Here is a 243,793-nt window from a genome sequence, read left to right on the forward strand (position 1 = left end):
TTGAGTTATACCTAAATGCTTTAAGTAAAGAAACAAAAAAGCCCTCTCTTAATAACGTGTTGACAATGCGGAGAAATGGTTTTATGTTTGCCTTCTAAAGTAATCCTACTTCCCTCCGTGGTTTCTCTTCAGTATAAATGGTATACTCAGTCAAGAGCAAGGAGAGTATTAGGCTTCAGTATTTTTTTATGATGGTGTATTATAACTACATCAGTGTTAGTTTTATTTAACAAAAAAAGTTATAACAATTGTAAAAGCCTCTGAGCAGTTTACAAAAATATAAAACATTAATATTATTGATAAATTTAAAAACAGGTATCTGAAACATTCAAAGATGTACATTTGGCAATAGCTAAAAAGACATAAAGCATCTAACTTCTAATTTTATTAAATAAATTTTATTTTATGAAATAAATACACATCTGGAAATAAATACATTTTCATAAAATGAATATTTTATGAAATAAATACACATTGCCTAAGTAAAAAAGTTTTAAGCAGGCACCAAAAATAGCACACAATGGATGTCTCGAGGCAGGGAGTGTTGGTTATTTTAATTTTAATTATATTTTAGTTCTTTTTGGTCCTTGAATAAGCTGTTCAAAGCTTCACTTTGCATATGAACAATAACTTGTGTGGTCTGAAACAATATTATTGATAGCAGAACCTCCAAGTGTCCCTGTTTTCCAGGGACAGTCCCATATTTATAGAGGCCGTCCCAGTTTCTGATTTGATTCCGGAATGTCCCTCTCTTCCTTGGGATGTCCCTATTTTCATCAGAGAAATATTGAAGGGTATGGTAAGATGTCCCTATTTTCACTGGAGAAATGTTGGAAGGTATGGAGCTATCAAACCACCGAGCAATCTCAAGGCAGCCTTGTATAGGGAAGATATTTTAATCTTTAATGTTTTATATATATGTTCTTATATATGTTGGACGCTGCCCAGAGTGGCTGGGGTAATTTGCTATAAATAGTAAAATTATTATTATAATTATTATTATTATGGAAAAGGATGTCCCTGTTTTCATCAGAGAAATGTTGGAGGGTATGTGATAGCAGCAGCATGAAGAAATCATCACTATAAAATGGACTTATCATTGACACACTGGATAAACCAGTTTTGTTTAGGAAAGTGCAAGCAATATGAAACTGCAATCCTATACACCTACATGAGAGTAATTTCCAGAGAACTGAAAAGCAGTACACATGCATAGGTTCATGCTGTGAGCCTGTGATCCATACAGCCCTTTACATGGATCCATGTTAGATAAGTTGGCTAATAAGTTAAATAAACAAGTTTGTAAGATTAATTAGTAAATATAGTATTGCACGGCATGGTCCATTTATTTTTTTTAATTTATTTAGTCTTTGACCATTGTAAGCACTTGTCCAAGTTAATGTCCTTTTGATCTTCTGGAGCAACATATTTCATTAACTCATTCAAATGCATTTGAAGATTTATAGCAATGTCTCACACTTTTTTCAACCATTCTTCACAGGTACAGTGGTACCTCGGGTTAAGAACTTAATTCATTCTGGAGGTCCGTTCTTAACCTGAAACTGTTCTTAACCTGAGACACCACTTTAGCTAATGGGGCCTCCCACTGCGATTTCTGTTCTCATCCTGAAGCAAAGTTCTTACCCCGAGGTACTATTTTTGGGTTAGCAGAGTCTGTAACCTGAAGCGTCTGAAACCTGAAGTGTCTGTAACCCGAGGTACCACTGTATTTCTTTACATGTCCAAAGAGGACCATAAACTAGAGTAGCCACTACAAGTGCATTCAAAATTATCTAATTTATTACAACTCAATGCATTCCAACATGTCTCATAAGTTTTCCAAAATGGGATTCAACTAATAGTGCCATAGGAAATAATTATTTGTTGCACCAGTTTCATATCATGAAACTGCTACATTTGGATTTATGATACCACTTTCTTTTTTGCATGACTACATACTGTATAAAGAGGACTGTAGGAAGAGCTAGTTCAGATACTACTGTACCTTGGGCAAATGCATTCACAAGTAGAGCTATTGATCCAAGTTCTACAGCTGTGTGCTCAGAGTCCCAACATAAACTCTGAAACAGTCCTAAGAAATCCGTTTGCTTGAGTGATACCTTTTCTTTTTCTTGAGCTGCATTTAAAACCTTGAACAGTTTTTTTAAAAAAATATCTGACTGATTTGATCATACATGCAATAAAGTAATAATGAACATATAAATAATAAAAGGAATATTCTGGAAGGAAATATTAATAAGTGACTTGCGAAAGAAAATAGTTCCTCCATTTTCTAGGTTTTAAGACTAACTTTTTGAGTCAAATTCTCTTGAAGGCCTCACACATAAAGAATTCCATTAGTCAAATGGAAAGACATTGTGAACAAGTCCTGAATATCAAAAGAACACTCCTTTGTGTGTGGATGATATTTTTAATGATTAGAGATCTGGTATCAGATTGAGAGGAAGTGTGGTGGAGTGATTACAAAGTTGAGGCTTAAGTGTGGAAAACTCAGGTTAATTGCTCAGCTATGAAGGATGGCTTTGGATGCCACCATCTGTCAGCTCAACCTCTCTCACAGTGTTGTGAGGAACATCCCGACGTCCATGAAGAAAGGGGGCACGATACAATCCTCGTTGTTTCTTCACTCCTGTAGCTTTAACTCCAAAGGAAAAGGACTCTGCCCTGTAAATACTAATGATATCCTTTTTATTATACAGTTACAGATAGGTAGCCGTGTTGGTCTGCCATAGTCAAAACAAAAAAATTGTGTATCTGAAGAAGTGTGCATGCACACGAAAGCTCATACCAAGAACTGACTTAGTTGGTCTTTAAGGTGCTACTGGAAGGAATTTCCTTTTTATTATGTTATTATCATTTATTAGATTGATATACCGCCCTGCACCCGAAGATCACATACTGACCAGCAGTAGTACTGCATTGCTAAAATGCCAGAAAATAACAACGAGCCATACAAAAATTCCGGGGGCAATTTCCCAACTGCAACCCTTCTCTGCCGGTACTCTATTTCTACAACTACCGGGTGAAACCGGAGCGTCTTAGAAGGTGCACTAAACTGAATTGCCTGGGCCTAAAGGGGGGGGGAGAGAAACTACGACCTCTGATTGACAGGAGATTTGCCCAATGGCAAGCGAGAGTACGTTCCCGTTATCCAGTTATTTGAAAGGGGGCAAGGACAAGACGGCAGAGCGCCGGGAGCCTTGGTAACGCGCGGGTGCCGCATGTTAACTGCGTGTGCGGCCGGTAAGAAGAAGGAGGAGGAGAAGGCGGCGGGCTGAGTTTCCCGGGGCCTCCTTTGCTTCTGGTCGCCAGCGGCGGGATGAAGATCGAGGAAGTGAAGAGCACGTCGAAGACGCAGCGCATCGCCGCGCACAGCCATGTCAAGGGCCTGGGACTGGACGACAGCGGCGCAGCCAAGCCGGCGGCGGCCGGGCTGGTCGGGCAGGAGAACGCGCGGGAGGTGAGGGCGGCGCTGGCGGAGCGCCACGGCCACGGCGGTGTCCCGTCCGGCCGCGTCGTGGCCTGTCCCATCCTCGGGCTCTTCGACTTGGAGGCCCCTGGGCCCGTCGTCTCCCTAAGGAGGCGCTGGTGCAGCTGTGAAACCCCTGAGGGGGGAAGACGGCAGCCGAAAGAGAGCCATAAGGAGTGGGGATGCAGCTTCGCTTCTTGTTCCGTTTCAAGCCATGAAATAAGTTGGGGTTTGAGAAGAGCGTGGTCAAGCAGTTTGAAAGTTAGGAGTGGCCCCCACCCCCCAAAAAATCGCTTTAGGAGAGTTTATCTAAGCCACGGAGAGACCCCTGAATGTTCATGGGCTACTGTGCACATCATGCTGTGGCTGGTGCTAATAACAATAATATATTATTTATACTCTGCCCATCTGGCTGGGTTTCCCTAGCTACTCTGGGCGGCTTCCAACAGAACACTAAAATACAATAACCTATTAAACATTAAAAGCTTCCCTAAACAGGGCTGCCTTCAGATGTCTTCTAAAAGTTTGGTAGTTATTTTTTCTCTTTGACATCTGGTGGGAGGGTGTTCCACAGGGTGGGTGCCACTGCCAAGAAGGCCCTCTGCCTGATCCGAATTGGAGGCCAACAACGTATGCAGGGTCACGTTTCACACACACACACACACATACACCCCGCAAAAAAAATATCAGATTAGGTTCAACCAAATGCTAAGCATCCTATATCCCTGCCTTGTGTAACTTTTTCATAAACTATAAAATAACTGGCTATTCTAGGAAGGGGATCTTCATACCGAGCTTGGAATCTCTGCTGTATGCTTAACCTAAATCTGCTTCAATTCAAGGATATTAATTTTGGGTCTTTATTAAGTGAGAAGATCAAACTGAGCAGTTGCTTGTCAGATAGACATAGCATCTGAAGTTCATGGTGTATCATTCGAGATGTAGCTTATTTGTGTTTGTTTATTCTTACACTTCTATTCCACCTTCAAGGAACTCAAGGTGGTATACATGCTTCTCCATGTTGTCATTATTAGGGGCAAATCTGACTGGCTGGACTTTATGGAACATCAGAGCCATAGCTGCATCTGCAGCCTTGCTGCACACCTTTCATCAGCTTCCTAAAATTTGGTGCTTAGCTTAGAACTGTATTAAAGACAAGGCCTTTTCAGAGTTCATATTTCTTTGGTTTGTACTGAATTCAGAGACATATATATAAAGATATAATCTGAAACAGTGAACCCCACTGAACACAGTGGCCCTTCTGAGTGGACATGCCTACATTTTAAAATTTGTGTTAGTACATTTAACGTTCCACCAGTCTGCAAACTAGCCATTTCAACATCAGGTGAGCTGTTAATAAGAAACTTTATAAAAAGAAAAGCACTCCAAAGTTCTCATTTTTCTTATGCCAATACAAGCTTGGTGGGAGATCTTGGCCAAATCCCTCCCTTTCATCATTTTAAACTGGTGATTGTGCAAGATATTGAGTAGATTTACTCAAACAAGCCAGAAGATTATATGTAGCTGTTGTATTTGTGAAATGGTGTCCTATGCTATTGCAAATGCCTTCTATTCCTAATCTCAACAAGGACTTTAAAAAGCAAAAGACAAACAAACCCCAAACCCTCCAGTATCTATAACACTAGTATTTTTATGTTTTAGGCTTGTGGTGTTATTGTAGAATTGATCAGAAGCAAGAAGATGGCTGGCAGAGCTGTGCTATTGGCAGGACCTCCTGGAACTGGAAAGGTATGTCTTGTGTCAAATGCTTGTGTCAAATGCTGGCTCCCTTGGCCTGAAGCAAGATGAGCACCGCACCCCATAGTTGCCTTAACCGTCCAGGGGTTCTTTCCCTTACCTTTTACTTCCCAGTAGCTTGTACATTTGTTCTTATGCATACGTCATTTTACGGAATTTATGTGCTGATTGTAAAAAAATAAATTTAAAAATCTTCAATTGGTTTACAGAAATACAATAATAAACAATATTATTTATAATATTATTAATAATAAATAATATAATATTAACAACATCACAGAAGTTAAGATATTCAAAAGATCATTAAAATAAACAGCAGCTAAAAAGAAATAAAGCACATGTAACTTTTATATGCCTTTAAGGGCTTGCCTAATAAATGTTTTCAGCAGGTGTCAACAAGAGTACAGCAAAGAGTACAGTACACGCATATGCATCAGACCTTCTAAACTCATTTGGTCAGTGGAATGGGAGGAGAAATGAACTACTGCAGAACATTTGATTCTTGTATTGTAGGAGTATTATTGTTATTAAATTTGTATGTCGCCCTTCAACTGAAGAACACAGGGCAATTCATACCATAAAAATGAAAACACAGAATACATTAAAAAACAAAAGCAAAACAAACCGATAAACAACCCCTCCACACACACATTTAAAAGGCCATAGAATGTTAATCCGCCAAATGCCTGGTTCAAGAGAAACATTTTTTCCTGGTGTCTAAAGATGGCACCTAATGGAGATATTTAAATAAACTAGTACAGTGGTGCCTCGCAAGACGAAATTAATTCGTTCCGCAAGTCTTTTCGTCTTGCGAGTTTTTTGTCTTGCGAAGCACGGTTTCCCATAGGAATGCATTGAAAATCAATCAATGCGTTCCTATGGAAACCGCCTTCAGACCAGGTCCGGGGACAGTCTGTCCCCCGACCTCTTCTGAAGGGCGGCGGGGGGGCGAAAGTCTTTGCTTCCCCCCGCCTGCCTTCCCGGGGGCTTTTAAATCGCCCCGGGACAGCGGAGAATTCATCCGCTGTCCTGGGGCCATTTTAAAATGCTCGCGGACGGCTTTTGAAGGCAGGCGGGGGGGAGCAAAGACTTTTGCCCCCTGCCCGCCTTCAGAAGAGTTCCAGAGGGCTCTCCAAGCTGCGGATAGCAGCCTGCTGCCCCGCGCGAGGGGCGCTCTTAGGCGGGAACTCTTCTGAAGGCTGGCGGGGGAGAAGGGCTTTTCTTCCCACCGCCAGCCTTCAGAACAGCCTTCTGAATGTTGGCGGTGGGGAGGAAAACCTTCCACCCACTGCAAGTCTTCAAGACAGGTCCGGGAACAGAGGAGAAGCGCTGCACACCTTCCCCTCTGTTCCCGGACCTGTCCTGAAGGCTTGCGGTGGGAGGAGGGCTTTCCTCCTCACCGCCAACATTCAGAATGCTGTTCTGAATGTTGGCGGTGGGGAGGAAAAACCCTCCTCCCACCGCAAGCCCCGGGAACAGAGGAGAAGCGCTGCGCACCTTCCCCTCTGTTCCCGGACCTATCCTGAAGGCTTGCGGTGGGAGGAGGGCTTTCCTCCCCACCGCCAACATTCAGAATGCTGTTCTGAATGTTGGCGGTGGGGAGGAAAAACCCTCCTCCCACCGCAAGCCCCGGGAACAGAGGAGAAGCCCTTCGCGCCTTGTCCTCTGTTCCCAGACCTCCCACCGCAAGCCTTAGGACAGGTCCGGGAACAGAGGAGAAGGCGCGCTGCGCTTCCCTGCTGTCCCCGGAGATTTCCCTATGGGCTTTCGTCTTGCGAAGCAAGCCCATAGGGAAATTCGTCTTGCGAAGCCGCTAAAAAATCAGAAAACCCTTTCGTTTTGCAGGTTTTTCGTTTAGCGAGGCATTCGTCTTGCGGGGCACCACTGTATGCTTGTCCTAGGTGAAAGATTATGTAAATATGCAACCTTTTAACAGTAGTTAGTTATTTGATACTTACTGATACTTATTTAGGCAGCAATTCTGGACACATTTCTAAGACGCCTTTAGGAGCCATGCTAGAACTAACAAATTACTAAAAAGCTTTAAACCAGTAGTTCTTAAACTTGTTCCACCCCCATGGAACATTTGAAAATTGCTGCAGATCTCAGCAGATTAATTCCATCCCCCTTTCCATCATCATTAAAACCAGCACCATATTATAGAAATCTAGCCCCAGAAAACTAGCCCCAAAACCAGCACCATATTATAGAAATCTAACCCCCAGACTAGAGAAGGATTTATTTAACTGGTAAATCTCTCTGGAAAAAATAGTAGCCTGTTCTAGCACTACATTGTGAAAATCATGATCTTTAGGCAAGAGCCTCCTTAGCCTATTTTGATAAATATGGTCCTGTTAAAATTGCCTCCCTGCATCCTCGAATACTCCACTATTCTGGAACATTCCCTCAGCCCCCTGGAGTTGCTTTGCATGGGGCAGAAAATGAGGAAATGTCAAAAATGGTCTCCCCTCTGCTTCCTCCAGTGGGAAGATCCTTTAAGCAATATTCCACTTACAAGGACATTAGGTTGTATCCAAAGTTAATCCTACTTAGTGTAGGCCTACTGAAATTTAAGTTTAAAACCTGATAGGCTGATTTAAATTCTCTGAAATTTTGAGATTTCTGTATAATATATAATTGCTCAGTCTTTTGACTTTTTATTTTCATAGACTGCTTTGGCTTTGGCTATTGCTCAGGAGTTGGGTAGTAAGGTTCCCTTTTGCCCTATGGTTGGAAGTGAAGTGTACTCTACTGAAATAAAGAAGACAGAGGTCTTGATGGAAAATTTCAGAAGAGCAATTGGTACGTAACTTGAAACAAGAAAATAAGTTATCAGTGCAAGGTTATATTTTTTTGTTCAGTTGAATGTATAACATATATGTTATCATTTGTTTTGATTAATAAATCATATCTTGCTTCAGTTTTTAATATTACTGCAGAATTACTGAATCTCTTGCTAGCATATTTGCATAAGCTCTATAAATACTTTCTTCATTATGGCATTTTAGTTGACTCTTGCTTCAGTCACAAACAGTGCAAGAATGATACTCTGCCTTTCTGCATTCTCATTGCATAATGCTGGACAAAATAGAAGAAGGTATTTGTAGCTAACAAGATGAGTAGCTTTTCAATTAGGCTAATTTTCTCTTTAGTACTTGTGGATTTATCAATTGAATTGTTTCAGTTTGTCAAGAGGAAGAGTTGGATTTGCAAGCAAAACATTAAGCATCTAAAATCTTCCTATTTTACTTACTGTTGACAGCTGATAGAACTATCCCTTTACAGACCTTTGGATTGCTTAAAGATACCCTAATTGTTTTTATTACTGCGTCCAACATCCATTAATTCCCCGGGGCTCTGTATCATGATTTACCACAGACTTCATCTTAGTATTGAATGGCATTAAGGTGAAGAAACATTTCCATCAGTTCTTGCAACTGAAAAAAGTGGCCCATTGATTTCTGTAAGAAAGAGACTCTCAATCATCTGTGCTCTTTAAGTTACTGTTAAATTGGCAGGGTCGAGGGGGAGAGAGCCGAGAGATGGAGAGAGCGCAGTCTGCAATATTTCCTTGATGTGATGAAGTTCCCTGTCAGATTTGGAAACTTGAACCAGCAGTTGAAACCTGTGTCATCCATGTTGTCATTCTTAGAGATAGCAATAATTTAACAGCCAGCCACATTGTTGGTGCTCCACATTCCCTGGATGTCAGCATGAAGATGCTTCTAAATAAGTATTTGGTGTTAGTGAAAGATAGAAATTCTTCTCCTCCCATCTGTTGAATTTTATCTAACCCAAGTTATTAAAACATTCCTCTGAGAAATGGTTTTCTCTCCATTAATACCTATAACAATCCAGACATATTTCAGAACTGGTAACTGCCTACTCTGCTTAATGGAAACATGCTCTAATTCTTGTCCAATCATCCAGATTTTCTTTCTCAAATTAAGAATTCTCAAAAGCATATTTCTAGGGTTGCAATAGCAGAGATTTGTAGTGTGTGTTAATTTGACATTCCAGTAGACTCTGAAATGAGTACCAAAGGGTTATGAGTATAGCCTTATTTGGTCATTTGTTACTCCTCTGAATGAGCAACACCAAAGCAAGGGAGTGGGGTTGTGACAAATAGCCCAGTCTTCAAAGCTGTGTACTCCTCCACCAACATCCATGCATATAGAATGAACGTCTGGAGGGGGTCTTGACAGTTGTAGATGGGGAAAGCTTCCCCAGAATCTGAAAGCCTGAGGGAAGTCTTCACATGTGCAACATAGTCATGTGAGTTTACAGAAAATGTTGCTATATGAATTTGGGTAATTTCCAAAAATTTATTTGCATCAGAAAATTTATTCTCTGTAGATTGATCTAATTTAGCAAGGTTATCCTATGTATTTTAGTAAACAAAGCTGGGGACTTTGAAACTACAAACTTAATTTTATTTGCAGTTGGCATTCATTCATTGTTACTAGTGAGCTTACAAAACAGAGAATTTTCCACTAGTAAATAATAATGTTTAATGTTTACGCCTTTTCAGAGTCAGATTTTAGGTGGCAATTATAAGAACTACTTAGCAATTCTTTTCAACCAAACTGTCAGTCTTTTTAATGTCCTATTTGATAAATATGTATTACTGGTTATAACTCTAGAATCTGTAATGGGTTTTTTCTCTTCCATAACATAGTTTTCGTTTAAGTGGTAAAGTAACAAATGGCCCTTCATCTTTTGTTTCAGTACTACTAAATTTATTGGGTTTTACATAAATATTTCCTGATGGTATTGGAGATGGCAAAGATGACTTCAGGTGGCAAATATCAAGAGCAGTCCATTATAAAAAGCAATTATTTTTATAGCTTATATAATCAATATTTTACAGGCTTGAGGATTAAAGAAACCAAGGAAGTTTATGAAGGTGAAGTCACAGAATTAACTCCATGTGAGACTGAGAACCCCATGGGAGGATATGGCAAAACCATTAGTCATGTGATTATCGGACTCAAAACTGCAAAAGGAACTAAACAGCTCAAGGTAGGTGGGGTCTTATCTCTCACACATTTCTCAGCATCTTAGCACTTCCTCATGTCAGTAAAAGGGGCAGGAGAACAGTTGACTAAAGGTACTTTTTAAGCGATAGAATTTATTTTGCTATTTCTGTTTCACCACATGATCTGATAGGTCCTCTAGGTCATTTGCCACTTGACCACAAAAATTGATAGATATTGCCCACTCCTGCTTCCAAGAATGATTTGGAGATAGGTGATGCAGTTCTGCTGAAGCTAAGCGTTATTTGCCTTCTAAGCTGTCTGGGTCAAGAACCATTTGTAAAGCACTTAGGGTACAATACTATACACCAGGAGTGACAAGCCTGCGGCCCTCCAGATGTTGTTGAACTACAACTTCAGTCTTTCCTAATCACTGGCCAGACTGACTGGGGCTGTTGAGAGTTTGGAATCTAGTAACATCGGGCAGAATGCAGGATCCTCAACACTTCTGTGCACACTTCCCTGGAAGTAAGTCCTACAAAGCTCAATGGGTCTTACTTCTGAATAGGATTGCACTGTTAGAACTAATTCAGTTGATTGATATGTTACCAGTACAGATAGGAATGTATGCTGAGTTTCAGTGAAACGGAATTACTGTAAAACATAACTATTTTAATAAATGCGACAGTAAAGGTAAAGGGACCCCTGACCATTAGGTCCAGTCGTGACTGACTCTGGGGTTGCGGCGCTCATCTCGCTTTATTGGCTGAGGGAGCCGGCGTACAGCTTCCGGTTCACGTGACCAGCATGACTAAGCTGCTTCTGGCAAACCAGAGCAGCGCACGGAAACGCCGTTTACCTTCCCACCAGAGCGGTACCTATTTATCTATTTGCGCTTTGACATGGTTTCAAACTGCTGGGTTGGCAGGAGCAGGGACCGAGGAACTGGAGCTCACCCTGTCATGGGGATTCGAACCACCGACCTTCTGATCAGCAAGTCCTAGGCTCTGTGGTTTAACCCACAGCACCATCCGCGTCCCTAATGCGACAGTACCAAATTGCAAATTGTTATCATTGAAAAGCAATAACTGGAAATCTGTCTCACACATTGCTTGAGTCCAGAATTAAGTATGTTTACCAGGGCTGGTTCAAGCTGGCTTTCATACCTGTCCTCTTCACAGCAGCCCCCTGTACTGTCAGGAACTCTGCTGAATGGGGTGGGCTGCAGACTAAGACAAGTTCTGCTAGCCGGAACTCTGCTCATGAAAGCTGCCCAGAAAAATAAATATGAAGAAATAAAAGCTAACACACTTCTATTGGAACCTCTTTCTTTGTAGTTGCGTCTTAATATAGTTGGTCTCTATTTATTGTCTCTGTAGTTGGACCCCAGCATCTTTGAAAGTCTGCAGAAGGAAAGAGTAGAAGCTGGTGATGTGATTTACATTGAAGCAAACAGTGGCGCTGTCAAGGTAAAGCAAAGACAACAGTTGAACCTCTGACATAGTATTGGTTCAGGATTTTCCAACTTTTTCCTCAAAAGTCTGTGTCCCAAAAACATTATCAATCCCTTCTAGGATAGCTGTGATTTTCCTCAGGAAAGGAGAGAGGTGTTTTTTGTTTTGAAGGGGATCATTCATGAAATAAATGCCACCTCTAAAGGGGAATCATTTGGTTCACAAGTAAGGTCATCTGGTTTGAGAGCTCTGGTTACAGTTGCCCAGAGTGGCTGGCACAACCCAGTCAGATGGGTGGGGTATTAGTAATAAATTATTACTATGATTATTAAATGTTTTCTCATTCATTTTAATATTTAACTTCATACTTGTGTGTGTTCGTGTTCATATATGATATATAAGTGAAGAGAGAAGACCTGAAATAACTAGTCGTACTAAAAAGAAATGCATAGAGCCTTTAATCTTTTATCTTCCTGGTGTTCTTGCCATAAGATATATGCATCTAGAAGGGAATACTGCATTAGTTAGCATGTTCTTCGTATCTGATTTAAAATGTAGTTTAGGGAGATACTTGGTGTTTAATGGATGAGCATAATATTTTGTATCATACAATAAATCATCTATGTCCCAAGAAGTCTAGGACAGTTTTCTCCAATCTCCAGTTAATCTGCTGGATTTGTCCTTTAGCAAGAGTTTCGCTCTTTCAGAAGAATGGAGAAAATACCAGGTGCTTTCAGTATGATTTCATAGGTTGATCAGTCGTTCGTTTTCCAAGGACAAGCATGGCATTTTCAAAACTGTCAGACGAAGCCTGTTGGTGTTGTCACTGTAAAACAAGACCTTTGTTTATCAGCTGTATGTCATTCTCAATATTGGCAATAACATTAATTATAAATATAGTGTATGTGATTTCCAAATTCCTCTTCGCAGAGGCAAGGCAGGTGTGACACCTATGCGACAGAGTTTGACCTTGAGGCTGAAGAGTATGTTCCTTTGCCGAAAGGTGATGTGCACAAGAAGAAAGAGATTATCCAGGATGTAACTCTTCATGACTTGGATGTGGCCAATGCTAGACCTCAGGTATTCAACTATACTGACAGAAGCATTCAGACTTTCAGATTTGTGAAGAGAAGGAAGTAGTGCTTTTGCAGGATAGGCAGCATTCCTGCAAAGGCTCCCACTAAGGAAAGAAGGGAAGAAACAGCGGATTCCCCTCTGCAACCCTCCGTACCATCCCCCACGCTGTTACAGAGGCTCTCCCACAATCCTCCGGAGCAGATTTTCAGGGGGCGTATAGGATTGCAGGGGAAAGGAATTCTATCAGCAAGAATTGAGTGGAATTTTCCTTGGAAGAAATCTGGACCAGTCCACTAAAAATATAACAGTAGATCTTTGCCTCCCTTTTGAGTGTGCCGGCACCTGGGGTCAAGGAGTACTGTCACAGTTCTATCCATTATTTTTCCTTGTTGCTGCAGTATGGAGTAAGCCAGGCTTTCCTGAAACACACAAACTCATTTAAAACAGGGATCAGGATCTACCAGTAGAACTGTGGATGATTTGCAGCCATCTCCAAGAGTTTTTGACTACCAATATTTGCAAGTTTTAAAAATCACCAACCTTGTTTTGGGGGAATTAGTGAGGGTGGTTATTGCATGTAGATCAATGAAGAAAATGGAAAACATTTTTGGTGCTAATAATATTCACTGCCTTTTACCAGTAATTTCTACTGCAACCTAAACTGTATGCATATTTTAGTACAGTGAGGCTTTTTGAACCTACAGGCAAAGATATGATAGTTTGACTAAAATGTAAACATATTCCATGAGATAGGGGGTCAATGAGAGGTCTTGATTTTTCTGTTCTTTTACTGGTTCTAATAACAAGAAGCCAGAAAAGTTTTTTGTCTTCTTTTAAACTCAAATTACATGGTTTTGAAAAGTGAATACTTGAAAAGTCGTTAAGGCACACATATAGCAGGAAAGTCAATATTGCAACTCTGCCAGGGATCAATGACTCAAGCTGATACCTGTCATGCAGAGATGTGGAATATAGAGAACTCCTAAAACCTTTGGCAAAAGCATTTTCTGTGTGTGGTATTTGACACATTGTTAAAACTAATCTGCTTTACACTCAGGGTGTCTAGATACATTTTGGAAATATCTAATGGATCTATCCAGTTTTTGTTAAATGCCCATGGACAGATTAAGTTGCTTTTATGAGAATTTTTACTGTCAGCTCCCCTCAGTATACAGTGGTACCTCGGGTTAAGAACTTAATTCTAACCTGAAACTGTTCTTAACCTGAGGTACCACTTTAGCTAATGGGGCCTCCTGCCGCAGCGCGATTTCTGTTCTCATCCTGAAGCAAAGTTCTTAACGCAAGGTACTATTACTGGGTTAGCAGAGTCTGTAACCCGAGGTACCACTGTATGGCCCTTTCAGTTTGTCTCTTAGCTTAGAGAAGTTCTGTATGAACGCTCCAGTATGTTAGATAAGTTCTTAAAGTCCCCACTGTGTTACAGTGAAGGCTTTTGTGTTTGCAGCTGCAAACAGATTAATCTCTCTCTCCAATTGCAGCAAGTCAGTTCTGAGGGTTAAACAAGGCTATGTTCATGCAAGCTTGATTATTGCAGTCTTCAGTTGGAGAATGTCATCCATGCTCACAATAACATATTGTCAGCATATCCACACAAACATATTCATCTTTATTTTTAAATAAGTGCCCTCATCAAAATAAAATTAGGCTCCTGGGTGTTGTGGAGAAATGCCAATTGTATGAACTGATATCTCCACATTGAGTATATAATATATACATGGTCCTGAGGAAGGGCTGCTATGCTAGCCAAATAATGGTGACTACATGCTGTAGTGTTAATTCATATAGCTGGTACATAGCATGAAATTAATCCAAAGGATTTGTTTTCCCGGGTGTGATTATTTCTGGCTGGCTGAAATACCTCATAACTCTTAATGTTAACAGTACTTATTTCTAAGACTTTTAAAAACATTTTTAAAATAATTTTAAAGACCATCAACTTCCCAAGCTGAAATATTACAGAATATACTGTATAAAACAATGTTGTTTTAAAAAAACTGAAATAATAGTTATGGGCCATATTCAACTTAATAGTGTAAAATTAGCACTAGAGCAACAGGATTTGCTGCTCCATCCTTACATAGGTGCCCTGTGCCATCTGCAGATCTTCCCATAACAGATTTAGGGGGCACACAGGTTATGTCAGGGGAGGAGATCTGCTTAATGCTACCTTGAATTCAACCCTTTATTTTTAGTTTGACCAAATTAAATTTTCATAGCTTTTTCTGTACAGTAACAAAAAAAGATACAACCTTAATTTTCAAATTTGTTTTCTCTAGGGTGGGCAGGATATCCTCTCCATGATGGGACAGTTGATGAAGCCTAAGAAAACTGAAATCACAGGTACAATAATTGTCTCACTTTCAGCATGACCCCTATGCTTATACGGATGTAAGTCCCACTGAACATAGTGAGACTTGGGTGTATAGTATTGCATCCTTAAGCTTTCAACAAGGCAGAAGGAAGGATAGTCTGAATGTATAGGAAGCGCGATGTGCATTACACAGTGCTGCTAAAGTTGAATGGGTTTCGGAATATTGTGTTCCAGCAGTTCAGTGACTACTCATGTGTAACACTTGAGAAGTGCTACATAGGGCATCTGGTTGGTACTTGTGAGCATTGATGAGAATCTGGTGGTGTTGCCTCCTTTCCCCAAATGGGGCACCAGCAGAACAGGCATCAATGCATCAGCTGTTACTTCACTCTTACACTCTTTAAACAGGCTTTATTCATAGTATGTTTTACATTTACTGACCTACAATTTTGTATACATAGTTGAGCACTATAGCATGTGCCCTACATTCAGCATCCAGCATTTTGAAAACATTATAAAATCCTGAAAATATGAGTCATTAGTCATTTATTCAGAAGTTATGCAGCCTTTTTTGAAGTTATCCACAAACTGCAAAGATGAGAATTCACCTTACTGAATGTGAATAGTATGCATAGAAGGATAGCACAAAAAAGTAGAATCCTGGAGTTTTGGCAGATAACAAATAATGGGCGTGCAAAAGATCTGAGATTGAATCCCCAGCATCTCCAGCTGGGACTGGAAAGACCCCTATCTGAAGCGATGGAGAGTCATTGCAAGACAGTGTATTGTTTACATTGTAGACAGTTACTGAGCTAGATGAACAAAGTTGTCTGATGCGCTAAATTTAGAATAAGGACTTGTATTCACCAATCTTCATTTATTTGTTTGTTTGTTTTTTAAAAAAAACCTGGTGTAATCTTGGGACAAAACAGCAATATTTACAAAGTAAGTAAGTATTGGTTTCCATCCAAAAATAAGCAGCTGAGTAATGATTGACTTGAATCCATAATGATGCAAAACCATTGTCTCAGCCTCATCCATTTTAAAGAAGTTTAATTTAATTTAAATTTCCTTATGCATAAGATTTTTGTGCATCTGTTCAGAAAAGGATACTAATAAATTGGTGCAAAAGGGGCCGCTCTTTTATTGTAAGTTGTCTTGGAGCTTTCATTATAAATAAATCAGGTTATTAACTTTTATCTTTCCCTTAGACAAGCTTCGAGGAGAGATCAACAAGGTGGTGAATAAATACATTGATCAAGGCATTGCTGAATTAGTCCCCGGAGTTCTTTTTGTGGACGAGGTTCACATGCTGGATATTGAGTGCTTCACATATTTGCACCGAGCGCTGGAATCTTCTATTGCTCCGATTGTCATCTTTGCTTCCAACCGGGGGAACTGTGTAATCAGGTACAGTGCTTAAAGCTTAGTCCTGCATGGTTCTCGTCTTCCCATAAGCCTCTGTGTTAGCTGCTTCAGCACAAAGAGCTATGATCTTTGGGAGCTTTTTATCCGTGGTGCTGATACACCTGTGATAATCATCTTGATGGGTCACAACCATATCTGTTGCTGCAGGGCTGCTTAAGGGCTTCACTGCAGGAAAAACCTTCACACTGCGATGACCAAGAATTAGTAAGTTTCTTTAGAGTCAGGTTTTTCAGGATCTTAATTTTTTTTCCTCCCCCTGTGCGCATCCCTAGATCTGTTCCTATACAGTTGCTTTGCTTGTCTTCTCCATAATGTTTCAAATGCCACTTGTTCATATCTTTTTTTTTCTTAGTATCCGGCTATACTGCTTCATCTGTTGGCAGTCTTTGCACATGCTCATCTTTCATCCCATACAGTCAGGTTTCTTTTTATAATGGCACCATCACCCTCAGAGGTGATCTGTCTTCTTTTGATAATTTGGAGTAGGTTTTGTATCTCCAAACGGCTTTGAGCTGCACTGCTTTGCTGTGAACAAGTTTACATATTGCACTTGGATAAAAAGAATCCTGCAACATCATTTCCAAAAAAGAAATAAATGTCTTGTTTAAATATTCCCTTTCTGTTTGTTTTTGCAGCATGTGCATTAGATATCGGGTGGGCAATGGCTTTTGTTTATTGATTTTTGCTCCAGCATTTAAAAAAGCATTTGGTGCTTTAGAAATAATAATAGCAACGCCACTACCTGCTTTCCCTTTTCATAGTTTAGCTGGATCCCATCTTGTATACTGTTAACAGCTAAATGCTAGACTGGCGGCTTTCAGGTATTACTGCTATTTCTGCCTTTACTTAAATAGACTACTTGTACTCATCAAAGATTCATCCCTATTCATTACTGTTGTCTACTTCTTGTGTCACTTCGTAGTCTGCTTACAGCATTTTTTTCTGAAACTTGGTTTATTTCACTTATTAAAAACATATCTCACCGTTTCTTAGGCAGCTAACAAAATCCACATTGTGTAAAACAGTGACAATGGAATAAATTGTGCTTGTCTTGATATAAATTGAAAAAATTATTAAAATGACGATTTCTCTGGCATTGAGGGTTGCTACCTTCTCTTTCCTCTACTGCTAGCAATTTGCCACAGAAAATATGTCAAATGGTGGGACTTGCCCCTTCTGGCACTCGATTGGGATGGGAAATGCATCTCTCCCACTTGCATATATATATATATATATATATATGCAGGTTTTGGTGTCCTCGGGTGTCTTCCCGTGTAAAAGTTGGGGTGTCTAGGCGACGTTTCGACGAGGTCTCACTCGTCATCTTCAGGCTGGTGCTTTCGGCTTCTTGTTACTGGAACAAGAAGCCGAAAGCACCAGCCTGAAGATGACGAGTGAGACCTCGTCGAAACGTCGCCTAGACACCCCAACTTTTACACGGGAAGACACCCGAGGACACCAAAACCTGCATTCCTGTACCCGTGAAAATCTACGAAAGCATATATATATATATATATATATATATATATATATATATATATATGAATGAAAATAACTCTGAGAGACCAATGTTTAGAAAAGCTATTTCAAAGCAGCATTAGTCCACATGTCTGTAAAGCCTTCCACTATTGCATGATTCACACACACCTATATTTGCTGAAGAGGGAGGCCCTGCCAGTGTATAAGGGACCACTAAGAATTAAGTATGGGCTTTTTCTTGAACGTCCACATTCTTTGCTGCCCACCAACATTTTATTCAAGCTTGGGCACCTGCTCTGCAACCTGTGTGCAGAAGACATTGGCTTAGATGCAAAAGTGTCTTGTGCAAGTGGAAAGATTCTTCCACAAGGCAAATTCTACCAATTTACTTGTCCCACTGTAATGCCCCCCCCCCCCCAGTTTCCCATCCCTTTCCCTTAATTGAGCAACTATTGGGGTGAGGGGAGGGTGCAGGAAAGCAAGTGAATTTATGAATATGTACTATTTATTTTCTGTTTTAAACCACTTAGCCACCCACTTTTAAGGCGCTTGGGGAAGGGATTGAATATCCACAAATCAGAATATGTACATTTGGACAAAAGGGTTGAGGATGGTAGAGAAATGAACATGCCCAGATCCATTCTCTTATCTTAGTGGAGAAGAGACCCAGTCCACTTTTTTCTCTTGCCTTACTTGCACTTTATGCTCTGCATGCTATAGATTTTTAATAAACTTAGATTACTGTGAAGTAGTGTTGTCTCCAGATACTTGGAATTAAGGCCTACGACACCATAAACACCTCCAGTCATCTTGTCAATATGTTTCTCCTTAGGCCAGGTAGAAGTGAACCTCTCAAAGTTAAAGAACAGTCTGCTTCTGGTAATTGTTGGGTGATTTCTCCTCATCTCACAGTGTAATCGGTAGACTCTTAGCCTGTCTTCCTCCTTACAATCCGTATCACACCCAATCTTTCCTCGGCTTTTGCAAAAGATATTTTGGCCCCATGCAGTGAAAGCACCTTCTTTTGTAGACAGAAGTTTCCTATGAACCAGGACTAAAATTGTATCAATAGTCTTTCATGTTGTGTTGAAAGAATTTTGAGTTCATGATTCTTTTATTAGAAGTAGAAGCCGCTATCATTTAGAGGAGGGGGAATAGATTAACATTCTACTCCTATGCTCTGCTCCTCCCTCCCCTCTGCTCCTCAGATTCCACAACTGAGTAGGATCATGATTTTCTAGTAATCGCCTGAATAAGAAATATTTTTAGATGAAACTGGAGTGCCCTCTAATGGAGAACAGAAGATATTGTTGTTGTTATTATTTGTTATTTATTGAATTTATATACCACCCTATACCTGGAGGTCTCAGGGAGGTTCACAGAACAAAATCAAAATATAAAACCACAAAATATATAATCAAAATAAAAACAGCAACCCAATAACCCCCCCAAAAAAACACATTTTAAAAGGGCAAAGTCATTTTCTTGTTTTACGTAGATACAATACATTGGTGGGAGTGGAAGGCAGGAGTGTTCATCAGTCAAATACTTCACAGTATTTGCACTAAGATTGCAAATTAAGGTACCTTGTGATGACAAAGAGTTTCACCAAGCTTCTTCTTGAATCCAGATTTTCTGTTGCCTAGCTCATTTATGTAGAATACAAGCCACTCTTCAGGAGAGGTATGTCAAAGTCTGCCTCTTAGGACAGTGCGACGTAAGGCATCACCAACCAATATAATTTCTTAGTGTGTTGCTTTGAATGTTAGAAGAAAAGCTTCCCACCAGCAAGCCTATTAAGGTGATAAATAAATCTAAACCTGCACTTTTCTTTATATCCTTGCAGAGGTACAGAAGATATAATCTCTCCTCATGGGATACCTCTGGATCTTCTGGATAGGGTGATGATAATTAGAACCATGTTATACACGCCACAAGAAATGAAGCAGGTACCTCTCTTACTTATGTAAAATTTTGTCGGGCAGGCAGCAAAGGTCCCTCTCTAGAACCTCAGCCAGTGGGGCGGGGTGTGAAACAGCACTGGCTTCTTACCTATAACATGACTGGTTTGCAGGATTTGTTTTTTAGAAAGTTTTGGGGTCCTATAATTTTTTTAAACAATATTTATATGCTGGCTGATAACAAAGTTCTCAGAGTGGCTTACAATAATGTGAAAAATATTTAATACAGTAATATACGTGGCCCTTTCCAGAAGGAAAGTTTCATCCAAGTAGGAATTCATCCTGCAGGTTTCTTGCTTTGAAACTATGAAGGCTATGGTTTCCTCTTTAAGATATTATTATTATTATGTTTTATTTAATTTTATTTTTAAATGTCTGCTGCGTTCTTTGCTATTCAGACATCACCAGAAATGGTTCGCAACAAAAGTAAAAACCTGCAACTTCTGATAAAATCAGAACAGCTCTCCAATAATGGGTAAATAAACAGCCCACAAAAAAATCTGTTTAAAAACAACCCATAAGTCAACAGGAAAAGTGCTTTAAAAATGCCAATAAGTATGAAGACTGTTCCACTCTCCATATTTATCTCCATGTGAACTGATTTTTTAATTCATCATAATGGTAATGTGATGGGAACAGATCTTCATTACACTTCGCTTGAAAGGGCGGTCCTGCTTACATTTTGTGTGTTTCTTAATTCCAGATCTTAATTTTTTTCAATATTTGCTCAGTTTGAAATGAAACCACTCCATGTTAGTATTTGAAGTATGTGCATTTGTAAACTCCTGGGGTTCGTATTCCGTCAGTGATTTGCTTACTGTATTCTTGGATCCATTTTATAGTTGATCTAGACGAGATTTTTTCAATGATTGGCTAGAGCAACAGTCCAGTAAGCAGCAGGACTCCTCTTGGTGCAAGGAGCATTGATTGTAATCCTTGGGTGCCATTATGAGGCATCTTGTCAAAGATCCCCCCTCATTAGTGTCTCAGTGCTGTGGGCTGACACCATACAGGAGCCATTACGGTTTATCATGTCAATTCTTTGTATTATTTAGGAGATAGTGTCAATGGCGGAAAGCATTGTCACCAGATAATAGTCTCTGCTGCTGGATAAGTGCCAAGGTGAAGCAGAGGCATTTATTGAATATAAACGTAGCAGCAAAGGCTCATTTCCTTTGGTATGAGGAAGCTTTTGTGTGGTGCCTTCTTTCAAAATATGCCGTGGTATTGATACTTGGGATGTTTTTGTGTACCTGACAGGATAGCTGTAGCACCTTGATATAGATTACAGCAGAGGTGGCTAGAGGATACAGCTGTACAATGAGGTTTTCATTTCAATATTAGCATAATACTATGTATTATAATATTAACGTTGGGCAAAGTAATTGAGAGTGGCCAACTGCAGCTGTGCCTGGGTGAAAGGGATTATCTAGACCAATTTCTGCCTGGCTTCAGACCTGGGTATGGCACTGAAACAGCCTTGGTCCATCCTAGTTATTAACTTTTATCATAGAGTGCTACCCTGTTGATTCTGCTCAATCAACCCCTTGGTAGTGTTTGATACTGAACATTAGGAATAACTTAATGAAAGTAAGAGCTGTTCAACAGTGGAACAGACTCCCACAAGAGATGGTGAACTCTCCTTCGTTGGAGGTTTTTAAGCAGAGGTTGGTTGGCTGTCTTTCGGGGTTTTTTTAGTTGTGATTCCTGTATTGCAGGGGGTTGGACTAGATGACCCTTGGTTCCTTACCTGCTTTTGATTAATTATATGCTGCAGTTTGCCCTCTTTTGCATCTCATCTGGACAAGGTTTAGATTTGCTTAGTGATGTGTTCAAAGTGCTGGTTTTGACCTATAATGCCTTAAATGGCTCAGGACCGCAATACCTCAAGGACCGCCTCTTTCCATATGAACCTACCCAGACCCCGAGATCATCTTCTGAGGCCCTTCTTCATGTGCCTCCTCCTTGAGAGGTCTGGAGGATGGCAACATGAGAATGTGCCTTCTCTGCAGTGGCTTCCTATCTGTGGAATGCTCTCCCCAGGGAAGTTCACCTGGCGCTTTCTTTATACACCTTTAGGCAGCAGGCAAAAACATTCCTTTTTAACCAGGCATTTGGTTGATTTGATTGACATCCTATGACCTTCTCAAATGTGGGTTTTATGGGGGGGGGGAGTTATTGGGTTGTTGTTTTTATTTTGATTATCTATTTTGTGGTTTTTTATATTTTGATTTTATTCTGTGAACCGCCCTGAGACCTCTGGGTATAGGGCTGTATATAAATTCAATAAATAAAATAAACATTGTCCGCAGCAGATTAGGAAAGGCAGGGCACAGAATAGGATTCTTTCTTTCTTGAGCCTCCCCTCTTCCTCAGGTGCTTCCTCACCTGACCCTGCTAAAGAGTTCTGTTCCCCCACAGTTTTAATTGACCCTATGGAGAGGGGGAAATGGGGCTTGGGGTTTTCCAAGAGCAGTTACACCCCTTCTCCCCGCACACAGCCTGCAAGTGGGGCTTTCCACCCTTATAGTTCACAGCAGCAGTGGGTAACCTGTGTGCCTTCAGATGTTATTATACTCTCAACTCCCATCAGCCCTGACCTTTGGCTGGGGATGATGGGAGCTGGAGTCCAACCCCTGGTTTCAAGGATCCTTTGGCATGCCTCTCTGTGACCAGCTCTTTGCAGCTGAGTTGGGGAATGTTCAGTTCCAAGTACCATTTATATGCATTCCTTTAAATGCTTACCAGTTGAAAAATGCCTCCTTGTCCCTGTCCCCACCAAAGTAAGATTTGTATGCATACCACCAGAAGACTGTGTGCCTACTGTAGGGACCACCTGCATTCCAGAACTTTCTCCTATTTTGACATAGATGTACCTGCACAAAGAACACTACCTTGCAAGTAGGGAATGTGATATGGTGTGACTCAATAATCCAAATAGGTATTTGATTCTTGCATGTAGCCTTAGAGTGTTTTACATATTCTGGGTTGACTGTGCCCCCCCCCCATAAACTGGCTACAGAGATTATTTACTGGATTGTGTATTCTTTATCTGTTTTTCCAAAGAAGAAAGTATTACACAGGCCTTTAAAAATTATATTCAGGTTTAGTCTTTATCTCAGTTGCAGTGGTTTAAGGGTTGGGAGCCAGAGAGAGATTTTAGTTCAGGTTCATTCAAGAGCCTGTGCCCATTCAGAGGACTTCTGATTTATCCTGACTCAGTACCTAATCATCAGCCATTTTTACGACTTGACATGATATATTGTGGGTTGCTGATCAAGAACACAACTCCAAAGCCAATTTAGGCATACAGTTCTTCGGATCACAGTCAAGTTGAATATCAGCTAGAAACTCCATATTGGTGGGGGGATTTGTCTGATGTACTTATATTCAAATTTGATGACTGAGACTATTTATAGGAGCACTGTTTTTTCTTTTCTTTATTGATATATTGATATCTCAAAACATATACAAAATGTTTACATAGTATAACATATACATTATACTTGTAAATTCACATTTTTCTGTAGGAGCGCTGCTAATTGTCTCCTTGTGTTTCAGAAGCCTGACTAGCTTCAGCTGGAAGTCAGGCATTTAGTGTTGCCCGTCCCCAGCTGTGGAATACATTTCTAGCAGGTGGAAGACTTTTATATATGTCACCAGGCCTGTTCAGTATGATTTAAACTATTTAAGATGAACGAGTCATTTTATGATTATTCCATATTGTTTTTATGGGTGGGTTTTTTTTGCAAATTTTGTTGAACAACATCTGGTAGTTTTGTATGAGGTGCAGTCTAAATATTTTAATAAACAAAATGAAGTATTAGCCTTAATATTTTGGTCAAATTTGAACACTCCCAAGAGCAACTTCAAATTCTAATGCTCCTTCAACTAGCTGCCTAGTACGTGAAGCCCCAATTCTGTGCTCATCCCCCTTCCCCCTCTTCCGCACTCTGATTCCCTTGGTGCATTTTTATGGCTTTAATTTAAACGAGTGCTTCTTGATATCTTGTTTACAAAGCTGCCAAAGTGAAAAATACCTGTATTATATGAGACTCGCAGTTCCAGAGTTATCTCAACACTACAACACAACATCATTATCCAGTCTGCCCCTTATCACTCAGCTGGTAATACGGACTGCAGGGAGCCTGGTGCCACTTTTGTTACAGCTCTATGTGCTCAGGCTTATTGGTGATATCTTCTTCTTCAACTTTACAAAGATCTTCAAACTGGTACAAGCTGGAGACTGTTCTTGATAGATTAGATTTATCTGAGAGGTTTTGTGGGAGTAGTTGAACCTTGCAGAGAAACTTACTTATTTATTTATTTTACCGTCTTATTTGTCAAGAGGCTAAAATGTCTGGCATGCATTTAAGCAACTAAAGGACAGTTGAGACTTTCCAAGCAAATTGTTCTGAAGATTTATTCCAGGTGGGGTACCGATGATCTGTGATTCTGTAGGTATATTCCATATCATTCTCATAGTTTAGGAGTTACAAAGGTTCTTGAGGAATGCCCCAAAATATTATTCCATTTGCAACCCGAAAGGATCCCTGACTGTGTCACAGTTCTAAATTGGATACAGTGAAAGTGGATGTTAAAATAAACCAGCCCGTGTTTAAACTATGTTTTATATATGATTTGCATGTGATGCTAAGGTGTGTTCACAGTTTTAAGAAATGCATTTTTTAAAGTCCAGACTGTGTTAAATATATTTTTCTGCTTTAGATCATAAAGCTTCGTGCCCAGACAGAGAGTATTAATATTAGTGAGGAGGCACTGAATCATCTTGGAGAAATAGGCACCAAAACAACATTAAGGTAAGCTTGTTGACTATAAATGTCAAATAATGACTGGTTTTGGAAATGGTATGAAGATGGGCAGAAACAGGTAGCTAGGGAGTAACCAGCAGACCATTGTGGATTTCTGGTGAAATACTAATTTGCTTGAATGACGAAGCTCAGAGTTCCACCAGTGTTGCATAATCCTTTTATTCATGACATTCAATTTCTGCATTTAAGGTAGTTCCTCTTTATTATTAACATATGAAATACTTGCATATACATAACTTACAGACAAGCTAAATTATAGTAGTGAAAATCCTTTGCAGAAATTAATAGTTGTATGATAATGATTGGTCATTTTAATGGACTGCATATTACTTATTAAACTGTTTGACTGCTCCTTGCCATTTTTGCAGGTTGATACATTCAGTAATTTTGGACATGGGAGCCCAATGTCTTTTGCAGCCACCCATTGATGGCTGGCAAAATTGATTCTACCCACCTTCAAGGCTAGTGACATTTTTGCAAGAGTTAGTAAATTCCAGATCACATGAAAATAGCCATTGCAATAGAGTTCTGTAACAATCCTAGCAGGATATAGAATAGAATAGATTCATGTGCAAAGTGTGGCCGGCAGATTCTTTTTACAACTTCCTTGCAAGGCAGTGAGGAGTCCTGAAAGTAGATTCTAGTGAAAGTAGATTCTAGGGACCAGGGTCTAAAGAACTGCACTCATTTCCGTTGTGTTTCTCAAACCACAGCCTCATTTCCACATCACAAATAGCTTTTGAAATTCTTCATGTTTTTTCATCTGGTATGGGAGGTGGCATCACTGCTCAAAGTGGGAAGAGTCAAGTTGGTGGGTGTGCTTTAAGTGGCTCTTTGGCTCTTGGCTTAAATGTTTAATTTCCCCAGCTATAAGGTGCATTGGACATTTCTGGAAGCTAGGTTCATTTATTCACCCTGTGGAATATTTCTGTAAGTGTCTCTTTTGAGGAGTTTTCTCTGTTCTACTTTGTAGCTGGCATGTTAATTTGACACATGCTCTTATTATTTGGCCATAGGTATGCTGTGCAGTTACTCACACCAGCCAATCTGCTAGCCAAGATAAACGGGAAAGACAGCATAGAAAAGGAACAAGTTGAAGAAATAAATGAACTCTTCTATGATGCCAAATCCTCGGCAAAAATACTGGCGGATCAACAGGAGAAATACATGAAGTGAAGAAGTTTGTTAGCCTTTCTAGTCCTCAGAGCCTCTTTTAACATTCTCCAAATTTTAACTTTCACTGGAACTGAAAAGTTCTTAAATATCACAATACTGTTTTGTAGCAAGAAGAAGCATTTCCTTTGTTCTTAGTTCACCGAGTTGGAATGAAATCATTTCGATGTCTGTGGTATCTTCTTGTTTCATATATTGAGTGCCTATATGAAATGGATGCAGGCTGGCATACCCTTATATTCCTCTTCTAGATTTGATTGCTAAGTTGCTTAGAAAAGACAATTTATTTTCATTGTTGGTTTTGTTTAAAAATAAATGTGAACTTGTTTTTAAAATGTTTTAAGTTTGACAGACTAATGGTGTTTTGGAGTGTCCATCAAACCTTGTCAACAAAGGATGGATAACCCAGTAAAAGTGATGCTGTTGCCTACATTTTCATTCTTTGGAATGAAAACTTGAAGGTGCATTCACTTGGATTCTAGGCTTTTGCTTGGTTTTGGAGAGGTGGGCCAAATTCTCCAAGTTAAATTGCTGAATAACCAAACTTGGATGTAGCTAGCACAGTTTGCTTGGATGTAGCTAGCACACTCTCCCAAGTGGCAAACTAGCCAATAACTTCAAAAACTTTGGCACTGATGGAAACGGAAGAATTCTTACACACTCTACACTTTCTTCTCCATAGTTGTTGCTTTGTGTGTCTTTCACTAAGCTAACCTTCACAACAATAATGATATGGTATGATGTATGCAATCCCAAATTAAAACTGAACTTCCAGTTTACCATTTTGAATGCAACAAAATTGTGAAGTTTATGACACACATAGTTCATTCTAAACAGAAGAATGCAAGCCTCTGCGAAGTGTGTGCTGCTGCTGAATGTACCAAACTGAGGTCTGTGTAGACTTCTCTGATGCAACTAGCAGTGCTTCTAATCAGGCTTTGCCAGCTAAGCCCTTTGAGAACCTAATGCATTCTTTATAGCAAAAATATAACAACCAGTATCCAATGGTGAGTGTTCCCAGATGGAACAAAGTGGGAGGCTATTTTTGGCAATCTCTCCTTCCCTTTGCAGCACTCCATGCCCCCTATAAAACTTCAGCAAAAGGTTGAGGGACTCTCCAGAGCAGATATAAGGGGGAGTATAGGATTTTGATGGCAATAGCTAAAAATTGCCTCATTCTGCTGATGGATTTCCTACAGGCAGAGGACAATCACCATTGGCCATCCCCCTTTCATTTGTCATACAGCTCTAATGGTTTCTTATGATCAAGTCATCTACCCCTGATCCTTCCTCATGCAGTTAAAGCTAAATGGCAGCAGATCAAATTTGTAATGAATGATAGTGAAAATAAACTGCGGTAAAAAAAATCCTCGCCAGAAAAACTGCAGTGTATTGAAGTCTGTTTGCTCTGAACAACTCTTATGTAAATCATCTGCTTCTGGGTATGGTGAGGTTTCCTGTAAATTTGTCACTTATGATACTATTGTGATCTATTTTACTGCTTTTTATAAAGAATGCCCATGCCTGAGAAGTTGAGCTGATTCACCATAATTATTCATGGTACATGGAGATTTCCAGAGCAAAGTACTTTTCTCAAAACTTTTCATGTGTCCTAAAACAAAAAGTACATGCACAAGTCACTTGTATAAGTACAGTACGAAGAGAGGGACTTTAACATCACCTGCTCCTTCGCCATAAAATGATAAGGAATAATTTTTCTTAAGAAAAAAAGGTCATATAAGTTTTCCTTTCTGCATCAGTCAGAAGTGTGAGTCATTTATAAATCAGATTTCAGTTGCTTGTTGGACCACACACACAAGTAACGTATTTGAAATTCATAATCGGATCTTAGGGAGCAGGTAGAGTGGTCTTTGTTTCTTTGTGTATTTAATTTATACACCACCCCTCATCAGAAAACAAGGCGGTTTACAAAATACAACACAAATGTTATCCATCTACACAATGTAAAAATCAAAACAATTATATAAATGCAATTATAGGAGAGATTATTTTAGAAGGTCTGGGCCTGAGCCATTTAGGGCTTTAAAGGTAAGTACCTTGAACTGGCCTGGAAACAAGCATGTGTGTTCTTGTATAGCAAAGTTGTCAAATACAGAACCTGCAAACATGTACAATGAGCACTCCCCAGATCTCCCTCTGACCCTCGTGAGGAGAGAGGGAAGTTCCATTGTGCAAGCAGAGATTATTGTGTCAGAGAAGGGCTGTGCAGCAGCAGCAGCAGCAGCAGCAGCAGGTAATTAAATTTGTATACCATGCAGCCCTCAAAGCCTTTCTCGTCAGCCCTCAGAAACATTTGACAACACCCTGCAGCCCTTGTGCTGCTTTCCCAAAGACGGGTAAAGAGGCACTGGGTTTGGGAAGGAGGTGTGAGGGATCTAGGACCCTGCCAGAGTCTCACACCTAGGGGTGCCATATTTCAAACTGAAAATTCGGACAAAAAAGTTGTTGAGCAAAAGTAGCAGTTTTTGATCTATTTTTATGGGAAATCGGCAAAAACGGCACTGCCGACATGGGCTGCCATATGTCTGGATTTTCCCAGACGTTTTTCCTATTTCCTACACTGCTGCCAACCGCAGTATTCCAGATATGCCTGAGAAATCCTGGACATGTGGCACTTCACTTAGCCAGCTTTGGGCAGGCAGCACAAGGGCTAGATGGTGGCATCAGATTTCGCCTCTGTTTGATTCCATTCCATATATTTTATTTTATTGTGGAACAGTTTGCAAAGAGACAGGCACCATGCTTCATAAAGAGCAGGTATTTTTAAAAAATCCAGGAAAACCAACCAAGCTGTAATATAAAGGATTAAAACAACAGCAACCATTGAACGCTAAATTGTACCTGAATGTTTATCTGGTCTATTAAGTGATTCCCATCAGAATTACTGGTGTCAAAGCTCTGCCCATGAAAATGGCCGTCATATAACTGATAAACAGTTCAATTGAAAGAATAACAGCACCACGCACTATAACTGTAATTCTCCTTTAAAATCAATTGAAATAAGAGTGTTCTTATATATGGAGGACACGATGATCTAGCAGAGGGAGAAATCCCATCTCAGTTGCTTAAGGTTTCTTATTAAATCTGGAAAAAAATAACTGCATTATTTTAATTCAGCTCTGCCCATTTTCCAGAAGTGCTGCACTTATTGCATTAATCTTCAGAGCGAAGTTTTTACGACCGATTGCCTGCAGACTATGAGAAGTTTCTCCATCCATTAACCACAGAGAAACGGGCCCTGCAGGGTAGGAAAATATTTGTTACATCTTATCAGGGTGACACATAATCTAACAACAATTACAGCAGGCCCATATTTTGTACTATTTCAGTTTCGGTGTGAAAAATAGTTCTAATATTAAACCCGGGGTGGGTGGGAGCTGCAGGAACCAGTTGAATATTATAAGCTCAGCAGTGGTGATTTCCCTTCAGGTTGTGGGTCTCGTCATTACTGGGATACGGCCCTAAGGAAGTGACTACACATAAATCCAGTGTACGTGCCCCCTATGCAAATGGCACAGTGTGCACTGGCAAGCAGCTTGAAGGATGATTGCATCCATATCAATATGAAGTGTTGAAATTGCATTCTCCCCATGCTTGATGTTTTTGTTAATGTAAAAGCTTTTCGAGGCACTTCAGGTCACTCTCATTCTTCCAAAGGTTAAAAATGCAGAAGTGGTGTTTCAGCCTTACCAAGAGAGAGAGAGAGGGAGAGAGAAGCTACAATAAAAATGCAAGTTACCATAAAAGGTTTGCAAACTTATGTGTGCCCTGCCTTTTTTGGTGCAGTAAGGTAAGGTAAAAAGGTAAAGGACCCCTGGATACTTAAGTCCAGTCAAAGGTGGCTGGAGTGCGGCACTCATCTCACTTCAGGCCGAGGGAGCCACTGTTTGTCCACAGACAGCTTTCCAGGTCATGTGGCCAGCATGACTAAACTACTACTGGTACATGGAGGACTGTGACAAGTGCCAGAGCACACTGAAACACCGTTTACCTTCCCGCCAGAGCGGTACCTACTTATCCGCTTGCACTGGTGTGCTTTCAAACTGCTAGGTTGGCAGAAGCTGGGGCAGAGCAACAGGAGCTCATCCCCTCACGTGGATTTGAACGACCGACCTACTGATCAACAAGCCCAAGAGACTCTGGTTTAGACTACAGCACCACAGGTGTGTCTATGTGCAAACCAGACTGACCCACCTTATGCATCATCCCTAAGACATGTTGTACAATAAAGAGAACAGGGACAAGTAAGGAACCAGAGATGTCTGCAAGACAAGGAACAATTAGAGTTAGGAAATAATACCATATGCCAGGGGTGGCTAACACATTTGGGGAGGGGTGTTGTCTCCCCTTACACACATACACATGTTTGGTTATTTTTTAAAATCCTATTTTTTAAATACTGCACCAAACTGTCCCATGCAGCCTCCTTTATTGTGATGCCACAATGCTAAAAGGTTTTTTTGTTCTTTTTTTAAAGTAATAAATTTGATTTTAAAAGAAAGACTATACTGGTTTCTCCTTGGGGAGGGCACTTGGAAGAGGAAAGGGGTCAGAAAGCTGAAGCGTTTTGTATCGATCCCTAATATAAGCTGGGATCCACACAGTGCAACAAGTGGAGAAAGAATGCTGCATTAAACGGGAGCTGTGTGTTTTCCTGTGTTTGCTTCTATTATTCCTACTCCTGCTGAAGAGACTAGTAGCTGTTTAAATGGATCAGCTTGTTTCTTCAGCAGTAGGATTTGTGGAAAACTTTGTCCTGTCTGTCCTTTCATTATTCACATGTGTCACTTCCTTGGATTGGGGCAAAGGACTATGGCATCCAGCCCCCTCTACTGGACTAATTGGATTGGGGTGGCCGTTAAATCCCTCCCTAATAAGGAAAGCTTGTCTTGTGGTGATGGTTCAAGGCAGAAAGAGGCTTATTGGGACAGGATTGGCAGTTTGTATGTAAACATTAGGAATTTAACTCAGGTGCATACAAGGATGTGACAGGTAACCAGCAAGAGTTTTACTGCTTTGGAGATCAGCGCCCTCTTTTATCACCTTTAGTCATGCCACAGTAACAGCACTGGGCAGCCAAATGTAGACCATATCAGCCCTACTTAATTTTCAGCCTTTAAAAATGCAAACCTGTGTTACATACTGAAATAACACTAGATTCTGATGTTGCCAGGGCCCTCTCAGTGTCAGCTTATGAGGGTGATTGATGATTTGTCATTACCCACAGCATAAACTCAAAGTCTGTTAGGAAAACTGGGGACATGAACACCAGAAGCCAGGGACTGAGAACATCATTGTTTAATTAGATTCTCGACCTGAGGCTGAAGCAATAACATTTCCTTATCTTGTTCATCATTAGACACACACACACACACACACACTTGTTTCCATTTTACAGATGTAAAGTTGCTGGTACTTGGAAGATACTTATGGAAAGCTATCCAAGAAACAGCAACAACTAGAGGATTCTGACACCGTATTTCCCTGCTTTTCTTTTGAGAAAGTATTATAGGGCAGTGACCGGAAGATGAAAAGGTCCTGCAAACATGTCCATTTAGGTATCTTGGCTGTGTATTTATTTATCTGCAATTACATTGCAAAAGTGTTTGGGTGGGGAATGGAGGGAGGGCAAAGCACATTGTCAGTCTTCTGTTCAATTTTTAAGCAGTGGTTTTCAAAAATTTCAACCTTCAGCAACTACTTTTATACCTTCTCATCAGCCCCAAAATTCCTGCACATTGCAAAGGATTGTGGGGATGTATTGTGTGCCCTGCTCAGAGCACTGTCAAGTCCAGTTGAGCTCAACCATTGCCTCCAGTAAATGGGCAGTGGTCCAATTGTCTTCTAAAGCTGTCCACTAAGAGGAAAATCAGTAGTGGTGAGCTAAGTTTATTTCAGTATAACTTGTCTACCAGTACAGATCTCACCAGTGAAGAATCCCCTGATAAGTTTCCAATGAGGCCCATGGTTCACTTGTGTTTAAGAACACAAGTTTGGGAAAAGCTGGTTTTGAGGCCTCCTGGAGGTTGGAGGGGGCAGGTGAGGAAGACGTTCCATTGTGCACACAGACAATGGAGTAGCGTGGGGGGCTTTGGTGCATTTTTTGAGGGGGTGAGACTCTCACCCTCCTCTATTCTTAATGAGTTATTATAAAACAAGAGACAGATATTCTATATGTGGACCACACCCTCCAACATTTCTCCAATGAAAACAGGGACGTCCCATTCCATAATGATAATTTTACTATTTATGCCCCACATATCTTACTGGGTTGCCCCAGCCACTCTGGGCAGCTTCCAACATATATAAAAACATAATAAAACAGTAAACATTTAAAATACTTCCCTATGCAGGATTGCCTTCTGACGGCTCGGGGGTTGGATAACTTCATACCCTGCAACATTTTTCCAATGAAAATAGGGACATCCTAAGGCATGGGTAGGCAAACTAAGGCCAAGGGGCCGGATGCAGTCCAATCGCCTTCTAAATCCGGCCCACGGACGGTCCAGGAATCGGCATGTTTTTACATGAGTAGAATGTGTGCTTTTATCTAAAATGCATCTCTGGGTTATTTGTGGGGCTTAGGAATTCATTTTCCCCCTTCAAAATATAGTCCGGCCCACCACAAGGTCTGAGGGACAGTGGACCGGCCCCTTCTGAAAAATTTTGCTGACCCCTGACCTAAGGAAAAGTGGGCCATTCTGGGATGGAATCAGAAACTGGGACAGCTTCTCTAAATCAGGGATGTCCCTGGAAAATAGCAACCCTTGGAGGGTCTGCTGCAACGACTGACAACAACTTTCCAGGGTTTCAAAACTGGAGACATGCTTTACTACTGAGCTACAGCTGATCAGAAAATGCTCTGACATGGTAGAACCAAGCTATAGACCAAGCTTGCTCACTCTCTTAAGCATTAATATATGAAAGCAGCTTTACTAGTTCCTGCTTAACATTATGTGAGTCAGTCTTGAGCTCTTTCTAGATAATAATTTGAATAGCAAACATTACATCCACAAAGCATACGAGTCATGTGGACATATGTCATTCTCTCCATAGTAATCTGAGGCTGCAGGAATGTGATCTTCCTATTGCTGATATTGCATGTAAATATCTCCACAAGATCTCAGTACTTCAAGAGTGGAATGAAGGCAGCAGAAAATTCTAAATACATTAAGGTAATCCTGGATACACCAGCCAACAAAAAAACAGGCTGATGTGTCAGATGACACAATACAACCTCTTAGTTCAGCACTAATCTATAAAAGAATATATATGGCAACATGGAAAATGACAATGTCACTCTTGGTCTGTTCCAGAAAAGGAACAGTATCAGTCTGTTGTGGCAAAAATCCTAATTCTGTGGCACTTTAAAAATTAACCATTTTATTGTAGTTTAAGATTTAGAGACTATATCACTAGATCCATAACAGAGACAGCAGCACTGTAGAAGAAATGTCAAGTACATGAACCAAGCAAAGTTAAACTGCAGTCTTATGCACATTTATATGGGAGTAAGTCCCATATTCTGCTATAAACACAAACATATATAAACATGCAAAGATTGTGCTCTAAGCTCCATGTATTTCTATGGGAGCCAGCTAAGAATGTGCTTAACTCTGCCATTTAATTCAATAGGATCCTAACGTGCATAATGCTGGCTGGATTCTGGTTCAATTTAACAGAGCGAGGAAAATATAATGGCAATATTTGAGGCAGACCCCAACAGTAAGAATAACACTGCACAACCTGCATTTCTCATAATGTCACTGCAAGGATGAAGTACTCTTGCCTATGGATCTGTGCACCCATCCTTGCACTCATTCCCATGGGAATGAAGTGACAAAGGGTTACCTTACAAGTTGGCCCATAACTTCTGAACCAATATTTATGGAAGGGATGAAGCAAGAAGTAAGACAGAACTTTCCAAATTGTGTGTCACGACATGTTAGTGTGTCAGCTGCAGTGTGTCGGTGTGTTGCACAAACACTCCCCGCACTCCTCTTGGGGCTGGAAAGGGGTTAGTTTAACCTTCAGTTTGCAGTAAAACTGAATTACTGTGTCGCAAAATGGTGCATGTCTAAAAAGTGTGTCACCAACGTGAAAAGTTTGGAAAGCTCTGGATTAAGAAAATGGAGACTCTGGGGATAGAAGGCACCTTTCCAGGAGGACACTCCTCGCCCCCATAAAACAGGAAAATGGAGAAAAGGATAGCTGTAAGGATTAGATTATGCTCATAGTCCAATGGTACACATTGAGTTTCTGTGATTTTACAATGAGATGAAAGCGTAAGCTTTAGCTCACCAAGTATGGCTCTGATTACAGCCTCTTGGCAAAGAAGAAAAATAAAAGTTTCCAAAGTTGATGTTTCTGTGGGATGGATGGATGGATGGAAGGAAGGAAGGAGAAAGTCACTCCTCCCCCGCTGTGAGAGCATCCTCACTTTGAGGTGGCTCAAACGTAACAGGAAGTTTCAACCCAAAGGTCCGCACACCATCCACAAACCCCATATTGATGGCACTGTCGCTCCCGGCAGCCGCCATCACCCCCGGCTTCACTTTTTGATTAATGCTCTTCCAAACTTTCCCTGGCTCCCTGCGCTCCCACTTTCTGTCACACTTCTCATTATGAATGTATCTTTGCATCGAGGAAAGCGGGAGGAAAAATTGTTCTTTCAGGGTGACAGCTGAGCGAGGGCTATATTATTAAAGGTACCAATCATAGGTGCCCAGCTATCATCTCACGATGAATGCACTTGTCAGGAGAGCGAGGCGGCCGGTGTAGGGGGGTGGGAGAGGAAGGAGGGAGCTGGTGGGACAGCACCGCTCGCTTTCTCTCTCTCCTCTCCCCCCACAACACCCACCACCACCAACACCCCCGCTTCTCTTTCTCCTTTAATGTTGGCCACCTCTGCTTGCCTGAACTTGGACCTTCAGCGGCGACAATTTCTCTGGCCTCGACAGCACGATTAATTTCTCCTGCCCTCCGCAGGGCCTGTGAGTGCTGTGGAAGTCCAGCTGGCCTGCTGCTGATAAGATGTACCTTTTGATTTGTTTTGTCTTTGATTGCCTTTTCTGTCACCTACAATGGCTGGCCGCCTAGAGACCTTCACATCGCCTGACTGACGGATCTATTTATCTATAGGCCTCTCCCTGCTTCTCCCGGCTGGTCTCCCCCACCACACATCCCCCTTTCCAAACCTCCACGTCCCTTCTTCCCTTCTCTCTCTCTCTTTCTGTCTCTCCCCCCCTCCCCAACCTTTCTTTCAAACCACCACCTTGTACCACTGAAGTCCCAGCCTAATAGAAGCTGTGAAGGCTCATCCACCATAAAATACATCTGCCATCCTCCTTCTCTCCAAGATAAAAGCCTGTCAGTGTTACTTTCCAATTCCAGGCAGCTTGATTAATGGTGAAAAGCCACGGCAAGATCGACTTCTGGTTTTTACAAGCGCTGTCAGCCGGCCCAGGGTTATGCGAAACACACACTCATACAAAACAAAACAAAATGAGAAAAGGTTGGGTGGGGAGGATGGGAGGTGGGGGGCGGAGGGAGAAGCGGGAGGGGGGAAGAAATGTAACCAAATCATATGAGGTTCAACACTAAATAAAACAGGAGCCTGGAGAGCCATCAACTGGCTGTCACCCGGGTGCAGAAATATGTTCGCTGGCTCATTGTACCAAGGCAAATTATGCCAATAATAAATCATTGTTGAAGGAAGATTGTTGATAATTATTTTTTTTGGGGGGGGGGAGGTGGCATTCAGTGAAAGTATTGGGACACCTGCTACTGGGCCCAGAAAGAGCGGGGGTGAGATTATTAGTCTTGTCATTCACGATTACACCACTATACTAAAGAGATAGATGCAAGAGGCCCGAAATTCAGTACAGAACGAGAGATTGGGGGGTACTATTTAAAATGGTAATCTAAAATAGTAAAATAATGATTACATTCCACACAGGAATGGGCATGGAGGTTTGCGTGTGTCTCCAAAGTGCGGCTTAGAACACTAGTCTTCAAGGTTTTGAAAACTAGGATCTAGTTTTAACCCAAATATGCATTTGGGGACCCATATCTTATTTTTTTGAACCACATCTTTGTATGTCTGACTGCTGCTATCACAACCCATCCCGAATCAGAGTCCCTCTCCACCAGTTGAAGATCAATGGTTCCCTTCATTTTTTTTTATTTTTTTAATAATTTTTTTTATTCAAAGTTTTCACAATTTCACACACGACACAAATAAAAAAAGCACAATAACAAAACAATATAGAAAAAGAAAATGCAAACATAGAACACGTATAAATTCTAGTTTTTCTTTCTTATAACTTACTTTCCCGACTTCCTCATACCTCCCCATTCTGTATTCTAATTTCAATATAAATTTTCAGCAAATTCTTCCCATACTTTTAGCTTAATTTTAATATTTTTTAATTTCTTTAAATTTACCCTTGCCGCAATTAACCCCTTATTTTATAATCCAGCGTCTTTCTAACATTCATTAATTTTACAATGTTTCTTCAAATATTCTTTAAATTTTCCCCAATCCTCTTCTGCCGTATCTCTTCTCTGGTCCCGGATTCTGCTCGTCATTTCCGCCAGTCCCATATAGTCAATCACCTTCATCTGCCATTCTTCCACGGTGGGTAACTCTTGCGTCTTCCAGTACTTTGCGATGAGTACTCTTGCAGCTGTTGTAGCATACATAAAGAAAGTTCTATCCTTCTTTGACACCAGTTGGCCAACTATGCCAAGAAGAAAGGCCTCTGGTTTATTGGGAAAAGTATACTTAAATACCTTTTTCAGTTCATTATAGATCATTTCCCAGAAAACCTTAATCCTTGGGCACGTCCACCAAAGGTGAAAGAATGTTCCTTCCATTTCTTTACATTTCCAGCATTTATTATCGGGCAAGTGATAAATTTTTGCAAGCTTGACTGGGGTCATGTACCACCTATAGATCATTTTCATAATATTTTCTCTTAAAGCATTACATGCCGTAAATTTCATACCGGTGGTCCACAACCTTTCCCAGTCAGCGAACAAAATGTTATGACCAATGTCCTGTGCCCACTTAATCATTGCCGATTTAACCAATTCATCTTGTGTATTCCATTCCAACAGCAAATTATACATTCTAGCCAAATTCTTAGTACTGGGTTCTAATAATTCAGTCTCTAATTTTGATTTTTCCACCTGGAAGCCAATTTTCCTGTCCATTTTAAAAACTTCCATTATTTGATAGTAATGAAGCCAATCTCTCACTTTCCCCTTTAGTTTCTCAAAACTTTGCAATTTCAATTTGTCTCCCTCTTGTTCCAAAATTTCTCCATATCTCGGCCAATTGGCCTCCATATTAAGTTTTTTAGGAGCCTTTGCCTCCATTGGCGACAACCACCTTGGAGTTTTGCTTTCCAGCAAATCTTTATATCTGATCCAGACGTTGTATAGTGCTTTCCTGACAATATGGTTTTTAAAACCTTTATGCGCTTTGACCTTGTCGTACCATAGATATGCATGCCATCCAAAAACATTGTTAAACCCTTCTAGGTCCAAAATGTCAGTGTTCTCAAGAAGTAGCCAATCTTTCAACCAGCAGAAAGCTGCTGATTCATAGTAAAGTTTAAGATCTGGCAGGGCAAAACCGCCCCTTTCTTTTATATCAGTTAATATCTTAAATTTTATTCTCGGCTTCTTGCCCTGCCAGACAAATTTAGATATATCTTTCTGCCACTTCTTGAAACAGTCCACTTTATCAAGTATTTGCAATGTCTGGAACAAAAATAACATTCTAGGCAATACATTCATCTTTATCACTGCAATTCGACCCAACAAGGAAAGCTTCAATTTTGACCAAATTTCTAAATCTTTCTTGACTTCAATCCACAATTTCTCATAATTATCTTTAAATAAGTTCAAATTTTTTGATGTCATGTTTATCCCCAAATATTTCACTTTCTTAACCACAGTTAACCCTGTCACATTCTGAAACCTTTCCTTTTCCAATAATGTTAAATTTTTCTCCAATACTTTCGTTTTAGATTTATTCAATTTAAAACCTGCTAGGTGACCAAATTCATCAATTAGTTCTAAAACTCTTTTTGTACTAGATTCAGGCTCCTGCAATGTAAGAACTAGGTCATCTGCAAATGCTCTCAGTTTGTACTGTTTTGCTCCGACCTGCACTCCTTTAACCAACTGGTCCTTCCTGATCGTGTTTAGCAAAACCTCCAGGACCGAAATAAAAAGTAGTGGAGAGATTGGGCACCCCTGACGTGTCCCTTTTTCTATCTTAAATTCTTCTGTAACAACGTTATTTACAATAAGTTTTGCTTTTTGTTCAGAATAAATCGCACCTATACCATTTTCAAATCCTTGACCTACCCCCATCCCCCGGAGATTCTTCATCATAAAGCTCCAAGAAATATTGTCAAAGGCTTTCTCGGCATCCACAAATATTAATACCGCTTTGGTATTGATGTTAACTTCCAACATTTCCAAAATATCTACTATATTCCTTACATTGTCTGATAAATGTCTTCTCGGGAGAAAGCCTGCCTGATCTCTATGAATCTCCTCCATCAGCACTGTTTTCAACCTTTTTGCTAAAATGTCTGCAAAAATTTTGTAATCCACATTTAATAAGGAAATAGGGCGGTAGTTTTTAAGTTGAGTCTTTTCCTTCTCTGTCTTCGGTATAAGAGTGATGTGTGCCTCTTTCCACGTGTCGGGTGCCTTTTTCCCTCCATAATTTCATTACAAACTTCCTTCAAAGGTTGTATTAGCCACTCCTTCAACGCCTTATAGTATCTGGAAGTAAGCCCATCCGGTCCTGGAGATTTGCCCAATGTCATATTTTGAATAGCACCTTCTATCTCTTGATCTGATATTGTCTGATTCAGAATTCTTTTACTTTCCTGTGAAATCCTTCTCAGTCCATTTTTTTCCAGAAACAACTCTATATCTGTATTTTTCTGAGGATCTTGTGTGTATAGTTGTCTAAAATATCTCTGGAAGCAATCTCTAATTTCTGTTGGTTTATAAATATTCTTTCCTTCAATTTCTAGATGGGTTATCGTATTCAATTTTTGTCTCTTCTTTATTTGCCAAGCCAGCAACTTCCCACATTTATCTGCCGATTCGAAAGTCCTTTGTCTCATTTGCTTAATTTTCCATTCTATTTCTTGATTCATCAGCTCCATGTATTGTGTCTGATATAATTTAATTTCTCTCAAAATATCCTGTGATTTTGGTTTAACTCTTAGTTTCCTTTCTCCATCTTCTATTTTCTTCAAAAATTTTTCTTTCTTTTCGTTCTGGCTTCTCGTTTTAATTGCATTTTGTTGAATCAGGAATCCCCTCATGACTGCTTTACTTGCATCCCAAATTATTCTTTTCTCCACACTGGTCCTCAAGTTAATTTCAAAATAGTCTTTTAGAGTTTTCTGGGCCTTTTTACAGAATTCTTCATCCCTAAATAAGGTATCATTCATCCTCCATCTGAAGGTACCAGTTGTTGTTAAGTTCATCACCATCCTTACCGCGTTATGGTCGGAACAAGTTTTTGGGCAGATTTCCACTTTTTTTATCCTCGGTGCCATTCCTCTAGTTATCCAGATTTGGTCAATTCTAGTCCAAGTCATTTTGGCTTCAGAAAAGAAGGTTCCCTCTCTTTCAAGTGGGTGTTTTATCCTCCAAATATCCACCACGTCCATAGTGTCAGTCATTTCAAAAAAGGTTTTTGGTAGTCTTCCTTCTTTTGTTAGTATCTGTCTTTGTGATTTGTCCATATTCGTTGAAACTACACCATTCATGTCTGCCATCAGGATTAAATTATTGTCCATATAGTCCATCAGAGTCTCGTGTAACTTCTTGAAGAATTCTGCTTTCCCCTCATTTGGTGCATAGATTCCCACGATCAAAAATCTCTCTCCTTGGACTTGAATTTCAATTGCCAAATATCTTCCTTGGTCATCTTTAAAAACTAATTTCGGTTGCCATTTTTCCTTTGCGTAGATCACCACTCCTCTTTTTTTCACTTTGTCTGATGAGATAAATTCTTGTCCTAATCTTTTATTAATCAATAGTTTCCTGTGTAGTCCCGTCACATGAGTCTCTTGCAAACAAATCAAGTCCAATTGCTCTTTTTGAAGTAAGTGAAAAACATTTTTTCTCTTTCGGGGAATGTTCAAACCGTTACAATTCCAACTCAGTAGTTTCAAAGCCATGATGGGATTTATTTGTCTTCTCCTCCTACTGCTCCAGGTGGGTCCTCTTCCTCCTCAGGTGTTGTCTTTTTGAATTGTGGCTTGTCTTTATCCAAAATTCCTCCTCCTGGATAGTCTTGTCCAGATTCCGCCCCTTTATAGAGATCTTCTTCGTGTTGCTCTAGGAACTTATCTTTCTCCTCCTCTGTCTTTATTTTCCTTTTTTCCCCTTTGTACTTGAAGGATAGGCCTTGAGGGTATTCCCACCTGAAGGGAACACTGTTCTTCTTCAATAATACCACTAAATCCTTGTACTGATTTCTTGCATCCAAAATGTGTTTCGGGATATCTCTGTAAATTTCCACAAAGGAATCCTCAATTCGCAGAGTTCTCTGATAGTGCAAATTTAGAATTTTATCTCTCTCTTCTCTTGACCTTAATGTTACCAGACAGTCTCTTGCCTTGTTCTTCCTTTGTTTCGCGCCCAATCTGAAGGCACTCTCTATTTTAAATTCTTCCTGTTCCAGCTCCTGTTTCCAAAAGTCCGAAAACTCTTTTGTTAGATATTCCACCAGGTTGTCACCTTCACTCTCTGGTATTGCCCGGATCCTAAGGTTCCTCTCCTTCCTCTGCATTTCAATCATGGACAATGCCAAATCATGTTCTCCTAATTTCCTGATGACCGGTGGAAATTTTTCATCCGTGGCAATTGCAATCTCTTTCGCCTCCTCGGCTATCCTTCTAGTACTGGCTGTTTCTTCTAATAATTTCCCAATAGATTCTGTATTGGTGTTCACTTTGTTTCCTAGGTCAATTAAACTCTTAGTGTTTAAATCAATTTTCCCTGAGATCTCTGCAATTGTCTTATTTGTTTCAGCAACTTGTTTATTTGTTTCTGCCCTTTGCCTCTTTAGCTGGTCCAAAGATTCATTAATTTTACCCAAGAATTTCGAAAGTGCTTCCTCAGACATGGCTTTTGTAGCACCTGTTCCAGAAGGGCCAGGAGGACCTGTTCCAGAAGGGCCAGATGTAGACGTTCTTCTTTTCATAAAAGAGTCAGTTTTATATTGTTTACCAGATCTTAAATTTTTTTCCTGTGGCTCTCCTTTGTCTTGATCATTTGCCATGCCACTATCTTGCAGTCAAGGTCATTCCCACATTCCTGCAACCCTTTTTCCCAGCAGTAACTAAACTTCAATTGTTGCTGAAATTACACAGTTCTCCTCTAGGGGGCGAAAAATCTGTTGTTATTAAGATCCTTTTAAAATGGAGGTATTCTTATATAAAAGAAAAAAGTCCCACACAGTTCCCAATTTTGCCTAGGCTCACAGTATTAGTCTCCAAGGGTTTGAAACAAGGTCATATAGTCCCAGGGAAAGTGTATCTTTCCAATTTCAACAGCGAAAGTCTATCATTACTTTGTTACTTTGTTACTTCAACACTTGACCGCCTACAGCTGGCTTCCCTTCCCCGGCAGTCCGTCCCAGAGTCAAGGTACAGCGGTATAATTATAGTCCTTTTTAAAGGCAGGCAATTTAGTCTCAATTTCTTCCTTTCCCCCCCACTCCTGCCCGCGGGGGGGGGGGGAGTCTCTATTTCTTGAACGGTGGGTCGCTTATTCCAAAAGAAACTTCAAATTTAAGGCTTACCGGTTCTTTGCTTTTGATGTTACTACAGAGCGGAAAGGCAGACTTCCTTTTTGGTCCTTTCCCGTTTCAGTTCCCAATTCAACAATTTAGTCCCAAATTGGTTCTCAGGTCTTCCTCCTACTCACGGGTAGTAGTTTTCTTTACTCCCAAATTGAAGGAATAAATCAGCGCTCTCCGTCAATGGCGACGCGGCTTCACTTCGCAGGCTGGGTACAAGCGACTCTCAGCACCGCGCCGCTCACCCGCTGCCGTTCCGAAGCCTTTAAAAAGGCTCCTTCACGGCTTCGGGGGGGCGCAAAGGTGCCCGCCGAGTCTCCGGTTTACAGGCTTCGTGCCTGTAATTTTTGGGGTCCCCGCTTCGCCGTAGCTGGGAAACCCCCCCCCCCCTTATTTCCCTATATTTCTGAAACTCTGCTTGGCTTCTGTTTCCTGGTCTTCACTTGCTACTTTCTCAAAGAGATTTGAAAGGGGTAAGGGGTTAATAGAATCATAGAGTTGGAAGAAAGCATGCTAATACATACATTAAGGTTTGCTCTCCTGTAGCAGACATGGCTAAACTCCAAATCCAGCCTTCTCCAGAGATCCCAACTCCCATTAGCCCCAGCCAACAGAGTCAATGGTCAGGAATGGTGAGAGTAGGGAGTCCAACTATACCTGGAGGGTCAAAGCTTAACCGCTCCATCTGTATGTTAGAAAACATAATTATTAAACATTAAACTTGAATAACACTTTCTACAGTTCACCTGGAACAGGAAAAAGGTGATTTCCTTGCTCATTCCTGAATCCCTTTCTTGTCAATTAAACCTTCAGACATTATTCCTCATAACAGTGTTTCAGATGTTAAGTACTGAACAGCTCTGGTTGGTTCACCAGCTACAGCAATTCCTTGAATGAGAGCTTGTTTTCAGTGATCCATGATCTAATAATCTCCTGGATAGATGACTGCAGCGCCTTTTACACGGGGCTATTCTTGAAGACAGTCCAAAAGTTACCAGTGATATAGAATACCACTGCTAGATTATGGTGTAACAGGGAGCGGGTGGCTCTGTGGTCTAAACCACTGAGCCCCTTGGGCTTGCTGATCAGAAGGTTGGTGGTTTGTATCAGCACAACGGTGAGTTCCCATTGCTTCTGCCAACCTAGCAGTTCGAAAGCACACCAGTGGCAGTAGATAAATAGCACTGTGGAGGGAAAGTAAATGGTGTTTCCATGTGTTCTGGTTTCTATCATGGTGTCCCATAGCACCAGAAGCAGTTTCATCATGCCGGCCAAATGACCAGGAAAGCTGTCTGTGGACAAATGCTGGCTTCCTCGGCCTGAAAGTGAGATGAGTGCCACACTCCATAGTCGCCTTTGACTGGACTTAACTGTCCAGGGGTCCTTTACCTTTACCTTTTATGGTGTAACAAGAGAATATCCTATTATCTCCTTTCCTTAAGCCACACCACTGGCTATTTGTGAGTTACTGGGACCAATTCAAAACATCAGTACAGTGATACCACAGGTTAAGAACTTAATTTGTTCCGGAGGTCCGTTCTTAACCTGAAACTGTTCATAACCTGAAGCATCACTTTAGCTAATGGGGCTTCCCGCTGCTGCCGCTGTGTGATTTCTGTTCTCATCCTGAAGCAAAGTTATTAACCTGAAGTACTATTTCTGGGTTAGCGAAGTCTGTAACCTGAAGTGTCTGTAACCTGAAGCGTCTGTAACCTGAGGTACCAGCAGCAGAGGTTTCACATGACTTGGGAAACAAGTACGGCATTTTCATCAATACATTGAGACCTCTTGAAATTTGTAAGCTGTGGAAGAGATTTTACTCATAGGACCTAAAACAGGGCACTCTCAGTGGCAGCATCCTGGCCGTGGAACGTGGAATTCCCTCCCAAGGGATCCCCCTCTTTAGCTGCATTCAGCAAGCATGTAGACTTATTGTTAATCCAGGCCAAAGAGTTTTATGAAGTTCTTATAAAGCTGATGTTAACTGATGACTGAAATATGTTACAGTATTGTTTTTAAACACTTTAATGTAAATTTACTATTGTGAGCCACCCCAAGCCTCCTTTGGGAAGGAAGGATGAGTTATAAAATTGAACTAATAAATATGTAACTACATAATTAAATATTCCATAGTGAATAAAGATGCAAACAATTAAACTTTTCTGCAATTTCCCATGCCTCCTTTGCTAAACCTTTAACATCTTTGGCATTTAATCAATTCCCTGGCTAATTTCCTGCTTCTGTATTTAAATAAATTTGATGTTCTCAGCAATACACTCCTCAAATTATCTTTTATTGGGGGTTGGGGAATTTATTTTGCCAGCATTTGAAGATTGCATGGTGAATTGTTCATCTAACACAATATATGCCCAGGTTACAGGAGAACAGGTGAGCAGTCAGCTAGCTGGATTAATGTTGGCCCACAGTTTGAATTCATGCCATAGGCATTTTGAGCAATTCACTGTATCTGGCAACATATCAATGCCCAACAGGGCTAACCACAAAAGACACATGGAAACTGACAAATAGTGCTGTGGATCCACACTGAATTTCAGCTACTGGTACAATGAACAGGTGTCAAATATGAAGATTCAGTGTTCTTTCCAGGTCCCTCATATGGCCCATGATGCTGCTTCTACAGTCCACACAAAATCCTACATCATCTCCAGGAATCTGGTGCTCTTAGAGCAAAGTTGAAGGTTTTAAATTAAAGTTGAATTGACTTTTTTGTGATAAATTTAGGTTTCATCCCCCTCTCACACTGCACCATCTACTAGTTGAGGAACTTTACTACCCTAGTAGTCCACCCCCATTGTTCTGCCCGGACGCTGAGGTCCAGCGCCGAGGGCCTTCTGGCGGTTCCCTCATTGCGAGAAGCAAAGCTACAGGGAACCAGGCAGAGGGCCTTCTTGGTAGTGGCGCCCGCCCTGTGGAACGCCCTCCCATCAGATGTCAAAGCGATAAACAACTACCTGACATTCAGAAGACATCTTAAGACAGCCCTGTTCAGGGAAGTTTTTAATGTGTGATATTTTAGTGTATTTTTGGTTTCTATGGAAGCCGCCCAGAGTGGCTGGGGAAACCCAGCCAGATGGGCGGGGTACAAATAAATTATTATTATTACTATTATTATTATTATTATTATTTGAAAAAATAATAATGAATGAATCCCCGTGCCCCACAAATAACCCAGAGATGCATTTTAAATAAAAGCAGACATTCTACTCATGTAAAAACACACTGATTTCCAGATTGTCTGTGGGCCGGATTGAGAAGGCGATTGGTCCTAAGGTTGCCTACCCCTGCCCTGCATCACCCATTAGGAACAAGGAAAATTATTAGAAAGACAGGTGTTACCTAGATTTTAGGCCACAGTAGAAAAAGCTATCCTTTAATTAAGTAGCACATGAAATGCTTAAATCTATGGACTTAAAAACTGAATTTCATCAGCACCCTTTGATCAGAATTGCACAAGCATTGCTCCAGAATTCTGTGATGCATACAAGCGTTGCAATTCAAATCCCTGAAAATCTTGGGCTCTGCAATGGTATAGTGGGAAACTGCCTTATAACATGTCAGACTATTTGTCCATTTAACTCAGTAATGACCATTCTGACTGGCAGCAGCAATCCTATACATAAGTACCTGGAAATAATTTCACTTTAAGCCAGTGGAGCTTACATCTGAGAAGAAATGCATAGGATTTCACTGTTAATAATAAATACACCAAAAAGCAGCCTTTGAACCCAGCCCCTTCCACCAATCATTTGCCTCTCCTATAGGAGCCCCCAACCGACACACCCTTGCTCCACCCCCCCTCCCGATGCATGTTTGCTTCCAGCTATGCAACAGTTTTCACTATATATGCATTCATGCTCAAAAGGGATAATTAGTTATCAGGTTTAAAACAGTTCACTACATCTTTGCTTTTGAATCCATTAATAAAAGTCGTTAGCTACTCAACAGCCTAAAATTAATGATGTGGGCAAGCCTATTTGCATCAGAAAGCATTATTCTCAATGTTGCATTTGAGATGGGATGGGAATGGACAGATGTTTTCTTTCCTTTGTTACTTACAACCTCTTTGACACTGCTAGGACATCAGCCTCATTTATCACAGGGGATCTGCTTCCAAGTAAGGGTACTGGGGATCAGGAGAAAAGTTGTGGGAAATGGCTGGTCTTTAAGCTGTATTCCACACTGAGATGTGCAAAGTTAGTTCTATTTACTTATGGCAAATCAATTAATAAAAAAGTGTGTGGGGGGGTCATCCCTTAAAATGAGAGAGAATAATGACCAACCTACTTCCCTAACTCCCCTTGATAGGATGGGATGATTAATAATAATAATAATAATAATAATAATAATAATAATAATTTATTATTTGTACTCCGCCCATCTGGCTGGGTTTGCCCAGCCACTCTGGGCGGCTTCCAACAAAGATGAAAAATACCCTAAAATGTCACATATTAAAAACTTCTCTGAACAGGGCTGCCTTCAGATGTCTTCTGAATGTCAGGTAGTTGTTTATCGCTTTGACATCTGATGGGAGGGCGTTCCACAGGGCGGGCGCCACTACCAAGAAGGCCCTCTGCCTGGTTCCCTGTAACTTGGCCTCTCGCAGTGAGGAAACCGCCAGAAGGCCCTCAAGCTTGGACTAGTCGCTCCATGCATCAACAGAGAATTTTCACATTAAAGGCAGCAGCCCCGACACACTGAATTTAACAGGGAAAGCTTCTCTCTCCCCTGCCCCCACCACCCAGTGCTAAAATCCATGGTGTGAAAACCCTCACTTGCAACCTCTGTGCACCCAGCTGCTGCTAAAAAGCACGTGAGCAGACTTTATTCTGTCCTTGTTTTAGGGAAGAGTTTACTGCTCTCCTAACAATAAGTTGCACTGCTAATGTTTGCTACTAGCAGGGTTCCCATGCCTAACAGATGTAGGGCATTCAGAAAATTGGCAAGTGAAGCCTTCCCCATTATTAAAGGTGTGTGATGGAAAGGTGGAGAATGAGAGCTACCAGTATTGTCCATCTAGCAGCAGATTGAATGCAGTTAACTAAATTATCATTCCTCCCCCTTACAACCCATCCCCGGGCACCTCCAAAATCTTCTTTGGAGAGCTGGTGTAAAGATGTGGGGTGCACATGGGAGCTGCAGGGTGGTGGAAGAGGAGCAGCCGTCTGCTCATACATTGTTCGATGTCACCCATAAGAAGCTAGGAGAGAATGCAAAGTAGTATCAAAAGTAGCTCAAAAGAAGAAACAGAGTTTTCGGAAGGAGATTGAAGTATCTGCAGCAGGTGGTGTATGTAAAATGCAAAGTTGTGGAGCTACAACTAGTATACTTGCACTTCAACTTTTGTTTGTGTGGTGTTGACTCTGAATAGATTATCTGAAATTTATGCTGAAGCTGGAAATAGAAATGTCATTGGATCTCGGTTTTGCATGGAGCTGCATCATTCAAGAACAAATAAGCCATCTAGGTAGGTTTGTGGGGGTTTTGGTTCCTCTCCTAGTTTCACCCGTCCTTCATTATTTTTACATCTCAGTTATAAAAAGTAAAATTGCTGATTTCTTCTGCTTAGCTGCATTTATTTCCCCCAGTGGATTGTTTTAGGACTGCATTTGTTCGAATGAAGATGGCTGGGGCAGGTGGTGGAAGTGGAAAGAGACTGCAATTGCACCTAGTTGTTTCATTTTTCTCAGCTTGGTGATTATGGTAGAGTTTGGACAATGACATAAGTTTCTAACTCTGAAAGAGGGCATTCCATCACTAGCAGACAGCAGCTAAGGATGGGATCCTCAGCATCAGATTTAGTGGATTTCCATTCAAGCTCTGTTTTGCAGTATGCAAAGCAGAACTGGGAAAGAAAAGTTGCTTCTGTTCAAGTGGATGCAGTTTTTAACACACTATGTATCTTCATAACATTATGCCTGCGCTCTCACCGACATATTGCAAGTGTGAAACTGTGGATAAGAGCAGGCAGATCTACAATACAGTAAGGACACAGCAGCACAGGTGCTTTTCAGAGATGCAATGGTCAGCACCATCACTGGATAAATATTTCAATGCAGATAGTTTCAAGCAACAGCAGCATTTCCTAAGGCAGATAATGAAAGTCATTAGTATGCCTAAAACATACTAAGCACTTTGGAGAGGATGGGGGAGCAGATATCGCCCCCTAATGACTTGATACTTAAGAAGTGAATGAGAATAGCAAAGAAACAGGGAAAACACATAGGACGGAGAGGGGAACCTTGTACCCCAGATGCCAACTCACATTAATGTATCTGATGTCAAAGGAGAGCAATGTAGCATCCTATCTTTGGAAGCTAGCTACTAGTTTTACTTGAATGCATCTAACTTTAGAGAGCGAGAGGGATGTAAAGAGATGCTGTCATTGAGCCACAGATAAGGCCTACATTAGCAATATAGATCTTCCTTCTCACACGCTTTCAAATTCATTCAGAAAATGTGCACTCAAGAGCCTATTCCTCAAACTTAGTGTTACCATTACTCACTTGGCATCTGCCACATGGTCCTGTGCACTAGACGTTGGTCTTAATGTTTCTCTTCGTCTGTGGCCCTAAAATCCGTCAGACTGCTGGCTGTTCCATTGGGGTACAGTGCTCTCTTTGCACTGGAAGATGGGGAAGGGGTGGATCGGTTTTGATCTTGTACCCACTTCACTCCTTAGAACTTCCTGCACATATTCAGAGAGACTCTGCATAATAGTCCCCATTGTCAGAAAACTCCTTGATCTTTCCAATTCAAACACCAAGGATGAGAGCGTTTTGGCAATAGTTGGTCACAGTGGGATTTCTGTACCCTAACCCTGCTGATATGAAGAAGCATACATGAAGTGTGACAGAAGGGAGGGCGCGCAAAATAGGATTTCTAGCAAAATAGGATTGAGGGTAGAGATGATGTTAGCACCAAATTAGCTAAAGACCCCAAATGTAATGGAGTGTACCAGCTAGGGTTACAGAGTTACTTTTGCTGCTCTTGAACATGTTTTACGCACATTTTGCATTTACACAAGGGTCAAAAAAGTCAGGGAGGTTAAAAAACAACAGCTATAGGTTTCTTTTCAAGAGATGCATACTAATGGATCCAACACGGAGGTTAGAAACTGCAGACACAGAACTATTAAGACAGGATACAGTGCTTTCAGTTTAAACATGGTGTTTAGGAAGCTGGCAGGATAGCAATCCAAGAGACTTAATACTGTATGATCACCAAGGCAGCGTGAGGCAATTTTCAAATTATTCTCCATTTCTTACTTCCCTACTGACAGCAAATATATGTACCGGTAGCAGCATAGATCTGTTTGGCTTACTTGTTATTAGCATCAAGGAACTTAAAACTGCAATAAAACAGCATCCTCTAGTGGATACTCATGTGTTGCAATTTGAATGTTCCTTTTCAAGGATGTCTTTGTTAGCTAGACTCTCTTGTTTTCCAAGCTCTTGGCAAAAAGGTCCCTACTTGAAAGCTGCTTGCCTTCCCTCTCTCTACCGCCATTATGAGGTGGCTTGCAATATGAGGCTGGCCAGCAAACTTCAGCCTTCTTTAGGCAGGAAACACGTTAAAAGCTGGGGATTCCTATTCTATTTTGCAGCAAGAGGAAGAAAAACTGGAGACCATAGACAGATCGATCAGAACTCCCCATCAGCTGCCCAACATGCCTGTAATACAAGAGAAACGAATTTCTAGGAATTTCATGTATTGTTGCGCACTGTCTGCCAGGGAGGTGTTTATGGAACATTCAGTCTCAGGTGCCAAAATAACCTGGCCAGCCTTGGGTGCTACGCATTATGTCTTGTGGGAGATAATTCTGCAGTTTGAAACTTTGCAACTTTCAGCTTCCTTGGATGGTTGCAAATTTCAGTATTATGAGAAACAGGTGAAGGTAAAGGTACCCCTGTTAGGTCCAGTCACGGACAATTCTGGGGTTGCGGTGCTCATCTTGCTCTATAGGCCAAGGAGCTGGCGTTTGTCCGCAGACAGCTTCCGGGTCATGTGGCCAGCATGACTAAGCTGCTTCTTACAGTTTACCTTCCCACTGAAGCAGTACCTATTTACAGTGGTACCTTGGGTTAAGAACTTAATTTGTTCTGGAGGTCCGTTCTTAACTCGAAACTGTTCTTAACCTGAGGTACCACTTTAGCCAACAGGGCCTCCCGCTGCTGCCGCGCGATTTCTGTTCTCACCCTGAAGCAAAGTTCTTAACCTGAGGTACTATTTCTGGATTAGCAGAGTCTGTAACCTGAAGCGTCTGTAACCTGAGGTACCACTGTATCTACTTGCACTTTGATGTGCTTTCAAACTGCCAGGTTAGCAGGAGCAGGGGCCGAGCAACGGGAGCTTGTCACGGGGATTCAAACCGCCGACCTTCTGATCGGCAAGCCCTAGGCTCTGTGGTGTAGACCAGTTTTTTCTTTTTCATACCGTGCATGGTTTTATACACCTCTATCACGTTCCTGTTTATTTGCCTTTTCTCTAAACTAAAATGTTGTGACCTTTCTTTATAGGAAAGTTGCTCCATTCCCTTGATCAGTTTGGTTGTCCTTTGCGAGGAAAGGTAACCAGAACTGTTCACAGTACTTCAAGTGTCATTGGCTAACCTGGGTCCCTCCAGATGCTCTTAATGACAACTTCTATCAGCCTGAGCTAGCATGGTCAATGATGATGGGTGTCTGTAGTCCAACATTTGGAGGACTGAGAGTTAGGCATCCCTGCTCTAAAGCTTTTCTTTATTTAACTCCAGTGCACAATGTTAGGAGGCATGGGGTCCATCCCAGGCATTATCTTCCAATTTTATTCTTCTCCAAGCACAGAAGAGAGCTTAGGTTTTCAGGTCCATTTTCAAAATGATTACAGGTCCATTTACACCCATTTTCAAAATGAGAAGGAAAACAGTGCAAAACTATCACTTATATGGAGTTGGAGAAGGGCCTGGAGCTCAGCGGTAGAGTACAAGTTAAGCAAACCCTGGCACTGCAGAGTAAAACAGCAGGAGGTGGCAGACAGGGCAAAGGGTGGAGAAAGAACTGAGAGTGGAGGAGGGCTCTTTCCCCATCCTCTGGACTTGCTGGAAAACTCAACAAACCTGCTGTACCTGGAACTGGGTGCAGCTGAATGGGACATAGTTGTGGGCAGCCTGAGGAAGCAGCATCCACTTTGGGCCTGCAAGTCAAGTCAGACTAGGGTGATGTCTGCTGTTTCAAATATCTCTTCCCATTGTGAGAATTTGTTGAACCCTGAGTGAGAACCCAGAAGCAGAGAGGGTGTGTCAGAAGGAAATGAACTGATATTTATATATCAGTAACTGTGTGCTAATGTAACATTTCTATATGTAACGTTTTTGTAATACAGTAGTGTGTTTAAGTTCTGTTGTTGCTTCACTTTTTTCCACACCACTTAAAAAATATTATTTAATATATTAAGTGGTATAGAAATTAAATAAGCAATCAATGATTGCATGCCCTAGGGAAAGATCCTTGTCTGAAGCCTTGGAGCAATTTTAGAATGAAAAATTAATGAATGCATTGGATATTTTGTGTTTTAAGGATAAAGCCCAGCTTGACCCCTTGAACCATTTGGGAAATGATGGAAGGCAGAACAGGTACAGGCCTTGATGGCAACCCTATGCCCAATTACAGTCGTACCTTGAAAGTTGAACAGAATCCTTTCCGGAAGTCCATTCGACTTCCAAAACGTTAGGAAACCAAAGCGTGGCTTCTGATCGGCTGCAGGAAGCTCCTGCAGCCAATCAGAAGCCACGGCAGATGTTTGGCTTCTGAAAATCATTCAAAAACTGGAACACTCACTTCCAGGTTTGGATCGTTCAGGAGCAGATTTGTTCATGAGCCAAGGCGTTCCGAACTCCAAGGTACGACCGTATTTGGAAGCAAGACCTACTGAGCTCATGAGACTTCTTGACTCAAGCTGACTCAAATGTCACCTTCACAATGTATTTCATGAGGCTAGCAAGCCACTTGCTCTTAGCTTGATCCACTCAATCTGAAATATGAGGGCAATATCTCACAGCTGATGGTTAAGGCTTATGTCAGCGGAACAGGGAGAGAAACAGTTTTCAGCAATTCTTCATCTGTCTGTAACCACACTTGTTCTGCGGCATCTTCCAACCCTGTGCAGTAGATCTATGGAGAGGGAACTGCTGAAAATAGCTTCCCTCCCCATTCCATTGACAGAAGCCACACCATCAGTTGAGTAACACTGTTGGATACAACAGAGTGTTGTAAAAATTACACGGAATGCCAAGTCTCATTTTTCAAGGGGGGTAGGAAAGATGAAACACGTAACACAATGCACCAGCAGGCAAAACTGGAGAGATTACTATAAAATATGGTTTGCACCTTTATGCATGTTACGGTCTGTTTAAAGTTCAACCTTTTCAAAATGGGGAGGGGATAGAAAGGGAAAATGCAGTATTTGCCTTGGAGATATTGGAATGAAAACTGGTGTGGCCATTTTCACAAAGAAACCCAAGCATCACCTCATTTTCAAGAGCACCTTCAACAAGAGCTTCCTCTCAAACTCTAGTTCAAGTCCCTCATTCAGGCTGTACCTATCAAAACAACCATGACGACTCCGGTCACAGAAAGCAAGATGCACAGAAGTGTGTTATTAACTTATTTTTAAGGATCAATTGTCCAAAGTATATCCAGGCTGAAATAGGAGGATTCCAGTTCAACTGCAGTCATTGAAAAATCTGAACCCACACCTGCCCTTGCAATGGCCACCGGCTGCTTTGAACTGCCCGCAGCATATTTACAGTACATTTGAGTACTCTCCTCCACACTGTTAGCAAGGCTGTTCTGTCAAATGAACACTGGTTGAATGGTATGGCTCAGAGGCCAAGAACTCTGGTGCCTGCTTCTTTTTGTCTGGGGAAGCTGGCCTTTGTCAAGGTAGAAACAGTCATATTTCAAATGCCAGTTAAGAAATCTAGGCAGACAGATACGGACTGGCAGTAGAAGAGAATCTTTCAGCCCTATCCCTTTTCAAGTGGGAGCAAGGCAAGTATCACCTTGACAAAGGGAAAATTTATTTGCAGGCTTCCTTTTATACAAAGTCTTTTTATTTGGTCCTATACAATACACACAAAACACCTTACAACCACCAATATATCCTAACAGAAGTTGAGTTTTTAAGGAATTTTAAAGATGGGGCAAAATTCCTTAAAGACTTTATGGCTACTTCTCCTATTTGGTAGGAGTTGTCCTGGAAATAAGCAAAAGCAATTAGGCCTCCAGAGAAATGCCATCACTGCTCTCCAGCTAGGTTCGCGAGAGACAGGGAAGGTATTTCTAAGGCTGGCATCAACGTGCATGATTTGTAGTCAAGTGTTCCAGAAAAAAAGTTGGTAAAAAAAACTGTTCTGGAGCGATATGCAAGTTTTATAAGCAGCAGCTTTTGTGTATTCTTCAGCAAGCAGGATGACTGTAGCACTCATAGCTGCTAGAACAGAACTTATTTAACGTGATGGCAGATAAGAACTTTTAAGAGTTTGGTAACCTCCAGGAAGAATACTGTAGCACACTGTTCTTCTCAGGATATAAGAATACAGACAACATCCATCTTGGAAATGTCAGGCTTTCTGTGTGGAATTAATTGTAAAAGGTCTGTGTTTGTTCAATGTACAATTCTGAGGCTTGGTTATTTCTTCCCATGAAGCAGGCCTGATGTGAGTTTTCTCCTGACAGAAAAAACATATCACCTGCAAAAGTGAGGCAACAGTCAGAAGCCAACAGTCTGTACTGAAGCACAAGACCCAGAGTACCTGACGAGATATCTGGCAGTCCCAAAATTTGTAGTACCCTGGAGGAAGAGTGAAGAAATGTACTCGTGACAAGTAATAGATAGATGCTGCGATGATGAGTGGGAAAGATCTCTCTCGCTACCAAAGAGATAGGGATAAATCCAACATCACACAGGCAGACATGACTTCCCCTTCTCCCACCAGTCCTCCTGGACCCAATTTTGGAAGTGCATGGGGAGTAGGGAAAGGGATGTTCCACATGGAAAGGCTGAAGTCCACTGCACAAGTGAGCCAACACCATTGGATGTCACTTAATTGTGCCACTTTAAACTGCAGTTGGAAAAGCTGGAGAAATCCTGGGATAGGACCAGGGGAGAGGGAGAGGCAGAGAAGAGTAAATAACCAAAACTAAACCAGATTTTAGAAGTTGCTTCCAGCAATAATTAACAAAAAAACCCCTTCTTTTCTAAAAAGTTTTTTTTTTTGCACATTTTCCAGCGATTTATAAAACATTAACTGAATATTAACAAAGTCTGAACCAAAGGAATGTGCTTTGGAAAACATTAAAATAAGTGTTCCTATTAATGCAGTGTGCCCATGTTACTATGCCGCTGTTAATCTTTTTCACCTGATTTTTTTAAAATCCTAGAACACTCTTCATACTCCCCTAGGGTCCATGGGACAATACATTTAGAAGAGAAGCGCTCCCATGCTGCCAACTTCGCTCTGCTCCTTTACAAAGATTTCAAAGTACTGGTAAATGATAGTAACAGCCAACAAGATTCCTGTGCCTGATCCAATTGCCCCAAGGAAGTCTGCCAGCACAGAGAGAGCACCAATGCAGAGGCCACCAAATGCAGCTGCTGTAGGAATGTATCTGACAAGAGACACAATGGGAAGGAAATAAATTAGATATTAAGAGACATTACTAGCATCTTCAGGCACAGCTAACACCGAGTCAGTGGAAAAAATGTTTTGTAGGTCTAGATAGTTAAGACACAGGGGAAGAATCCAGAGAAAGATAACTATGCATCAAACTGCAACAAATATTAAGACTGCTTGGGTCACCCCCCCCATACATCTTTTAGGTATGTGACTTAAGGAGGCACTTCAAATATGACCCATTGCTTATATTTTGCACTTGTGTGTCACAGTAATGCTGTGTGAAGCAGTAAGAAAACTATGAAGGTAAACCCTGACTTTCTGTAGCCTCAGGATCACTACAAAAGGATAGTGCTCATTAAAGTCAGCAAACAATGAGGCTAGAAACAAAAATGAAATTGGGTATTCTCAGGAATTAACAGAGGCTCTTATATAGCTAGGATCTTGATGGCATTCAAAAAAACCTTTAAAAAAAAATTACAACACTGCAAGAGCATTAGAAGCATAATGGCCTCAGTCCAGTAAACCTGAAGGAGCGTCTCCACCCCCATAATTCAGCCGACACTGAGCTCCAGCACCGAGGGCCTTCTGGTGGTTCCCTCATAGTGAGAAGTTAGGTTACAGGGAACAAGGCGGAGGGCCTTCTCAGTAGTGGCACCTGCCCTGTGGAATGCCCTCCCATCAGATGTCAAGGAAATAAACAACTATCCGACTTTTAGAAGACATCTGAAGGCAGCCCTATTCAGGGAAGTTTTTTATGTCTGATGTTTTATCACTTTTTTATTATTACCATTAATTCTGCTGGGAGCCGCCCAGAGTGGCTGAGGAAACCCAGCCAGATAGGCGGGGTATAAATAATTATTATAATTGACTGAATATAGCATTATAATCATAATGAATCTCTGCATGTTTGTAACTCACCTGTTGAGTTCATGAACCATAGAGGTTTCTCTATGACCCCTCATAACCATCTGCTGCTCTTTCAGTTGTTTAGCAACCTAAACAGAGAAAAGATGCTTAGATCTTTTTACAGAGATTTCAATGCTCCTCATTTAAGAACTATTAAAAATGGCAAGGCTGGACTTCTGATGTAGCAATATTATAAATATTTCTGGAAATCAAACTAAAAAGATATACAAGTTGATGAGAGGCATGTCTCAATATCTGCCCAGGGAAAGCAGACCATCTTTTCAGGTAACCTCAAGAGAATGGTTTGCAATAAGAAATGAACTACAGTGGTACCTCGTAAGACGAAATTAATTCATTCTGCGAGTTTCTTCGTCTTGCGGATTTTTCGTCTTGCGAAGCACGGATGCACCCTGGTATTAACGGTTTTAAGAAAAAGGAAACAAACTCGCAAGATGTTTCGTCTTGCGAAGCAAGCCCATAGGGAAATTCGTCTTGCGAAGCAACTCAAAAAACGAAAAACTCTTTCGTCTTGCGAGTTTTTCGTCTTACAAGGCATTCGTCTTGCAAGGTACCACTGTATGAACGTTCACAAGCTGAAACATGAAAGAATCATCTCCATGTTAAGGACTTAATATATTGCAGCATGAGCTTTTGTGGGTCTAAACCCATTTTGTTCAAGGCAAGCTCATGGCTGTCCCCTCTTTTGTTAAACAGACAACCTTGAAAGATACCAGACTTAGCTTAGGAAGATGAACAGCTTAGGCAGGGAGTGACACTTTGAGTAAGAGGGAGGTATCATGGAGTCATGTTTTAAAACTAAAAATGCTTGCTAGTATCCTATTCTCCTTAGTCAAATCTGATCCTTCCAAAAATATATTTAGTGACAATAGAATGCTAGACACAGAACTAACTGCACCTTCTGCTAAATGACAAAGCAAGGGAAGCATCATGGTTTTTCAAGAGGGATGAGAGAAGCATCCAGAGCTGTGGGGTCAATGTTATTTACTTACATCTTTGGCAGAAGAGCCAGACACTTCAATCCAAGTTTTAGAAAAGAAAGCACAGGAACCCAACATGAACACAATGTAAACAACTGCATGGACAGGATCTTCCAGAACGGAAGTAAATGACTCCGGAGGCGACAGGTAATAACAGAGACCACCGACAGGGTATGAACGAGCGGGACCACCAGACGAAGTATCCTGCAACGAAAGTGGACAGTTTGGATTGTGCCTTAAGTGGACAGGTATTATGCAGCCACCAGAGGTCACTTTTATGCCCACAGAATTCAAATATAGCAACCGTAAACCTGCATAGGTTTCTTCATGTGTGTGTTGAGAAGCTCTATTATAGCTACTGCAAGACAAGTGCTAAATATAGGACCTGGCAAGGACACAAAAAGCCAGCAAGGCATGGTATGAAAGCCACTTGGCTCCTAAAACAAACCTTACACGTTCATCACTCACAACACAATCCTATGCTTGCCTATTGTTCCATGGGGTTCAGTGTGATTTATAGTTTTATACTCATTTATAGTTTTAATTCTATACAGGTTTAATTGTTTTTAATTATGCTTTTTTCCTATGTTTTTAGTGATTCTTGTTTTTACCTCAAGCTCCTTGAGGTGGGGTATAAAGAAAGATATATAGAATAATTTACTTTCAGATGTGTATAAAATTGCAGTCTGAGTCTTCCTGCGAGCACCTTTGTGCTAAAAAAACTAGGGCTGTGCATGGACCCCCAATCTGATTTCACCCAGCCCAATCCAGCCCAGCCCACCCCAGCTCTAGAAAATACCAATTCATGGAAATCCCATTGACTTGCATTAAGAAATAAAGCCAGCCAAAATTAGATTGTGCTTTCACATTGCAGCATGAAAATTGGCAACAAGTTAGCCTCTACAAAGGTGATTTATCCTGCCGAAGAGGTATTTCCTAGCATGACCTCCCTGCTGTTAGCCCTTGACTGGGAGCATATAATATAATATATGAATATAATAAAGCTCAGTTCTGTTCCTACACCTATCCCCTGAGCCTATCTCAGCATCTTCTTTATATGGTGTTTTAGTGGATTCAGTTTTAATTTTGGAAACATGGCGACACTGAGTTTGGCTTTTGTGAGTAGTTTGTTCTTCTGGGTTGCCCTTTTTTTTAATGGGTCATCTTGGGAAAGGGGAAATTGCTCCAGGACTAGCCCAACCTGCCCCATAGTCACTGCAAAAACCCCTGAATCACCCCAATTCAGCTCATTATTTATACTTTGTATGGAGTTGGTGTACAAGCCCGAATAAAAAGCAGGTTTTATGTTTAAAGCTGCAAGATCCAGGACAGATCTTATCAAGCAGATACTTACCGACCAAGTGCCCAGCAGGCTGACCAGTAAGTTGCCACTAAAACGAGCAGAGAGCATCTGGGAGATCACATATAAATTGGACACCAGCGCAGATTGAAGGATGATCGGAATATTGGAGGTGTAGAAGAGTTTGATTGGGTAAGTGTTATACTGGCCACGGTAGCGGGCAGATTTTATAGGGAGATCCACTCTGAAACCCTGCAGGTTGCAAAAGTGAGTGTTAAATACAGAAACAAACATTTCTTAGTAACAGTGTACTTGAAGAGAACCTAAAAACCTTCAGTAATCTTGGAGCTCTTCCGGATTACCGGTTTCAATATTCCACCCTGACTTGCTTGCACAAAATTTACACAGTGGTTAAAGATTGATTGCTGCTTACTGAGCAATTGTTCTGATTTGTTTGCATGGAAGTTATGTGATACCATCCAGCATCATTCACACTTCCCAGTGTCATTAGGGTTGTTTTTAAAAGAGAATGTTATGCAGGAGCATCAAATCTCCATTAATAGTGCAACCCTTTCCCTTCCCCCCCAGTATATGATTGATTTATAACTGGGGGGGGAGGGAGATAACTTGGGAGCAGAATGCTTTTTAGAAGCAAAGAGAAACACTTTGCATAAGAAGGTCTATTAAGGCATTAAGGCCAATATGAATACACTTGCTGTGGCCATAGCATGCTTTGGTGTTATTTATAGAGTGCTATTAGCCTAAGTAGGTAGGGCTTTCCAAATTTAGGTACGCAACAGGCTGCTCCCCTAAGGAACTAGCAATCTAAAACAGTACAGAAAAAAAAGGGAGAGAATGGGTAAATCCCATTACAATATTTATAGCTTGGATAAAGTTGCAAATGATTAAGAGGATGTCAAAGGCCATAAAGAAGGGTCTTACGAGGATTAGTTTGGATGAACTTATGAGAAACAAGGGCCAAAAGATAACGTGGATGAAAGCCACTGATGGCTTAAAAAAATTAGGCCTTGGAAACTGGTAGAAACAGAGTTTAAAAACTCAGGAACATTTTGAACAATACTTAGGATCCACTCACAAATGTTGTAACAAGCACTCTGTTAGCAAGCAGCTATTGTTGTCATCTTGCTTATATTTAAGTAACATTCCATAATTCTACTTGCCTGGAAGTAGATGACAACTGCAAAGACGAATATGGTGGCAATCAGGTTCATGAGGTTGGGGAGGTTCTGACGGTAAAAGGCTTCCCTGAGAGCTCTGACTTTATCTGTGCGAGTAGCCAGCAGATGGAACAGGGCAATGATGGCTCCTTCAAATTCCATGCCTTAAAGTGAGAGAGTGATAGAGAGATGCTTAGTTGCAGATAATTTGACATTTATTAGTTTGACTTTTGAACCAATTGTATAAAATTTGTAATAATTTATTTTAAAAGGTTATAAACTGCTTTTCACCAGTGTGGTCCTAGAGTAGTTTACAATGCAATTAAGCCAACAAACACACAAAATGCAGTTAAAAACCAGAATATACCACAGGAAAGCAATCATAACCTCCAGAGCAGGTTAGCAGATCATTGAAAGGTCTGAGGGGAAAAAGACTGTCTTCCATAGCCTAGTCAAGTTGCATCAATGATATAATGGGGAGAATGCCAGAGACTGGGTACAATCACTGAGAAAGCTCCCTCCAAATTGATCTAACAGCCCAGGCAGTGATAACATAGGAGGGACTAAACGTTCTTACTTGCAGCTACTAACAATCATTGCTTACAGAGCTACATTACCCCCTCTAACCATGCATTAACATCACACACAAAAATGAAACTCACTGAAGCAGTCATCTTAAAACTTGAGTTTACAAAGGAAAGAATGAACTCTTCTTTATATTCAATTTATTGCATAGCAAAAAAAAAAGCCTAAGTAAAGGTCCCTGGATTTAATGCAGGAAGGGTACCAAAAAACCGCAAGTGAGAAATAGTAAAGTAGCTTCCCCTGTCAGTCAATTCTTCGGAGAAGTGAGACCTCCAATAAAATGAACATCCTCACCTCCAAAAAGAAGCAATCCTGCTCAGGGTTCCAGCCAGCCAGTCAAGATACTGTTAATTGTTAATGGTTCAGGCAAACCAGTTCACTCCCCACTCTCAAGTCTTCCATCTCTCTTCCAATTGACACTCAACATTTTGTGGCTTCGGAGGAATACTGATGCCCTTATTGTACTGGTGTGCATTTGTATGTGTTTAGGTTTTTTAACATTTTCCCAAAGAATACCCAACTTTTGATCCAATCCACAGGGGCACCGAGTCACTTAACTGAGGAACTGATATGCTTCCAGTGAAACAAAGAACACGCATGTGTGAGGTTACCTCGGCCAGTGTTTACTGTGGTTGGGCTGAATGCCTTCCAGACAATAGTCTCACAGATGTTAGTGGCAATGAAGAGGGAAATGCCAGAACCAAGACCATACCCCTTTTGCAGAAGTTCATCCAAGAGAAGAACGATCAATCCAGCCACAAAAAGCTGCAAAACAAACATGAATTATTTTCCAGAGTCACCTCAACCATACCTGATCACTTTAATAGAGGGGCTGCGAAATAAAAAGTGTCGGTGCTTTCTGTAAATATCTGCTTATGCAGCACACATGACAATTACCTGTTTTAATCTTTGATTTATATTTTTTGACATGGTTATTACTGAAAGCATAAGTACACAAGTCAGAGATACATGAACTGAAGTTCCTTTGTACGTGAGGTAAATAAAAAGCATCATGTAAACCCAACTTTCTAAGCTGTTCCTAACTTAGCTGCAGCTAAGGATTTTGGGGGGGAGGCAGGGAAAATTGATTGTACAATACAACTTTACACCTTTTAAGTAAGTTTGGCCATCAATGTTTTTGGGACTACAACTTCCACTGTATTGGACCACTGGCTGGCTGGGGTAGATAGGAGGAGTTCAATAGCACCTCAAGGGGTTTCCCTTCCCTGCAATAAAGCAACAGTTGTGCAGATACTGAATCCCTGTTTTCCTATTATTATTCCTAGACCACATACACCACCACCACTTGAGCTACACTAGCTCAGCTCACACAATATGACTTTGATGGCCCAGGTGCACAAAAGCAGCAACACAGGTCTAAGTGATTTATAGTGAACCCAATGCTTAAAAGCCCTTTGGCCATAAACAGAAGAGATGTACTAATGTTCCAAAGTAAATACTGTAACAACCCATAGTCTACAAACCAGCATACAGAAGGTGAATTGAACTGTTACTCTGAAGATCAATATGGCATGAAAATTCTTACATTGTGTTAAGCCAAATGTTAGTACAGTTTAGATATCCTATTTTTGGCAAGACTGGTCAACATACGTAGCAAGGAATCACTCTGAAGTAGGATGCCGTTAAGTCATCCTCCATTTGTTCCTAGATTCTAGCAACCAGATCTGGGAGATTTCCATTCCTAGACATCATGGCTAACAGCTGATCTTCTATAATAGTAATAATAATTTATTATTTATACCCCGCCCATCTGGCTGGGTTTCCCCAGCCATGCTGGGCGGCTACCAACAGAATATTAATAATAAAAAACTGATAAAACATCAAACATTAAAAACTTCCCTATAAATTTATCCATAAGATTTATGAGGAACCTAGAAGCTAACTACGCACTCAATATATCTAGAGATGCAAGGCTTCTATAAAGAATACCATGCCTAATAAAAGTGACACAAATGGCACTGTGGTCAAACCACTGAGCCTCTTGGGCTTGCTGATTGAAAGGTCGGTGGTTCAAATCCGCACAATGGGGTGAGCTCCCGTTGCTCTGTCCCTGTTTCTACCAACTTAGCAGTTTGAAAGCACAGCAGTGTAAGTAGATAAATAGGTACCACTGTGGCAGGAAGATAAACAGTGTTTTGTTGTGCCAGAAGTGGTTTAGTCATGTTGGCCACATGACCCGGAAAGCTGTCTGTGAACAAAGGCCTGCTCCCTCGTCCTGAAGCGAGATGAACACTGCACCCCATAGTCGCCTTTGACTGAATTTAACCGTTCAAGGGTCCTTTACTTTTTTTTTTTAGCCATGCCTAATAATGAAGCGTCAGGATGATTGGCAAATGCATTCTAGATTCAATTAATATATACTGCGAGGACAAGTAGGAGATAAAGCAGTATGCTTAACTTTAAAAGGATGGTGTCTGTAGAAGCTCAACTGAACCACAGATCTCCTACGTCCAATCAATGAGTAGTCCAATACAAAAAATAAATAAATTACCTGAATGGTAATCAGCAGACAGATTCCAGCTCCCATCTCTGATGGGTCTCCATACATCCCCGTCATTACATAAACGATAGATTGGCCAATGGTGATAATCATGCCGAACACTGAGGAATGAATCCACAAGAAAAGACTGAATTAACCTGGTCTCCAATTACCCGAGAGGATACAATTCATCAGTATCTACATAAGGCATTAAGCCAATCCAGATGGCAAGCTCTGTAATGTCTCCTGATACTTACATTTCTGTGCCCCATTGAACAGAGCTCTGTCTTTTGGCGTATCCCCAACTTCAATTATTTTGGCACCAGCCAGCAACTGCATGATGAGACCAGAGGTGACAATGGGAGAAATGCCCAGCTCCATCAGTGTGCCTATTGGATGTGGAAATCAGAATGACAGATAAACGGTAAGGAAAAAAAACAATTTTCCTGCCAACCCTCCCAGCTAGTCACTGCACATGTAGAGAGGGCCAAAGATGTGCACTGTGGAGGGGAAAGCATTTGGATCATAACTGAAGCTCCACTCCTTTCCAAATGATTCATCATTCTTCTGCATCTTTGTCTCACAGTCAGCAACCCAGACCCCAATCAGCAACACAATGACAATACAATAATTCTGGAACATAGGTGAGGAAGGACTACTGAAAAACATGTATGAATTATGTCAAAGCCACTTGGAATGTTCTGAGCACTATCACATTTACATATTCCCATTTTTATACTATAGCATCATCATGGTCACGGAGATGAGCTAAAATTCCATTTTCCAATTTCAATATCCAGGCCATGGTTTAGTCAGTTATGCACATTGATGTTTCACAGTTTTCAATGGGCAAATTAGGTAGTTGCTCAGTTCTCTAACAATGAAGTCAGTGGCACCTCAAAATGCTTAAGTCAGTGGTAAGATCCACTCGGTTTTGCTACTTAGTATTTAAGTATAAAATTTCACAGCAGATAGCAGTATCATTTGCTAAGTGAGACATTCTTACCTCTGTTTGAAGCCAAAATTACTCTCATCCAATAGAATGGATCTGCCGAGTCTGATGACATAATACCAAACAGGGGAATCTGAATTTCCAAGAGAGGACAATTACATTAACACAGGCTTAGCTCCCTGGATTTGGTTTAAACTTTAAATTTAAAGGAAAGTTTGAAATAATGTAATATGCATACCTGGCAACAAACCAAAAATATGAAGAGGGTGATAGCTGTCCATAGTACTTTTTCTTTAAACTGGATCTACAGAAGGAAATGTAATTATAAAAGAAATCACTACCACCATGTGTTTGGGGCTAGAAGATTTTGTTAAAATACAAGCCTTAGGTTCACTGAAAACAAGGTGGAGAAACGGTACCATGGCAAAAGAAAACATAACCAGGACTTCAGATGAATATAAATTTATTTTCCAGTTGCTTGGTAACATTTGAGCATAGAATTGCTAATGCTGTACTCTTGTACATATGTTGTAAAGTCCCTTAGCTGGGAATCCAACACATGTGCTTAAGTTACAGACATGCCTGCCCAAATGTACAAGGTAACATATGGCAACATTTAGCAATCTAACTGTATTCAACATATACAGCTTTCTTAACACTGGACAGCAGACCAAGGGGCCAACTGAAGGTTCAACCCCCTGCTTTCCATAAATAGCATCACAGCAAGGGGGAATATCAGCTCGGCCCCATCCATCAGTCAGGGGAAGAGCAGAAGCAGAGGTTGCCCACCTTCCCTCTTCCCTAAGAGCTCAGCTCCAAATGCCTTGGAATCGGAGAGCCTCTGTCATTGGTCAGTAGAACAAGGGCTGGTGAGTTAGTTGCAGGACCTCAACCCAAGCAAGACCAACAGTAAGGGGAGATCAGAATGCTATAAATGCCAGCTTACAACTCACTAACTTGCTTTTACACTGCCAAACTGATCTCCTTTCCGTATCTTTCCCCTTCATTCAAGTGCATTTTCTGTTATAAAGCCTGAAAGCAGTGTCTTTCTGTCATTTTAACTATGCAAGCTGTTTTGAGAGACAATATTTGTCTGAAAAGTAGAATAAAATATAATGTAAGCAAACTCTCCTCTTAGCAGTAACTCCTGCAAATATTGCTTTAAGGATACTTACCTTTCTTTCTGGCTTTTGGATTTCAGGTAAGATAACACAGAAGGGCTTGATTACCTCAAGAAATTTAACTGTGAAAAAAGGTATGAAAAGAGAACAGATATATAGATTTCACAAGGTCCTTATCAGTCAGTTTAAGAGCTAGGCTTGAACCTAGAAGGCCCAAATTTAAACCTTGCCCAGCCACTAACCTATATGATAACCCTGAGTAAATCACAATGAACTTTCATTCCCTGTCTGAGCAAAGGCTCAGGACTGGCACAAGCCTATTTCCCACTGCACTCCAATGGAGATCCTATGCATTGAGGTGGCTGTACGTTCAGAATCTTATTTCCAAACTGAAAGGCTACTTTCACTAGAATCACTGCTGGTGTTAGCATTACTTTGAAACTTCACATGTATTCAAACTAGTACTTATCATGCAAGCAACCCAACAATGCAATTTTTAAAAATGCATTTTTACTAGGCATGTTATCAAATTTTGGTTTTGTCTTTTCCTAGAAGCAGAACTAAGAAGAGAAGTATAAATGAAGCTGCCAGATAATAAGGAAAGGCTATTCAATAGTAGCACAGATGAAAATCTAAGAAATTAAAATTGCCTTGTACTTCCATGAAAAGACTGCCCAAACTCACATATTTCAATAGTGTGCTAAGAGAATGAAAGGTGTTAATGCCATCAGTGTAAAACCAAATTTAAAGTTCAAATAAAAGGAATGCCCCCCAAATACACAACCCGCCTTAGTGGTCACCCCAGCACACTATCAAGTGGAAAGCACAGTACAATGGAAAACACATTTCCCATAGCAGTGATGTGGCAAGAAATTGGCCATCATCACATTACCGCCACAGTTATTTTAAAGGAATGCAAATAGATAGCGGGAGCAGCCCACTGTGGCTTTCACTGTGGGTCATCGTGCCCTCTTTACACTTAAATGGCACACAGCATGAAAAACATGTTTGCCTTGGGAAGCATGAGGCAAAAAGAGAAGGAAAAAGTTATCTTCACACAAGGGTCACAATTAGATACGTGTGTAAAAGGAGAATGATTTCTGCATATTATAAACAATATCTGAAAGAGTTTCCCTCCCAATAAAGAGCATTATATTGTACTTGAAGCATTATGGTTATGCAACCCCTGAGCTGCTTTATTTTTTAACGCAACATTACTATTCTAAGCCATTCGGAAAAAATTGTGTTTACAGGGTGGCACTGCAATGAAAAGGACAAAGTGCTTCCATAATCCAGACTGCATTGTGTCAATTTATTAGCTGATTCTAGCTTCCCATATAAAATACTTACTAGCTTCTCATATCTATCTATATATGTATAGAAGAGTCCCCCCCCCCCCGGGTGTCAAACAAACAGCCACCCATTTAAGGCGCACTCTGCGACCTTAGGGCTGGCTGGCGCTTTCCTCATCTGGAGGGCGGGGGGTGAGGATCCCTCATCGGGATGGGGGGGCAACGCCGAATTTGCTATTCCAGGCCGGCGCTGCAAAGATCACGAAGAGAGCGAACGTGGATCGTTTTAAGGGGCGGCCACGTAAGCCTCCGCGTCTAAACAGTGCCGGGTGAGGGCCGCCCCCCCAGCGCTGTCCTGGCAGGGCAGAGGCACGTAACGGGCAACTGATCCCCCGTAACGAAGCTGACAGTTCCCGCACCTGCCGTTGAATCCTCCCCGTTTCGAGGGGAGTCGTCCTCCACCGCCACCACCAGCCTCCCTCCCCAGCCGCCATTTCGTCTCCCTGCCCCTGACGGAAGCGCTCCGACCTCCCTGCAGCCGCCTCGCCCCTCGCGCCCCCGCTCTAGGCGGGCGCCCTCCGCTTCTCGCCCGCCACAGCGGCGGCGTCTGCGGCAGGACCGGCTCTCCGCCTTCCCTCCCTTAAGCAGCGACGCCGATACTCACTCCCCATCTTGGGCGCTCTCGACGCGGAAAAGGGAAGGACCAAGCAGGAGCGCAGACTCCAGGCTCCTTTCTCGGAGAGACACGTCAGTTACTTGAGCCTTCCCGGCCTCCTTCCGCTTCCTGCCACGCACCGCCCCCCCTCCCGCACCTCGCCCGCGCGCTAACAGGCAAACATATCCACGCAGGCGCAGTAGATACTTCCCCCCTTTCCTCCATCCTCCAACGGCTCTAGTGACCTTCCCCACTCATAGGACTACAGTTCCCAGCGTCCTCCGAGGCCTTTCCTTAACGTACGCGGTTTACGTCACGGCGGCGCGTCACTGAGCGAGTCCTCTGTAACCGAGACTAGCACGGTATCGTTGGGAGGGAGGGAAGAAAATCGTTTCCTTTCTGGTTCTCAGTGCGGGTGTGGTAGTTGGAGGCGGCCTAACGGGGCTGGGAAGCGTCGCGTCCCGAAGCGTCAACGGTAGCCCTTGGCATGCTGGGAATTGTGGTTCTGCCGTAGCCGCCATGAAAACAAATCAAAGAGAAGCGAGTCAAGGGCAATTTCCCAGGCAAGGGTCGGCTTCCAGGCATGAGAGGCAGGGGGTGGTAGGGTGACGCACCTTTAAGGATTGCAGCCAAAGTAATGTAGTTGCAAGTCGTTCTATCCAAAAAAGGGGACACTGAAAAGCTGCGAGGAGTTTGTAAATAGCGGAAGCAAGTGAGATCTTCCACAAAAGGGTTGCAATGTATATTCTCGCTTGCTAGGAAGAATTCTTTTCGGCAGCCTTGCTTGTCCTCCCAACTGGCCATTCTGCTCCGTTCTGATTTTTCAACGTAGGGCAGAGACTACAGTTCCCTGGATTCTTTGAAGGAGGCGTGTGGTGTGGAACTGTTGCCCATCCCCTGCCAATATCGGGTCCCTTGATATAGTATTTAACCCCCTGAAAATCTTTGGATTTGAGCATATGGATGTCTCACTCGCTTCCCGATGGCCCCATTTTGGTTCTTCTATCATTTAAGCTACTTAAGTTCACTTCTAGAATAAATGATCCCTGAAATTGCAAGGTGTCATTCAATCATCCACAGTTCCACACCAAATCAAGTACAATACGGTCCACAGTATGCAAGGGATGTCCTTTGGAATGTGCAAGCAGTGTACCTTGAGAGATCTGATATAAACAAAACGTGCACTTGTGACATTGTTTTATTGAAGGTGTACGGTATATAGTCACCAATCTTTTAAGATCTGGTGCCAATATCTGAGGCAATCATTCCTAGTTCTAAGTGCCTTGGGGCTGTTTGTTTCAAGAGTGGGTAAAGAAATCTCTCTCAAACAGCAAGTTCACATTTAAAAACAAAAAAACAGAAATTGTCGTGTATGGTTTTGACACCTATAAAGGAATCCAGTGGATTTTCAACTTAACTTTTTATTATGTGATCATCAAAACTGGTTATAAGTATTTTGTGTGGCTTTGGATCCCTTTGGTCAGATACAACTCTGGTGACCACTATTTATGCATTTGTCATTTTAAAGGTTAACTTCTGAAATACACTCTGTGTGGTATTGGCTTTTACTATCTGTGCTCATTTTGTGGAGGCTCATTTTATGATAATGGGACTATGTCAGCATCTTCGTTTTTGTCTGTAAGGGACTAAATGGCTTCCCATGCCCATCCCTAAGTTTGGCTAACAGTTCTTTCTTAACAGTAGTATCTGTAGAACAACATGAGGACTGTCACCCAATTAAATAAATCTTAATCATGTTTTATTTAGTTGATCCAGAAACCCTGTATTCCAGCTATACTAGGGGAGTGGTACTGAAGAATATGCCACCACTATACTGATAGAACAGCTGTCATATCCTATATTAACTCAACGTTCTCCTAATATACACATTGTTATCTGTATATTTTTCCCAATACACACATTTTTGCAAAACAACTTTCCATTATGTAATGTATGTTTGTAGATTATTCTACAAATATGTCATTTTTATGCACACTTTACCCTAGAATATGTATGTATATATACATACATTACCTGGCAGCATACATTTAAAGCTCTCTTATACCACTTCAACAGTCTCGGCTTGCCCCAAAGAATTGTGGGAATGGCAGTTTCTAAGGGAGTGGGATAACAATCGCTGGCTGCAACATCATACAACCTCTCCACAAATAAATAAGAGTGAAGGCTCAGAAAAACTCTCACAGTAAAGCAACCTACAACAAACTTGGTACAAGCAAATTGGGATGAATGCTCAATAAGCAGGTCATCTGGAAAGAACATCTGTCTCCAAAAGTGGCCAGCCCGGTTCCTCAGAGAAATCTAAAAGCAGGTACTGAAAGTGATAGAAATCACTTTTTCTCCATCACTTGGTAAGTCAAAATTTACCAAGTTCATTTTCAACTATCATGGTATGAAGCCATATACATATTTTTCCTCCATTATTTTAGAGGGATGTTCTTGGAGACTGTCTCATTGGAAGGTTGCCAGATTGCTTTTAATACAAGACCTATTTGCGTGAGATATGGGAGAAAGGAATTGAAACAAAAGAGGACTGGAGGATGGAATGTATGGGCAGTGACTGTAAACAAATAAATATATCAGTCAGTTCAATTCCTAATGGAAAAATAGTACTTTCTTAAACTACAAAGAATCAGTGGGATTTTTGCTCCATCTTGAGATGTTAAAACCTGACGTGGCCATGGCATATTGAAAAATGGCAGAATACTACAGCTTGCCATGCTGCTGCTGCTGCTCCTTAAATAGAAATCCACACTCTTGTCCAGGTTGTCCATAGCTAGACAGTGAAAGATGACTGTGTTTCTCCTTGGGGAGCTCAGCTTGTCTTTTTCTGAACTGTTCTATCTACTCTTTCTTCAAGCTATACAGTCCAATAGATTGTTTATGCTAGTATCCCTTTATCTGGGAGATAAGAATAGCTAATAAAAGCTGTTTGCACTATTCATGGCCTTGAGCAGCTGTCAGATTTTGAAAGGTGGTGTTGGCTTTGGGAAATAACTCTAAACAACTAAGGGTTTTTGCTCTGTGTGCTCCTACTGTCCTCATAAGAAATGGACAGCTAAGCCCTCTAATATGTGCACTGTCTGGGTGGCAACACGCAGCCTGACACAGTGATCAGCATTACATAGATATGGATACTTTACACGTTTATAATTCAGAAATGTTGAGTGAAACAATGGACCTACACATACACACACCCAGTGCTTTTTTCTGGGGGTACGCAGGGGTACGCATACCCTTAAATATTTTGTGAATCTTTGTACTGTATTTGTTTCCCCCAATTTGAACTATAAAATGGTGACTTTCTTGAGTCAAAATGAGAGTACCCCTAAACATTTTTTTAGAAAAAAAGCACTGCATACACAACTTCCTCTTATTCAGACATATGTGTTTGTACTCAATGATCTGAACTTTCACTAACTTTATACTTATTTTTTGATATGGCATGAATAAGTCATCCATTATTGGATTACTGCAATGTGTTATACGTGGCACTGCCCTTGAAGATGATCCAGGAACTTCAGTTAGGACAGAATTTGGCAGCGAGGTTGCTGAAGGGGATTAAACTATCAGAACATGGTTTGCCAGTCCTCATTTGCTTATATTGGTCGCCACTACATTTCTAAGCCCAGTTCAAGGCGCTAGTGTTAACTAATAAAGCCATACGTATATGGTTTGGGACCCCAGTATCCGAAGGTACCCCACTTACCGTACGGGACTATCCAGATCTTAAGATCATCTACATTACAAGATGCACTCTTCAGGATGCCACTTCCTGCTGAAATTTGAATGGTGACAACGAGAGAGAGAGAGAGAGATATCTTCCTTATTTGGAACGTTTTCCCCTAGGAAGCTCACATCATTGCATCTTTTCAACACCAGGCAAACGCTATTTCTGTTAATATACCATATTTTAAGAAGCATGGTATTGAACTAGTTTCCTCCATCCTCAGAAGATGAAAACATGATAGTGGTTTTCAAATTTTCTATTATATAGATATAGATGTATATGTGTATATTTTATTTTATTGGACTTAAGGAATTGTTACCTTCTCATCTTTTAAATCCTTTCCTGCTGTCATGGGCTTTGCAAGGCACGTGAAGTCCTAGGAATTGAGGTACACTGGTCTTGGAGTCCACACCACTCCTAAATTAATTTAAGCCCCATTGATTTTAGTGGCATATGCATGTGTGTGTAACTGGGGGCTATATTACAACCTGGGCAGAACAACCCTACCCTTCAAGGGAGAGAAAACTGGAGTCAGACAATCCACCAACTTCACAATCCTGATTGGCTTGCATGGCAGAAAGTGGGGGCACATGCACATTCTCCCCCCCCCCCCCGGTTGCCAACTTCCTAAAAAAATGTTCAATAACTTTGGCTATGCCCATGTCGCCTGGGATGCATTTGCAAGGGCCATGGGGTTGTGCCCTGAGCCACAATCTGCTGGGAAAATATTGGGAGCTTGGTCTTCTGAACACCTTGTAATATTAGTATTACTATTTCTGCTCTTACAATTTACTGTATTTATTAGCCACCTTTTCTGGGCAGCATGTAACAAAACCAAAACAAAACCATAAAATACAAAAATGGAATTCTAAAAGCTGAATTAAAATAATCCATATAAGACAGAAAGCTGAAAACCACGCTAAACAGCGAAATCCACTATCTTCCAGAAAAGTAAAACTGGGTAAAATAATGAAAATTTAAAAGCCCTTGAAAATAAAAAGGTATCTGCTTGGCACCAAAAAGACATGAAAGATGGTTCCAAGTGAACATTCCATAAACTAGGAATTGCTGCTGAGAAGGCCTTTCCTCCTGTGACCACCCACCGTATTTCAGCTTGCAAGGGCATTCAGAGAGGGGTATCTGAATATGAGCTCAGGGCATGGGTAGGAACACATGGAAGAGGCAGGTCAGCTGCTTCATTTAAGGCAACGGTTGTTAGATAACCATTCTGTATAATGAATCTGTTTAGAATAATTCTATGCCTTGAAATATACTTGAAGGAGTTTCTTTCAACAATTAGTACCAGAAGTCAGATTAAGCAGATGATGATGATGATGATGATTACCCTGCCTTTTTCCTGATCGGACACTGACACAACGGAGGCAGAGAAAAAAGACTTTTTGACTGCCTGCACTGCCACAGAATAGACTCTAGCCTGTGTTCAGTCACACTCATTCTGAGTTTTTTTTTTGCCAAACCGTGACCAGTCATAAGTAAATGTTGAGATGTGAGGGTTGTGGTTGTGTGTGTGTGTTTTGGAGTTGGTATTAAAGGAGTTTTCTTACAGTAATACTGTGGGTAACCTTATAGGCAGGGGCAATTTGTAGAAGACAACCAATTTAATAGGGTAATATTTTTCCAGGTTTTCTTGGCATCACTTTATTCTGGAATACTGTATTGAGGAGGTACCATACTGAGCCCATGTAGAATAATATTGTCGGTCCTCATTCTGTCCCTCATCACCTCCTTTCCCTTGGAACTCTGCATTCATTCTTTTTGTGGCCATGCTTAGAATTCTCACATGGATTGGCCAACGTAAAGAAGCTCAGCTGATTCCTTCAACTTTCTCTTGCCCCTTGGGAGGTATAGGTGATATCATGTGGAAGAAGGAGCTGGCCTCTGTCCTCCTAAACTTATCACAAGTTCTTGCTTGGCTTGAGCTCAGGTGGGATGGCACTGCACCCAGCCTTTTGGCAGATCAATGCTCAGCAAGTGTACATTGTTGGCATCTGTCTCGAGAGGCAATGGAAGAATGCACTATGAGGGGTAAAGTCAAACCTGCTGTGGCTGTAGAGACCAATATGGGAGAGACATGTTTTATTGCAGTTTGAGCAGATGAAGGCATCTGATTTTGCTGTTACAGATGCACCATGGCATTTCCTCTCTTTGCACTCCTCCCAGCAGTCATTTCTCCTCTGGTCACTGCTGTGGATACCCGAGCTGACTGTCTCCAGCTTGCCTGTGACCTATGCATGGACTTGATGTGGTCCAGCTGTTCAGCAGTGGGGAGAATTGGGAGTTAGCTTGCCCCTCTCCACTATTTTTTGGTCATGGCATCGTTGCTATAGATTTCCCCCCACCCTTCAACTGCATCCTTGAACGTTTGCACACAGAGACCAAATATGATATTGTGAGATTTTCAATTACATTTTGAGAGCTGGAAATCCTTGAAACAAGGAAAAATTGCTACATCTTTATATAAGCAGTAAGCCATAACTCAATGGCAGAGCACGTGCATTGCATGCAGAAGACCCCAAATTCAATCCCCGGCGCCTCTATGTAGGCTGGAAACCCTGTCCGCAGGGTTTCTGTCTGCAACCCTAGAGAGTCAGTGTAAATAATACCGAGCTAGTTAGACCAATAAGGCAGCTTTTAATGATTTTCTGCTCCACCAGATTAGGGTAATAGTCTCCATTGGGTAAGAATGTTTTTTTTTTCCACCTTGTGGACAGATTTTTTTTATTACATGTGAGGGATATTGATTGCAGTGGACACAGGTCTCAGCCTATAGAGATAATTTGTCAGCAACTGCCCTTCGTGCTCTAGCTCCTCTGGCTCTTAAATAGGTGATGAAAAGTATTTGCGGAGCATCTGACAGACTAATCACAATGTTAGGTGGAGCAGCTTTAATAATTACTGTATGAAACATGTTTCACACGCAGCTTCCGGAGTGTTAAGATGGCACCTGCTGGATCAGGCCAATGGCCTATTTAAACCAGCATCTGTTCTCAAAGTGACCGACCAGATGCCTGTGGGAAACCTGCAAGCAGGATTCGAGCACGAGAGCACTCTCCCCTACCGGAGCTTCCAGCAAGTGGTATTCAGAAGTATTGCTGTCTCCAGCTGTGAAGGCAGAGCATAGCCATCACGGCTTGTAGCCATGGATAGCCCTCTCCTCCATGAGTTTGTCTAATCCTCTTTTAAAGCCATCTAGGTTGGTGGACATCACTACCTCCTGCAGGAGTGAGTTCCATAGTGTGTTGCAAGGCAAAGTGCGTCCTTTTAACTGTCTGGAATCTTCAAACATTCAGCTTCCCTGGTTATCCACAAGTTCTAGTGTTATGGGGCTGAGGAAGAACTTTTCTTTATCCACCTTCTCCATGCCGTGCACATTTGGGATGAATATGCATTTACATCCTCTGATTATTTAACCCAAATGCTATCTTGGCAGTAATATTCAGCTTAGCCACAAGGTGGGAGAACTGTTTAACTTATAAATCTGCCTTTGCTTAAACTTTGTATGAAATCTACACATATGCCTGACATTATTCAATGGCTATTCTAATTGCAAAGCTACATGATGACGGCATTTAGAGAGACCCATGTATGCATGAGCCTCAGATCTCCCACCATAGAGGAGATGGCCTTTGCACTCAGTAACCTCTGCTGGGTTGTATTGAGATCTCCACTCCCAGGAGAGGAGCCTGAGAGAGGATTCAGATGCAACACAAGTGGAAGGGCAGCAAGAAACACCAGTGTCTTGAACAATATGCAAAACAGCACACAGCCTTCCTTCAACATTAATACTTTTCAGAATTTTGCAATGCAGTTCTCTACCCCAATGTGTAGAAAATGCATATATTAACAAAGATAGCAGAAAAAAATGCATAACCTTAAGGAACATTGCTTTGCAAAAACTTGTATCTTAAGTAAAATCGCATACAAACACGTAGATAGGAGAAAATTGCACTAAGATGTTGATTCATTTCCATGATTAATTTTAAATGGGGGGGGAGATTAACTAATGTGGAAATGTGTAGAATTGAATTTAAGACTGGAAAAATGAGATGGAGACAAACTGAAATGGTCAGGTTTGCCCATCCGTACACCCCATGTAAAGAATGATAAGATTATACTGTCAAGACATTAGCAGCAGAAACTCACCAAGCAAATTCCCTGTTTGGTTTTAGAGCTAAAGCTGAAATCAGACCCCATGACATAAGATGTGCAGTGAATGAACCGTGATTCGTTGTTATCGTGTTGTACTTGTCTGCTCCTGCCTTTGCAAAATAGCTCCCTGGGACATTTGTAAAAGGCTTTATAAATAAAAGCTATATTGTATTGTACCCCCAATCTCCCTCTGGTACTTAAAATACATTTTATCTATTAGGAAATCTTATAACCATAATGTGCCAAACAGATAGACTGTACGTGATGAAAGACCTGCTATAACCAAGCTAGGTGCCACCCTGGGCTTTCTTAACCTTGTTGTCCATGCACAAACCCGCTCCAGCAGAGCCAGCAGTTGTGTTCATAGCAAAAGTTCCTACATGTTGGTTGAGGGAATTGATATTCAGCAGCTGGCTTTGGGGTTTTGTTTTGTTTTTTAACCAAGTTTAGTACTACTTCTAACCCTCTGTGTGGATCCTCATAGGGTGCTTTCAAACAGGGGCTTAATATGCAGACAGATCGCTGAGATACCATTGTTGAGATACATTTACATGTAACTCAACTTGGCTTAATTCCTCCATTCCCAAACTGCTGCCATTTTAGCTAAAGTAGACTGTGTTTGTAGTAGACCAGGATGCTTGATGTCATAGGACCTATATGCTTACAAAGGTTGTGTGCCACCTCTACAGAGTGGTAGCAAGATTCCAGAGGGTTACAGGGTTGTGTTTCCATTGGGAATTCAGGCATGTCAGAGAGTGTAGCCCTTTAAAATACATAGTTTATTTTGCACCTAGATACTGCACGCCTGGGTGGAGGAAGAGAGTTCACAGCATTACATCTCAAGCGGGGCTTGCTCCCCACAGCAGTGCAGCTTTGCAGTCCAAGGCATCCTGCACACCATTCTCGTTCTTCTGTCCCAGCCTGCCAAGATGGTTCTGGTAAACAGTTATGGTGGGTTCATTGTAATGGTCTTATGCTGTGTGGGAATGTTTGGAGAGGCAAAGGGGAATGCAGAGGACCTTCCTCTCCACAAATGGAGTCTATCAGACCTTATTCCTCTGATTAACTGTTGTGTTGACATTGGCGGAGTAATTCTTGTGCAGAATGTGTGAAACCATAATCACCTCCTGATGCATGTGAAGATGCTATCTGAAAAATGTGTGTGACAATGGGAGCAAACCCCAGGCTATGGCTTCCAGATTATTATTAACAGTAAAAGATGAACCCTGTTCTTAAAAGGTAAACTGGTTCTTATGCCAGTCTGTAGAAAAGACATTTTCTGAGAACCAGTGCAACATTGAAAATACTAAATGGGGTGGGACAGTTTCTTTGGACTATATTGCAGAGAGGAAGGGTATTTGTAGTGTGTTGTGAATTTTTGCTTGCTTAGGCGTTGAACTTGCAGTTTATGATGAGAGGATACCTCATTAATCAGGAATAGGCATGGGAGAATCAGAATATTGTTTATTTGTTTAGATCATGGATCATTCATGACACACCCTGTGTGTTTCTCCCATGGATAAATAAGAAAGGAGGGGGGGAGAGAGAAAGGAAGGAAATGATTTTGCATGGTTAAGCAGCCACTCCCCTTCGGTTCTGCTAAAAGTGGCAGCCTCCTGCAGCTGTTTTCATTTTTTAAAAAATTGGGAGACTGTTACACCCATCCCAAGTGTAATATCTAGTTTGGCCTGAGTCATGCAAAATTGCTACCCTCTCAGAGCACAGATCTCATACTCTGTACAAAGCCAGCATAATTGTTACCAACTTAGCTATCATAAACAGACATTTGATTTGCCGATCTATATTGCCGTCTCAATACCAAAAAGGAAGATTTAAAAATGCTACTTCCTGCTTTCCTGACATGAGGCTCTTTAGGTCCAGTGCTGTGGATGTGACAGAATTGGGGGGGGCACTCTACAGGTTCCCTAATCTATGACAGCAGGTGGAGACACTTCCTGTTCATTTAGCATTTTATCCCAACTCCTCAAAACAATCTTTTCCATGGAATCCTGATTTCCAGCTGAATTTAACCATTGTCTCAATTACATGGAGAATCTGAAATCCTCTTAAACTTACAAGTGGAATTGATTCCCAACCAGCATCATATATATCATTTCAAGTTTCCACCTTTAATTTCTTTAACCTAGCCCATCAATTAAATCCAAAAGATAATGATACTTTGTTTTTGTGAATATTTCACTTCTATTCTCAGACAACCTGGTCCATCCTATGCAGTGGAGGCTGCCCGACCAGCACCAATCTATCACTAGGGATGGAGGAGAAACATGATTCAGTTTGCACTTGAAGGTGAGCTTACCTAATTTGCACTTTCCAAAACAATACATGAACCAAAGCACAGCCATTTTATGAAATTTGCACTTCTCTGAAATTTGTAATGCAGTTTTCCAGCCAAGTGACGTATACAAAAAATGCATGTGCTAGGGCAAAGTGTGCATAAACACACACATATTAGTGAAATATATCTATAAAAATGCATTATGTTAGCGGAAATTGCTTTGCAAAACTGCATACAAAATGTGTGTGGTTAGAGAAATAAAATAGTAAGGAATTTTCATGAGGAATTTTTAAAATTGCAGACTGTTGAGAAATGTGGAGCACTGAACGTCAGATTGGCAAATGAGAAACTGAAAGAAATTGAAACCACCAAATTCACCTACCTCACGTCTGTTCTCAGACAGCTCCTACCTGCCTGATTTCTTCCAGCCAGTACAGTGGGGTAGAATGGGCTGTCACCTTCCTCCTCCTTAGTCTCTGTTTTCCCCTTCTTTAACCCAGCAGGGATGAGAATGAGGAGGACAAAACTAGAATTACTTGGCCCTACCACTGGTCACTGACAGTTGAGCTCCCTGCCTTCCACCCCACCAGCCCCCAGGACACCAGCCACCACTGATTCTAGGGCAGACACCTAGGGTCTCTTTGTCTCTTCCTTGTAAAATTCCACTGCACAGCTGGTGGATCTAGCAAAGTGCCATTTTCTTCCCTTCCCTTTGCTCCAACAAATCCTCACTAAGTTTCTCAACCTTTATGGGAGGGCAGAGGGGCAGAGGTAGACACATTTATCTTCACCATTAAAGATACATATCTTTGTTGGCACGATCAGGTGGGGAATTTCTCAGGTAAGGAAGGAACTAAATTAATTCAAGGCCATTTTAGACATGGCACGGGAGATCTGTAATCAGCTCTTGACTTCAACCCACCACACTCCCCCTTGCTTTTAACTGCAGAAAGGGCAAAGGTGGGTTCAGTATGAGTATGTGTTGTTTTCCCGTTTCATGGCTAATAGCTCTGGGAATAGGGGAAATTAGAAGGGAGGAAAATAGCACCAGAGGGAAGGGTTGGTATCCCCTCTCCTTAGCACTGTGGCCGCAGTCCAAATCTTACGTCACTTGCATATGCCTTTATAACAACAACAACAACTGGAAGAAGACTTCAATAAATATCACTCAAGAAATCACTCAAGGTATCTCTCAAGTAATTAAGGAACAAAAGAAGAAAAGGCACACTAGCCTGGGAACTTCCTCTCTGCCCAGAACATTGGAGGCTAGACACCACACCCCCTCTACAGTATTTATAGGAACTCAAACATTGAGATCCCGCTCTGTTCCAGTAACAAGAAGCCGAAAGCACCAGCCTGAAGATGACGAGTGAGACCTCGTCGAAACGTCGCCTAGACACCCCAACTTTTACACGGGAAGACACCCGAGGACACCAAAACCTGCATTCCTGTACCCGTGAAAATCTACGAAAGCAAATATCTTACCTCTACGGGGAGGAAACCTTCCAGCTAGTAACAAGAAGCCGAAAGCACCAGCCTGAAGATGACGAGTGAGACCTCGTCGAAACGTCGCCTAGACACCCCAACTTTTACACGGGAAGACACCCGAGGACACCAAAACCTGCATAATATATATATATATATATATACACACACACACACACACACACACACACACACACACACATATTACAGCAGAACTTCACTTCATTGGGGCTTATGTTTTGTAGAATTCATGCTCTCCTGAAGTAAGAGGATATTATTAAATCATTCCATCAAGTGCACATAAGGCATTGAAGCCAAAGGAAAATAAGGGAGGAGCATCAAAGGACGTGCTGTGTGTGTTTCACAGGCAGTTTTATAAACATCCTTTCCTTTCAATCTCCAGATCTGGAGTAAAATGCTAGCACATCAGCTAGCACATCAGCTGCAGCTGAGCATGACTGGTAAGTGAATTGCATCTCTTTGAAGAAATGCTCAGATCTCTCCGATCCATTTTGAAATCTGAAGTTCTAGAGAGATGTGAGGAAATATTTTTTGATTTCTAGCCTGTTGGGTTACTTACAGTATGTATGTTTGGAGAAACGATGGCCCTCAAGAGATGTTGCTGGACTCCAGCTCCTGTTAGCCCCAGCTGGCATGAGCAGATGAGCAGAGATGATGGGTGTTGCTCAACAACATCTAGAGAGCCACAGGTTCCCTATCCTTGGCTTACAGCATTATTTTGGTCTGATGTGAGACATTCATTGTATACTGCAGTGCTGGAAATGTGGGCACTCATCCTGATTTGCTGGAGGGAATGGTAGATTATATTGTGTCAAGCCAAGGGCTATCCCACAATTTCCACTCCATTTTCCTGTTACTGTATACCTAAAGTACAGTGTTTGGGGGAAATTGGTTTTTTACGCAAAACCTCCCAAACAACTATAACTGTGTGACCAGTGTTTGTTGATACATGATTGTTACTATTTTCAAGTGAGATTCGATCTGGAAGCTCCCTATTGCTAAAAACAACAGTTAGGGAGGACCAAGTCACAATGTTTTGCTTCCCCCAATTCCTGGTCCTTAGTCCCCCTGTTCTGTGACTACAACACACACTTTCTAGCACCAGAACATGCCATTTCCCTAACAGCAAAGAGGTGCGATTGCATTACATTGATTACATTAGCTTGCAGTGAATGGATTTTCTTGTTGCAGGCGGAAACAGGTTTTATTTAGTTCAGTTCTGCAAGTAACAGGAAGTTAATCCAAGGCTGCTATCAAGCAGGGATGGGGAATCTGAGATTCCCCAGAGGTTGTTGGACTTCAGCTCCCACCGTTCCCAGCCTACGAGGCCAACAATGATGTAAGCAGGGATGATGGAATTCATAGTCCAGCAACATCTGGGGAGCCATGGGGTAGCACTCAGTAGATTTCCCATTGAAATTAAGGCACTTAATTTAGGCTTGAACCCTAAATACACTTATTATTTGTTAAATTTATAATATATATACTGCCCTTCATCTGGAGATCTCAGGGCAATTTACAATATAAAATTACAGGAAAAAACCATTGACATGCATAGGTTACACTGTTAGCCATCCTCATGAATTTCAGTGAGTCTACTCTTAGTAAAACACGGCCATTTTTATTCCTCAATAGCAGTCCCTCCAGAGCCCCCCAACTTAGCATGGTTTTCTCTGTCCTGGTTCATTCTGGACACAGAGAACACCATTTTTAAATTGGGAGCTTCAAGGATGCTTGCTTCTGATCTTCTGGCCCGCAGGCTGGGAAGGGCAATTTCATGGTTTCTTGCCCCCTTGCAGGAGGGTGTAAATGAACCATATAAATGTCTGAGGTGATCTGCTGCCTTAATCACTCATTAGAGCCCATAGTTAAATTTGGAAAGAAGACAGCTATTAGCATGGTAGGTACCATGGAAACAAAACTCTCCACTAATGAGAGTTGCCACTTCCCTGTTTGGGGGGAGTGCAGCGCATGGGGGGAAATGAGAAGAGGAACGCAGAGAGGGAAGCATAGGGTGCAGTGGTGGGAGGGCATGGAGGAGCAGGCTGCAAAGGAGGAGGTGCTCAGGTGAGCAGAGCAAGATGTGAGCAACCACCCCGGTGAGATTTTATTTGCAAGTTTGTACTCACAGAGCTCCTGTTCCACATTTCCAAGTGGGCTGAAGGTTATGTAAATAGTCTTTATTTAGAACTGACAACCACAGTGTTAGCGATGGGCACAAAGCTGTATTTGTTTTTACTTTTTGAAAGTGTAAAAATAATTATCTCCTTTTGTTCCTCCCCTCTCCCCTTTTGCTAAAGCTTAGCTCTGTTGCTCCTTTGTCTTTGAAATGGAATATATATATATGTGTGTTCCATTTCAAAGATATAGAGGCATGCAAAGATTAGTTCTTCCAGACAACCTGATTGTTGAGCACTAGCAAGATGTACCTGGCGCTGCTCAGCAATTTGAAGGTGGGGGAGGAATAGTGTTATGAGTTTGAGGAGGAAATAGGCTGTACTTGCCTGGGTCCAGCAAGTGGTAAAATCTAATTAAGGATTCAAATTCCTGGAATAGCCAAGCTAGCTTCCTGGTGAGGTGATAGCCTAGGACCAGTTAATGGGCACTTAAGGGAACAAAGAAAGTGGATCTGTGCCTCAGCTCGCCAGTAGTTGGAAAGACAAAGGCCTGAGTGGAGAGTGGCATTATGTGAGCTAGAAGGTTGAAGCAGAAAAGGCAGCAGGCTAGGGAGTCAGCCAGCCAGTGATGGTCGATTTCTGTTTGAATCCAAGGCTGCAGCTACGGGAGAAGCAAGACCTTCTTGGGGTGTAAATGCTGTGAACCCCTACATCATAGGCTCAGGTTGTAAATAAACCATATACTGTATAATAAAGACACCACAGTCTCCGCTGTGCCTCATTTCCAGAAGGAAAAATGAACCCTGGGTAAGCGCCTGGAACCCCTGGAATCTTGCACCGCTCAGAGATTGGGTTGGTGTGTAGCAATAGAGTTTTTTAATTTGTTTGTTCGGGTGCTGTGCTTGCATGCGCACACACTCACACATAGCTCATACAGGGTGTTTATATGTCTTCTTATTAATAATTTGTTCATCTTATACTTTTCAGTGTATTCCCAATTCTCCACAAGGTCATTTTTTAAAGGAGGGGAAATGTGGATTTGTTATGCTAGAGCAACAAAGTGCTTTAATCCAATTTAACTGCACAAACTTAAACTCTGGGACGTGCTTGAATCCCTCCCACAACATGCTGACATGTTCTGGAGGTAATCTAGGTAAAAATATAGCAGCTTTATTGGACAAACTGGACAAATATAGCATCAAAACGTAGGGCATATGTGGAGAAAGTTCTTCAGTACTGTTTATCATCTCTAAACTCCAACAAAGCGATGTATACTTTGTTTGTGTGCACTTGCAAGCATCCCAATGGCCTTTTCCCCACATCAGAATCAAGATTCAATGTAATCTATGGAAGCAGCACCCACATTTCCCCAGACTATAGGCTAAAACCTTTTCTTCTAGTGTTGACAGTATAGCCGTGAAACATTCAAATGTAAATGTTTTAACTGTCAAATACATCCTACCTACAAAGCACACAGGAAGGAAAAGGTTGAGTCATGAGGCTCACAGCTCCACTTCTTTTCTAGATTAATTCTTTCTATTAAACACATACACATGCTGATTCAACCCTAGCACAGTGTTCTGCATTGAGCAAGTTCTTCTGAAGTTCATGCTACCTTTGTGTGTTTTATGAAACGTTTACTGATGTTTCAAGGTAAAGTTGATGAGTCATAAACAGAGTAGGAAATATATCTCACTCTCCTCATTTTTCCACTGTTCAAGTTCCTGCAGCAGGAATTTTAAATATGGGCTGGCTACACATTACACTTGAAAAGTGAACGACTGCTTCCCAAAAGCCCTAGACCACTCATTCTGGACCCTCACACCTATGATTCGCTTCCCTTTTCAGCTCTTTCTCCCTTTCTCACTCCTAGGATCTCCAGGGCTACTACTGATGTGACATCTGCATTCTCAGATCACCCCTTCTCTACCTCAGTACAAACCACCCCAGGTCAGCAGTAGGTGATGATAATTCCACTAGTGGCAGCAGCAGAGATTGCCTGTCCTTAATGCTCTAGTGTCAAACTCAGGACAGAAGAGATGCGTAAAGGACCAATAAGACCAACCTGGGTGGAAAGTTCTGAATGTCCCGGCCTGCCTTATGGTAGCAGAAGACCAACAGAGAAGGGCTCTAACTCAGTAGATGAACACATGCAAAAGGTCCCAGGTTCAATCCCTGGCATTTTTGTGTTGGGATAGTGAAAGATTCCTGCCTCAAACAGTGAAGAGCTACTGTTAGACATAACAGACTAGGGGTAATGTCTGTTAGACATAACAGACTAGGGGTAATGTTGTTGGACTACATATCCCATCATCCAATGGGCATGTTGGCTGGGACTGCTAGGAGTTGTAGTACAACAACATCACCAGTTTGGCTAGCTCTGTAATAGACAGTGCTGAGCTAGAGAGACCAATGCTTTGACTTTGTGTCCTACAGCTTTGTATGGACCTCCTCTTCACTCCATATGGAAACTATAAGAAGCAAGCCCCGAGGTATTAAGGCAAGCAAAATCCTTCATTGTATAAGGCACCAAACCAGAACTTTAGGAAACCATTGCTGATAATTTATTCCAAACTTCAAGAGAACTAATGTTCTATCTGTTCTAGCTGAGATTCAACATCTGGACAGTTATGGTTGTACAGTATGCAGGACTGTATGAAAGAAGGCTGCTTATCTGCAAACTCCGCCATCAATACAGGCCCAATGCAATCTGACTTTTGAGCCAATTCCACCTGATTATGAGACTAATAGCACAAGCCTATGTGTGTTTACTCATAAGTAAGTCCCAATGAGTTCAGTTGAACTTACTTCCAGGTAAACAGGTACCGGATTGCACCCTAAGGCCATCTTTCGCATTCCATTTGGCCCTCTGCTGACAATTTAATGGTTTCACAGTATTTATGTTGGTATAGAATTCTGATTTCTGAATGTGCAAATGTTTTCTTGATTCTTTAAGCGACTGCAAAGGCTCGCATTCGCTCCAGATGCTTTAACTAACAGTTGTCCTGGCATTTTTAGGTGTCCAGGAGACATTGCTGGCCATTTATATGAAAGTCTCTGTTCTAAGCTCCACATATCAACTGCAAGGGAAACCTGCATGCCTATTACTCCACTAAATCAGGAGGAGGAGGAATGAGATCCCGTGGGTTCAGCTGAGCAACAAGACAGACATCATAGCTATCATGCATGAGGACGTTGACAGCCACAACATTCCACTGATTTTCCCAGGTGTCCAGCTCTAAGATCTCTTTGGTGATAACTTCATGGCGAGCTGCAACCAAAAAAGAAAAAGAAAAATGAAATGCAACATCAACAAAGGAGTCAAGAAACCATCTTTGATGTAAGTAACAAAGCAAAAAATTCTTTTATGTTATGCTTAGATTAAAAGGAGATATGGCAGTGACTGAAGCATGATTTGCAAACCCAATATTTGTACTCCAAGCTGTACAATGTGTCTGGAAACTCCAGGTTGTGCTGATTTGACTTAAGGATGCCAAGTCCTTTTTTGTTTGGCTTATAACAAAAAACATCATTCGTTGAGTATTGGTTCTTTACTTTGAGCACTGTATCTAAAAAGGAAATGAACTTGTTCTTGGATGTGCCCAAACTAATTGCATGCTGAATGCATTCTAAACTAATATAGTGCTACATGGTCCAGAATTGTCCTTTTTCTATAAAGTTTGTTTACAAGTAAATCTTTTCCAGCAAAGTTCCCTTGCAATGTTAATGGAAAACTCCCTCCTTACAGGTTTTACCTGGTTTATTGCTGCCTTGCAAAGATCTTTAACTATTGGTTTTCTTGGACTTACTTTCTTTCCTTTTTTGCAAAATGAAATAAAGATCAAAAATAAATGAAAGCCCAGAATTAAGTTTAAGATATTAACTGATGCTAAAGAAAGAGGGGGCTTTGCCCTGCCAGACTTAAAGTTGTACTACGAATCAGCAGCTTTTTGCTGGTTGAAAGATTGGCTGCTTCTTGAAAACACTGATGTTTTGGATTTGGAAGGTTTTAACAATGCTTATGGATGGCATGCATATTTGTGGTATGACAAGGTTAAAAGTCACAAGGTTTTCAAGAACCATATTGTCAGGAAAGCAGTGTTTAATGTCTGGATAAAATATAAAGACTTGCTAGAAAACAAGACCCCAAGGTGGTTATCACCAATGGAAGCTAAGGCCCGGAAAAGACTCAATATGGAGGCCAAATGGCCGAAATATTGGGAAATATTAGAAAAAGAGGGAGATAATTGGAGGCTGCAGAGTTTGGAGAAATTAAAAGACAAAGTGCGAGATTGGCTACATTATGCTCAGATCAAAGAGGTTTTTAAGTTGGATAAAAAGATAGGATTCCAGGTGGAAAAATCAAAGTTGGAAACTGAATTGTTAGAACCTAAGACTAAGGTACTTTTGAGAATGTATAATTTGCTGTTAAAATGGAATACACAAGATGAAACGGTTAAATCGCCTATGATAAAATGGGCACAGGACATTGGGTACAATATCATGTTTGCTGACTGGGAAAGGTTATGGACCACCGGTCTGAAATTCACGGCATATAATGCCTTGAAAGAAAATATTATGAAAATGATATATAGGTGGTACATGACCCCAGTCAAGCTTGCAAAAATATACCATTTGTCTGATAATAAATGTTGGAAATGTAAAGAAACAGAAGAAACATTCTTTCACCTCTGGTGGACCTGCCCTAGAGTTAAGGCTTTCTGGGAAATGATATATAATGAGTTGAAAAAGGTATTTAAGTATACCTTCCCTAAGAAACCAGAGGCATTTCTTTTAGGCATCGTCGGCCAGAGGGTGTTAAAGAAGGACCGAACATTTTTTATGTATGCAACAACAGCAGCAAGGATACTAGTCGCCAAGTACTGGAAAACCCAAGATTTACCCACACTGGAAGAATGGCAGATGCAACTGATAGACTATATGGAGTTAGCAGAAATGACCGGCAGAATCCGAGACCTGGGAGAAGAAGCCGTGGAGGAGGACTGGAAGAAATTCAAGGACTATTTACAAAAATATTGTAAACTGTATGAGTGTTGAGAAAGATGCAAGATTATAAATAATATGGCACCATTAAATTAGTTGAAAGGAATATGAAGATAAGTGAAAACATATGAAAAGCTAATCTTTGGTTAAATAATATGTTAAAATTAAGTTTTTAAGATTGGGGTAAAATTATTTAACATTTGGGACATAATATCTGAAAGTTATAAAATAAGAATTGAAACAAGGTAATAAATTGCTGGACAAAGTTTGATAAACTTGGAACGCAGGAACGAGAGACGTGAGGAAGTCCAATGAAGTGAAGAAAGTATGATTATTGTAAAGTTATATGTCGTTTTGTTTGCTTTTTACATTGTATTAAGAAAATTTTGAATAAATATCTTATATAAAAAAAAAAAAATGAAAGGAAGTCAACCACCAGTAGGGAAGCCTGTTGATGCTAATCCAACTCTAGGCTCTCTTCCTGATGTCACTGAGGGTCGTGCCATGGCCCCCCGCCACACGGGCATTGGACAGGATCCACAACCGCCGGATTCCTTCAGCGGAATACCCAAAATTGTCGGGGAAGGCGATGGCCACACCTTGCCACCCGAAACACCAACAACACATTCCAATGCCAATGCCTAACCGCCAAATCGCCAAATACCACGAAAGTTGTGATGGTTGCTACGAGGTAGGCGAAAAAAACCAAGAGGCCGGGCCAATTTAGCCAATTGGAAAAAAATCCTACCAGGCCCCCTGGTTAAACAGGGCGACCAACCAGAGGTCCATAGCAAAGTCTCAGGAACAGCTAATCTAAAGGGAGTGGAGGGTGGGTGACTCAAAGAAAATGTGTGTGCAATGGTGGGGATCGCTGGCGCGGCTGCGTTTGAGCAGCAAGCCACACCCCCGTGGAGCTTCCCTATTGGGTGCCCAACTGGGGAGGGGCGTGGCGCCAGCCCCGGAGTTGAAGCAGGGGGCGGAGCGCCCCTTGCATGACGCAGGAATCATCTCCCGATCACAACCCCTCCCCTCCTGGGAGGAGGAAAGGCTTTACCTGTAAAAAGTGAGTGTCGGAGAAAGGATAGCAGTTATCGAAAAAAGGGCTAGTGTGCAAACAATCCAATTTGTTTTGGCCGCTTGGACAGAAGAATTCATGCAAGTGAGTTAACCGTTATTTGGGCCCTGTCCCCAACCCCCCAATTCAAGGGATGGTGGGGACCTCACCCACGAATAAAAAGCTTGCATGCCAAATAATCTAATATTACTCGCACATAACTTAAACCTAGTGCTATATTTATTTCGCTGCAAGTAAATGACTTGTTTTACTTTTCCCAATGGCTGCAATGGAGTACGCTAAGAGATGTTAGGATAGGAGCCCTCAGTAAGAAAGGACTCTAAACACCAGCTGCTGAGGAGCTCACAAGAAGAGTGACTTTTGCTCTTATGTTCTGCTGATGAGCTTCTCCTTGGCACCTGCTGGGCCACTGTGAGAACAGGAGGCTGGGCTAGATGGGCCTTTGGTCTGGTCTAGCAGGGATCTTTATGCTGTTATGACTCCTGGCTCTGGGCCTTGTTGTCACACTTGCCCTGCGTTCACATCTCGAGCACTAATTTGCCATGGCTGGAATCTTTTGGAGTGTGAAACGGCATAACCCTGCAGAAAACACAGTGCAAGGAATGTGGGATGGTTTCCCAATGTTTGGCGTGAGTAACTTCTGCAGGCAGCTGCAAATCACACAGAAGTGAACGAACTAATTAGAGTGGATGTTGGCTCACAAGTAGATTCAGCAAAGGTTAGATCTGCATTAAAAGGCACGTATGCTATCCTAAGTATGCCATTCTGATCCTGGTTATCTTACATTGTTTTGTTGTTGTGGATAAAACTGAGGGTACTTTTACTTACAAGGATGAGACCTGCCTCTTTAAACTTAACTCGGAATGCAGTTACTAAACCTTTATTGGCTGCAGTGAACATTCAACATCCTTTCCAAATTCTTCCCCAAATTAGTAGCCTTCACATGCGACACACAAAGACATGTCAGACATTCTCAAATGCATTGTGTAAGAAAATGCCCTCCAGGCTTCTGGAAACTGAGTTTTGTGGTTTCCATGGGCATGAGTGTTAAGCAGCCATCTCCTTCGCAGGGTGGAGACAACTTTCAGTGCCTCTCTTGTACTTTGCCTGTTTGGAAAAACTGATGGATTTGGCAAGAGCAGTTAGATTCAAGCAACTCTGTTAAAGCCAGTTTTTATAAAGAGCAGCTTTTAACCATGGCTGAGCAATCGTACCATAACAAAAGAGCCACCAAGCAAGAGAGAATTTTGCTTCAGAGTTCTTTCCCCCCCCCCTTCTTTTATAGGTGAACGGAAGAGCCATTTATTTTCTAGCACAAAAGCTGGGCTTTTTGACACCTATTATAAAAAGCCAACTGCTTTGGTATTAATGAGAAGTTCTTTTTAAAGCTACCTCCTCCCAATACCAGTTAGAAATTTTCAGCTGAACTTTTGCTGTAGCTAAAATGTGTGGATAGGATTTGCTCATCTTTTTCATTCTCTGCTCTGAGGAATTTCTAGGTCTAGCCTGGCTTGGTATAGCCATTGGGGTAGTGGATTATAACTCTTTGAGCAATTTCACACATTGTACAGCAACAAACTTGGGTTTGCCACTGTTCACCCTCAGCAGGGAGTCATAGCCAATTCCAATGCACATCCTCCCAAATGTCTGTTTGTTGCATTCCCACTGAATTTCCAGCGAATTTCTTCACTGTTAACACAGGAAATTATTTACTGGACTCTGACTGGGGCTTTCTCTTCATTTGTAATATCTCCATTATAATCTTGCCCTTTCTTGAGGACTATAAAAGTGGAACACGAGGAGAGACTATTTTGCTGCTTTTCAGGGGTGCTCATTATCACTTAATTTATGGATGATGAAATTATGCCATTGGAATAATGTGCACAGTGATTTATTTGGCATGGGGTAATTGTTTGTATCATGATGTTTATATTCTGTGTTTTAATAAATATTTTACTTATGGATTTTATTTTTGCATGTCCTGAGGACAGTTGCATGTCCTGAGACTTTTGAGAGTAAAAAAGTAGTCCTTTATCACTTTGCATACGTAACTGCAGCCCTAAGAAGTGAAACCAATAAAGTCACATACGGTACATTTCATTTCTCTAGCTTTTCATTGCTCACAAAATTGACATAGGTCTGCAGGAACGGGAGATGCAAGCTTATGTGCTGAAGAGGGGAGTGAACAGCTGTGAAAACATTGATTTTTTTTAAAAAAAGGAATAGATCGTTGAAATTGTGGAAGCAGTGCTAGGAGAAAAGGAAGCAGCATTGCTGGGTGTCGATGTTTACATAGATCAGATGAGGATTCTTGCCGATGAGGACTCCTTATGGCCTAAAGATTAAAACATTTATTTTTTTTAAAAAAATGCATATAATGGCAAATAGGAAGGAGAGAAAGGAAGGTGTCATTAGCCAGTCAGAATTCCACAGGCATTATCTGTGCTTGTCATGGAAGCAACTACCAAAAGTAAATGTACTTGTCTTGTTTTGACAAACTAGGTAAAATCTCAATGGATCATTGGAGATTTGGCAAAATGTCACTTATTGTACAATTAGGTCAAGCCTTAAATTCATCTGGACTTCCGGGTCGGCGCCATCGCCGAATGGCGGACTCCCTCCAAGCTCCGGAGGGAGCCTGCTTGGCAGGGGCTGGGTCCTACCGCACCGGCGATGCGGGGACCCTTAAAAACCACGGCCAGAGGAGGCCGTGGACATGGAGACTCGGCTGGCACCGTTAGCGCCCTCCTGACTCGTGAAGGAGCCTTTTTAAAGGCTACGGATCGGGTGCCGGGGAGAAGCGTGGTGCTTTGAGTTCTCTGCTATCCCTGCCGAGCGCAGCCGCATGCCATCCGGCGGAGAGCGCTGACTTCTTCTATTGAAAATTTGGATTTAAAGAAGAACCCGTGAGTAATTGGAATATGGACTAAAAAAAAGGGATAAATTTTTAAAATTTGGAGCGAACGGGGGAGGCGGAAAAAAGGAAGTCAGCCCACCCCTAAATTGTAGAAGAGCCAAAACAAAGGACTGGACAACTAAGATCGAGTGTAACCTTATTTCGCCGAATTAGCAACTTCGCGAGGGAAAATTATAAGATTGAGCTGGAGGAGAAAAGTGGAATTGTTTTAAAAAAGCAACCCCCCCCCCCCGGAATCCCTGGAGCGATTCGTGAAACTGCCTGGAGAAGAGCAATGGAGGTTTTGACAGCTGTCAAAGAGCTGTCAAAAAGGAAGATTAAAATAGAGACTTTGTTATGAGGACTTTGCCGGTTACATTTGTTATAAATTGAACATAAACTGTTTCAAATATGGACTAACAAGCTACTTGGACTGGTGGATGTGATTCTGGAAGGGAATTTTGCTACTGTAATCCATCTAGAGGAGCTGAGGGATATTGCATGTGTTTTTGACAGGAAACTTGAACAGTTGAATGGAACTTTTAATCTCCTGGGAAACTGCAGGAATGGAACATTATTTTGTCTACAGAGGTCTATACACTACAGGAAACAATGGAACTATTTGTTGGAAAATGAAAGGAACATGATGCAATGCTTTGCTCCTGAATAACAAGCCTCTGCAGAGACACTAGAAACTTTTGGAAAAAGAACATTTCTGTGGGAGAACAGAGAAACAAAAAGGAGGAGAATGATTGACAAGAACAAGGAAACAACAAGAACTGGACAGAACTGGGAGAGGGAACATTTGGGATATCCAGGTTTGGCAAGCTTATGGAAACAAAATTGGAGTTTTTACTCCTGGATATAAAAACCTGGATAGAGGAAATGGGCCCCTTTTTTGATAGACTCCTTCTATGATTGGACACTCGTAATTAAAGACTGGCAAAGAACCTGAGGGACATAGTGTAATGTGGGAACTCCAGGAAGATATTAGAAGTAGAGGGATAGGTGAAACGCAAAGGGGAAAGAGGGGAGGGAAAGTTGGAATCCAAAGGTTGTAAAATCACTACTCATTTTTATTTTATTTCCATCTGTACTATGTTTGAAAGGGGGGAACTCGTGGAAGGGAATAGATCGATCTTAGGGGATGGGAATTTGGATAAATTGGGTTACTGATGATGAGTGTACTTTGGGGATAAGAACTTGTTGAATTTAATTGCATATTTGGAAGATTTGGAACACAAGAGGGGGTAGGGAGGGGAAGTCCTGGTTATTGGCAAAAAGTTTATAAATTGGATTTAATTTGTTTTAATTTGTTTTAATTTGGAAAACCTTAATAAAAATTATTATAAAAAAAAGCCTTAAATTCATCTGATGCTGGCATTTAACACAATTATAAGCCAGTTGTGTCCATAGTACAGTATGGCAAGTAATTTATGTTGGAGGCATAAGGCAGCTAATCTGGAATGTTGCATTTTGAGCTTACTTTAAGGCTGTGAAATTTTGGACTGACATGGTAAAGGAGATTGAAGTGATAACAAGATATGTACAGTACTACTAATTGATCCTTTATTTTATTTGCGCTGATAAAGGATCAAACACCATTGGAATATAGGGAATTAGTTCAACAATTATTGACAGTTCTTAAACTGATAATCTTTTATAACTGGGAAAAATGAACTTAGCAACAGTGGAGGAATAGATAATTCAAGTATGAGATATTGTACATATCATTAAACTAAAATGAGACAGAGAGGGAAGATAATCTGATGATCTCTTTGTGAACAAATTGAGTGTGTTTATTAGTGCAATAAAGTACAGGACTCTGCAAACCCACACAGACTATTGGGTTTGTTGTGAGCATGGCAAGCTGGTTTCAGTTTATATTTTTATGTATAGCTTTGTTCTTACTTTTTTTTTACATTATGGATAGTATCCTTGATGTATCTTTCAAGTCACAAATTTAGCAGTGAATTATTTTTTTTAAGGACCAGGTAAGGCTTTAAAACTCCAGTTTTCACGTTTGCACCTCTGTCCAGGATAAGTGTCACTAGCTTACTTTTATTTGTTTTTTATTAGGAAACATACTTGCTTCATATTCCCAGCCATACTATGCTCTGCAACATTCTTGCAGATGCTCTACAAGGGAAGAAGCACTACTTGGAGGCTCATAAACTTCCATTTCCAAGTATGAATGCATTTTGCCACTCAGACATAACCAGGCTGGGTTTTGCTGTTACAGCTGTATGACAGGCTGACTCGGCCTGCTCCACTCAAGGCTGGCCACTGCATGGGGAAGCTTACAGATTGCTTTAGGGTATGCTGGATAAATATTTAATCTGCTTCTCTGTTCTTTGAAAATTGCATTCCATATGTGGTTAGAGTTTATACTTACCCCTGTGGTACGACATATTGATTGCTGCTGCTATTTTCTCTCTCTTTTTATGGGAAAGTTGCATTTTTCAGGAAAGCCAATTTCGAAGATGAAACTCCAACTTCATTCATATCTATCTATCTATCTCCAGCAAAGTGTGTGCAATTCAGTATTTCAGTTGTCATGTACTTTTTAATGTTCTTCCATGCAAGAACAGCAAAAAATAGGAAGTTGGAGTCTAAAGCACATGACTTTTTTTTAAAAAAAATGGAAGGGTTGAATCTTATTTTATTTTATGCCGGATGGTTGCCTCCTGTCCCTTGAACTATGGAAAGGAATCAAATCAAAAGAGTTTGGTTGTCAAAAGTACGTATATGCACATGTCTACACCATCCCAGGGATCGTAATTTGCAAATTGTAGCATGGTGAGGTCAGAACCCTTAACAAACTAAAGTTCTCAGGATTCTTCCAGCGCCTTAAATGTATGGTGTGGATGTAACCCAAGTCTGATAGTGCTAGGTAAGTTACTTTCATGAATGCTATAACCCACAGAAACAGATGTTGGCAAAAGGAGAAAAGAGGATAAATGATCTGAACAGTATCAAACAGGAAGGCTGTTGCATAGTTTGGGAATAAGATCTAGTTCCTGAGTCACTGAAATTTCTAAGTCTTTATGTGGTCAAGAACTGCAATAGCAAGACCCCAGTCTCCCACACTGTTATCATTGTTCATTATCCATGTGATCTAGTGGAGATTCCTGCATTGCAGGGGGTTGGACTAAAAGACCCCCAGGGTTACTTTCAACTCTACAATTCTATGATTCGGTCTCCCTGCTGTTCTGCTACCCTTCTCATCCCAACTGTGCTGTCCCAGCCGCACCCTCTCTTTTCCTTAATGGGCCCTCAAGATCCTATCACTTTCCCCCAGCACTACCACTCCTTCTAGCCCTTGCACAACCCAAATATTTCCCTCTCCCTTCTCAGAAGCAGAGGTGGGTCTATCAGAGGGGATGAAACCATTGTGAACTGCTGCTCTTGGTAATTTGACCCGCCAGATATAAGAGAGAGTGCCGCTGCTTTTGCAGCTGTGTAGAAGCAGAGATGGGGACGCAGGTGGCGCTGTGGGTTAAAGCCTCAGCGCCTAGGACTTGCCGATCGAAAGGTCAGCGGTTCGAATCCCTGCGGCGGGGTACGCTCCCGCTGCTCGGTCCCAGCGCCTGCCAACCTAGCAGTTCGAAAGCACCTCCGGGTGCAAGTAGATAAATAGGGACCGCTTACCAGCGGGAAGGTAAACGGCGTTTCCGTGTGCGGCTCTGGCTCGCCAGATGCAGCTTTGTCACGCTGGCCACATGACCCGGAAGTGTCTCCGGACAGCGCTGGCCCCTGGCCTCTTGAGTGAGATGGGCGCACAACCCCAGAGTCTGTCAAGACTGGCCCGTACGGGCAGGGGTACCTTTACCTTTACCTTTTAGAAGCAGAGACATCACCTTGCCAACAAAGGTCCGTATAGTTAAAGCTATGGTTTTCCCAGTAGTGATGTATGAAAGTGAGAGCTGGACCATAAAGAAGGCTGATCGCTGAAGAATTGATGCTTTTGAATTATGGTGCTGGAGGAGACTCTTGAGAGTCCCATGGACTGCAAGAAGATCAAACCTATCCATTCTTAAGAAAATCAGCCCTGAGTGCTCACTGGAAGGACAGATCCTGAAGCTTTGGCCACCTCAAGAGAAGAGAAGACTCTCTGGAAAAGATCCTGATGTTGGGAAAGATTGAGGGCACAAGGAGAAGGGGACGACAGAGGACGAGATGGTTGGACAGTGTTCTCGAAGGCAGTGGAAGACAGGAGTGCCTGGCGTGCTCTGGTCTATGGGGTCACGAAGAGTCGGACATGACTAAACAACAACAACAGAAGAGAGAGGGCAAAATCTCTGCTGCTTCCTGAACCTAGCATCCTTATCCTTGACATTTTCTTGGTACTCGACACTGCATGGCTACCTCCTCAGCAGTACCCTGCTATCCAGACAACAGTTTTCTTTATTTTTATCAGATCAATAGATGCTTGAAATCCAGACCAGTTAATTTTACCATTCCATGCATCAGTCTATGGCCACAGTCAGAAATAATTCCTACCCTTAACAGGTTATTCTCCTTATGATCCATCCTCTAAGTTCTCTTTGTACAGTTGCCAAGCTACTGGTTCTAAATCAGGGCCAGTTCTATAGGAGGAATTCCTTCCTGTTGCTCTTGATGTGGGATTGCCTGAACACTGCTACAGAAGTGGCAAAAGAAGCACTATATGTCCGAGTGTTGCTTTCTTTCTCTCGCTAAAGCAGTTAGGGCCCCAGGTGAGGGCTGTTTAAATGGTCAGGGAGTGGACCTGAAGGAAGCCTTCCTACTCCATCGGCTCTGCTCCCTGGCACAGCCCATGTCCAAGCCTACATCCCCATTCGCCAAACCAGGATGCAAGCCAGGATCCGGCTCCTGATAGGCAGCAGGGGCTTATGCCCCCGCCTCCTATCAGGAAGGGGCACTGAGGCTGTGATTCCCAGTGGAGCCTCTACCGTCCTGCAATGCCGCAGTACCAAAAGGGTGAGCGGACTTCTACAATCACATGGTACTCTTTGAGCTGCAGAAGTCATCAAATTTCCTCTTGCATCCTGAGAGCATCAGTTTGAGGTGCTGTTGAAACTGATGTTATTAATTCCAAAAAGATACTTTGCTAGGACTTTCTAGTGCTTTCTCTTCCGTCCTACCGCTATCTCCCATATGCTTGTCTTATTGTACAACACAGAAATAATAATGAGTAATGTTTATATGATTGCAGTAGATTAAAAGCATCATATGGTTATGCATTGTCTTGATAGTTACTATTCAAAAACAGAAAGAACATAGCCCATTTCCCCATAAATCTATCTGGCTGATTTATATGTGTTCTGTTAAAGCAAGTTAATTTCATCATTGTTACAGTAGATCATCTTTTCTCAGTCCAATCTAATAAGGATGGTACATTGCTGTTTTGCCAGTTCTTTGCTTGCATTATTTCTTAAAGCTGTTAATAAATGGACTGTCACCTCCACAAAACCTTAAAAGCACTATTTTAGGCTCACCCGTTTCTATGACGGTATTATAACTATATTCCAAAAAACTGGATGATAAGGCACTATCAAAATATATCCATAAAATCTGCTCTTCTTACCCCACATCTCCAACAATTATTTGATATATTAAATTCAGCTTGTATGGTGTAACATACTATTGATACAGGATTTTGAAATTATTTCCCCTTAAATCTGCTTAAATCTGATGATACCAGCCTACATAGAATATGACTCTATAACCATTTCCATTCATCTATTCTTATTTTAGATCTAACATCCCTTTCTTGCTTTCTCATAAAATTACTGTTTGTTCTGTATCTCAAATCATAGAGTAGAATTTACCTATGGCCCCTTTCATGTTTACTTTATTTTATTAGTGTTCCATATTTTGTAAGTATAAAAGCTATTGCTCCCCTAATCTGAAAGAACTGAAACGTTGGGTGTCTTGTTCCTCCCATTATTTTTGTAATTTTCTCATAGGCAATAACATCTAACCCTGTGATTTACCAATCTTTAAAAACTCCTATTAGACCAAAATCCGGGTTTATGAATTCATTATAGAAAAATGAAGTTAATGGGGAAAGTCCTGGGCATACCGTTGCTTTAACTTAGACAATTATGCCTTCCCAATTGTCATTGTCATACCACAGCATATTTCTAAAATCTCTTTTTTCCAAGTAATGACTCTGCTTCTATGATTTTATCTGGAGAAAACCAGTCCTTTATTAAAGCTAATTTTATCGCTTGACAGTACTAAACTATATTTGGAATTCCCAGACCTTTTCTGTCTACTTTTTATATAACATCTCCAATAATTTTGTTTTAAAGAGTTCTGTGTTACAGCCTCTTGTGCCTGGTAAAAATATTGGGCAAATGTGCCTGTCCGACAGACTGAAAAACTGAATAGCTTAGAAGTGGCAATGGGGATTCATGAGATAATGGGGATTCTATCATGCATCATAGAACCAAAATGTTGGCAGGCGTTGCAAGACCTTGTGTGGCAGGAGTGTGTGGTTTAGGGACTTCTCCAAACAAACTGTTTATTGAGTGTTCACCCCAATTTACTTGCACAAAGCCTGAGCGAAGGTTATACAATATCTGCTCTTTGCTGAGCATTTGTTCTGATTTGTTTGCAGGGAGGTTATACATCTTCCCATCAGCTCATCATGATTCCAGACTTTTTAGTGCATTTCCCCATCACTTTTCTAACTGCAAAATGTGTGTGTTTTTAAGTTGATTTGTTGCATCAGAGCCTTTAATCCACTTTTGTTGTGTAAACCTACATTTCTAGTATGCAGTTGAATCTCTCTCACAAAACAGTGACAGTCTCTGGAGGCAACCTAGACCCGTGTGTCCCACATGCAAAGAAGGCATTCTGCAGCCCCAATAGCACAATATTACTCTGGCTCGGGAGTCATGTACACTGCAGCACATTCTTGGTTTGGAGCTAGCCATGCGGATTATGTAACTCCAATCCTGTGACAACTGGTTTTGGGGAGTGTCCTCCCTTTTCCAACTCTATGAGTAAAACTCAAATGGAAAGACTTTGCTTTGGGTACTACTGCCATCAGAGTTGGAGCTGTTTCCCACCAGAGATAGGACCTTTTCAGTGGTGGCACTCAAACCATTCACTGTCCAGTTGAAGCCTGCAAAGCCCACCCAATTTAGGCCTATAGCAAAAACTCACTTTCCCATGTAGTATTTAAGTTGAGTCATCTGTGTAAACAATGTGTTGTTGCAGCCCCAATATTGCTGATGTTTTCCTTTCTCGTACTGTTTCTCTATAATTGTTTTTATAACACTGATATTGCTGACTTGTTATTTTAAACCACATCAAGGGCCATATTGATGGAATAGCATAGAATAAAATTGATGGCTTAATGCACAATCATTTCAAAATAGCAAAATAGCTGCTAATAAGCTGGGTAAGTGGTACCCATGGGTCTCCTCTTAGTGGAAGTCAGACCACACAACACCAAGGGCAAGAGGCAGGTTTTAACCCTATTATTTATGGCCATCTCTTTATATTTCCATTTGGGAGCAAATGGTAGGCATTCTGTTACAAAAGAACATAAAAGGGGTACTTAAGTCTTAGGAGCATCACTGATTCCAGTTTCTTGGGAGAACAAGCGGCGTAGGGAGGAGGGGCCGGCCACCCCAGGTTTCATCATGGGGGGTATGTGACAAATTATCAAGGAACAATTACTGCCCTACTAGGGCGGTTCATAAAAACTTTTTTTAAAAAATGCCTGCTCCAAAGGTCTTATCTTACTACACTAGGGATTATATAGCTATATATGAAATTTCATGCATATCAGTTAATATCTTGACCCTCCTTCACAAACCCTTGTTCTTGCTTACTCCCACCCCAAAGCAACTCCCCACAAGGGACAACACCCTTTCTGCTGGCTAAAGGTGCAAAAAGGCTGGCTTCCTCATGGGGCAGGGGAAATCCAGCAGCTGTGGAGGAGGGCCAGGTGAACTGCTCACTTTCTCCACTGATGGCCTCTGGCGGCAGCTGCTACCTCTGCAAGTGAAGCACCAGTTCACCACCACCACCTCAAGTTATCTGAAGCTGGTGCTTGCCCTTTCCTTTAGTGAAGAATACTAAATGTGACAATTGTGTCAGGCAAACACAGGCCACAGCTGTCAGCCCCTGGAGGCCCGGAGGTTTAGCTTGAGAATGAAAGAGCCGTAATAGAAGCATTGTGCTACCAGTCTGCAACAACTCTCTTGAAATCAGTAATATACGGGCAATGTTTTAGCAGTCAACCCACTTGGAAAACACAAGGCAGCTCTTGTCCACTGCATATTCCTGAGTGTTCATTTAAAGACAATAGCCTCTTGGGGCAAGCAAAGCTATAAACTGTAATTGACATAGAGATTCTAACGCAAAACAGCCTTGCTGAACCTCCCACTGCTGGATTTAATATTGCTCCCAACTGGAGGACATCACTATTTGCGACACTAGGATATAATTGGAGAGGTAGAGGTGGAAAGGAGCTGAGCAGGCAGAATCACCAGAACAAAAAGACTGATTCCTCCCTGCCTTAATGTTATCATTAGATGCACATTAGCAGAATCAGCACAGTTAATAAGCAAATAACTGTTTTACTGCTTTAATGGAAGAAAGAGTGTAGATTCCTGGCTGATGTCAGAGCAGGTTGGAAAAGGGATTTCAAGAAGAGTTTTCAAGCTACTTATAATGAGCTCTCTTAATGCTTCAGCCATATAGAATAATGGGAAGACAGCAATTACTAATAGCAAGGATGAGCCAATATTAAGCAGCAAATCAAGTACGAAAAATCATAGCTGCCTGCAGTCTCGACAGTTCTCTGAACAGACTCCGCCTCAGGGTCAAATGGACGCCATAGCTGCCTCTTCAGCCCAGCTCACTGTTTATGCAAACTTTGAAAACAATGAGACTTGAGAGCATGTAGCTGTGTGCTGATCTGCAGCCAGTATTGACGTCCACTGGCCTGAGCACCACTTGGGATTCTCAAATTGTAATATTTATATTGTAATATAAATAATTATTTTACAGGCATTTCAGATAAATGCACAGTCTTGAAAGCAGCTGTCAGGGACTGTGGTCACATTTTGTTCACTTTGCAGTACAAACACATACTGAGTTTTGTGAGTTCATGCATTTGGGAACCTCCAGCACTAGTTCAGGATCTTGTTTACATGCTGTTCCCCCAACCTCCAACTTTGGGCTACATTTTGCCATCCCTTTAAGGGCATAGGGGTGGAGGAAAGCTATCCCACATCTAAATAACAGGGGGAAAGGGACTATTCCAAGAACTCTCCAAAGCAAGTAACTTGAGCAGTTCAGTCTGCAAAGTCCGTTTTTCGTGATGATGAGATTTGAGGTTTGTCATTAGCCTTTCTTTCATCGTGGCAAACTTTTCTGTGGAAAACATCTCCCTTTTTCCTTCCAGTGCCAGTCCTGCCTTTTTCTAGATCAGGAATGGAGCTCCAATTCCCATCATGATGGCATTTTTGATGGTGTTTATCATGGCAGTTCTGACGTACAAAAGGCCTTATTCAGAAACTGTATGATGATAAGTCAGTTAGTCATGCTGAATCTAATTGCTTCATTTACTTGATGCATGCTATCAGTACTCAGAATTTGTTCACCTACTAAGTTTCAGCTTTTTGTTTTTCAGATCCGAATGAAAATAAAAGATGAATAGAAGCCCACAAAGAATAGGCAGGTTAGGGCAAATCAGTATGTGAAATCCACCTGCAGACACACACAACTGTACACACAATTGCTGGGTTCAGAGTCCTTTCATTCTTAGCATGTGTATATCTTTTGCACCCAGCTCCAGGTGGCAGAACTTGAGATTTCATTTAAAAGTAATGAGCTAGAACCCACAAATCTGCTAATCCCTGTCCTATGTCACAGGAGCTCTTCATAATCCTTAACTTGCTCCTTTGTGAGATTTTGAGCCCATCCAAATTTTTCCGTGTGACATTTAATTACCTCCTGGCTAAGGTCACAGAAGCTGGATTGCAAACTGTTATGTGCTACACACCAGCTCAGCCAGTCAATGCTATAGGCTGCACTGTCACAAGTGCAAAACACCCAGGGCCCCTTCACTCTGGTGTTTTATTGATGAAATAATTATACTGAACTGTCCATACAACATTAGTTGTTCTGCAATGCTCCCTCAATGTCACCGCATGGTTGCCCTCTGTCAAGGTACTCTTGCACTATAGCACAATGAAAGTGGGAGAAAAGAAACACACACACTTTGAATACTTGTTTTCCACAAAGTGACACAATTTAGGAGGAAACTATGGGACATGCTCTGACTGGAAACAAAACAGTAGGTATACCCCAAAACTGTTGTGAGGGAAACCAGCATCGTGCGTAACTACCTTGATATTGTCGGAACCTGCGTTCAACCGAGCTGATAAAGCTCATCTTCCAGAATCCCCCTCTGACGTGATTAACGACCTGAGCCTTTGATGAGGCCTCCAGGCAATTTCCCATTACGCAGAGAATCAAAGCAGCAGGCGGAAGTGATGAGATTTATGGCTACATCGCTATGCTTTATTTTCTAGCTAGACAGAAAAGAAATCATCCTCTCTCTGTGAGAGCAGAGAGCAACTGAAAAACAAAGGAACAGGAAACCAGTAACATCACATCCGTCTCCCGTGAGACTTCCAACAGCGTGGAATGTGTCTGGAATGTAAACAGAGTCTTGTGATTCTAAAGCACTGCACAGTGGCAAACAGAAACTAACATCCTCCCCCTTTCTGTGAACACCACTGGGCAGTGTGTCAGTACAATCTCAGTACAAACCCAGTTTCTGTACATAGGTACAGTGTTGATCCTTCGAAACAACCTTGGACAATAAATCAGCAGGAATTTCATTACCTGGCGTGTAGGACACCATTATGAGTCCTTTCTGAAAACATTCTCCAGCATGTTGCAGCTTCAATTGCAAGTGCTTCGTGCTTTACTTACAACCTTCAGAAGTCAGCAAAGCCAAACATGCTTTGTTATCCTGATAAACCTGGATTGGACACTTTACAGGAATTCTCATGTCTTTACATAATTGTAACAACCATTCACGAGTGAATAAGACAGTGCATTCAGTTCAGCTTCACAAGAACATAAGCTTACTGTTGTTTCCTTCTTGCACGACCAATCAAATAGACCCTGGTTGTACATGTAGCAAACTCCAGACATGCTTTTCCTGTCTATAGTGTCACTTCCAAAACTCGCATCAGCAAATATCTCAAGACCGCCAGACTTCTGATTGTTAAATCTCAGTCTTTAGTGTGCTATGCATTTCAGAGCTTTCCAATCCTTAACAGTAGGATTGTTGACACGCGTTGAGCTTTCGCTGCGCTGCTCTGTTGCCTTGGCATTGGGATGTCTATATTCCCTCTTCACGTGGCCTAGACGTCCATACGAGTAGCATTTCACTGCCTTTAAAGCTTTGGTGCCATCTGACAGATACCACCATGAGCACAAATCATCCTGAATGCACAATAAAAAGAATGCCTGGAGGGGCCCACAAGATTTACCACAGAAATACAGCGATGTATTATTACCATCATCACCAGTGTTCTGAGCTGTACAGTTCCAGGTCTCTTGAGAACGCATGAATATGTCTGTCATTTTTATTTTATTTTAAAAAAATAATTAAAGAATGGCAGTGGGAAGAAGGGTTAGTTTTGAATAGAATCCAGAACACAGAGCTTTAAAATGAAGTGAGATAACAACTCAAACCTAGCCCAGCTGGAACTACTGTCACATAAAAGATGGATGTATGTTTTGTGGTGTTCCTAAGCAGAGAATCTGGGAAGTAATTAACCTGACTTGACATTCATTAGTGCTAGATAATGTATCTGTCTGCCGGCGTTTTCCTTGTGAAAGGAACTGTGGCAACAGCAGCTGTGTCAGGTGGGAATACATGTTTGATGTACTTAAGACCTAGGTGTATTTGGCAGCCGGGGGGTGGGCAGAGAAAGAAAACCGAACAGCCACAGTATGAGAAGACTGCATGCTTGAAGCCGCCTGACAAAATATTTTTAACCAACCGTATCCAAGTATGCTGATGAGTTAGGAAGCGAAGGATGCCGATTGGTTCAACAGCTGCTACTATGACAATGAAAAATCCATGCTTAGCGTGCTGGTGTGTGTGAGTGAGGCTGGCCTTGTGAGACAGGGACCAGATTTTACACAAGTGGGACAGTATTATTCTCACTATTTGGGAACATGAAATCTCTCTCGGGACTTTAATAGTAATGATAAGATAATCCTGTTCTGTGCTTCCTTAGTGCTTATTCTCCTGTAAGCTCCATGAATATATGAAAACAAAGAAAGCAGTCATGCGCGGTATCAAGGATAGGGAACAGTACACATTGCACACTAGAGGGGAAGTCTGGCCAAGGGCATTGCTGTTTTTAGTTTCGACAGCTGTGAAGATCCACATATAGAAGCTGAAGGGCAGGCAAGCATTCAGATTTTTTCAACATTCTGGTGTAAACACACCAATGCTCACTACACAGGCCTGTGATGAGACCAGCAAATGGCACCCACTACTCCAGTAAAGCTGTATAGAACACACATCTCCCTGTGCATCCCCCCCCCCCCAAAAAAAAATTCAATTCTGGGTTTTTGTTGCATTCAGCAGGTAAACAAGTAGAGGAAGTTCTTGCTTAATCGGATACAGCCCATATTAAATTAAATATCTATCAATCGGCTGCCCTTTCATGAAACCCAAAATCAGCTGTATAAGGCTTACCCTGCCTAATACTAGGGCCAGCCCTACATACATGATGGATGGCTGCGGAGCCATCTTCTCAAGGCCACATCAGGTGAAATAATATAAACTACAGGGTGGGGTCTCATTTAAGAGGCACTAGGAGAAAGCTGAACGACAGATATTGCTGGGAACTCTGTTATACCAACATTCTCATTTTTTCTGCCTAGATTTGTGTGTGTGTGTGTGTGTGTGTGTGTGTGTGTGTGTGTTTGAATATATGAATTGTAGAGTTGGAAGGGACCCCATGGATCATCTAGTTCAACCTCCTGCAATGCAGGAATCTTTTGCCCAAATGGGGGGTCGAAACTATGAACCTGAGATTAAAATTCTCCTGCTGTACCAACTTTATAAAAGTAGTCAGCAGCATGAAAAACAAACACCAGCCAGGACATGGGCAATATACAGAGGGTTGAAAAGCTTGGGAAGATAAAAACACCCTTCAGGTTTGGTTCCAAGGGAACAGGAGACATGGTGCTCAGTTTATTCATGTATCAGAAGAATGAAGGGATTATAAAACCTGGTCAGGATCCAACTTGTATCTCTTAGGATGATGGAATTTGTATTCAGATGCCTTGGTGGCCCCTAATGCATATTACAAAAACAGCCACATTCTCTTTGGATTTAACCAGTACCTGCTCCACGAAATCCCCCACAGACATAGAGCTTCCGTTCCACGGCACCAGCAGAGGTAGAGTTAGTTCTCAAGGAGAGAAGAGGATAGGGCATGGGAGGACCATCTCTCCAAAAATTCCTTTCAGGGTTATAGATCTCTACTGCATCAAGACATTGCCGTGACTGTCCTCTGTCTCGACCAAGACAGCCAATCCCACCTGTAGACAGAGAAAGACAAACAGACAGAGACATACATTAATGATAGCAGAAAACATGGAGGAATGCATTGCCACTAATGGCTCTTCATAGCAGCTGTGTACACAAGGCTGGTTCAAGTTGATTTGATTGATGTGATATGTGCATATCTTACACGTCAGCCACACAACATTATCCTCATCCAAGTGTTACCGTACACTCCCCATACATGTAATTCATATTTTCCTGATCTATGGATAATGAGGTGCTGGGGAGGGGGCGGGAATCCAATATAAAATTGCATGTTACCCAACTGGATGTACTGCATTGTATGGTGTGTGTGTTTTTAACATTTGTATGGTGACATTTTGCTGAGTGTCTTCTATGAACACACCCCATACTTGCTTGGTGAGGTGCTCCTTTGTGGCTGCTGATATGGCTAAGAGTAACACACACAGACATACACTCTCTCTTTTTTAATCTGTTGTTTTTGTGCAAGTCGGGTATATTGGAAAACTTGTATGTCAAAAATATTATTTTTAAAATTGTCCATCAACACCTGGAGGACTCCAGGTTCCTTATTCTGTCCTATGTGCATATAAATAGGAGAAGAGAGGACTAAATGGTTTTGGTGTGCTGGAGAAACTTAAACTGTTGCTCACCCCTTAAAAAAAACCAGGCTGGATGTGCATTCCATTGAAAGAGAGGCAAAGCACTGCACACACCTTCTAAAGAATTAAGGATGGACAAGTGAATATATGAATGAATAAAGAAATGGTCACAAGGTGGTGTGGTATACCTTGCTGCTCTTTGCCCCTTCCTTTTTCAGAATTATGGCTGGACACACCATACACACACACACAGAATAATAAATTTGTCTATTGCACTGGCAGAACCACATTCCTCATTTCCGCAACCAAAGCAAGGAATGTAGTATCTGGGGAGAAGCGTCTCGTTTTCCAAGGTACAAAATATTTTAGTTTGAGTGCTGGGAAAATATGATATCCCCACAGCAGAAGTGAACTGACCCCTGAAGTAAGAATGTGGTCTGTGTGCCACAGATAAGAAACAAATGCAGACTTTCTGTGCGAGCACACACACAAATGGATCAGGTGGAAATGCCCCTATTCAGATACCTCTTAATTAAACAAAACATGAATTCACTGCCTCTTTGACAGAGAATTCCCACAACTCTTTATCAAAGCCAGATGTGGCAAGAAGTACATTTTGAACAGGCCAATATATTTTACTAGGATGTGGCTGCAGTGGTTGTGCTCAAGTTATAAACAGCCAGCTCAAATGGTGCATCGTTCATAATGGGCAAGATGCTCAAAAGTTAAGCATTTTTAGTCCGATTGAAGCCAACACAACTTAGGCTGTGTTCCCTCTCCTGTTTACTGTGCAATGGAGAAGGAGGAGAGGACAGAGGGTGGAGAAAGAGATGTAAATGGAGTGGAACCCTTTTCCCTATCCTCTGGACCCCCTGGGAAATTCAACAAATTTGCTGTACCCGGAACTGGGTGTGGGGAGTCCAGCTGAGTAGGATACAACCTGAGGAAGTCCTGTCCACCTTGGGCCTGAGCATGAAAAGCAAGTCTAGAGTGAGAGACTAGGGTGATGTCCCCTGTTTCCAGGAACTTCTATTGTGGGACTTTGGTGGGTGAGCTAAAGGTTTGCTTGGTCCCTGGGTGAGAACTCAGAGGCTGAGGGGGAGGGTACGTCAGAAGGAAAATGAATTGATATTGATATATATATATATATAGATATATATATGTATGTGTGTGTGTGTAACTTTGTATAAATATATTTTAATATGTAATTGTGTAATATTTGCTTCAAGTTGTCTGTTGTTGCTTCGATTTTAGAAATATTTTAATATATTAAGCAGTATAGAAATTAAATAATCAAAATAATTCATCCCTCAGTGTGTTCCCAGGGCTGGGTTTTTATTCTGTGTTCACAAAACATTATCCAAAATGTTTTATATATCCTCTGTTATGTTGTAAAATACTACTGTTCGATGCATTATTTTTTTAAACAAGCTTCACACTGATTCAAGTCCTTAAGCCATTTCCAATTCATCTCTAGCTGAGGTCCAAAAACCTTTACATAGGGTAAAGACGTAACTGTCCTCTCGGTGCCCCTGGTGTGTACATAAACAGAAATGAATCTGACACTAATGAAGTTGTGCTGATGTGAACAGCTAGGAGCAAAGACCTGGAAATGCACAGGGTGAGATGAGGGATTCACTGCACAGTCATGTGAACACACCGTTAGTTGCATGCTGCATTGCTTCCTCCGTATTTAGATCACAGGTGCTTTTCTACCACTCCTTCCCTGCTTTAAAACCATAATGGGAAGTTCTCCTTCATCTGTGAAGTTCTGTGACTTGTGTAGGTCAAGGTTCTAGGAATGGCTCAGAGGTTTCTGAATGTCCTCAGAAGCAGAGCCATGTACCTCTCCGCGGGATCTTGCATTAAATAGATGGGGGTGACCTGCCATAACTATGACCACAAGCACACATTCCGGGGCCAGTATTTCTTTGTAGGACCAGAGCTCTGATGCACACATGGAACTCCTCACATTCAAACCAATGGATGAGAGAGCTCAATGGGCTTAAAGGAAATCATGCCTAGAACTGCTGGTTCTGTTGAAGAGAATGGGTCAGCTTGCTGAAGCACGCACAGGCTTCTGAATGTGGTACATAAGCAATCAAAGCTCGCATGTATTTGCTGTTGGGGCTAAAAACTCACTTCATGTACCAAGAGGCATGCAGTGTTTACCTAACACAGAATGAAATGTTAACATATCGGAAAGGGGATGTTTGCACAAAAGCACATTAATTTTAAATGGGGGGTATCTGGCTGAGTGACGAGTCTGGTATTAAAGCACTATTTGGCCTTGGATGATTGGGCGGAGGAAATCTGTATCTGAATGTGTAACTATTTTCAGCCTTTGGATGGAGGCCATGTTTAAAAGATGCTAGCATATTACCCAATAAGGAATGCACAATAAATTATATTGCTAGCTGAGCACTGCAAATGTGCACGTACTTACGGTGGAATAAATATTTCCCCCACAAAAGTCAACAGCAAAACTTTTAACTAATCATATGAGTTGGGATCAATCCTCTGCACAATTGCCTGGGAGTAAGTTCCACTGAATATATTGGGGCTTACTTCCGATAAATAGCCACAGGATTGCTCTGCACATATACTGATATGGAGGCATAAATAACCTTGAAGTTTGGTAGTCTCTTCCTTCACATGGTTTGCTACTTGAATCCACACAGCCTAAAGTGCTCAGGGAGCGTAGCAATGCACTCATTCCAGCCAGATTGCAAATGGGAGCATTCCTTCCAATGCAGCTAATAATTATGCTCCCCCTGTCCATGAATCAGACTGCAGTGGGGAACAAACAGTTAACCCCCCATGCCTATTGTGCTCACGTCTTGCTTGTGGGCTGCTGATAGGCCAGAACACTCAACTAGATACGCCTTTGGTCTGATCCACCAAGCCCTTTCTTAGGTTGTTATATCTCATCTAGTTTGGCTTTCAGGCAGTGGTCTTTCCTAGCTCTAATACCTGGCATTATTTTAACTGGAGATGCCAGGAAATAATCCTATTGCCCTCTGTGTGCAAGCTCTGCCACTGTGGCCTCTTGTATGTATCGCTCTGCTGTTGAGCTATGGGCCCCTCCCCTGACAAAAGTGATATGATGGAGGCACAGAACAAATGATTCTCCATGCTCAGATATCATAAGAATGAATTGCCTGCCAGAGTGAAAGATATATGCTTTGAAAACACCACACAAACGCCTACATAACAATATAATTTTATGTCACCGCTACAACAATTTGCCAAGCCCTAATATGCATGCTTATTATAATTCTCCTGTTGAACAAAAGAAACTCTACCAATTGCCAGTAAATTGAGAGGTCTGAGCTCAGCGTTGATTGGCTAGGACAGATTTGCAGCATCCCAGAGGCATCCTCCATCTGTATGCTGCTAACAGTACACTCTGGAGCATCAGTGTTGCTGTGGTTCAGAGCAAAGTGTCCCACAGTGCATTCAGATTCTCCTAGGTGCTTGGCACATCTCACAAGCACAGAAACAGATCCATTCAAACCTTTAGAGGTCCACTCTTTCTGAATGCCCATGGCTGATTCCAAAGATGTCCTCCTCAATTTTGACCCAGCAGGAGGTAAGGCATCATATACAGAACATGTATTTTCTTATCCTTCAACAGTTAGATTGCTCACACGCGATACACTTATTTCAACTCTGTTTCAGCACTTGTTTGCGGGTGGGAGGAGAGAGATGGCAGCAGGACATTCAGCATAGCCCTCTTCTCAAAATCTCGGCAATGCTAGCACACAATAAGAATGACCTTCATGGAATACACAATTGAATTTATTCTGGAGCAGTCCTGTTGGCTTCAGTAGGGCTGCTTACAATCTCTCCCACCGAGCAGTTCTAGGTGGGCAATCTGTAATTGTTAAATTGCAGAGATGAATGTGCTAGCATGACCCATAAACTTCTGCATCCACACTGCTGAATGGAGCACCATATAATGTGCATTGATTCTATTTCCACGCCAAAGGATTATTATTTAGGAAAGGTGGAGTGACCAGTTTTAAACATAAAACGACAGCTGTGTTCTCAGATTGCCACAGGAGGGCCAGATTTTCAACAGGCTCTCAAATCTGTTCCTGCATTAGCAGAACCCACATTTTGGGTGAGAAGAAAACAGATGCTTTCTGTATCAACCCTAAATAGTGAAAGAATTTGTTGTGTTGAAGATTTGGTGAGCAAATTATCTAAACTCTACTGAGTTACTGCTTCTTCACTTACTGGAGAAAATGAGGATTTACTTCAGGAGGCAATAAAATGAAGGATTTCCCTATGACATACACAGTCTTTTTTCTGCTCGCAGTATGATCATTTGGAGATTTCCCATTTAAACAGGTTCATTATATAATTAAGTGGTTCAGCACCATATGGTGGTCTTAGGACTTGATTCAAAGCCAGTTAGAGCAGATACAATACTTTCCATTTATAGCTCCAGGCTGCAATATCTCTTGTCACAGTTTCCAGTGCTATCTGCTTATGAGGTAAAGTACCCATTTGTTTATGCATATTTGCTTGCTGAAGCATATTGAAATTGTACCCAACAACAATTGGGAACTTCTCTGCCCACTGGGCTTCTTAACATTCTCTGCTTTTGTAACTGCATCTAAGAACTTTATTAATGTGCACTGAATTTTGAGGCTCCTTGGATGCTTTCTGAATAAGATGGGCAATTTAAAAAAACACAACCTTACACATTCATGAAATCTAAATATGTGGGGCTTGAAGTAGCAAAATGTACAATTTTGAAGATACGGTTTCCAAACATCTTTAGTAGAAGTGACTTGCTCATTTGCTTTGCTTGGTCTTGGAAAACCTTAAGCAACAGGAGATTTGGCTGGTGAGCTGCCACAGACTGCTTCAACCTCAGAGTCCTCTTTTGAGCATCAAAAGAAACAGAGGTGTACAAGGCCAGGAGCTGTTATAAATACTAGGAGCCAGGCCTTCTGCCTTTTCTTGGTCACCAGAGCAATGCATCCTGCTTGCTCCATTCCAGTTGTGAGGATAAAATCAGAAAGGCAGGTAAAAGAACCATTCCATGCTCCCTGAAGGAAGAAAGGGGTGGTGGTGGATATAATAAATAAATAAATACAAATGGCTTTGAGGAACAAGCATTTTTAATGCCTTGCCTTTTGTTCGTAGTCTCAGAGTGGCAAGTACATGCCACCTCTCTGATTTAAATAGTGCCCTTGTCTGGTCAGCTGGTAAATTAGGCAGATAAAGAAGAAAAGCTCCTTAACAGCATCTTTCTTACTGCTGGCTTTGGCCATTTCCATGTACGCTTCAGACTAAGCCCCTCACATCCTCTTTAGCTGGGCACAACCTTGCTAATTAATTTCACATTTTAAAAGCATCTCTCAGTCCCTCACTAGGATGAAGCTGTTTGGGGGAGGAGGAACAGGCTGCTGGGCATTCTGTTCCTCCTGACTCAATTTGTATTATTGTCCTTACGATGGCACGGATTAATAGGTGCCGCATCATTTGCAGTTCTGAACTCATGTATTTACAGTAATCCTGTTGTCACAGTAATTGGCAATACTTTGTCAGCTTTGTTCCCCTTTTACAGACAGGTTAACTGAGGGCTCATCCACACTTTCACTTTCCTGCAGATCCCCACCCCCGGAGGAAACCTGCCCTATGGCGCTGAATTGGAGCAAACGTCAGTCAGGTTTCCCGCGGATTAACGTTTGCTCCGATTCAGTGGTAAAGAGTGTGTTTTCCCCAGGAAAGTGGTGGGGAAGACAGAAAACCACTCAGACCTGTGCCTGGAAAGCACAGGACAAGTGGAAAGCCTCCCCCACCCCCAGCTTCTTGGATTATTTTTTGTGGCATATAAACCCAAATTTACAAGGGTCCGCCACTGTAATATTTTGGCCAGTTGCACAGAGTGTCAGCAGCACAGTCAGCGGCAGACCTTGATGCGGCAACACGGCTGTGATGAGGCTGCAACTCTGAGGGAGATTGGCATGGGGCAGACCATGGGCATTTCCTGCAACAACATCAATGGTGTGGCTCAAGGGAGCCTGCACATATCAGTCATGCCCTGTGGAAGGTGAACAAAGCAGTGTGGAGCGCCTGGGTGGTAGAGTCATAGGGCCCCCAGGCATTGCATTTGTCAAGAAGGACTTGTATCATCTGGATGGCGTGCACTTATCACCTGCCGACAATGCAAGTTGGTTGCTAGATATGTACTGGGGCCTGTGGAGTTGGTTGAGTTGTAGGTGGGTTTGGTGGCAAGCCAGCAAAGTGGGGGCCGGCTCATGTGGTGGATAAGACATTGCCTTGAATCCTTGGTCTATTCCCAGAATGGGTGTGTGAGATGGTGCATTATCCCCTTGCAATATCTCTGTGTACCCCAGTGAAGGGGTCTGGGTGGGAGATTCTGTCCTGAAGCCCAAATAGGGAGTGGACGGGCCATAGAACGTCCAATGGTAGCTGGGGGTGGGGCCAGCTTAGTTGATCTGCATCTTGAGGCAACCAATGCACAACCCATATCAACAACTTCAGGCAGGAGGCTGAGTCAGGCTACATACCCAATGCATAAGCCAATGCCTACCTACATCTGTAATCAATAACGTGGTGGCCATTTTCAATTCCAGAATGTTGTTGTGTCCATTTTTTCCACCTGTTTGCTGCCTCCCCCACTTCCCATCCTCAGGGCACATTCCTTATGAGCTTACAAAGGGCCACAAACCCACAGTAAGCTCTGTTGTGGACAAGCCCAACATTGCATCAAGCAAGTATTATCCAACACTTTGCAGTCCATTCCCCACCACTTTCCTTGCAGGTCAAGGCATCGGTCTTCCCATACTCCAACCCATATAAATAAGAGACCAATCAGACTGGGGTTTTGGGTCAAAACAGGCCACAACTTTATTTAATACAGATGAAAGAGGTTTGGCTTGGGCATGGGGCAATCTAAATACTTCCGGCCTGCCTGCCAGAAGTGACGCGTCGTCAATCCAGGCAGGGGTTCCGAAGACTTACATCAAATAGGGTGACCCCCGCAGGGACCGCCATCTGGGGGAGTGCCTTTGGCCCTGCCCCCTTGGGCACGTGGACATGACCACTCCCCCGGATCCCTTTAATGGGTTTGGAGGGGCAGGCGGGGACTGCAACCTCCCCTCCATCCAAAACAAGGGATTGCCTCAATGCTCAACCAGTTGTGACAAATTGCTATGAGGTAGGCAAAACCACTAGGTCAGTGCCATTGCAAATTCCTAGTGGGCAAATTCCTACCCGGCCCTGTAAAGAACAGTGACCACTGCAGCCACAGCAAAGTCATTGCCTATCAGTGTAAACAGTGGGTGGGTGGGATGGGAGGAAAACCCAGCGCAGGAACAAACAGGCTGTGCCCCAGGTATGGGCTGCTTAAATGGGCAGGGGGTGGATCTGAGGGAAGCCCACCGTCGGCTCCATTGGCTCCGCCCCTGGCTCCACCCACGTCTCAGCCTGCATCCCCATTAGCCAATGCAGGTGCAGGCTAAGATCCAGCTCCTGATAGGCTGCAGGGCTATATGCCTTCTCCGCCTATCAGGAAGGGCACTGCCGTTTGAATTCCACCGTCAGGGCCCCAGTGAAGCTTCTTCTGTCCAGCAACACCGCCGCACCAAGAGAGGTGAGTAGACTTATTGCAAAAAGTCTGATCTTTTGGAGAAAGTAGTTTGTTTTGCAAGAGCTTTAACTCTGCTTGAATTGTGTGGCCTTAATTTGCTCGGATGTGAGTGAATCCCACCTGAAAATAGTGACAGCCTGGGAACATCATTACAAAATGTTCTGATGTGCAGTCAGGGCTGTGAGTGACAAGTCAAGGGAACTATCCTCAAGGTTCTTTCCTTCATTTACTCCAAACAGCATTTTCAAAAGGTCCCTTATTGCAGGTACTCCCTCTGTCACTGTTATTTCAAAATGAAAATTGCAATCAAAAGATAATAATTTTGCAGCGCTGGAGTTCTGAAACAAAGCAGGGGATTTATGTTGAACTGGAACAGAATGTGTACAGTTCTCTTAACAGTGAAAAGCCAGCTTTGACAGGGCATTCAAAATCATTATGTACTGCTGCGTGCGTAAGCCCAGGGAGGGAGATTGGACACCTCCTCATCAGAAAATGATGGTAACTACTTGGAAAGAAACCAGTTTCAATTATGTTGGGGGCTTGGAAAATAATTTTTTGGGGGGTGGGGTGGAAATGCAGTTCAAAATAAATAAATTTAAAGACACCCTGATGAATAGTTTGGCGCTCAACTTGCATTTGCCTTACGGGTATGCTCCTATGGGAAAGGCCTTCTGATTCCAGAATACCTGCTTGTTTCCTGTGTGACCCAGATATACCACAACAGAGGACTCAAATTGCAGTTTCATTCCAGGCACATTTCCTCTCCCCAGTTATATGCCTGACAGATATAAAATAATTGGGATGGGGCAGAGAAACCAGACCACATCTATGTTTTCAATGGTTTCACAAATGTACAGTAAGCGGTGAGTGCCCTTGTAAGGTTCTTTTGATTGAATCCAATTTCTAGTAGAAGACATCTAGCCCTCACTACAGTTTTCTGTGCATTCCTAAGTGATAGCTTGAAGCTTCTCAAAGACTTCTAGAACCAGCAGATAAAACAGGTGAATGCTCCAGGAAAAGACCAAGGCAAGCTTTTGTTCCCTTTAGGTTTCGTTCTGTTGCTATGGAAGCCAACAACTCCAGCCTAAATCCTAATAAGAGATATGATCATCACTGCAATATAAGAAAGAACCCTGAATGGAGCATTTTTCCCAGAGGGGCAGCCATGCTTGTCTGTTGCAGCAAAATCAACCAAGTGTCATGCGGTACCTTAAAGACTAACACATTTTTTTTATTGTAGCACAAGCTTTCACAGACTTGAAAATCTATGCTGGAATGAAATGTGCTAGTCTTTAAGGTGACACAAGGCTCCTTGTTGATTTTGGGGGGAACCTGCTTTCTGCCTGCAATGAAGGGCAGCTGTGCTGACTGTAGGGCTCTCTCCAGCCCAAAAGCCCTCCCTGCACTGCTGGTGCTTAAGGGCAATACCAAAAGATATATGATTGTGACTAGTTATGATCATCTGGAGAAGCGTGCTTAGGTGTCCTATGTGTTAGAGTGGCCCAACTGGCTTCAACTAGAAGTTGGGCCTTTAGTGTCACTGGTCCCATGCTGTGGGACATTCTTCCAGCTGAGATTCGACAGGAATCCTCACCTTTGACTTTCAGGCATCTCTTGAAGACCTTGTTATGCCAACAGACCTATTTAAATAGCTGCTTAAAACTCTTTCGATTAGCCAGTGATTTATTTTAACAGTGCTTTATTGTATACATTTGTTGTACACTGCCATCCCCTCCAACATTTCTCCGATGAAAACAGGGACATCCCATTCCATAATGATAATTTTACTATTTATGCCCCACATATCTTATTGAGTTGCCCCAGCCACTCTGGGCGGCTTCCAACATATGTAAAAACATAGTAAAACATGAAACATTTTTTTTAAAATAAAAAATCCCTACATAGGATTGCCTTCAGAAAGCTTGGGGGTCAGATAATTCCATACCCTTCAACATTTCTCTGATGAAAATAGGGGCGTCCTAAGGAAAAGCGGGATATTTCAGGATAAAATCAGAAACCGGGACAGCTTCTCTAAATCAGGGATGTCCCTGGAAAATAGGGACACTAGGAGAGTCTGCACTGCCCTGATTTTTTAATGAGATGGTGGTATCATTATAAATTAAAAAAGGGAAGAGTCCCACTTAGCAGCTGTGCATCAAGATTATTATTAATTTTTTTAAGTTCCTTTTCTCCTGTGTTGATGTTTCTCTTGGGTTGTGTTTATGCAAATAAGGATTTTTGAGTTTACACAAATAAAGGTTTCCCTAGGCAATCAGTTGATAACAATTTATTGTGGCAGATCCAAATGTATTTCCTCAAAGGAATGTTGCTGTTATCTGAATTAGTATTCCTACCAGCAGCAGCATGTAACATGTAATATTTCGAAGCTGGGAAAACACAATATTCTTTCCATCCGAAAATTTGGTTGTGATTCTTAGGGCTGTTCAGAGTGCTGTTGTGCAGAATCCAAGGCAGGGAACAGTGGAATGCAATTGTTCCAGTGCAATACTTTCACCAAATAAAGTTCAAGGGCAGTGGTGCGTGAGAGAGGATCTTTGCTGTGGTGGCCCCTTGTCTGAGGTGAATCTCACACCAACATGGTTGGTTTTTCATCTACGGGTGCAGGCACACCTCTTTCTCCAGGCCTTTTGTGGGGAGAGTGATGGCGTGCAGTCACCTTCTTCCATGGAATGCTCTTTCTATTATTTTAACTGACTGTTTTATGATGATTTACATTTTCGATTTTATGTTGGATTTATGCATGGCAAACTGCAGTTAAAAATGCTGCAGGTAAACAGGAAATAATGAAATAAGTGTCTCACATACCCTTTGAACTGAGCATTGTAGATAGGGATGAAGTAATGTTAGAATCTGAGCAATCATGCGCGTATCTTCAGCAAAAGTGCCGGAAGAAACAGAGGCACACAGTACACACCTGTGTGGATATGCTCTGCCCATGACATTTCCCGGTGCGTCTCCCAGGAGTGACAGTAAAAACAGGACAGTCCCCAAAATAAGAAAGTATGTCATCAAAGGGCTGCTGTTGTTTTTGAGCTAGTAGTGCAGTTCATTTCCCACATCTACCCATTTTGATAGTGCATTAGACCTATGGATCAACAGTGATCAGAAACGCCCCCATCTTTTACTGGAACTTCTGATTTGTTGCTGACTTTTGCATGATTTAAAGTAGTATCACAGCACTTTAAACAGTCATGGCTTTCCCCAAAGAAACCTGGGAACTGTAGCTTGTTAAGAGTGCTGAGCGTTGTCCACAAATTTCAATGGGGTTACTCTGAGTAAAACTTAATACCACCCAGTGTGTCTGGGCTTGTCTTTTTATCATGTAATAGGGGGCAGAATTTTCATCCAAACAGCATTCCCTAGTGCCATAAATACACTTTCCTCTCCTCCTTCAATGTGAAGAAAGAACATTATTTGTTTTATCTGGGAAATAGTTCATATGTCACAGCATAACTACAGCAAACCAGCAGAGACATCTTTGTGTTATCAAAGCCATTAATGCTTCCGAGCTTTCTATATCACGCTTGGATAGCTCTGCAATCAAAAAGCGTTTTCGCTCTGCAAGCAATGAGTTTAATGGATTTTAAATTTTAACAAATCTCTGTTTATAAAACACATATATAAATGGGAAGGAAGACACAGCCATTAAGAAGCTGGGATTATCAAGCAAGCTTTGGATGTAAAAACACAATGTGGTGTCAGCGAAAGGATATTATCCTCAGCATTTCAGTCCTGAACTGCAAGGCTGGCCAGCTTGCAGCAAAGGTGTTAGAAGTGGCACAGGTATTAGGAGTCTGTGTGGTGCACCTGGTGGAAACAGGAGAGGCTGCAAGGTTGGCTAGAGAGTCAGGTTTCTACTCCTACCAGCATCTTCAGAATTGTCTACTTGTTAAAAATAATAGACTAGAGGCAAAACCACCCCACAGAACAGTGCATGGCCCACAATGCGCGGCCCTGAACTCCTGGTAGGAGAAGTGGGATAGAAATGTATAAACAAACAAACAAACAACCTTCTCCAGCCCAATACCTTACCTCAATAACGTGACATGAGCAAAAACATTTCTTTTGAAATGTTTGAACTTTTCTTCATTCCCTACCTTTTTCAAAAAACGACACCTTGAATTCCATGTCACATGGAGACTATAGTAACTCTGACCTCATTAAGCTCATTAATTGCAATCAGTGAGTTGCTGGTGTTATTTTTTTTTAAATAGTGCTTTACAACTTGTGCTGCCTCTTTAATGGAAGAAGAAAAGGGGGGATACTCCTGCAACTGAGCGCAGTTTGTGAGCAAGGGAGAGAAACTAATCTTTTTCTCTCTCTCTCTTTCTCTCCAAATAATTCACTGTTAAATTGATCTTTGGAATACACAATGGGTTTAATAGCTGTAATCTCTCTTGTAACATTTCTCTTCACTAGTCCCAGCAGTCAAGCTGAGAGCCTGAGCCCATACATTGCTCTCTCATTCTCTGTAAACCAGCTCTGCATAACTGGTTCATGAAGAAATAAAGGAGCAATAAAGATAGACCTGGCAAGCTCTTCTAAGACTGAAATGGAAAAGCATTTCAATTTGTTACGGTTGCCCCTTGGGCCAGAAAGGCTGCCGTCTATGCTTATCTGGAAGTAAATCCCACCAACATCAATAGGACTTGCTCCAAAGTAAATGTGGTTGGGATCAGAGGATAAGTGTGTGCTAAGCCGCACAATTGGTTTAGCGAGCTTGGCAGCAAGACAGGAGGGAGAAACTGGGCTAGGTATAGCAAACAGAAGCCCGCCTAAATACTTCCCATAATTTGTTTTCAGAAACTGGACGGAGGCTGTATAAACACCACACATTTAAAGCACATCCCACCCAAATCCTAGGAATGGTAGTTTACCCTGCACAGAGCTACAATTCACAGCATCCTGAATAAACTACAGTTCCCAGGAGTGTGTGTGTGTGTGTGTGTGTTAAATGGAGGGTCGAAGTTGTTCACAGCTTTTACTGTTTCACAGTCAGCTCTTGGTAAATCACTCACTTCACTGTCAAACACACAGACCAGAACTGAGCTGATTCGTTATCACTCTAAGAAACTCCTAAAATAAATACAGTAATGTGTTTACTTTAGAAATAGTGTAATTTATTCAAACCAAACCTGCTTACTAGAGCAATGCAGCTTCCTGCCTATTCTAACTTTCCTTTCTGGAGAGATCCCTGGGTGCCGTTTCAAATAAGTATTTTATGATGGAGATATTCAGAATTTAATTGAACCTCACTTAACTGCTTAAAACTTTAAAAAGAAGCTCTCAGCAAGAGCCCCAGGGAAAACGGGATTTTAATGAGGTGGAATTCCAGACTGAGGAGGATAAACAAAGATTCTTTGATTTCCAAGCCTTTTCTAATAGGATTTCTCCTTTAATTCCTTCTGTATGTTCTTATTTATAAAAAAAATAAATCAGGGATTACATAACAGGCAAACAATGCAGCATGAACACCCCTAATGGTAAGGCTGTAGCCCTTGCTGATGACTTATATTTCACAGACTGTCATTCTTCTGGGAGTGTTTTTAAGTTTGTGCCCTTGGCAAGGCTTTTTTCTAATTTGCCCGTTTCTAGTAATGAGTTTTCACAGACTCAGCTGTGAGGGATTTTTTTTTTTTTTGCCTCTCTCTCTCTTTTTTTAATGTGAGAGATTAAAATGCATGACCTCAAACAGTGCCTTCCCCCATCTGGTTTTCTTCCAAAAAGTGGCTGAATTCAATTGGCTCTGTCATTAGGAACACAATACTACTCTTTCTTGGGCTTCTGAACAAATATAGTTATGTTCCTGGGAAAATATGGAGAGAAAGAGCTAAGATCAGTCAAATACCGTGAAAAGAATAAAGGGTTTGGAACCTCAGGAAATGCTCTTCATTTCCTTCAAAAGACTGTGTGGCATTTAAGTAGTAAGGGAGTCTTGAGGAATTTTAACCAATGCATCAAGACAGGAAATCTGATCAAAGACACAGCACAGGTTCCCAGTTAATAATGCTATCAGATGCCCAAGCAACCTGAGCTTCATTCTCATCGGAATGTAAGGGGACTGTCATCTTGGATCAGATTTGTGTCCATCTATTTCAGCATTTTATATGCCTGAGTAGCCGAAGTCAGAAACCTCAGACTAAGGTTGTAAGGAGCCGCATGTGTAGCGTTGGGAACACTGAATGAGTCCCACGTAGATCATTGAAGGCCTGCCAATCACATTAAAAACATGAAAGCTGGGCATGGTTTCTTCTGGCTATACATTTGCTTTGGGAGGAAATGTACCCCTGAGATAAACTGAAATTCACAGAGCGACATTCCTATGGTGCCAGCCACTTAGGCGCAGCTATCACTTTGACATGATTTTAATCCAGGGGTAGTTTTGTAAAATGCTCAATTTATTTATTATTCAGAAGATTTATAAACCGATCAAAAAGCACGCCAAGTGGTATACAAATAAAATAGGTAACGGAAGGCCTACTGCCAATAATATTTTCGCACAGGGTAACAGCAATGGGAAATAAGGTTAAAAATCAGTATAAAAGCCAGTACTAGATGCATAGCTGTCAACTTTCAGATTTGAAAATAAGGGATCAGCAGCCTCACCTGTCCCGGGGACAGTCTACGGGATATCTAACAATCCGGGATAGCAGAGGGAAGCAGTGGGAAACGGCTCTGGAATAAGGGAATTTCCCGCAAAAAAAGGGAAGGTTGACAGCTATGACTAGATGATGGCACTCATAATCTCGGAAGATCCCCTTGGCCCTGTCTCTAGGCCTTCCACCAGCTAAGGTCCCACCCGCACTATGATCTTTAAGCAATATCATGCCAATGGGAATCTTGGGAACTGTAGTTTGTTAAGGGTGCTGAAAGTTGTCAGGAGAGCTCTGTTCCTCTCACAGAGATATAATTCTCAGAGTTCTCTGGGAAGAGGGACTTCTTGTTACATGGTTCTGGAAACCGGAGCTACAATTTTCAGAGTGGTTAAACAATCCCTCTTGCCGGGAACTCTGGAAATTGTTTCCTAAAAACTCTCAGCACCCTCAACAAACTAAGCTCCCAGGATTCTTTTGGGGAAGCCATGAAGTCATACATCAGGGCCTTAAATGTATACGGCAGATGGGGCCAAATACATTTTTTACTCTGGAAGGAGATTGACCTGCTGGACTGAGAAGTTTTAGTGGTTTAACCCCTTGCTTTAGGATGCTTTTACTGCTGTATCCATTTCTGTGTAATTTTAAAGTTGCTGCAAACCAATCTGAGCTCCATTACCATAGTGGCAGGCAGGGTGGAATATCAATATATATCTTCTGAAAATAAATAAATTCTCATGTTTGATTAACAACAACAACATCATCATTTATTATTTGTACCCCGCCCATCTGGCTGGGCTTCCCCAGCCACTCTAGGCGGCTTCCAACAAAGATTAAAAATACATTAAAATGTCACACATTAGAAACTTCCCAGAACAGGACTGCCTTCAGATGTCTTCTGAATGTCAGGTAGTTGTTTATCTCTTTGACATCTGATGGGAGGGCGTTGAAACATGCCCTTGAAACATGGTCCCTCCTTTTTCTGCTCTGCAGGGCCAGCCCTATCCGTAGGCAAAGTGAGGTGTCTCCCTCAGGCAGCTGATTGTGTTATGAAAGGACAGTAAATTAATATGGAATGTATTAGTATTTTATGTTTGCCATCAACAAGAGGAAGATGCCCTTGTAAGATTTTTCTGTTTCTGGCGGCAAAATAAGTGAGACAGCACCCTGGGAACTATGCATCTTGTCTTGCAGGATGCAGAATGCCATTTGCTGCCTCACTCTCAGGCAGCAAAAGTGTCTTGCTGGCCCAGCCCTCTTGGCATGGCTAACCACACTTGCAGTTTAGCACTAAACTGCCAAAGCAGCAGTACAGAAAGCTCCTGCCTGTCACAATCCTAACAGTTCCTCTTTGGAGGGTGGTGGTGGGGGGAACCATTGTGAATCCTTTTCTGAACACAGCTGTTTGACACTTGTGAAGCAATTAATGTCTTGAGGAATCATGGCTCCCAGACTAGCAAGCTGTGTGAGTTTTCTGTTCTCACGGTAGCCACCATTCTTTGGCCTGTCACCTCCAGCTCTTGCAATTCTCATTCTGTCATTGCTGTCATAGGAATGATCAAGAGCTGAGCTAGCCAGAATGAGGCTGCGATGCTATGTAAACCTGTCTGGAAGGAAGCCCCACTAAATTCTATTGGACGACTTTCACCAAACATGCGTAAGATTGTGCCACAAGAAAACTTTCAACTTGCATGTTGCAATGTTATAATCTGCCTTTCTCTCTGTCCAGGTAGGACACCTTTGGTATTGCCTTTAAAGCAAAGATTCATAACTCACATCACCTTGCAATAAATCTAGGTGTTCCTCATCATTGAATGTGCCCCCACCAGACCCCAATTGCATGACATATTTGCATGATGTTATCTGGAATCACAATGCAAAATAACAATGACATTCTGCCTGTAACTAGATAAGGAGGAGACAACCTGTGGCCTTCCAGAAGTTGCTGGACTACAACTCCTGTCACCCCTGAGTATTTGCCATGCTGGCCGGGGCTAATGGGAGCTGGAGTTCAACAACATTTGGAGGGCAATGGGTTTTCCATCCCTATTGTAAAGATTGGTTTAGCCATAACACTCGTTGCTCACCCTTTTAAAATAGAAAAAGGTGGGTTGGACATACACCCCAAGCCTGAGGTAAATATGCAGTTAAAAGAAATTGAATCTTCTGTGACTACCTGACAGTTTTCAACCTAAACTGTTGAAAATCATTCCAAAATTGTTATACTACTAGGAAGTGTAAATCTGGAATAAAGCCACTGCAATTTCTTTTTGGCAGTTTGCAGTGGTGCTGAGGGGAAAAACCCACATCTGATTTTGTGTGAGAAAGCCAGGAAATTGAGCACAGACTGACAATTGACAGGATGTGTTGCAGACTGAATCTCCTTCTTGAGAGAATATCAGCAACAGATCGTGTGGAAAAGAGTTTGTGTTGATTCAGTCCAAAACTGAAGGTCGAGCACAAATGCTTCATGAACTTTGGTTTTGGGAGAGATCTTATATTTGAAATGAAAAACTTATGCATCCATCCTAGTATGAGTCATGAACCCTTTATCATTGACTAAATCTAATTCTGCCCCATGTGGTCCGAATTATGACACCTTTGCTGAAGGATGCATGCATATAGCAATGAGGATGTACATGCAGAGCCCTTTTAGGTCTAAACTATATGTTAAATGAAAATGTGCATAAGTTAGCCCTATGGCCCTTTGCTCCCAGGAAAAGCCACTTTGGGATGCAAGATTGGGAGAGCGGAAACAGCAAGGAGAATAGGCTCAGCCTTTCCCCCCCTTGCACACATTAATTCTCTGCTCCCAATCATTCACTCCCCAGGTGGTTTTTCCTGTGAAAGAGGCATGTTGGGCTTCTATTTGATTATAACAAGTAGTTAGGACCTTAGCAGAAATTATGTTGGTCAGGTATTCAGCAGGGAGGGGAAGCAAAAGGGACTAAATCCAGGCCCCCCCTCCTGGATTTAGAGTTATGGATTTAGAGTGATAATGAAAAGAAACATGCTCAGGCCCCAAAGGGGCATAAAATTCTTCATCTATTCCCATTCTCTTCCATTCCCTTCTTTGTGAATAAAACTGTGTCATCATGTGTCAACAAAAATCCCTTGTTTGTTCCCCAAGGTGCTTGAAGGGAGAATTACAACGTGCTTGCCTTAAAATGCCTATTAGTGATCGCTTCAAAAATATGCGAAAGGAGAGCACCCAAAATTAATAAGGGCAAATGCACATGGAGAGAGCTGTTCTTATTTTGCTAGTGCTCCTGTACATATTTGTTTGAATGGCAGAAAGAAAGGTGGGCCATTCTTAGCTCACTGATACCTGGGGCCCCTTTTAGAATGGCTTTATATTATCACCACTTTGGGCCTGGGTGTCAAACCTATGGCCCTCCTGATGTTACTGAACTCCAACTCAAATAATCCTCAGCCATGCTGATGGGGAAGGTGTGAGCTGGAGTCCTAAAGCACCTGGAGGCCTACAGGTTCCCTACCTATGACCTCAAGGGTACTTTCCTCTTGTCCCAGTGCCTTTTCTTTAACCTACAAATGGAGAGAGGGGGGGGGGGTGAAATCTTTCACTTGGCAGAGGCAAATTGCTGGGGAAAATAAAAAGTGGCCACCCTATCTGTTAAAAATCTGTTTGCTCTTACCCAGGACATAAATCTCATTGTTGACTACAGCTGTGCTGAAGCGGTATTTCGAGTACTTCATTGGCGGGCACTCTGTCCATTTGTCTTGGCCTGGGTCATAGCGCAACATTCTGTTGCTTAATCGATCAGGCTCATCATCAGGAAGATCCATCTGTATGAAATATGACAGCCATATAATAATACAACATTTGGAGCCGTCCGGGAACGCCTGCATGCTATTAATCATGGAAGGCAGCTGAGCAGATAAATAACATAAACACATCAATTACAGCAGCGAAGTGATTCATACTCACTAGGCTTTAACAGCACCCATGACTTGTGGCTGGGAAATACATTGTGGAAGGCGCATGAATAACGGCACATTTATATTCTGCAGTTAGGGAGCTGAGGATTTGGGTAATAACAAGCCATCTACGGACACAGCGCTGACAGAGCATAGCTCTTTTTATAAGGCTGCTGTGAAGTCTCCGGAAGAAAGTAAAAACCTCTTTATTCCCCCCCTCCCCCAGAGATGGAATTTTAAAACGTTCCTCTTCTCCCAGGCCTTTGGTTAATTAAACAATATGCTGTATATGGCTTTTTAAACTGGAGAGGGGTAATTGTTTTTGTTTGTTACTATGTTGTTATTTTTGTGTTTTTATATTGTAAACTGCCCTGTGATCCTCTGATGCAGGGTGGTATAGAAATTTAATAAATAAATAAATCTAAGTTGTTTTTTTGGGTTGCTCAAATGTTTCCAGAGTGCTTTGAAGATTTGTGAAAGAACACTTTGGGGGGATCATTTATTAATGACAAAGCCATAGATTCATAGAGATAGATAGATAGATGATAGATGATAGATAGATAGATAGATAGATAGATAGATGATAGATAGATAGATAGATAGATAGATAGATAGATAGATAGATAGATATAGATAGATAGATAGATAGATAGATAGATAGATAGATAGATAGATAGATAGATGATAGATAGATAGATGATAGATAGATAGATAGATAGATGGATGCACATTTCATTTGACACATAATCTGAATTTACTGAAGCACTTCCCTCTATCACTTGTATGTACTGTCTTTCTCTTTCACACACACCCTACTAAAAGGCCCAGCAAAGGTATGACCGGCTTCTGTACACCATATGAACAAGAATAAGTCACAGGTTATTGCCAATCTTGGGATCCTGGGGGGGGGGGGGAGAGAGAAGTGAACAAAGCCTAATAGTGCTTTCTTAAGCTGATGGTGTTGATCGCTGAGAACAAGGGGTGTTTCAACAACAGGTATGCTTTCTTCTATGGCTGATAAGCAAAATACCTAGATACAGTGGCGTAGCGTGGGTTGTCAGCCCCCCGGGCAAGGCAAGTAATTTGCGCTCCCTAACCCGTGGATTTGCGCCCCCTAACCCTAACCCCCAGATGTTGCGGCTGGTGCGGCCGGCCCCCCTGCACCCCCCACGCTACACCACTGCCTAGATAGACTGTAGTTCAGGTGTGGGGAAGCTTTGGCCCTCCAGATGTTACTACACTTCCCAACAGCCCCAGATAGCATGGCCAGGGATGGTCAGGGATGATGGGAGTTGCAGTTCAGCAACATCTGGAGGGCCAAAGATTCCCCAGACCTGCTGTAGTTATTTAAAAGGGTATGCTAATGTATAAGATGAATAGTTCTTGAGTTAATGTAGGGAAGATGTTAACAAAAATAACTGTTTTTAATAAGAAAGCAAACAAGTGAGGATGAGCTGGGAAAAATCAACTTCAAATGTCACTGCAGCTTATTCTTAGGCAAGCCACTTAGCTTTAGCCTACCATCTGCAATACAGACATAATAATACTGGCCTATGTTACCAGATTATTGCAAAGAGCAATGAGATGGCGGGTGTGTTGAAAGTGGTTGTTGTCAGTATTGTTTGTTTGTTTGTTTATTATTAATTCCATAATAATTAATGCTGGTCAGCTTAATAAAAGAGGGAGCTGTGTGACCCTCAGACCCAATCATCAAGTTTATGTTTTGCTCTGGAAAAGTTGCCTTAAAGTAATTATACTATGTCTACTTCATCTTGTGACAATTTTATTTAACTGCACTCCCACATAGCGAAAGCTGGCATTTACCACGCCAGCATAGACCAACGAAATTATAATATGATGAACTCACTGTATGAAATGCATATTCAGATTGAGTATTCACCACATGAAAGCTGAAATGGTGTTATCATGCCAGGAAAATAATCTGCAAGTCAGGCCTTAGTTAGAAACATTATAATTAAAAGATGAATTACCTCTAGATAATGTTGTTGGCCATTCTGTTGCATTGTGTGAAGTGAAAAGAAAGGTCTATGCTGAAGCCTAGCAAAACCACATAATCAATGAAGTGTCTGGACCCAAAAAGGCAGTTTGACTGCACTTAGTCTGAGAGTCCATCTTAGACAATTCAGTGGGTTTCACATTAGTTAGAGAAGAGTCTGTGCATGATAATTTTAAAAGAACCATTTGGGCTCTGGATTTTGAAGGGCTGGGCTGTTATTGTGAAACTGGTACTGTCTGTGTATTTGCTTCATTTTTCAGTCCTGTGTTATTTGTCCTGTTATGTACTGAAGTTCTCACCCTGGGCCAGCAGGGGGATACTGTAGGTAGTTTTCACTCAGGTCCACGTCAGTTATTTTAGGCGGGAAACCCTGGGTTGTTGTTGCTACAATGTTGACAGCTGGCTGCCTATAAAAGCAGGCCGGCTGAGCTGTTTGCTGTTCAGTTTCTATTCCAGCTTACAAAATAAAGAGCTGCTTTGGAGAAATCGCTGTGTCTGTATACATATAAGTCAGTGGATCACAGCCTTAAATCTGGAGGATTCTCCCTTCCAAGTGAAGCTTACCTGTTGCTTGTGAAAGAGGCACAAGGGAATAATAAAGAAACACACCTATGTGGGATGTCCTATGCAGACTATGAAAATGATGGATTCTTACTTTGAAAACATGACAAGGAGTCATTCAAAAAACCATTGGCATGTATTGTTGGGCTTTGGTATCTGAGTCCTAAAACCATACTTAAATTAAACAATCATTGTTCACTATGCAACTGACAGAAGTCATGAAAAGGCCATTGAGGCTTAATCTTGTGTAACTGTAAGATTAGGAGTTGGCATTTTTATGCAGCCTATAATTACATGAGGATTAAGCGTCTTCAAAAAATCATTGCTCAAAACCACATGTTCTTTTGTCCGCGTGTATGAAAAGCGCCCATGACACTGCATCATAGGGCTGCTGGGTTGTTTATGTATGTGTGCTGAAAGGTAGGGAGGCCTGCCTGCTTAGATCAAAAGACACTACTGAGCTTTCGTGACTTTTAGAACAGCTACTTGAATTTGATTGCTTTCATCTTCCCTCCCCATTCCTTTTTCTTATTGTGTCGTGCCTTTTAGACTGTAAGCCACAGAGCAACGGCTGTCTTGTTTCGTTTTTAATCTTGGTACAGGACTTGGTAAACATTTAGACACTTTATCAATTATGTTAATATCAGAGTATTGTGAGGTAAATAAAGCACCTAAACAACATTCCCATGATTTTCACAGCTAATAGCTAAAACAATAAAAGTTACATTGAGCAGAACAGGACGGGACATGAATATTTGAGCACATGAAATGTATGCCTGTGGTCTTACTGGGGTTACATCCACGCTGTATATTTAAAGCATATTAGACCACTTTAGCAGTCATGATTTCCCCCAAAGAATCCTGGCAACTTTAGTACCTATACCTATCATAGAGTTACAATTACCAGCACACTTAAATTCCAGTTCCCAGGATTCGGTGGTGGTGGGGAAGCCAAGCTTGTTCAGGTGGTATAAAGGTACTTTAAATGTATGGCATGGATGTGGACCTGCACCACTGGAACAAACAATATAGGCAAGTATGTTTTCATATGTTTTCCCACATTCTGTGCTTTCAGATTTCCAATATATCTGTCAATATATCCTCCATGGGAAACCAACTAATCTACTACTTTAAAAGGTTAGCTGAACAACGGGGAGTAATAAATGAATCATCAGCAATTTGCTGAGATAAAAGTTAGTCATGAATTGCAATTAGCCTCTTGCAGCATGCAAGGTCAGCATTAAGAAGGTCCTGGGCTCACATGTGAACACATGACAAGAATCCTGCTGCATATAGACCAATCTAGGTCTTCTTCCTGTTTCTCACAGTGTTGGTCAGCCAGACGTTTTTAAAAAGCCCAGAGGGTTCACCACATCCTCTCTCCACTCTCAAAAGCCTCTCGTAAGCAGCCAACTGACAAAAGCCACCTTTGCATTCTCCCAGCCAGAGCCCGTGCATGTGATAGCCTGTCTACCTTCCTTCTCTCTGCACCCTGCTCCTTGGCTCACGGCAGTTGCCTGAAACAGCCTTGCTCAGTTTCAGGCTCCAATTTCCCTCCCTCCATCATCCTGACTAGAGTGATATTCCAGCTCTCCTTGCTCCCTCCAGACACAGCTCACCCTCCACCCCTTGTGCATCCTGCTCCCCTTGTCTTACCCATCTGGTACTTGGGCCAGCCTTTCTAGTGGCCAGAGTGAGATAGCCCACCCACAAGTGGCAGACTTTGAGGTCCTGTTTCAGGAGCAGCAAGTTCTAAATGACATCATGCACATTGCATTTTTACTGCAAGGAGTGGGCACTGTTTGGATTGTGTGTCTCAAACAAGGAAATGCCTAATTCATTTCTACACTTGGGGGCTACAGTTGAAAGAGCAGTAAGAATCACTGTTCCGTAACCTCGTGGAGGAAATTAGGCTAATAAGTACACATAGGATTGCAAGCTGGGAAAGGTTATTCTGCCACAATGCATAAGCATTTTATGAAGTCAGTGAGCAGGAAGGACGATTGACAGCAGGAGAGTGTGATGGGATGGTAGGGGCAGAGTCAAAGCAGTAATAATAATAATAATAATATTTTTTTATTTATACCCCGCCCTCCCCAGCCAAGGCCGGGCTCAGAGCGGCTTACAAGCAATAATAAAAACAAGATGAATGGTTACAACTTAAAAACAAAAATCATTAAAATAATGGAACATTAAAATATTAAAATGTAGCCTCATCGCAGGAGGAGAAGGAAAAGAAAGGGGGGAAAAAGAGAGAGAGAGGGAGGGAATCAAATTGGCTCCAAGCCAAAGGCCAGGCGGAACAACTCTGTCTTACAGGCCCTGCGGAAAGAAATCAGATCCTGCAGGGCCCTGGTCTCATGAGGCAGAGCGTCCCACCAGGCCGGAGCCAGAGTTGAAAAGGCCCTGGCTCTGGTTGAAGCCAATCTAACTTCTTTAGGGCCTGGGACCACTAGGGTGTTGTTATTTATGGACCTTGAGGCTCTCCGTGGGGCATACCAGGAGAGGCGGTCCCGTAGGTACGAGGGTCCTAGGCCGTGAAGGGCTTTAAAGGTCAAAAGCAGCACCTTAATTCTGACCCTGTACTCCACCGGGAGCCAGTAGACAGGTGAAAAGTGTCTGTGGAGAATGACAACCGAAGACACGGTTGAAAGTATGGCTGTGTGTGCATTACTGGCTTAAAATGCAGTTAGGTCATTCTTTTTTTCAACTCAGATGCCGGTTTGGAGAAAAATGCATCAAAATGCAGTATTTCATAAGAAATGTCAGGACAGATGCAGAACACATATGAATTGTGGCTAATGATATATGCATAAAGGTAAAGGTAAAGGTACCCCTGCCCGTTCGGGCCAGTCGTGTCCGACTCTAGGGTTGTGCGCCCATCTCACTTAAGAGGCCGGGGGCCAGCGCTGTCCGGAGACACTTCCGGGTCACGTGGCCAGCGTGACAAAGCTGCATCTGGCGAGCCAGCGCAGCGCAAGGAAACGCCATTTACCTTCCCGCCAGTAAGTGGTCCCTATTTATCTACTTGCACTTTGAGATGCTTTCGAACTGCTAGGTTGGCAGGCGCTGGGACTGAGCAACGGGAGTGCACCCCGCCGTGGGGAATCGAACCACCGACCTTTCGATCGGCAAGTCCTAGGCGCTGAGGCTTTTACCCACAGCGCCACCCGCGTCCCAATGATATATGCATACCGCTTCTCAAACCAGCAGTGAGAGCACACTCGATGAGGTAAACAAGAGTGTGTACATGTTCTTAGAGGAGAGGAGGCACAGGGAATATGTACAGGCCTCCACAACAAGCACAGGCAGTATGGGTAGAAGAGTACACCATATATGCTAAAAAGCTCTGCGATATTCCTCACCTGCGGTGTCCAACCTCCCATGACGTACAGCCTGTTTTTCACGGTTACTGCAGCATGGCAGGCCAAGGGCACTGGGAGGGGAGCCAAGGCCCTCCAGTTTTCTTGCTCCATTGAGTACTTCCCCACACAGTTTGTGATATGGTATTGGTTTTTCAGTTTCATCTGACCTCCTGTGATATATAGGTCATTATGGATGGTGCCTAGAGCATAGAGCTCACGAAACTCTGCAGTACACAGACTTTGCCAAGAGTGATTCCCCCGACTGTTGTACCTGTAAAAAAGAAGAAGAAGCTAATATTAGAATTGTCAGGGCAACAGGTCAAATCGGAAACATTTATACCTAATCCCTCTCTTTATGTGTCATTTTTATTTTCCAACAATGACAAGCAATGCAATTCTAAACATGTACATTTGGGAAGAATGGCAAGATAGAAATTTAATCATGATAATATGATGATGATAATGGTGATGGTGATGATGTATGCTCAGAAGGAAGTACTATTGAGCTCAATGCGTCTTTCTCCCAAGTACGTAAGTGGGAATAGGATTGCAGCCAAAATGTGCCAAAACAACTTCATACCTTGGTAAACTTCTACCCTAAAATGACTGCAATATATATGGCACATGTTTGTGTTAGGTTTATACAGCGGGTGGGTGGGTGTGAATCTGTGGCTTTCAAGTTTGAGGTGCTGGTACTGGAACACAGAGCCCTTTTGCAGGTTGGAACCAGGATTTCTAAAAGTGTCTCATCCTTTATATACCAACCTGACCACTGCACATCCTCTCTGATCTGTATCTGATAAGACAGGTCACCCATCCTGCCCAATGTCAGAATAAGTTCTTAGCAAGGCAGCAGCTATCCTGCAGAATTTCCTCCCACAACATCTGGAGGGCATCAGAGTAGGGAAGGCCAGTGGAGAACATACTATTAGGAGGGTGTGGCAATATCAGCGGGAAGGATAATTTTCTGTCAGGAAAATTCTTCCGTCTTCTATCCTGTTTTCTTTAAGAGGTAGAAAACAGAATGAACAGTGTGTATACCTAGCCTTACAGCTCGGTCCTAACAGAGATTACTTCAAAATAATTCCTCTTGATTTTGTTGGGATTTATACCCAACCTCAGGTTCCCTTAAAACATTGTGAAGACTTTCAGTAGTAATGATACTATTGAGTAAACAAGAATAAGAGCACTAAACTTGCCTGTGATTCAACAGGGACTAAACCATTGCAAAAGGAGGAGGAAAAAACAATAACTAGTAGCCTATGGAATTATTTGTGGCACATAGAGGGCACTCTAGCCATTTTTATCAATGAATTGGGCTACGAAATAAAAGATTTAGTCCACAGCCTGTAGAAATCCCACTTGAGTGACTGTTGATTCGTATTTATATTGTACATAGTGTACTAAATATACTGCAGGAGTCAAGGGGAACTCGGTAGAAGCCTGTGTCTTGGCAACAACATAGCCACCCAAAGCAGATACTTTATGGTAGTATAATAAATAAACTGGTATTGGTGAATAAAATAAAATAAAAATAAAACTTATCAGACGCCACCAGTATAAGTCAGATGAAGAATTATAATTGTCCGAAATCTTTCATAAACAGTTACATATGGTATCTTTTTAATCAGCACTGTTATGAAATAATGGTTATGAGGTTAAAGCCCTAAAAAGAGGCTGTTAGTTTGCCAGCCTCTGAAGTTAGGCAGAATACCAGAAGATCAGAGGAAAAGGTTTAGGCCACACAGCATTAAACAGGCATTGGGGTGAGTGTTGTAGCCCTTAAACCTTAACTTCTATGCACACATGGTAATTTGAAGTTTATGATGGGGTGCTAGTTGTATTTAGTTTCTTCATGTCAGAGGATACAAACCTATAAATTTCAATTTTCTTGGTCTTTTGCCTAGACATTTTGGCAGCGCTTGCCTCCCCGGCCACAATGATATCATTATTCTCAGTAACCACACCGGTGCATACACATCCCAAGCCTTCCCCATATTTCGGAGAGGAAATGAAGTATGTCTTTTGTGTAACAGGAGCATAACAGAAACTGGCATCGCCGTAGTTGCCGTGTCTTGATCTGATGCCCTGCGAGTTATTGCCAATGCAAAGCAGAAGGGTAGTGGTCTCCATGCCATAGCGAAGGGTGAGAGAAGGTTGGTTGGTTTTCTTGATAGTTTCCAATGCTCTCTCAATCATCTCACTGCACAGTGTATTACTGAGAAGCACTGTGTTTCTTTTCCGAGCTTCGACTAGGAACGAAGGGCTCACAAGGACTAGCCTGACTTGCTTCAGGAGCTCAGAGAGGTGATCTGCTCGCAATTTCCTGCTGTGGTTAACCCATCGGAGGACTAAATCCAAGACGCTCTCTTCCCTGGACACATTCAGATCATCTGATCTTATGAGATTTAGCAACTGCTGCATTTCAACCTCCAGTATTTCTTCATGCAGGCTCACCTCTGCAAAGTGCAGGTACAAATACCTCCTGGCTTGATCTGAAAGCTCTTCGGCCCCAATGTGCTTGGCAAAGTAATGGATTCCCACGCAGTTGGAAGCATCCATGTGCTCCATCATGTATGCCTGACACATGCTGGAAACGTCATCCATCTGCATGAAAAAAGCAGTGGTGGCCACACCCTGTACATTGGAATTAGTGAGGTGCAGCTCAGCCGTGTACATGTACTGGAGAAGTATGGACACACTCTCTGCTGACATGTCATGCAACTCTACTTCTTTCTGTGTGCATTCAATCAGGCCGCAGGTAAACATTGCTTTGAAGTAGGGGCTGAAAGCAGACAGCATCAGTTTGTGGCAAGGGAACTTTTCACCTTCAGCCACCAAAACCACATCAATCATTTCCGATAAATCTCTCATACTTTTTATTTGATCCAGTAAATTCAAGCTATGCCGCTGCTTCCTTTTACCCTCGGACTTGTAATCCATGCTAAACATTTGGGTGTTGTTAAGATCTTCTCTTGTACTTGCTTGAGGTTTGAAAGATATGCTATTGGCATATCTAATAGCTTTGAAAGTGAAGTTCCTTCAATATGATGTTCCTGGAAGGGAGAAGGAGAAACATGTAATTTTCTTATGTGAACAAATCTTCAAATTGTCTGACAATCAAGTTTTACTGTCACAGCCTAAAGGAAGTAAATATTTTGAGAAGATGAATTTGCAATATATAATTATTATTATTTTTGCAAATTTAGGATTTTCAATTTCTGGTTGAACAACAACAAAAACCCAGTGTTTTTCCACTCCAGATTTTGAGGATTGAACAATTTGCACCAGGAGCTGGTTTCATTTATGTCCCTTGTCAGTGACAAGATCCTGAATAATGCATTACTATAGCAATATTTGAACAAATATGCAAAATATTCATAGTGTGAATGTTAAGAATTCATGAGAATATTGAGACCCAGTATATAAATCTGGATTCTAATGGATAAATTCTGCAGTCTCCATCCATCAAAACTCATGCATTTTTTTTCCTATTTAGTTTCCAACTGCATTGCAGATTCCGGCAAGGAAACATTGGTGCAGAAACCTTGACTGGGCATTAACTGATGCTGCAACTTTGCTCTGACATCCAGTGTCCAATATAAATTGTTGTGGGTGAAAACTCAGCTAATGGAAGTGTTTTCATTCTGCAGCCTATGGGAAGCAATGCACAAGCTCTTCGCTATAATCACAAGTAAAGGCTGAGTGCTTCTATACTCACAAGTCCAAATCCTTGTATTGGGCTGAGGTGGAGAATCTGTCCTGCAACTCCAATAATCACTGAGCATTAATTGTATCATGTTTTTAGGTTTCTTAATGTTTAAAAATGCCTTTAGATGTTTTTGTTTTTGTTAATTAAATGAGATTTTATTTTGAATATTTTTATCACTTTGGTGTTTGCTGTCCCGCACACCTTTGGGAGGAAGGTTAGGATATACATTTAATTGTTGTTACTGTATTAATGTAAGGTTACCAGATTTTTTTTCAAAGAATCCGGGGACACTTTTTTAACAAAAAAAAGAGGATTTTTTTTTAAGTTATTTTTTTAAAAATTAAGAAGTAATATCTTCTCTTTTGTGGTCTCCTCTGTCGTGCAGCCTTCCTCTGGGCCCCAACCTGCTCTCTTGGAGCACTAGCCACTGTGGAGTAGACTCAGGTTGGGCCTGGGCTCGGCCATGTGTCCTTGCCCTTCCGGTGCTCTCCTACTTCTCATCCTCAGTGGCACAGCAAGGTCAGGGCTCCCCTCTTTTTTCTCCTTCCTCTTTCTCTCTCTTCCTTCTCTTCCTCTCCTCCTTCTCCCTGCGTCGGCCCCGGAGTGTCGCTGGGCTCTCGCTCACAGCTCGATTTGGGTCCCGGGGGGAGGGGGAGCAGTGGTTTCCCCAGTTGAAGCGGCAGGCGTCCTCAGTTCCCCCTTGGTAGTGGTGGCAGCAGCAGCAGTCTCAGCAGCTCGGAGCCAGCCTGGTAGCGCAGTTGGCTCTGGCTGGCTTCAGGAGCTGCTCGCTGCTGTGGCATCCACCATTTTGCCTCGCCAGAAGTCCCCATATGATGTGTCGTGTGCTGTTGAACCAATCACACAACATTCATTCCCTACTAATAAATCTACAACACTTAAAATATGAAATCCAGGGACATTCTGGGGACGGATTTTGTCCGGGGACAGATTTGTAAATCCGGGGACTGTTCCCGGGAAACGGGGACGTCTGGTAACCATATATTAATGATACAGATGTTTGCTGGGGCTGATGGAAATTCAGCACATTCTGGAGGAACACAGCTTCCCAAAAGAAAGCGCCTGCTCTAGTTTAGCTCTCTTCTTCAATAATGAAAGAGGAGGGTAGCTAGATTTTGTTCAAAGAACAGTTCCTGGAGACAAATTGCCAAAGAGCTATTAATACATGAAAATAAGACTCCCACTGAAGTAACATTTTGATAATATTTTGCATTAGACATCCTGGATTGAGGGAGCTTCCTAGGTAGAGCTGAGAATTCAACAGCTCATAGGGGGGAATGAAGAGAAGGGAAGACAGGAAAGAACAATTTTTTCTTCATCTGATGGTTATGGACTAATATAACAGCACATCTAATAACGAGGAGAGAATTACGAGGCTGGATTGGGGACCTATAAACCATACTATTTTGGACATGAAGGTTGCCATGGGAGACAAAATGCTGGCAAAGATGTGAGATCACGGTCCTGAGCAAAACCTAATTCTCTCACATAATGAGAACAGCACAGTTGTCACTTTTTCATACATGCATCCCAAAATGCTCTTGGTTAACTTGCCAAGAGGAAATGGCCCACCCTGCTCAGTCGGACTAATTCCCAAGTGGGTGTGCATACGGTTGTTGAAGCCATAAGAGGATAGCATGCTTCTCCCAGGTGTGTGATTTCTATATTCTCATGTAATTAGATTTCTCTCTCTTTTTGATCTTGGTTATATAAGATAGGAAGCATTTTGGGAGGGAGAGGAAGAACCATGCTAGCCCCATATCGGTGAAAGGACATGCTGGAAAAAAGGAACTGAGAAAGAAAGCTAGGAATGGGACCTGTAGAAAACAGCTTGCCCTCTTCCTTCTGAATTCTCACCTTGCAATCAAACCCCTTTAAAGCACATGGTCTCCCTCAAAGAATCATGGGAACTGTAGTTTGTTAAGGGTGCTGTGAACTCTGAGGGGGTTAAAGTAACAGTTCCCAGGATTATTTCAGGGAAGCCAGGACTGTTAAATTGTTAAAGATGTGCTTTAAACGTATGGTGTGGGTGTGCCTCCTGAGAAAGAAGCTCAATTTTCTGAAAGTTTGGTTCAGACCCTGAGATCTGTTAACTCTAGCTATAAACCACAAATATTGAAGACTTATAAGAATGTATCTCATAAAATTAATTCATGAAACTAAAATTTTATGAGATAACAGGGATCAAGCATAATTTTGGGGAGTCCAGTTCAAAGTTGTGACTCGAGCCTGCTCCCACAAATACCTGCAGGCTTCTCTCTATCCATGGCCCTGAGTGGAGGAGAATTTATCCAAGGAAGTGTAGAATAGCAAGAAACAGTTATGATTTGTTGTTCTTCAAAACTATATTACAAACACGTGCCCAGACCTGGGGTTTATTAGGACCCTCAAATCTCAGTCCAATATATTTTGCTCCTCAAATACTGCTCCCCCACAACTAGGGCAGTAGTTGTGGGAGCTGGGAGCTTCAGTGGTGCCCCTCTGGAGGCTTCACCCAGGGCAGAAAACCTAGCTAGCCGTCTGAAGCTATGGCTCTGCCCTCACTACAAGGAGATCCCAACTGATCTGATTTCCTAGAATATATCTTGAGCATAGATTGGGGGTGGGGGTGGGGTTCTAAGCAGTGCATGCTAGGTGGACCCTAATATAGTGGTACCTCTGGTTAGGAATTTAATTTGTTCCGGAGGTCCGTTCTTAACCTGAAACTGTTCTTAACCTGAGGTACCACTTTAGCTAATGGGGCCTCCCGCTGCTGCTGCCGCCGCCACACAATTTCTGTTCTCACCCTGAAGTAAAGTTCTTAACCTGAGGTACTACTTCCAGGTTAGTGGAGTCTGTAACCTGAAGCGTTTGTAACCCGAGGTACCACTGTAGGTGCAGCAGAGTTGTGCTGCTTGTAACAACCCAGGAGGTATTTCCTGTGAGTTTACTACAGCTAAGGAGTGGAGGAAAATGCTTCACTATCTGCAAATATGTTGGTTCTCTGGGTTTGCACTAAATTTGCTCCAGTTTTTTTTTAATCAATACAGGGATAGTTTCTTTATGTACTGATGCAGTTTGGTACCTGAATGAAATATAGAAATCCTTCTCTGTGTCTAATGAATACAATAATGAACAGTAAAATATAATATGGTATGGCTTTCAGTTTTAACTCCCTGCTTCGTTGTAACACCATCATTTCCCTAACATGCTAATTGCTAGGGCTTGAAAGGCTTAAAAAACCTTGCTTTACTGTGTATAATACAAACACTTGAAATACCACATTTAAAGAAAAGAAAGAAAGAAGGCTACATTCTCCCTTTTTATTACTTTTATTGGTTACCCTTTGTGTCCTGACAATGTTAATTTCGTTTTCCTTCTAGTAAATCTGCTTTAATTTAGTAATTATTAGGGTAGTTAACACAGCATGCTTTCTCATTCTTTAACAAAACCTCTAGCAGTTGTGCTTTGGCAACACTCTGTACATCTGCTCTCCAGGACTACTGTTATGAAATACCCCAAAACATTTGTGCAGAAATAGAGCATTAAGGCGGCAATACAGGTGACTCTCAACTTATGTGGGGGTGACATTCTGGGGACAGTGTGTAAAGCCGAAATTGTGTATAGTCAAAACAAATTGGGGTCAATGGCAAGTGGGATTGCCAGACTATTTTCTTCCTCAGACACCTGCCCTGTTTCTGTCTCCTTTCTGCCCTCTTTAATTCCCCACCCACTTTCTTGCCAGTCACGTAAGCTGAATGCACATGTGTTAAATGCATATATAAGTTGCGAGTTACCTGTATTATATCTGTATTATTACTTGGTTGTGGATTCTATTGAATTCAATGGGGCTTACTCCATGCTTTTTTCTGGGGGTACTCAGGGGTACACAGTACCTACACCTCCCCCCCAAAGTTAAGGGCCATAGCTGTGGACTCAGTGTAAAGAGGAAGTCTGGCTCTGTGATCTCTGCTCCAGACAAGACTAGTTCCTAGTCTGTTGTCCACCTCACACTATGATGGCATAACCTCCAACTAGGGAAGGAGAAGTGGTCTGTCTCCTTTTAGAAGCATCACTAACTACTGTAGTAGTTTCTGTGGCGATGAGTCATCTGGACTCTAGTTCTGCAGAGTGGTACAGTGGTACCTTGGGTTAAGTATTTACTGTAATTCGTTCTGGAGATCCATTCTTAACCTGAAACTGTTCTTAACCTGAAGCACCACTTTAGCTAATGGGGCCTCCTGCTGCTGCCGCGCCGCCGGAGCATGATTTCTGTTCTCATCCTGAAACAAAGTTCTTAACCTGAAGCACTATTTCTGGGTTAGAGGAGTCTGTAACCTGAAGCATATGTAACCTGAAGCGTATGTAACCCGAGGTACCACTGTCCTTAATAGTCTTGGCTAGGGCCATTAACTTAATGAAGAGACTATTTTGACCACTTTAGCAGGCCCTCTCTCATCTTGCAGCTATAAAACCACAGGTTTGGAGGAGATTGAAAGATGACACCCAGACTACCCCATGCTACAACAAGACATTTTGGTCATCTCTAGTATAAATAACAAGTTGATTCACAGCATAAAGATATCTGACATTTCCAGTGTCCCTGTTAGCTAAGGGACTCACAAGTCATATGTGGCAAATGCGTGTTCCATCATACAACGTACAGTGAATTAACACTGACACTACACAACCTTTGTTACTGGCTCCTGTGAAGGAGCAGTTTTGCAGCCTCTTAATTTCCTCTAATGGTATGAAAACTCTTATTTACTTGGCTGTGTACACACAATAGATTTAAAGCACTTTATCCCCCCTCCCCCAAATAAGCCAGAGAACTGTGGTTCACAGAGCTGCAATACCCTTAATAAACTACAGAATTTTGAAGGTAACGTGTATTAAATGTGTACACATTATAGTAATGTGTATTATATGTGCATGGTGTGCATGCAGCCTTACTTTGCATTTCCTTCTTGCTGGCAGTGTTTGACCAATATGTGTAACCTTAAGCAATTCTGTCAGACTCAGGTACTCTACACCCAAATTAGAACTCCCATATCAGCAATAGAGCAATTATGCATCTAAGTTTGTATTGTGATCTCACAGGGCGCAATAATATACTCCATCTGAGTCTGTTAACTCCATGGCTGTAGCTGATAAATCATCTGCAAATATTTTCTATGAAAATATTTCTCTAGAAATTGGTGTTGATTTCAGTTTCTAGGCTTTCTGTTGTTGCCTTGTTTGATGTCTGTAGCCCTGGAACCTAATAGTTTAATGCTCTTTCCGTCTCGTTCAAGCACAGATATTCTAATCTTGACTTCAGTTTCAGGCAGTCTCATGCAATCACAATGGCAGTTCTGTATAATTTATCATGCATTCGATGTACATTATGGCTTCACATTGAAGTACTGCAAAGAAACCTTCTTGAATGGCTGCCATTGTCTACCATGCTAGTTTCAAAGTGTTCCCATATGCTGGCACCCTCATCTCTGTGGAACACAGTTAAATTTTTCTTTTTGTTTCTCAAGGCCTAGCTTAGGCCTGTATTCACATCACAAATATAACCACATCACTTCCCTGCCACCTAAAGCTCAGCCTTTCTACTGCATTTGTATCCATTTCCAAAAGAGGCATATTTACCTTTTTCTCTCGGCATTTCTATAATTTCTGTTACTTCTGGGTCTTTTCTGCTTTGGGGAACCAGGATGGGAGGAGTAGAGAAGTACAGACGGAGAGGCGAAAAAGCAAGCCTCCTTTTGCCTGGTGCATATACCAGAGTCACATGTGGATGGAATGAAAGCCAGAAGATATAAATAGGCTTGGCTCAATATTATTTGACTTGGCACTTTGAGAGAGCTGTATTAATGTCACATCGCGGGGGCACATTGGGACTTGGTGAGACAACTCACCACCTGGCATTTGTGCTTCCCCTGTATGAACTGCCATGTAGCTATAAAAATAAAATGGTGAACCAATTTTAAGAGAACTGCGACTTGGAGCTGGACTTTATTAACTGGGGCAAGTCAGCCTTGCTTTTGCTGTACTGGTAGAGAAGGACTATGGTGGCCATGTGCTCAACTTTACAGAGGACAATCCTCTATTTGTGCTCATGCCCCACTCTCTTCACATTGGCCTAGTTTGCATGTCAAGGCATGGCTTAGCGTGAACATGCAGGCTCCCAGAGAGGAGCTAAGCCAATGTCTGGTTTAGCGTTTTGTCCATATCCAGACCCATGGTTTAGCTCTCTAGGCTATCCATGAGCTGTCCTTAAGGCACAGCAACAAAAATAACTGGGGAGGAGCAAAGGAACCTGAACACATTCACACAAAGATATGGTTTGATTTAGCATGATATAGAAACCAGTCCACACGCAAGGTTGTGTAGACGCTGCACATTTAAAGCGTGCCACCCCCAAGAATGCTGGGAATTGCAGTTTGTTAAGGGAGATGGGAATTGTAGCTCTGTGAGGCATAAACTGCAATTCCCAGCAGTGTGTGTGTGCTTTAAATGTTTTTGAATGTATGGTGTGTAGGAGAAACTGCTATAACATTAAGAACTCTGCCAGGGAGTTGCATAAAGCTTTGTTTAATAAACCTGTTGTTACTAACTTCAGTGAGGAACCTTAGTAAAGGTTCCACAGACAATGGCAGCTTCCCTCTCAGCTGCTTTGCTTATGTAACTTTGTACTGACCACAGTACAAAGTGGTGTCTTGAGAGTAAGAAAATGTTGGCATGGGGATCAATTTATGACTGAAGATTAAAGAGCTATTCTTAACTGAAGATTAAGCTTTAAAGATCAGCTCTGAGTAAGAAGGAAAACTGAAAAGTTCTTTAGACTTGTGGAATTAGCTATGCAGACATTAAATTTAATTTTTCTCCCTTGGTTCTCAGAGGTTCAGATCAAGAAGACATCCAATGAGATTAAGGAACCAAATACATGAAGAGGTTTTAATTTACACCATCCAGATCACTTTTGTTATACCACTGAAAAGGACTTTCCATATCTAAATTTTGACCTATTTTTAACTAGCAATTTAAAAAATAATATAGAATGAGGTACTTACACTTTTTCTTTTAAAAGGATAAGCAATTCTCATAATATTGAAACATATACTTTTCTTCCTTTTAACATTGATTCACCGTAAATATTTCTCAGAACTGAAATCTGTTTCTTTATCAAGATTTACCATTCTAACTAGGCTTGTTATCTTAACGGACTCTCAATAACTCTTCAGATGTTTTAGCTCACTGTGTGTCTTGTGTTTTCCTTTTACACAAACACAAAATGAGGGAACGAAAAGGAAAAGGGAAAATATTTACAGACTTGTCTTTCCCCATGCCAAATTTATATGTCTTCTTTCATTTAAATAAATAAAAATTAAATGTAAGTACATTCCTTTGGGTGTGAGATGTGTTTGGAGATGCTCTTGGAAAGTCTGGGATCCTGCTCAGACATGCTGAGACTTGGTAGTTGGTTGGACCCTAAATTTTCAGATCCAACACTTGACTCATTTCAGATACAACATATGTTCCATTAAAAGTTCTCTTTGAAAAGATACAGGATCACCCTCAGGCATTTTGGGAGCTAATGGATGGACACTGAGTTTTCACATCCAATTTTGGCATTGCTTCAGAAGCAATTTGCAATATAACACTGTCTCAAAACAAACGTAACTGATCGGTAGAAAACACAATCTGAAGGAAGAGACAATGCACATACTTTTGTAAACAAAGAAAATCTTTAATAAAAATTATTTTAAAAAACTTCTGAAAAACAGCTAGACTCAGAAACTGGGAACTGTAGCTTGTTAAGGGGGCTGGGAATTGTAGGTCTGTGACAACTACAGTTGTCCAGATTCTTTGGGGGAAGTAAACTGCTTTACATATATGTAAACTGCTTTACATATACATAGCCACAAAAATGTATATTGTGCTGCTAATTACTATTGCTAAGCGAGAAGAAAGCTTCAAATTTCCACAGTATGTAATATTCTTAAAGGTCTGCAACCATTCTTAACTCAGTTTTCCCAGTGCTAGTCACTTCTTACCAAGACAGTGTTCCTAGGGTCTTCAAATATTTGAGATCCATAAGCACGTAGTAGCATAAAATTTGCAAATGATAACCAATGAAGTTGCAGGCCCACATTACTCCCTTTGGAAATCAGCTATGCCACCTCTCAACATTTATAAACTATGCAATATGGGCAGGTTTCAGCCACATTTTTACCATTGTTGAGGGTTTGTCATCTTTATATTATGCAGATGTTGCCTTAGCAGACGAAAAGTCCTGCTTCCTGGCTGGGAGAAACAGAAGGGACATAATTATGTTATGATGAGCTGGAAAAGAACGCATAGAAAAATTGGAATGCAAAGCATGATGGATGGTGCTTTTGTCAATTGGGAAGGCAGTGTGAGAGAGCCAGGCTGCAAAATAATAAAACTTCCTCCACAATTCTGTCCACTTTGGCTGCTGAAATGCGGCAACGTGCCATCCAGCAAAGAATTAGTTTCTTTCTCTCTCTCTCTTTTGTTATATTAGTTATGTGGGGCTTATAAAGTAGGTTATGTTGTCATCATCACCGGTAATAAAAAAGAAGACGAAGCATTAAAAAAGCACTTTTCTGAAAGGCAGGGCTGTAAATACTTGAGAGAATTTATATTTATCCATATGAATTTGATATTACAAAGATAATCTGCTTCCTTTGTGGACAAGTGAATAGTATGCTATCCCTGGAGTCTAGGGGGTTTAATTCAAGATCTTCCTTGGTGGCATGACAGCCCTTGCTCCCTTGACAAAGCTACTGCCATTTTCAAGTTCCCAGGCTCCATTTTGGGAGACCACAGATAATGCACAGTTAGTTAATCAGTCCTGCTTATGTATTTTGCTTGTTAACCTATCTTTAGAACATACAGAAATTATGGGTGCATTTTAATGCGTAATGCTAATTGATGTGACAAAGTTATATTAGAATATTATCAGAAATAAGAAATAAAACACTGAAATTATTGCGTAACTGCGGCATGCAACAAAATTATCATTTTTGGTTGGCCCCTGGAGCTTGTTGACTCTCATGCGCTGCACACCCTATATGGCTGCCACAGGGTCTTGCGTAATAATAATAATAATAATTTTTATTTATACCCCGCCCTCCCCAGCCAAGGCCGGGCTCAGAGCGGCTTACAAGCAACAATAAAAACAAGTTGAATGATTACAACTTAAAAACAAAATTAAAATACAACATTAAAATATTGAAACATTAAAATATTAAAATGTAGCCTCATCGCAGGAGGAGAAGGAAAGGAAAAAAGAAAGAGAGGAAGGGAATCAAATTGGCTCCAAGCCAAAGGCCAGGCGGAACAACTCTGTCTTACAGGACCTGCGGAAAGAAATCAGATCCTGCAGGGCCCTGGTCTTATGAGGCAGAGCGTTCCCCCAGGCCGGAGCCAGAGTTGAAAAGGCCCTGGCTCTGGTTGAAGCCAATCTAACTTCCTTAGGGCCCAGGACCACTAGGGTATTGCTATTTATGGACCTTGAGGCTCCCCGTGGGGCATACCGGGAGAGGCGGTCCCGTAGGTACGAGGGTCCTAGGCCGTGAAGGGCTTTAAAGGTCAAAAGCAGCACCTTAAATCTGACCCTGTACTCTACCGGGAGCCAGTGCAGTTTGAAAAGCACTGGGTGAATATGCTCCCATGGCAGAGACCCTGTGAGGAGCCTCGCTGCAGCATTCTGCACCCGCTGAAGTTTCTGGGTCAGCTTCAAGGGCAGCCCCGCGTAGAGCGAATTACAGTAGTCAAGCCTGGAGATGACCGTCGCATGGATCACTGTGGCCAGGTCGGGGCAGGAAAGGTAAGGGACCAACTGCTTGATGCGGCGAAGGTGCATAGGAGATACTTAGCCAGGGTATTGCTGCCGTAGCGTATGAAGGGCTCAGAAGCCATGCAGTCTGTGCCATACTGATATGCCTTGAAAGAATTACTAGAGAAGATGTATGTGTGGAGCCCTGGTGGGAAATTACACCCAAGCTAAGCAATGAATGCATGTATGGGGAAGTGGTCGAGTATCTGCTTTGCATGCTAAAGCTCCCAGATTCAATTCCCAGCATCTCAAGTTGTGGCTCAGAGAGACTTCCTGTCTCAAACTTTGGACAGACACTGCCAGTCAGTTTAGACAATACTGAGCTAGATAAACCAACAATTTGACTTAGTATATGGTTGCTTCCTATGTTGCTATATTTCCAGTGTCGCTATCGCAAATGATAATTGGTTTTGCTACTTTTTATACTACACTTTTTCTAACCCCCGCCCATAAAATGTTATTTATTTATATACCTGCTATCATCAGTTGCTACTTACCCGCCCTTCACCATAATGGCCCAGGGCAAGTTACAACAATGTAGGAACACAATATAGAAATTGGTTTGAACAATTTTCAATCAGAAGTCAAGCAGCTGGGTCTTTCAAAATAGGTGCCAATGGACAAGGTAAAGAGGTGCATTTTCAGCATACTCTTATGTAGTTGGTGCAGTATTGTGCCTAAATATTCTATTTGTTCATTGGCATTTTCACCTCACCCTTGTTCAAAAGGTGCTCTGCATAAAAGTATGCATTTTATTTTCGTGTCAACCTGTAAGGTAGGCTAGACTTCACAAAATCACTGAGTAGGCGCCATGGCCAAGGGGAGATATAACCCAACCTCCACATAAGCTTTGTGCAAGCAGATCAGGGTGACTGTTGAATAAACAGGTTGTCTGGAGGGGTCATTACTCTGGAGCAGCCCTCCAGCACTCTTTAGCTTATTCACTAAATTGCCCATAGGCTTCAGAATGTAGAATGAAAATCTGGTGACATATTGCAGCTTTTCCTGCAGGGGAAAAAGCCTTTAAAATCCCCAGAGTTTCCCTCCCACAACTATCTCAACAGCAGGGAAGGCTGGGGCAGCCTGAAACAGGGAGAGGGGGTCTGGACACTCCCCTTCTCAACTCAACAGAGCAGGAATAGCTCTTTGCTGGAGAGAAGTAGTTGTGCCATTGTCTCACTGCTCCCCCCACCTCCCAATCTTCCGGTGTTTATCTGGGGAGGATTAGCTGCCGGAAGATGGAAAGAAAGCCCTGCCAGAAGGAAGACAATGGCTTGGCTTTTTCTGTGAAACTAGCATGGATGTTCAGCAAAACTCTTGTGGGCCTGCCATGCTGCCAATGGCTGGGTCCTTTCAGCTAAAAACATACACAAAATTCAGTGTTGTTTTATCTGCTTATGGAATTAGACGGATCGATGTTCTTGCCAGTCCTGGAACTACGTAGTGCAGGCCAGGTTACAAATGTAAATGAACAGAAATATGTTTTGAAAAACCGCTGTGGCTAATGAAATGATTGACAGCCTCTCCAGTATTCACAGGGCTCCCACCATGGCAACTGGGGAAATGTCATCAAAGAACAGATCTGTTGAACATGTTGTCTGTATCCACAATGAGGAGATTAAGATCTCCCTCCAGGCACTTCATTTAAGTCCTCCTCTGCTCCAGGAAACGGGTGCTGCTCCCTCTCACAGCAGTTGTGACAGCGGGACAGAGAGGACTTTGACAGTGACATCAGAGGCGAGTCAAAACCCATTGATGGGGAAGGAAACAATTAAAGGCACATGACAGAGCAGGTTTCTAAGAAGCAAAGGTTGTTCAAAGGTGTCAGTGGATACCCTTGGCAAATGAAGTCATCATTACTCTGCCCTCTAGTGCTCAAAACTACAGTAAGTATTTGCCTTGTTTCCCTATGCTGTACTAAATGCTCTGTAGTGCATCTATATTCTTTTGAAAGTGGTACATACAGGATTCCCATGCAAATTCAGTTGGGGGCGGGAGGAAATGCAAAGCATATTACCGTAATTTTCTGTGTATAAGATGCCCCCATGTATAAGACGCCCCCTATTTTTTTTAACCCAAAATTAAGAAATTAAGTTGTTTAGCTTTTTTTGGGGGGGTGGGAGGTCGCTTCCACCAATCGCTCACCTGCCTGCCCACCACTGCCGATTGCTTGCCACAGCCACTGCCGATCACACACCTTGCCGAAGCCGCCAGTTGTCTGCCCACTTGCTGCCACAAACAACCTACCCGTCCACTTGCCACAGCCGCCATTCACCTGCCCAATTGCCGCAGCCACAGCCAGTCGCCAGCAGGCCTTGCCGCAGCCACCAATCACCTGCCCAATTGCTGCTGCCAATCTCCTGCCATTAATCGCACGTCCCCCCTCTGCATTCACTATCTGTGTATAAGATGACACCCAATATTTGCCTTTTTTTTTTAAGCAAAAAGCATTGTCTTATACACAGAAAAATACAGTGTATCTTGTTGCCCCAGTGTGGTTCCGGCTTCTAAAATATTTATAAATATAAATATTTAAATGAACATATTTATTTATATTAGAACATTTAGAATGTAATATCAAAGATTCTTCAGAAGTTTACTTTGAATACAACCGACCAAGAAGTCCTCCCATACAACCTTCATTGAAAGGAGTGGAAGCTACATAAGAGCACATGTTCAACATTGCATAGTTCCTATTATTATTATTATTATTATTATTATTAACCAACCTTCATCTGAAAATCACAGGGTGGTTCCCCTCGTAAAAATACAAAATGAGAACACAAAATACATAATAAAGCAAACACAAACCAAGAACCCTCCCCCTTCAACACATTTAAAGACCATATAATGTTAATCAGCCAAAGTTCTGGTTATAGAGAAATGCCTAAATATATGTGATGAAGGTGCCAGGTGAGCCTCCCAGGTGAGCTTATTTCACAAGCAGGGCCCATTCTTGTGTTTCCACCCCCTGGATCTCTTGTGTAGGAGGCACACAAAAAAGGGCCTTAGATGATGGGTCCAGAGCTGTTCATATGGAGACAGGTGGTCCTCGTGGTATTGTGGTCCTGAATTGGGATTATGCAATTAAATGGGGATTATGTAAGCAAATTTGGCAGTTAGAGCCACTCCCATTCATTTCGATGGCAAGGCCTTTCCAGCAGATGGTGTCCTTTAATACAACAAAATATAATATTGGATGGGGGAGATATGAGAGACCATTGGCAAAGCTTTAACAGGAAGGAAAAAAGGAAATCTATTTATTACAACATATCAATGCGAAAAATAAAAAGAAAGAAAGAATTGGGAAGCTGTGAGAATGCCTTGTGGGCATAGTTTGTTTTGAATGCTCACACGAAGGGTTCCATTGTGGCATACTGGCATGAGGCATGGAAAGGGCTTGACCGTATGTTTCATGCAGTGTATTTGGACAGTGATGCCAATATTTTGTCTCTTCTGTTCCTGGCAGTCAGAGTGCAAAAAGGAATTGGTTAGATATCAGTACTGGCCACCCAATCTGCACAACCAACTTTCTGACTTCACAGGGGATGGAAATTATATCTGCTTTGGAGGAGATGCTTTCCATGTGTTCCCCTTGCTTCTGGTTTAGTGCCATAATGATAGTGTGGAACACAGCCATGTAGACATGTCATTAGACCCCCAGTAAGAGCCTTACCATTAGTTTTATTGTCTTTAGGGTCAGCTACGCCCTGGTAGAGATTCCCTGCTACATGTGTTTCTTGCTTAAGGAGAAGGATTTGCTTATTCACTGTATGCTGTAGCCAAGGACCACCCAGCATCTGTTTAAGATAAATGTCACATTCACCTTTGTCAAGGACCACCCAACTATCGATAAATGCTGCCTATGCTCACGATTCTTAAAGTGTTAACTAGCTTAACTTATGAGGTGCAAGTAGACTTTTTCAAGGCCAGATGCTTTTCAAGGATGCTCTGTCTAGGCCAAGCACTAGAGTGCCTGTTTTGCTCTGTAGCCATTCATATGTGTTGATTTATAGTAATGATAGGATCTTTCCCTCATTAAATTTTTATTTCATGGAAGTAAAGAATATGTACACACACACACATATAAACATACAAAAGTAAAAGTATTACACAGACAAATAAAGATAAAGAAAGAGATAATAGTAAGAGAAATATATAAAAACTTAATTTTCACTTTGGTCACATTTCTTAATCTTCATTTTCAAAACTTCCTTTAGCTTTCCCGAAAATCATTCGAAGTAACACTTTAAATTACACATTTCTTGGTATATATTGTCATTGTACCTTTTTATATACGTTTCTTAGTGTATATTGACCTTACATATTATTTAGTCTCCTATTCTCTTTAAACAATAACTCACAATCTTTCACAGTGCGTCTCTAAATCCCTTTAGCGTTATTTTCCCTTGACTAATAAGTTCCAAGTAATCTACATATTTTCCCCAATCCTCAGTGAACTTTTGGTCTCTTATGTATCTTACTTTGCCTGTAAGTCTGTCCAATTCCATATAATCCAACAGCTTAAATCTCCATTCCTCCACCGTTGGTGTCTCCTGCTTTTTCCACATCTGGGCCAGCATTACTCTTGCTGCTGTAACTGCATAATATACTAATCTATGATCTTCTTTTCTTATCTCATAACCCAATATACCTAGTAGGAAAAATTCTGCTTTCTTTGGAAACGTATATTTTAAAATCTTCTTCAGTTCTATATAGATTTTTTCCCAGAACTGTTTAACTTTTCCACACTCCCACCACATGTGATAGAAGGAACCCTCACTAACCCTACATTTCCAGCACTTGTTATCCACCTTATACATTTTCGATAATTTCATAGGTGTTAAATACCATCTGTAAAACATCTTCATTATGTTTTCCTTTACCGTTACACACGCCGTGAAATTTAGTCCTTCCTTCCAGAGTTTTTCCCAATCTTCAAATAGTATATTATGTCCTACATCCTTTGCCCAGCGAATCATTACACACTTAACCTCCTCATCCCCTAAACTCCAATCCAACAGTATCCTATACATTTTCGAAACAATTTTTTCTTCTTTGTTTATAATCTCCGTCTGAAACTTAGATTCCTTCTCTGCATAGCCTCTTTCTTTAAGATCCTTCCTGAACATTTGGTTCACCTGGAGATGGTGTAACCAGTCATGGACATATTCTTTAACCTGGTCGTATGGTCGTACAATCCATTTCCCATCTTCTTTAATTATTAACTGGTTATATGTTGCCCATTTACTTCTCATATTAATAGTCCTCGCACACATGACTTCTAGAGGTGAAAGCCAATGTGGGGTTTTTGGTTCCAACAGATTTTTATATTTATCCCATATTTCAACTAAAGGTCCTCTGAAAATATGATTCCCAAATCCCTTGTGTATCTTCCATTTATCCCGCCATAAGTAGGCGTGCCAGCCGAAGTTGTTATCGTAACCCTCCAAGTCTAATAATTCCCTGTTCTCTAGCCTTACCCAATCTTTGACCCAACATAGGCAAACCGCCTCATAATATAATTTCACATCCGGCAAGGCGAAGCCCCCCCTTTCTTTTATGTCTGTTAATAGTTTAAACTGAATCCTAGGTTTCTTTCCCTGCCATATGTATCTCGACAACACTCGTTGCCACTCTTTAAAGATTCGGCTTCCTTTAATTATAGGGATAGTTTGAAATAAGAAAATCAACCTCGGCAGCACATTCATCTTAATTGTGTTAATCCTTCCCCAAAACGACAGTTTCAGCCCTCCCCAAATTTCCAAATCTTTTCTTATTTCCCTCCACGTCGATTCATAGTTATTCTTAAACAGATCTATATTCCTAGGTGTTATCCAAATGCCAAGATATTTCACTTTTTTAACCACTTCTATTTGCGTTTGCTGTTGAATTGTTTCTGTTAGTTTCTGATCCAAATTTTTACCTATTATTTTTGTTTTACTCTTATTTAATTTGAACCCTGCTACCTCTCCAAACTGATCTAATTCCTTTAATATCTCTCCTGTTGCAGTTGTTGGTTCTTCTGTCATTATAACTACATCATCCGCATAGGCTCTGATCTTATATGCATTCTGCCCAACTAACACTCCTTTTATTTTTTGGTTCTGCCTTATAGAGTTTAGTAGTACTTCTAAGGTCATTATAAACAGAAGCGGGGAGAGCGGACAGCCCTGTCTTGTTCCTCTTCGTATCTTTATTTCTTCTGTCACTATATTATTGATAATCAGCCTGGCTTTCTGATCTGTATATATGGCTTTTACTCCATTAAAGAAATCCTCCCCCACTTCTATATGTTCTAAATTTTTCAACATAAAGTTCCAAATAACATTATCGAATGCCTTCTCGGCATCGACAAACATCATTATGGCCTGTTTGTTAATCTTGACAGATAAATACTCTAGCATGTTAATTATATTTCTTGTATTGTCTCTCATCTGCCGTCCTGGCAGGAATCCCGCTTGATCCCTATGAATAGTCTCTGATAGTAGCCTCTTCAGTCTTTTTGCAAGGATCCCGGCGAATATTTTATAATCTACATTTAGCAGTGAGATCGGTCTATAATTTTTGACCTGAGTTAAATCTGCGTCTTGCTTGGGGATAAACGTAATGTATGCCTCTTTCCAGGTCTCTGGGAATTCTCCTTTCCTTAAAATGTTATCCATAGTTTCTTTCAGAGGTCCCACCAAAATGGATTTCATCTCTTTGTAATAACCTGCGGTGAATCCATCAGGACCTGGGGCTTTTCCCCTCTTTAACTCTTTAATTACGTCTTCTATTTCATCACTTCCTATTGGGGTATTCAGCTGTTGTCTTTCCTCCACTGAGATTTTTTTCGCCCCTTTATCCTTCAGAAATCTCTCTATTCTCCTTAAACTAATTTTCTCTTTGTTGGAATATAATCTTCTATAATAATTGAGAAACTCTCCCCTAATTTCTTTAGGATCTGATTTCTCTTCCTTTCCCACCTTTATTTTGTTTATTGTGCTCTTTTCCTTCCTCTTTTTAATTTGCCATGCTAACCACTTGCCTGACTTATTTGCAAACTCGAAGTTTTTTTGTCTTAATTTTTTTATATTCCATTCCACCTCTCTGTTTATTATTGTGGCAAATTGAGCTTGTAAAATTTTTATATTTTCTTTTGCTTTCTGGCAATTGGGTTTTTGGGATAATTTCTGTTCGTTTGCCATTATCTGCTTCAAAATCTCATCTTTCCCTTTCTCTCTCTTCTTGTTTTTGATTGCATTCTGCTGGATAAAATAACCTCTTATTACTGCCTTACTTGCTTCCCATACTACGTTATCTTTTGTTCCTTTACCGCGGTTTTCCATGAAATATTGCTTTAGTTTTTCCTGCGCTATCTCAACAATTTTTTGATCCTCCAGCAGATAATCCTTTAATCTCCATCTAAAAGTTCTCGGCTCCAGGCTTTTTAATTCCAACTCCATCGGATTGTGATCTGAGAATACACTCGGTCTTATTTCTATTAGTTTAATTCTTGGGCATAATTCGTTTGAGATCCATATCTGATCAATACGTGACAACGACTGGTTTGGTTCGGAGTGGAAGGTGAATTGTTTATCCAGTGGGTGTTTAAGACGCCAAATATCTATCAAATTACCGTTATCTACCATTGAGAAGAAGGATTTTGGTAGCTTCCCATTCTTACTTCCTCCTTCCCTACACCTATCAGCTTCTAGAGAGACCACCCCGTTCAAATCACCCATTAGAATAATTTTCTGATCGACAAATTCACATATTTTCTCTTCCAATTTTTTAAAAAATTCCGACTTATTATCATTTGGGGCATATACCCCAATTACCACCAAATTTTCTCCTTGCCAATTGATACGGACCCCTATTATTCTGCCCTCTTCGTCTTTAAATATTGGTTTAGCCTCAATCTTATTTTTGATATAGAAAACCACCCCTCTTTTCTTCTCTTTGTCCAAAGACTCAAATTCATTTCCTAACCTCCTATTAATCAGTATTTTCCTGTGCCTTCTTGCTACGTGCATTTCTTGGAGACAAATAATATCTAGATTTTTCTTTTTCAGATATTGTTCAATTTTATTCCTCTTTTTTTTGTCGTTCATCCTATTAATATTCCAACTCCAGATTTTTAACCCCATTGTTTCTATTGTTCCCTTAAATTTTCCTTATCTTTATAAATTTCCTGGATCTTCCTCTTCTAGCTCTCCTTCTAGCTCTTCTTCCGGTCCACTCCCTCCCCCTTCCTCCTCTTCTTTTGATTCAGATTCTCCTGAGGCTCCTCCTTCCGCTCCCCCCTTTCCGTTCATCTCCACCCTTAATTCTTTATATTTCCTCAAGAATTTCCCGGTTTCCTCCTGGTTTGATAGCTTATGCTTCTTGCCTCTATATATAAAGGATAACCCTTCCGGGAATTCCCATCTAAATTCAATTTTATTTTTCTTCAGTGCTTGCACCAACAATTTATAAGAATCTCTACGTTTAAGTAGTCTGATTGGGACGTCTTTAAAGATAATAATATAATTTCCCTCTATATTCAATCTCTTTTCCCTATTCCTTAAGAGTATCTTATTCCTCATTTCTTTATCCTTAAATGTTATCAGGCAATCGCCTGTATATTTCTTTACTCTTGTTGAACTGACTCGCATTCTAAATGCACTCTGCACTTTTTTGGCCATTTCCTCGACTGTCATCCCCATCCATTCCGCTAACTCCTTTATTAATTTCTCCTTAACATTTTCATTTTGTGTCTCTGGCACTGCCCTCAATCTTAAGTTCACCTCCCTCTGCCTCAATTCATTCATTGCGATAATATCCTTCATCTCCTCCTGTGCCTTATTTAAATCCATCACTTCCGCTTTCATCTTTTCCTTTTCTCTTTTAATATCCTTTAACTCCGATCTAGTCTTTTTTAATCCTTCTTAATTGAGCTGTGTTCTCCTAAATATCTCTTTTATTTGGCCTTTTAGTTCATTCACTGTCTCGTCCATCTTTTTATCCAATCTCCCAATCCTATTATCTACTTGTTCTAACTTATGTTCTACATTGGTTTGACTCTGTTTAATTTCAGCAAGCACCTTCAAAATATCGGTCTTAAAGTCTGCCTCTTGTTTCGACCCCCTTCTATCACTAGGAGTTCCCCCGTTTGTTCCCTTCTTTCCTGTGTGCGACATCCTGTTATTTTTGTGTTCCCACCCCTCCCTGGCGGTGCCTTCCGTATTTCTTTCTAACTCTTTTGTTATATCTATCAGTCTTCTCAGCCTTTATTATGTTGACTTTCTATCCTTGACCCTCCTAGGTTATCCAACCCTTATTTATATTTTCCTTATAATCACTGTAGACACTATAGAAATTTTGCCCTTAAGTCCTTCAAATTCCTCTTCCGCCCAGTCCAGTTTTTCCTCAATCAACTGGTCTTCTTTCCTCCAATCAGGCTGGGTGGTGGCTCGGAAACAACTAACAAAGGGATCGCAAAACCGAAAAGCAAGGGGAAGATAGAAAACAATTAGGGGGAGTAAAGGAGATGGAGAGAGAGAGAAGGGGGGAGAGAGAAGGGGAAGGGGAACCGGTCAAAGAATTAAACAATCTTCATTTCGCCACTAGATGTCGCCAGATCCTTAATTTAACATTAGCTTTTCGGCGTCTCCTCTCCCAAAGTTGCTCTCCCCTATATTTCCAAGATATCAATTCAGTCTTTCATAAACAAATAGCATTCCCAGTTTCTTTCTAAGATGTCCCTTTATCTTAGTTCTTCTGCTTTTAATCACTCACGTAAATCAATATTTGAAAATTCCGGTTTTCATGTTTCAGTCCAGTAAAGGAAAAGAAAAAGAAGTCAAGCGCCTCAGTAATATAAAGAGGAGAAAATCACCTACAGTGTAGTAGTTTCGCTGGTGTATATCACTGTCCTTTTTTCCTCTCCCCTTTCCGCCTATTGCCAGATTCACTCTCAAAGGTTTCTAATGGCGGCAGGGGCTTCTCTTCCGGTTTGGAATCCCTTGCGTTTATTGCACAGAACAAAGAACAAAGAAGCGTCTTTTCTCCTCCTTTCCCCCTCCGTTTCGCCGAGGACGCCTCCCTCCAGATATTTTTCCTTGGCCTCTCTCCTTCCCCCCTTCTGTAACAGTACACCACAATTTTTTTTTCCTTTTGTCCTGAGGGGACGGCTGAGAGGAGATATCTTATCTTATCCACCAAGGCAACTCACTTTCACTTTCCTCTCACACTGGCGTCGCGCTGCGTCTGGGTTGATTTTCGGTTTTCAGCTAAACTCCGTTCACTCCTCTTTGTTGCTCCGAGACTTCCTTGTTGTTGCTTGGTCTTTTGACCACCAAATTGGAATGTTTTCTTTTCGTTTCGGAGTTCTTAGTTTGAGAACGGACCGCTTTCTCCGCAGGCTCAGGGCTTCGCTAATTGGAGGTAGGTAATGGCGTCCCTCGACCTGCAAGATCTCTCCGCCGCTCTCTTCACCTCTTAGAGGTTACCTGGTGGCCGGGTCGATCTTTCTCCTGGTCGTGCCGGGAACCAGACCTTCTGAACACCCTCCAGAAGTATTTTTGGGGGTCTCCGCGCCCTGGAGTTGCCCCCACCCTCCAAAATAGCTCAGGTTCTCCCCTCCCGGTAAGAACCTTGCTTGCGCTGAGATCGCGGTGCGCCGGAAGTCCCCAATTTGTCTATAGTAATGATAGGATCTGAGAGTAGCTCCTATTTCCCTATATTGTTTTCTTCTCTAGGAATTTATAGTAAAGCTAAAGGGACCCGTGACCCACTCTGGGGTTGCGGTGCTCATCTCGCTTTTTTGGCCAAGGGAGCTGGCGTACAGCTTCCGGGTCATGTGGCCAGCATGACTAAGCCCCTTCTGGCAAACCAGAGCAGTGCATGGAAACACCGTTTATCTTCCCGCCGGAGCGGTACCTATTTATCTACTTGCACTTTGACATGCTTTCGAACTGCTAGGTTGGCAGGAGCAGGGACCGAGCAACGGGAGCTCACCCCGTCGCAGGGATTCAAACTACCGACCTTCTGGTTGGCAAGTCCTAGGCTCTGTGGTTTAACCCACAGTGCCACCCGTGTCCCTTCCTAGGAATAATATAATATAATATAATATAATATAATATAATATAATATAATATAATATAATATAATATAATATAATATAATATAATATAATAATATATAATATCCCACAGACCTTTCTTTGCTAGAATCCAGAGCATCTCATGGACATTCATGGATTCCACACTTTGTGTAGCCTTGGGTCTTGAACAAGAGTGAGAGGTGGCAAGAGTGAGAGGTAGCAATGACACAAAGAGCCCCTCCAAACACCCTTTCTATTGTGCTTTCCCGATGATTTGTGATTACGATGGTAGTGGGGCAGTTATATGTTTATGCCTGCAAAAGTTTTGCAGCAATTATACTACTTCATTTCCAATCAGTGCATTTAAGTTCCTGTTTACATCTTGCATGTTTTTATACCACAAATGATCCAGATTATTTTTTTTTTGACCAGCTTTTCTTGTGTTGTAGTGCAAGAGTGTCCTTCCAGATGGCAATAATGTGGTAACATTGGCGAATCATTGCAGAACTAATAAAGCCAAATGATGTGTCCATTATAAACCCACCACTAATGCACTGTCATTGCACTGTTGACATGTTGCAGAATATACAGTAACCACAAAAAACACCAGTCTGGTGTGGCCCAAAATCCAACACAGTGGTTTTCAGTGCTTTTCGACATTATCTTCTGGGGCCAAAGCATCTGACGCACACACAAAAATGTATTTGTGAATCTGCAGGGTTGATATTTTTCCGGCCTGTACCCATGCGTTGTGCTACAGCTCCTGGCATCCATCCTTGGGTATCAAGAATCATATCCCTTCCAGTAACCTGGTCCTCTCCTTAATGTCCAATCTCTCCCAGGAGACAGGTTAATGACTTCTCTGCCATTTATAAGCAGGTCACCTGGATCATGTGAGCATTTTGGATGTCCCTTTCTCAAGCCACTTTGCATGTTATTGGAGCGCTCTGTGTGTGGGATTTCCCACACACATGCAAATTCCTCCTGTTCATGCTTCATATCCCCTTGTTTCCTTTGTCTGCTGCCCTTCCTAGCAGTTTCCTGCTACCTTAACTTAGAGACATGGCTCGTTCTTAATGTTTCTTTGTCCTATCCATATTTCCCAAATTTGACATTAATACTGCTTCTTGCATAATTTTTTCCCTACACATTGCCATTGTCATCATCAGTGAAGCAGATCTTCATGCGCCTATTCAGCAGAATTGCAAAATGGCTTGGCACATGCATCTGATTAAATCTTCTTCACAAATCAAATTACCCTTCTGCAATTAAAGAGGTTGCTGCAGTGAAGTGGAGCAGAAGGATCTTATAAATTCTATTTACCTGTGGATGCCAAAATGAAGTAATCCTTTGCAAACCCTGCTGTGAATGTGTAGCGGCAGGCACAACACTGTCTTCTCACCCCCTCTTTATGGTCTTTCTATCTATCATCAGCCTGTACTTCCCCCACTCATTTCTACTTCTTTCCTCCATTGTTCTCACAACACCTACTATATACCCTGCTTTAATTATATGCAGTTGATTTCTTTCCTCTATTAAAAGGCAACCACCCCCACGCACCCCAAACACCCCTGGCATCATTTACCCTCTTAACAACATACCAGCTTGGGTTCATTGCATTCATGCAAATATAGTGGGAGTGAGATGTGCCGTTTGTACGCATGAGGGGTTTGATTCTACACGATGCAGCGCAGCCAGTACAGTTTCTTCCAGCAAAGCACTTAAGCACCTGCCTAACACACACAGAAGATGCAAGTGGTCCCATTTGCATTATACATGCCTTTTAAGTAAATGGCATTGTTGGGTACTTAGCTGGGTTAGGCAGGAGTTCTCTCATATTCAAGTAAGATCATGCTCACAGCAAACCAAGCTCCTTTGATACATACATTACTTTTTCTAGTTACTCTCTGAATTTGAGAAAGGCAGCCACCAAGCCTGATGTAGACAGAATCGTACTCTGCCTTCCCCTGTTTTTGCTTCTCGTTAATCCAAATAAATAGCATCTCCAAGTTCCAAGCTCACAATTGCTAAAAGCATTTATAATCAGACAGCAGTAATGTGCATTTTATGTGACTAATTGGTTTTTATTTTTAGCTCATCTTTCCTGCGAGGAACAACTTGGGATGGTGGGCATGGTCCCCTCCCCACGGGTTGTTATGGGGATTAAATGAGGAAGAGGAGAACCATATATTCCACCATAGGCTCCTTGGAGAAAAGAGTGGGAGATAAATGCAGTGAAACAAGCAAGCAAGCAAGCAAACAAACAAACAAATGTTACATTCACAACAATCCTGTGTGGCAGGTTAGGCTGAGAGAGAGTGACTGACCCAAAACTACCCAGGCAGCTTGCATTGAGAAAATAGAAATAGAAATAGAAAGAGTTGGGAGTACTGTATCCCGTTCTAAATGTCACATATTAAGGATTTTGACAAACTGGAGCAAGTCCGTGTTAGATATTCGTCATAAAATCATAGAGTTGGAAGGTACCATGAAGGTCATCTAGTTCAGGTCTTTGCAATGCAGGAATCTTTTGCCCAACGTGGGGCTCAAACCCAAGACCCTGAGATTAAGAGTCTCATACTTTACCAATTGACATATTCTTTACACAAACTTGAAAATAAATCTTTACTTGTCAGGTTGGCAGCAGTTGAACAACAAATATTCTCATATATTCTCATATATGAATACAATGCATTTCTCTTCCCTGAGTCCAAGAGAGGGTTTAGTCCTTTTGTTTTCAAAATTCCTTCATAGCAGTGCGTGAGTTATTTATCCACAACTTGACTATCCTCACAAACTCCTTCAGAAAGCGTCTGCTTGAAGTCACCACACTCCCACGTTCTCAAAGAATGAACTAATGGAATAACCAACCAACTGCCAACTGCCACCTCCTTTCCCCAGTAGCATTTATTCTTTGTGAAATACATTTACAATGCAAATACAATAACAATCTAGAGGAAGGTAGCCAGGATAATGATGAGTTTATACACAGGCTTTACTAAGTTGCCACTGAGAACACAAAAGAAGTCTCTTGAAACGCTGTGCCATTGTTACAGACATGCCCACCTCCAAGCATTCATCCCCCTCCTGGGATGTCCCTGGAACACAACCCCCTCCCCCCGCCGCTTCTTACCACTCCCCATTATCTCCCTGCCCCCTGTCGCCTGCCCTAGTGTGTGCCCGGAGGATGGCGACGGGAAACAGTTGAAAGAGGTGGGCTTGTTAGAAGGTTAAGGGGAGACTTGATAATAACATAAGAACAGGCCTGCCGGATCTAGTCCAGCGTCCTTTTCTCTCAGTGGCCAACCAGAAAAACAACTAAACAATTGCATCATAAGGTAAACAAGCAAAATTACAACATGAATTAAGCACAAGTCATCGTCTTTAGCTAGGATACATGTGACTAGTCTTTTGGGGGCCAAGGGTCACATTGACTCATGGAGGACTCTCTGGGAGTTGCACATCAACATGGGTTTTTGAAAGCGCACATTTTTGGGGGGTGGGAAGAAAAAGCTTTTGGAAGAGCAGACTCGCAGCAAGGGATCTGTGGGAGTAGACCGTTGTTATTTTAAAGGATAACTTTCGGGAGCCCTTCAGGAACCTCCCAAAATACTTTTAGTATCACAGTGGGGTTACTGTAAGGGCACTCAGGAAAGAAAGAAAAATGGACAAAGGGCTTGGCATCACGGGGGGTGGGGCATGGAAACAGTCATTTTTTTTCCTTAGCTTCATTAGAAAACAACAAATTTGAGGGTGGCTTGGGAACCATAAAAACTTTGGGGGAATACGTGGGCCATGGGTTAGCCACCCCTGTGCTAGGGCTTTAAAGATGGAGAGATGAATATACCTAATGTTGGTTGCCAATTCATCTTTTCAATATGAATATTAAGGGCTATCACACCTGAAGTAGTTTTGAGCAGGCATCCTGTGATGTACCATTAGAAAATATTTGCAATACCCAAATATAGCAGTATATCCCACAGGCAGAAATGGAAGGGATTCAAAGTGGGGGAAAGAAAGGGCTCCAACCCTTCATTACATGACAGGGAAATTAGAAGTTCTTGTAATTGTCTCATGAGTAAGCCTGTGTGTGGTATGTGTCCAGGAAATAGGCAAAAAGTATTTATTCCTTGTACATATCTCAGAGGCCAATGTGGCTACTTTTATTTCTTACTTCTTGTTTTGTGGAAGATGAGAAAGAGAAGGTACTTTTATTCGCGTAGCAAGTATAGCCACTCCCCCCCCCCCCCCCAGTTCCCCGGTGTAATGTAACATTGCCAAAAAGGGTAATGACATTTCCATTATGACTCAATGGAAACTGTCATGTGGTGAACTCCCTTTGGGGAACCAAACCTTTATGTATACCAACAAGCAAACATGACCCTGCTAGAACAATTATATGTAAACATGCCATTTGTTCAAGGCTGCAATTGAAAATGTTGCTGGCTTTAGCATGTGTGCTTCCGCAAAGTCCTTAGCGAGATGCAGCAACGGGGTCACCTGCCTCTGGCTGTTCCCATACAGGCAGAACTGCTTGGAATTCTCAGCAAGCAGCCACGGCTGACCGGGACATCTATATTTTGACATGACCTTGCACAGTTGGGATCCCTTTCTCCTTCACTATGGAATTTCCTCAGGTGGCCATTCTTATTTCAGGATCTAAACCAGGATGAACAGCAGGCCGCCAGCCAGCTGCTGCTCATTAATTTCTCCTATGGTTGTGTCAGAGTACAAGAGGTGTGTCTGCAATGGCATTAATCCAAACTATGCAGAGGGTGATTCTGCATTCCTTGCATACCCAGGGCTATCGAGGAAGAAATGGGAAATAGGTATCATAGGATTGTACAGTTGGAAGGGCCCCCGAGAATCATCTGGTGCAACCCCCTGAAATTCAGGAATATGCAAGTGGCCTGTAAACAGATCGAACCCGAGACCTTGGCATTTTATTAGAACATGGGCTAACCTAGGGTGCAGGAAGCTGCCATTGTTCCATTTAGTTCGGCCTTGTCTGCATTAACTGGCAGCGGATCGCCAGGGTTTCAGGCACAGATTTTTCCTAGCCTTGCCTGGGGACCCCGAGGAATGAACCTGGGACTGTCTGCATGGAAAGCATGGCTTCTACTACTGAGCTATGGCTCTTTATCCTACCCTGGGAGGGTTTTTGTACATATTGGCATGCATTACATTTTCATTTTAGCACCGCAGGTACTTTATCCATCCGAAACATACCGTAAGCAAGTAACAACTTCTGTTTAAATGTAAGTCTTGTTCAGGGCACTCTCCACTTCTATTGGTGTGCTGTATTTTCCCTGCATTTTTCAGCAATGGATCTGATCACATGGCAGTGGCATAGCGTGGGTTGTCAGCACCCGGGGCAAGGCAAGTAATTTGCGCCCCCTAACCTGCCGCCGCTGCCAGCTGCTTCTTGCTGCTGCCTGGTCTAGTCTGGTCTGGTGTGGTTCTCTCCCGCGCTCAGCGCTACGCTGGGCAGCCGCTGCACTGTCCCTCCCCCAGATAGTCCCTCGGTCTCTCTCCGCACCGCACGCCTGGCACCCACCCCCTCCACAGTGGGCAGCGACCCAGCGGCTCGGATCGGATTCGCACAGCCAGCACTGCAGTGAGAGAGAGAGAGTGAGCCAGGTAGGGGCAGAGCGCTGCGAGTGCGAGCGCCCCCCCAAGATGTTGCACCTGGTGCGGCCGGCCCCCCCTGCACCCCCACGCTATGCCACTGTCACATGGCAGCTTTGAATAGGGATGCTGGTGCATGTGGCACATTCTTTCCAGCCTGTATTGTATTGCACACAGCAGACCCACACCTCTTTATACCACTGCCGGTTGCAATCCCGTCTGAACAGGGTTATGCACACAGCAGGAGTCATGGTATAATTCTGGGGCGAAAAGGACACCTGCTTTTGCAAGGTATCTGCTGTGGTTGCTTCTCGTGATGCTGGTTTAGTGCCCCAGCTACTGAACTGAAGAGTCTGACATCTGCATTCATGTGCCATTGAACCACACCTTTACTGCCCATTTGCTCAGGATCCAGACTTTGCCTTCCATAGATGGATATAAAGGCTCCATCCCTGTTCTTCCCTGTTCTGGTGCTGTAGTCTCCAGCACCACCTCCCACACTTTTCAGGTAGGTTCCCTGATCCTCTGGAACTGTGTGAGAGGGCACTAGTTGGCCGGTGGAGGCTCCAACTAGAGGAGGGAATTGGCAAAAGCACTGGCAAGGTGATGCTCTCAGTGGCAGGAATGAAGTCTGAAACCAACCCCCAGCTTGGCGAGATCTTTTTAGAGCTCTCTGCAATCTCATTTTTGTTTTTACCACCCTGAATTTGCTTTCACAGGAACTATGGATTAACACACATTGTAACCCAAAAGTTCATTGCACGTTTTACATAAATCCGAAAGGTGATTTGACACTTCCTGAATCTTTTAAATAGCACATCACGCAATTACAGCTGGTTGACAAATAAGTCATTTTAATTTATTCATTTTATTAAAGACATTTTATACTTAAAAGTTTAAAAGGCTCTTTCCCCCATTGCCTGCTCTGTTTGGAGGCCTCCATTCTGCTTATTGAAGAAATTCATGGACTCCAAAGATGTTACAATATGTGGAAGTCTGTAATTCTGCTTTTTACTATTTGAAGTTTTAATAAAATCCTTTTATGTGATTTCATATAAGCTATAAAAGGAGGAAAATCTGCTTTGGATTTCTTTTTTATTATTAATGTAGTTTGAGAGTACTTTTTCAATTTGTTGTTGTTGTTGTTGGCATTTTCATTTCCTCTCCTTGGCTTTTGTTCCATATTTGAAATTTACCTGGGCACAATGCCTAGTTTTTCAGATACTGTTTACTGTAATTCTTAAGGTGCTAGAGGCTATTGGACATTGATAGGCATCTGAAAGAAAAAAATATATATAATTGGCTGCATTATGAGGATGAGACTGAAAAGGTTTGACTACCCATTTTCCCAGTAGGTTGCATAGAATGTGCTCTAAATAAAATATTCAGAGGAAAGTATGAAACATAAAAAATTGTACCTGATTTTATTTTATTTTATAGCTCATGACTGCACTACTTCAACAAGCATCAGGGGATCTTTGGAGGTGACAGTCCCACCTTATATTTAATCCAGAGACATGCCTGTGTGATTGCCCTCCCATGGTTACTTCAGCATCAGAGTAGCTTCAGTTAATCTTGACCTTGGCAGTTGTGTATTCCAGAAGTTCATAAATGGAACCAAACCAAAACATCCTTACATAATTTTGGGGATGTTCAGAAGGGGTTGGCCTTTACAATTACTTTGGAAGGCTCTCCAAAGAATGCCCCCACTGGAAGGTGATGGCATGTTACTCTGTTGATGTTTCATCTGTATGGAAAGTTATACTAAACAGAATGTAATTGAACTGTGTTTAGACAGCATGTCTTGGCAGAATCATATAAGAAAAAGCAAAGGCTGGCTGAATGCGTGCCAATAAACCACAGTTGAATCATGACAAGATGGAGGTGCTGTGGGTATGTCCTGGCTATGTCCAGGGAGATAGTGTTCAGCCTATTTTATATGAGGTTGCACTCCCCTGACACAGCAAGCTAGCAGTTTAGAAGTGCTCCTGAATCCTCATTTTAATAATGTACATAAGCCTGAAGAATTCTTTACAGCCCAACAGCTTGCTTCTATCATTTCCTTGCTTGTTTTGTGTGAATAATACTATCCATCTCCTTTGCTTTATATATATTTCTTCTGCAGAACCAATACATAATAAGGCTCTGATCAGCTTTGCTAGTATATCCCTTTGTTTTGAAAATGTGAGCAGCGACATTTTGTATTTGTGAAGCATCCTTGAAAACAGACAAGACATTCTGTGGCATCTCAAAGCATTGATTAACTTTCTGGATTACAGGAAATGGCATAATATGAAGGCAACATTTCAAAATCCCAATAGAGTCTGTTGGGATTAGGAAAATCTGGCACATGCTCTGAAAGATTCACTTGTTTGACTTGTTTGTTACCATGCCATTAGATCTTCAGTCACTTGAGAGAATGTAGATTTCATGAGCCAGAAGTGTTCAGATCCAGCTGGAGCCTTAGGATTTTAGCAGTTCAAAAATCACTGAAATAATGCAGCAGTTTTGAAGCAAAGAGAGAGCCTGCCTAGGCCTCATAAGAAGGCAATAGACTATTTTAAGGGCACAATCTAACAGAAACTGAGCCCTTTATATACCACTGTTTTTCATGGGAGAGTTTTAAACATGCACATGAAGTCCTCATTAAATCAACAAGTAACTTTGGCTCTTAAATCAAAGTTAATTGCCATAAATAACTTTTCACTCAATTTGTTCGTAACAAAGTTGGCCTACATTTTTATTATAGTTATCTGACCACAACTCATAAAAGATGCTCACTGTATTCTACAAGGACTTTACTTTCTAGGATGAAAAGCAATCCTTTAGAGAAAATGGAATCTCCCATTGCATCTGTTATTCTAAGCCAGACTTTGCCAACCTGGTGCCCTCCAGGTATTCTGGATTAAAACTCTCATAAACCCCAGCTAGCCAGATGGTTGGGGCTGGTGGGAGCTGTAGTCCCAAACATCTATATCTAGATAAATATATGAGATTATATGTTCTGATGTTGAAGTTTGTGATTTGAATGTATATTTATTTATTAATGACATTTGTGTGCCACCATATAACATAAAAATTTCTGAGTGACTATCTGTGCTTTTTAATTTTTTAGTGGACTCAAGAGACCATTAATAGTAGCAGCATATATAAGCAGACTTTGTACAGTGTAATCTACATAGATCAACTCAATAATTCTGAATGGTATATCAGAACAAGCATATGAAGCTACTTTCATGTAGCTGGATATTTGGTCCTTTAACTACCTATGACAACTGGCTGCTGTTTGTCCTTTTGTATGCCACGCATAACCCTATTATTATTATTATTATTATTATTATTATTATTATTATTATACACATTAGAGCTGTGGGACTGAGGTCACCTAATGAGTTTATTGCTGAGGCAGCATTTGAACAGGAGACTTGCCAAAGCTTACACTCATACTCCATACAATTCTGACTCTATCCTCCACACCTTCAAAAATCAGTGGCTGAGAGAGGGTGCCACAGAATGTATTGGGGGGGGGCTCTGTAAATCAGTGCTGGTGCTCCTTCCCCTTGTTTAGAATAGCTACAGTCAGGGATGCATCTAGGCCATGGGTAGGCAACCTGGGCCGGATCTGGCCCAATCACCTTCAAAATCCGGCCCACGGACGTTCCAGGAATCAGTGTTTTTACATGAGTAGAATGTGTCCTTTTATTTAAAATACATCTCTGGGTTATTTGTGGGGCATAGGAATCCGTTCATCCCCCCCCCCCCTTCAAAATATAGTCTGCCCCCCCACAAGGTCTGAGGGACAGTGGACCGGCCCCATGCTGAAAAAAATTGCTGACCCCTGATCTAGGCAATTTTAAACCTTGGTCTTATGACCACCACCCCATAACCCTTTTCAATAGCAGTATTATGTGGTGCCTCAATGCCATGAGCTAAGTGTGCTGTATTAAAGGCCCTCACCTGCTCATTCCCCTAAATGGGGCCAGATCTATTATGAAACTACAGTAATGAACTGATCTTCAGGGTCCCTAATCCTGGAGGCGAATAAAGAAGCAACTTTATTCACGCATGTATATAACATTTCCCTATTTTTCATCTTCCTCATAACTTTAAAACTATAAAGGCATGGGGGGAATTTCACACGTGACTTTTTCATGTGAGCCAACCCAGTGCAGCAATTTTAATCAGAATCTGAAATGTAGTAGTAAAGTTGTTTATTAAAAAACAAAACAAAACACACACGTGGTGCTCCGTCGTGGAGCAACCCCCGTGAAGATAACAATGGTTACCCAGGCCTTGTTGCTGGTTGCGAAGAGGACCCCTAACAGTTCAAGTTGCAATCCCCCCCCCAAAAGCTTCAGGGTCCGCCACTGAGCGGGGCCCAGGCCTTCTGCCCTCAGAACCCCCGCCAAGTGGCACCACCTGCCCACTGGCAGCTTTACCCCTCGGGCGGAGGCGTTTGGCAGGTATGCGGAGGTGGAGGCCTCCTTAGGTCCTCCTCGAGAGGCGCCACCAAGGAGGAATAACACCGCGCTGCCCTCCTTGATACCCAACAAGGCGATGCCCTCAGATTCTGGGTTCGGCGCGGGGGAGGAGGAAGAAGGGCTCCGCCCAGGCGCCCCAGGGGAGTCACCCGGCCCCAGGCGTGGCCAACAAGCCAGGTCTCCGCGCGTGGCCACCAGTGGGAAGATCTCTCGCAGCAAGGCGTGGAGGAGGTGGGGAAGAGCTCCTTCTGCCGCCGCCGCTCCTCCTCCTCCTGTGCGCCCGCCTGCCCTACCAGAAAGGGAAGGCGTTTATTTCCAAGGCCTTAGAATAAACCCCTCGGGCGCCTCGGCCGCTTTGTAAGGTCTACCTGCCTGCGAACGGAGCGAGCGGCTCCGCGCCTGGCACCATCCCCGGCAAGCAGCCCGGCGCGTCTCGGCACCTGGTAACGAAGCCCTCTCCTCTCGCCCGCCCGCCCGCCACAATCCCCGCCTCCACCGGGAAAGGCAACGCGCGCGCCTCGGCGGAGTTGCCGATCGCGTCCTCTCGCGGCGGGCGCCTGCTTGGATCCGAATCTGCTCCTTGCTCGCTGCTGCCGCTCCGCAACACGGGCTTATTCAGAAAGCGGGTCTCCACGTTGCCTTTCCTGAAGCACACAAGCAGAGGGCGTGCGGTCGGGGGGAAGGTTGCTTGCTTTTCAAATGCAGTAACCCGGTGGCTTTAATCCCCGGGTGTTTGGAAGCAGATCTTGCGGAAAGGAATAGGCAGCAGGGACCTCAGGTATTTTCCAACCGGGGTCGCAGCAGTAAAGACATCTCTCTCCTCCCCCTTCCATCTCTTCCCTTGACCTCGTATTGGCAGCAAAGTTTGAAAGCAACCTGCAGCCGGCCCCGCCTGGGAACTTTCAGTTTAACCGGTCCATGGCTGAATGTTCAAGGTGCCTTTGATGTTTGTGTACGAGCGCGTGTGCGAGAGAGCAGCTTCTGGGAAGCGGACTGTTGCTTGCTTGCTTCCTCCCCCCCACCCCGGCTACACTTTATCACCCACCTTCTTCCTCCCACCAGCCCACACGCGCGATTTGCTTAAGAAGAACGGCGCGGCGTGGGGGAGTGTTGAAATTAGCAAGAAGTGGTAAATTGATTAAGACCAGTTTCCTCCTGCGAGAGAGAGCGCGCGAGAGAGCGCTTGCAAAGAGGAGCGCGGGAGGGGGAAGAGCTAGAGCGAGAACCGATCGCAGGCAGCCCAGCCCCTGTAGAGCACAGGAGCTTGCAAAGGAGGGGTGGGAAGTGAGCATTGCTGCTGGTAGCGGCTCAGTTAGCTGCCGTTTGCAACGGTGAAGAATTGATCTAGCCACTAGCGGGGTGCTGGGTGTTAGGCGGGGTGTTCCTGCAGCTCCTCGGCGACGTGCAAAGCGCTCTCCTTGATTGCATTTGACTTGCAATGCCGGCAAACCGTGCACAGGATGAAATCAGGTTTGTTACGACGTTCTGTATGGGGTTTTCTTTTACCCTCCCTTCCCTCACATGTCAGAAAGGATCATAGCAACAAGGCAGTGTCAGTCACCTCATTACAGTGTCTCTTGTGCCGTTCTTTGGAGATATGTGTGTTGTTTTTTTAAAAAAAGAGAGATGATGAATCTTTTATGCAGCTAGCTTCTTGTATCCATACAGGAGCTTCACAATTTGCACTTGATTGCAGCTAAAATCTTTTTTGTGTGTGTAAGATCCGCTTCCCTAAACTGATGGAAAATAAACACAGATGGGAGATGAGGAGTGGGGGGGACTGCAAGCCATAATGAGGCAGTGTGGTTGGGTGCTCTTTCTCCTTTCTACCCTTTGAGCATTTTCTTCCTGCAAAAAGAAAATGTGAGCCTTCAATCTGCAGAGCAGTTGCATGGAGCAGAAGAAATCCAGCCTAGGTTTGTGCATCTTTGGAAAGTGGAAGAGGTTTACTTGGATAGTGCAAGTTGATCTGTGGATTACTCTCTTCCTTGTATGGTGTTCACGGATTCCTTTGCATGCAGACTCTTTCCAGCAATTATGCTTAAAAGTGTGTGTTTCCTCTTTCCACACCTTGTAGGTCACTCTTCTAGAATGCCAGAGGAAAGTTCCCCACGGAAGACTCCCCAGAATGTCCCATATCGGGACCTTCCTCATCTGGTCAACGCTGATGGGCAGTACCTTTTCTGCAGATACTGGAAGCCATCCACCCCACCAAGGTGAGCACTGCAAAGGGGAACATTTCTTGTGTGTAAATAAACAAGACACCTTTCATTCAGCTTCACTCCTGTTTGTTCTGCTGTACAGAGAGTAGCACAAAGAATGTGTTCTTTGCCAAACAGATCCTTGCCCCAAGCAACTTCACTTCAAAGGCTGTAACACCCTTGATCCTTCAGTATTTGTGATGGAGTAATGTTGCATGTTGAAATATTGCACTAATATAACTATTGGTAAGCCCATCTTGAGTAAGGCATTGCATGCTGTTGCGGTAAGAGAGGAGCTGTTTATTAATCATTCATCCTCCTACTCATTAGAATAGGCCTTAAAAGCAACTCACATGAGTAAGGCTTGGAAGATTGGGATAGTTCTGTTTCTTAACCCAGTGAAACCAAATGCCGTGAGAAAAATCAACATGTAAATAAATATGTTAATCAAACACTGTTGCGTTTCAGAGCTGTGTGAAGGTTCAGGTTGCACAGTCCTTACCATTATTTTAGGGCAAGTAAGTAAAAACTTCAGAGCCAAGTTAAAACGGTTATACATCTCAGTTCAATGGCAAGGGTGCCCACATGTTGCACGATTATTTACTTTTCCTAATGGTAGCTGTGTACTGAGATGACTCTTTAGCTTGGCCATAGGGTTCTACTGGAACTCAAGAGCCCTGAAGATAGGTTCAAATAACAGTCAAAATTACCAAATAATCAGTCATTTAGATAATCCCCTTTTCATAATCCCCTGCAGAATAATGACTACTTGGATATGCTTCTTCAGGAAGCATGAATATTGCACTGTAGAAGAACTTATGTGGATTTTCCTCATTTTTTGTTATTTCTGTCCTTTTTCTCTACTGAAGCTGGCTTGTTGAATATAAATGCCAGCTCTAGCAATAGAGGGGAGTTACATATAGAAGAGTGAGACTATTGTTCTGCTCTTTGTCTTTTCTGCAGGCAAACAGGATAAGCTCTGTTTATTTTTACATTGCAAGGCAAGAAATCATATTTGGAAAATGGTTACCCAAGGAACAGTAGGGAATTCAGCTTTCCTGTCTCAGTGGATTCTGTAGCTACCCAAATACAGTAGTTAAGCTTTGCATGATGCGACACCTGTCTGAAGACAGGAACATAAAACTTCCATTATTGTGTGAGAGCAATGATCCATTCTAGACTATGAACTTGTCTCCAGCAGCACTTCTAGAAAATGGGAAGAGCAGCAATGGGGCAAGCACAAAGTAATTGATCTAGGTGATCTTTCCCATTAGCTTTTGAAGCTAGGAAGATCATTGGCTAGTGTTTTCCTGTGAGCCTAAGAGAGAGGTTACAAGGCTCAGTGGACTATTGATCTGACTGTGGATGTTTTATGTTCCTCCTGCCTTCAGTTATTTAGCATATAAAACTTGTGAACTGCTGAAGTTTGGGGATACTAAAGCAGTTCTTTGAATAAAAAGGACTCTCCTGATTCTTCTTATAAGCTGCTGTCTTTAGCGCATTGTGTCCCATATCATTCATGAAAAGCATCCATTAGCGTAATTTTGTCATCATTCAAGGCCTACCTTAAGCGTTCAACCTTTCACCTAGAAACAAAACCTGTAGAATCCTTGTGCTTTGTTGTTTACAGCATACAGAAGCCATCCTCAGAAATGGTACTTCTGTATCATTTCAAATGAATTGCTTCAGCAGCTTGCACCTGGGTTTGTTTTGTTTTTGTTTTTGCAACTTGTAAGTCAAGGATGTGTTCATTTTAGAGGCTCTATCCTGAGTCCTCCCAGGGTCAGTGGACAAACCTTACAAGATTTGGAGTTGTCTGTAAAGCATCTACCTTGGCCAGACTTTAACTACATGATCCATGTGGCAGCTCTGCCAAACCTGAGGGTAACTTACTGGCACTGCTTGCCACAGGAGTTCTGGCATCATCCTTAAAGATTTCCTCTACTGAACAAATTCAGAATCAAAACAAGCTGCTTCTGTGAAACCAGCCTGTCACGTATTATAATGCTAATTAATCATTAACTGCCCACAGTGTTCTTCAGTGAGTTGCAGAATTGCGTTCCCCTTTCATGTTTAATTTCTTAGCAAATTAGTGGTGCTCACATGAGTCTTTGATCAAGAAATGAAAGGATGGCAAAGCAGTGAAAGTTAGAACTTGGCATTTCGTTCCTCCTGGTAGCTTGGTGTCTGCACACACCAAGTGGTTAATTGAGAGCAAGATTGCCCTAGTTTTGTGACAACAAAGTAAACAGGATCAGGGCTGCTCACTTACAAGTGGCTCTTAAGTGTGTGGAGCCGTTTATTTTTAGCCTCTGATGTATTGTGAGTTATGTGTGAGAGAGGGGGAAATTGTAGGTTGCTGAATAATAATTTATCAGCCGCATCCGACTTTCATGGGACAATCTTGAAATACTAGGATACTTGGAGAAAACACATTCCTGGACACTTTCCAAAGCATCATTTAATTCCCTGCTGCTTCTTTAGAAGCACTACGGCTTTTGTCTAATTATTAATGATAAACTATAATAATACTGAGGAGCCTTGGGTCAGTTTTACCATTCTGTTAATCTGATGGGGGTTAAACCCAGAAGGAAGACAGTTATATTTTGTGACTCTTTTTTGTTTTGTTTTGTTTTGTTTTACCTTGATCCTATTGAGTATAGCATTGGACTAAGTGTTCATAAGAAAAAACTCTAGAACTTGCTAGTTAGGTTTCAGGCATTTTTCTGTGACATAGCAACTTTTGAATCTTTAAAGCAGCAATTGCTTCACACATATATATCCCCTTGTGAATATAAAAAGAGAAAGCCACCACATGTAAACTTCCCCAACTTGACACACATGCATATAAACATTAAATCTCATGAAGTTTAGGATAGAATTCCATGTAGTGTTGCGGCAAGTGTTCCATTGGTGCAAGGATTTTGCACGCTCTCCCTCTTTCCCCTCTTGCCTTCCTCAGATCTGATTCTGGGGGTTCCCCAAACCTCTGGAGTAAAGGGAAGAAAGGAGAGGAAGGGAAGTGATACTCTGGTGCAAGTGAATAATGTCTGAATCTGTGTGGAATTGTGTTTCATCCAGTTGGTCCACATGCCTGTGGCCTGTCTTGAGTGAAATGCTGACTTACCTGTATCTCCCCATCTCCCACTATATTCAGTATACAAACCCAGGAGCCAACAATCACAGTGAAAAATTCAATTTTGCTTTGAAGGTGGTGATCACCAGGCTGGAGGCTCTAAGGTAGACTAGAAGTTTTTCCTTAGGATGTGGGGTGGTTTTTTGCTGCTTTCACTGCTCAGGTATCTCAACAGGGCGATGCAGATGTGTCTTTCCAATTGCAGAAGCTGTTCAACTTGTTGAACTTGATCTGTGGGAAAATATGTCAAAATCCATTTGAAATGTTATGTTGCAGTCTGTTTGATGTGTAATCTGGGTTGGGTTAACTTAGTCTTGTTGTTTCATTTCTAATAATGAGAGAACAATAATGAAACAAACACTGTTTGTTTTAATTAAAGCAGCACACAAATCGCTCGCAGGAAAGTAGGTACAATTACCCAATATAATTGAAGCTATAGCTACACAGTGAAAGAACAAGTTCGAGGTAGTTCAGCAATGTTTGGAAGTTCAGGTAATCATTAATGCAGGAAAATTGTAAACTCTTCCTAGGGGCGGCTGGGTTGAGGGGAGAAAAAGCACATTCTTCCCCTACTATAGGTTTTCAATATTAGTTAAGCCAAGTCTTTCCAATAAAGGCTAGAAAACCCCTGCTTGCCACATGTAGAGAATATACACCTCACATTACAATAAAATACCCTCTTCTCCCCTCCCTCGTTGATCTTGTTGCATTTGGTTTTCTGGTCTTCCAGAAAATCAGTCAAATCAGTTAAGCACTTCATAAATAGCTACATTTTTTGGTGACTGTTTATGACTGCATAAACCATCTGAGTCTCCTGAGTTAAAAATTATGCTTACTTTTTTTGAGAAAATGGGCCAGCCACTTTTCATGTTTAATGTCCTAAAGCGAATCATATACAGTACCATTTTTTGTTGGTTTTTTAAAAAATGTCTTTGGAAATGGTTTTCCCTTTGAACACAAGCACACACCATTTAAGGTAGAGGCCTGCTCTGGGCCTTTGGCTTTTAGCTTCAGGTGTAGTAGTAGAGCAACTGAGCAACTTTCAATTTCTTCTGTCAAACAGGGAAACCAACCAGCAGGCATTGGGGAGAATCATTGTGTAAAGGCTCATTTGGTCATTCTAAAGAAGCAAAGGCCAATATCTTTTTTTGTCTTAAGCTTTTGAAGGATTGTACTTGACAGCTATTGATATTTGAAAGCATTCCCTTTTTTTTTTTGGCCATTATTTCCATTGTTTACTTGTTCACCCTGAACCCTTAATTCTTCTAAGTGGGTTAGGCTTCTTTTACTATTTATTATTGCCTATTCAGGTTTCTAGCCCCTAAGTGTTAGTTATGTAGGTTTAGGGAGAGCACTGTTTAATCCTCCTGTGTTGTGACGTTGCTGTCTTACACTGTTTTGCTTGCTGAGTAATAAGAATAATAATTTCATTATTTATATGCCACACATCTGACTAGGTTGCCCCAGCCACTCTGGGTGGCTCCCAACAAAATATTAAAAACACAATAAAAGATCAAATTGATATACAGCATTTTATTGTACGTGTGTGTGTGTGTGTGTGTGTTTCATAGAATCATTTGTTTGCGTTTGCATGTGTGTTTAAACTCTTTGGGGGACACTTTGGTTTAAAAAGCAGTATATAAATGAATGGTAATAACAACATAATCATTCCGTACTTGGAGAAGGAGAAGTGTGCTATTGATACTTTGAAGGCCGTGCATTGCACTTAGGGCAATGCCTGAACTCACCTGGTGAATTGTCCATCAAGAGAGCCTACCCTTTTCTTATGTAATTTGCTTATGTTATTAGAGAAAGGGGTCTTTTTAAACATACAATCTTTGAATAAACTACTGTCTGCCTGACGTCTCTGTGGGTAAAGGAGCAATTTCTGGTTCACCTACAAATCTTTTGTAAAGATAACTATCTTTCCTTCCGACCTAAAGCCAGGGGTGGTGGCAGCATTTAGGAGGGTAGGATTGGCTCCTGGCCCAACAGTCCCAATGAGTTCAATGGGACTTGCTCCCTATTAAGTGTAGATAGGGTTGCTATCTGAGTGTCCCTTGTCTCCTACCATCTACTAATTGAAGATGAGATAATGATGCTTGTGTTGGATCAATGCCAGTGTTAGTGAAGCCTTGAAAGTAGGGGGATACAAAAGGTTTTTAGCATCTGGAAAGACCAGGGTGTTTACGAATGCTGTTATTTATTATTCAGTCCAGCTAGATTTCTTCCTAATGCGTTTAATTTGAAATAGTATACTATGTAAATTGTTGTGATAGGCATGCTGAAGATGTTGTGGAGAGGTAGTTAGGTGTTTTGGGAGTAGTACATAATTGCAGGCAGGGGGAGACTTAGCACTGGCAAATCAACACCCCATCCCATCTATATCTCAATGTCATGAGTAGCTTTCAGTCTTCTTTCCCAGGGAGTCATCTTATCTATTCAGTTCCTCTTAGTGTTACTGCATTCCTCTGCACCATGGTGACTGCCTTGTTAATTTTCAGTGGGACTCTCGCCTCAACGATGGAAAAAACCCAGCTTCAAAATAAGAAGATTTTTTTTAAAAAAAGATACAGAAGTCCTGCTTCTCATCTCGCTGTTGATGCTCAAACAGGCCTCATTAGTGTGATAATTTTTTTCCAGTTGCCACAAGAATGCTCCATAAAAACAAATCTGTCTTTGTTTTGCAGTGGGAAAACCCATGAAAGAAGGCAAACAAGCTGGTCCATGAATCATGGTTAATGACACCATGAAGATGTCTTGGAACACAGGTCTCTAGCATGACAGACACTGGGAGGTGGGGGAATCCTTGCAGGCAGTCTCCACTTACGGATGCTTCTGCAGGGGTTGTCTTCATGATCACAGAAATCACCCCATGACCAAACAGTCAGTCATATTATAATTGTTTTGTCTAGAACCATGATCAGATGGTAGCAGTTTCATTTTTTAAATTACCTTCCCCACCTCCCCCCCAAAATTCCCCTGCAGATGGTATTATGTAATGATATGGCATCATTCACATTGGGCCATTGTAAGGAAGAAAATAATGCTGATGAGTTGCTGACTGAAGCAGTGGCAATTTTGTTGTTGTTATAAGGAAAGAAACGAAAAGTGATACTAGACTAGAATCTTCTGCTTCCTCCTTCTTTTCTAATGCTAACCAACCACCACCCCAACATAATAATAGTAGTAGTAGTAGTAGTAGTAGTAGTAGTAATAGTCAAATTTCTATACCACCCTTTGTCTGAGGATCACAGAGCAGTTCACAATAATAAACAACAACAAAGCTGCTTATGCAAGCTGCTGCCATTCCATGTAGACAGTACTGGCTGGACCAATGGCTGACTCAGTACCAGGCAGCTTCCTAGGTTCCTAATGGAAAACTGGTTAGAAACAAAAAAAAGATACAGCCCTTTTTAGCTCTACCTTCCACTTTGCAAGAATGCCAAACAAGCATCTGGTGGAAATTTTGACCTGGTGCCAGCTTATTTGCTTTATTCATTTATTATTTGCTTGCAGTACTTAAAGGTTGCCCTGTAACAAAGCTGTCATAGTGGCTAGCAAGAAATAAAACATTTTAAAATTAATCAGCAATTAAACTGGTGTAAAGCTTGGTCCTCCCCACCCTATATGCTAGGTATTCGTTAAAATAAAATAGAACTAAAGGCTTGCTGAACATCATGCGTAGTGTGGCCCTTAGATTTGTGTCCCCATGGAGAACGCTGGCAAAGGGACCTCATACAAGTGGAGGGACAAAGGGCTGGGAATAGGTCTGACTTTCTCCTGCCTTTTCTGTACCCACCCACTGTGAGTATTTGTAGTTCTCAGCTTGTCTCTTTACTAATAAGGAAAGCAGCAATCCTTTGTGGGCACAGTGTTACAGGGGTTGAACAGGGAAGATGGAGGTGACTATATATAGTGTAGATTTTCAGATGCACATATCTTTTCCTTTTTTTAAAGCGCCAAATCCCAAATAAAAGATACAAGCTAGCCACTGATTTCCCAGCAAGAGAAAAACGAGCAGCCCACATACAAAAATTGCTGAACTTCAGTAAATTTTCTTCTAGGAAGGTTTTCTGCCAAGTGACTCCAAATGTTACTTACACTTTTCAGCTGGAAATTACTGCATGATGATACTGATCAAGTAATGGAAGGAAATGTACCACATTTTAAGTACAGGCCAAGAGCTCACTCTTGCTTTGGGTTTGTCCTAATACTTGTAGTAAATCCATTTGTAGAAAGATTTTGCACTCCGTTAATGCGTATAGATGGTGACGGCCAGATAAGGAGAAGGTACCAGATGAAAACAAATTGCATGGTTTAAAGATAAGAATGATTAGTAACCTCTTTTAAAGAAAGTCCTTGATCTAGCGAAATACAGAGGTGAGTACTATATATATCTTAAGTCTCTCTCTCCCCCCCCCCCCCCCCCGGTTTGGAGGCTCCAAGGGTGCAAAATATGGTCCTTTCTGAAAACGGAGAGCAAATGTAATTTTCTGGTCTGTCAGTGCTTTTAGCCAGTTTGTGGGCTGCAAGGGAATATTTTAATAATGTTTCCTCGGTTGTTATTCAGTGCAAGGTTTTAGACTTGTCTGTCAAACATGCGCAGAGACATAGTTTCTTTGTTGTGCCAGGCCAGAGGGAGAAAAAGGTATTGGGGAAGCGGTAAGTAATTAAACTTTAGAGAGATCAGTATCTCACTGACCTAGTGGTACATATGGAATAGTTAAACTTCAAATTAAGAATTCTGCTTCATGCTGTCCATTTATAAACAATAGATGACAGGTCAGCATCAAATTTAGTAGGGCCATGCACTCTGGCGAGACAGTCTGTGGGCACGTAGGGTCTCAGCCTGCGTAACAGGTGGAGCTGATAAACAGGTGCCCTGGACACAGAATTAACCTGTGCCTCCATGGACAGCTGGGAGTCCAGAATGACTCCCAGGCTGCGCACCTGGTCCTTCAGGGGCACAGTTACTCCATTCAGGACCAGGGAGTCCTCCACACCCACCCACCTCTTGTCCCCCCAAAACAGTACTTCTGTCTTGTCAGGATTCAACCTCAGTCTGTTAGCCGCCATCCATCCTCCAACCGCCTCCAGACACTCACACAGGACCTTCACTGGTTCTGATTTGAAAGAGAGGTAGAGCTGGGTATCATCCGCATACTGATGAACACCCAGCCCAAACCCCCTGATGATTTCTCCCAGCAACTGCCTTTAAATGTTGAAAAGCATGGGGGAGAGGACAGAACCCTGAGGCACCCCACAAGTGAGAGCCCAGGGGTCTGAACGCTCATCCCCCCCCCCACTTTCTGAACACGGCCCAGGAGGAAGGAGCGGAACCACTGTATAATAGTGCCCCCAGCTCCCAGCCCCTCTAGACGGTCCAGAAGGATGTTATGGCCGATGGTGTCAAAAGCCACTGAGAGATCTAGCAGAATTAGGAAACAGCTCTCACCTTTGTCCCTAGCCCGCCGAAGATCATCGACCAGTGCGACCAAGGCAGTTTCAGTCCCATGATGAGGCCTGAATCCCGACTGGAAGGGATCCAAATGGTCCGCTTCTTCCAGGCGTGCCTGGAGTTGTTCAGCAACCACTCGCTCAATCACCTTGCCCAAGAATGGAAGATTCAAGACTGGGCGATAGTTGGCCATATTGGCAGCATCTTAAGATGGTTTTTTAAGAAGCGGTTTGATAACCGCCTCTTTCAGTGGATCTGGGAAGGTTTCGTCACAGAGAGAAGCATTCACCACCCCACGAAGCCCATCGCCCAGCCCTTCCCGCCTAGCTTTTATAAGCCAGGATGGGCAAGGATCAAGGAGACAGGTGGTTGGTTTCACTTGTCCAAGCAGCCTGTCCACATCCTCGGAGGTAACAGATTGGAATTGATCCCACGCAACTTGACTAGAAAGGACTCTAGCACTCTCCCGCCCCGGTCCTGCTCCCATAGTGAAGTCTACCTCTTCCCGAATCTGAGCGGCTTTATCTGCAAAAAACTTTTCAAAATCATTGCAGGCGATCATGTGGCCCATACATCAGTCCTTAAAAACTGGCTGCCTTCAGATGTCTTCTAAAATTCGGATAGTTTTTCATTTCCTTGACATCTGAAGGGAAGGCGTTCCACAGGGAGAGTGTTTCTACCGAGAAGGCCCTCTGCCTGGTTCCCTGTAACCTCACTTCTCACATTGAGGGAACCACCAGAAGGCCCTCGGCGCTGGACCTCAGTGTCAGGGCTGGACGATGGGTGGAGACGCTCCTTTAAGTATACTGGACCGAGGCCATTTAGGGATTTAAATGTCAGCACTAACACTTTGAATTGTGCTCGGAAACGCACTGAGAGCCAATGAAGATCCTTTAGGACCGGTGTTATATGGTCCCGGTGTCCACTCCCAGTCACCAGGCTAGCTGCTGCATTCTGGATTAGTTGTAGTTTCTGGGTCACCTTCAATGGTAGCCCCACGTAAAGCACATTGCAGTAGTCCAAGTGGGAGATAACCAGAGCATACACCACTCTGGCGAGACAGTCTGCAGACAGGTAGGGTCTCAACCTGCGTGCCAGATGGAGCTGGTAGACAGCTGCCCTGGACACAGAACTGACCTGCGCCTCCATGGACAGCTGCGAGTCCAAAATGACTCGGAGGCTGCACACATGATCCTTCAGGGGCACAGTTACCCTGTTCAGAACCAGGGAGTCCCCCACATCTGCCCACCCCATCCCCCAAAACAGTACTTCTGTCTTGTCAGGATTCAATCTCAGTCTGTTTTATGACTTCATTATGAAAATGTTGCCCTCAAATGTGAAAAATACAGTTATACACAGTGGTGCCAATTCAATGCCTAAATGTCATTTTAAAGTGGAGCTGTGTGACCCAGTCCTTTTCATATCTACTCTGAAGCAGGCTCCACTATAGTTAGTAGAACTTACTCTCAAGTAAGTGTATATAACAGTGTGGTGTTCTGCCCTTCAGCAGTGTGATTAATATCCCAGCCCTGAAATCCCATTGATGTGGATGAAGCTCTGTCCATTGTGGGAGCTCCGATTTTCAGTCATATTCCTCCAATCACAAGATGCAGAATTCTACTTGAGAAAAAGAAAGAAGACAGCAACTGAGATTTTTAGAACATTTTTAGCCCTGACCTTCATAATATGCCATGGCGACAGCATATAGCCTGGGATATTAGAATGAAATCTTAGTCGATTAAAGGGGTTTTAGCTGATGAGTTGGACAGCTTCACCTGATTAATCAATCAGTTACCCAACTGTAAATAATTATCTGTACATCTGGGGGCAGAGAAGAACAGCACATAAGAGTCTTGATTTTTGCTGCTGTTATTAACCCAGATAGAATTCTCATACCTATTGGAGAGTAATAAAACAATATTAGAAACAAGAGAGACAAAAAAAAATAATTATCTAGTTCAACACCCTGAAACCAAGCAGAACCATCCCTTCTCAGATCAGCGTGTTCAATCCACAGTATGCCACAGGCTTCTTCCAGAGCATGTGGCTGCAGAATACTCAACTAGTGAGCCCAGTCAGGTACAAGTAAAATCCCCCTCCCAACATTTTGCTGTACCTTATTATTATTATTATTATTATTATTATTATTATTATTATTATTAATTATTATTCTCCCACTTCAGCTTCTGCCATTTCCTGCACACACTTCCTTCTCTGTTGTCCTTCCTTGTGTTTAAGGGAGACCCTAGAAAGCCTAAGAACAACAGTCTTAGATCAGACTGAGGACGCATCTAGTGCATCCTGGCTGTAAGCCAATCCCTGTGGCATCACATCGTTCTTTAGCCTTGGTGGGACGAGTAAAAAAGAACAGAAATTATACCATGATTGCAGATGGAGAGCTGTACATGCATGGACAAAGGCCATGCAGTAGGAAGGTTTTGGGAAGGGCAGTAGCTCAGTGGTGGAGTTCAGGCTTTGCGTGCAAAGTTTTCTGCGATCAGTCCCTTGCATCTCCAAGCTGGGCTGCTGAAGAGCAGCTCACAGAACTGAACTATTTAGACCAATGCTCTGACCAGGTATAAGGTAGTTTTCCACATCTACACTGTATGATGGGTGTGGGGACCCCTTGGCCCTCCACATGTTGCAGAACTACAACTCCCATCAGCCCCAGCAAGCATGGCCACTCACCAGGGATGATGGAGGCTGTAGTTCAGCAACATCTGGAGGGCCAAAGGTTCGCTGCTGTACGATAGACATGGCATAAGTATAACGGCTACAGTCCATATAGCAGGAGCAGGGGACCTGGTGCTCTACAGATGTCGTTGGACTACTGTCCCATCATCTCTGACCGCTCTGCCGACTGTGGCTTGTGAGAATTGGAGTCCAACAATATCTGGAGGTTCCCCATCCACAGTACCTGCCATAGAATCATAGAATTGTAGCGTTGGAAGGAACCACGTGGGTCATATAGTCCAAGCCCCTGTCATGTAGGGTTAGGCTGTGAGCATGTACTTTTAATTTATGTCAGTAAGATGTACACGAGGGATGCGGCTGGCGCTGTGGGTTAAACCACTGAGCCTAGGACTTGCCGATCAGCAGGTCGGCGGTTCGAATCCCCGCGACGGGGTGAGCTTCCGTTGCTCAGTCCCAGCTCCTGCCAACCTAGCAGTTCGAAAGCACGTCAAAGTGCAAGTAGATAAATAGGTACCGCTCCGGCGGGAAGGTAAACAGCATTTCCGTGTGCTGCTCTGGTTTGCCAGAAGTGGCTTAGTCATGCTAGCCACATGACCCAGAAGCTGTACGCCGGCTCCCTCAGGCAATAAAGCGAGATGAGCGCCGCAACCCCAGAGTTGGTCACGGCTGGACCTAATGGTCAGGGGTCCCTTTACCTTTACCTTAAGATGTACACGTGCAGAAAATTCACAACTAAGCGTGTTTCCCCCCTGAAATTTTAATGACGCTGTGTGCGCATCCTTGCACATATTTCCCATTTTAAATTACCGGTACTGAGATATATATGCATATAACTGCGGTAGTATAATCATTTCTATTACTTACATAATTACTATCATTTTCACCATTTGCATCCCCAGTGTAAAGAAGCTGTAGGATACAGCAGAGGCAGGGTTAAAATTAGAGGAGTTCATAGGATGTTGAGGCTTCTGCGCAGTGCCTTTTTAAATGTGCTATAATTTTTCTGCCTTCGATGAAAGAGAACCCCATAAAGCACAGCTCTCCTATAAATGAATAACAGCTTGAGGCTTATGCGAGAGTCGTTATTTTGGCATTGTTGTAGGTGTGCATGTATGTTTTGGTTCAGCAGTTGCCAGCTATGCTACAAATGAGGATTGATTTCCTTTTCTGTTTTCAGTTTGGGTGCAGAAATGAATTCCAATGTTCCCTGATTTTTGATCACATATTTGGGGACTTCTCCCATCTCACTGGCTGCTTGGTCTAGCTTAGTTCTATCCATCTACTGGATACTCTTAGTGCTCTTAGTTTCCCCCCCTAGAAAAATGAACATAGGGTAAAAGGTTACAGGATTGTTTGTGTAACCTCAGTGCAGTGCTCCATGTCAAGAACCAGTTTAAGATAATACAGTATTCATCTGTTTGTTTGTTCAATTTGCATTCCTCCCTTCATCAGTTCCATTGATCCAAGGGTGTGTTACATCTTAACACACTGTAAAATAACAAAACAATTATAAGATTGCAGCTCACCATCGCTAGTAGGCAGTGGAGTGTTTACTCAGTTCCCCCTGCTGTGTCCAAAAATGTGGGCAAAAAGGGGGGTTTTTTGGCAGTGCCGAAAATCAGCAACAATTATTTCTGCCTTATGTCAAGGTGGAGGGGATACCGTGACTGAAGTGTTGCCTCAGACATGGTCTTCTCTTGTGCCATTATGCCTTGGGCCTCCCCTCGCAGTAGGTCAGAAGACATCCAGCTCAGGAAATCCATTTTCTTTTGGACACTTAACTCTCTCTTTTTCTGCCTGATATGCATGCAGCCATTGTTAACTCTTAAAAAGAAATCTGTTCTGAAGATCTGAGATAATTTCAAGTAAATAATGATACATACAGTACATACACAATGATACCACTAGCAGTTTGAGCCTAAATACAGTTATGTAAAAATAAAGTCCTACTGAATTTGACAAAATTTATTTTTCTTACAAAAGATCTTAACAAATCTACTTTTGGGATGTATGTATGTGGTACCTTGTATGTATGTACAGTGGTACTTTGTTTTACGAACTTAATCCGTTCCGGAAGTCTGTTCTTAAACCAAAGCGTTCTTAAACCAAGGTGTGCTTTTCCATAGCAGCAGGGGGACTCAGTTTACAAATGGAACACACTCAACAGGAAGCGGAACATGTTCTGCTTCCAAGGCAAAGTTCACAAACCAAAACACCTACTTCCAGGTTGGCAGCGTTCTTAATCCAAGTTGTTCATCAGCTAAGCTGTTCTTAAACCCAAGGTACCACTATATATATTTATTTAACAGGATTTCCATATTGTTCAATCATCAAAGCCTCTAAGCAGTTTACAGAAATTTTAAAGCATTTTACATAATTTAGGTATCTTTAAAAATATTACTCCACTGTGGATAACCCAATTTATTTGTCAGCTTTTAAGGATTGTTGATCAAAGGAGTTAACTGTAAGTCAGCTGTGGACCAACATAGCATCTAGCGTAAGCAAGAATAACTGCCAAATCCGTTGCACCCTTTAAAACAACATGAAACCATGACTCAGCCCTTAAAGCACATGTTCTTCTAACAGTTGACTTAGCAGAATTATTGTATGTTGTATTTCAGGGTTCATTTTTTAATGTTACTTTTCACATGTCAGTATATGCACAATACAGGGTGAGTCTTTTAAAAGAGGCCCTGTGAAACATGTGTACTCTGTATCCATGGGGCCTCTTTTAAAGGGCTCGCCCTGTATATGTATGTCTGTGAAATATGAAAGGAACATGCTTTTAAGACCCCAGGCTTATGCTTTTCTCTGACACTAAAACAGCAGAGTATTTCCTCATGTCATACCAACTTTCTCAGCAGAGTCACAGAATGTAGCTGGGCAGTCAGTGCTGAAATACAGGTTTTTCATACACTGACGTGCTTATTTTCTATCTAGTTTTAAAATGCACAACTGCCTTTCTCTTTGGAAAGAAATCAATACTTGAAATTTGATTCATGTCACATAGGACTTCAAGATTGTGATTCAGCTGTATGTGATACCACTGTGGGAAACATTCAGTATTTATGGCCACATACATTGCTAGTTTATGTAGTGCTAAAACTGTTTTATGGCCCCAGATACCACTAGTTCAAATTTCCTAAGCTGTTCATACTGCTTTAAGTTAGCTCTGGAAAACTCAAGACTTGGAGAAATACGAATGTAGAGGTAGGGAAAAAATGATCTTGGGTAGTCCCATACTCAAGAGATATTTTGAACCTTGCACTCTGCTATGGACAATTGAACCTCTTAATTCAATAAGATTTAGCTTAAGCTGTAGCTGGGTACAGGATGGCTGCCTGAATATGTCATGTCTTAACTGGAAGCATTCCACTTTTTCCAGCCGGAAGTACTGTATTTTTTGCTCTATAAGACTCACTTTTTCCCTCCTAAAAAGTAAGGGGAAATGCAGGCTGTGCAGCTATCCCAGAAGCCAGAACAGCAAGAGGGATTGCTGCTTTCGCTGCGCAGCGATCCCTCTTGCTTTTTCTGGCTTCTGAGATTCAGAATTTTTTTTTCTTGTTTTCCTCCTCCAAAAACTAGGTACGTCTTATGGTTTGGTGTGTCTTATAGAGCAAAAAATATGGTCATTTTGAAGCCTGCCCCACACCCCTTTACCAGTTTTTCAGAATCTCAGATGTTTATGCCTCTGTCCTTCTGCACTCTCTCACTCCAGGTAGACAGATAGTGCTTTATTGACTGTATGGTGCCTTTCACAGTGAGCAGAGTTTGAAATGCATAGTCCAGCTATTTGGAGCTGAGCAGCTCTCTGATGTGGGCAATTGGGAATGCTGAATAGCATCATATCACCCATTTTCTTTAACAAATCATTACTGGGAAATTTAGATTTGTGGCTATTGTTTAGGATAGCTTGTAATTTGAGCCTGAGCTCCAATTCAGATGTTGACATAGTATTCTGGTTGGTACTGCAGAACTGTTCCCCTGTAGCTGGTTCCCACATAACACAAGAATGTGTAGATACTTCCCACAACAGTATCATGAAGATGACGAGTGAGACCTCGTCGAAACGTCGCCTAGACACCCCAACTTTTACACGGGAAGACACCCGAGGACACCAAAACCTGCATTCCCACAACAGTGTCACCCCTCCATCCTTGCTGATGTAGAAGGTGCTCACATGACTCAGTGGGACAGTGTGATCAAACTATGCATTTATTGGCTTGGGAGCCAATAGGAAGTGAGCATCTCTGTGCTCACAATCTTGCCTTAAAGATAAATGTATGAATTGGGTCCAGATTGGCTTCTGCAGAGAACCCACATTCTCGCAAGTTAAAATGTGAGTTTGCTTCAGAATCAATCCCCAGTTTTTATTAGCTGATTTCCACACACCCCCAACATCATTTTTCTGTAGGGATTTAAATTTCAAGTGTTCACTCTGCGTATGTCAGCAATGCTATTTTAGAACTGGTCTAGTTATTGCACTGAAACCTTTCAAGTAAAAGAGGTTCTGTACTTTTCCTCACACACCCTAACATATTCATAAGCTTAATGATAAGCGCTCTGGCCTAGCACACACCCCTCCCACCAACAGACTAGCTCATTAACTTCCCTGTTCTGTGCATGGATTGTGCACATATATTAAGGATTGTTATAAAGGGATCAAAAGGAAAGCAATAATTATTATTATGCATCAGTCTATGCTGTGGCTGGAGGATAGTTGCTATTAGCTATGAAATTTAAATGAAACCTCCAGAAACAGAGGCAGTATATCTTTGTATACCAGTTACTGGGGGCAAACATTTGGTGAGTGGCGAGGAAAGGGACTGTTGCCTTCATGTCCCACTTTTAAGCTTCTCAGAGGAATTTGACAAGCCACTGTTGGAAACCGGAGTTCTGGCTGCAACAATGGTTGACCACTGTATTTTGTAGTATTTTCCTGTGCCAGGAATGTACAGCATTGGTGTGGATATTCTTTGGGCAGTGAGACCAGTCCACGCTGTAAACAGCTTCTACATCTACACATTACAGCAGCTGTGTGTGGAGCTGTGTTTTCAGCAGCCTCTACGTAGTTGTTAACCAGCCCTCATTTTGAAATGAAAGGAGGCACTGAATTCCATCCTGCATTCATCACAATTAGTGCTGTTTCTGTTCTGCTACAGTTCGGCTCTCGCTAAAACCTATACTGTTCATCTCTCTGTCTGCTGTGGCCGAAACTAGCATAAGTAATTATGTAATTAATTTTATTGGTGTGGGAGGGGAAAATGAAGGGGGGAAAGATGAACTATTTCCGTAACGTTTATGGACTAAAAAAATGATAGCAAATCCTGCTTTGTATTTGCTTGTGTTGTTTCCATACCTGACTTCAGATGAAAGTGCAAATGGTGGCAATTTCGCTTCCAATTGGAATACTTCAGCATGCATACTCTTGTCTTAGGAAGAGTAATTAAGGTGAATTAAGCAGCGCAGGTGGCGCTGTGGGTTAAAGCCTCAGCGCCTAGGACTTGCCGATCGAAAGGTCGGCGGTTCAAATCCCTGCGGCGGGGTGCGCTCCCGCTGCTCGGTCCCAGCGCCTGCCAACCTAGCAGTTCGAAAGCACCTCCGGGTGCAAGTAGATAAATAGGGACCGCTTACCAGCGGGAAGGTAAACGGCGTTTCCGTGTGCGGCTCTGGCTCGCCAGAGCAGCGATGTCACGCTGGCCACGTGACCCGGAAGTGTCTCCGGACAGCGCTGGCCCCTGGCCTCTTGAGTGAGATGGGCGCACAACCCCAGAGTCTGTCAAGACTGGCCCGTACGGGCAGGGGTACCTTTACCTTTACCTTTTAAGCATCTTTATTATTTCTTCTGGAGAATATTTGAATTATCCCTGATAAATAGGGTGGTATATAAATTCTAATAATAATGATGATGATGATGATGATATAGTTTCTACACAATCCAGTTCTTCCTACAGAATCCTGTGGGCGACAGTGATGAAAAAGGTGAATGCCATGCTAGGGATCATTAGGAAATGGACTGCCAGTAATACTATCTGCCAATATCATAATGCAGTTATGCAAATCTCTGGTGTGACTGCATTTAGAATACTGTGCATAGTTCTGATTGCCTCTGCTCGGAAAGGATATTGTAGAATAAGAAAAGGCTCAGAAAAGCGCAATCAAATTGATCAAGAGAGAGGCAGCAACTCTCCTGTGAGGAAGTATTGCAGCATTTGGGCGTTTTTTAGTTTAGAGAAAAGGCAACTAAGAAGGGGACATGATAGAGGTGTATAAAATCATATGTGGTGTAGTAAAGGGGCATTGAGAAAAGCTTTTCTTCCACTCAGAATCCCTGAATGTTGGAATATTCAGGACAAACAAAATAAATTACTTCTTCACACAGTGGATAGTTAAATTATGGAATTTGCTTCCACAAGGGATAGTGATGGTCACCAAGGTTTTAAATGAGGATTCGACAAATTCATGGAGGATAGAGCTATCAATGACTGCAAGCCATAATTACTATGTTCTACCTCCGTGGTCAAAAGCAGCATGTCGCTGAATGCCAGTTGCTGGGGATGCAGGTGCATAGAGTTTTGTTGCACTCACATCCTTTTTTCAGACTCTCCATAGGAACCTGCTTGGCCACTGTGAGAACAGGATGTTGGACTAGGTGGGCCTTAGGCCTGATCCAGCCAGGCTGTTCTTATGTAACTCACTTAGGTTTGTGTAAGTTCACCACCTAACTAAGGATCCGTGTTCATATTTTGGATAACCTGATAGAATTTTTAAAACCTGCTCTCTTTCCGTTTAGGAACTGCCTGGTTCCCTGTGTGAAATGTTAATTCTCATAGGAAAGTGGCAAGTTACAAGCCAAGTATAAGTGCACTTGGCAAAGCTTTAAGACAGCCAAATTTTTTATTGCTCCCTTCTCCTTGGCCTGTAGCAGTGGGTTGAGCTGCCAACCATCTCTCTTAGTGCTGGGGGGGGGGGGGGAATACCTGTTGATTTTGCCAGATCTGTTGCAAGAGGGCCAAGAACAAGCCCAGCCAGCTCCCTACCCACCTCCAGTGATTTGGCAACCTGAAAATTGCACCACAAGGTGACTCTCCCTTCTTTCACCTCATTAGTATTACAGAAAATCCTCAAGGTAGAGTATTATTAGTGGTGGTGATGGGGAGAGATAGAAAACTCACAATTATACCATTGTGGGGATCCTTTCTCACATTGAGCCAAGCACCACTTAATTGCATTGCTTATTGGAAATTCTGACAACCGCTGCTAATCCTACAGCCATGGTGTGTTATATAAAACACCTGTGTGATGTTAGTCATGTTGCTAGGTTCAGCAGAACGCCGTCCTACTCACTTGCTCAAACTTAGGCATGTTGTTGGCATATCAGTCATAAATCCATTTACTCCATTGGATCCAATGGAATTTGTTTCCAAGCCAGCATGCTTAAAACTGCAGTCTTTAGCATTTGCTCACTCCTGGCCACGTTTGTTGTTTTAATCCAGTTTATAGAAATTGCAGGTCATTCATACAGAGCCAGTTTTCAGGCTGTGCAGAGAGCTATTTTGGCTCTGTTACTTATATGAGGGTTTAAAAAAAAAAAAAGATGTGCAAGAGAAGCCTTTCATGCTGCCTGTGCTGGTTTCTTCTTGGAACGTGTCAATTTCAGAGTTTATTGCTAACAGAATTGTAGCATCTGGAGATGAAAATAACTGCAAAAGAAGCACTGTGGTTAGTGGGGTCTTGCAGTGTCCAAAAGATGGATGTGTTTCTTTGGCCGTTCTATAGGCCTGAGCCATCATGGTGAACACAGCCCAGCAGTGGCTTGAGAGGTGCTTAGCAACGGTCTGTTGTTGCTTTTTAAAGTCTCGGGCATGCCTAACAAAAAACTCAGGAGCCACCAAATGTGGCTAGTGGTCTGCATTCAGTTTGGTGGGTAACAAACTGTGCAGGCCTGCTTTATAGTGTTTACATTTTTCCAGATGTTTCAAATGGATGGAGTGCTACTGTACTGTAAAGACCAATGAAAAGAGAAAATTCAGTTTGTGATCAGTCAGCTCTCATGAGTCATGAAGCAGTTGTGTGGCTACTCAGGGAGATTTTAACATAAGGTTACCAGATTTTTTTCAATGACTCCGGGGACACTTTTCAACTTCAATGGATTTTGTATGGGGACTGATATCCAGGGACTGTCCCTGGGAAACGGGGACTTCTTGTAACCTTATTTTAACAACCATTAGCAATACACTAATATCCCCTGTGGGGGCAAGATACCCAAGAGGGTGGTGCTTTTGAATACTTTGGGATGTAACAGATTTCTTAGATCCACTTCGATCTGGATTCAGGCCCGAGTGTGGCACTAAAGCTGCTTTGGTTGCACCAGTGGGTTAACTCCGTTGGGAGAAAGATGGGGGAACACAACCCTGTTGATTCGCCCTGCCCTCTCAGTGGCTTTTGATACTGTGAACCATGGTATTTTGCTTGTCCTCTTAGCAATTTTTTGATAACAGTGTCCATAGTATCATCCTGGACTGGTTCTGTGGCTAACATGGGCATGGTAACAGAGTGATTCCATTCCTACCTGTGAGGTTGGTTTCAGAAAGAAGCAGCATGGTTCTGTCTTACCTACCACCTACCACTTCATGCTTTTTAATAAAGCAGTTTTGGCAGACCATCAGAGGGTTTGGAGTGTACCGAACTCAGTGTACATTCAGCTCTGTTTCTCTGTCATTGGAGGCAGGTAAGGCTGGGCAAGTGCTGAACCAATGTTCAGTAGTTGGCTGGATGAGGGCCAATAAACCGGAGGGGCTGCACTTAAAAGGATATGGGCAGGATTCAGCTAATTAATCCTGTCAGCGGAAGCCCACGCAAATACTTCTTGTGCAATAGGACATCCCCTTCTTTCCCCAGGTGATCCTCAATAAACACCCAGAAATTGACTCAGAGTGGGTCAGGAGAACCCCTGGAACAGCATGTTGGGGGAGCTGAGGGGGATCTTTCCATCCAGCAAAAAGAAATGTAATAACGGAATGATCAGCTTAGTTCCATTCCATCCTGTTTCTCCAATTATCACATGCCATGTTATCAGTTGCATTTATATTATGTATAATTTTAATTTGTAAACTGTCTTGAGATGGATTGTAATAGGTACTGTTAATATTTTTATAAATGAATAAATAAATCAGGAGGCAGGAGGGGAGCCCCTGATTATGGTCTCAGTAAATGGATGGGCTGGTATAGAAGAAGGCAGTCTAGTAAATATCTGGGTCCCAGGGCTTTAAATGCTTCAAAACAGCATTTGCAAATAACAATACTGAAGCTTTTAAATCTTGCTCTTTTAAACACAGCTTGTTTGCTTTTATATTCCCTGGTTTCTAAATTGACACATTCTACTTTGATGCTCCATTTAGGGGCCTGGTGTTCGTTGCTCACGGTGCTGGAGAACACTGCTGTCGCTATGATGACTTGGCCCAGATGTTGACGGGAATCAACTTTTTTGTATTTGCCCATGACCATGGTGAGTGCCATTGAAAGAACAGTGCGTGCTTGAGATAGCAAAAGGGATGAAGTCAAATGCTCTTTGGTGTTTAGAAACAGAGACCGTGAATTAATTCTAAGCAATGGTAAGACAGCTGATGTTGCTCCACCCATCTGCATTATTTTGTCTGAGTGCCAAATGAATGTGTAATGCAGTTGCTTACATCCAAAATGTTGAGATAATCAAATATGAGGATTGATTGGAATGCTGTTTACATTGTAACCTTTACTTGAGATTGTGTCTGTGGGAGGGATGGTGAAATACAGAGAACGTGTTCTAGTTACATTGGTGCTCTAGGAATGTGGTTCCAGAGTATGAAGGCACATGAGGTGATTGAAACTAGGGAGCTCTGGGTCTGGTCAGTGCCTGACCAGGTAACCAGCTGGGAACCACATGAACAGTGCCTTGGGTTCCATGATAGAAGAAAGATGAGATATAAACACAATAACAAAGTTTTGGTGTATGACACACTTGGGTTCTTCAGCTTAGATATGAAGGTTTCAGTTTTTGTTGCATTTGCCCTTCGTTCTCGTTGCCCTTGCTATACCATAATTCTAACTATTCTGGGAATTATGGAAACATCTGTGGGAGGAAAATGTTTATGTTTTTGTCATAAGGACATGCAAAAAGCCATGCTGGATCATACCGAAGTTCCACCTAATCCAGCATCCTGTTTTTCATAGCCAGCAATCAGAGTCATCTTCTGGGAATCTCACAAGCAGGACATCTCCCTGGTTATTGCTCTCCAGTAACTACAGTTCAGGGACGCAGGTGGCGCTGTGGGTTAAAGCCTCAGCGCCTAGGACTTGCCGATCGAAAGGTTGGCGGTTCGAATCCCTGCGGCGGGGTGCGCTCCCGCTGCTCGGTCCCAGCGCCTGCCAACCTAGCAGTTCGAAAGCACCTCTGGGTGCAAGTAGATAAATAGGGACCGCTTACCAGCGGGAAGGTAAACGGCGTTTCCGTGTGCGGCTCTGGCTCGCCAGAGCAGCGATGTCATGCTGGCCACGTGACCTGGAAGTGTCTTCGGACAGCGCTGGCCCCTGGCCTCTTAAGTGAGATGGGCGCACAACCCCAGAGTCTGTCAAGACTGGCCCGTACGGGCAGGGGTACCTTTACCTTTACCTTAACTACAGTTCAGAGGCATATTGCTTCTGGACCTTGGAGATTCCATAGAATTGTCACGGCTAATAACCATTGATAGAACTATCCTTGCTTGGATCTATCCTCCATGAAATAGACCTATTCTTGTCCTAAAAATGCATTGTCGCCCTCAGTTGCATAAAAGCCTTTCTGAGTAGCTTAGCTGGGGTGGGAAGGGAACTTTGAAGAAACAGAAGGATCTGTCTCCAGAGAAGAAGTGGGCCTTCTTCAGGCCTACTTTGTTTTTACTAGAACCCCAAGATCTACCTATAAGAGTCAGGATAAAGCACAGCACAGGGTGTTTGTCTTCACACATTTTGAGCCTAAAATTTTCTTTTTAGTACAGAAATGAGCTCATAATCCTGTCACACACAAGTCCTCATCTGCTTGGCTTTCTTCATTTCAGCAGTGCAGTTTAGGCGGTGGTGGAGAACAACTTCATTGTTTCCATTGTTAAACAGTTTAGAGTCAGAGAGACCTTTGCCAATCTACACTCAGATCTGCCAGAAGATCCTGCTTTCCTGTCTGTCCCCACTTGCTATGAAGCCATTTTGTCTTCAAAAAAACAAAACAAAACTTTATATAACTTTTAGATGTTTCTCTCCTTCCTCCCACCCCGCCCCAAATGACAATATTATTAAGGATTTTCTTCTACACACCCAAATTTTGCTTCCTTCCAAAGGCAGAACAAACGTCTTCCATTTGTCTTGTTAATTAGAACAGGCAATTGAGGACAAGTGGGTTGGAGCCAACATCTGTAGTGTGCTCTCCCATTTTAAATTCACACAAGAAGAGTGACCCTGCTTCACTTTGCTCCATTTGCTCCATTCTCTCCACCCTCCCAGTGCTTGATTTTTTCCTGACAGATCCCACTGTTTTCTGGGAAAACTCTCATCTGTTTCTGCAGGTTTAAGGAAGGCACATGGATTGCCATGTCCCCATGTTTGTCTTCCCAAGAAACCCCAATTATTTCATTAGGCAGCCTTATGCTGAAGCCATGCAGCTTGAGCAATTAAGTTCATAATTCCCCCTAATGACCATCTGGGAGTGTGCACTTGAGCTGCATCCAGGGTTGAATATATCTCTTCTACCCCCCACCCAACCCATGTTAATGACACTTAATGGTGGCTATTATGCTTTGAAAGGTACACACATTCTGTTTCCTGATCCATCAGGAACCTACAGGGAGAAATGCCTTGCGAAGCATTTGTTTGGGCTCTGCTACTCTTTTGTCTCTCACTAGAAGAAGAGCAAGGTGTGAGGGCTGCATTGTAGGGTTTTGCTGCTGCATATATTGCCCATTCATCTCTTCAGTCACAAGGACTTGAAACTTGCTTGGTTTTGTTTTTATTCTCTGGTATTTGCAAGACTCTGACGATATTCAGTTAATCATACAAAGAGATTTTTTGAAGCCCCAGAGCTCTTCATGGAGACCAGAAATGGACAGTGACTGAGGGCCAAAATCAAAAAAACACACAGAGAGATTAATGTAGCCCAGCCACAACCCCCAAGAAAACTGCGAACCAGCTAGGAAATGAAATGTTTTTAAAAGGAACTTTCTCAGCTGTTGCACAACTGAATATATAACATTTTAAAGCCACAAAAAAAAAATAAAAACAAGTACCTTCTTGGGGAACCAAATGGAGGGGAGGGGCAATGGCACACACCTGGCCTCCTGTGCCTTTTCAGCAGGGGTGGTAGAGAGATTGGCATTGTGCGAATACACTGGCAGCTAATCTGGTGTGTCCACAGTGCTGACCTCCCCATTTACTCGCCCCTCTTCCTTCTGGTATGCTGCAGTGATGCTGCTGCTGGAAGGTGAAGTATGTACCTCCTGCCCCGCTGGCTGGCTGCCTGCCTTGATACATGAAGCATTGACAAATAGGCCTGCTAATGTATGATAAACACCAATGTATAGCAAATACTAGTTAATCTATAACAAATACCAAACATGTTTTGACCAAGCATATAAGCATTTCTCTCTTTGTCCATTGTTCATACATCAAGGTGTGTACATGTTTGCGTTATAAAGCTTAATATACCGGTATTTAGTCGCATAGTATTTGAGAAGTTCTTTTTTATACAGTTCGTTTCCCAACTTGAGGGCCAAACTCCACATTATGCTAAAAGTATTTTTTAAAACTAACATGGTTAGAAAAGACTCAGCCATGGGGGTGAATTGGGGCCATGGCATAGCTGGGATAGGGCTCGGCTCTTCTCCTTGCAGTTTTCCTGTCAAAAGTCACTCCCCCCCAAAAGGTGTAACACCTGTGGGAACAAATAGGAGCTTTGGGGTGTGATTTCCAGCCCAGGAAAAACAGCAACATGAAAACCCTCTGCAGCATGTTGTTCTTGTAAAGAAAGTAATGTGGCCAGTTTTATGATATACCGTATTGGCCTGAATATAAGCCACACTTTCCCCCCAAATTCCGACTATGAAAAGTTAAAGTGCGGCTTATATTCACAACCTTACAGTACGCAGCCAGGAGCGCAGGGCAAACAGCGCCAGGAGCGCGGTGAAGCAGCGCCTGCCCCATGCGTAATTCCCCATCCCCTCCCCCAAGGTTGGGAAGGGAGAGAGCAAGGAAGGGGAAAGGCCGCAGGCTGCTCTCCCCCCCCCCCAAAGTATGCAGCCAGGAGCAGTGAGGAAGGGAGTGGCTTATATTCGGGTATTTTTTTCTTTTCCCCCATCAATTTTAAAGCTGCGGCTTATATTTGGGTGCGGCTTATATTTGGGCCATTACGGTCCGAAGGACTGTAAATCAGCTTTTATGTTATTGTACTGGAAGTTCTGTATTGTTGTTTGTGTGTGTCCTTCCTTTTCATTGGCTGTATTTTTAAGATTCATTTCAAAATGGAATTACACAAAATGTATTTTTTGGCCCTGGCCTTGTTCATTCTATTAATGGAGACAAATCCTGTAAATAATAATAATAATAATAATAATAATATCATCTTGAATTGGATCTCAGTGAAACTGATGCTGAGGTATCTGGCCTAGTTTGTCAGGAGCTGGCAACAGCCACCTGTCAAAACTCCTTGTTTCACTATGCACTAACCCATTGTATGCCCATGCTAACAACATACATTGTTCAGCTGTTCAGATCATGCCCAATAGGTTATCAGAAGGTGAAGAAAGTTCGTACTAATGAGAGATCCAAAATCTATTCTTGGAATATAGTCCTTGGTAGGCCTTTTGTGATGTTAGATAAAAGGGCACTGTATGGATGGACTTCCAACTTTTTCGCGCGTGCACCATTGATAATATTTGTAGCTGGAAAGAAGAGCTGCTGAGTTGCTTGTCAGGCCAAGCATGCCTTTAAGGGAAGGGCTGTAAGTCAGTGGCAGAACATATACTTTGTACTCAAACACCCCATGTTCAATCTCAGCATCTCCAGGAATGACTGGGAGGAGATGCAACAACTGGAGGTGTGGGACCAGTTGTTCTGTGTCTTTGTGAAGGTGTTGAAATATGTCTGCATACCCGCATTCTGGGCTGGGACCATAACAGTTGTAAGTGTCTTACCATGTTGACTGGGCCTGTTGGGTGTATCACTACATGATTGGCTGCATCCACGTAGGTTACAAATGTTTTGGCTCCTGTGGAGTTCTGCTGTGTGCAACCAATTTCATGCCTTCTGAATGGGAACTGTAGACATGCTTGCACCCAGGCCATTTGCTTGAGTGCCAGGTCTTCAGAAGCCTTCATCCTTTGAGTTTGGGGCTGCAGTTAGGACTTGTGAGGCCTCTACATTTAATGCTTTTGGTTCTTCATCTTCTTCAGTTTGAGACACATGCATCCCCAGGTTGTATAGTATATGTTTAAACCCCAAAGAGATGAGTCCTTCAGAGGAAATACTTCAGAGGAAATGGCATATCTGGAAACTGGGGAGGGTGGAAAATAGAAGCAAAGAGGCTTCTGTGGCACCTGCATGCTGAGGGCTGTGCTCCTTCCATATCCCTTGAATGTCTTTTATGCTGGAGAATAATGAATAGCTTTTTTAGCCACAGATGCTTTAAAAACACACACTCAAAAATCCCTTTGAGTTCCCAAAATAATCCATTAACAGTTTGCACCTGGTAAAGCTATTCCATTCAGTTAGTTTATGTGAGTCAGAACACATTATCAAGGCATTAGAGTCTTGGAGATGTTTTTGGATGTGTCACCAAAGCCTTCTGTGTAGTAACATCCCCCCCCCCGGCGCGCAATTGAAAAGTCATGCAGAGGAAAGTGGATCAAGATTGCTTCATTTTGTCACGTATGTGCTTCACAGTATTTTTAGATTTATTTTAAAACACACGGATACAACTAGGAGGCACCACTGTTTTCTTCACTTATGCAGTATTTTATAATGTGCTTTCCCAATATCTGGGTTTCTTTCGAGGTTCACTGCAGTCGGCAAAGTTAACGTTGCTTGGATGACATTGTTCCTCACTTCCATATGTTCAAATATTTGGATTTATTTGAAGTTGAGCCTTAAGTCTGAGTTTATTCATTGTTTCTTTTCTACATTCTTGCAATCCTTACATCACTGATCTAAACAAAAAAAATTCCTTCCAGTAGCACCTTAAAGACCAACTAAGTCAGTTCTTGGTATGAGCTTTCGTGTGCATGCACACTTCTTCAGGTACACTCAGTGTACCTGACTTAGTTGGTCTTTAAGGTGCTACTGGAAGGAATTTTTTTTGTTTTAATTTTTTTTTTTTTTTTTTTTTACTATGGCAGACCAACACGGCTACCTATCTATCACTGATCTAGTCTCTTAATGTTTTTTCACAGTTTGAGGGCTGGTTTTATACAAAGGTGTGCAAGTGGTGCATTTCATGAGCGGCAGCAAGAGGAAGGGGGGAGTAGGGGCCATTTTGAGCTAGAGATCGGAGGGACAAGGGTTAAGCTGTTCATCTCAAGCTCAAGGCCTCCTGAGACTGCTTTTGGTCTATTATTAATCACTCTGTAAGATAAGGGTGATTTGGGAGGAACCTCAAATGCTTTGATTGAGGCTGTTTTCTGCTGTACACTCATGGGGGTGGTAGAGGGTTGATGAAGGACCCTGGGTGAGAGATAGGGAAATGCTGGTGTCCTCGGGTGAGAGGTTGGGAGGAGAAAGGAAAGATATCAGGAGAGAGCTGGGGGGAGCTACTCTCTTCTGTGGGAGGTAAGGGCTAAAAATTTCTTTGAAGAGAGGACTCCATATTCTGCTTATTTTATTTGTATTTTTTTAGCCACTATTTTATTGTATTATGAAAAACTTTAATAGAAATCTCATTACGAAACAACAAGAAGATGTATATGCCCAGGGAACGATACATATTAACTATGTGTCCTTTCTTGTTTGTCCACTGTGGGCAGTGCTTATCAATTTTGACTGGATAATTGATTTCAGTAACCTTGTAGCCTGCTTCACAACTTTGAAAACTTCCAAATTGGCAACAAGCATTTTAAAAATAAATAATGTGGTTTTCTCTCAGCTATCGGCAGCTGCTCCTTGATGGCAGCCACACGGAATTTAGCGTTGTGAAAGGCCCAGCATCTGTTTGGCTCTTAATAATAGCAAGTAATCAATAATGAAACATAACCAGATGCTTCTTAGCTCCTTCCCATGAAGGGGCCTGGCCATGGAGTGTTAAAATGCCAGAAGTTTCCATCAAGTGGCAAGATGCTGTCGTATGTCTCCATCCCTAACAGCTCCCTTTAGAGCAGGGGTGAGGGAACTCCTTAGACCAAGAGACCAAATGTGGCCTTCCAGGCCTCTTTTTTCCCTGGCCTTTGGGATTCTCCTCATGTTTCACCTCTTCCCCAGACCACAACCCTCACTGGCCCTTCTTTGCTCCCTCCTTGATAATTTTTGCCTAATGATTCCTGGCTGAAGGAGAGAAAGGGCTCTGTGAGAGTGTGTGTAGAAGCTAGCCTACTGTACAAAGTGCAAATTTTACATTTGTTGTTCTGCCCACTTTTGCCTCTGGCCTCATCTGCCACTGCCATGTGGCCCCTCAAAGGTTGCTCAAGGGAATGGGGTCCTTGGGCTGAAAAAGATTCCTCATCCTTGGTTTAGTAGTTGATCCTGAGGTGCTTCACCTATTCAAGGCTGAGCAAAAAATAGATGGGGCAGGCTGGGCTTTGCAGCATTGCATATTCCTTTACAATACTGAGGACCAAAAGATAAATGTTGTTTTCCATTCACTTGGAAGGTCAGATCAAAGGAAAAAGGAAAGGCTGTTTCTTTCCTATTATTCAGAAGTCTTTTAAGATGTTTGCGACTGAAGTGCACATATCTTTCCTCCAGAGAGTCCCCATTCTAACCATGGCGTTTTGCATTCCCCAGGAAAGAGCCCTGTCATTAACAAAGGCTTTACTGTTCCGTTCTGTTTCATGAAAAGCAGGAGCAGTAGGAATTGTACATTTTAAAATATTTGGGATTCTTCTGCAGGGGCAGGGTTTTGATCTCGAAGCCTTTCAAGGTCCATTGTTGCAGAAAGCAGAGAAACCTTTTAGTGGTGTGTGCTGGTGTGCACCATTTGAAAGGGATGATTTACAAGAAGAAGTTGAAATGGAGTCCATTTGTTCTTGTTGGGGGTGAGGGGAAGGAAAGAAGTATGGCTAGATATGCAGTTACTGAAGAGTTTTTGGAGAGATTTGTTTCTGGTATGGTGAGGTTGGTTTGTGGCAAAAAAAAAAGGAAAGGAAAGCGGGGGAAAGAAGATAATCATGTCCAAAAATATTATAGGAAAGACATTGTCTAGTACAGGCACCCCCAACCTGTGGCCCTCCAGATGTTTTGGCCTACAACTCCCATCATCCCTAGCTAACAGGAGCAGTAGTCAGGGATAATGGGAATTGTAGTCTAAAACACCTGGAGGGCCAAAGGTTGGGGATGCCTGGTCTAGTAGTTCCCCAGTAGAGTTGGTTCCCCGATGTCCAGAACTCATTCATCCAAGAAGGCATTCATTAAAGCACACTGGTTTTTTTTTTTTAATCCAGGAGTAATTCATCCCAAATAAACATTTTCCTCTGGTTCTCTTTGTACATGCTAAGTGTGAGGTGCTCTACCTGCCTCAAGTTCCTTGAGAATTGTAATGGTGGGCGAGGAATGAGCACATTAGGCAACTATGCCATTGAATGAAGGCATTAAAATCAAATAAACAGAGAGTACAACAGAATGAACATTGTGATCAATAGCTTTATGTCCCAATTGGCTCCTTGCATCTTTATGGATAAACCCTTTCAGCTAAATCCCCCATGCAAACAGAAGTGTAGTAAGGCATGCATCTTCTAGAGGTCTAGTTAGCATAGCTGTGTTGCTTGTACATAATAAAATATATAGAATACATTGAGATGATGTCTATTTCTTCCATTGTTGACCACGGAAATCCATGTGCTCATTCAGTCATTGCAGCCCTGCTTCTTAAGTTCACATAACTTCTTAACAGACTGAAGACCTGTCTAGTGCACCATTCTGTTCCCACAGTGGCCAACTTTTGGAAAGCCCACAAGCAAGATACAAGTACAATAGTCCTCTCTTGCTGTGGTATCTCTCTAGATTCTGGAGGTAACCATCATGACTAGTAACTACTGATAGGTTCATCTTCCATGAATGTATCTAATCCTCTTTCAAAGCTGCCCAATTTGGGGGCAGTCAGCACAAAGTGATTTTGTGAATTCCATAGTTTAACTATGTGTTGTGTAAAGAAGTACTTCCATTTGCCTCTCCTAAATCCCAAATTTTCAGTTTTATAGAGCAGTAGTTTTAATTCTTGGCTTAGCTCAGGAAAATCTGAGCATCTCCAGCTTCATAGACCTTGCTTGGTTTTGTATATACTACCGGCAGCAGCTGCTGTTCTTATATCCTGCAAACTCTGATTGAATTGCATTGCACAGAACCCATTAAGGAAACCAGACCTTTGGTCCTTTGGATTAGATCTTGCAAACACCATCATAAAAAGGTGAAGATACAAAATTACCATTCAAATTAGATGTGCTCTGACCTTCCTCTACATCTTTTTACGATCTTTGGGGCTAGATGGGGATGCTAAGACACGACTAAAGCCTTGTTTCATGCCCTGCATCACAGCAGGATGGATTAATGAAGTACTGTAATAATGTTATCCTCAGTTCCTACAGCTATTAGGAATTCAGAACAGGGAGCTCCTAAACCTAAGCTGTAGTAATTAGAATATTTTACCAGCAAAGAAAGCTTTTAGATAGGTAATTTCACAAGCATCTTGGTTGTTTTATGGGAGCTCTGGAAGCTGTGATGACCTATTGGGAATTCTCACCCGCATCTCATCTACCTTCATGAAGAAGCAGGGGGTAGGAGGAGAAGCAATTATAAGCATTCCCCTTCTTCTGAGGCAGATGATAGAGCAGGGGATCAGAAATAATTTCAACCACCAATCTACTATATCACCGGGGGGGGGGGGCATAATCCCCATCCCCACCCTAATCAATCTTCTTTTAACTTCTGAAATGGGATAGGGCCATTAAACTGCCAATGATTATGTTTTTACCTTCCCACCCCAACCCTTTTAAAGTCTTCATTTTCACCTTCCAGCCAAAGCATTTCAAAGGACACAGCTTTATGTTGCATTGCACTGTATAAAACATTTCCTGCCAAGAAGAGCTAGAGACAGAAGGTCCCTCTACAATAACCAGGAACAAAATCCCATGAAAGGCTAGCAGATGACTCTACAGATTGCGCATAACTTGGTTGTGGTTTTCCAAACAGTTTCACAAATTCAAGCACTCAAGTTATCACTCAGCAAAGCTCTGATACCTACTCGAGCTTGGGTGTTAAATCTAAAGAGAGAGCGGTATTCAGCTGCCACAGAAATTCCCACTTACGCAGCTGGACTTTACCCCCTCTCCTCCCACCACACCACTCCCAAATCTGCTCTAGGCAGTTGTGGGAACCCCTAGAACAGATTTAGCAGGTAAAGGGGACAGGGTCCATTGTGGAAGCAGAAATCCTTGCGACAGGCAAAATGCCTGGTTTCATGCCCAGCTTTTGCACCCCAGTTGGAGGTTACTCTTGTTACAGTAGTTCCACTCCTACATGCAGGGTTGCTTCCAGAAAGTAGTACAGTACTTCAAGATTGCTGCTTGGCTTCTTGGCTTTGTTGGGTTCGACAAAGCTCCATTCTGCCCCCAAGCTATTTAACATCTATATGAAACTATTGAGCACTGCCATCTGGGGATTTGGAGCATGGCATCATCAGTTCTACCCAGTGCTTATCCCCCTCTAAATAAATGTTTCAGGGTACTCTCATTTTGACTCAAGAAAATCAGCATTTTTCAGTTCAAACCAGGAAAAATAAATACACTAAATGGTACAAAGGTTCAGGGTATGTTTAGGGTATGCGTACCCCTGCATACCCTCGAAAAAAAGCACTGGTTCTACCTCTCCATTTCTGCAGAATCCAGAGAGGCTTTGAAGATGTTGGACACGTGTCTGGAGGCTGTGATGGATTGGATGAGGCACAATAAACTGAGGTCAAATCCCGATAAGATGGAAGTACTGTGGATGATTGGTTTCCGGATTTGGGAAATAGATGCACAACCTGTTCTGGGAGGGGGTGTACTTCCCCTGAAGGAACAGCTTCATAGTTTGGGAGTATTCCTGTATTCTAATTTGTCACTGGAGTATCAAATGGCTTCTTTGACTAGGAGTGCTTATGCCCACCTTAGGTGGATTCTCCAGCTATGGCCATTCCTGGGAGTAGACTAACCTGGCCTCAGTTGTCCATGTTCTGGTGACCTCCTGTTTGGATTCCTGCAATACGCTGTATGTGACGCTGCCCTTGAAGATGATCTGGAGGCTGCAGCTAGTGCAAGATATGGCTGCTAGGTTGGTAAATGGGGCAGCCCAATGGTCCATGTGTCACCAGCCCTGAAAGCACTGCACTGGCTGCTAGTGAGCCTTAATTCAAGGTGTTGGTACTAGCATACAAAGCCCTAAGTGGCTTGGGACTCAAGTACCTAAAATACCTAAAAAGGCGCCTTCCCCAGTATCAACCATCCCAGATCCTGTAATCAGCAGGTGAGGTGTACTTGGTGGTGCCACCACTGACGTGGACCTGTGACGGGGGCTTTTCAGTGGTGGTTCCTTGTTTGTGGAATGTCCTCCCTGGTGAGTTGAGCCTAACCTCCTCAGTATTAACTTTCAGGAAGAGCTTGAAAACACTGCTGTTTACCCAGGCATTTGATGTCTGAAGGACACTGTTCCTGGCAACCCTGAGATCACTGCATGAGACGATGTTTTGACTATAACTGTTTTACACTTTCCAACTGTAACTGTTTTTAAGAGTGCTTTTTAAAAGTTGCTTCATTGAGAGGGTGTGATATTAATTAATTAATTAATTAATTAATTAAGGCTACATTGAATACAACCCAGATTGTAAGGGAAGGGATAGCTAAATTGGCCTCACTTCTGTCCAGCCCAATGCAGAATAGATTTGTGGACCCAATAAAACTGCAGGTAATACAAAATAAGAACTTCTAACGATGTCCCTGCGTCCTTTTAAACATTAAGTGCCTTGATTTCAAAATTCAGCCTGCTGCTCAAAAGGCAGCCAGCAGGAAGAGCGTGGGGTGGCTGAGGGCCAAACTACACATGACTTTAGTTGTGCACGTCTCCTTTTAAGTGCATGACTCTTGGTTTATTTACATGAATTGCCAGCACAATGACCCTGATCTGTTTTGGGATCCTAGCATGGAAGTCCTTTGTCCTTGCTATGGACTTAGTCCAGGTTGGGCCCCCCACAGTTTTGATTTGCATAGAGAGAAAAGCTACTGAATCAAACTGAGTCTCCCCCCCCCCCTTAAGTGCAAATTGCAGGTGCAAAGGGCCTGTTCGGGATCAGTTCCACAAAGGAGCTAAAGAGTTAAAGCCCACCCACCCCATCCAGGTGTACCAGTCTGGATCAGGACCCCCACTCTGATAATTTTTGTGAAAGTAAAATAAACCCCCTGCACTTAAAAAGCAGCTACATAGCTTATGGTCCTGAATTTGCTACAGCAGCTGAAATGAAGAGGCCAATTGGTATGTAATGCAGTTGGAACGACTTTTCTCGGTCAACATGGATGGGAGCAGCCTTCGAATGTAAGGCTGGGGGAGAGCCAGCATGAGATGCATTTTGATCAAGACACAACATTTAAACGAAGAAGACTTTGTTGGCAGCTTGTCAAGAGCCCCAGGCTGTACCTCGCAAACTTCAAAAGGAGACCCTTTGGGCTTTTCCTTTGGAGAATGTTAAGCAGATGACAGCCACCCTTGTCTTTGGAGTACCTCTTTGTGATTCCACAGTGGTGTGCCTCCGTCCTGACTCCGGGTATTTTCCCATCCCCTTTTTTTTCAGTTACAGAGAAGTTGAATGTTATTGGTTTTTCACTTTGCCCAGTGAAAGAAGCTGCATTAGTCTTGGAGGCAAAATCACCTGCAGTTTCTTCCGCTCTGAAAGATGCATCCTACACAGACAAGTGTGCCTTTTTCTCACTGTGTGTAATGCTCCCAGGAGGCTCAGAGGAGCAACATTGTCAAGCCAAGAAACAGCTGGACCACACAGAACTAAAAATAAAAAGACAATGAAGCTGCACATACAGCCTGTGCAGCTGACTGTGGAATGAATTCTCCAAAGACATTGAAACTAGGAGTATTGACTTACTCGGCATGTCTTAGCTCCCCTCCATTATTTTTGGCACCAAGCTGAGTATTTAGTCCAAGTTCCCAGCTGTAACTACTGGATCAAGCAAGCCTTTTTATCCTCTCACCTAACTTAGAGAATGTATGGATTTCTGACATACCCCCACCTACCATTTGACATTTCAGAGATGAAAATAGGAATACTCCTAGAACATGTAAAAGATGGGTGCAGAAAATTGATGGCCTAGGAAGAAAGAGTCAGTATTTGGATGTCATTCATTCCACATTTTCAAATGGACTTACATAGTTCACAGTTACAAATGGTCTGGAAGAAAATTCATAATCAGATTGTGCACCTTGAATTTGTATGCTAGTTTTTTGATTTATTTAAAAGGGGGGGGGGATGCGGAGAAAAGCACGCAAAATGCGTATGTTAAGGAGGAAATGTGTGCAAAAAATCTAGAGTAAAGTGCATGCAGATCCTGCTAACCACATGCTTGCTAACCACATGCTTGCTAGCCAAAAATTCAGTCATCTGCAGGTAAAGAATTATGCCGGAACCTTGTTAAACACTCTGCAGATTCAGATATCCAAACCACCAACCTCCATAATTCCTTGTTTGTTTGTGCTTCGCTGGTCGGTGACATCCACTTTTAGGCAAAACCACAGAGAGAGGGAGTGGGGAGCAAGTCCCATATTAGAAATATTTCCATAGGAAATAATGGAAATCATGGGCTCATTATATGAACAATTTCCAGTGAACACCTTGTGTTTAGTAAGCGGGACCTGTGTGTGCTAACAAAAACTCCTACATTTAAAATTCACCTCCCATGGTTAAAAAAAACACCAAAGAAAATGGATGGAATGGATTTAGGATTGAAGGCATATGGAGCTGAAATAGGCTGATCCATCCATCCTCGGTTCTGAGCACATCTATCAGTGTGCCTTCATCTTTGGACTAATTCTTCTCCCTAAAAGGAGTGCTATTGAGCAATTCTGGTTTGGAAGTGATATATGGGCAATATTCCAAAATGAGAAAAGAGCTCCTGTAATACTTCTTGCTTTCAGAATAAATGTAATCAAATAGAATGGCACATCTATCATTCAAAGCAAATACATTTTGATCAGCACAAACACTTTATTATGCCAGCAGGGTAAAAAATAGGAGCAAGGACCTCAAGAAATTCAAGAACAACAAGATGGGAAACAATCTAATTTATTCTGTTGTTATAAAATAATTGAAACAATAACATTGGCTATCCCCAGGATGCTGACATGAGCAAATCATTGCTGACATGAGCAAATCATTGCTGACATGAGCAAATGGGGTCTGTTGGAATGGATGTGTCCACATTAAAGTTAGGTCCAAAGCTGCTTTTTACTGCTGCAACTGCTATATACTGGGAAGCATCTGGAAAGGTTGTTTCAAACTCAGGTCCTGCAGATTAGATTTTTGCTGAGGATTGCAGTCTGTTTCAGATTGGTGCCATCCCTCTCTTCTTGCATTTTGGAATACACAAAGAAGGAACTGTAGTTTGGGCATGGTAGGACATGGTGGGCTTCTTAACACAGAAGTGCCCGAGATTACTAAATCAGGGTTCATAAACAGGTGTGCTACTTTTCTGTTTGAATTTATTGTTTGGGTAGATGGAATCCCAGTGTGCCTTGAACTTGCACCCTTGCTTCTTATTTCAAGTCACCATGTGCTTGCTGTTAATTTTGCTTACTGCTGCATTGTTGGCACAATCAGGTATCTCAAAGTGAAAAAGAAATGTGTCCAGAGTGCCCTAATTAATCTGGGAATATTTTTTTTGCAATTGACTCACATCAGTCTATGGTTAAATTCCTGGAATGTGTTGAGAAAACAAGTTAGTACATTGGGTAATATCATGAGTTTTTCCCTAAAATCATAGTGTACGTAAGCCCACTGCGATTTGTCTTAATTTAGATTATATCATGGAAGTATCATTCAAATTATCTTCAGGTGCATGCCATGTTTGTCTGTGTATGGTGTGTGTGCAAGCAAGGCATTTAAGTCCTTGGGCTGTATTCCCCATAGGAGCAGGCTGGCCTTTTTGTTCTCCAAAGACTTGCAGAAAAAATTACCCCATTCCATATAAACTCTCATTTGTGTAAGTTGGGATATAATGGGGCTGCCATACATATCCGGGGTCATCAATCAGAAATAGTCTATGAGTGAGATTTCCAAAAATTGCAAAATTGTCTGAGATGTTATATGTTGGAAGTGTTTATTAATTTGCCAATTTCCTTTAAAAAATGGCAAAAAGCTCAATAACTTATGTGTCTGGATTTTCAATTTTTGAAATATGGTAACCCTAGATCTGATCAACCCATGTGTTTATTAGATTGGTAACATTTTTCATTGACTATACATTAATCCACACATGCTCATTGGTTACTTCTCCGGCCACATCTGTAATATCAGTACTCAAGTTTCCAGGTAAAGTTTCTTTAAAAAAGAGTTAACCCAAACTGGGAGGGAGAGGCACATAAAATGTACTGGTCTGTTCCTTCGCAATCTCTGATCATGTGACCAAGTTGAAGTTACAGTGCAGTGTTCAAGTTCTGATCCCACAGTAACACATGTGCAAGTCCTCACATGACCATCAAGTATGTGAAGTGTCCCTTCACTCACAATAGTATTCAGATTTTGCCACAAGAGTAATGGAGCAGTGATTGAAATAACTCTGTAAACACGCCCAAGCAAAAGGGAAAGTAGGTTTACTGGCCATCGTTCACTATTTTTTCCTGACCCTGCTCTTGTCCTTATTTTTAGAGGTGAAGGGATTAAAAAACAACAAGTAAGGAAGGAGAAGGATTACAGGGGCCCCTGCTGAAGCCTTTAAGATGCCAAAGAGAGACACTTTGTTTTTCTTTTTGACACTCAGTCCTGACAAGTCCCAGTCAATGCCTACTCTGGGAGAAAGGATCTCCCTAGGGACAGCTCACCTCCCACATTAAGACCTGCTGCTTCACCAAGAGCCCCAAGGGATACACTTGCCTCAAGGAATTTTTATTCTTTTCTCTTTTTTTGCTGTTCTTTTAATTCAGTTTCCAGTCACTTCTGTTTCACAGAACAGCCAAGAGTGGGTCTGCTGTGAAGCTGGCCTGCTTCAACCACAGCAGTGGAGGAAAGAAATGACAGGTTGTTAGTCCTGGCTAGGCTCCTAGTATATTTTATAATTATTCTGCAGGCATGCGTATAGAGGGAAGTGGATTATTCTATGAGGTAAACTCATCATCAGCTGTTCTGTTGGCTCTTGCATTACAGCACCCTGAAGGTGTTGTTTCAGACACCAGTAAATCTGGAATGGAAACAAAAATGAGGTGGGGTGGGGAGGTTTTGGAAGGCATAAAGCTTTTCTGCGGCTGTTCTGTGAGCACAGTTCCCTAGCTGCCAGTGTCAAAGTCAAGAGGGATACATAGGGATGTAAGAGACTGCTGATGGTAACAGAACTGAACCCTCCCCATTTTATCCTCACAGCAACTCTGTGAGGTAAGTTAGGCTGAGAGTGAGTGGCTGGCCCCAGGATACCAAGTGCGCTTTGTGACTGAATGGGTATTTGAACCCTGGTCTCCCAGGTCTTAGTGTAATACTCTAAACAATACAACACACTCACTCTCTTCCTTAACCGATAAGGAAGCCAAATTGCAGCTAGACTTAGAAATTCACACTTCTCCAAATCTCGTGAAGTGGTTTTCCGCACAAAAATGCACTTATTAGGGAAACAATGTACAAAACATAATATATATGGGGAAACTGCTTGCTGAAATGCATATATTAGGGGGAAAATGCATACAAAAAGACATGTATTAGGAGAAATCAGCACAAAAAATACATATGGCTTTGTGTGACTTTTTAAAAGGAAAAAAAAATCAATTTGATGCAGAAAGGGGGTTAACTGAACTTAAAGTTGGGAAACTGAAATAAACAGAAACCAACTGATTTATCCATCCCTTCTTTGGATATACACCTTTGACAGTGCAATCCTACCTTCTGTTTGTGTCAGTCCGGTGAAAGCAACATGAGACATAGCGACCATGTTCTGCTCCTGGGGGTGTGGCTTCTCCCACTTTGCAGACCGGTGGGTGTGGGATTTTTAAGAGTAAAAATAAGTTGATGTTTTAATGTTCGTGATGTGGATTGGTGTGACACCATGCTGTAGATTTGGAACATTTTTGTAAAAACCTAACCAAAACACACCTGCCATGTGTAAGTAGCATGCATATTTTCTTCAGTACTGGCTTGCTAACCAAATCCCTGATTATAGGGATGATCTGCCTATCTCCTGACTTTGTGTTTATTCTAGTCGGTTTCACCTTTGCTTGACTGTATCGAACAATGTTATTGTAATCAAGGCTGTCCCAGAGTTGTGCTTGCCGAATCCTAGTAAAACATTGCAACTTAGCATAGTTCTTTGGAAGATGATCAGCACTTTGTAAAATGCTTGCAAAGGAGGTCAGCTATCTTGCACAGTATGTGAATTGCAAATTACTATGGTTACGATCCAGAAAGTTAAGCAGTTTTACATTCTATTTCAGTGGGTTTATTTTACATCCTTAGGCTTGAAAAAGTGCTTAACTGTGGATGAATTGCACCCTAGGCAGCCACTGCCATCATTACTGCTGCTTACTGCCCTGGGAATCTGTTGAAGGGTAGAGTACAATATTGTAAACAAATATACTGATTTTAAACATTTCTATTCCACCTTTGGAGATTTATATATATCTATTATAGCCAAGGCAGCTCTCTCACACACAAAAAATACCTTACAAATGCTTTGCTTAGATCCAGTGAGAGTCATTCAAGGTCCTTAGTAAATGTTTTCTAGAATTTGAACAGCTAATATCAAGACTCCTTATCAGTTGAATCCTTTGCCTCTCTACTCAAAAGTAACTGCCATTGAGTTCAATGGGCTCACTCACAGGTAAGTGTGTATAGAATTGCAGCCTTTATTTATCTGTTTGTAGAACATTTATATACCTTTCTTATTGCATATCCTAGGGTGGTTCACAATAAAAAAATACACTGTATTTTATTTTAATTGTGAAACTACCACTGCATATGTACGAAGCAAAATACAAAAGACATGAAAAGCACTTAAAAATGACAAAGTGAGCTACACAGCAGCTTTTAAAAAATATTTAAAAGATTTAAAGCCCGGGGAAATAGAAAATCTTTTTGCCTGGCACCTAAAATATAATGGCAAAGGCACCAGCCATGCTTCTTTATAACGAGATTGCCACATTTTAAAATGCCCTCTCCTTGGTTAACACCATAACACTTCCACAATGAACAGGTATGGTTGTGAGATCTTCATTGCTATGAGGAGGGAAGCAGAAGAACCCTCCATTTCTTTCACTTGGGGGGCATTTGTTAATATAGTGCTGGGGGATCAAAGGAGCTCCCCAAATAAGTGCCCACAGATCCTTGTGGCCCCTGGCTTTAAGATCAGTGTCTCTTGAATGCTTGCTGCCATGCTCCTCAGAAATGAACCACGCATGAAAATGTAATGAAAATTATATATAGATGGTACATGACCCCAGTTAAACTTGCCAAAATATACCATGTGTCTGATAATAAATGTTGGAAATGTAAGGAAAATGAAGGAACATTCTTTCACCTCTGGTGGACTTGCCCTAAAGTGAAGGCCTTCTGGGAAATGATATATAACGAGTTGAAAAAGGTATTTAAGTATACCTTCACTAAGAAACCAGAGGCCTTCCTCCTGGGTATTGTCGGCCAGAAGGTGTTAAAGAAGGACCGAACATTCTTTATGTATGCAACAACGGCAGCAAGGATACTCATTGCCAAGAATTGGAAAACTCAAGATCTACCCACACTGGAAGAGTGGCAGATGCAGATGATAGATTATATGCAACTGGCCGAGATGACTGGCAGAATCCGAGACCTGGGAGAAGAAAGGATTGAAGAAGATTGGAAGAAATTTAAGATTTATTTACAAAAATATTGTAATTTGGTTGAATGTTAAGAAGGATGCTTGATCATAAATAATTGGCCACCACTAAATTAGATTGGAATTTGATGATAAGTGAGATCAAGGAAAATACAAACCTTTTGGAGAATTGTTAGACTATACTTAAATGAGTGGATATAAGATTGTAAGCAAGATGATAATTTGCTTGAAAAAACTTCTCTATAATGTAAGTGGGAGCAGGAGACGTGAGGAAGTCTAAACAAGTTATGAAATTTTGTAATGATATAAGCAATGTTGTTTATTATCTATGTATTTTTTCTACAAAAACCTTAATAAATATTTATTAAAAAAAAAGAAATGAACCACGCATGTTCACCAATCAATTGCCTTTCCTTCTTGTATGTGGCCTAGGTAAGCTGATACCTTTTGTTTGGCAACAGAAGTAGGTCAAGTTAAAGTTTCACTTTACTGGCTGCATAGCTCATTCTTCGACACCTAAGCAACGGTGCTTTCCTGCGCTTTCTGTAGGTGAAGCACGATCTTCTTGATTCTGTTTTAAAAGACACATTGCTTTGAAAGCATGTGTCTTCTTTCGCAGAAGCATGTTAGGTGCATTTGCTACAGCCAGAGGCCGAGTTTAAATTCAGCAGCCTTCATTTGATTGTTTGCAGAAAGCTCAGGTATTCCTCAGGAAGCTGTCTTATACTGAGTCAGGTCCACTGGTCTAACTAGCTCTGGACTGCCTACACTGACTGGCAGCCACTCTAGAGTTTCAGGCAGGAGCTCCTTCCCACTTAACATCATTGTGAATCACAAATTTCCCTGTTGCACATTAACTGATGCAAAATGGTTTTGACAGGCAGGGCAAAGCAGAAACAGAGCTCTTGGTGATACTTTTAATAGGCTGTCAATCATTCACACCAGAGAGCGCTTCCCACAGGAAAAAGAAAATTTGACTTTCATCCATGCTGGGGTCACCTGGAGCAACTCCACTGAAGCGCCAGTAGAAGCTGACTTGTTTATCAAATGTCAGTAGATCCACGTTGGTAAAGCACAGTTTACCCCCCACAGAACTACAATTCCCAGCACCCTTCACAAGTAACAGTTCCCATGATTCTTTTTTTTTGGGGGGGAGGGGTGTGTTTTATGTGGATGATGTGGATGTGACTTAATTTGCAAGGGTGGACAGGAGGACATTCATTAGATGGGATGACTCCTCCCACAATTTCCATTTTTTCCCTTGAGAACAGGGAAGTGACCACAACTAATTTTTGCGAGCCTTAAGTTGTAAAGGCCTGCTGCAGAAAGTGAGTCTGCAACCAAATGTTTTTGTGAAAATTAGAAGGCAGGTAAATGTGGGGCGGGGTTTAGCATCTCCAGCATGTTCCTACTGTACACTAGAGCAGTGTTTCCCAACCTTGTGCCTCCAGATGTTTTTGTCCTACAACTCCCATCATCCCTGACCACTGGTCTTGCTAGCTAGGGATGATGGGAGTTGTAGGCCAAAAACATCTGGAGGCACAAGGTTGGGAAACACTGCACTAGAGGTTATTAGCAATGTTGCTTTAATAATGGCCAGGTGAGGTCTGATTTGAAGGGAAATGGTTGTAGCTCAGTGGCAGAAGATGTATCTATATGCATATCCCACTATATCCAATCCCTAACATTTCTAAGTAGGGCTGGAACTGCTAGCTAAAGTCCTGCAGAATGACTTTTAGTCAGTATAGAAAAACTGAACTGGATGTACCAGTTGTCTGATTCAGTCAGGCAGCTTTTCATGTTCCTGTGGTATGTGAATAAGTAGATCTTCCTGGACTTCAGTTTAGCTAGGGATCCGTGGGTTAGAGTTTTGGGATTTTTGAAAAAGGGCATTTGAGAAACTGGGGCTTGTGTATTGGTGCTCAGTAATATAAATTTGCATAATCTCCCATCTGTTGGGTACATCTGGCTATACACAGTTAAATCTGAAAATGTTGGGAGGGAAATAAACGGATTATCTAAAATATTGTGCCAAGATTGTGGCCTACCCTTCTTCAGAAGATTTAATCCTTTAGGAGTACTACAGTAAATGCAGAAGTGTGAATCTGAATTTCCCCCTTGTTTTACTGTTTATGAGGACCGTGTTTTTCCATAGCAACAGCATTTCATTAGTGTGATCAGCTAACTGATTTCTATATTGTTTACTTGCCATGAATGCCTGATTAGAAAGGTTGCTTTTTATTTTTCTATTAGGCAGTTGTTAGAGGTTGCTCACACCTAACACATCTTGGTGCATTGTCATTTTGAGGAAACCAGGTGATGTGGAATCTAGTAAGCCTGTGATGAGTTAGGCTAAGCACAACCTGCAAAACTCTTGCTCTGCAGGAGGTAGGGAAAAAATGACCAGCTGTGGAATGGGACAATTTTGAAGAGAGGATAAGCCAAAATTGTTGAACATGTGTTGAACCTCTTTCTATCAGTGAAATTAATGGCAGGTCCTGCGGTTCAGAAGAGTATCTCAGGGACAGTAGGATGCATCAGATCTCCTACTTTGAGGGTGAAGAGAAAGCTCTGGCCCAGGCATAGGCAATCTCAACCCTCCAGAAGTTTTGAGACTACAACTCCCATGATCCCTAGCTAACAGAACCAATGGTCAGAGATTATGGGAATTGTAGTCCCCAAACATCTGGAAGGCCAAGTTTGCCTATGCCTGCTCTGGCCTCAGAGAGATTGACCCAGTGTCAAATTTCTGCTCCCTGACAATCCTTGCCTGTTGATGTCAGAATTCCACCATCAGTATAGCCAAAAAGAGAGTGTTCTGCTGGTGGTCTTGACACATGCCTCAGTGGGATTGGAGAAAGGCATGGCTCTAAAAGGATCCATTGCCTTCCTAGTTGTCCAACATACCAAGGAACAAGCTACTTCAGTCCTGGAGCTAGTATAGTTTCTTCCCTTTTATTTCCTCCTATTGGAAACAGGTTTTTGGAAAGAACAGAAGAGTACAAGAACAGTTTTCAGTTACTGGGAAGTTTTACTCCCCCCTCCCCGTTTCCTTGGAGTAACCTCCATTGAACTCAATGGGGCTTACTTCTGAGTAGACTTGCATTTTTTTTTTAAAAAGAGGGTGGTGTGGGCTAGCCAACATGGTGCTCTCCAGATACTGATGGACTGCAATTCCCAACACCAGCCAATATAACCAATGTTCACAGATGGTGAGAGATGTACTTCAGCAACATACGGAGGGCACTGTGTTGGCTACCCCTGGTAAAAAGTGTTCAGCTTTTGGTTGCATTGGGTCCCAGGTCTTTATCATCTGAAGTTCTTGGTGATGTAAGTACATTTGTTTGCAAACCTGTCGCCATAGTATTAAAGCAACTGCTTAGCATTTCCCTGCTTTCTACCCACATGTGAATTTGCAGCATTCTTTTAAAAAGCTTCTAGCCCTGCTTAAAAAGAAAGCTTTAGTATTTTAAAATTTGCTTTCTTCTTATGGTGACATATATCCCATCCCATTAAAAGGATTTTGCCTCCCACCTCAGATATTTCTATTATTAAATTACTTAAGACGATTCATCTCTGACTGTGCGAATTATATTTTTGATTTGTGTGTGTTTAAGAGAGAGAGAGAATTTGAAAACCAGTCGAGAGCTTTGTGCATGCTCCAGTGTACATAAGAAGCTCTTTCACAAGAGGCATCTTTCATAACAGCAGTGGACGGGATAGTTTGGTACATTTGTCCCTTTGTGCACACAGAGCTGTCTCCTGCACTGAAATAAATGCCATTATAATTTAGTATAAGTGTTGTAAGTACAGAGAACGAAGGCTAAGAGATATCTCATGCTTTGATCTTTTTCTTTTTTAATCAAAGGCCGGAATTTTAAGGTCAAAGATTCATCCATACCAGCAGATCACACACAGAGATGTAGGGAATGTGCTATTTTTGACAAGCACACAGAGCATAGCAAAGAGAAGCTGAAGTGGGAGCTTTGGTTAGGAGACAATGGAAGTTAGTTTAGCAGCTGAGCCAGTGTGACTAGGCAATGCTCAGAGGCAGACACAGGGCTCAATTCACAAAGAAAGTGTGCTGAATATAGCCAAAGGACAGCCTTTTCCCAGCATCTGGATCAGGCAAAATCTTCCACCCACATGTATCTTACACAACCATGATTTTCCATTGCTTCCGCTTCATATTAGCTGAAGCCTACTCTCCTGTACTCTCCCAATGCCTATAGAGGATGAATCTCCTCTGTGTCCCACTCAGGTTTGTCTATTTTAAGTCAGTTGGTCAGGGATTATACTCTTTTCCTGGTCCTGTAGCACCTAGCACAACGTTGGTATCAAATTAATGATTAAAAGTGGCAGGAATAATTTTTTAATAGTAAAAATATTTCCCCCCTGTTTAATTCATACCTTTATTGTTCTCCCCTTCCTTTGAGCACTCTTGGATGAGACTGATTTTCTAGATCCACAGGCCTGAACATGGAAATGAGACTCCCTTAGTTGACCTGAATTTTGTTGAGTGTGATCCTATTGGTTTTCATTGTCATCTCAGTGTCTTTCAACTCCATTGACCATTATCTCTGTCTGATCTGATGGGAAAAAAGGAAGTGCCAACTGAGCTGGAGTAGATTTGGACACAAAGGCTGTGCTTGGAAAATCCTATGTCAGCTTATTAAGCCAAGACATGGACAAATCTTTTGACCACACGTGGTCCTTTGCTGCCTCTTTCAACGTGATTCTCAATTAAGCCATGGTTGGAAGTGAATTAGCAAATTATGGTTTGTGGCATCCAATGGTTTGGTGAGAACCATTGGCAAGCCATGGTTATTTCAGTTTCTCTTCCTGAGGACAGCAGTAGACCTGTAAATCACATTGCTGAACAAACCAGAAATGAACGTAGACAAGGAGCTCTAAGCCGTGATCATCTTATTCATTTGGAACAGTGTTAGAAACTGATATATGCAAGTTAGGAGCTAAATTAGACCTTAAACCTAGGTTATGGGCTCAACAACAAAATGTCTTGGCACAATTTTTTGATAACAAGACAAAGCTGAAAATAGTATATTCATTTTATACATGGTCTGGTCCTTCCCCTGCCCATCCCCTAATATTCTTAAGAGGGTCTCTTCTCCAGTCTTCAGATAGTAGCTGGAAGTGGGCAGGCAGAAAAAGGTCCTTTTTTCCTTCCACTCTGCAGTTTTAATCTGAAATCTTAGGTGCAGTACTGTGCCCAGAGCTCAGAAACTGCTCGTGCTAATGAAATTCCCTGTCGCAAAATGCGCCTAGAATAATGGGAGTTTCGAACACTGATTTGGAAGCTCAAACTATAGTTGGGGTTTTAAACTACAGCTAGCACAAACTGTTGTGATTGACTTAAGCAAGAGTTTTAAGGCACACAAAACTCAGAAGATACTTTTGAAATACCATGCAATCTTTATAAGATAAAGCAATGTACTGGGAACTGTAGCTTCTCTCTATATATTTTTAAGCCAGCTGCATTTATTCAACATACTGGGTGAATGGCAGTTGTTTTGGCTAGTCATGACAGGGGAAGTGTTTTGAGAAGAATTTTTCATTTAAAAAGAATGCAGAAATCCACGGGTGACAAAGGAGTCATCAAAGGAAGTCTGTGTTCCAGCTCTCTCACAAGGCCTACTCTCCGGTCCTGCTAGAAAACAGAGGATTCTTTCAAGTCAAATAAGAATTCTGTGTTTTCTCTGGCACCAACATTATTTGAAACTCAAACTTTGATTCTGCAACATAAACAGAACATGAGAAGGTACTCCGATGTGCCTCTGCGGAAAACCTCCTCCTTTCTCCCTTGACCAACATGTCTTACTTAAGCTTAGTAAAAACAAAAAAAAATCCTTCCAGTAGCACCTTAAAGACCAACTAAGTTAGTTCTTGGTATGAGCTTTCGTGTGCATGCACACTTCTTCAGATACACACACACGTGCATGCATTTTCTCACTTGTCCCTGAACTGTGGTAGTGGGTCTTTCATGCCCAGATGGAGAGGGGAGATTGTCTAGAACCCTCTCACATTTGAGTAGTTGAAATTCAGCTTACTGGACAAAGGTCACAACTGTTGTTCTCCCCACCTTTTCCTCTGATCCTGCCCAGCGCTGGAATGTGGGCCCTGGAAAGTTGTGCACAAGGGAATGCCTCCCTCAGACCAAAAAATGTTCTCCACCCATTCTCTAAAATAACTATGCACTATAATTATTTCAGTCGGTGGTCTTTATCCACATTGTTGCAGTGACTAGCACGAGAAATTAGCAATATAAAACCCCCAAAGACTTTTTCTCATAGGAGGCTCTGGCAAATGATCTGGACCTCCTCAGAACCAGTTTTCCTAATTAAACTGTAACAGTGCACCTGTTCCAGCAAATGATGTTAAGAAACCTGGTTCTTTTAGAGAGCATTGCAACTAAGTTCACGAAGCTTACTAGCGCATTGAGAAAAAATGGCCAGACTACCTGTCCACATGTAGTCACATTGTTGACCTGAAAGAAATGGAGAACAAGTTATTGTGATGTGGGTTTTCTCTATGGGCTTCTGATACAATTGTGTACAATGAAATGTTATTCTAAAGCAAGAGACACTGCTGTCAGGTATTCACTGGTGTCTCTTTTCAGTCTTTTAATGAGCAGCTTGAGGCTACAGAGAGGGGAAAGAAAGGGGTAGTCCCATTATTGGCCATTCCCCAGACAACTTGTTGATTATTTCTGGCTATAGATGCTTGCAGGTCAAGCCCCCCCCTCTCTCTCTCGGCTGCAGTCAGATCTGGTCTTGCCAGCTGGCCAGGCAGCTTCCTTATCCACCTGTTTACAGCTTCCCAACCTGCTTGTTCCAGCCTCCTTTGATCAGATTCCTCATCTGCCTGAAACCAGTTCTTCCTTTCTATTGACCTTATGTATTGTTTCTCTGCTAACCCCTGCCTGAGGTGCTCTGGTGCAGTGCCTGCTCCTGCTCCTGCTTCCAATCATGCCAGGACATGTACCATCTATGCTCCACCATACATGGCTGCCCGTGGCCCAACGCTGACTAGTCTGCATGTAAGAAGTCTTTGATCTCTCTACAGGAAACTCATTATATTCAGTGAACCTGAATATATATATTTTGTTCACCTTATGCTGCCTATTAGCAAACGGAAGAGGCGATAATAGTTTGTTCATGAAGAATTGTGAAAAAGTCACATGGCTTTCCTGTGCATTCCGGCTGAGGACTCATTGTGCAAAAAAGGAGTGTGTATGCCTTCAGCCAGGTGAGGTTGCCTATATTGGTGTGATGCAAGGCAACAGACACCTTCATCTGCCCCAGCTGCAACAAAACATCTCTCTCTCGTATTGGTCTCTACAGCCACAGCAGGCGCTGTGACTCTCCAATGGTTTGACTCCACCCCTGAAGTTGTGCTCTTCCATTGTTTTCCGAGACAGAGGGATGCCAACCTATATAACTTGCAATGTTTTCCAACCGAAAGGCTTACTTTTGATATGATCCCGGTATATGTGCATGGAAATATATGTGCATGGATGGTAGAATAAGCCACCCAGGAAGCATTCTTGGAGAACGCTTAAACACTAATTGGATCAATCCAGGAATCTAGCCTCAGCTGAAAAGCCAGTGCATGAGCAAGCTCTGAGGACATTCTGAGAAGAAGAAATCATGAGTTGTGCATTTAGCAGAGCCATTCAAAATGCAAAATATTAACCTCAGGGATATGGTTTGCTGTTTTGCAGCCTTTCTATTGCCCCTGATTCTGTTCACTGAAATAATTTGGTGTGGTCCCCCCCCCACACTACCCCCCCCCCAGTTCTGTGGTACTGTTGCCGTTATCAGGTGAACCTCGCCAAGAATGTATCACTCAGTCTGTTTGCTTTAAAAAGGTTTTGTAGAGACTGCTGGTGAAAAAAGGTCATTTATGAAAATATTAGCAGGAGTTGCATATCTGATTCCCCATGTCTGAATTTGGCCCCCAGCACTGATAGAAGCAGAGGCATGTCATTTTTCTTACCGAGCTGTTCTATCCGATGGGAATTAATGTTCCTTCTGATATCGGGGATCATTTTGTTTAGCACTGGAGGGGAGAGGGGGGGGACCCCTTGCAGTGGATTTACCAGATGAGAGATTTTCTGCTGCACAGCAATAAGGCAGAAATAATTTTAGCCTAGAAAATTGCCTCTTTCCAATTATTCTTCCCACCCCTCCCTCCCAAGACAACAAAACAATAATGTAAGTGTTGTGCAGGCAATAGTCTAAAAATATCTCTGCTCTCCAAAAATGTGAGCCTGGTGGGAGGAGATCCTTCTCAATGTGTTGTACTGTGTGAGGCGGGAGAAGAAAAGTAATCTTGCAAACACTGAAAAGAAATGGATGTTGATCGTGCTGGAAACAAAGATTGTGTGTTCCAGCCAAGCGACATCAGTAATATAAAAAGTAGAACTGATACACGCTTTTGCAGAAAATAGAAGATGAGCTCAGCCAATGGTAACTGCAAGTGAAAGCCAGCTTTTGCTAGTTTCCAGCAGCATCAGCCATAGAGTGGTTGGTTTTCACCAGTGCTTGTGCAGTTCAGCTTCGGCACACTGACCCTAAATGTGGCTTAGAAGTAGCATGCTAAAAGTCACACATATTGGAGAATTCTTAGGATTGCTTTGCCACAAGGCTGACAACTGAACATTGGCATGGACTAGTTTTGGACAGGTTGAAATGGCTAGGGAAGCAGGCCTCTGGGTTTGCGATGAATGGGAGTGGTTTGGATGCATCCAGGCTGTAGATTAATCTGTTTCCTTTTCAGTACTGTAGTGCATTTTGGAGCCTGCAGGCAGGATACCATTTGTTAAAGTCCCAGAACACCTCCGTACTCAAAGCTAGAAGTCAGCCATGCGCTGCACTGCCCATTCGGACCTTGCAAAAGTTTGAGCCAACCAAATGGACTGACGGGGACAGAACAGGGGGAAACACCTTTCAGAGGCATGTTAGTCTGTTGCAGGGAAACAATGAAAGAGTCTTCTATCTACACGAAGCACTAATTAATGCATCAGACCCACTAAAATGATAGCTATGTGTACATTTATGTAGCTCTGCACATGGGAAGAATGAAACCACCCATTGCCTAAGCTGCTGCAGCACAACATGCAAAAGTTGAAGCTTCAACATGTTCCCAGTACTAAACCAGATCTGATCCACTTGTCTCTAAAAATAAGCTATAACCACTTAGTGAGGCTGTTCTCTGGCTGCTCCAAAGGTGCAGATTATTCACCTTCTATCCAAAGCTGACACAGCAGCACTGATGGTCCCTAGCTTAAGGGTAGGATTGCTTCCTGGTACGGAGCTAGGATAGATCCGTCCTTAGATTCTTGGAGCCAAATGCCAGATCTTCACCGCTGCCAGATTGGTGTTTCTTTTGTACAATAGTGTTTGTTAAAGAGGGAAAGCAATATAGAAATTGTGGTTTGCTTCTTTTTAAAAACTAAACAGCTGCACGTAGACTAAGGCTTTTTAAAGCTCTCTCTTCTGCTCAGTGTTAAAAGATGTTTCCCAGATTGATGTTGCATGTGTCCTTGTGTATGTGCTTGAGGTGCTTCCTGTGCTCTGTAAGAACAATGTTGACTTTGCATGTCCAAAAGGATGCGAGCCCTTGAATTTCCAGATGTTGAAGAGGTGCCCCGCCCTTGGGATTTCCTTCTTCTTGGGTACAATGGTTGAATTAGCTGTGTTGCTTGTTCCTTGAATAATTAAATGCCATGTACCGTATTTTTTGCTCTATAAGACTCACATTTTCCCTCCTAAAAAGTAAGGGGAAATGTGTGTGCGTCTTATGGAGCGAATGCAGGCTGCGCAGCTATCCCAGAAGCCAGAACAGCAAGAGGGATCGCTGCTTTCGCTGCGCAGCGATCTCTTTTGTTGTTCTGGCTTCTGAGATTCAGAATATTTTTTTTATTGTTTTCCTCCTCCAAAAACTAGGTGCGTCTTATGGTCTGGTGCGTCTTATAGAGCGAAAAATACGGTATTTTGTTAAATCCAGTGTTTCATGTACAAGCTCCACTCCCTTCCTAAAAACCCCTTCTTGATTTACGTGCTTTTATTCTGTGGGGAATTCTTCTGACATGGTCTAAAATAATGTGTACAGAACTGATCCAGCTGAAACCAGTGGCTAAGTTACCATACATCCTCCCCTTCCCATGAACTTCAGCTACCCCAATCTCTTCCTGCACCTACCACCAATGTGTATGTGTTCCATATAGTTCATTGTCATTATAACTCCAAGGAAGCTGCTTTCTTGTTTATCCAGACTTCTCATTATCCAAATATTTTGCATGGCTCCCATGCCATCCAGGAAAGAGAGGTCATGCTGCACATATTCATTTTCCCTCTTTATTTAAACTTGAAGTAAACATCTGTACAAACAGAGGACAGACGGGAATGGGAAAGCTTGTTCGCTGGGTAGAAGACTAAACTAAAATGGCCCTTTCCCCATCTTTGGTCTAGCCACTTCTTTTGCTGAACCCCGGCTTTCTCTGGATTGCAAAATATTTGTTTACCTTTCAGAGATTTCAGATGACCTGAAAATCACAATTAGCCACTATTATTTCCCATGAGGAAGTAATGGTGAAATACACTCTTCAATTATCTTGATTTTTTTAAAAAATAAAGGCTCTCTTGGAAACCAAAGGCAAATAATATGCTCCCTGGTTATGTAGCTTGGATATTCATTTAAAGGATCCAGAACCTAATAGGAGCATGAGAAGAAACCTGTCTGATGGGAGCAAAATCTTTGTTCCTAACAGTGGCCAGCTAGATGCTTTTAGAAAACCTACAGGCCACAAGCAGGGCACGAAGCCAAAAACAACAGCAACAACAACCCTTCCCCATTGTATGCCTTCGGCACCTGCAAGTAGGAATGTTGGAGAATTCTGATGAAAGTGGATACAGGAATGTAAATTGCAGGTATTCACCTCTTTGTTCAGTGTCCAGAATGAAATAAATCCAGTGAATACAAATAGTATTGCTTTCAGTTAGCAAGCAATTACATTTCATTACGTTTCCTTTGCATTGAAATGAGGTGCATTTCCTTTGCATTGAAATGAGGTGCATCGTATTGACAATGTGATTGTCATAATTTATGTAATTAGTTACGTAAGTTCCATAATTTTGCCACAGCGGACTGCAAGATGAATAAGGTCCTTTTGGGCGAAAGATGAACTGCAGCGGAATGGAAACATTGCTGCTTGCTACAGGGAGGAATAGAAAATGCTGCCTTCTTGCATCCCTATATTGAAGTCATTCACATATTGCCCCTGAACATGAAGATTCCCTTTAGGCACCACAGAATTCTGTCCACCAGGAATTTCTCAATTCCCCTTGCACCAGCTCTTGCAAAGCCACAATCCTTCTCCCTAGGCCACTTTGGTCACCAACCGTGCTTTGCACCCTCCTTAAGTGCTTTGGCCTGGGTGGAATGTGTCATTGAATTGTGATAATGTCTTGATTCCTAGGATGGAGGGGTGTGTGTGTGTGTGTGTGTGTGTGTGTAAACCTTTTACTTTTGTGTGGCTGGAATGTAGCCTGCTGTCCAAAGGTAAGAATCACAGCTGTACCTCAACCCTCATTTTGCCTCTGGCCCCACCCACAACATGGCAGTTGCCTCCACCCCAGAAGGTTGCTGATGGGGGAATGCAGTCCTTGGGTTGACAAAGGTTCCCCACCCCTGGTTTATTAGAATATAAACCGTAAGGTAAAAAAATGTAAAGGTAAAGGACTCTTGAATGGTTAAGTCCAGTCAAAGGTGACTATGGGGTGCAGCGCTCATCTCGCTTTTCAGGCTGAGGGAACCGGAGTGTGTCCACAATAACAACAGTAGCAGTCTGCGCAACTGGAGAAGTGTAAACACTAGAGAGCGGGGAGAGGACTGCTTACTTTAAAAGGAATTAGGAGAGATGAGGCTGAGGCTTCTGAATCCAGTAGGCAATGGAATAATCTGTCAAGTGGTGCAGTAGAAGGATCATCATCTGGTGTATGTAATTAAACTAAGGGAGAGAAGAAACAATGCTAGCAATTATCTCTCTTCTCAAAAAGAATCTCGGAGGAAACAGGAGAGCTGAGTTACGTGTCCAAGTAATCCTAGGAAACAGGATGAAAGTCCACAGCCTCTGCATACCAAGATACTGGAGTGTTATTGTAGCGGCTCCCTCTGAACTTGAAAGATGCTGGAATTAGATTGAATTCACTACTTACAAAGCAGTCAAGGAGGCCTGCTGTGAAGTGTGTCAGAATAAAGAACTGCATATGGCAGCTTCATCTTTCTGAGGGATGGTTCAGGTGTTAAATTTTGCTCTCCCTAGCCTTTTTGTTGTTCTTACTACTACTGTGGTCAGACCACGATCCCACCACAGACCACAGCACTATGTTTAATGGAAGCCTTCAGAAAATGGTCTCAGTTACCTAAAAAATGTTTTTAAAATCCTGAATGCTCACAGATTCTGGGGTAACAGACTTTGAGACTCAAATGGCATGTTCTGGAGCTCCAGTGATGGTGGAAGTTGCTGCAGGTGAGCTCCTCCTGACTTCTATTCAATCAAGGCAGCTCAGGTTGAGAAAGCAGCCCAAAGTGACAGGCAAACTGACCTTTGTTTATTACAGGGTTCTGGGGGTGAAGGAGGGCAATGAGAAAACGAGACTGGATCTTTTTCCTTTTCAGCTACAATCCATTTGGGTACAAGGGGCTAGTATGTTTTCTAAAACTGTTTGCAAGGCTACCTCATTCATGTGTAGAAGACTTGTGTGGTTGTTGGTTTCCAGCGAAACCAAGGGCAGATCCATGTAAAAAATATGTTTGCTTGCATGCTTGTTTCTCCACTCAGCTATGACCCAGAATCCACATGGCACAGCTGCCAACCTTCTGAATTTCTGTGATTTCCACCTCTATTCTGATCCTAAGTAAACAAAATAAGATACCAAGCTGTGTGTTAACTGGCCCACGAGACTTAAGAGTCAAGCAAAGTGCCCAGTACATTATCTGTTTTGAGGAGTTGGAATGGTACATTGCAGAACTTCTATTTTTAAACATATTAAAAATTCACCTGCTTCCCTTCCCCCAGCCAATCCACTTGCTTCCTACAAATCTGTTGATAATGTAAAGCTGTCTAATGAGCCTGAATTAGTGTTTTAATAGGAAAGCCTTTGCTGTGTCTGTTTTCGAATTCATTTTAAGAGTGAGATCTCACTAGACGGAGGTGTCAGAACTGAAGAAGCACTTGCAGAATTTGTATGAGCAGATCTAGATAAAAAACCTGTGGTGCAACAAGAGAAACACTTTATACCAAATGTTCCTCTGATGAGTGACAGAAGTCTCTCAATGATCTGAATTCTTCCTCCTCTCCCAGCTTGGCTATTCAGCATTTTCCTCTTTGGGAATTAGAGCTACAATGCAGGAGCTGTAATTTTGGCTCAGTGATATGGCACCAGCCCACCTATTCAGATCAGTTTATCATCAGTGCTTATTGCTGCTCTAGTTCTGTTCCTCAAGGGATAATTACGGATTTCAATAGTCCAGTGCCGCAAACAATCCTTATCTGGCAAGAGATGGGTAGTGGGGGAGGCTAATAATTATTTTTCTATTTTTAAGAGCAATGGGCCATATTCCTACAATTTGCAATTAGTTCTCATTCAGGCTGTGAGCTGCATAAGACCCCTGCTGTACCAAATCAGATGCCTCTGAGATAGTCCAGAAAAGGGGTCAAAAAATCGTTTGCCCCTGTTTCGTCCCAGCAGTGGAGGTGCTTTCAGCTGTTATGGCTAATAGCTCTTGATATACACATCTTCTATTAATCTGTCTAATCTCATAGATAGTAGCCAGCCCTGCATCTTGCTGCAAATAATTCTGTGATTCGGTTTCACATTCACATGTCATACTAAAACCAGGGATGGAAAACGTTTTTGAGCCCAAGGGCCACATTCCCTCCTAGGCAACCTTCCAGGGGCCACATGTCAGCGGTGGGTGGAGCCATGGGCAAAAGTGGGTGGAGCAACAGATGATAAATTTGCCTTTGTGCAGGAAGGCTAGTTTCATTTTTGAGCCCCTTCGGTTGTTCTTTTTACCAAGCAAGAAGCACTGTTTCCCATCCCTCTTAATAATCTGTAGTATGAAATCTGAATTTTTCACTGCTGCCACATACACAGTTTCCTCCAAGATTACCTAAGAGTATAAGAAAGCAAAGACTTTTCTGGACTTGCAGCCTCTTCTCACAGATGCCTATGGGAAGCCCACAGCCAGGACCTGAGCACAACCCACTAGTGATTCAAAGCGACTGGCATTCAGATGCATGCTGCCTCCAATAGCGAAAGTAGGACATAGCCATCATGGCTCATAGCCACTGATAAAAGGTAAAGGTAAAGGTACCCTTGCCCGTACGGGCCAGTCTTGACAGACTCTAGGGTTGTGCGCCCATCTCACTTAAGAGGCCGGGGCCAGCGCTGTCTGAAGACACTTCCGGGTCACGTGGCCAGCGTGACAAAGCTGTATCTGGCGAGCCAGCGCAGCACACGGAAACGCCGTTTACCTTCCCGCCAGTAAGTGGTCCCTATTTATCTACTTGCACCCGGGGGTGCTTTCGAACTGCTAGGTGGGCAGGCGCTGGGACCGAGCAACGGGAGCGCACCCCGCCGCAGGGATTTGAACCGCCGACCTGTCGATCGGCAAGCCCTAGGCGCTGAGGCTTTTACCCACAGCACCACCCTACATAGCCACTGATACCCTCCCTGAATTTGCCCAAACCCCTTTTAAAGGCATCCACATCCAGACCCCTTCAATGCATATGTGAAATTAGAGTTTTTTGCCCCATCATGCACCTCTGTACAGTTACTCATACTGATGTTTCTGAATAGTTATCAGGAGATCTGTAATTTTTTATTTATCAGTTATCTTTTAGGGAGCTATTGAGTTTTTATAGAATTGGGTAGGGGAGCAATGGATTCAAGAATTAAAGCACACGGGCTGCCTATGGATCAAAATAGACGCTACTTTAACTGTAATGACCAAGAGTGGAGATTTCATCCTTTCCTCCCAGTCCTGATCCCAATGAAAATCACCCTGTGCCACAATTAGCATGAGAGAAAAAGCTGCCTCCCATTCGTGCCAATGGGAAATGTTCTTCCTAATACTAATTGTAGTGTAGGGGGTGATTTTCATTTGGACTGGGAATGCTGTGGTCCGGATGAAAGTTGACTTAGCCTCGCCCTCACTGTGCCAGATACTGCATTTAAAACAACAAAACAAAACAGATGTGACCGCTAGCCATGCAATTAAATTAATGCCTGTTTTTGGCTCTGAGATTCCCCAAAGATGATTTCTGAATGTCTGATGAGGGCATAAAATTTCCTTGCTGAAAAGTAATAGACAAAATTTGGAAATGGCATTTTTTCTCTCTTTCCTCTGCATCTCTTATGATGTTTAACATCTGCATTTCCAACCCCCCTGAAGTTAGATTCTAGCCCTGAAATTTACAGTAAGAGCTGATGTGTCTCCTTCTCAGCTTCTGTTGCTCATGCATTTCCTCTTTCTCTGCGTTGTGGACCCTTTTCATCATTTCCTTAACTGTCAGCCATTTCCTTCACTCACTCCAGTATCCAGGTTTGGATCAAGACATCTGCTGCCTTTGAATCAGAAATGCCTTTTTAGCTGCTCCCAGCACAATCAACATCTCTTTTCAAGCTGAATGCTTTAGACACTGGCAGCGCATAGTGGGTGCCAATAATCTTTGTGTAATTCCTGGAAAATTTCTTTCTGCGTGCGTTCATATGCAAGGTATTTGTGTAGTCATGATAACTGACAGACATTCTGGCAGGCTGCCAGTCAATGAGTCCCTCACTCTGTGCATCTGTGGGCAGATGCATCCCCAAGCTAACAAGGGAGAGCCACTCACAGAAGCACATTCTGGAGGGCAGCTGAATCCAGGTCCCCAACACTGAGAGCGAACAGAGCTAGCTATCCAGGCAAGAGTGTGGGGGCAGATCTGTTTGCATGCTGCAGCATTATTTGGGTCCAGGCCACGGTGGTTTAGTCTTATGTTTACATCTTCATATGATTACAGCTAACCAGAAAGATGTTTTTGCCATTGGTCATCCCTGACAATGCACAAGAGCTCTTTGCACATCTCTAGCGCCCCCCTTCTCCATTGAATTTCAGATACGATGCTGCCTCGAGCATCTTTACATTAAAGGTGTTGAATATTTTTGATGTAGCAGGTCACTTTTCCTTTCCCCTCCACAGTTGGCCATGGGCAGAGTGAAGGAGACCGTATGGTTGTGTCAGACTTCCATGTGTTTGTCAGAGACAGCTTGCAGCACATTGACCTCATGAAGAAAGACCACCCAGGCCTCCCTGTGTTCCTTCTAGGGCACTCCATGGTAAGCAGTCCTGCTCTATCCCTCCTTAATGGACTCTCGGCTTCCTACCAAGGAGCAGAGGACACTTTTCCCCACTCTAGTCTTTTCTGTTTCCCTACCCCTTTTTCTTCGTTTTATGTTCATTTTACATGGATAATTGCTAAAAGCAGTAATTGCACCCATAGAGTTACTTGCGAACAGGCATGACCATGAGGGATGGGGGTCACATTCACACACACAGCACTCCCAACTCTTATTTATCTTTGGGCTCCAAAGAGCAAACAGATCTTCCAGAAATGTAAGACAATTGTAAAACACTAGGTGCATTTGGGATACTGTGCTACCCTGTACATTTTCTCAGCCTCACCATGGCCCCCAGTCTTTCCCCAACATTACCAAGCCAAGAACTCTCTCTCTCACTCACACACCACTTTGCAAGTTGAGTTAAGCTGTTTCCCCTCTTACTGTTTTTGGCCAATACATTTCTCTACAACTCAAAGACCGTAGTTAGTGTAACAATGGAGCACCAGTGTGGTGACTAAACAAGCCACTTTGGTGAGCTTTTTTGGTGAGAAGCTGTGAGAGGCAAAGAGAAAGAGAACCCACATGACTGGCCACAATATGGCCAAGGTTGAGAGACTAATCAAGCTCAAGGCTGATGTAGTAAGTAGGGAAGACACAACTTTTCCAAAGCTAGGTATGTTTTATTTCTTGTTACTCAATTAATTACTATTAATGGTTAAAGGATGAGGAACTGAAATAAGCCCATTGCCTTCTGGGATGTCCCACTCTTTGCAGAGTTATGGCTTTCCCATTCAATTTCTTTTCAGGTACTCTGAAATGTTGGGTAGGCACAGATTCCTTTCTCCACATATGGTTTTGATTAACTGTAAATCAGATGGCAATTAAAGGAGCAGAAACTACCTAGTAGAAGTCTGTTGGTTCCTAGAAGAGCTAGCCTACACTAGGGAAAAGCTATGGTCAGAGAGATTCAGCACCAGGAGAAGGCAAGTGGGAAAAACATGTGACTGTTAATGTGGCACTTTGAGCCAGAGTTATGTGTTGTCTTTGTTCACAAACCATGCAAGCATGGAAGTTCATAGTAGACACGTAATAATGATCTGGACATCTCTGTGTTCTTTTCCAAAACAAAGCTAGCTCCCCCAGGTGCTTAGTCCCTGTGATTGTGGAGATAAGCTAGAGATAACCTAAAAATTGATAATGCCTCGAGAAAACTTCAGAAACCAAAGTAAATGCTGAGCAGGACTACTTGTGATCTCGGAATGGGAGCTTCAGCATAGCTCCCTCTGCCATTTAACAAAAGAAGCATGAATTATGCAAAATAAGCGAATATATACAAATATGCACAATTGACTCATAACTCCAAATTCTGCTTTCCTTGATGAAGACTTTTTGTTTCCTTATTGCATGAATGGGAATAATGAGTTTTAAAACACAGAATATGCACAATTATTATATGTTCAATTATTATTATTATTGTGTATATAAGCAAAACATAAAAAGGATCAGGAATGCAAATACAAAAGGTAGTCTGCTTAAGCCACTTGCCAGACACTTCAGAGGAATGGTATGCCAGTATAGGGCTCTAGAGCATGCAGTTCAACAACTTTCATTATGGGGATACATGCCCTGTTAATCTGCATCTCCAGTCATTAAGGGTTGGTATATTTACCTGTAGTGTTGCATTTGCTTGCAAAGCAAATCCAGACTTCTGACCTCTGAGCCAGATCCCATGGCATAAAACTGGCCCTGGCTCTCTCCTTGCTATGTAATTGCCTTTGCTTGGCACAGCTAAGCAAGGGCTGGAGGCAGCTATCAGCGCTGCAGGAGTGCCAGTGTCCACTCCTGCATCAATAGTAGGAACGGGATAGTTATTCAGTGTGTTGTTCCTTTCTATAGAGTGGCAACCAGTAGGATCAGCTCATTAGTTAAGGCCCCTGGAAGATCTTCTAAGCCAATATGATGCCCTCTCCTTTTATCTAGCATTACTACCATGCTGTTAGCCATCCCCATATCCCACGGCATTATGCTTCAAAGACTTGCCACATGAAAAGTGCATTACCTATTGTTAAGTTTAAAAAGAAAATACTGAGTCAGGATTAGTGGGTGCAGTTTTGCAACTGGGGAAATCTGAAACAAGAACTCCCCTAGTTCTAAAAGCCTCACTCCCCTTTGAACAGGACCCCTATTAATTAATTCAGTTGAATTTGCCTTAGGAAACAGAGACGACTACAAATCCCATGCTCCCTGGCAGGAAAATGAAAACTTTGAACATGCTCAGGACCATCATTTATGGTTCAGTAGGGGCTAGGCAGCCTTCTCCTGTTTCTAGAAAGACTTTTCTTTGTTTGGAATGGGTAGTAGCAGAATTCAGCACACAAAAAATAATTAATTTTAAGTTTCTGAGTGTTCCCAAGGAAAGTTCAAAGCAAAACAAAAATGATTTTTGGGACAAGCTGGTTGAGTTCACCCGTTATTAGTCCGAATGTGACCTACTTGAATGAAGATGTTTGGTTTGAAGCTCATAGCATACCTTTAAAGGCAAATTGACTATAGCAATAGTCTGATTCCTAAATCCTCATCAGAATGAAGTCTTACATAGTCTTCTTGTCGTTTCTACATGTAAACAGAATTATGACTCTCCAGCTCCATAGAATTTCACCAAGGCAATTAATTGTTTGGAATTCCCACTGAGCACTCCCTGCTTATTGGTGTCTGAGATATGCTCTGTCCTGGTTGTACTAATTTGTGATCAAAGATAGCCTTGCCATTTGATTAGTTGAAACAATGTTGTCAAAAGACTGGTCAAATATTAGCCAACAATACTCAAGTATTTAAAGCCTTAGTTTAGTCTCTAATTGCAAAAGCCCCTGTCTCCAAGAAGATTCTAGAGTCCAGTCCTTCACAGGATTTTTAAAGACCACCATACTAGGCCTCCCTCCCCACAGCAAATGTAAGGGACTCTCTTTCTCTGTTGAGCCTAGTTCCTACCGAGGTGTTTGTGACCTGTACCGCTGTGGTGAAAACTTGCATATGTGTGCTTCATGCTTCTTCCTAAACTTCATGTTTCAGTTCAGACCTGCTTTTATTATTTGTACCCCGCCCACCTGAGTGAGTTGCCCCAGCCACTCTGAGCGGCTAGGATAACTGGGCAGTAAGAATTACTAGGCCCAAATGATTCAGCCTTAGTTCTCAAATACCTCATATGCATAAGGGAAAAGTAGGGGTTTTGGCTGAGAGCTGTGCTCTGAATGCCAAGGTACCTGCAGGCCATTCACACATGAATTTGGCTGCTCTATGTGAGGCAGCCAGTTAGAGCCCCCTCTCAAGCAAAGGAGCCCTACACACACACACACACACACAAATTTAAGAAGTGTCGTGCTGGATCAAACCAAGGACTTATCTAGTCCAGCATCCTGTTCTCACAGTGGCCAACCAGATGCCTGTGGGAAGCTCACAAGCAGGGCATGAGTGCAGCACCGCTCCCCCCATTTGAGCTCTCATGTAACTGGCATTCAAAGGCATGCTGCTTCTGATACTGATACCAGAGGTTGTGTACAGCCATTGCGACCCTGGGCTGTAGCTTCTGGAGGAGGAAAACCCCCCAGAAAGTTTTAAGAAATGTCTGAATGTCAGAAAACAGTTAGCTTTGCCTGGGTGTGTGTGTTTTACTCAGTGTCTAGCTGCACAATTCTCTTACTCATTCAGTTTTCTCTTTGTCTTTTGTTGGTATCCTGGATTTTTTTTGGCCAGCCTGTTTTTTTTTGCCATCTCCCCTTTTCCAGTTGCATGGCTCCTTAACTCACCTTGTCTTTCTCGATAACATACAACCATCTTGTGCCCCTTTGATTGTGTCAGTTCTTCCTCCATATTCTTTATATGCACATCAGAGGCATCCTTCCTTTCCATACCACCAGGACAACCATACCCTTATTTCTTGCACCTTGTTGCCCCACCCCAATTACTGTTTTAAATTTCATAGGTGGGAGGGTAGTAAATAAAGTAGTTTACTGTTCTTATTTCTCTCTGCTAAACTATGTATAACTTGAGATTTATATATGGATGAGCTTGAGCTTGATGTAACTATCACAAAATAGCTCCATGCAGATTGACAGGGTGCCTTCTTTCATATAATTGTGCCTCTGAGTGTTGCAATGGCTGCAGCAGCACTGGAACCCCCTTTGAAGCACAAAAATTGCTCTGCTGGGATTGGCAGGTGAATCACATCTGTGATACACACTTGTATCCATGTTATAAAAATTGAGATTGCCAGCTTCACAGGCATTGTGATCCCATGTTGGCACTTCAAAAAAATAGTTGTCAATTGAACTCAGTGGCATGTGAGTATGAAACTCTTATCTAAAATTGTTTTTGTTGTGTGTAGAAGGAAATTCAAGTTAACTGCTTTGGCTCAATTGTAGCGCATCACTAGAGCAAATCGACAAGATACCTGGGTACAGTAACAGACCTGGTTACTGTACTTGCCTATAAAATACTTATAATCCCTCTTTGCTTTATTGGGATTAATATTCCTGCATTGCGGGGGGTTGGACTAGATGACCCTTGGTGTCCCTTCCAGGTCTACAATCCTATGACTATAATACTCATTGTAATTGCCAGTGTTTTCACTCAAAATATTGCTTGCTTTTTCATTTCAGGGAGGAGCCATCTCCATCCTCACCGCGTGCGAAAGACCAAATGACTTTTCAGGCATGGTATTAATTTCTCCTCTAGTAGTTGCAAGCCCAGATGTAGCAACACCGATCAAGGTAAAAATACAGGCATAAATTAATTTCCAACACACTAGCTAAATGTCAGCTGAGCTTCACACAGTCTCCAGCCAGTAGCTCTTTTTCCCCACCAGTCCTTCCTCTCTGTACATGTCAATTTGCACTAAAAAAGAAAAGAAACGGGGGAAAGGATTGATTTAAGGTCCTTACTAATTTTAAATGAATTTCAGAGGAAAATTCATGGTCACTACGAAGACTATGGGGCTAAATATGTGTTGGAAACATGTGAATAGTAAAATCCCAGTGGCTGCCTTTTAAGAAAGCGCATGAGGCAGCATTGAGAGTGAGAGATATGGAGCAGAGAAACCTGCAAAGACCTAACAACTGGCCTTTGCTGTCACTTTACCTTTACAATCCCTCCCTCCCTCCCTGGTTTTTTCCATATTCCAGGTTCATGTTTGCCTTTGTAAAGTCACTATGAGTGGAAGGACACTTGACAGTTATAATTCTGCCTAATGACATACATTTATGTGATTAGTGGGCTTGGGAAGCGAAGTTCAACCTGGTTAGCTTTAGCTTCATAGGTTTAGTCTCAGTATTACACAACAAGCAGTTTTGAATTTGCTTGTATTTAAGTGGATGTGGGGGGGGGGGGGATGCCCTGAGATTGGAAAAGTAGCCTCCATCCCTACAGCCAGTCCCGTCATCTGTTAATGGTAAGCATGGGAGCATGCATACAGTTGATGCTCTACTCAGACTTTATAATGGTAAAATTTAGATTTTTAGAATGGGGACATATCCTAATCTTCATTATTTATATCAGTGGAATTCAGCTAAGTTTTACTCAGAGAAGATCTATTGAAATGGATGCCCCTAACTTGGTATCTGAAGAAGTGTGCATGCACACGAAAGCTCATACCAAGAACTAACATAGTTGGTCTTTAAGGTGCTACTGGAAGGAATTTTTTTTGTTTTGACTTGGACATATTCGTTAGTCTACTCTGAATAAAACATAGTTGAATCCCACCTTATTTGTCTTGTTAAGAGTGCATGCAGTGCATTTATATGTACCATCATCTAGATCAGGGTTTCCCAAACTTTGGGTCTCCAGTTGTTTTTGGACCACAACTCCCATCATCCTTAGTTAGCAGGACCAGTGCTTGGGGATGATGGGAACTGTAGTCTGAAAACAGCTGAAGACCCAAGTTTGGAAAACCCTGATGTAGATGGATATGCACCATAATGAGTTAAATCTACCAACCACAACTCCTGGCAGAAGACACTGTGCAAGAACCTGCTCAGATGAGTTCATTAGCTTTTCCTCAGATATTTTATCTATCAAGGTACTTGTTACACAAAGCTGTTTAATTAAAAGCCTGTTGCTTCACTTAGTATCATCCCCCAGGAAGCCAGAACATCTCATCTCCTCAGGCCAGTGCTAGGAACTGAGCCTAGACAAAACACACTAGGCAGAGTATAAGTAGTAGTGCACAAACAAAGCACAGGGTCACATTCATGTCATATATTTAAAGCACTCTTATACGTCTTTAATAGTCATGGCACACACACCCCCCCAAAAAAGAATACTGGTAACTGTAGTTCATTAAGGATGATAGGAAATATAGCTCTGTGAGGGGGTCTCCTAACATGTAGAAATATTAGTGCCAGTGGAAAGGTGAACTTTTCCAAGTGACTTGAAGTTGCAGGACCACATTTGCATTTCTGGAGAATACATTTATGTCCTAAAATCTCTTTCATGGCCCATGTGCTAAATGGAGCTCATGAAGCTTTGGTACAAAAGGAGTGTTCCATGGCAATGGCATTTGCAATGCCTGTAAATGCCTCTGTGACTGCTTTGATATTTGGTACCTTGGAGAAACTCTTCATTTCATCCTTTTTATCTTTGCTCTAATACAGTATAATTTCCCAATCCATAGCAACTTTGATGAAGGAGGATGAGAGAATGTTATGTGACTGGGCGTACTTAATGGATTTGTACTCTAGCAAGGTCACACTTTATACTTTGCAGGAAGTATTTCTGGATACAGTATTTGACATTCAAAGAGACTATAAAACAAAGGCCCAGCTATTTGTTTTCTTGGTTGTCAACATTTCCAAGCAATCACCACTTAATTAGAAGGTAATTTTCAAAAGATCAGAGGAGAATTTTAAATATTGGGCTTGATTGCAAAATGCTTTTAGTGGGAGAAAGAAATACATTTTCCTTCTCTTCTGTGGGCATTTGTATGCTCTGGAAGTTCAGACCTTTTGCATTTAACTCCCAGAAGGCAGGTATGCAATAGATTTCCTTAGTCAATGCCTGCACATTTGTTCTTGTTTATTTGTGTCCCCCTAGAGAATATGCTTCGCAGAAAGAGTTGCAGCCTAGGCAAATACTGGGTGGATTGCACAGGCGACAATTTGCATTGTAACAGACTGAAATTAGAAGTAAATGGTGATGAGACAAAATTGGACTGCATTGAAAAGTGAAATGCTGCCTCAGTATTAGCTTCTTCAGCAAGGACACTCTCCCTGCTTATTTTGGTGCCAGGAAGAAATGCAGGAGTCCTGAAGCGGGACAAAGATGTGTTGAGGAACACTGCCTGTTGCATCATACTTGTCCTTGTAAATGGCCGTGGGAACTTTTCCTGCCTTTTCAGTGTATTTGTACTAGAGCTGTTAGTTGGCACTTAAGACCGGATCCTCAGCTGGAATATAACATTGTTGTGGTGGTACAGCAACAGAGAACCTCAAACCATTTCTGCCACCTGCCGATCTGGCTCCTGCAATTCTCTTCTTTGCTGTCCAAGTTACTAACTACATTCATCTCCCTCAGGTTTTTGCAGCTAAAATACTTAACTTAGTTCTGCCAAACTTGTCCCTGGGATCTATCGACCCAAACGTCATTTCCCGGAATAAGAAAGAGGTGAGAATTTTATTGCTCTTGCAAATCATTGCGGTGTCTGTTCTTGTTTCCCAGTCTTGTCCATTTGTTCTTGCCTCAGCAGTTTGACTGAACTACAAGGGCCAAGTTGCATCTTGGTGCAAACTGATGAAATGCCCTTGGAAAAGGGATGGGACCTTTTCTGTATAGACAATGAGAGAATTTCAAACGGCACTTAGGAGGAGAAAATTTAATCCAGCCTGAAATGACTTAATCCTCATATGTTTTGCATCAGTATTGTGAAGCAGGGAAAATTCATTCTGTCATTCTGTGTCCCTGTTCTTCATCTTAATATGGAAGCAAATGGGTTGACTGCATAGTTGCCATGATGCACCGGTGGTGGAGGCTGCCCAGTAGTCAACCTTGCATTTTGCAGTAGCTCTGTAGAAAAGCACCTCCGTGCTGCTTACAGACATTTCCTGAAGCACAGGATGCAAACCTGCAGCTGCAGCCGCTAGTAAAACCAGAGATGTCCACAGCAGCTTTAGCATCAAAACAGTAACAAATAAAAATGTTCTTTAAAGGAGAACACAGTCATGGGCATACAGGGAGGGGGGAATGAATGTAAGCAGAGCCTGACAAAGGATTGCTAGATGGGGTTGTAGTTCATAGTAAAGATCAACTGAACTGACAGGAAATGGCACTCTGGGATTTTGAAAAAATCAGGAGACTGAATGTTAGTGAACGCACTTTCCTACCAGCTCAGATTTCTCTCAGATGCACTGTAAATATACTGAATGCTACTAACTCGCTAGGTAAGCTGCATTGCAATGATTAATACATGCTGATGGAGCTCTCACTCTGGAAATGCTAAGAAGGTGTCTGACAGCAAAGTGCCAACAAGATGCCAGCAATGCAGCAAGCTTAAAATGCTTCTTAGCACATCCAGCCTGTTGTAGTCAACATAGTCAACAACACTTGTACTTAACAGAGAGGTCCACACATAGCAGCTTAAATGAGGATTGGGTGTATGTGGCTAAGTAATTGAGCACATGGTCTGCATTAATGGTCTCAGATTCAATCTTTGGTATCTTTCATTGAAGAGTCCATGAGCCAGACTGCATGCTAAATTTCCTGTGTTTCTGGGCTTTTCAGTACAGGGATGTTTTAACTTAAATTGCTGGCACAGGGGCTGCAACATACCTGTAGCTTGCATAGTAAAAAAAAAATTAAAATGCTCTTATTGAAATGTATGGGATGGTCCATGCCCCCCCCCCCCGCAAATTACAGATACACAGGGGCAATAATCCAGATCAGAACCACAGCAGGTGGCAAAGGGTTAAAGCCTTCCAAATCCCCAGCAATTGGTGTAGAAAACAAATAAAATACTTAAAGGCATAGCTACATAGTGAGTGTAACTTGTAGTTTGCCCTTCTGATAACAGATCTGGCTAGGAAAGATCCCTGCCTGAGAGAGCCTGGAGAGCCATTATCAGTCAGGCTAGACAATATTTGACTAGGAAGAAACAATGGGCCATCTCTTCAGAAGGCAGCTTTTGGCAAGTGTTCATGGAAGTCATCCAATCCTTACAGTACACATGTGCAATGTATTGGATCTGTGCTAGCAGTAGCAGCTCACATGGAGCAGTGTTGTTGTGTAGCCACCCTCCCAACACTGGCACAGCATACCTGAACAGTGCTGGGGCTAGGAAGGGCAATGGTGTGGGTAGGACTGTGCAGATGTTGGATTGGCTCTACCAGTAAGGCCATGCAGTCCTGCCCCAGCACCGCCCAGTTAACCTGTAGCAACACTGGTGTTGGCCAGGCAACTCTGTGATGCTGTTCCACCACACTGACCACTACTGCTTAACAAATGGCTTTGGAACCAGGAACGCCTCTTTGATTGATGTCGTCATACATTACAAATACCTAGCAATTTGAAAATATTGTCTAGTCTGCTGAGATTAGATTTCTTCTGAAACATTACCTATAAAAGTTTGGACAGTTTCTCTCTCCCTCTCTCTCTCTCTCTCTCTCTCTCTCTCTCTCTCTCTAACACACACACACACACACACACACACACACACACACACACTCACACACGGAGCAGTCCCCAGTTTCTTAGTTCCACCTACACTCAGAATCTACTAAATACGAATTTCGAATCTGCTGGGAACAGCATGGGAATTTGTCTTATATGCACATGAGACTGTATCAGATTAAAAGCCCATCCAGGACTTTCTAGGGCCTCTTTCTGCACAAGTGTGCTCAAGACACACCTCCCGACACCTATAGGGTGTGTGTATTAGGACCCACCCTATTGTTGTGGCTATAGTTTGTTTTAAAACGTTTTTGATGCTGTATTCAGTTGTTGTAACCCAACTTGGGAACTTATGGTGAAGGGCAGATGATAAATTGAAATAATAGTAGTAGCAGTAGCAATAACAGAGCCCAGCGATGCAAAAATGCCCAAGGTGAGTCACAGCTGATCTCTGACTCCAAAGTTTGTCCGTCTCTGCTATGTGCACCAGAACTTCCAAGCAATTTGAATACATTGCCGTGTCTGCTGACATTGGGTTACTTTTGAAAAATGACCTATCTGTAGTTTGACAGAAATAAATCCCCAGCATTTTAGTGTCATCTACACTCAAAACCTGCAGAATACAAGTTTAGATTGTACTGGGAACAGCCACTATTTACATGCTGCACGTATTCATCTGCCAGACCAATTTCTAGTCTCTATAAATATCATTGGGATGTCCTCCAAGAATTTCCTGACTTGTTTGTGTTCATAGCAGTTTGGTTTTGCAAACCAGGAACTGAAATGTAAATGGTGGATTTGAGACATTTGGATCAAAAATGTTTTCTTGCTTGTTAAATCTGATGCAAAACTCCAGATGTGTTGCGGTGCAATTTCAAAAGAAAGCAAGGCTGTCACCATAATCTAAAATGTGTTTGATGCAAAGGCTGTGTTGCTATAGGTTTATACTGGGGGGGGGGGGGCTTGCCTGCCTTAAAAACCAATAGCCCCTGAATCTAGTTGAACAATCCCTATTGGTCCCATATTATAATGTGCATCTCCATCTACATTAAGATACATCCACCTGGTTCAGTGGACCTGAGTGATCATTACAAAGCAGATGGGACTTCAGAATCCAACCTTCTCCCACACACCAGTCTTCCCCTCCCAATCTCTGAAAAGGTCATTAAACCAAATTTTAGGGCTGAAGAACTGTATCAGGAAAGGATCAGGATATTAGGAGGAATTCAACATAGTGCTAAGGAGATCACTCCGTTGGTGCAAGCATTTGTGCTTACCTGATGAAGAAAGCGCTCCCCCTGCACCCCGTTCTGGGGGGTTCCCCTGGCCACCACCCCCGAGATGGGGGAAGCCCCGTTTCACTAGCAGTAAGTAGTGGTTTCACTAACAGGACTGGTTAGATGAACCCAGGCAATAGTTTCTGTGCTGGAAACTTGGGAGGGGGTTGCAAGCATCATGATTACTCTGCAGTATCAAAGCAACTCTCAATGTTCCAGTGATGTCTATTGTGTTTTCTTCTTGGTTTTGCTTTACTGTACTTACTTAACCGCTTTTCTACCATAGTTTTGGTTTTTTTATTTCTTTTCATTTATATCCTGCCCTGCCTCCCAAAGGAGCCCAGGGAGGCAAGCACATCCACAGTTGTTGTTGTTTTTAAAAAAGAAGCATCCTAAAACAGTTAAAAACGGTTTCAATTAAAAAGACAGTTGTGGTTAAAACATTTATTTCTTCCAGTGACCTCAGGGTTGCTAGGGACAGTATTTTTCAGTCACTGAATGCCTGGATAACGTTTTCAAATAAGTGCATGTTTATCTTACCACTTACATCAAAGATTAATTTAGTGATAACATGTTGTGGGATTGCCACTGATTACATGCTAGAAAGGGCACATTCTTTTCCCTGAATCACAGAGCAAATTCAAGAGCCAGCAGCATATTACTACTGCTGTTATTGCGTCATTTTATAGCTGCATTTTTTTTTAAAAAAAGCATGAGGTTTTCATAAAATTAGTATAATTTACTATATGTTTTAGGAACTTGTTTGTTCATTATGCATTTGAAAATGTGTTTGGAAATAGGATATTATATCCAAATTTTGCATGGTGGCTTCTGATATCGAGCAACAGGTTTTTGTCTATGGTTGGTCACCATTTTGACTCAAGATGCCAATCCAGGGCTTGTGGTTTCTTGCTCCTGTCAAGGCACTGCCAGGAGTGAGGGAGGAGTATAATGGAAGGGGGGTGTTGAGCAGCCTAGAGTAGCACACAGCTTGTTTGTGTTAACAGCTAAACTTTAACTATGGTTTTATTTAGTGGATGGGTGAATTATTACATTTGTATCCCACGATTCCTTTAAGGAGCTCAAGGTGGTATACATAGTTCTCCCCCTCCCATTTTATCCTCACAACAACCTTGTGAGGTAGGTTAGGAGGTATGACTGTGATTGGCCCAAGGTGAGCTTCACAGCCGAGTGGGGATTTCAACCAGGTCTGACACTTTAAGCACTACACTGCACTGGTTTAAGGTCGTGTGTGCACCACACCTTTGACTCCATCCTGTTTACTAACATTAGAAGGAAAACACAAGCGTTTAAGGGAAACTGACAGGCATTGAGGTGCATCCATTTTGGGATGAATCACCTCTGCCCATTCTTCCTCTATCCTTTCATGGAGATATGCCCCATTCTACATGGTCACATCAGCTGCCCTGGTCACTAACATCCCAGCAAAAGTTGGTTAGTTTTTTTTAAAAAAAAACACCTCTCTCCTGCATTAGGATTAAAAAATAAAAAATCAGCACAAAACAAGGTTAGGAAGAAGAAACAAAGAAAATCCCATTAGGCTATTTCCTGGCATTTGTGGCTTTGTATATGAGGGTGGCGAAGGTGGTACGTCATATGAATTTATCTACATTATTTTATTCTGTAGGAAGAGGACGTCTGTCACTCCGCCCACCCACTCCTTTGTGATTTTTCTTCCCCCAATAATTCTTTATCTGTTGCTTTTTCGTCGGGGAAGCAGCTTGAGGCTGGGCTGCCTGCACGTGGTGCTGTGTCACAGCACCAAACAAACAACTTGGCAGCTTTTAGTCTGCAGCCAGTTGCTAAGTAGCCGGAGCAACCCAGCACTTTTCTTTAAATTGGAGGAGAAAAGTCAAATTGGCCCGGGTGAAAATGTCAGAGCACACCCAGGTGCTGAGAAAGGGAGTTGGAAAAATTGCATGAACTCGCCTCAGTTGTTCCGTTAGCCGTCTCTTTTCTTCTTCTCTGAAAGCACATTGAACAGGAAGCCAGACCTTTCTAAAGCAAGGTTTCTTCTGAGCAGAAATGGGAGGAGGACAGTGAAGAAGCAGGGTTTAGGGGTCAGCAAACACTTTGTCAGAACCTGGGGGCGGGGGCAGGGAGGAATGAACGAATTCCTATGCCCCACAAATAACCCAGATATGCATTTTAAATAAAAGGACACATTCTACTCATGTAAAAACATGCTGATTCCCGGACTGTCCCTGAGCCAGATTGGACCGGATTCAGCCCCCTGGCCTTAGTTTGCCTACCCATGGTTTAGATAAAGGCAAGGGAAGAAATGCCTTTATTCATACTTGCCTACTTATTTAGAGTGGACTGTTTGCAACCAAGTTATCCCATTGGTGCAGGGACTTAGGGACTTCCACCTGCACAGAAGGATTTCCTTTTCCTCTTCTCTTCCCCCGTCCAGGCAAACAAAATCTGTTCTGGGTTTCCCCACAACCTTCCCTCGTACCCTTTAGGCAAAGGGACACAACCCAGCGTTTCTAAGAAAAACATTTCTGTAGGAGAAATAGAGGCACAGGATGACTGTGCCCCACATTTATCCAACAACACTTTTGCACCCAAGCTGTGTTTCAGTATTTGACTAGAAAGCATATCTGCCTTCAAAAAAATCAAAGCAACCACCCCAAACCAAGAAGAAACTGAACTTCTGGCACAAGCAGCATCTCCCATGAGTATTGAGCAAAGTCCATTTCAGAAAAACCATGTTATCTGCTGTTCATACTTACTCTTTACACAGCCACGGAGATAAGCACTGCCAGGCAGTTTCCAGTGGCCTGAACCCTCAGGAGGGTGCACCACGTACCCCACATGCTGGCTCCAGCCACCCTGCTCCTCTCATTGCTGGTCCACTGGTTTTCCTTTGCCCAGTGCTTAAGCCCAGGTGGCTGTGGCTGGCGGCCGCCATTTTAATTCCCCCACAATGCTTTTGGGGCCCCAAGACTGTGCTGCTTTGGAGCAATAGTACATAGAGCTCCAGAGGCATTGTGGGGGAATTAAAACGATAGATGGTAGCATTTGCTGGCTAAACTGGCTTTTATTTTTTGCTGCTGCTGTGTCTGCCTTCTATTGTCCAGGGAAGAGAAGGGCCCCCTGCTGTGCCAAGGGCCACTACAGGGAGTGGGGGCAGCAGGAGCCCCACCAGACCCAGTGGTGGCCCTCTTCTTCCCCTCTACTGTAATGAGATGGAATGGCTGATACCAACTGAGGGAAGAAGGAGCTAATCTCCCAGCAGAGTCCATGGAATTCTGTGATGAGTCAAAAGAGAAAGGAGGTTGATGCTCTCTTATTGTTAATATAATTGATGTATCACTATGTCCTGCTTAATTTTGAAATATTTTGGAATTGAGATGCTCATTGATACTTTGTGTTGATTTTTCAAAAAATGAATTGTATTGTTTTTGTTGCTGTATATTATGACCTGCTTTGAACGTGGTTTTCTGTAGAAGGCAGCATACAAATTAAAACCTCTCATGTGACTGCGGTCAAAACTGAGAACCTTTGCGGAGGCTTCACCACATGAGAATAGGGTGTCTGTACATTAAAATGTGCTGCCTTTAAAGCAAGTATCCGTTGAGGAGTTGGTTAAGACATAAAATGTTCATTCAATGTCCCTTTTATTTCAACAGGTTGACTCTTACACCACAGACCCGCTGGTTTACCATGGCGGCATGAAAGTCTCCTTCGTCATCCAGTTGCTGAATGCCATTGCCAAAATAGAGCGTGCGCTCCCCAAACTGACTCTTCCCCTGCTGGTGCTCCATGGTTCACCTGACAAACTCTGCGATATCAAAGGCTCTTATTTGCTGATGGATACAGCACCAAGCCAGGATAAAACTCTCAAGGTTATCTTGGCTTTTTTTTTTTGTAGGATTAAGGGATCGGTGTTTACTGCTTGGCAGTTCGATTGGGCTCCTTTCTGACTGATGTAAGGCACTGTAGAGGAAAACCTCACCTGGGGGAGAGGCCTGTGACAACTTCTCTATCTTCCACAGGGTAAAATGAGTTAAATTCTGGGGCAATACTTAAGTAGGCCTAAGCACACTTATTTGGAAATAAATACCACTGGACGGCACCCAGCTAACTTAGAGTAGACCTGCTAAAATTAATGAACCCAGTTAGCCGTGTCCATTAATTTCACTGGGTCTATTCTGAGTAGGGTGAACATTCTATTGATTTCAGCCAAAAAACAAGGACGTTAACATGAAGAGGTAGCAATTAGTACAACAGGCTAGCCAGCTCTCCCTTGATGCTGTTAGTAATGGGAAGCATGTGCAGAAAAACAAAAACGGGGAGTGCAATACCTACTAGGATTTCACAAGCATAAAATATTTAAATTACACTTAATTTTTATTCATTCGATGTTTGAGTGAACATCTGCTCTAGCAATAGGAGAATAAACAAAAAAGAGGGATAGAATGTATTTTTATCAGGTGTTGATGAGCAGCTTGAAACAAGCTGCCTTTTCGAGCCATTTTGAAGTATTTATGAAGAATTACAGTGCATGCAGTGTAGTTTTGTACAAAAGGGATGGTGCATGCTGAAATTCGGCACCTGCTTTCAATCCATGGTTACAAACAGTAGTTATGATAGTTGAACAAGGGAGAGATGTGGGGCTTCTTTTTCAATCTCTGTTTGGTTTTGTGACGCTAGCATTACCACTCTGTGTGCATCAGAGCATTAGAGGAAAGATGACTTGTTAAAGTGCTAGTCTAAAGTGCAGTTCTATTTTAGCAGGCCACAGACGGCCACAGTTGCTTGCAGGATGCGAGGGGGTTATTGTAAGCTTGTGGAGTTCATTCATATGCTACACAGTGCAATCCTAACCCCCACCCTTGCTGTTGATGGTGGCGAGAGCAGAGGTTTAGGATGGCACATAGTGTCCTCTTCTCTGGACCTCCACTGACAGAGAGGAGTTGTGGGTGCCAGTGGTGGTGGGTTATCCTTTGCCCTGGCAGACAGGAAGCTACCACTGTCAGTAGGCAGCAGAAAGCCCCCAAATTGGTTGTTTTGATACATGGTGCCAACATCTTTGGGTCCATTGGGTCGTTTTCAACTAAGTTTTACTCAGACAAGACCCGTTGAAATTGATGTGTCTGCATAGCTATGGTTTTGTGCCTTTAACTGTTCTTGTTTCTTCTCTTTGCAGGTGTATGATGAGGCTTACCATGCCCTCCACAAAGAGCTTCCTGAGGTGACTGCATCTGTCCTTAAGGAAATACAGTCGTGGATTAGTCAGAAACTCTCAGCAGCTGCTGAAGAAGCCCGTCACTCTTAAAGAAAAGCTGGCTTGAGACCTTCTTAAATGGTTGTTGGGCTATTCCGGGAAGATATTTTTCCCTTTTCTGTTTTTTACAACCTCTTTTCGGGGGCAAAAATGTTTCTCTTAAAGGGACTCCTGAAACACGTTATTTTTAAACAGACATTTCCTGTGGTGTTGTGGGGAGGGGGGTTGCCACGCAGCCGTTTAAAGGGCGCTTTCTTCCCAGGAGAAAGAGCTATGGGAATGTTGTATCAGTACAGACTTCCCGGCTGGGGGTGCTGCTTTAATGGACTTCCTTGAATCCCCCCTCAAAGCCCACAACACTCTCTAAACATGTTCTTTCTTGTCCAGGGAGTTCCTGAGGTGCTGAGGTATTTTTTTCCATTTTTTAATATTGCAATAATCTTCGGAATGTTTTAAAAAATAATTGGCATCTTCCATGTCATTCAGTTTCTACTCTTGCCAGGTGGCAATTCCTCCCTCCTCTACTTCCAAGGCTACAGAACAAACCCAAAGGGAAACGTTGTTTATCAGATGGAGATGGAGCTAGGAAGGAAGTTAGGCTGCTGGCGGAGTCTCTTCCTGTGTGAATTCAGGCCATGACTGTGTTTAGATTTAGGGTCAGGCCAGGCGAAAGGGCCTCTCAGCCCTCAGGGCTTCGAGAACAAGGAAGAGTCCAGCAGACCACAGGAACAGCGCAGGCAGCACTCTAGATGTAGCGCTGTTTAGTGATCAGCCCCCAAAATGACGCCACTGAGGAACAGGACTAACAGAAAAGTCTACAAGCCTTAAGGCGTAGACTCTTAAGCACACAAAAGAGATGCTGATGATGTTACTTCTGCTTCCAGAAACCAAATCCTTCTTCTGTGCAAGAACTGTAATCTGTAAATACGCGTAGGGGCTGCTTTTCTTGTTATTTGTGTTAACTGATAACTTAAGGTGTAAAGTCAAAAGTTATATTTAAAGAAAAATATTAAAGATAATATATAATGTCTCTATAGGTCATTCAGAGGTATCTAGAGGAGGAGGAGGAGGAGGAACAGAGTATAGAATGAAGGCAGGGGATGTCACTTCTGCAACGTGTGTCCCTTTAGGGGATTTCCAGGCAGCACAAGTTTAACTCTGCCATGTTGCAATATGAATGCAATTGCCACTTGGAAACCAGGAAGTAGCCACCCGTTGCTTTTCCACAGTTCTCACACTCCTATTTCTCCTTTTAATTAGGATGGGCCAGGCAGAAACAACTTGCCTTTGGGGTAGGGTAGTGTTTGTCTCCCTATTCTTTTATTCTATCCATTGTTGGAAGGAAATAAGGGGAAGGAGGGAAAGAAAGAAGCCAAAGTAATGGAAGAGTCGGGGACAGGAGGCGATTGTAAAAGTTACTGGATTCTCAGAGTCCGTGGTACATGGGGGCCCTGGAAGCTTGACTAGGGCTATACTTACTTGAGGAGGGGAAAATGGGCAGTGCTAAGAATTAAAAAAAGCCACCTGTTGGGTGAAAGTGCTTGTTGCATATGAGGAAGATATTGACGAGGGGTGAGGAAATGGATAAAATGGGCTGTTTATGGTACGCATCTCTAAGGGAGGGGATTTGAGAGCAAGATAGTTATGTGGAATCTCTTAACCGCAACAACTTTGGGGTATTAGCTTTCACTGAGACTAGCTGCTTGGCCAGCCCAGACACATCTGCACCAGGAAAATATGAAGGAGCAGCCCATGGCTAGTCAAAAACATGCCACCTAGCTATGAAACAGTGCTTTCAGGCAGCCCAAAATTGCCATGTTTGTTGAAAGTCTGTGTAAAAGTGCCCCCCTCCACCCTAACCAATGTGAGGATGAGGTGCCTGCCAACTTTGCTTTGCAGCAGAATTCTTCTATTTACTACAATTTCCCCCTCTAGAATAACGCAGTTAGCACTGCTGAGCTAGTCTCCTGTTAAAGTGACGTGGAAAGAGAATCAGTTTAAAAGTTTTCCATTGGGTGCCTACCATGATCTTTCTACAAGAGTGCCAGTCCTGCTTTTTCCATGCATTTCTGCTCTAGAGGTGTATGGATAGTGGATAGGACTTTATATAATAGATGCCCAGCAGGAGTTTGAACTCTTTTCACCTGCTGGTCTTTCAGCTTTGCACTGGGGGCGAACAACACAGCATTCCCCACTGTTGAGATTTTTCAGCTGGACCAGTAGTCTGTATTGCAAAACCACCCAGATTATGACAGTTTCACTTCCCACCTCCAAAGCCAGTTCCTTTTGGGAACTGTGAAAGAGAACTTTGTGTAATAACAAACAGCCCCCGAATCTAACTTTAATTAGCTCTGATCTGTTCTCTAATAAGGGTGTGAGTGGCAGAAGCTTAACACATCACAAGACCTCAGCCATAGGAGCACTGTAGGAGTAACAGTCGCCTGGTTTGCACAGACTTTTGCAACTCCTAGCAGTTCATCCAGATTTTTTTTAAAAGCCCCTTTTGTTATAGAATTAACTGTGACCATCTCAGGGTGCTTAAAATTTCCTTTGACAGGCCCCGGATTAATTATTGGTTGCAGATTTTATCAGTCATTTCACATCACAGAGGACTTGCCCTACCATAAGAGCTCAGCTGACTGAACCAGTGCAGCTGTAGTTGTGGCCTGTGGGTTACTAAAATGGAGACTGGGCTACGGGAGAACAGCGTGCTTGCCGTTGCATATGGGTGGTGGGAATTACTTCAGCTGCAAAAGCCCAGTGAATTAGATACAATATTGTTCTCTTCTGGCTTCATAAGAGGCTTCTTTCCCCGTTCCACGAGCTGAGGGAACAGGCAATATTGCAAGGGTGGTGACTAGCTAAGGTGAATGCCCTTGCATTTATAAGCCTTAAAAAAAAAATCAGGTAAGCTGCATGGATAAGCAGCAGTTGGCACAGAAGTAAAAGCACTCAAAATGCATATTGCACATTAAAACGGCAATCAAGGTGGAGAGTATTCCAAAGATGTGCATGTTAGCTTAATTCTTCACCTATTCAGATCAACTGGGAGTTTAGCCACAGTGTGAGAAATCTAGGTCAATGCTGGCTGCCTTGGAGGAGAAGTGCTTTTTCGCATTTAACTCCTACACACATGAGCACTGCTGGCCTCTATTGTATACATGCCCAAAAGAGGTTCTAAGTTCAGTGCCTTTGAATAAATTTGTCCAGAGAAAGCCTGCTGTAACTCCTGAGCTTTGAAGCAATAGATAGAGTTAGAACAGACTTCCCCAGCCTGGTGCCCTCCAGATGTTTTGAACTATAGTCCCCATCCCCCTGACCATTGCCAGTGGTGGCTGGGACTGGCAGTAGTAGCTGTGATCTTCAGGATCACAGGTTGGAGACAAATGGATTGGAAACCATATTCAACTGTCATGCATAGGTTTGAAAAACCACACTTGATGGGAAAGTGATAGCTACTGTTTGTTCATTTTGCTAAGGACTATGCATTTGGGGATATGCAACCTGGAGAGTGGGACACAGGTGGCGCTGTGGGTTAAAGCCTCAGCGCCTAGGACTTGCTGATCGAAAGGTCGGCGGTTCGAATCCCTGTGGCGGGGTGCGCTCCTGCTGCTCGGTCCCAGCGCCTGCCAACCTAGCAGTTCGAAAGCACCTCCGGGTGCAAGTAGATAAATAGGGACTGCTTACCAGCGGGAAGGTAAACGGCGTTTCCGTGTGTGGCTCTGGCTCGCCAGATGCAGCTTTGTCACGCTGGCCACGTGACCCGGAAGTGTCTCCGGACAGCGCTGGCCCCTGGCCTCTTAAGTGAGATGGGCGCACAACCCCAGAGTCTGTCAAGACTGGCCCGTACGGGCAGGGGTACCTTTACCTTTACCTTTAACCTGGAGAGTGAGCTAGGGAGGTTATGTTCCTTTAAGAGCAAATAGAAGCTGGCCACCTTCGCATAGGCCTGTTGAGCTTCCATCTGCCATGGAGCTTTTAAAAGAATAGAACTAACTGCTTATGTATTGCTTTGAAAAAGAGGGAGGGGCAATTTAAATAATACTCATTTGCTAGCTGTTGGGGAATTCGAAAAAAGACTTATATTCCTGCTGGGTAGAATAAACAACAATTCATAAACTGAATTGTGCTGGATCAACACCAGTGAAGGCTCTAAAACAAAAAATCATTTCTGCTGTAGTTAAACCTGTCAAGTCTAAGCTTGCTTATCCTGGGGATGTTGGACTTCTGCAGTGTTCTAAAGAAAGTAACTTGGTGAGCAACCACAGCTGGCAGCGAGGGGCAGCGTTTGGATTGTTGCAGGAAAACAAGGGCAGAGCCACAGGCTGCATTATGGCCATAGCTGTGGCCTCTTGCACCTGCCCTGAGAAAAAAGAGAGAGATTGTAGTGGTGATCTTCAGGAGCCTGCCTTGTAATCAACATTAAACCAGCTGAAGCTCCTTGGGGCTGCCCTACCTCAGGCCTGCACAACTTGTGACCCACCAAACTGACTACAACCTTGCCTGTAGCCTGCAAAGTCTTCTGCTTTTACAATCCTAGACATGCGGCAGAAGTGGGAGTCTTACAGAGTTTCAGACATTGGTGAGTGAGCTGTTATTCAGCTTGGCAGGTAACAAATTGCACAGGCCTGCCCTACCTTAAAATCACAAACTAGAGTTCACCAGAAGCATCTACAATTTTAACTTGTTTGATGCATGCAGTTTCTGGAGAGCAAAGTTCTCCAGAACTTGTATCAGCTTCCAGACTGCTGTGCTGGGGACCAATGGAGTTTCCCCCTCTTTGAGAACTTAGTTCCTTTATGACAGAGCAATAGTTGTGTGTAACTAATGTATATAACCGCCATCATATGCACCGGACGTGGCATGACAACCAGCCTTCCCATAACATGTCTGGCACAACGTTTTATAATGAGCCTGCTCTTTTTATATCAGTCACCTTGCCACTTTGATGACATTATCTTACCAAGATAACTTATTTTTCCAAGTAATTCCTGTGCCACTGTTTCTGCTCGTTTCATTTGTGCTCCAACTCACACAGTACTAGACACTCAACATACATACACACTTGAAATGCCTGTATTTACAGCGAGGAGAATGTGTACAACTTAGATTCTTTTGAGAGAAAAAGAAAAATAATATGTATATGAACACTAATAATAAAGATATGTTTTTTTGAGTATGGCATGATTGAGAGCATTTGTACCTACCCAATTATATCAAGAGCTGCCAAGGTGTTTGGTTGTTGCTCTTTTGTAAACAACAACAGTGCTTTTACCCAGTTAATATTTGATAAATAGACCAGGGATCTCGTTAACCAAAGGGGAGTAACTCAGGGACATTCTGCAAATGATAATTCAAGTCTTTACCACACTCTAAAGACTGGGGCCTTTGGGAATGCAAACCCAGGTTAGAACAGGATATACTAGCACGTGCTCATTCTCTTTGTTGATGGCACTGGATTGTGTCAGCGAGGGCTTTTTGTCTTCCCAGCAGTTTAGAGCCATTTTGAAGTGCAGGCTGGGAACACCACATGGGTGAAGACTCTAGCGTACACTTTCACATGGTTGAAAAGAAAGAGCATGGGCACAAAGAATAAATGCTAAAATGCCATTGATTGCTCATGTAAATGTTTACTCATTTTCCCCTTGTGGGCTTCCCACAGGCGTCTGATTGGCCACTGTGAGAACAGAATGCTGGAGTAGATGGGCCAGCAGACTCTTCTAAGCTTATTAGAGCTCCCATGTCTCCAATATGGCGCCTTCATTGAGTATACCTGCCTAGCTTCCGCTCCTTCACTTTGCACCATCACTTCAACCTCTGTCCAGCTTCTGAAATGCACGTACACTTCCCGTGATACTTCTTTGCTCTTAAATGCAGGTGTTCTTAAGCCATTTCATTCCCAGCCTAAGTGAACAAGGCCCACAGTACACCAGAGCATAGAATCCCAATTATATCCTTTTAAGCTGTTTTAGGGCCTCTCCAAATGGATTTTTTTTTTAATGTGTATTCTGCAACGTCACTGGTGAATTAAATAGTGGTGGATTTATACTGAACCACCCACACATTCCACTTTTTTTTTTACTTTGCTGTACTGAATTATTGCCTTTGGGAGGGGCACTATAAAGCACAACAAAAGTGGGACAAAACAACCACAACTCTTGAACATTATGGAAAGTTACGAGCATTATGGAAAGTATCAGTAATTCAGCAGGAAACCACGGGACATCCTCCCAATTACAAAGCAATATGTCCACTCCAAAACTTTTCCAGGCACAAACTGTGGAAAAAAAGATCACGTATAACCATCCCAATACTAGTATTTGCACAGATCCATCATGAATGCACATTAAAAATGACATCTAGAGAGGCCCTTAGGAGGCTTCTTGCAATCTACATCCTTGGAAACGCTGAACCTCAAACAGCTAATAAAACCTGTTACCAATAAGAGATGCAAGATAGAATCCCCTTTGCCCCCCTGCTGTGCTAGGGACCCTCGCCCTTAATACCTAATGTTTATTTTTGCTAGCATTGGCTGACGCTCGCTTTTAAATATCTCAGCCAGCCATCATATATCTTCAGTAACAAAGGCAACCACCTGTGCTCTAAGAAAATCTCATCATCTGCCACATTTTTGCATCTGCTATCTCCTATCAGGAATCCATCCTAATTTATTTTTTTCTGGGGTTGTTGAGCTGGGAGGCTGCCAGCCAAGTGTTTTCAGAGAGAGCTTCAAGCTGCCAAGGCAACAGTTCAGTTCCACTGTAAGGTGAAGGGGGGGAGGGGAACTGGAATATCCAAGCAAATTAATTGGGTGGGGTTTTATGACAAGTAGACAGCAGAATGCAAGCATAGCTAGAAGATCTAGCCAAGCCTGCAGGAGGCAACATTTAGAGCAAATGGTGCTTGTGGGTTTTAACTATTTCTCTGTACTCTGAAGGTTTAGTACTTCATAAGTAGGTGTGAGAGACTCATCATTTTGCATGCTGCTCAGGGCAGATGAAAGTCTACTACAGCCAGATATTGGGACACTTGCTTCTGCTGTGAAGCCTGGACACGCACTTTCCTCTGGTGGAATTAATGCAAGGAAGCAGGGAACAATTTGGGGAAATATTGGGGGAGTGAGTTTTGGAGGCCTGTGGGGATGAGATCCAGGTGTCTAAACATATAGCAACAGCTTCACTGCACTGTCAGTCAATCTGCAAGAATGAAGCCAGCTTGCTGGCAAGCAGCAAGAACGCATCTTTTCTCTTGAGAGCCAACAAGTATGGGATGCAGTACCTGGTTACTGCTGCACCTGGGCAAAAGGCGACAAGCTTGCAAACAATGGTGAGCAGAGGTGTCTCAATGTACAAACTGGAACTGTGGGCTTGTCCACATTACTTAGTCCAAGTCAAACTTGATTTGACCAGTGGCTAACCTGCTGTGTCCACCCTGAAAGCATCTCAGGCTCCTGATACTGTAATGATGTACAAGTTTACAAAGCTATGACTATGTAAGCTCTGACTTCAGGCCAACTTTTGAACAGGAGGAAGAATTCTAGCCTCATACATTACAAATCCATGAACTTTTCCTACTTAAACACCTTCTGTCTGTTTTGGACTATCTGTACTC

At 42.3% G+C, this 243,793-nt stretch overlaps 4 protein-coding genes and 2 long non-coding RNA genes across 18 annotated transcripts; 3 read left to right on the forward strand and 3 right to left on the reverse strand.

The window, feature by feature from the left end:
- Positions 1-3,179: 3,179 nt before the first annotated feature.
- Positions 3,180-26,295, forward strand: RUVBL1 (RuvB like AAA ATPase 1). Its single transcript, XM_083727183.1, has 11 exons — positions 3,180-3,481; positions 5,153-5,239; positions 7,918-8,050; positions 10,119-10,270; positions 11,604-11,693; positions 12,609-12,758; positions 15,053-15,116; positions 16,299-16,497; positions 19,841-19,943; positions 24,684-24,775; positions 25,804-26,295. Exons 1-11 carry the CDS (start codon positions 3,341-3,343, stop codon positions 25,961-25,963), a joined length of 1,371 nt encoding a protein of 456 aa, XP_083583309.1. The 5' UTR covers positions 3,180-3,340; the 3' UTR covers positions 25,964-26,295.
- Positions 26,296-52,919: 26,624 nt separating this feature from the next.
- SEC61A1 (SEC61 translocon subunit alpha 1) lies at positions 52,920-66,232 on the reverse strand. Its single transcript, XM_083727182.1, has 12 exons — positions 66,004-66,232; positions 64,102-64,169; positions 63,165-63,230; positions 62,981-63,059; positions 62,232-62,363; positions 61,987-62,096; positions 60,086-60,239; positions 58,893-59,053; positions 57,766-57,963; positions 56,424-56,615; positions 55,426-55,502; positions 52,920-54,499 (listed from the first exon to the last, which is right to left on the reverse strand). Exons 1-12 carry the CDS (start codon positions 66,008-66,010, stop codon positions 54,313-54,315), a joined length of 1,431 nt encoding a protein of 476 aa, XP_083583308.1. The 5' UTR covers positions 66,011-66,232; the 3' UTR covers positions 52,920-54,312.
- Positions 66,233-66,333: 101 nt separating this feature from the next.
- On the forward strand, positions 66,334-76,838 carry LOC310839042. Its single transcript, XR_014561305.1, has 3 exons — positions 66,334-66,628; positions 74,707-76,219; positions 76,709-76,838. It is a non-coding gene; the product is annotated as an uncharacterized lncRNA (long non-coding RNA).
- Positions 76,839-80,981: 4,143 nt separating this feature from the next.
- On the reverse strand, positions 80,982-136,701 carry KBTBD12 (kelch repeat and BTB domain containing 12). Of its 7 annotated transcripts, XR_014561290.1 has the most exons (7): positions 136,460-136,701; positions 128,987-130,169; positions 127,114-127,384; positions 118,464-121,038; positions 117,807-118,398; positions 117,364-117,504; positions 115,737-117,189 (listed from the first exon to the last, which is right to left on the reverse strand). XR_014561290.1 is itself a non-coding variant. In XM_083727172.1 (6 exons), exons 2-6 carry the CDS (start codon positions 130,063-130,065, stop codon positions 82,936-82,938), a joined length of 1,866 nt encoding a protein of 621 aa, XP_083583298.1. In that variant the 5' UTR covers positions 130,066-130,169; positions 136,460-136,684; the 3' UTR covers positions 80,982-82,935. The 7 variants fall into 7 exon arrangements, 2 of the variants coding, with proteins under 2 accessions (XP_083583298.1, XP_083583299.1); XM_083727172.1 differs by lacking the exons at positions 115,737-117,189; positions 117,364-117,504; positions 117,807-118,398 and adding exons at positions 80,982-83,102; positions 102,199-102,396 and having other exon boundaries at positions 120,888-121,038; positions 136,460-136,684; XR_014561291.1 differs by having other exon boundaries at positions 117,364-118,398.
- On the forward strand, positions 83,037-241,361 carry MGLL (monoglyceride lipase). 7 transcript variants are annotated; one of them, XM_083727200.1, is made up of 9 exons: positions 83,037-83,171; positions 163,930-164,068; positions 184,746-184,852; positions 219,861-219,997; positions 224,656-224,766; positions 227,564-227,653; positions 234,585-234,800; positions 236,105-239,693; positions 240,070-241,361. In XM_083727200.1, the coding sequence occupies exons 2-8, from the start codon at positions 163,944-163,946 to the stop codon at positions 236,231-236,233; spliced, it is 915 nt and encodes a 304-aa protein (XP_083583326.1). In that variant the 5' UTR covers positions 83,037-83,171; positions 163,930-163,943; the 3' UTR covers positions 236,234-239,693; positions 240,070-241,361. The 7 variants fall into 7 exon arrangements, with proteins under 7 accessions (XP_083583326.1, XP_083583325.1, XP_083583324.1 ...); XM_083727199.1 differs by lacking the exon at positions 83,037-83,171 and adding an exon at positions 161,925-162,295; XM_083727198.1 differs by lacking the exon at positions 83,037-83,171 and adding an exon at positions 162,009-163,322.
- On the reverse strand, positions 88,006-92,247 carry LOC310835514. Its single transcript, XR_014559692.1, has 2 exons — positions 91,202-92,247; positions 88,006-88,245 (listed from the first exon to the last, which is right to left on the reverse strand). It is a non-coding gene; the product is annotated as an uncharacterized lncRNA (long non-coding RNA).
- Positions 241,362-243,793: the final 2,432 nt, after the last annotated feature.

Source organism: Podarcis gaigeae (genome assembly GCF_964106915.1).
Source record: "Podarcis gaigeae genome assembly, chromosome: 2".
Taxonomy (NCBI): domain Eukaryota; kingdom Metazoa; phylum Chordata; class Lepidosauria; order Squamata; family Lacertidae; genus Podarcis; species Podarcis gaigeae.

Coding starts and splice junctions, on each gene's coding strand:
- RUVBL1 (XM_083727183.1), top strand. CDS start 3,341: ATGAAGATCGAGGAAGTGAAGAGCACGTCGAAGACGCAGCGCATCGCC. Junction 5,240..7,917: donor GACCTCCTGGAACTGGAAAG/GTATGTCTTGTG, acceptor TTATTTTCATAG/ACTGCTTTGGCTTTGGCTAT. Junction 24,776..25,803: donor GGCACCAAAACAACATTAAG/GTAAGCTTGTTG, acceptor ATTTGGCCATAG/GTATGCTGTGCAGTTACTCA.
- SEC61A1 (XM_083727182.1), bottom strand. Junction 60,240..61,986: donor GTCTGCTGATTACCATTCAG/GTAATTTATTTA, acceptor TTTGTTTTGCAG/CTTTTTGTGGCTGGATTGAT. Junction 55,503..56,423: donor CTGGCTCTTCTGCCAAAGAT/GTAAGTAAATAA, acceptor TTCTCTGTTTAG/GTTGCTAAACAACTGAAAGA.
- KBTBD12 (XM_083727172.1), bottom strand. CDS start 130,065: ATGTTTAGCATGGATTACAAGTCCGAGGGTAAAAGGAAGCAGCGGCAT. Junction 127,385..128,986: donor AAGAAAATTGAAATTTATAG/GTTTGTATCCTC, acceptor TCTTTTTTACAG/GTACAACAGTCGGGGGAATC. Junction 121,039..127,113: donor TGGGAGGTTGGACACCGCAG/GTGAGGAATATC, acceptor TATTTCATACAG/ATGGATCTTCCTGATGATGA.
- MGLL (XM_083727197.1), top strand. CDS start 163,744: ATGGAGCAGAAGAAATCCAGCCTAG. Junction 184,853..219,860: donor TGTATTTGCCCATGACCATG/GTGAGTGCCATT, acceptor TCCCCTCCACAG/TTGGCCATGGGCAGAGTGAA. Junction 224,767..227,563: donor ATGTAGCAACACCGATCAAG/GTAAAAATACAG, acceptor CATCTCCCTCAG/GTTTTTGCAGCTAAAATACT.